The sequence below is a fragment of the Phocoena sinus genome, chromosome 1 (assembly GCF_008692025.1).
Source record: "Phocoena sinus isolate mPhoSin1 chromosome 1, mPhoSin1.pri, whole genome shotgun sequence".
NCBI lineage: Eukaryota > Metazoa > Chordata > Mammalia > Artiodactyla > Phocoenidae > Phocoena > Phocoena sinus.
Genome location: NC_045763.1, coordinates 102,033,463 through 102,305,350, shown reverse-complemented (window position 1 = coordinate 102,305,350; position 271,888 = coordinate 102,033,463). Strand labels below are relative to the sequence as shown.

The window sequence follows — 271,888 nt, the reverse complement described above, 5'->3', positions numbered from 1 at the left end:
AATATAAAATGGAGAAAAGACAGTCTCTTCAGCAAGTGGTGCTGGGAAAGTTGGGCAGCTGCATAAATCAATGAAGTTAGAACATACCCTCACACCATGCACAAAAATAAACTCAAAATGGCTTAAAGACTTAAACATAGGACATGACACCATAAAACTCCTAGAAGAGGGCATAGGCAAAACATTCTCTGACATAAATCATACCAACGTTTTCTTTTTTTTAATGTATGTAGTATGTTGTAACATGACCTTATTTTTTTAAATATTTATTTATTTATTTGGCTGTGCTGGGTCTTAATTGCAGCATGCGAGATCTTCGCTACCATGTGTGGGATCTTCATTGTGGTGTGTGGGATCTTTAGTTGCAGCATGAGAACTCTTGGTTGCGGCATGCAAACTCTTAGTTGCGGCATGTGGGATCTACTTCCCTGACCAGGGATCGAACCCAGGCCCCCTGCATTGGGAGTCTTAGCCACTGGACCACCAGGAAAGTCCCCTAGTGTTTTCTTAGGTCAGTCTCCCAAGGCAATAGGAAAAGAAAAAAAAAATGGGACCTAATCAAACTTATAGGCTTTTGCACAGCAAAGGAAACCATAAAAAAAAAAAACACGAAAAGACAACCTACAGAATGAGAGAAAACATTTGCAAATGATGCTATAGACAAGGGCTTAATCTCCAGAATATACAAACAGCTCATACAACTCAACAACAAAAAAACAAACAACCCAATCGAAAAATGGGCAGAAAACCTTAATAGACGTTTCTCCAAAGAAGACCTACAGATGGCCAGTAGGCACATGAAAAGCTGCTCAACATCACTAATTATTAGAGAAATGCAAATCAAAACTACAATGAAGTACCACCTCACACCAGTCAGAATGGCCATCATTAAAAAGTCTACAAATAACAAATGCTGGAGAAGGTGTGAAGAAAAGGAAACCCTCCTACACTGTTGGTGGGAATGTAACTTGGTACAGTCACTATGGAAAACAGTATGGTGGTTCCTCAGAAAACTAAAAATAGGTTTACCATATGATCCAGCAATCCCACTCCTGGGATATACCTGGACAAAACTATAATTCAAAAAGATACATGCACCCCTATGTTAATAGCAGCACTACTCACAATAGCCAAAACATGGAAACAACCTGAATGTCCATCAACAGATGAGTGGATAAAGAAGATGCGGTACATATATATAATGGAATACTACTCAGCCATAAAAAAGAACGAAATAATGCCATTTGCAGCAACATGGATGCAACTAGAGATTATCATACTAAGTGAAGTAAGTCAGAAAGAGAAAGACAAATAGCATGTGATATCCGTTATATGTGGAATCTAAAATATGGCACAAATGAACCTATCTACAAAACAGAAACACTCTCATAGACATAGAGAACAGACTTGTGGTTGCTAAGGGGGAAGGGGGAGGGAGAGGGATGGACTGGGAGTTTGGGTTGGTAGATGCAAACTATTACATTTAGAATGGATAAACAACAAGGTCCTAAAGTATAGCACAGGGAACTATATTCAATATCCTGTGATAAACCATAATGGAAAAGAATATGAAAAAAGAATGTATGTGTATAACTGAGTCACTGTACAGCAGAGATTAGCACAACATTGTGGATCAACTATACTTCAATTAAAAAGAGAAAAAGCACCTCAGCTTCATTCTCCCTCAGTCTTCCTTTTATCCTCCATACTATGCAATCAAATTCTTTCAAAGGAAAGAAGTGTGTACAGCTTAGGAAATAACTTTCTTAAATTGAATTCTGTTAATGACCATATATGTTAGGCTTTTGCTTATAGCTGTAATTAAATCTTTATTTATTTATTTGGTTGCACTGGGTCTTAGTTGCAGCAGGCAGGCTTCTTAGTAGCGGCATATGGACTCCTTAGTTGTGGCATGCGAACTCTTAGTTGTGGCATGCATGTGGGATCTAGTTCCCTGACCCGGGATTGAACCCTGGCCTCCTGCATTGGGAGCACGAAGTCTTAACCACTGAGCCACCAGGGAAGTCCCACTATAATTAAATCTCAACCACTCACTAAAATTGGTCCTAAGAACATCTATCTAGCCACACGTAAATATTCCTTGCCTTATTTTGTCTTGTACTTTTCACTAAGTTTGAAGGTCTTTCCTTCAATTCACATTCTGTTATGCTCTCTTACTTTAAGAGAGAAACTGCTTATTTCTTGTAGTATTCTTGTCTGACCATAGAGGGCACAAGGTTCATAAAAAGTTAAGTAAATTACCTATGCAGCAATTCGTAATACCTGTCTGCTCTCCATTTCATGACTTGAGAAAACGGAGATAATCTACTCTGATGTTTCACATATTGAAGTATCCTTCTGTTTTTTTCAGAGGTTAAATTTAATTTCAAGTAGACTTCACTTTCAGTGTAAAAACTATGAAGGGCACCCAACTCACTGGATTATCATCTTGTCCTGCTAAACAAACTCATACTTTGTAGATCTGCAGAGAAACAGAGCTCTACTTTATATAGAACAGCAATCACTTTGCCACATTTAATCTCAAGTTCTAACAAAAAGTAAACAACAGTGGATATTGAGGCACTCCACTTATTACAGCTCTTTTGCATTATTTTGTTCTGTATAAAAATACAGTGATTTAAAAAATGCAATGATAGTATTCCAATAGCACAGGAGAAACAGATTAGAAAATTTAGAAAACAGACTAACATAAAACAATGAAAATTGTAGCATAACTAAATAAAATTTCATCATGGGTAATAATACAAATTCCCAGTATTATTCTGAGTTCACTGAATTCAATCAATTATAAAAAGGGATTTTAAAGAGGAATGAGATATCTTTATATATCAGAGCCTTCATGTGGCATAAGAGAGTATAACAAAATGAGCACATTTTTTAATGTTAATACCAACTAATCAATTGTAATTGGCATAATTACTACTTTGCTATTTTCTCCTAGTATTATTCATTATTTCTGAATACATAATTACAGCACAGGATATAATTTATTCTTTGGCAATATGTCAATTGCAGACCCAGCATTTTCAATGGCTGTTTCCCTTTACTGAATTTGTATGTATTATAAAGAGTGCAATGTAAGCCTATTTACTTCAGGGTTAAAAACTTGATAATTTCAGTGAGCACTGAGTGTTACTTATTTCTAAACTACATCTATAATCTTGTTAAGAAAAGGACATTTTGAAAAACAAGGCATCATAAGGACAAAATAGTGGCCGTAGCCCATCAGCAATATGGATGGCCAATCTCTCCATCCCTTTTCCATACCACTTCCTTCCCTCAAAAGCTGTCAGACCTGGAATTCCCTGGTGGTCCAGTGGTTAGGAATCTGTTCTTTCACTGCTGTGGGCCCAGGGTTCAATCCCTGGTCTGGGAACTAAGATCCCACAAGCTGTGCGGGGTGGCCAAAAAAAAAAAGCTGCCAGACCAGTCATTGTCTTAGCAAGATATTTTTCACAGGCACTTTGATGCTGTGAACACTTTGAGGCAACCATTGTAACAATGGTAACCACTTTACCACCAATTTTAGGATGGTAATATTTTGTTACCCATTTTTATTCCAAGTTTTAAATTTCTGAACTTTGTTCAAAGTGTTTTCAAGACAGTAATGTGCTTAGCTGAGAGCCATCTGGTAGTATAATTGTTGGTGATTTTTTTTTTAAGTAGTGCTAAGTGCAAAATATATAAAAGTAAGATATTTTGGACAACTGAAAAAAGAAAAATCAGATGGTGTCATGATTCTTCATGACCTGAAACAGCACTCTGTAAAATCTTCAGCTATGGACCACCTCTGCAGAATACCTGTGACTTGCAAGTATATTACTATACAAGACACCCAGCAATGTGCTCCATTAGCCTGCCAAGCCACAGTTACCACCAACTCAGTATTTCCTTTTGATTGGTAGTCATTATTTATGCTTAGCTGTTTGTAGCTGTACTCTCTTCACAAACTGAAGTGATGTATATTGCAAAAAAAGTTATGTGATCTTAGATATTACAGGTTTTATAAAAGGTAGATCTTGGTGTTCTAAATTACAAATGTCAACATTATTGAGGAAAACTGCTCAAACCAAAATCTGAGTTCATAAATTTTCTTCAGTTAAGTTGTTAAGTAGAATAGATGAAGAGTTGAGTGAAAATATTATTGTCTTGGGTGTTGCAATTTGGTTCACCAGGAAAAAAAATCCGAGGCGGAAATTAGCATGCGAAAAGTTTCTTAGGGAAGTGTTCTTGGGATCAACACCTGTGGAGGAGGGAGAGAAGAAGGAGTGGGCGGGAGGGGAAGCTGAACTGTGATACAGTTGCAAGAAAGGCCTGGATCAATCCCTACTGGGAACTCTGGAACTGGGATGACACTTTTCAGCTTTTCTGAACTGGGATGGCTTGGCTGGGCCTTTGTAAATACTGTTGAAGGTAGGCTGCTCCTGGTGAGGTAGCATGACATTGGACAAGGTGGCTGTCTTCAGCCCAAGGCAAGTTCCAGAGAAGGACTTAGCTGAGAGTTGCCAGCTGTCTACTCTCCCAGAAGCTGGAGTGCTTCAGACCTGAGGAGGGTGATTTAGGCAGCACACCGCAGCATCCACAACACTGAAATTGGCAGTGGGATAAAGTGTAATATAGCGGTAAACATTTTGTGGGGTAAAATTAGCTGAGATCGATCAAATTACCTATGTCCTGTACTTGAAATATATCCCAATCCTGACCAAGAATCTATAATAGCTCTCTGCTCACTCCAGGGCAGTTCTAAACCCCATTCTCTGGTTTGTAAGAACCACCATAATCTGACCTTGCGCTACCTAGTAAAGCCCTACTTCCCATGAATTCCCAACTGAGATCTTCAAGTTCAGTCAAGCAAGTGGACTCACATCTTTATTTCTCTCCATGCTTCTCCTCTTCTCTACCTAAATCCAGCCCAATTCCACTCTCTTTTTCCATTAAACATTTATGTACATATTATCTTACTCTCGTCTCCGAATTTGCATCCCACAGGCTATAACACAAAATTCACCCCTTAATTATAAATAAATGATCTTCATCTCCAGTGTTGTTTTAGTATGTGGTGGGGAGGGGGAGGAGGCCAGGGTCCCCAGTATATTGAAAGCTCCTCCAGAGCGGGGTTTCTGCCTTGCATTTTCTCATACCATCTCTTGTGTTAGTGGGCGTATGATAGACACTGAATAGATTCAGAGGTTTAGAGACAAAAGAGACTTCAGGGACCACTTAGTCCAGCTTACTTTTACAGATGACGTAACAGAGGCTCAGAAAGATTAAGTTGTAATCCTCCTCTGAACTCCCACACTACTTTGTTTGTACCTCTTTTATGGTATTTGTTGCTTTCTGGTTTTTGTTAGTTATCTTCCTACCTGTTTTACAGGTCTTTATCTGTTATTTTTAGAGGCTACTTCTCTTCTGCTCATTGCTTACATGCTGGTATTCCCTAAAGCTCTGTTCGGTTGTTTTACCTGGGGTTTCTAGTCCCATAGGCTTCAATTACCACCAATAATCTGAATGACTCAATAATCTGTATCATTAGCCTGACTCTCTCCCCAGCAGGTTTTTTTTCTTTGGCCATGCCGCGCAGCTTGTGAGATCTTAGTTCCCTGACCAAGTATTGAACCCAGGCCCCAGCAGTGAAAGTGCTGAGTCCTAACCACTGGACCACCAGGGAATTCCCTCTCCCCAGCAGTCTTTAGACAACTCCACCTAGATATTTTTCAAGGGAGGTGTTTGATACCTCTCTAATCCTTATATCCAACTGACCACCCAATCCTATTCATTTACTTTGGGCATGTCATACTAATCCTGATCTCTTCCATATTCACTGCCACTTGTCATGAATTCAGGTCCTCCTTATCTCTGAATGATAGGAATAGCTTCTTCCCTGTTCTCCTTGTAACCATCTTTTCCTACTACTCACCCTCAAAGCTGCTACCAAAGTAATCTTCCTCCCAAAGTTAAACTAATAAGTCATTACTTTCTTTAAAATTCTTTATTGGCTCTTTGTTACCTATAATTAAAAGCTAAACTTTTTACCATGGCATTACAAAGCTTTTCAGAGAGAGGCAGATAGTAAGCCTAGTGGTTAAGTCAGACTTCCAGGAGTAAATTTTGATTGTCACCTATAGCTATGTGACCTCAGGCAAGTTTATTTATTCCTTGTGTCTGTTTCCCATGTGAAAAATACGCACAATTGAACCTGTCTGAGAGAGTTGTTGTAAGGAATACATGAATTAACACACATAAAGTGTATAGAATGCATAGAACACTACATGGCACATATTAAGTTCTGCTACAGTTTCTAAATTTAAGACAAGATATATTTTATGGCTCATCTGCCAATTCATTATCTGAATGCAATTCTTAAGCCATAGTGAAATTTTCATAATTCTCCAAACCTATCATGACATACCCTTTCATTATTTTGTCCCTTTTCATATGCTTTGTCCTCTCCTTAGAATACCTTCACCAATTTGCTGCTGATGAATTTATGTTCATGCTTTAAGGAGCAGGTAAGGGTCATGGCCTCCTGGCAGCCTTCCCTGATACCCTTCTCCATGTGACAATTATGTTCTTCTGTATCTGTTCTCTAAGTTGTAGACATACTTTTATATTTACCTATCACACATTGTGTTAGAACTACTTGTTTACTTGTCAGTCCTCCCAGCCAGGATATGAGCTCCTAGAGGCCATGTCTTTTTTTTTTTGGCCACGCCACGAGGCTTGCAGGATCTCAGTTCCCCGACCAGTGATTGAACCCAGCCACAGCAGTGAAAACCTGGAATCCTAATCACTAGGTCACCAGGGAACTCCCAACCATGTCTTAATTTTTGTTTCCCTGATGCCTAGTAGAGCATCTAATGCATATTGGGCATTCAAGAGTTATTTATTAAAATTAAATATATATATATATATATTTTTTTTTTTTTTTTTTTTTTTTTTGCGGTATGTGGGCTTCTCACTGTTGTGGCCTCTCCCGTTGCGGAGCACAGGCTCCAGACGTGCAGGCTTAGCGGCCATGGCTCACAGGCCCAGCCGCTCCGCGGCATGTGGGATCTTCCCGGACCAGGGCACGAACCCGTGTCCCCTGCATCGGCAGGCGGACTCTCAACCACTGCGCCACCAGGGAAGCCCTAAAATTAAATATATTTTTAATGGAATAAAAATTTTAAATGTTTTTGGCTAGGAAGACTAAAATAGATTATAAGTATACCAGTTCTTCACAAAATCAGTTTGTAATTTCAGTGTAGCTCCAAACCCAGATACTAATTGGTTTGTGTTTATTTGCTTATTTGGTTAGGATTTCATGAAATGATAAGTTTATCTAGAAGAATAAATGTTTGAGAAGAGCCAGGTATCATCTGACAAAGGTGAATAACAGGTGGATAGCCATACCAAATAACCAGATAATAAATCCTATTATAAAGCTATAGTAATTTAAGCATATTGGTACTGATGCAGAAAGGGACCTAAATTGGATCAAAGGAAAATACTGAAAGTAGAAAAAATAGACTGAAATGCATGTAAAATTTAGTATGCATTAACATATTTTTTTCAAATCAGTAGGGAAAGGCAGATTACTCAAAATTTTAAGGCCATTTTGAAAAAAAATATACATATCAAATTTATTATTTATTCTTTATATAACCATAAATTCTAGATAAATTAAAAATCATAATGTACAGAATAAAAGCACTAGAAGAAAGTATAGGTGATTTTTAAGAAATTATTGAAGTGTAATTGACCTACAACACTATGTTAGTTCCAGCTGCACAACATAGTGTTTTGATATTTCTATACTTTACAAAATGATCACCACTATGGGTGAATTATTTTAACTTCTTGGAGTGATGAATGCTTTGTTAAAAGGCACATCTAAAAACCCACAAGCCATAAAGGTAAACAGTAAAAAATCAAACTACTTAAAATCTTGGGGTGTTACAAACCAAAGTTACACTTATACTAGCTTTTAGGCAAATAATTGTTTTTTTTTTTAAATGTCTCTTAAGGGACTTCACTGGTGGCACAGTGGTTTAGAATCCACCTACCAGTGCAGGGGACACAGGTTCAAGCCCTGGTCCAGGAAGATCCCATATGCCACGGAACAACTAAGCCCATGCGCCACAACTACTGAGCCTGAGCTCTAGAGCCCACAAGCCACAACTACTGAGCCACGTGCCACAACTACTGAAGCCCACGTGCCTAGAGCCCGTGCTCCTCAACAAGAGAATCCCGCGCACTGCAATGAGAAGCCCGCACACTGCAAGGAAGAGTAGCCCCTGCTCGCAGCAACTAGAGAATGCCCGCGTGCAGCAACAAAGACCCAATGCAGCCATAAATAAATAAATAAATAAATTTATTTTTTTTAAGTCTCTTAAATCATGTAGAAAACAAAAAGTGAAGTTACAAACCAAAGTTACAATGATAACTAGCTTTTATAATTGCTCATTCTGTATGAGAACTTTCTTTCTCATACAGCTTCAAGTTACTGTCTACTCTCCGTTCATTTCAACCTGCGGGACCCCCTCTGGCATTTCTTATAGTAGGTCTAGTGATAACAAACTCCCTCAGTATTTTTTGTTTGTTTGTTAAATCTGAAAGTGTTTTAACTTCTCCCTCACATTTGAAGGACAGTTTTGCCAGGTATGTGATTCTTGGTTTACAGTTTGTTTCTTTTGGCACTTTGAATATATTGGCCCATTGCCTTCTGATCTCCAAAGTTCCTGATGAGAAATCTGCTAACAGTCTTATTGAGGACCCTTTGGGACAAGTCACTTCTTTTTGCTGCTTTCAACATTCGTTCTTTGTCTTTATCTTTTGATGGTTTGATTATAATTGTACTTTGGTGTGGGTCTCTTTGAGTTCATTGTATTTGGATTCATTGAGCTTTTTGGATGTTTATATTTATGTCTTTCAAATTTGAGAAGTTTGGGGCCATTATTTCTTCAAATAATATCTCTGCCTTCTTTTCTCTCTTCGTGGATTCCTACAATGTTTATATTGGCCCATTTGCTGTTGTCACCTAGGTCCCTTAGATTCTGTTCAGTTTTCTTCTTTTTCTTTCTATTCCTCAGACATCACAATTTCCATTATCCTATCTTCAAATTCATTGATTCTTTCCTCTGCCTAGTCAAATCTGCTATTGAATTCCTCTAGTGAATGTTTCATTTAATTTATTGTAACTTTTGGCTTCAGAATTTCTTTTTGGTTTCATTTTATACTTTGTATCTCCTTGGACATCTTTCAGACAGTTATTTTAAAGTCTTTGTCTAATAGGTCTGCCATTTTGTCCTTCTCAGGGACACTTTCTGTTGATTTATTTCTTTCTTTTCAGTGGGCCATACTTTACTGTTTCTTTATATGTTTTGTGATTTTTTGTTGAAAACTGAACTTTTGAAACTAGTAATATGGGAACTCTAGAAATCAGATTCTCCTTCTTCCCCAGGGTTTGCTGTTTTTTGCTTTTGTTTTTATTTTTGATTACTTTAGATATCTCTGTGCTAGGAATAAACCTGAAGTGTAAACTTAGGGTCTTCTCAAGTCTCTTCTGAGCCTGCACCTTCCCCTTAGCATGCACAATGACTTTGTATATGTGGTTGCTTTGGAATATCCTAGTCCTTAAATGTTCTAGTCTGGCTCCCAAAAGTGAAACAAGAGAAAAATAAAGAGTAAGGAAAAAAGGCATCAGTCATTTAAATACCTTGGAAGTCATTTCAGGCAGAGCTGGAGAGGCTTGTAACAATGTGGGGCAGGGAGTAACAATTGCTGCCCATATCTATGTCTGAACTTCCATGATCAGAAGCAGCAATCATCAGTCAGAACACAGATCCCCAGTATTTAGAGGACAAGATCCTTATTGCCTGCCTTGGCTCCCACAAGCTCCACACATTGCTCCTGAAACACCTGCACAGCTGCCTACTATGGGACTAGGATATAGGGGATAACTAGCTGCTACTGAGCTAAGAGCTTAAATTGACCAAAATTAACCACAATTTACTGTCCAAGCCTTCCCCTGGAAGTTGTGAGACTTCCTATAGATGCCAGAGTTCCAAAATAGCTACGCCAGACAGATTTTGCCAGTGCAATTGTTGTGTAGGTAGGGAGACAGATTTCTCGTGCTTTGTATTTCACTATCTTCCCAGAATCCTCCTTCCAATGCATCACTTTTTATCCTATTAAATTGGTCAATATAGGGAATTCCCTGGCAGTCCATTGGTTAGGACTCTGCATTTTCACTGCTGAGTGCCCAGGTTCAATCCCTGGTTGGGCAACTAAGATCCCACAAGCCGTGTGGTGTAGTCAAAAAAAAAAAAAATTGGTCAGTATAAAAGTAATTGATAATACTAAGTGTTGCAGATGATTTGGGGGAAAAGGAACTTTCATAATGTTGAGGGCAAGGTTGGAACAAAACGTATTATAAATTGTTATCGCCTATTTTTTTTTTTGTCTGTGTTGGGTCTTCGCCGCTGCTTGTGGGCTTTATCTAGTTGCGGCGAGCAGGAGCTACTCTTCGATGTGGTACACGGGCTTCTCATTGTGGTGGCTTCTCTTGTTGCAGAGCACAGGCTCTAGGCACTTGGGCTTCAGCAGTTGTGGCACGTGGACTCAGTAGCTGTGGCTTGAGGGCTCTAGAGCACAGGCTCAGTAGTGGTGGCACATGGGCTTAGTTGCTCCGAGGCATGTGGGATCTTCCTGGACCAGGGCTTGAACCCATGTCCCCTGCACTGGCAGATGGATTCTTAACCACTGCACCACCAGGGAAGTCCCATTATAGCTGTTTAAGAAGGAAATTTGATAATACCTATAATTTTTTTCTGAATGCATATATTCTTTGATCCAAGAATGAACTCTACAGTTTTATTTGCAAAAGGACCCAAAAATACATGTAGAATAGTATTCACAGAAGTATTGTTTGTAGTAGTGAAAAACCATCCTAAGTGTGTGTTAATGGAGAACTGATTAAGTAATTTATGGAACATTCATACTATTAAATATATTACAACTCTTAAAAATAATGAACATGCAAAACTGGACATCTTTTTTTTTCGGCCATGCCTCATGGCTTGTGGGATCTTAGTTCCCTGACTAGGGATTGAACCCAGGCCTTCGGCAGTGAAAGCACAGAGTCCTAACCACTGGACCACCAGGGAATTCCCAAAACTTGACTCTTTTGAAGAATACTGGACAGTTATTTTATAGGCTTCCCCACAATTGGGACAATTATCCCACAATTATCTGATGTTTTCCTGTAATTGTTGAGGTTCTACATTATTGGGAAGGCTACTACAAGGTGATGTACCCTTCTTAGTGCATCATATCAGGGGTACAACATGATGTTTCTATATTACTGGTGACATTAACCTTGATCACTTGGTATCTGCCAGGATTCTCCACTATAAATTATTTGTTTTATAAGAGGATTAAAACCTTAGTGATGAACCAAAAATGTCTTGGAATCACTTATGAATATATTGGGGAATACCTATATGTAATGTGAACATAAAATTATAACTTAGATATAATATAATTTGTATGCTGTGGCTTTTATGAGCTGGTTCTTTCAGAACCTAGACACTAACATTATAAAAACATGGGTCTAGGGCTTCCCTGGTGGCGCAGTGGTTGAGAGTCTGCCTGCCAATGCCTTGGACGTAGGTTCAAGCCCTGGTCTGGGAGGATCCCATAAGCCACAGAGCAGCTGGGCCCGTGCGCCACAGCTGCTGGGCCTGCGCTCTGGAGCCCGCGGTCTGCAACTACTGAGCCCATGTGCTACAATTACTGAAGCCCACACGCCTAGAGCCCATGCTCTGCAACGGGAGAGGCCACTACAATGAGAAGCCCGCGCATCGCAGCAGAGTGACCCCCACTTGCCACAACTAGAGAAAGCCCACGCAGCAGTGAAGACCCAATGCAGCCAAAAATAAATAAATAAAATAAATAAATTTATTTAAAAAAAGGTCGTGCCCTGCCCCCTTCCCTCCTGTCTCAAAACCACACTGCAGATGGGACTTGAACCCACAATCTTCCCACTGAAACCGCACAGTTAAGTCTCAGGACTTACTGAAGTTCAGGTCCTTTATAAAAAATATACATATGCACAGTTTTAAAGGATGGTAATGATTCTTTTTTTTTTTTTTTTTTTTGCGGTATGCGGGCCTGTCTCTGTTGTGGCCTCTCCCGTTGCGGAGCACAGGCTCCAGACGCGCAGGCTCAGCGGCCATGGCTCACGGGCCCAGCCGCTCCGCGGCATGCGGGATCTTCCCGGACCGGGGCACGAACTCATGTCCCCTGCATCGGCAGGCGGACTCTCAACCACTGCGCCACCAGGGAAGCCCGGTAATGATTCTTTTATCATTGTGGTGGGTTGTATTTTCTGAATTCTTAAAGAGCCTTTCAAAACTTGGACTATCCAGTAATCACACAATAAATGATTAACATATGTTAATAATAATTATATATTATTTATCCAAACACTTTAAATAAATTATATTTCAAAAGAAAGGTGTTTGGGATGAAATACAAGTAAAGACACTAGTGTCCCCCCAAAATAGAGGGACTTCCTTGGTGGTGCAGTGGCTAAGAATCTGCCTGCCAATGCAGGGGACACAGGTTTGAGCCCTGGTCCAAGAAGATCCCACATGCCGCGGAGCAACTAAGCCTGTGCGCCACAACTACTTTGCCTACACTCTAGAGCCAGCGAGCCACAACTACTGAGCCCATGTGCCACAACTACTGAAGCCCGCATGCCTGGAGCCTGTGCTCCGCAACAAGAGGAGCCACTGCAATGAAAAAAGTCTGCATGCCACAATGAAGAGTAGCCCCTGCTCGCCACAACTAGAGAAAGCCCGCACGCAGCAATGAAGACCCAATGCAGCCAAAAATAAATAAATTAAATAAATAAATTTATTTTTAAAGAATGAAAAAAAAAAGACTTTAAAGAAAATTCAGGCAAAACCTCAGGCTGCTATTTGGGGGATTTTAGCATCCTTTTGTGTGTATTGTTTAGTTTTCCTTTGGAGGAAGGTTGAAATTTCTTTTTCTTCTCAGAGTTAGTGGTCAAATCAGGCTGTCAAGGAGGATCATGTGTATTCACACACTTTGGGAGCCAAACCTAGGGTGCCTACATATTCCAAAACTGTCTATGTTAAAACTCATCAAATAGTCCACTTTAAATATGTGCATTTATTGCATGTGAATTATACCTCTTTTTGCATGTGAATTATACCTCTTTTTTTTTTTTTTTTCATGCTGCTACCTATCAAGGGTCCAGAAAAATAGAGTTAACAGGGGCAGGATTACTTTTGACCAGGGTGATAATACTGCTTTAAGAAAGCACTTGGCCTCTGTCTTGTTCTTGGTATAACCTTTGTCCAGTCATTTCAGTGGCTATCAGAAGAACTACTAGAACCAACGATCAGTAAACAAATTCAAGTAAAAAGTGAATTTATCCAAATTTCAGGGAAGAATTATTTGGTGAGCCAGGTAGAATGATAAAGTCATTTAAGAGGAAAGAAAAACAAATTGGCGTAGACTTCCCAAAACAGCAAAATTGAATGCCAGAAAACACAAAAGCGATACGTACAATATACTCAAGTAAAGAAAGCCAGAGATTATTTTTTATTCAGCCAAACTGTTCTTCACACATAAAGGTTACAGATGAACAGTTTTAAGTCAGCAAGAACCCAAAAGACATTGATTATACAAACCTTTCTTGAGGAAACTGCTCAAGAACTAACCGCAGGCAGCAGAGAACGTGGGCAAACTTTAGCTAAAGGGCTGGCAGTGAGAGTCAATTAAGATATAAAACAAATAAGCAAAAATAAGGGTACAGGTAAGAAAAATAAACGTGTGATTGAGGGTGACATGATGTTACAGGCTCTGACAGTGTAGGAAAACTAGAACCATCAGAAAATGGGAGGAGAGAAACAATTTGGAAGTAAAATAAGTTTTGAAAAACTTCACCTGTAAGAGCTCAGAATCAAAAGGTATCATTTAAGGGTGACGAATCAAGTAGGAATAGGATAAGCATGTTTAATGGCACAAAAGTATGCCCTGAGTCATGTAACGTTACTGATTGAAATTGGATGAAGAGAAGGAGGTGAGAGAGGAGGAAGAAGATACAGGCTCACGTTGTGCATGGCAGGGAAATAATAAATATTGCTTAAACAAAAAGAGGGAAAAGATAGTATATAAAGGTCTAATTATAAAGGTAACCTTGAGAAAAATGAAACAGCGTTTTAAGTAGCAGAACTACAGTAACAAAAAATGTAGAGAAGACAAAAAAAGAATTAAACTTCTGGTTACTGAGTATAACAGACCTACAGAAAAATACATTAAATATACAGAATAACCAATCACTATAAAGCACACACTCCTTAAACACTCCCCATGTCGGGGAAATGCAACATTACTAGCATTCCTTCCTGATCATAATCTCTTTCCCACACAGATAACCACTGTCCTGACTTTTATGGTAATTACATGCTTTTTTCCACAGGAATACCTCATTTTATTGCACTTCACTTTATTGTGGTTCATTGATACTGCGTTTTTTACAAAGTGAAGGTTTGTGGCAACCCTGTGTTGAGCAAGTTCAGCAGCCCCATTTTTTTTCCTCCTCATTTATTTATTTATTTAAAATTTTTTCTTCCAGCTTTATTGAGATATAATTGATATACAGCACTGCATAAATTTAAGGTGTGCAGCATAATGAGTTGACTTACCTACACCATGAAATGATTACCACTGTGAGTTTAGTGACCGTTCATCATCTCATATAGATACAGAATTGAAGAAATAGATAAAATGTTTTTTCCTTGTGAAAACTCAAGATTTATTCTCCTAACAACTTTTACATATAACATACAGCAGTGCTAATTTATCATGTCATGCATTACATCCCTAGTACTTGTTTATCTTCTAACTGGAAGTTTGTACCTTTTGACTGCCTTCATCCAATTCCCCCTCCCCCAACCTCTGGTAACCACAAATCTGATCTCTTTTTCTGAGTTTGCTTGTTTCTGAAGTATAACTGACCTACAACACTATGTTAGTTCCTGTAACACAACATAGTGATTTGACACTTCTATATGTTTCAAAATGATCACCTGTTACAATATGTCACCATGCAAAGATATTACATAATTATTGACTATATTCCCCCCATTGTACTTTTTATACCCATGACTCGTTTATTTTTTTAACTGGAAGTTTGTATTTCTTAATCTCCCTCACTTATTTCTCTCTTCTCCTCATCCCCTTCCCCTCTGGCAACCACTTGTTTGTTTTCTGTATCTATGTTTCTGTTTTGTTCATTTGTTTTGTTTTCTTAGATTCCACATATAAGTGGAGTCATATGGTATTTGTCTTTGTCTGACTTATTTCAGTTAGCATAATACCCTCTATGTCCATGTTGTTGCAAATGTCTCAGCCCCATTTTTCCAAAAGCATTTGCCCACTTTGTGTTTCTGTATCACATTTTGGCAATTCTCACAATATTTCAAACTTTTTCACTATTATTATGTTTGTTATGGTGATCTGTGATCAGTGATCATTCATGTTACAACTATGACTCACAGAAGGCACAGATAATAGTTAGCATTTTTTAGCAATAAAGTATTTTTTAATTAAGGTATGTACATTTTTTTAGACATAATGCTACTGCACACTTAATAGACTACAGTATAGTGTAAACATAACTTTTATGTAACTGGGAAACCAAAAAAATTCATGTGACTCGCTTTATTGTGATATTTAATTTATTGTGGTGGTCTGGAACTAAAACTGCAATATCTCTGAGGTATGCCTGTATATATATTTTATATATACATAAAATATATATGTAGTTTTACAATCTATGTAGACATTCCTAGTTTTGCCTGATTTGGTACTTTATATAAATAGAATCTTACTATATTTATCCCTTCATATCTTGCTTCTTTTATTTAAAAATGTGTTTCAACATTCATTCATTATGTTACATGTATCTTTAGTTTGTGCATCTTCTTGGAAGGATAGTATTCTATTGTCTGAACATAACAACAAATTACTAATCATGATTCTGCTCATAGATATTTGCATTGTGTACAATGGATGTGTTGTGGTACCTCACTTAGGTTTTTATTTGCATTTCATTGATTACTAACCACATTAAGCACTTATTCATATGTTTGTTAATGTCCTTATTTGTGAATTGCCTGTTCAGGGCTTTTTGCCCATATTTTTGCAGTGTGTTGCCTTTATTTTCTTACTGATTTTTTTTTTTTTTTTTTTTTTTTTTGCGGTCCGCGGGCTTCTCACTGTTATGGCCTCTCCCGTTGCAGAGCACAGGCTCTGGATGCACAGGCTCAGCGGCCATGGCTCACGGGCCTAACCGCTCCGCGGCACGTGGGATCTTCCCAGACCGGGGCACCAACCCGTGTCCCCTGCATTGGCAGGTGGACTCTCAACCACTGTGCCACCAGGGAAGCCCTCTTACTGCTTTTTAAGATACCTTTATATAGTTAGGTTATAAACCTCTTGTGGATTATATGTGTTGTAACTATATATGTCTTTCTACTCTTTTTATGGTGTTTTTGGATGAACAAAATTCTTATATTTCATTTAGACCAATTTGTAATATTTTTCCTTTATAAGTTATATTTTTAAAACTATATTAAGGTATCTTTCTCTTTCCTGAGGTCATAAAGATATTATATTCTTCGATATTATCTCCTAAAAGTTTTATAGTTTTTCATGGTAGATCTGTAACTCTTGTGGGGTTGATTTTTGTGAATGACACTAGTTACTTTAAAAGGTGAGAATAAGGATCTGGGCTGAAAACAAGGAAAAAATTTGAAAGTCTACATACAGTGCCGTTAGCCCCACCAGGCCCCTTCTCCACCTGGGTGTAGCTACAACAACTTCTCCAGACAGATGACAAGGGAAAGTCTTCAGAATTAGGCACACCAAACACACTAGAGGGCAGGGGTTTGCCTTGGGGCTAAAAATGGGGGGAATAAGTGAAAGTTTGGTGCCTTTTCCAGCTCTGGCCCCTGAACTCAGGCAGCCAGGCATATATTCTCTGGGAGATTGGAGAGTTCTTCTTCAAAGAAATTGAATGGCCTCAGGAAAAATACCTACAGATAAAAACAATTCTGGATACTCACTACACAGGATCCTCCCAATCACCTTACATTGTAGCCCACTGTGTAACAAATTGCTCCAAAACTTAATGGCTTAAAACAGCAAACATTTATTATCTCACAGCTTCTACGTTAAGAATCATGGCTTAGCTGAGTACCTCTGGCTCAAGGTCTCTTGTGGGATTGCAGGCAAGCTGTCAGCCAGGGCTGCAGTTTCATCTGAAGATTCAACTGAAGTGAGATCCACTTCCAAGCACATTTATGTGGTTGGTGGACTCTTGCCAAGTGGGCCTCTCCATGGAGCTGGCTCAGGACATGACAGCTGTCTTCTCCCTAGGCAAGCAATACAAGAAAGAGGCTATTGTCTACAATACCCAAGAGGGAAGCCTCAGCCTATTTATAAACTAATCTCAGAAGTGACATCCCATCACTTCAGTCATATTTTCTTGGCTTGAAGTGAGTCAGGAAGTCCAGCGAACATTCAAAGGGAGAGGATTACACAAAGGCATTGCAAATGTAGGCGTCCTCGAGACCACCCTCAGGTTTGATAATTTCCTAGGAATCACAGTACTCACTAAAAGTGGTCATGTTCTTGGTTATGGTTTATTATAGTGAAAGGATACAGATCAAAATCACCCAAGGGAAGAGGAACATAAGGCAGTGTCCAGGAGAGTTTAAGTGCAGAACATCCAGTCTTCCTCTCCCCAAGGAGTCGTGCAGATAGTGCTTACTTCTTATAGCAACGCTATGTGACAATACACATGTAACACTGCCAACTGGGGAAGCTTACCCCGGCCTTGGTGTCCAGAATTTGTACAGGGGCTCAGTCATGTAGACATGATTGACTGCCTGCCTAACTAACCTTAGTCTGTAGCTCCTCTGGAGGTTGAGCTGTTACTGCATGGTCCAGAGCCACCACTATAAATCACATTGTTAGCTTAGACTACCTCACATGGCCCTAGGCCTCCAGTTAAATAAGATACCCTTATCAGGCAGAATATTCCAAGGGCTTAGAACTGACCTCCCAGGAACTGAGGGCAGAGACCAGGCTCTCTTTGGAATAATCCTTCACTGCGAAGGCATGACTACTGGGAGCTGAGGGTCACTAGGGGCCATTTTAGAGCCTGCCTACCACACCCACCACCTACAGAACTTCCCCCATCTGAGTTCCTGATCAGTTTTTAAGTACCTCACTCTTAAATGTGATTGGATTACCACCCATTTAAGAAAAGTCTACAGTGTAAGACAGGGCTAAACAGACCATGAAGAAAGAAGGAACTTAGAGGAAACGGAGACAATTTAGGGAATTACACTAAACTAAACTAAATTAAACTATAAAACCAACCAACTAACCAACAAAACAAAACAAACCCTGCAATATTACTAGAGAGATAAAATATTGCATCTGATGCCAAAAACTCGGCCTCTGTGCACTGGTGCCAAATCAAATCTCGGAGACAGAGTTTTGGGTGAAGTAGAAAAGAATAGCTTTATTGCTTTGCCAGGCAAAGGGGGACACAGCAGGTTCCTGTCCTCATAAACTGTTGTGTCGCAACCTGGGAGGATTTGGTGAGGAGTTGTATAGCAATAGTACAGGGGTGGGCTTGCTGACAAGATTAGGGTGTGTACCAGGCCTGCACTCCTTTAATCTGGTCTCAGATAATCTCTTGATGAGCTTCTCTGGTTCCTTTAATCTGGCCTCAGGTGGTCTTCTCTGGTAGGAAGAATGCTGACAACTTCCATTTGTTGGGATTTAGTTCTATAAAGAGCTCAAAGGTATTATGTGTATCCCTTGAGGTGGAACCAGGAACATGCCTCAAGGCTGCACTATTGTTTCTTGGCTGCTCCTCCCTTGTCTCTGCATCCCCTCCCTTCCCTGATCAGCAACTGTTCCGAATCTGCCCTTTGGAAGTCAGGGAAGGTCATGGAAGCTGGAGTCTGTTTCCTACAAACAAGGAATGGGGACACGGAAAGCCTTCCGTGCGCAGGAACCCCACAGGGTCCTGCTTGATTTCACACCCATAAGACAAAACAAGATAATGTGGAAAAGATAACAAGGAAGAGCATCCGTGGGTTAAAACATGGTAGATGACCTAAAATTTAAAAACATAATATAATTGTGTGAGATCAAGGAAGGGAAATGTATGTGTTTTGGTGTGTGTTGAAGGGAGTGGGATATAACTAAGTCTTCATTGTCCAAATTCGGTAGTAAATCAGGGATGGATTCGAGTTTTGAAGGGCCAGAGGAACATATGATTCGAGGGATGGTCTTTAAGAAAAGTAATACGAAGTTATGTGTTTGAAGTTAAGAATGGGGTCTTGTAAAGGACCTGTGAAAGTGAGGGACTCTGAAACACAAGCTATGTTATTTTCACAAAAAATCTCCCTCTATGGTCAATGGAAAGCATCTAAAATTGGAAAATCAAGAAATAAGAGTTTAGGGAATTCCTTGGCAGTCCAGTGGTTAGGATTCCACGCTTTCACTGCCAAGGGGCTGGGTTGGGGAAATAAGATAATGCAAGCCTCACAGCGTGGCCCCCCACCCCCCAAAAAAAAAGAATTTCTAAAAAAAAAAAGAAAAGAAAGGAGAGTTTAAAAACTTTATTTAGAAATACAGGATAAGTACCAAAAGAAAAATCTGAAAGAGCTGAATATTTGGGGCTGTGGAAATCGGAGTAGAGTGTGATGGGGCAAGGAATTACTATTTTTTATAATAATAATTATATTTTATATTAAAACCGTGAATAGTATGTGGCTTTTTGCCCCATTCAGGGCCCCTCTCTTGTTTATTTATTCATTCATTCCCTTTTAACTCCATTGCCTAGTCCCAGCTCCCTTTCTTTCCCATTCTAATGTGTTTAATGGCATCTTTTGACCAATATGGTGAAATAGATAGGCTGCTGTCTCCTCCCCTTGAGATTAACCTTCGAGAAACTATAGGTTTCCGGGAAATAACAAGCAAACCATAAGAACCCCTGAGCAGATTAAAGGGTTTTTTTTATATATAAATTTATTTATTTATTGGCTGTGTTGGGTCTTCGTTTCTGTGTGAGGGCTTTCTCTAGTTGCAGCGAGCGGGGGCTACTCTTCATCGCGGTGTGCGGGCCTCTCACTGTCGCGGCCTCTCTTGTTGCGGAGCACAGGCTCCAGACGCGCAGGCTCAGTACTTGTAGCTCACGGGCCCAGTTGCTCCACGGCATGTGGGATCTTCCCAGGCTTGAACCCTTGTCCCCTGCATTGGCAGACAGATTCTCAACCACTGCGCCACCAGGGAAGCCCTAAAAAGTTGTTTTGAAATAGTATGTGTGTGTGTTGGGGGGATCTAGGTGGTAGTGCTGGTGCATCCTAGAACAGAGAGTGTTGTCTTGGCTCTAAGAGGGTAACTTGGAGAAAAACAACTTACATTCCTCTTGCCTGTCCATCCCCTTGGCATTGGAACAATCATTGACAACCTTTATTTCAGAAATCTCTACTGTCCAGTATTTCCGGTCCAGTGATGAATTTATCGCAGTACAAAACCCTGCTAGAGTGAAGAGTTAGGAAAGCAGTGGGGGTGGGCTAGCCATGGGCACTACTCCTGCTCTCTTACTCTCCAAACCACCATGGTTGGTAGATGACAATCCAGGGAGTACTTCCTCCTAGTGGTTCTTCTCCCACAGCGTTTGACAGTGAAGTCCAAATGCTGAATTGCTGCTTAGAGCAAGGGGAGGCGGTGTGCTTCACTAGTTTTGTAGCACCTAGGACTCCTCCCCTTCTCTCTAGTTGAATTTCTCTGGGTTGACAAAGACTATGGTCTGGCTTTCCAACCTTTCCCAATAGGCAGTGCCCAAAAGACTGGCCATCACACCCAGGGAAACATGCACTCGCGGGTTAAAATAAAGAGAGTAGAACTAGCCAAAAAGGAAGAAAAAGTAGGGGAGGAAATCACATCTATCTAAGGAAGCAGAGAAATTAGAACAGATGATAAATAATTTAAATAATAATTATTAAAAGTACATCTTTGTATTTGTTCTTACAAAATGTATACAGCTTTTTAGTATGAGTTATTTTTAGTTAACAAAGATGGAAAATCATGTTTTGTAATACTTCTCATTTCGTTTTCTTATTTATTGTCGTAAAAATGAACCCATAAAATTTACTATCTTCACCGTTTTAAAATGTACAGTATCATTCAGTTTCTTATGATTTTTACTTAAAAACATGTTTTTAAGAACCATCCATGTTGCTAGCTATATAACTAGTCTGTTGCTACCAACTTCTGCATGGATCTCCATGGTGAGTACCCCCTCTCCCAGGCAGGGAAACCCAGACAGCCTCCAGTTATTCATGATCACAAATAACATTGCAGTGAATATCCTTATATATTTCCTTGCATAGGCCCATGGGAGAATTTGAGATATATACCCAGGAGGGAAACTGTCGGACATAGAGGACGGTTACCTTTAGTTTGACTAATCTGAGCAAACGTGCTTTCCACAAGGGTGCACCAGGCTACATTCCCCACTAGCAGGGCATGAAGGTTCCCAGTTAATACAGTAACTAAAATGACATATCAGTTTTGTTCCAAATTAAATGTGTCCGATTATCAATGAATGTGAGCATTTCTTCATATGCTTGGTAGCCTTTTGAGTTTCTTCTTCTCTAAATTATCTCTTCATATCCTTTGTTCATTCTTCTGTAGGGGTTGCTGATTTTTTTTCCCTGTTAATATACCAGAGTTTACTTGTACTCTAGATATTAATCCCTTATTGAATTTAGATTGCAAACATCTCATTCAGTCATTTGTTAAACTTTGTCTATGGTGGGTTTCTTTGAACAAAAACGTTTACATAAGAAATATACTTATTTTGAAGTAATTTTGAACTCACAGAAAAATATATTTCAAGTTATATAACAAGAATAGAACAGAGAACTTTCATTTGAGCATATGATGCACGACTCTCCTGAATAGTTTGGTGTGTGATTCCTACAAACAGGTTGTTCTCCTATATAACTACATTACAATCATCAAAATCAGGAAATTAACACTATGTAAACCTCGGACCCCATTCAAGTTTTACCAATTGCCCCAATAATATACTTTATAACAAAATAATCCAACTCAAGAGCATACATTACCAATAGAAGGGAATTTCCTCAACCTAATAAAGGACATTTATAAAAGTCTGAGATCTAGCATCATACTCAATTGTAAAGACTGAAAGCTTTTCCCTCTAAGATCAGGAACAAGTCAAGGATAGTTGTTTTTGTCACTTCAACCTTGTACTGGAAGTTCCAGACAAAGAAATTAGGCAAGAAGAAGAAATAAAATCATCCAAATTGGAAAGGAAGAAGTAAAACTATCCGTATTTGCAGATGACATGATCTTATACATAGACAATCCTAAAGTATCCACAGAAAAACTATTAGAGCTAATAAACGAATTCAGTAAAGTTGCAGGATACAAGATCAATATACAAAAATCAGTTGTGTTTCTATATATTAGCAACAAACAACTTGACAAGAAAACAATTTCACTTATAATACCATCCAAAAGGATAAAATTCCTAGGAATAAATTTAACCAAAGAGGTGAAAGGCTAAACTACAGAACACTGCACAAAATCGTCTCTTCTGCAGTCCCTTTTCCTCTTCCCTGCCTTATTTTCTTTATAGCTCTTAGAACAATCATGAATTATATAGTTTAAATAATCTGGGGTCTGGCTTCCCATGTTAGCATGTAAATTCCATGAGAGCAAGGATTTTTGTCTTTTTTATTTATTACTAGAACAGTGCCTAGCACAGAATAAGCAGAAGATATAAATGGTCACAAGTTAGTTAAACTTGCAATGTTCCACCATTTTATAAAGATAACATGTTTTGTATTACTTGTCAATAAATATTAATTTTAGGAAAAGGAAGGCATAGTTGTGTAATGAGGGCTTAAGAAACTGATGTCTTAAAAAAACATACTGTTTGCTTTACAGTAAGTTAAAAGGAGCTGACTAGAGAACTGCTGAATAGCAGGGAAAGTGAACTTGAAGTTGGGTAACATGAATCTGCACAGAACCAGGTCTAAAAGGAACCATGTAACTGGTAACCATGGACCTGTGGTAGTGATTGCCTTCTGAAGTAGAAACTATCATTTAATTAAGGATTCTTAGAATTAATGGCAGATATTCTAAGCAAGTATTTAAGGATATAAAAGGAATAATACATAAAATACATTCATAATACTGAAACATTAGAAATGACCTAGTACCTTTTAAGGGGAGTGGTCAAGAGTTAGAGAATCTTTTTTTAAAAAATTAATTATTTTTTGGCTACATTGGATCTTCGTTGCTGCACGTGGGCTTTCTCTAGCTGCAGTGAGCGGGGGCTACTCTGTGTTGCGGCGTGGGCTTCTCATTTCTCATTGCGGTGGCTTCTCTCGTTGCGGAGCATGGGCTCTAGGTGTGCAGGCTCAGTAGTTGTGGTGCACGGGCTTAGTTGCTCTGCAGCATGTAGGACCTTCCCTGGCCAGGGCTCAAACCCTTATCCCCTGCATCAGCAGGTGGATTCTTAACCACTGCGCCACCAGGGAAGTCCCAGAGAAGCGTTTTATTGAAGCCCTAGAATTCAGCATCATAGAGCATGAAAGAGATTACACATTGGCCTGGGAGACTTGGAATAAAGGCATTCACAAGGATCCATTTTTCCACTTTGACAACAAAAACAACATTTATATGGCTTCTATATAATATTTACCTTTTTTCAGTTTTTAAAAAAATTTCAAACCTATAGAAAACTTAAAAGAATAGCACAATGAACATTTTTCACCTAGATTCACCAGTTGCTAACATTCTGTCACACTTGCCTTATTTTTAATCTATTTATTATTTTTTAAACTGTTTATTACTTCATTTATTATTGCTAAACCTTTTGGAAGTAAGTTGCGGATATTATATTACTTTACCCCTAAGTAAATGGGGTAAAGCATGCTTGTCCTGAGAAGAAGGATATTCTCCTACCACTACATTACTTTTATCACATCTAGGAAAATCAACAATAATGTCTAATCATCTAATATTAGGTTCATATTTAAATGTTCCCAATTGTCTGCAAAATGTCTTTTTTATAGTTGCTTTTTTTTTTCAAGGTTCACAATTTACATTTGGTGTAACGTCTCTTTACTCTTTAAAATTTTTAGAACAGTTCTGGCTTTTTAAAAGTGTTTAATTAGGCTGTTTTAAGAGTCTGGGGCAGTTTTCTTGTAGAATGTTCCACATTCAGAATTTCTTTCTTTTAATATTTATTTATTTTTATTTATTTGGCTGTGCTGGGTCTTAGTTGCGGCATGTGGGATCTAGTTCCCCGACCAGGGATGGAACCCGTCCCCCTGCATTGGGAGCGCAGAGTCTTAACCAGTAGACCACCAGGGAAGTCCCAGGATTTATTTCTTTGTCTCTCCATTAGTGCAATAAATGAAATATTTTAGCAAAAATACATGTTGTATCTTTTTTTGCATAAAATCAGAAGGCACATAATGTTAGGTTACCCAATTATTGTGATGTTAAGTGTGATCTCTGGTGTTATGAACTGAACTGTGTCCCACCAAAATTCATAAGTTAAAGCCCTAACCCCCAAACTGATGGTATTTGAAGATGAAGCCTTTGGGAGATAATTACGTTTAGATAAGATCATGAAGATGAAGTCCTTATTGTGGGATTAGTGTCCTTAAAAAAAGAAACACCAAAGAGTTTGCCTCTCTCTCTCTCTCTGTCATGTGAGGATACAGCAAGCAGGTGACCATCTGCAAGTCAGGAAAAGAGCTCTCACCAGGAACCAAATTGGCCAGGACCTTGATCTTGACTTCCCAGCCTCCAGAACTGTGAAGATAAATTCCTGTTATTTAAGCCACCCAATCTATGGTATTTTGTTATAGCAGCCCGAGCTGACTAATACAACTTGGTAGAGGTGGTGACCAGTCTTTCCACTTAACATGTATATCTCCTTGTAATCATTAAGTAATCTGAGGGGTGGGTGATACTTTGAGACCCTGTGAATATCTTGTTTACCATTAACCTTTCATAATAATTTTAGCATAAATTAATAGTTCTTGCCTGAATCAGATTTTAATTCGAGGTTGCAAAATGGTGGTTTTCCCAATTCTATCATTCCTTTTATATGTATTAGCTGGCATTCTTCTATAATACAAGCTTACCCTTTCCCCCTTTATCTAGTCTCTTTAAACTCTTACTTTTTGTCCTTCCAAAGCAGACCCTGACACAGAAACCTGGTTGTGGGTAGTTTATTTGGGAGATGATACCAGAGGAAATGGGGAAATTTAGACAGGGCAAGGAGGAAAAACCAGTAAACGGTTTATCAATGAACAGTTCTCCTGTGGGTAATTGGGGCTCAGTCCCATTGAGAAACAATGTTTGAATTCCTTAGAATTGTGCTGCTAATCCCAACACCTGTTAGTTAAGAGCTGCCCTGGATGTATTAACTATCCCCCCATTCCTCTGCACTTTCCCATTGCCTCCCTCAGCGGCCATACACTCTAAGTGGTTCCTGAGAAAGACCTCAGGCAGAGCAGAAAGGTGGGCATCTGTCAGAATGATGGGAACTGTGGATAGAAAAGAATTCAAGTGGGTTGAGGGTAATGTGGAAAAAGGCATCAACAGCATCTGCTACTCTCCCTCTCTCTCATGTCACTGTGAACTTGTGGAATTAAAAAAACAAATCCCAGCATGTTATAATCCTTTACCATCGTTATGCTGTTTGATTCCCATATTGTCTCAAATTTGGACAGTGGGAGACCCTTCACATTGGCTCCTTTGTCCTTTTGTTTCCAATAGTCTTTGAACAGTTCCTTGCTTTCTGGCACAGCCAAACACTGCAGGCTTACCTTGTTCTTTCTTTGCCCCAGAGCTGGTTTCTGCCATTTCTTTAAGGAGTTCTGATTCTTTATAGTGGAGAATAATATTTAGAAATTGTTCTGGGTTGTTATTGCTTCTAGCCCTTTTCAGTGGACAAAGCTAGAAAATGCACTTAAAAATAAAACAAAACAAAAACCAAACATCACAAGGTCTTTCCTTACTTTCCCCCATTCCATATTTTATTTTCCTTCCCCCACAGAGAAAACCCTGGTCTCAATATCAATTATTTGCTCTTCCTTATATTATGCACAAGAGTTTCAGAGTTGCAACACCAATATCACTACCAACAACAAATCTTCTAAGTAGAATTTTAAGATTTCATTTTAGTTGTTTGTCTTCAAATCATACCCCACTAAATGTGTACAGTGAGAAACCTGTACTCAAAATTATTTGAATTAATTATTTTTCTGTCTGAGGTTATATCATTTTATAAAGTATTTTTTTAAGCATTTAAAAATTTATTTATTTAGTTTTGGCTGCGTTGGGTCTTTGTTGCTGCACATGGGCTTTCTCTAGTTGCGGTGAGCAGGGGCTACTCTGTTGCGGTGCACATGCTTCTTATTGCGGTGGCTTCTCTTGTTGCGGAGCACAGGCTCTAGGTGCGTGGGCTTCAGTAGTTGTGGCACATGGGCTTAGTTGCTCCACGGCATGTGGGATCTTCCCGGACCAGGAATCGAACACGTGTCCCCTGCGTTGGCACACAGATTCTTAACCACTGTGCCACCAGGGAAGTCCCTGAGGTTATATCATTTTATATACAATTAAGTTTGTTTTTCTTTTTAAAATTTTATTGAAGTATAGTTGATTTACAATGTTGTGTTTAATTTCTTCCATACAGCAAAGTGACTCAGTTTTATATATATATATATATATATATATATATATTCTTTTTCATATCCTTTTCCATTATGGTTTATCAAAGGATACTGAATATAGTTCCCTGTGCTATACTGTAGGACCTGTTGTTTATCCATCCTATATATAATAGTTTGCATCTGCTAATCCCAAACTCATAGTCCTTCTGGGGTTGGGGAGGGAAGGACTGGAAATTTGTTTTTCTTTTTATTCAAATTTGAGGTTTGATTTTAAAATTCACAGAATGGAATACTATGTAGCCATTAAAAAGAAAAAGATCTCTGTGTACTAATGAGGAGTGAAATTGTAAGCCACAAAATAATATATATGGTGTGCTGAGTTTTGTATAATAAAAAAGGAGAAATACAAATATGTACACATTTTTTCCAAGAAAACCCAACACACACATACAGTAAGAAGAAACCAGTTCGTTAGCAGTCCTGTTCTGCTTTCTTGCTAATGGATGCTGTGCATCAAATATTTTATACAGTCCAAACAGGAAGGAGGAAAAGCAGTAAGAAGCAGCAGAGTCCACTTAACTCTCATTAGCCTGAATTGAGTCACATGGTCACACCTAGCAACAAGAGGGTCTGGGAGCACAAGCCTCTACGGTAGATTAAGGTAAGCAAAAAAGGGTTTGAAATGAAGGCTGAATGAGCCTATGTGTTGTATCTGCCACTCCTTACCTTTTAGATTTTAAAATATGTAAAAGTGAAACTGAGGATGGTCATTAGTTATATCCATTAAACTAACTTCCTTGTCTAGTAAATAGTAAACTGTAATCTGTCTTCACTGATCAAGCTTGCAAAACTGCATGCCCTTCAAGCTTCATGTAGCTTAGACAATGTATCACAAGACTCCCTTCACCACCCCCTTATAGATAGCATCTCTGACGTGTCTTAAGATGTGTGCTCAAACTGTTTTTCAGGAATTGAGTCAACTCTTGTCCACATCAAGCTGCTTGAGACATGGACCCATTAACCGGGCCTGCTTGACTGTTCCATAGGTGACCTATTGAGTCAGAGGGCCAAAAATTCTACCCTTAGATCATGCTAACACTGCCATTTTCTGAACATACATCCTACAAAGGAGCATGAAGCCCAGTTGCACCTGTGCAGAGCAACACTTACCTCACTTCCTCTTTTCTTACCTCCAGTCACCTTCCCCTGCACCTCTGACCACTCTATGCCCTTTATCCATAAATATTCAAAACCCCTCGCCTTTGGGAGAGCTGGATTTGAGATTTGCTCTCCTTGTCTCCTTGCTTGAGCTGGATTTGAGATTTGCTCTCCTTGTCTCCTTGCTTGAGCTGGATTTGTGATTTGCTCTCCTGTCTCCTTGCTTGGCTGTCTCATGAATAAACCCTATCTCTGCTGCAAACCTTGGCATCTATGGGGCAAGTGAACCTGGTTCGGTAACAAAAGGACAAGAGTCTAAAGAACTAGCAACAGCATTTTTCAAAATTGTTAAAGTCGTAATAAAATCAGCCTATTTGTGAAGCAGAAGCCAGGTAAAAAGAAAATTTAGTGAACTGTATTATACTACAAAATGGGTATCTATTAAAATTATTGTGCCATGTGTCTCTACATCTTTCACAAATCAACATCTATTTCTCTAGCTAGGTAGCTATCTATCTGATCTATGCTTCAATTTACTTCAATTTACATCTACTAATATCTGAACTCAATTAGATCTGTTTTCCCCCTGCAGCATGGCAAAATCATATGGTATGTAAATAGGGTGACTGTTTGCCCTGGTTTTCCTAGGACAATTGCAGCATAATTATTAACAACATCCCCTTTCATTCTCAAGCATTTTGGTTTAGATGATAAGTTATATGGTTTCCATTATACATAAAGAACAAGTGCATATGAATTGGTCCAAGTGGAGCTGTTAGTAATGACCTGGAAAGGGTTGGTAAATAGTCTGCTTTCTAGAAATGATTAAATCATATTTACATTTCATGTGAAGCCCACTAGGATTTCCCTCGTGCTAATACAAAAGACCAGGAGGCATCCTTCAGTTCCTTATAGCCATAGACAAAGTCAAAATTTTTGTAGACTGGGAAATCCTAGTTCTTCATGTTACCAGGCCAAGTTCCTTTGCCTGACACACAGCAAGCCAAACACTGCGATTGGAAATAAGGAAAAGATGAGGTAAAGTTTCACACAGGCAAAACTAAGCTACATGCTTCTTCATTGGACACATTTTATTTTAAAAATTCATTTGTATTTATTTATTTATGGCTGTCTTGGGTCTTTGGTGCTGTGCACAGGCTTTCTCTAGTTGTGGCGAGCAGGGGCTACACTTTGTTGTGGTGCGCGGGCTTCTCATTGCTGTGGCTTCTCTTGTTGTGGAGCATGGGCTGTAGGCATTTGAGCTTCAGTAGTTGTGGCACATGGGCTCAGTAGTGGTGGCTCATGGGCTCTAGTGCACAGGCTCAGTAGTTGTGGCGCACGGGCTTAGTTGCTCCGCGGCACGTGGGATCTTCCCGGATCAGGGCTTGAACCCGTGTCCCCTGCATTGGCAGGTGGATTCTTAACCACTGCGCCACCAGGGAAGCCTGGACATATTTTAAGAAAATGGCGGCATTAGCCATGTGCTGAGGGTGGAGTTTTTGGCCCTCTGATGTCAAAAGGTCATCATCAATTGGACACTTGTGCGTGTCCAGTTGGAGAGTCCATGGTCCCAGCAAGTCTTAACTAGCTTGAAATGAACAACAGCTGACTAAGTTCCTGAAAAACAACTTGGGCAAACATCCTAAGAGTCGTGACATTGTTTAGGCTACATGACGCTTGGAGGATATGCAAGTTTTTGTAAAAACAAAGCGAGCTTGATCAGTGAAAGCAGGTTACAGTTTATTATTTTTAAGCAAGTTATAGTTTAATGGATCTGATGGTTACTCTCAGTTTCACCCTCTTTTTCTTTCCTTCTCATTCAACTTTGATACTGCTTTCTTTTGTTCTTGTTAAGAATAGCTGACAGAATTTCCAGCAACTTAGGCATAGTTGGGGGTAGGACTTGGTAGTGGAGGGCAGTGAATGAGCTTTCAATAATATAGACATAAAAAAGGGGAAATTGTAGGACTCCCATAAATTTGGAAGGCGTTGCACCAATCTCTTTTACTGAACTCTACTCCAAGGCACAAATTAATTTATTGTACTCATGAATTGTATATACTATCTAACAACTCTACAACAAATGTTCTCATATCTTTGGGTGCTTGCCCAATTATTTCCTTAGAAATCCCTCTTCTATTTATTTTCTAAAATTAAACAAATACACATACTATTTTTTAATACAGAATGACAATGTGTCATACCACTTCACTTACAGTACATGGGAATATATAGATTTTTTCACATCTACAGCACTGAATAATATTTTCTTGAACCATCTGATCTGTGACAAATAATGTCACTTTTTATTTGTATAGTTTTTTTGATTACCAGTGCACCTTTGACATTTTCATGCACTTAATATGCATTTATTTTTATTCTCATATGATTGGTTGGTCATGCTTTTTGTTTATTCTATATTGAATGCTTTTATCTTTTTGATTTTTTGGGGGGGTGGTGGTGATTCAGTAGCTTTCTTTTAGACATCTTTTTTATAATATTCTTTTCCATTATGGTTTATCACAGGATATTAAATATAGTCCCCTGTGCTACTTAGTAGGACCTTTATTCTTGATTTTTAAAAGAGTTCTTTCTATACTAGTGTAACTAGTATGATCTGCTCCACAAACTCAAGGTACAAATGTGGTCAAGTACATCCATTAATTTTCAAGGCCTGCCACATGCCCTATTAGAAGAAAGTCTAGTTTTCTCCACTGTGGTTTTCCCTCGTCTCCACTGATTATCCAAGAATACTGAGGGGGGCTTACTCAGTCCAAAGGGCACCTCTTTTAATAGCCAAATACAGAGAGAACTAGAACTGGTGTCTACTCAGTTCTCCTTTGCCACTGAGTCTTTGCACATCCACATAAATTCTCCTTAACTTCAGATCTTGGTGAGCATAAAGGGTTTTTGGTCTCCTCTTCCCTATGGGTACCAGGCTTCAAAGGCAAACTGATTCACGTCCTCCCCAGTGACCCACTAGGTAAAACTAAGGTGAGGCAGCTGCTAATTGGAAAGAAACACACACACACCAAAAAGTTTTTTTTTAATTTAATTTATTTATTTATGGCTGTGTTGGGTCTTTGCTGCTGCACGCAAGCTTTCTCTAGTTGCGGCGAGTGAGGGCTACTCTTTGTTGCGGTGCGCGGGCTTCTCATTGCGGTGGCTTCTCTTGTTGTGGAGCACAGGCTCCAGGTGCGTGGGCTTCAGGAGTTGCAGCACCCGGGCTCAGAAGTTGTGGCACATGGGCTTAGCTGCTCTGCGGCATGTGGGATCTTCCCGGACCAGGGCTCGAACCCGTTTCCCCTGCACTGACAGGTGGATTCTTAACCACTGCGCTACCAGGGAAGTCCAACACACCAAAAAGTTTTGTTAGAATCTTCTTGCAGGACAGTGGGTGCCTTCACCAGTTGCATTTGCATAACTAAGACAGCCTTCATAGAACAAAGAATATCAACTTCATCTGATTAAAATTTTAAAAATAAACAATAAAAAATACTGTTAAGAGATACGATCTTAACCCTTTATAATATATGTTGTGTACATATTTTTCCATTTGTGAATTGCTTTTTAGCTTTGAATATCTTTTTTTGTTTTTTTTAAGGGAGGGGGGCTATACCTGTTTTAAATTTTTTATGTAGTCAAAGGTACGGCCTCAACTTTTATTTCTTAAATCTTCATCAAGATTCAAAAGACATTTCTCATACCAAATTTATAAAAGACATTTACCCAAACTTCCTTTTGGTACTTTAATGTTTTCATTCTCTCACATTTCTAATTTTCATCTCTCCACAGTTATTTGTCAAAGGAGTGAGGTAACGACCTAATTTTCTTTTTGCTGTGTATGACCAGCCAGTTGCACAAACATCACTTATTAAGACCTAACTCTTCTCCATGATTTGAACTGTCCCTTTATCATATGTGGGCACTTCCCACACCAATTATTTCAAAACTTTTCAACTATTTTATTCCCTATCAGCCACTTTTCCATCACTCTCAGCAGACAACTCTTCACAAATAATTGAGTCTGTCAAGAATTCCAACTTTTGCTGCAACTCCATTCTTCATATGAACATAGACCATCTTCTACCTCTAGAACAAGGCTCAGCAAACATTTCTGTAAAGGGGCAGATAGTAAATATTTTAGATTTTGAAGGCCAAGAGGCAAACTCAAGGATATTACATGGGTTTTTATATAAAAGGTCTACTAACGAGAAGAATGATTTTTTTTTTTAGGAATAACATTAATTAATTGGGGACTCTGATCAGTTGCAAATATTCATCCATTAAAATCATTCTTACTTTCTGGGACCATGCAAAAGCAGGACAGATTTGGCCCCTGACCTTTGACATCTTCCCTCTGTCCATTAACTTGAGAAGAATTGCCCCAGACCATCCCACCTATCCACCAAGGCCATTTCCGGATCCCAATTCTTCCCTGATTTTTCAGTGACATTAGTCATCAATCTCCTTAGCAATTCTATTCCAATTCCAAATGGTCCAATCCCTGGACCATTCCTTTCAGTGATTAATTTGTATATTTATATAATAAAAGACAACATTTTTAAGGCCAAACAAAATATAAAAGTAATTAAAAATAGGTAGGCAGGGGCTTCCCTGGTGGCGCAGTGGTTGAGAGTCTGCCTGCCAATGCAGGGGACACGGGTTCGTGCCCCGGTCTGGGAAGATCCCACATGCCACGGAGCGGCTGGGTCCGTGAGCCATGGCCGCTGAGCCTGCGCGTCCGGAGCCTGTGCTCCGCAACAGGAGAGGCCACAACAGTGAGAGCCCCGCCTACCGCAAAAAAAAAAAAAAAAATAGGTAGGCAGCACTTTCTATTGACCATAGTATATTTACAACTAAGGGAAGTTAGTTGTAACTAACTTCCTCTAGTAAACCCACACATTTCTATGACAAGTATAATACAAAATAACAAAAATTTTTTTTAAATCATTTGTAGTTAGTTTTAGAATACAGACAATTTTTTGTCCATCAGCCTTGGTTTCCTATTTCCATTCTCTCTTCTTTATTATTAACTTATGGCTATCTTTCCTAAGGATACATTGTCTGGAGAATGGTGATTCATAACACAATAATGTGCTAGGTAGTTAGAAAAAGCCAACCTTTAACAAATAAAACACCATATATACAAAAATACGTACTACAATGGAGTCTTTATTATATTAACATGGTATTGACTTTATGCGAAAGTGCTCCAAGGCTATAATCTAGGAGACCTGTGCTTAAATCCTGATGCTAAAACTAATCCAGGATTCATTTTTCTCAACTATCTAACAGACCACTGCTAATTTCCACTTTTAGTTTTACCTTTAAATTTTTGGGGGAAATAATCTTAAGTATGTTAAAGAGTTATAAGCACAGCAGAAAAATGTTTTTTTCTTTTCCTGGCTCATCTGAGAGCAAACAGAGATGCCCCATCATTCTCAAACATTTTCAAGTATTTCCTACAAATGAGGATATTCTCCTAAGTAGCCACAGCACAACTATCAAGACCATACATCACTACTACCTCAGACCCATTTAGGTTTTACCAATCGATCCAGAAATGTCCTTTGTATCAAAACAAATTTATCATTTTAACCATTTAAAAATATACAGCTCAGTGGCATGAATACATTCACATTTTGTGCAACCATCGCCACCATCTATCTCCAGAACTTTTCCATCTTTCCAAAATGAAACTTCATACCCATGAAGCAATAATTCTCCATTTTTTTCCTTCCCACACCACGGCAACCACCATTCTGCTTTCTGTCTCTGTGAATCTGACTATTCTAGGTACTTCACATAAGTGGAATCATACAATATTTGTCTTTTTGTGTTTGGCTTTTTTCACTTAGCATAATGTCTTCAGGTTCCATCTATGTTGTTGCATGTGTCAGAGTTTCCTTTCTTCTTAAGGCTAAATAATATTCCATGGTATGTATATACCACATTTTGTTTATACATTCATTTATCAGTGGACATGAGTTGTTTCCAACTTTTAGGTATTGTGAATAATGCTGCTATGAACATTGATGTACAAATATCTGTTCAAGTTCCTGCTTTCAGTTCTTTTGGGTGTATACCCAGAAGTGGTAGTGCTGGATCACATGGTAATTCTAAGTATAATTTTTTGAGGAAGTGCCATATTGTTTTCCAGAGTGGCTGCACCTTTTCACATTCCCATCAGCAATGCACAAGGGTTCCAATTTCTCTACATAAATGCCAACACTTGTTTTCTTTTTTTCTTCTTTTCTTTTGATAATAGCCATCCTAATGTATGTGAAGTGGTATCTCATTGTGGTTTTGATTTGCATTTTGTCAGTCTTTTTAATCTCCTTCAATCTGGAATAGTTCCTCAGTCTCTCCTTGATGTTTGTGACCTTGATAGTTTTTCTTTTGGTCCTTCAAGTGAATAGTGGCTCAAGCAGAAGTTTAATTATCACTCTCATAAATTCCAAAACCAATGGTCCTGATCAGTAGATAGTGATTCAAGATTCCATGCTTCTTCCATATTGCAGCTTTGCCATCTTCTTAATGTGGTTTCCAAATGACCTTGAAATTCTGAAGATTGGAGACATGCTATTTTGTAGAATATCTCTCAGTTTGTGTTTATCTGATGTTTCCTAATGACTAGATGCAGGTTATACAATTTTAGCAGGAATGTAAAAGAATTATGTTCTGTGTTCTCATGCCATCCTAATATAGTTTTGATTTGTCTCATTACTGGTGGCTTAAATTCAATTTGTGATTAAGGCAGTGTCTGCTACTCTTCTCCACTAAAAAGTTACTCTTTTCTTTGTAATTAATAAATATTTTGTAATATTTTGACACTACGTTAAGTATATAAATGAGATACTAAATTATGCAAATATGTAAACTTTGAGGATATGTTAATAAAATTTCCTCAACAAACTTGCGATTTATTTATTTCTTTTCATCAGTTTGGATTCATGGTTTCCTATTTTATTCAGTGGGTTATAATCTGTTTCTATCATTACTTATTTTGATACTCAAATTGTTCCAGATTTGGCTACTCAAAACTTATTAAAGCTGGCTTTTCTTACCTTTTAACGTGTTACCATCATTTTATGAAGACTTCCTTACCTGCAACAATAAAATATTCCCGGCTCATCTTCTGTTTTCTCTGCTGTAGGCTTGGAATCAGCCATTTCACCAAAGGGCTCTAGTTCTTTTTAAAAGAGAAGGGTAAAAAAAAAAATAAATAAATAAAATAAAATAAAATAAAAGAGAAGGGTATTTAAGAGCTAGGATCTGGGTGCTAGGTGTATTATTATTATTATTTTTAGCAGACTTCAGGTTTTACTGTGAAAAATTACAAAAACAAAAAATTTCTGCTTTTTAAAACCTGTGAAGTTTTAGAATTGTAAATGAGGGGCTGTGAATCTCTAACATCTACTTTAATTTTATTTTTTTAATTTAATTTTTTTACTGAAGTATTGTTGATGTACAATATTTGCTAGGTGTATTTGTTGCTATTGGGGTATTGTTGCTCCCAAGCCTCTCAGTGGAGAGACCTAAGGAATATATGTTCTATGTACACACATATACGTAAATATGTAAAGGGTGGCAGAATATGCCACCCCAAAATGTGCTAATATGGCCTAAGGATTATTTTGAACAAAATGTTCTTAAAGAACAGCAGGTGCAGGAAGGGTGTTCTGACTTCCCCTTTTCTACCTGAAAGCAGGAGATGAAACCTCCATGTAAAAGATGTATTCCTTATACCAGGAGGAAAGACACATTCTTATCACCAGAGATAGGGAGTCGATGCTGAGAAAATTGTATACAACAGACCTTGTTAAAATAACTCTTATCTTCCTTTAGTCTCCCCATATATTTAAGTTACTCTTCCACAATTGCCTCTCTTTGTTCAACTTAATATATAAGCCCTTAGGTTTCATCATTGCTTTGGGTCATTTCCTTATGAGGGCTCCCAAGTCACGTAAAACTTATATTACATAAATCTGTATGTTTTACTCCTCTTAATGTTTTTTTAAAAAATATTTATTTACTTATTTATTTAGGCTGCCCCAGGTCTTTGTTGCGGCATGCAGGATCTTCAGTTGCGGCATGTGTACTTCTTAGTTGTGGCATGCAGACTCAGTTGCAGCATGTGGACTCTTAGTTGTAGCATGCAAACTCTTAGTTGTGGCATGCATGTGGGATCTAGTTCCCTGACCAGGGACTGAAGCCAGGCCCCCTGAATTGGGAGCGTGGAGTCTTACCCACTAGACCACCAGGGAAGTCCCTTAATCTGTCTTATGTCAATTTAATTCTCAGGCCCAGCCAGAGACCTTAAGAGGGTAGAGGTAAAATTTTTGCTTCCATTATATATACATACATATACAATTATACATTTGTCTCATTTATGTATTTATTTCTGTAACTATCTCTATATATTGACACCCATGAGGACACACAGATACCACAATTCCAACCCAGCATTGCAGAGTTTGTTCTAGTTTTCTCTTTCCATATTTGTAACTGAGGAGGATGTCCCCACCCCACCAAGGCTCTGACACATTACGATGGGTTCCATTCCTGCACTGATGCCCTTCTTAACCCTCTTGGGCTACCCTATGCTGGGCTAACCCCTGCCCATGCAAAGCTGTTCTCCCATTGGATGTCTTCCTGACCCTGCTCAGAGTCTAAAACCCTACACTGGGCCTTCCTGCTACACAGATGCCTTCCCCATCCATCGTGGGCTCTGATGCCAGGGCCAGGCCATCCCCCTGTGCTGGCCACTCTCCTCACCCTGTGCTGGCTCTGATGTCCCATGCTGGGTGTCCCCACTCTTCTCTGGCTTTGACTGTCTGTGCTGGGTGATAATCCCCTGCATGGACACACTCTTCACCCTGCTTGTTCTCCAAACTCCTGATGGCCCAACCTCCCATGTAGAAGCCTCTCTTCATCCTGCAGAGGCTGACCCCTCTCCCCAGGGGGAAACCCTCCTTAGTCTCTGACTCTGCCCTTGAGCACAGCTGCTCTCTCTCTCAGGCACAAATACCCCCCTTGTTGATCCCACTTAATGGCTTCTGGGCAGAATCGCTGGGGGAGGGAAAAGAAACGGGTAAGAAGAAGAGCTCAGTGACTGTTTTTCATATTTATCAGTTATAATAGACAATGCTGATTGCCTTCACAATAACTCTTCTTTCCACCATCTTTTGTTACTTGCAGCCAAAAGAATTCTAACTGCCCAACTAACCTTACTGATGCCCCTCTCTCAGCATACAGCCTTGCTTCTTTCTCAGAGGCTACACAGGCTTTTCCTACTCTTCTATCCACATCCCCTAAGGCACAAAACTACCTACATGTCCACAGTACTCTATCTTCCTTCCCATAATTTCCAGGCAGTGATATTCTTTCTCTTATTCCAAGGCTAATTTACCCATCATGTTTCTATATACTATTTTCTCCCAGATTCTTAGGGAGTCTGCTTTGGTAAAAGTTTCCTTTATTTCCTTATTTTCAAATTCTGGATTATTATTTCTTTTCTTTAAGCAGAAAAATGGCCAAGTCTCTTCCTTCTTATAAACAAAGATAAACCTTCCTCTGATCAGAAAACATTTAATATGTACATTTTTTTTGATCCAATATAATTCTGCTTCTAAAAATCACTTATTGGGACTTCCCTGGTGGTCCAGTGGTCAAGACTCCACACTCCCAATGCAGGGGGCCTAGGTCAGATCCCTGGCTGGGGAACTAAGATCCCACATACTGCAACTAAGCCTGTGTGTCGCAACTAGACAAGCCTGCACAGCCAAAATAAATAAATTCATTTAAAAAATCACTTATTAATTTATTGAATATTTATGAGCACCCATGTGCCAGGTACCATGAATAAAATGATAAGCAGAAACAGATATCATCCCTGATTTCATGGAGCTTAATGAGACAAATATCAATCAGATAATCACACTAATGGATGCATTATTGCAAATTGAGACCTTAATGATAAAGTGAAATATTATGTACTCATATTTGTTGGTCCCTATTCCACTCTTTCCATGCATTAATTTAATCATAAATAATGTATTATACGTACTATAATATGTATATAGTTTTATTATGCCCACCACTATTATGCCCACTTGCAGAAATGAAACTGAGTCAGAGAGAGGTTAAGTAACTTGTCCAAGGTCATACAGCCAATAAGTGATAGAGTTGGAATTGAAACCCAAATTGTCTGGCCCCTGCTCTTAACCATTATGCTATACTGGTCTTACAAGTAGCTATGAAGAGGGATCTTTTTTTTTTTTTTGATTAAAAAAAAATTATTTATTTATTGTTTCTGGCTGCATTGGGTCTTTGTCGCTGTGCATGGGCTTTCTCTAGTTGCAGCGAGCAGGGGCTACTCTTTGTTGCAGTGCGCGGGCTTCTCATTGTGGTGGCTTCTCTTTTGCAGAGCACGGGCTCTAGGCATGCGGGCTTCAGTAGTCGTGGCATGTGGGCTCAGTAGTTGTGGCTTGTGGGCTCTAGAGTGCAGGTTCAGTAGTTGTGGCACACAGGCTTAGTTGCTCCATGGCATGTGGGATCTTCCCAGATCAGGGCTCGAACCCGTGTCCCCTGCACTGGCAGGTGGATTCTCAACCACTGCACCACCAGGGAAGCCCGAGGAATCATTTTTTAGTTTTATTTTATTTTTTATTTTTCTCTGCCTTGAGTCTTCGTTGCTGCTCACAGGCCTTCTCTAGTTGGGGTGAGCGGGGGCTACTCTTCGTTGCGGTGCATGGGCTTCTCACTGTGGTGGCTTCTCGTTGCAGAGCACGGGCTCTAGAGCACAGGCTCAGTAGTTGTGGCACACGGGCTTAGTTGCTCCACAGCATGTGAGATCTTCCCAGACCAGGGCTCAAACCCGTGTCCCCTGCATTGGCAGGCAGATTCTTAACCACTGCGCCACCAGGGAAGTCCCAGAAAGAGGGATCAATGAGGATATCCAACAAAGAAAACTGATCTAGACAGGAGCTTTCTGAGGAAGTACTGCTTGAGCTCAGACCTCAAGTTTGAGTAGGCATTAACTCTGAAAAGTGGGTGGTGGTGGTAGTAGGAGAAGCAATCATTTCACCTAGAGGGCAGAATGTGCAAAGGCCCTGAGGCAAGAGGGAGCATGGCACAGAGAAGAAACTGAAAGGTCAATGTAGCCAGAATGTAGAAAGCAAGGGAAAAGTGGGACATTATATGGCTAGAGAGGTAGTCTAGGCCAGATGAAACGGGGCCTTATTGGCCCTTAGGGATTTTGTTTTTCATCCTAAGAGTAAGAGAAAGCCATGAAGATAAGGATTGGGGAAGCAGGGATCAGTTTTCTTTGAAAAGATTACTCAACTCCAGTTTAGACAGTGAATTATAGGGGAGTCACAGTACATGTGGAGATGAGGCTTGTGATATCTTGAGGGTGGTAAGTTGACTTAGGGTGGTGACAGTGGAAATGGAGGGATGTGGAGAAATATTTTGAAAGTCAAATTGACAGGACTGGGTAAAAGATTAGATATGAGTGGTGGGAAGTTGTAGGTTTTAAGGACGACCCCCTCCTGTATGTAATCTGTCAATAAAATCAGTTAATGTATCTTCTAAATATCTTTCTTTCTAGCTCAAAACACCATTTATTGAGATAGAGAATGTGGAAGAAGATAAGGTTTGGGGAAAAGATTACTGAGTCTTGGACGTGCTGACTTTGCAGTGCCTTTGAGACATTCACGTGGAGATATTAACTGACCTGGGCTAAAGTCATACACTTGGCAGTTATTATATGGATGGCAAATGAAGCTGAAGCATGGATGAGTTTGCCTAGGGGAAGAAAACTGATTGAAAAGAGAAGGGGGTCTAGAGCTGATATTTCAGAAAGCCCAACACTGAATAAGTCTGAGTACAGCAAAGTGCTAACTTTGTAGGCCTGTACTGATCAAACCCTGCACATTCCAAAGAAAGGCTTGTTTTTAGAACTGTTCTTGATTGACTCTTGGGAGATGATAACCTCTGAGCCCTTGGAATACTCTGCCTGTAAGAATGGTTTGTATGCCTGAGGCCTTGGGCCACACTGTATCACTTTGACTGAATAGTTTAAGCTATCAATGTGATTTATGCTGATCATCTGTTTTAGTATGCCTGAGGCCTTGGACCATGATGTATCAGTTTGACCTCTGTGGGCTGGAATTTGAGCAGCTGAGGTCAGTTATGTGGGTTATCCATGCCTATGTGACAGACCTTCCCCCAAAATAAAAACCCGGTATACCAAGGCTTGGGTGAACTTCCCTGTTTGGCAACACTGCACAAAGGTGTGGTCACACATCATTGCTGGGAGAATTAGTGCCTGTGCAACTCCACTGGGAGGAGACACCTGGAACCTTGTGCCTGTTTTCTTCTGGAATTTTCTCCATGGACCTTTTACCTTTGCTGATTTTAATCTGTATCATTTCACTGTAATACACCATAACCATGAGCATACCAACTTTTCTGAGTCCTATGAGTTCTTCTAGTCTGTTTTTGGGGACCCTGACACAGTATGTAAAAGAAAAACAGCAGTCCAAGAAGTAGGAAGAAAACCACCAGAGTATGGTGTCATGAAAGCCATGGAAGTAAGTGATTCCAGTAGGGGGAATTGTCAAAGGTGTGAAATCCCATGGAGAAAACAAGTAAGGTTAGGAATAAAATATGTCTACTGGATTTAAAAAACATGGAGGTCCTTGATGACCTTAGCAAGAGCTGTTTTAGTAGAGTGATGGAAATGGGAAGCCAGGCCAGAGTAGACTGAGGAATAAGTGGGATGTGAGGAAACAGAGAACTTTAGACAGAGAAACAAATTTGAAAAAAAAGATTGCAGGTTAATTTACCTTTATTTATAGTAGCAAAATACATCAAACATAATCTAGTTCTTTAATAACCTAATAAGAACCCTTTGAATTTATATATTAAAAATTTTTACAATGGGTATACTTGTTGAATCAGCAATTCTATCTTTAGGAATAGTCATAAAAAATAACTATAGACATGCAAAGTATTATTCATCACAATGCTTATCACAGTATTGTTTATAATAGCAAAAAGTTGAAAACAACCTTATTGTGTAAGAACAGACAGCTAATATATTACAGTACACTCACATTATGAAGTCTGTTTATTGTCTAAATTGGAATGTATCTTACTGGTTGCAAGAATTAGAGATAATGTGTATGAAATCACTTTGTAAACTGTAAACTGCTGTTCAAATGTCCTGTTTATTACTGGGATTAACAATGTGCCCCCAGAAGGCCTTAGAAACATAGAAAAGCCAAAGAGCTAGCAATTAGACTCAGAACTCTGCCATTTGTCCCTCTTTTCTTGGTACTAGTGATTCTCAAACTCAGACAACTTGGCACCTGGAAGTCAAAGGGCGCTTTGCACAACATCATGAAATTCTGAGAAGTGAACTTTCTTTTTTCTAAGATCTTGTTTTTAATTATCTTAAGCCTTATGATCACAAAATCTACAAATTTGTGCCGATGGTGTATCTCCCCTACTTTAATTGTCTAATGAGTTTGCAAAGACACCATTACCAATCACATATATACAGGAGTTTTATAGTTTCATGTCATTTTGAATAGCTGTTTAAAGACAATCCTGAATTATAACTCAGTCTCACTCAGATAGTAAAGGATTTAAAAGCAAAGTTTAACTTGCTATTATATCTTGTCACACTAACTTTTAAAAGCCTCTGACCTTATAGATCATCTATAAAATGGGAGAAGTGTTAAATATTCTTTGATATTTTACATAAACCACACTAAAATGCCTTTCGTTAAGTAAAAGGCAACATTTTACTTATTTATTTATTTTTCTCTTTCCTTTTTGGACGCACTGCGTGGCTTGTGGAATCTTAGTTCCCAGACCAGGGACTGAACCTGGGCCCTCGGCAATGAGAGCGTGGAATCCTAACCACTGGACTGCCAGGGAATTCCCAAAAGGCAACATTTTGGATACAGGGAATTTTGGATTGGCATAGTTAAGACCAAAAAGATAAAATGGATATTTCTACCTTGTCTTCAGCCCTTTAAAGCCTAATGAACACAAGCTGAAATGCAGGTGAGTCTTGCTCAATTGTATGAGACAACAAAGCGATTTTCCCAGTATTTAAATATTATACTCAAATAATCAGTTCTATAAATCTAAATTAAAACCAATATCCTACAGGTTTTGAGATGGCATTCACCATCTTTGTGAGAAGTTCGATATTACCAATCAAGTCTGATTATATCTTTGGAAGAGGGAAACAGTGACAGTACTTGCTGAACTGGAATTCCTATCAAAATTCAAAAAGCTCATCATATTAATTTAACCACAGCCAATCTTATTTAAATCAGGACTATCCAAAAAAAAATTCTGTCAGCCACTCATGATCTGAATTCTGGTATATGAGATCAATTTAAATATGTTACACATAAAAGAAGTTGAGACATTTCTGTTTTGTGAGAAAATAAGGCAGTGGGCCAACTATTACTCATTAGAAGCTTTGAGATAAGCTATCAAGTCTGCCCTTTCTGTCTTCTTCTTAATGCCAGCAAAGATCATTTTTTTCCAGGGATGTACTTCTTAGGATTCTCCAAATACATTTCTCCCCAGGTGATGCCCTTGTTCTTGTTGGCATCAGTGTAAGAGAATCCCAGGGGCCTGACCTGTTTTCCATCCAGGACCATTTATTATGCTTGCCTTACTTTTCCATGGTGTGGCACTGGCATATTTCTGGACAAAAATCTTGCCCTTCTCAACATCACCCATTTTAATTTTGGTTTTTTGACATGTGCTTTAGGAAGGTCCTTGCTCTGAGGTTGGACTTCCTGCTAAGTGCAAGGATATGCTAATCCAAGGTACATGTGCTTATGTACCTGTGTTCAGAGAAGTGAACTTTAAATCACAAGATGTCCCCTTTATATCCCCTGGCCTTACCCACTCATGATTGCTAATATGGCACATTAACAGAAATTCCCCAAATCTTTTTTTTTTTTGGCTGTGCCATGTGGCTTGTAGGATCTTAATTTTCTGACCAGGGACTGAACCTGAGCCTTTGGCAGTGAAAGCGTGGAGTCTTAACCACTGGAATTCCCCAGAAATGCCCCAGATCTTAACCGCAGCTCAGCATTCCTCTGCTGGTCCTCATGACCTCTTCCATTCCCGCTGATGGCCGTAGTTGCTCTGTCCAAGAGTGGCAGAACCAGCCATTGCAAACCTTCACCCTATTCTTGGGCTACTCTGCCTCACTGTTGCCAACCTGCTGTGCTCTCACCATTGCTCACCTAGCTATGTCATTCCCAGTGCTCTTTCTCTTTTCTGGACAATTGTAAAGTTCTTTTCACTTCTGGTTACCAGCAATATCAGGGCAGTTTTCTCCATAGCAGAGCTACTAGGCATCTACTGATAGCTCTCCTTTATTTCAGAACTGTGTTTTTCTTATAATGTTTGGGCAAGCTGGTCAGGGGTAAAAGATAGCCTAGGTTAGGGGAATGGCTGGATCCTTACACTCGCTGCTCAGTTCAGCCCACAGAATGGTTTCTCTTCTTGAGATTTTTCTCTGAGGTATCTTTGTTTCTCCCTCCAGTTCTGTTCCCTTCATGAACCTTTAGGTCTGTCTACTTTTACATTCATTTCATGTTTACCATGCGCCAGGTAGAGTTAGCACTTTACAAATATTTAATTGTCAACCTTGAAGTAGATCATACTAGTAACAAAAGCCCTTTTACAAATGAGGAAACTGAGGCAAGCGAAGTAAGTTACCCCAAATCACACAGCTAGTAGGTGGTGGAACGAAGCTTCAAACTAGGCATTCTGGCTCCAGCACAGACTCAACCTCCATGCAATACAGTCTCTTCATCAGACAGGTTTATCCATATCATACGTCAGTCTTATGATTTCACAGTTTCTCCTAAATGATTTCTGGGTTTCCATTGCAAATTGAGAATGTAGCTGATTCAGTGTCCCCAAGTACTCCATGACAATTTAATTCCAGGCACTGCATTCTCAGAGCACACAGTAAATTATATTGGTGGGGGGACAGTTTGCTCTCTATAAAATTATATCGTTTTCAAAAACAACACTTTTGGGCTTCCCTGGTGGTGCAGTGGTTAAGAATCTGCCTGCCAATGCAGAGGACACGGGTTCGAGCCCTGGTCCGGGAAGATCCCACTTGCTGCAGAGCAACTAAGCCTGTGCGCCAAAACTACTAAGCCTGTGCTCTAGAGCATGTGAGCCACAACTACTGAGCCCATGTGCCACGACTACTGAAGCCCACGCGCCTAGAGCCCATGCTCCACGAGAGAAGCCACTGCAATGAGAAGCCCGTGCACCACAACGAAGAGTAGACCCCGCTCACCGCAACTTGAGAAAGCCTGCGCGCAGCAATGAAGACCCAATGCTGCCAAAAATAAATAAGTAAATAAATAAAAATTTTTAAAAAGTGTTAAAAAAAACAAGCAATTTTTTTTTTTTTTTTTGCGGTACGCGGGCCTCTCCCGTTGCAGAGCACAGGCTCCAGACGCGCAGGCTCAGCGACCATGGCTCACGGGCCCAGCCGCTCCGCGGCATGTAGGATCCTCCCGGATCGGGACACGAACCCGTGTCCCCTGCATCGGCAGGCAGACTCTCAACCACTGCGCCACCAGGGAAGCCCAACAAGCAATTTTATACTAGATTTTTATAGTATTTATTTATTTTTTGGCTGTGCAGCGCGGCATGTGCCGAACCCATGCTCCCTGTAATGGAAACATGAAATCCTAACCACCGGACCATCAGGGAATTCCCTTGTACTAGATTTTAATAAAGGCAAGTCGTAGCAGGCATCAAAAGCTTAAGAAAAATGCAAGGAAACAAAGATTTTGGTTGAGAAATTTGGTCCATTAATTTGTTTTTTTGAAGTGAATTTGGAGAAAAGTCTTTATTTGCTCTTTATTATATATACACCTTATTTTTCACCACCTGTACAGATACCACCCTGGTTCAATCCACCATTATTCCTCGGCTGAAATATTATTGTATTAGCAACCTAACTGGTCTTCCTTCTTCCACTCTGACCCCCTACAAGTGATTTCTACAGTAAACAGCCACAGTGACTCTTTTCACAACTTTGGGTCTTTGATCAAAACTCATCCAAGATTTCCTATCTCACTCAGCATCTTAAAACTGGAGTATGAGTATTCGGGTACTACAGTGGAGGAAATTTTTCCAAAGGGTACACAAGGATAGTTTTAAGAGATTTAATTTTATATTAATTCATATATATATACACATATGTATACATGCATTTTTTAATGCAGTGCTTATGTCAATAAAAATGAAAAATGGAATTGATACAGGACTTTATCTCTTCCTAGTAATGTTATATACATCCATGCCTACACAAACTAAAAAAAACTATGTCATCTCATTAAAAGACAGTCCCAATTAACATTTTACTTTTCATGTTTAATATTTATTTAATGAAACAGAACATTTTTGATCATGTACTTTTAAAATGGATGATGATGTTTGTTAAACTACTTGTTTACTTTTCCATTGGACAGATTTAAAAGTAATGTGACAATTAAAAAATGTTGGTATTGCAAAATGTCAGAAATGGCACTCTTTGCAACTATTTACACTGCTGATGAAAAATGTTAAGAATCAACTTATAATGTTCGAGGGAGAAAATAGTTTTTCTAAGTTCTTTTCCCGGGCACAGAAGTTTAAAAAGTTGAAGGCCATTTCTGTATATGACCTGGCTCCTTTACTATTATGTCATATTCTACTACTCTTTCCCTCTTCAAGCCACTCCAGCCACACAGACTCTTTGCTGTTCCACTTACAAGCCAAGACTGTGCCTCAGGCCCTTTGTACTTACCGTTTGTTCCTCTGCCTGGAACACTCTTCCGCAAGAGAACCACAAGCTTGTTCACCTATGAGCCGAGGCCTTCCCCAATCATCTCTAATCTCTTTTACTCTGCTTTTTTTTCTTCATAGCATTTATCACTCCCTGCATATATTTATGTCACTCTTCCTCCAGACTGCAAACTCCTTGAAAGTAAGGATCTCCTTTGTTCTTTGCTGTAATCCTATCATCTCTAAAACACTACCTGACTCATAGTAAGAGGTCACTATTTTTGAACGAATAAATAAAAAATGCTTCGAGGTGGTTTAAGGACTTTTACCAGCTCAAGGATAACGGTTTCTTGGGAACGCTGTCAGAAGAGGAAAGCACTTCACAATCCTAACATTAAAACAGCCGTAGTACTTGTTTCTCAATAAAGACCCTTCCTGAAAGCTTCTATTACCGACACTGTTAAGGCATTTGCAACCCAACTCCCGCCAGGGCACTAAGTGAGACTCTCAGGACATAATACTGGTTAGATCGTGACTCCCCAAACTGACGCACATCAGAATCAGCCAAAGCGCTTTCAACATTCATGAGCTCACCCCCACTTCCTGATGTAGGTCTGGGGTGTGGTCCTGGAACAGCTCTGCTTTGAAAAAGCTTCTCAGTTGATTGGTTTTCTGAAGCGTAGCAACGTCAGAGAATCAATCACCTTAAGAAGCTAAAAATAGCTGCTAAAATAGCTGTTTTTCCTCATTGGGTCTTTTCAGCCTATTTCTGGCACGCCACCAGTTAAAAACAAAAATCCTCACTTTACTGCTCCCCTGAGACACAACCATCCAAAGGAACGCGGCCAGTTAAAGCACAGAGACCCAGTAGGTCGGCACCTCGGAGCCAGGAGGCCAAGGCGTCTGACCCCGCGCCGAATGAGGTTTCGGCGGAGACGCGCCCGCCTCTGGGGACCTCGCCGCCAGAGAGACACTCCGGCCTTCCACCCTTGCCCGCTCTTCCCCGCACCATCGCCGCGGCCGAACTCTTAACCACCCAGACCAAAGGTAGTTAAGCGTCAAGAGCCTCTGACTTTAAACGCTCACTGCGAGCCGAACTGCAACGGGGCGGACTCCACGCGCCGGCCACGGAGGTCAGGAAGGGCGGCCAGGACGTCTGCGCGCCCGCGCCCCAAGTTCCCGCCTCCCTCCGGAGGACGTCCGTGCGTACGTGCGCGCGCCGCGCCCGCCCTCTTGCAACCGTGCGACGCGAGGGTGGGGGCGCCGCGTGCGCGCGCGTTCTCGTTCCTTCGTTCGCTTGCCTGCTCGCTCTCGGCGGCCGATCTCGTTGCGGCTGCGGCTGGGGCTGGGGGCGGCGGCGGCGGCGGGCGGCGCGGGGCGGTCCGGCGGGTTCAAAGAGGAAAACATGGCGGAAAACAAAGGCGGTGGCGAGGCTGAGAGCGGCGGCGGGGGCAGCAGCAGCGCGCCGGTAACTGCCGGGGCCGCCGGGCCCGCGGCGCAGGAGGCGGAGCCGCCTCTCGCCGCGGTGTTGGTGGAGGAGGAGGAGGAGGAAGGCGGCAGGGCCGGCGCGGAGAGCGGCGCGGCCGGGCCCGACGACGGGGGGGTGGCCGCGGCCTCCTCGGGCTCGGCCCCGGCTGCCTCAGCCCCTGCAGCCTCAGTGGGCCCTGGAATTCCCGGGGGGGCGGTATCGACGCCGGCCCCAGCTCCGGCTTCGGCTCCTGCTCCGGGTCCCTCGGCGGGGCCGCCAGCCTCGCTCCTGGACACCTGCGCCGTGTGTCAGCAGAGCCTGCAGAGCCGGCGTGAGGCGGAGCCCAAGCTGCTGCCCTGTCTTCACTCTTTCTGCCTGCGCTGTCTGCCGGAGCCCGAGCGCCAACTCAACGTGCCCATCCCGGGGGGCAGCAACGGCGACATCCAGCAAGGTGAGCGGGAGGCCCGGCCCGAGGTCTGGGCCGAAGGGGATTTGCGGTGCCGAGGAGGATCTGGGTACGGAGGTGTTCGGGCCCGGGGCTGCTCGGACCGGCGTAATCCTAAGGGGTCTGAGGTGAAAGACACGGCTCCTGGGACAGTTTCCCGAGAAGCTGGACCTCCAGAGATACGGGGAGGGTGAAGGGAGGGGTGCCGGCTGCGAGAGGCTGGGGGAGGGGACACCGGCTGCAGGGGAGGTTCGCGATGTGCGGATACGGGCCGGGAAGGGGTGGACTCTGGCCGAGCGCAGGTTCGGGAGCGGGTGGAACGGACTGTGAGAGAATAGGGGGTCTGGGAATCCGCTTGTGAGAAGCATTTTGGAGGGAAGGCCTAGGCGCGAGAGGTGTTGAGGTAGTAGTTCAGAGATAAGGGCAGTGAAGATGAATTGCCTTAGAGGGAGAGGATTTGATCTGTTCAAAGCTAGGGGAAAGAAGGACTAGGGAGGTTAAAGGGCATTAGAGAATTTGGGGCTACGAGAAGCCGTCTGGTAGAGAGTAATTTTAGGATGACATTGAGAAGGAGGAACTCTGGAAGCAAAATAGCTGTGAGGGGCCTGCATGGATAGGGAAAAATCTTAAGGTTTAGGGGTGAAGGAGAAATGAACTTTGAAGGGAATTGGGGGTTAGGGAGAGCTGGGCATGAATTTCAGTTCCTTGTACATTAATGAACACTTAGTGTTTCGGATACTGTGCTAGAATTGGATAAAATACTCAATGAGGACCTCATTCACAGTCCAACATAGGGGAAACAAACATAAGGTACAGCAGTGGAGGTGGGTCCTTGGTACAGTGGTTGTGGCACAATCAAGAGAAGGTCAAAGAAACTTCACTGAAAAGGAAACCCTTGAGTAGGTTTCTTGAAGGGTGAGTAGCTCCCTGGGTTGGAGAGTTTTCAGGGCACAGGGCACCTTACACATCCCTGGAGCTAAGCGATGTGTAAGGTGATTGGTGGAAATTAGGTTGGTTTGATGGGCTGAATAGGTAGGGGGTCTGCAGTGCCTTACCTGAAACCCTTGAGACCAGGTGTGTTTTAGACATCAGAATAGGTTGGAAATTTTTCTTTTTCCTGGTAAGGTCTCTAACACTACTGCAGGGTCTGGGTTAACAACTCATTATCAAATATTAATGTTTCTGCAGTGAAGTATGTGAATATCATTATGATGGGATAGACCAATAACCTCTTGCAATTCAGAGTGGGTTTTGTTGCAGAATTATGAAAAAACTTTAAAATTTCAAAGCTTTTGAATTTTGGAACTTCAGGTACGGAAGGGATTGTGGACTTGTACTAAAGGGTTTGGGATTCATCCTGTAGAATGTATCCTGTACAGTGTAGATAGATTAAAGGGAGTCCCTAACAGATTTTTGTATCAGGAAGATAAAAGGATCACATTTATGATCTAGAAAGATCACTTGGGGGCACATTGAAGGGTAAGGGAAGAAAAGATCCAAGGCAGGGCCAGTTAGGAGAATCCTGGCAGTAATTTAGGGGAGAAATTAGCATTTGGAGTAGATAGTAAAGGACTGATATAAGGTGTTAAAGAAGGAAGTGTTTTGGTATGGGGGAAAGGTATGGACTTTGGGAGAAACATTTGAGTTTGGATGCCTACTTTGTCACTTCCTACTTGTTACTTGGACAGATTAATTTTACAAGGACAAAATTACCTACCTCATACAGTTATTGATAGAATGAAGTGTGTTAAGTGACTAGTACATGCTAGTTATTAGTGAAATGGCAGCTAGTTTATTATTAGTGGTAACTAATTGTAAGTAGCTGTGGGAATGGATATGAGAGGCCAATTGAGACTGGAGTGAGAGAGACACACGTGTCTAGGCCAAGTTCCAGGTTTCTTGTTTGGTGGGTGGCAATGTTATTAATGCAAATAAAAGAATTCAGGCACAGAAGCAGGTGTGTGTGGGGTGGAGGGAGGATATAGTTATTTCAGTTTTGGGTTTGAAGTATTACTGAGATCTACAGGTAAGAATGTTAAGAGTAATGGTTTGATTGATGGAGAAGATTCTAAATGATAATGGGTATATAGAGGGTGGATAATGGGTGTATAACTAACTGCTCATGGCCTCACTGAATGTAGTAAGACATGTAGGATTCAGTGTTCTTGTGGGAACCTGGATTAGGTGAGAGATTTAGAGTGAACACAAGATGAAAATTGTGTTTGATTGATGTGGCTGAGGGACTGAGGTTATGAAATTAGTTCTGTGTTACTTATGCAGGAGAGAGAATAATAGTGTGTAAATTCCCTCTTCATTTCTCCATCTTTTGTTTTTGAACTAGGAGAAATAAGTAGATGGGACTAAATACTGTCAATCTTAAGGCAGTGTTGCTTTCTAACTGGTATCTAAAACAAATTAAGTCTGGAAGCCATCATGTTTTTAGGCAGGGAGTCTAGAAAGTAACTTAGTATCAACTCCTGTATGTATCCTTTGCTTTGCTGTTTAAAAAAATGGAACATGCTGTTCTGGAAGTAACACTGGATTTGGAGTCAGGGGACATAGTTCTGCCCCTTAATTGTTTTCTGGTTCCCTCAGGTTCATGTTTCTGTCCTTCAGCTTCTTTATCTCTACATGTAGCTAATAGTCCTTCACTTATATCTCACTAAATCGTATTAAATAATGAAAGTGAAAATGCTTTTATAAACTGTGAAATGCTTTGCAAATGTAAGGTATTATTGAACAACCTGTGATTCCATTTCTGGTCTGGGTATCCATGGTTGGTAGTTTAGTTCACCATCTTAAGTGGTCCCAAAACAATGACATTACCCTCCCTTCTAATGGACTTTTTTTCTGTTTCTCTAACACACCAGAGTTATTCAAACCTTTTAGCTGTTCCCTTCAGATCGATGATTCTCCAAGTGTGGTTTCTGGACTAGCAGCATCAGCGTCATTTGCAATCTTGTTAGGAATGCAAATTCTTGGGCCCCACTCAAGACCTTCAAACCAGAAATCATTTTTAGTAAGTCCTCCAGGTGATTTTGATGCACACTAAGTTTGAGAACCACTATTCTTTTTTATATATATATAAAATTTATTTATTGATTTATGTATTTATGCCTGTGTTGTGTCTTCGTGGCTGTGTGCGGGGGCTACTCTTCGTTGCGGTGCACGGGCTTCTCATGACGTGGCTTCTCTTGTTGCAGAGGACGGGTTCTAGGCATGCGGGCTTCAGTAGTTGCGGCACGTGGGCTCAGTTCTGGCATGTGGGCTCTAGAGTGCAGACTCAGTAGTTGTGTCACAGGGGCTTAGTTGCTCTGTGGCATGTGGGACCTTCCTGGACCAGGGCTCAAACCCATGTCCCCTGCATTGGCAGGCAGATTCTTAGCCACTGCGCCACCAGGGAAACCCCAAGAGAACCACTGTTCTTAAGTGAAGGGCTCCTCACTTCAAATTGCCTCTAAAGAAAGACCTTCTCTTGATCACTTTTTTTTTTTTTTTTTTTAGGGCTTTATTTTTAAAGAGCAGTTTTAGATTTACAGCAAAATTAAATGGAAGATATGGAGATTTCCCATATATCCCTTCTCCCCAGGCCTACATAGTTTCTCCCATTATCAACATCCCTCACTAGTGTGCTGCATTTTTTAGAGTTGATGGCCCTACATCATAATCACCCAGAGTCCACAGTTTATGTTAGGGTTCACTATTAGTGTTGCACAATCTAAGGGTTTGAACAAATGTATAGTGACATGTATTCGCCATTATAATATCATACATAGTATTTTCACTGCCCTGAAAATTCTGTGTCTGGCTGCTCCTTTTAAGGTACAGTTGGCTCTCTGTATCTGATGGGGGTTTTGGAACCAATCCCCTGAGATTGCTGAGGGACAATTGTAGTCCTCCAGGTCACTCTTTGACATATTATCTTTATTTCTTCGTAGGACAGCTAAAGTCCAGAATGTTTACTTGTTTTTGTTTACTCGTTTGTTCCTTGTTTCCCACTAGAATATTGTAGAGTGAATGTAACTTTTGGATGAATAATCATCTGGAGAGCTTTTTAAAATACCATTTTGGGAGTTTCAGAGACTGTTTCAATTGACTTGGGGATGACACTAGGATTTGAATTTTTAACAAGTATCATGTGATTCTGATTCTGGAACCTGCCACACTTTGAGAGACATGGATTTAAATATTTTGAGGAGAAAGACTGATTTATGTGCTGTTGGAATATTTGGAAAAGGAAAATCAAAATAGATAATTTAGTTAATATTTGTTGAATCTCAATTGTGAGCTTTTTAAAGTGCTTTTGTGACTTTTTTTTTTTAGGTTTATTTCAGGTTCAGTCAGAATAGCTATCAGTAGTGGGTACGTACAATCTATAATGTATCAGTAAAAATACAAATATGCATTGATGCATCTGAACAACCTCTCAAATGAACTCTTGAAGGAGGTGAGACTTTTGTAGTAAGGCATAGACAGCATGGTGATGTGGATGATTATCTGGATTGGGAGTAACTTGCATTGGGTTCTGCTGTTAATATGCTGTGTAGCCTTGGGCAAGTCACCTAGACAGCCTCTCCAGGTTTGCAATATGAAGTTGAGTTCCTATCAAGTAAAATTCTGTGTGATTCTGTTATTGTCTTTTATGCTAATTTTTTACATCTACATAAGTTTAATATTCTCATCTTTTGTGGGGAATAATCAGCGTGGAAAAATGATTCTGTTTATGAATCTTCAACTTTTTGTGAAAAGTCTGAGATGGCAACAATCATGTGGTAAGTGGGAGGGAATAACTCTGGGTATAGTGTGAAGAGTACCTCCTCACAGTGGTCCTGTTTTATCACTGAGCATGGTGAGCCACTCAGGGGAATCTTCTGTTTGAGCTCTTGGAAGTTCTTGTCCCAGGAGTACATGTAATATTTAGCAGTTTGCTAGTTCTGGGTGTGGCTTATCTGTTTCGGGATTTTTTTAGGTCCTACTTTCTCTAATGCTCTGTTTGACATAAATATGCTTGAGTTTTTGAATGATAACATAGTCATCAGCAATCAGTCATTACAGACGTATCAAAGAAAAACACTTTTTAATATCTTACGGCATTGTGGTTGGTGAAATGCACACAATTCAGGAGTCAGACTGCCTGCATTCATTTTTGAGCTCCTTTATTTACTACTAGAATGACTGTGGATATGTTACTTAACATCCATAAATTGAGAGTAATAATACTACCTATTTCATAGTGTTAATTGTGCAGATTAAATGAGTTAGTACATTGTAAATTGCTTCATAGAGTGCCTGGCGCCTGGTAAGCCCCCAATAAATTGTACTGCTGTTGCCTTTGTGATTACCTCTATCTCACAGTAAGCAGAAAAGAAGAGGCAGGAAGGCAAATTGTTGGTGTTTTTCTAGGTTTTTCTGACATCTAATGAAGTACAGCACACCAGACAAAGTAATTTGTATTCCAAACCTCTCTTCAGCTGCCTAAAACTTACAGTGTAAAAACTTGTAAACTCATGTTCTAAATCCTAAGTTTTTACAAGGTTTAATATCTGTACACCAAAAATTTCAGTTAGGGGAATCTAACTGCTTTTCATTTCCTTATATATACTCCTCTAAGCAGACACTAAATGAGAATAGTACCTTAAAGTAGGTTCTCAAAGTTGGTCCATGAAACTCTGAGTTAGGGGGTACGGGGGATTGTCTCTGATACCCTTTCAGGTGTTGGCAGAGTTGAAACTGTTTTCATTATAACACTGATTCATTATTTGCCTTATTCACTGTTCTGACATTTGTATAAATAATACAAAAGCAATGATGGGTAAGACTGCTTGGCACCTTAGCAGGAATTAAGATAGTGCCTCCAAAGCACTCTAAAAGTTATTGTAACTTTACCATCACATACTTAGAGTAAAACCACCGCCACCAACAAAAGTTATGTTAGTTTTACTTTTATGTCCTTGATGAAGCAGTGAAACTTGTTTTTAAAATATATATTTTTTAATATTTATTTTATTTTGGCTGCACCGGGTCTTAGTTGTGGCATGCGGGATCTAGTTCCCCGACCAGGGATTGAACCCGGGCCCCACGCATCGGGAATGGAGTCTTACCCACTGGACCACCAGGGACATCCCTATTTTAAAAATCTTTATCTTTAATATTCTGTGCGATGAAATGGGATAATGCATAAAGTGCTTCTGCTGCAGACTGAAGTGCAATAAGAAAAGTACTTGTGCAGTTGTTTGAATTCCAAGTTGAATTAGCTGCTTTTTTTCTTGGAAAATAATTTTTACTTGAAAGAATGAGTAACAAACTGTGGTTTTCAAGAATGGATATTTGGCAGATATTTTCTTTGAAATGAATGAATTGAGCCTTGTCACTTCAAGAGAAACAACTGATGTTGTTATATGTTGCCAGTGATAAAAATTGAGCTTTTAAATGAAAATTAGGATTTTTGGGAAACTTGTATATGCCACCATGAGCTTGACAGCTTCTCAATATTTAAAAGCTTTTCTGATGAGATTGGTAGTGATATTAACACTTTTTTTGATATTGTGTAATGAAATGTCATCATTTGGAAGATCTACATAGTGAACCAGTATTTGCCAAATGGCCAATGCATCATGTTACAAAATCAGGCATAGGAAAAAGATTCAAAGTGCAAAATAGACCAATAGATTTTAATGTAAGGGCGTAGTAAAAGTTCATCACTATAGTTTGAAATTTCACATTGCAACTGATGTTTAAGAAATAAATAAAACACTTTAAATTTTTTGAATGTATCAAAGAAGAATATCCACAGATTGTCTGAAAAGACTGTTAAAATACTCTTCCCTTTTCTTAAGTACATGGTTATATGAGGCCAAGTTTTCTTTATAGTCTTCAAACAAAAAATCTCTCACAACAGATTAAATGCAAAAGGGTATATACAGACATCTTCTATTAAACTAAACATTAAAGAGATTTAAAAGTGAAATCAGTGCCACTCTTTACTAAAAAATTTTTTTGGTTTTGGAAATTAGTTATTTCTGTTAAAAATGTTATTTAAACATGCAGTGTGTTTATTTTTTATTTAATGTGTTTATTTTTAAATGAATTAATAAAGTATTTAATTTTAATGAAACAGATTATTAATTTGCTATTATTTATTACAATTTTAAATATTTAAAAATCTTCAGTTTTTATTTCTAATACTGTACACATAGATGGATAAAACCCATCTGAACAAATGCTTTTTAGGTCCTTGATGATTAAGAATGTAAGAGGGATTATGAGACCAAAAAGTTTGAGACCTGCTTCTGCGGTACGTGGCCTCTCCTGTTGCAGAGCACAGGCTCTGGACGCGCAGCGTCAGCGTCCATGGCTCACGGGCCCAGCCGCTCCGCGGCATGTGGGATCTTCCCGGACTGGGGCACGAACCCCTGTCCCCTGCTTCGGCAGGTGGACTCTCAACCACTGCGCCACCAGGGAAGCCCAGAGACCTGCTTCTTTAAAGGGGCTATAACCAAGTGATAATGTAAAGTCATTAGGAAGAGTGTCAAACCATGGAATAGTAGAAGGTGGCAGATTCATGCATTTATAGTCCTTCATTTTGGGGTACCCATCACAGTTCATAAAGAGCTTGCCCCAAGTGTAAATGTAAAGAGGAAAAAAGTACTTAATAACTAAAATTGACCTTTTGTAAATAGTGTGCTGTAGATCTGCTGATTTTTTTTTTTTCATATTTGTTACTGGTTGACTGAGTTCTATCATTTTATTTTCCAGAGGACAAGTTCTGAGGTTGGGATCATGGTGTTGGATACATTAATCTGTGTCTCCTCTGTGGCCACAAATTGTACCTTCATCCTTAGCCAGCTTCCAGAATGGACATTGGTCTCAAGGGGAAGTGGGAAAAAACAAGGATGAATGAACATAAATGCATCATTTTTAGAAAAATATTTAAATTCTATGCCTTTATGATACGTAAATAGCATGAATTACGTGGTTCTAGGGAAAAATACTTTTTGAATGCTTGTTACGTGCGATTTATGTTGTTGCTTCTGTGAATTACTTGTCCATTTGTCTTCTATTTTTTTTAGTTTGCTAACGTTTTTTTGTTTTGATTTACAAGAATTCTTGGTAAGTTCTACATACTGATCCTTTGTTGGTTATGTAAATTGAAGATTTGTTCTTAGCCTACTATGGCTTAGTGTGGTAGCCAGCCTCTGAGGTGGCCCCAGTGTTCTTCTCTTCTGGTATTCACACCCTTCTTTAGTCTCTTCTCACAGTGACTCAGGGCTTGTTTGGTGACCAAGAGAGTATAGCAGAATTAACAGTGACTTCTGAGGCTTCATTAAAGGTATACAGCTTTTTCCTTAGTCTTTGGATTCCTTGTTCTAGACGAAAACAACTATCACTCTTGCAGTTCTGTAAAGAACTGGGGTCTGTTAACATCCAGCACCAACTTCCCAGCCATGGGAATGAGCCACTTTGGAGGTGGATATTCCAGCATGGTCAGGTTTTCAGATGACTGCAGTCCTGGCTGACATCTGACTGCAGCCTCATTAGAGGCTCAGAGAGAACCACTTGCCATATCACTCCCAGATTCCTGACTCAAAGAAACTGAAAGATAAGGAATTATTGTTTTACCCCATTAAGTTTTGGGGTAATTTGTTACACAGCAATAAACTAATACACTTGACTTTTCTCTTTATTCTTTAGAGAGCTGTCTTTTGATATATGAGAGGTTTTTTAAAAATCAGTTTTTCCCCCATTTTTCCTCCTTTATTGCTTATTATAAAGCTATAGTAAACTTTGTTATTCGTTAAGGTAATTTCATCCCCCTCCACATATACCTTGTTCATCTTAAAGATTATCTTGACTGATCTTGGCTTTTAGCTCTTAAACATATTAGAATCATGTTGTGAAAGTTCATTTTAAAAACTTGTCAGCATTTTTGTTGGAATTGCTTTGAATATATAGATTAATTTGGGAGAAAATGCCATCTTTACAATATGGTATCTGCCTGTTCAGAAACATTGCATGCCTTTCCATTTGCTTAAATCTTTTATTTTTGAATATTATATAGCTTTTTTCCTAGAAAAGTCTTGTATGTCTTTTATGAGTTATTCTGATATATTTTATATTTTGTTTTTACTATAAATGGCTTCCCTTAAATTACATTTAGCTGTGTTTGCTTTGTTTTCTTGTTTTTCATTTTACTTTTTACTTTTTAAATATCTGAAGTATACTTATTTCATATTTATATTTGATAATTCCATTATCTAAAGTTCTTGAGGTCCTATTTTACTATTACTTGCTTCTGCCTATTCCTGATTATTGTAGATGGTGTTCTCCAGTGTTTTATAGTTTTGGAGTTTGAGTGTGTTTACTAGGGCTTTAACTATGAACTCTGCCAGACCTGATTTTTGGAAACAAGCCTCCAAAGAGTATTTTGTCCTTGCTTCTGTCAGGTACCACCAGTGAAAAGTCACTGATGTTAATTTTTAGTTTGGTGTTTCTTAGAACTGGCAGATGTTGATTTAGAGTTTACCTTATAGGCTAACCTGTATTTGAAACTTCTCAGGAGAAAATTTTTTCCCTCACTCTGAAACCAGGGAGTGACAGTTTTTTTTTTTTCCTATGCTAATTGTCTGATTTATTTTTTTTTAAGTTTTACTATTATTATTTGCTTATGCACCCTTCTAACTGAGGGTGTAATCTTTCAAGCCTGCCTCATGAGGAGAGTCTTGCTTCTAATTATTTTACACAGGCTTCCCCATTCTTTGTTTACTCCCTTGTTTGTACATACTAAGAAAGAATCGTTAAGAGTAAAATTTCGGAGACTTTTTGAAGCTCTTTATTTTATTCTTCTATTTAAATGGTAGTTTGACTGGATATGGAATTCCAGGTTCAAATTTGTTTTTCTTCAGAACTTTGAAGGTATCTCCTCCCTTGTTTTAAAGTAGTCAGTGTTGCTCATGCTAGTCTGATTTTGCTCCCTTGTACAACCCCAATTGGGTTTTATTTACCTCTTCTTGGAACCTTTTAATATTTCTTCATCCTTTTCTGGAATATAGTGATTGTTGCTATTTTTTTTCCTTTATCGTTTTTAAAAGTTCACTGTGCTTTTTCTTTTAGTCTTCTACTCTTCATTTATAGTAAGAAAAAGTTTAAACTTAAAAAATTTTTTCATAAGGACCCTCTCTCTTCATGCCCTTCCCCTTCAGGCCCCCCTTTCTCTCACTCTTTTTGGAACTGTTTCTATTTGAATGTTGGAGCTACTGGGTTCATACTCTCTCCTACGTTTTCTCTTATGCTTTCCTTCTCTTTGTTTTCTTTCTTTCTTTTTTTTTTTTCTGGCCTCACCACGATGCTTGTGGAATCTTAGTTCCCTGACCAGGGATGGAACTGGGGCCCTCGGCAGTGAAAGTGCCAAGTCTTAACCACTGGCCCAACAGGGAATTCCCCTTCTCTTTACTTTCTTATTCAACTGACATTCTGAAAGATCACCTTGACTTTATTTTCTTTCTTCCCTTTCTCTTTTTTATAAAAAAAATATTGGTTTATTTATTTATTTGGTTGTGTTGAGTCTTAGTTGCAGCATGTGAACTCTTAGTTGCAGCATGCATGTGGGATCTAGTTCCCTGACCAGGGATCGAACCCAGGCCTCCTGCATTGGGAGCACGGAGTCTTAACCACTGTGCCACTAGGGAAGTCCTTGACTTTATTTTCTAACTTTGTTTTTTTCTTTTTATCTTTATCTCTTCTTGTCTCAAAGGCTTCCTTAAACAGTGGATAATCTTTGGTTCTTTTCCTATTTGAGTGAGGCAATAAAATTCTAATTGGAAGTTCTGTGCTTGTTAATTGTTGGACCTTACTTTAGATCAGGGGTTGGCAAAATACTGCCCATGGGCCAAATCTAGCCTGCTGCCTGCTTGTTGTTGTTGTCGTTTTTCAGTATCTTTATTGGAGTATAATTGCTTTACAGTGTTGTGTTAGTTTCCGCTATGTAATAAAGTGAATCAGTTATATGCATACGTATATCCCCATATCCCCCCACCATGCGTCTCCCTCCCACCCTCCCTATCCCACCCCTCTAGGTGGTCACAAAGCACCTAGCTGATCTCCCTGTGTGATGCTGCTGCTTCCTACTAGCTATCTGTTTTACATTTGGTAGTGTAGGTATGTCAGCATTACTCTCTCACTTCGTCCCAGCTTTACCCTTCCCCCTCCCTTTGGCCTCAAGTCTATTCTCTGCATCTGCATGTTTATTCCTGTCCTGCCCCTAGGTTCATCAGAACCATTTTTTTTAGATTCCATATATATGTGTTAGGATACTCTATTTGTTTTGCTCTTTGTCATACTTCATTCTGTGTGACAGACTCTAGGCCCATACACCTCACTACAGATAACTCAATTTCGTTTCTTTTTAGGGCTGAGTAATATTCCATTGTATATATGTGTCACATCTTTTTTATCTATACCACTGTCGAAGGACACTTAAGTTGCTTCCGTGTCCTGGCTATTGTAAATAGTGCTGTAGTGAACATTGTGGTACATGACTTTTTAAAAAAATTTTTTTTATTTTTAATTTTTGACCATGTTGGGTCTTCGTTTCAGTGCGAGGGCTTTCTCTAGTTGCAGTGAGCGGGGGCCACTCTTCATTGTGGTGCGTGGGCCTCTCACTGTCACGGCCTCTCTTGTTGTGGAGCACAGGCTTCAGACATGCAGGCTCAGTGGTTGCTCCGCGACATGTGGGATCTTCCCAGACCAGGGCTCGAACCCGTGTCCTCTGCATTGGCAGGCAGATTCTCAACCACTGCGCCACCAGGGAAGCCCTACATGATTCTTTTTGAATTATGGTTTTCTCACGGTATATGCCCAGTAGTGGGATTGTTGGGTCATAATGGTAGTTCTATTTTTACTTTCTGAAAAAATTTATTTATTTATTTATTTATGGCTGAGTTGGGGCTTTGTTGCTGCATGCGTGCTTTCTCTAGTTGCAGCAGCGGGGGCTACTCTTCTTTGAGGTGCATGGGCTTCTCATTGTGGTGGCTTCTCGTTGAGGAACACAGGCTCTAGGCTTGTGGGCTTCGGTAGTTGAGGCTCATAGGCTCTAGAGCACAGGCTCAGTGGTTGTGGCACATGAACTTAGTTGCTCCGCGGCATGTGGGATCTTCCCAGACCAGGGCTTGAAACCGTGTCCCCTGCATTGGCAGGCGGATTCTTAACTGCTATGCCACCAGGGAAGCCCTTATTTTTAGTTTTTTAAGGAACCTCCATACTGTTCTCCATAGTGGCTATATCAGTTTACATTCCCACCAACAGTGCAAGTGGGTTCCTTTTTCTCCACACCCTTTCCAGCATTTATTGTTTGTAGAGTTTTTGATGATGGCCATTCTGACCTGTGTGAGGTGATACCTCACTGTAGTTTTGATTTGCATTTCTCTAATGATTAGTGATGTTGAGCATCGTTTTATGTTTGTTGGCAATCTGTATATCTTTGGAGAAATGGCTATTTAGTTCTTCTGCCCATTTTTGGATTGGGTTGTTTGTTTTTTTGATATTGAGCTGCATGAGGTGCTTGTATATTTTGGAGATTAATCCTTTCTCAGTTGCTTCGTTTGCAAATATTTTCTCCCATTCTGAGGGTTGCCTTTTCGTCTGTTTTTACGGTTTCCTTTGCTGTGCAAAAGCTTTTAAGTTTCATTAGGTCCGATTTGTTTATTTTTGTTTTTATTTCCATTTCTCTAGGAGGTGGATCAAAAAGGATTTTGCTGTGATTTATGTCATAGAGTGTTCTGCCTATGTTTTCCTCTAAGTTTTATAACCTTACATTTAGGTCATTAATCCATTTTCAGTATTTTTATGCCTGGTGTTAGGTAGTGTTCTAATTTCATTCCTTTATATGAAGCTGTCCAGTTTTCCCAGCACCACCCATTGAAGAGGTTGTCTTTTCGCAATTGTATACTCTTGCCTCCTTTATCAAAGATAAGGTGACCATATGTGCGTGGGTTTATCTCTGGGCTTTCTATGCGGTTCCATTGATCTGTATTTCTGTTTTTGTGCCAGTACCATACTGTCTTGATTACTGTAGCTTTGTAGTATAGTCTGAAGTCAGGGAGCCTGATTCCTCCAGCTCCAGTTTTCATTCTCAAGCTTACTTTGGCTATTCGGGGTCTTTTGTGTTTTACACCACCTTCCTGCTGCCTGGTTTTATATGACTCGTGGGCTAGGAATGATTTTTACATTTTTAAATCATTGAACAAAAATCAAAAGAAGAATACTTTGTGATGTGAAAATTTTATGAAATTCAAATTTGTTTTCATGTTAAATTTTTGGGACACATTTAAGCCCGTTTGTTTATGTATTGTGTATGACTGCTTTCATGCTACAGTGGCAAAATGAGTAGTTGTGACAAAGACTGTATGTGGTATTTATTGCTTTGTAATGACTTTTGGTGCACTACAAATTGCAGTGAAAAAGTTATAACTTGATAGGCATATGTATAAGTATAGCATGACATTTACAAAAATATTTGTTACCAGTGCATACTTACCTTTTCAAACAAGAAAAGAGAAATGTGTATTTCAGATGTCACACTTTCAAGACACAGTGGAATGTGGGTTATTTTCCTTTAATGGGAAAGTGTTTATTCTGCACTTTTACCATATAGCTTTGCTAAAAAAGTATAACATGTGTGGACAATACCAGACTAAGTATGGGACATGATATTCCCAGTTCACAGGAAAGCAGTGGACAGAGAAATTAGAAAATTTAGAATGAAATATTTCATCGTGGCAGAATTTCTTAAAAATAAAAAAAATGAAACCACGGTTTTTTACTTTGAAATATGGTTCAGAAGTAGCATTAGTCATGGCTGAAATTCACAGCTTTCGCTCTTAATGTTGGTTGGCAGGTGATGGTCTCCCTTCTCATGTGCATACAATGTGACTGATTTTGGCTGTTAGGCTTTTGGCTGTAATCCAGGCTGTTTTAACTTTGATCCAATTTTCTTTCTCTGTTTTCCATTCCCTACTTTGTTGTATGGTTTCAAGGTGGGGTATCTGAATTAGTAATGGCAGGAGAGAATTAGATAAGAGCAGGTTTATTTGAATCTGACTAGACTTCATGTTCCTTACCTGTAGAATAATATCAGCTTCAGTTTAAATGTTTTTTACGTTTTTTTTATTAGCTTATAAAAATTTTCTCAGGTAATATTATTCTCTTTTGTTTTTTAAACAAATGAACTGAGGCAGAGAGGTAAAATTTTACCTAAATGTGGCTCTCCCGTGTGGAGAGAGTAGACCAGCCTCAGATAAATGCCTTCAGGGGCACCTAGTAGTAAGGCTTACAGAGTATCAAAGCTTGCCTTACCTAAAAGGAGTAAAGTTTAAACTTTAAAAATACTCCTTCCTGATCAGATGATACCCAGACTGCCAGTTTTCTACCTTTGCCCTTATTTGGATCTGATTAGTTACTTTTATCTGAGTTGGATATAATTAATTTATAATTAGTTAGAAGTCATAGTTTTAAAAGCTTAACTATTTATGTAAACTTTTTCCTTTAGAGTGTTTCAGTAAGTGATATTGTAATATTTTAATAAGAATTAAGCATCATTAGAAGATGGTTGTTCAGAGACACTAGTCTGCCATCTTCTCGGTCTGCTGGCTTCCCAAATAAAGTCGTATTTCTTGCCTCAAAAATAAATAAATAAAAAAAAGAATTAAACATCATTAGAATGACTAGTATTTTTACTAGTAAGGGAAGAAGGTAAGAGAATTGTCTAGTCAAATTTGGTAAAGTGATTGAAATGCTGAAAAATGGTGATTAGCAAGTTCACAAAAGTCTGTTTAACTGATGGTATAGGTGCCTTCAAAATTTTACTAATTCTGTACCAAACCCATATTATAATATACTTCTGAAATTTACCTACGTGTTCTTCCCACTTCTAAAAACACTCAAGTTTTTACATGTTCAAAATGGAATTAGGTGAATGGTTCTCAGTTGATGTGTCATAGCAGCATGTTACACTTGAGCACTTCACAGGTGTACTGCCAGATTCTGAACAGTGTGAAATTAATTTTTGTTACAGTGACACATTTGATGTCTGTTTGATCTAACTGTTGACTCCAGTGGGTCATTTAACGTGACATAAAACATGACAACTTGCTTAATCCTTGCAGAAGCTTGGGAAAAGACAATCTCATGCCAAAGAAAAGTTGTATGAAAACTTTGCCTTTTCAGTAGAGAGCATGGTCAAGGTAGTAAACAGATTTGCTCATACAGAGTAGTTTTGTGATGGGAGACTAAAATATTGGTTTATTTTTAATGATGTGTGCAGTTTTTAAAGTAAATGTGCTATTGAAATATACATAAATGAAAGTATAAAAATCAAAAGCATATAGTTCAGTAAATACGCATAAACTCATTTGTAAGTCTAGCAACCAGAATGAGAAAGTACGTTATTAGCACCCTATAAGCCTGTACTCTTTGTGTCCCCTTCCTGTTACTACCTATGAACCTAACTTCTAACACCATGGGTTAATATGCCTGTGTTAAAATTTTATTTAAATAGAACTAAACAGTATGTACTAGTTTGTGACTGACTGCTTTTGCTCAACATTGTGAGATTATTCACATTGCTTATGATGGTAGTTTGTTCATTGCCTTCACAGCATTCATTGTATAAATATACTAAAATTTATTCATCCACTCAAATGTTGGTGATCATTTGAGTTTATAGTTTTTTACTATTATGAATGTGTTCATTTAACATGTCCTTTGGGGAACATATGCACACATTCTGTTGATTACGTATCTTAGCGTGGACTTGCCGAGTCATAAGTTGCACATGAGTTCAGCTTTACTAGATATTGCCAAACAGTTTTCTTAAGTGGTTATATCAATTTACACTTCTGCCAGTAGTGTTTGAGATTAATTGCTTTATATTCTTACTAAGACATAACATTATCTGTCTTTGACATTTTAGCTGTTCTGATGGGCGTGCAGTGTAGTAGGATAGCATTGCAGTTTAATTTGCACTTCCCTGGTAAACTGTAAAATCGAGCACGCTTTTTTATGTTTATCGGCCTTTGGATATCTTTTATTGTGATATGCTTGTTCAAGTTGTGCCCATACTTTTTTTCCTATGGGTTGTCTGCCTTTTCCCAGATGCTTTTGTGGAATTCTTTATATATTCCAAGCACGAGTCCTTTGTCAGATATACATCCTATTCTGTGGCTTGCCTATTTAATTGTATTTTTAAAACTTGAATTTATTTTAGCTTTTGAATAAGTAGTACTTTCACATGGCTCAAACGTTTAAAAAGTATACAGAGCTAAATAATGTGAAGCCTTCTTTCCACTCCTTGTCCTCATCCAGTTCCTATCTCCCCCAATATATAACATGTGTTAATAATCTATTTGTCCTCCCAGTACATCCAGATGATTTTTGACAGGGGTGCCAAATCCATTTAGTGGGGGAAGGAATAGTTTCTTCAACAAATGATGTTGGAACAACTGGATTTTCCACATGCAAAAGAGTAAAGTTGGACCCCTGCCTCCCGCCATATTAAAAAAAATGAACTCAAAATGGATCAACAACCTAAATATAAAAGCTAAACGCATAAAACTCTCAAAAGAAAACATAGAGATAAATTTTCATGACTTTGGATTTGGTAGTGGATTCTTAATATAACACCAAAAGCATGAGCAACAAAAGAAAAAGTTGATAAACTGGACTTAATCAAAATTAAAATTTTGTACATCAAAGGACATTATCAAGAAGATGAAAAAATAACCTACAAGAATAGGAGACTCAGATAAGAATCTAGTACCTGGAATATATAAAGAATGCTTACAACATAATTTAGACAAAATTCAATTAAATAATGAGCAAAAAATCTGAATAGACAATTCTCCAAAGAAGACATGTGGCCAATAAACACATGAAAAGATGCTCAAGATCATTAGTCATTAGAGATGTAAATCAAAATCATGAGATACCACTCCACATCTACTAGGGTGTGTCTAATAAAGAAATCAAAGTGTTGGCAAGGATATGGAGAAATTAGAACTCTTGTATATTGCTGGTGGGAATGTAAGGTGGTGCTGCCACTTTGGAAGACAGTTTGGCAGTGATGGTTATATGGTTATATAACTTTGTGAATGTAGTTCAATGCTGTAGAATTGGATACCTGAAAATGGTTAAAATGGCAAATTTTATGTATATGTATTTTTACCACAATAAAAAAGTACTTTAAAAAACTTTGTTTTTCCTTCCAGAGATTTAAAAACTATATAGACTCAATTCTCAGTATTTGTGAATTCTGTATTTTAGAATTTATCTACTCATTATTTGTAACCCCCAAATCAGTAATTGTGGCACTTTCTCATTTGTGACACGTGCAAAGTGGCAAAAAATTCCAGTTGTTCCATGCATGTGTTCCAAGCTTAGGGAGAACATGGTAATATTCTGCCTTCTTTTCAGCTTTCATGCTGGAAACTCCGGTCCTTCTTGTGGTCTGTTTTATGCCATGCTTTCCTCATTTTTGTGCTTTTTTGTTTGGTGATTTCACTGCTTAAAATGGCCCCCAAGCATAGAGGGGAAGTGCTCTTGAGGATTTTTTTTTTTTTCCTCTGCATTCCACATCCCCGGCTTGTGGGATCTTAGTTCCCCGACCAGGGATTGAACCTGGGCCCAGATGGTGAAAGCACAGAGTCCTAACCACTGGACTGCCAGGGAATTCCCTGTCTAGTGTTTTTAAGTACAAGAAGACTGTGTGCTTTATTGAGAAAATACATGTTAATAACCTTTTTTCAGAGATTTATAGTATTATTGGAGTTATAGTGCTTTTGGCTTGAATTCAGTGTTAATGAACCAAGATTATATTGGGTTGGCCAAAAAGTTCCTTTGGTTTTAAAGTAAAAATAAAAGACAGATTTGGGACTTCCCTGGTGGCGCAGTAGTTAAGACTCTGTGCTCCAAATGCAGGGGGCCGGGTTCAATCCCTGGTCAGGGAACTAGATCCCACATGCATGCTGCAACTAAGAGTTTGCATGCCACAACTAAGGAGCCTGTGAGCCACAACTAAGGAGCCCACCTGCTGCAACTAAGACCCGGCACAGCCAAATAAATATATTTTTAAAAGGCACATTTTTCATTTTCATCAAGAACTTTATTGAACAACATATTCATCATTTTGTTCCACTACCTTCTGCCATTTTTCAGGCAACTTCATAATTCTGTGTTCCCAAAACTTTTTAATCTTTTTGAGCAAAGAACTGTTCCAGATGCCTTTTACAGTCTTCCAGGGAATTGAAATTTTTTCCATTAAGACAATTTTTAAAGACCGAAATAAATGGAAGTTCAAAGATGCAATGTCTGGTGAATGTGGCAGATGAATCGGAACTTCCCAGCCAAGCTGTAACAGTTTTTGCCTGGTCATCAAAGAAACATGCAGTCTTGCGTCATCCTGGTCGTAGATTATGCGTTTTTTGTTGACTAATTCCGGATGCTTTTCATCAAGTGCTGCTTTCAGTTGGTTTAATTGGGAGCAGTACTTGTTGGAATTAATCGTGTGGTTTTCCGGAAGGAGCTCATAATAGAGGACCCTCTTCCAATCCCACCATATACACATCACCTTCTTTGGATGAAGACCGGCCTTTGGTGTGGTTTGTGGTGGTTCATTTCATTTGCCTCACGATCTCTTCCATTCCACATTATTGTGCAGTATCCACTTTTCATTGCCCATCACAATTTGTTTTAAAAATGGAAAGTTTTTGTTACGTTTCAGTAGAGAATTGCATGCAGAAATACAGTCATTTAGGTTTTTTTCGCTTAACTTATGTGGAACCCAAACATCAAAGCGATTAACATAACCAAGCTGGTGCAAATGATTTTCAATGCTTGATTTGGATATTTTGAGTATGTCGGCTGTCTCCCGCGTGGTATAGTGTTGAGTTTCTCAATGTCTTGATTTGATCGCTATCAACTTCAACTGGTCTACCCGACCGTGGAGCATCATCCAGCGAGAAATCTCCAGCATGAAACTTCGCAAACCACTTTTGACATATTCAGTCAGTCACAGCACCTTCTCTATACACTGCACAAATCTTTTTTTGCATTTCAGTTGTGTTTTTACCTTTCTTGAAATAATAAAGCATAATAGGCCTATAAATAAAGCAAATATGTTGCTTTTTTCTTCCATCTTCAATATTAAAATGGCTACACAAAAATGCACCAATTTTTTTTTTTTTTTTTTTTTTTTTTTGGTACACGGGCCTCTCACTGTTGTGGCCTCTCCCGTTGTGGAGCACAGGCTCCAGACGCTCAGGCTCAGCGGCCATGGCTCACGGGCCCAGCTGCTCCGCGGCATGTGGGATCTTCCTGGACCAGGGCACGAACCGATGTCCCCTGCATTGGCAGGCGGGCTCTCAACCACTGTGCCACCATGGAAGCCCAAAATGCACCAATTTTGATAAGTTTTTTAAAAATGCATGCTGATATGACGGCTGTCACAGTACAGTCTAACAAAACTGTTTCGAATGAAGTGAAAAACGACTAAGTACTACTAGAGCCATCATATGGAAAAAACCGAACGAACATTTTGGCAAACCCAGTATATTAACTAAAGTATATTAAACAGAAATACACATAAAACAAGGTAGTGTATTGATTGGTTGTTTTAAATGTTCTGACCAGAGTCTCGCAGGAACCTAACCCTGTGTTTCTCCTAGTGATGGTTCAGTATCCACTAATTCCTTTTTGTAGCAACTTTATAAAACAACTGCTGTGAATAATGAGACCTGACCCTATGTAAATACAAATAAAAATCACACAGCTGTGTTTAAAATGGATAACCAAAAAGGACCTACTGTATAGCACAGGGAACTTGCTCAATATTATGTGGCAGCCTGGATGGGAGGGGAGTTTGGGGGAGAATGGATATGTGTATATGTATGGTTGAGTCCCTTTGCTGTGCACCTGAAACTATCACAACATTGTTAATTGGCTATACTCCAATATAAAACAAAAAGTTAAAAAGAAAAAAAAACCCAAAATCATTTTTCTGTTTTATGTAAATGGAAACATTAAAATTTTTCATTTATTTATTTTTATTTATTTATTTATTCATTTATTTTTTGCGATACATGGGCCTCTCACTGTCGTGGCCTCTCCCGTTGCGGAGCACAGGCTCCGGACGCGCAGGTTCAGCTGCCATGGCTCACGGGCCCAGCTGCTCGGTGGCATGTGGGACCCTCCTGGATCTGGGCACGAACCCGTGTCCCCTGCATCGGTAGGCGGACTCTCAACCACTGTACCACCAGGGAAGCCCCTCATTTATTTATTTTTAAAAAAAGATTTATTTATTCATTTTGGCTGGGACGGTCTTAGTTGAGGCACATGGGATCTTCGTTGCAGCATGTTTAGTTGTGGCATCCATGTGGGATCTAGTTCACCGACCAGGGATCGAACCCAGGCCCACTGCATCAGGAGTGCAGAGTCTTAATCCACTGGACCACCAGGGAGGTCCCCAATTTTTTCATTTAAAATTGTATCTTGGAGATATTTTATTTTTTGTTCTGAAATCTATAGTATTTGCATGTAACCTGTTCTTTTATGTACTTTAAATTATCTCTAGTTTATTTATAACACCTAACACAATGTAAATGCTATGTAAATAGTTGCCAGCACATGACAAATTAAAGTTTTGCTTTTTGGAATTTTCTGGAAGTTTTTTCTTTGTGAATGTTTTTTATCCATGGTTGGTTGAATCTGCAGATGAGGAACCCGCTGATACGGAGGGGTGATTGTAATTCATACATTTGAAGTGTACAGCTCAATAATGGTTTTTAGCGTATTCACAGAGTTGTGTAACCATCACCTCAATTTTAGAACATTTTTATCACCCTAAAAAGAAACCCTGTACCCATTAATGGTCACTCCCCATTTACCCATAATACCCACTCTCAGATCTAGACAACCACTGTTCTACTTTTTTGTGTCTATAGATTTGCCTGTTCTGCACATTTCATATAAATGTGATCATGGAGTATATAGTCTTTTGTGACTGGCTGCTGCTTTTTTTTTTTTTTTTTTTTAAATTTGGGTGCGTCCCTTGACTTACAGGATCTTAGTTCCACAACCAGGGATCAAACCCAGGGCCCCGGCAGTGAGAGTGCCAAGTCCTAACCACTGGACTGCCAGGGAATCCCTGTAACTTGCTTCTTTTATTTGGCACAAAGCTTTCAAGGTTTATACATGCTGTAGCAGTGTTAGCACGTTATTCTTTTTTTAAAAAAATATCTGTCTATCTAATCTATCTAAGCTGGATCTTTTAGTTTTAGTTACGGCATGTGGGATCTCTAGTTGTGGCGTATTGGATCTAGTTCCCTGACCAGGGCCCCCTGCATTGGGAGTGTGGCGTCTTAGCCACTGGACCACCAGGGAAGTCCCACATTATTCTTTTTAGGCTTGAATAATACTCCATTTTATGGCTGTCCTATGTTTTGTTTATTTATTGGTTGATGGACATTTGAGTTCCTTCCCCTTTTTGGACTATTATGAATAATGTTGCTGTGAACATTTTTGTACAGGTTTTTGCATGAACATATGTTTTAACTTTTCCTTTTTTCTTAAAAAAAATTTATTTATTTATTTGGTTGCCCCAGGTCTTAGTTGCGGGAGGCGGGCTCCTTAGTTGTGGCTCGCAGGATCCTTCATTGTAGCATGCAAACTCTTAGTTGCAGCGTGCATGTGGGATCTAGTTCCCTGATCAGGGATTGAACCTGGGCCTTCTGCATTGGGAGCTTGGAGTCCTGTCCACCGTGCTACCAGGGAAGTCCCTGTTTTAACTTTTCTTTTTTTATTTTAAAGGTTAACAGACTTTTTTTTTTTTTTTTTTGGCCGCATTGGGTCTTTGTTGCTGTGGGTGAGCTTTCTCTAGTTGTGGCAAGTGGGTGGCTACTCTTCGTTGTGGTGCGCAGGCCAGGCTTCTCATCGAGGTGGCTTCTCTTGTTGTGGAGCACGGGCTCCAGGCGCTCAGGCTTCAGTAGTTTTGGCTCGCGGGCTCTAGAGCGCAGGCTCAGTAGTTGTGGCTCACAGGCTTAGTTGCTCCTTGGCATGTGGGTTCTTCCCGGACCGGGGATGGAACAGTTGTCCCCTGAATTGGCTGGTGGATTCTTAACCACTGTGCCACCAGGAAATTCCCAACTTTTCTTGTATATATATTTAGGAGTGGAATTTTGGGGTTATATTGTAACTCTATACTTAATCTTTTGAGGAACTGCCTGTTTTCCAGTGTGTCTAATATTTTGCAATATCTCGTTAGCAATGTTTATGAAGGTTCCATTTTTTTCCCCATAATCTTCCTAACAGTTGTTATTCTGTCTTTTTTATTAGAGGCATCCCAGTGGGTGTGAGGTGGTGTCTCATCGTGGTTTTGATGTGCATTTTCCTGATGGCTAATAATGTTGAGCATCTTCTCAAGTGCTTATTTACTATATTAGTGTATCTTCTTTGAGGAAATGTCTGTTCCGACTTTTGCCCATTATTTAATTGGATTATTTGATGTTATTAGGTTGTCAGAGTTCTTTATATATTCTGGATAGTAAACCCTTATATCTGACTTGCATGTATCTTCTGTCTTTCATTTTTTCGATGATATCATTTGCCACACAGTTTTTTTTAACATCTTGCTATTTTTTTATTGTAGAAAAAGATGTAACAAAATTTGCCACTTTATCCATTATTAAGTGTACATCTTTTTGGCATGAATTGCATTCATAGTGTTGACAGCACAAAAACTTCTGTGCTGAAGTCCAATTTAATATTTTTTTCCTGTGCTTTTATGTTTGATGTTGTATCTAAAATACCATTTCCTAACCCAAGATCATGAAAATGTACTTTTTTTTTTAAAAGGACTTTACAGTTTTATCTCTTACTTTTGGATCCATGATGCATTTGAATAATTTTTGTATGTAAAATTTGTGTGTGAAGTAAAGATCCAGCTTCAGTTTTTTTTAATGTGCTTATTCATTGTCCCTGTACCATTTTTTTTTTAATTAGTTTATTTTTTTGGCCACATGTCAAGGCTTGTGGGATCTCAGTTCCCCGACAGGGATTGAACCTGGGCCACAGCAGTGAAAGCCAAGCATTCTAACCACTAGGCCATCAGGGAACACTTGTCCCAGTACCATTTATTGAAAAGGCTATTCTTTCCCTGTTGAATTGTCTTAGCACCCATAGAAGTGAATTTTTGTTTTGGGACTCTCAATTCCATTGCATTCATCTACAGTTGGCCTCCCATATCTGCAGCTTTCACATCTATGGATTCAACCAACTGCAGGTAGAAAATATTTGGAAAAAATTTTTCAGAAAGTTGCAAAGAGCAAAACCATCCTGGCAACTAGTTACATAGCATTTACATTGTATTAGGTATTATAAGAAATCGAAAGATGATTTAAAGTATATAGAAGGATGTGTGTAGGTTATATTCAAATATTATTTCATTTTATAAAAGGAACTTGAGCATCTGCGGATTTTGGTATCCATGAGGGTCCTGGAACCAATCCCCCATGAATACTGGGGGATGATTATTTTTGTGCATCCTTATGACTGAACCAAATTGTGTTGTTCATTGTAGTTTTGTAGTAAGATTTGAAATTGGTAGTAAGTCTCTTTGTTCTTTTTCAAGATTATTTTAGCCCTTCTATTCTAGGTCCCTTGACTTTCCATATAAATTTGGAAAGTCAAATACTGGCCTGTTGATTTCTACAAAAAAGTCATCTGGGATTTTGATAGAAATTGTGTTGAATTTGTAAGCCAGTTTTGAGGAGTTTTGCCATCTTTATTAATATTTTTGATTCATGAATCTGGGACATCTTTACATTTACAGGCATACCTTGCTTTGTTGTGCTTTGCAGATACTGTGTTTTTTACAGATTGAAGTTTTGTGGTAACCCTGCATCAAGCAAGTCAGTCAGCACCATTTTTCCAACAGCATTTGCACACTTCATGTATCTGTCATATTTTGCTAATTTTTGCAGTATTTCAAACCCTCCACCAGCAAAGAGATTACGACTTGCTGAAGGCTCAGATGATGGTTAGCATTTTCAGCAGTAAAGTATTTTTAAATTAAGGTATGTGCATGTACATTTTTTTAAATATGTAATGCTGTTGCACACTTAATAGACTACAGTATAGCATAAACATAACTTTTATATGCACTCGGAAACCAAAAAATTTGTGTGACTTGCTTTATTGTCATACTCATGTTATTGTGATGGTCTGGAACCAAACCCACAATATCTCGAGGTATGCCTGTATTTAGGTCTTCTGTAATTTCTTTCAACAGTATGTTATAGTTTTCAGAATACAGGTTTTATGCTTTAAGAAATTTATTTCTAAGTATAGTTTACCCTTGAACATTATGGGGTTTGGGGTGCCAATCCTCTGAGTAGGCAAAAATCTGTGTATAACTTACAGTCGACCCTCCGTATAAGCAGTTTGTTTCTTCCATATCCACGGTTCTGCATCTGTAGATTCAACCAACCATGAATTGTGTGGTACTGTAGTATTTACTACTGGAAAAAAGTCCATGGGCTTCCCTGGTGATGCAGTGGTTAAGAATCCGCCTGCCAATGCAGGGACACAGGTTCGATCCCTGGTCCAGGAAGATCCCACATGCCACAGAGCAACTAAGCCCGTGCTCCACAACTACTGAGCCTGTGCTCTAGAGCCCATGAGCCACAACTACAGAAGCCCACACGCCTAGAGCCTGTGCTCCGCAACAAGAGAAGCCATTGCAATGAGAAGCCTGCACACTGCAACAAAGAGTAGCCCTCGCTCGCCACAACTAGAGAAAAAGCTCGTGTACAGCAGCAAAGACCCAATGCAGCCAAAAATTATTTAAAAAACAATTAAAAAAAAAAAGCCATGAATAAGTGCTGTTCAGACCCATGCAGTTCAGGGTCAACTGTATTGTGTTCTTTCTAATGCTCTTGCAAGTGGAATTGTCTTCTTAATTTCATTTTTTTAAAATTGTCTGTTACTTCATGTTCCTTAGTCATTCACTGCATAAAAATATTGAGTTTTGTACATTGGTCTTTCATTCTTCAACAGATTCTGGGGATTAGGAAGTACTGTAATTAGTATAGCCATTATCTTTCTTATGGTTGCTGTTTGTATCTTTTCTTACCCTTCTACTTTGAGCCTATTTATGTATTTGAATCTAAATTGTATCTTTTGGAAACAGTGTGTAGTTGGGTCTTATTTTTGTTTTTAATCCAGCCTAACAATCACTGTCTTTTGGTTGGATTGTTTAATCCATTTATACTTAATGTTACTGTTGATATACTTGGATTTATGCCTGCCATTTTGCTTTTTCTCATATCCTTTGTTCTTCTATTTTTCCATTTCTGACTTCTTTTGTGATACTAATCTCCCCCACCCCCAGGGCTGCCAGTTGGTTTATTTGTTTAGTGACTAGATAGGATCATTTTAGTGAAGTCAACTTTATTTTCCACTACAGTGTGAAGCCTCTGCTATCTCTTGTCAGAGGGCTTAATGTTGGACATGTGTAGTCACCCTGGGATAACATGATTTTAGGTAGGCTCTTTGTTTATTTTCTTGATCTGTTAAGCTCTCTACCTCTCTTGATATCATATCAAGCTGTTAGGCTCTGCTAATTGTGGTCTGGTTGCTCTGTTGTTTCTTTCTTTTTCTCCTTTAATAAATTTATTTATTTGTTTATTTATTTTTGGCTGTGTTGGGTTTTGTTGCTGCCCGCAGGCTTTCTCTAGTTGCAGCAAAAGGGGGCTAATCTTCATTGTGGTGTGTGGGCTTCTCATTGTGGTGGATTCTCTTGTTGCAGAGCATAGGCTCTAGGTGCATGGGCTTCAGGAGTTGTGGCGCGTGGGCTCAGTATTTGTGGCTCATGGGCTTAGTTGCTCCATGGCTTGTGGGATCTTTCCAGACCGGGGATTGAGGCCATGTCCCCTGAATTGGCAGGCAGATTCTTAACCACTGCACCACCACGGAAGTCCTTCTCTGTTGTTTCTGACAGTGCCCTGGGACATAACTTTTTCCATAGTCTGTTAAAATGAAATTCAGACCCCTTTCCAAGGTAGTTTTTGAGGTTGTCTTTGAGGTGGGCTCCTTATTAGGTTCCTTGTGTCCCTGATAAACAGTTGGCCTGTGGTTTAGCTTATTTTTCTCATGAACATATCAACTTCCTCTTACTTTTTTTTCAACTTTTAAATGTATATTTTATTTCTACATCAATTTTTTTAACATCTTTATTGGAGTATAATTGCTTTACAATGGTGTGTTAGTTTCTGCTGTTTAAAATAGTGAATCAGCTGTACATATACATATATCCTCATATCTCCTCCCTCTTGCATCTCCCTCCCACCCTCCCTATCCCACCTCTCTAGGTGGACACAAAGCACTGAGCTGATCTCCCTGTGCTATGTGGCTGCTTCCCACTAGCTGTCTGTTTTACATTTGGTAGTGTATATATGTCCATGCCACTCTCTCACTTCGTCCCAGCTTACCCTGCCCCCTCCCCGGTCCTCAAGTCCATTCTCTTCGTCTGCGTCTTTAATCCTGTCCTGTCCCTAGGTTCTTGAGAACCTTTTTTTGTTTTTTAGATTCTATATATATGTGTTAGCATACAGCATTTGTTTTTCTCTTTCTGACTTCACTCTGTATGACAAACTCTAGGTCCATCCACCTCACTACACGTAACTCAATTTTGTTTCTTTTTATGGCTGAGTAATATTTCATTGTATATATGTGCCACATCATCTTTATCCATTCATCTGTCGATGAACACTTAGGTTGCTTCCATGTCCTGGCAATTGTAAATACAGCTGCAATGAACATTGTGGTACATGACTCTTTGAATTATGGTTTTCTCAGAGTATATGCCCAGTAGTGGGATTGCTGGGTCGTATGGTAGTTCTGTTCTGTTTTTTAAGGAACCTCCATAGTGTTCTCGATAGTGGCTGTACCAATTCATATTCCCACCAACAGAGCAAGGGGGTTCCCTTTTCTCTACACCCTCTCCAGCATTTACTGTCTGTAGATTTTTTGATGATGGCCATTCTGACTGGTGTGAGGTGATACCTCATTGTAGTTTTGATTTGCATTTCTGTAATGATTAGTGATGCTGAGCATCCTTTCATGTGTTTGTTCGCAATCCTTGTATCTTCTTTGGAGAAATGTCTATTTAGGTCGTCTGCCCATTTTTGGATTGGGTTTTTTGTTTTTTGGTATTGAGCTGCATGAGCTGCTTGTAAACTTTGGAGATTAATCCTTTGTCAGTTGCTTCATTTGCAAATATTTTCTTTCATTCTGAGGGTTGTCTTTTCGTCTTCTTTATGGATTCTTTTGCTGTGCAAAAGTTTTTAAGTTTCATTAGGTCCCATTTATTTAATTTTGATTTTGTTTCCATTTCTCTAGGAGGTGGGTCAAAAAGGATCTTGCTGTGATTTATGTCAGAGTGTTCTGCTTATGTTATCCTCTTAAGAGTTTTATAGTGTCTGGCCTTACATTTAGGTCTTTAATCAATTTTGAGTTTATTTTTGTGTATGGTGTTAGGGAGTGTTCTAATTTCATTCTTTTACGTGTAGCTGTCCAGTTTTACTAGCACCACTTACTGAAGAGGCTGTCTTTTCTTCATTGTATATTCTTGCCTCCTTTCTCAAAGGTAAGGTGACCATGTGTGCGTGAGTTTTATCTCTGGGCTTTCTATCCTGTTCCATTGATCTATATTTCTGTTGTTGTGTCAGTACCATACTGTCTTGATTACTGTAGCTTTGTAGTAGTCTGAAGTCTGGGAGCCTGATTCCTTCAGCTCCGTTTGTCTTTCTCAAGATTGCTTTTGCTATTCAGGGTCTTTTGTGTTTCCATAAAAATTGTGCAACTTTTTGTTCTAGTTCTGTGAAAAATGCCATTGGTAGTTTGATAAGGATTACACTGAATCTGTAGATAGGTTTGGGTAGTATAGTCATTTTCACAGTGTTGATTCTTCCAGTCTAAGAACATGGTATATCTCTCCATCTGTTTGTATCATCTTTAATTTCTTTCATCAGTGTCTTATAGTTTTCTGCCTACAGGTCTCTTGTTTCCGTAGGTAGGTTTGTTCCTAGGTATTTTATTCTTTTCGTTGCAATGGTAAATGGAAGTGTTTCCTTAATTTCTCTTTCAGAGTTTTCATCATTAGTTCAGCTTCCTCTTAGTTGCTTGCCACCAAAAGTTTTTTTCAGGAAGTGCTCTTAGGTTTGAACTTTTGCATATTCTATTCCAAGTAAAGTCAGTTCTTCATTTGCAAATATTCTCAGAGGAACTTCAGAGCTTTTTGTTCTTATAGTCTGCCTCTTCCCCTGTGTAAATTCTCTGAGTCACTGCTCTGGAGCTGTAGGTGGGGCCAGTGCCTCATTTCTTTGGGTGACTTCCCTACTGTATGAGCAGGATACTAGGTGAAGTACAGCTGTCTCTTGTCTTATTGGCTTGCCTCTCTTAGGCATGGAGCCTCTGCATTACAAGCAGGTGAGCCAGTTGCCAGAGTATTTTAGTCCTACTGTGCCTTATATATTGGGGCTGCGTGGAGAAAGGGAACTCCTGACCCTTGGTTGCACTGCCTTGAATTTAGCATTTGTAGTCCAGAGCTGTGTGGGTTGAGAAATGCTGATGGCCTGCCCCTTTTGGGGAAGGTATTGTAGACCTTGACTTGGAGCCTGTGGGAAAGGTCTTTTTGGTCGTATCTACCTGGAGTGTTGCTTTCATCGTGTTGAGTTGGTGGGGAGGTGGGGAGTGGGTTGTGGCTTCAGTGCCACAGATTTGTTGTTTTATCTACCAAGATCTAGTAGCTTTTCTTAAGTAAATGTTTCTTTCTTTTTTTAAACTGTATGCTCTTAGGACAATTTCCAGAGATTTTAAATGGTTATTATTATTATTTTTTGGTGGTACGTGGGCCTCTCACTGTTGTGGCCTCACCTGTTGCAGAGCACAGGCTTTGGACACGCAGGCTCAGCGGCCATGGCTCACGGGCCTAGCCGCTCCACGGCAGGTGGGATCCTCCTGGACCGGGGCACGAACCCGTGTTCCCTGCATTGGCAGGCGGAGTCTCAACCACTGCGCCACCAGGGAAGCCCTAAATGGTTATTTTTTTAAAAATCATTTTTCCCAATTATGGTTATTTCCCCAGGAAGGCATCTGCAGAGCTCCTCCCACTACCTTTTCAAAAATTGTTCCTGTCCTGATTTTTAAGAAAATATCTTCATGGTGTGTCTTTTCCTGTCTTTTTGCTTTTAGTATGCTTATGTCTTTTGTTTGAAGTGATTTCTTTTAGAGAATATATTGTTGGATCATGCTTTAAACTTACCCATTCTGCCAGTCTTTGTCTTTTAATTTGTGTATTTAGACCATTTATGTTTTAAGGCACTTATTGATATGCTAGGGATTAAATCTCTTATTTTTTTGTTTGATTCCTGTTTTTTTTCTTGCCTTCAAGTGGGTTACCTAAACTTTTTTTTTTAAGATTCCATCTTTGTGTTGTGTTCGTATAGTTTTGTATAGTGCTTGAGTAGTTTCTTAGTGGTTGTTCTAAATATTGTAATGCTCATTTTTAACTTAGAGTCTATATTGATGACTTACCATTTGGAGCTGAGTACAGAAACTTTATTTCTATTTAGATCGTTTTATCCTTCCTAGTTGTAAAATAGGATTGTCTTTAAATATTTCCTCTACATATAGCACCTTGTGAGATAATGTTATAATTGTAACATCGGCTATCATATAACATTTAAGGCACTCATGAGAAGTATTATGTTTACCCTCATTCTTAGCCATTCCAGTGTTCTTTTCTGAAAATCGAAGTTCCTTCTGTTAACAAGTCTTCTCTGTTTAGCAAACTTCCTTTAATCATATGTTAAGGGTAGGTTTGCCAGTGACAAATTTTTGTAGTTTGCGTCGTGAGAATGCGTTTTTAATTCTCTTTCACTCCTGAAGAATACTTATTATTGCATACAGGATTTGTGGTTGCATTCTTTTGTTTTAGCTTTTGAACAACACTGTAGAAGTTCCTTCTGTCCTTCACTGAGAAATCCACTGCCGTTTGAATTTGATGTTCCCCTGTAATGCAATCACTGGCTGCTTTCATGGTTTTTTCTTTGCCTGTAAGCTTTCAGAACTTAATGATGGGTCTTGGTGTGGATTTCTTTGGATTTATCCTGTTTGGAATTTTTAAGGATTTTCATTCTGTAGGTTTATGTCTTGGAAAATTTGGGATATTTGCAGCCATTATTTGTTGAAATACTTTTTAAGTTCCACTCCTCTCCTGGGATGCCAGTGATATGAATGTTAGCTGTTTTCTTATTGTCCCATAGGTCCTTGAGACTGTTGAATTTTTTTTCGTCTATTTTGGGTAAATTATATTGATTTGGTCTGAAGTTCAGTGATTTTATTCTCTGCCATTTTCGCTTTACTATTGAGGCTGTTTATCAAGGTTTGGTTATTGTATTTTTTAGTTATATCATTACCATTTGGCTTTTTCTATAACTTCTGTTTCTTTGGTATGTTTTTTTAAAATTTGTTTCAAGAGAATTTGTAATTGCTTTTTGAAGCCCTTTTATGTTGATATCTTTAAATGCTTTGTCATATAGTTCTAACATCTGATTCTGTTGAGCATACATCAGTTGTCTTTTCTGATTTAAATTAGATATTTCTCGTTGTTAGTTTGACTGATTTTTTAGTGTACTGTGATGTTTTGGATATTATGTTCTGATACTTGAGGTCATATTTAATCTTTTTAAGCAAGTAGTCTTCCTGTGGAAGGACATGATGATTAAGTGGATGTGTATGTTCAGCTTCTCACTGAGCCCTACTGTCACCATTCCAGCAGAAGTGGAGTGCTGACTTTCACTGCCTTGTTGCAAATGGATGAGGTGAAATTTCAGTTCCCAAAAATGAGATATGAACTCATACAACTTTGTTGCCATGTCTGCTCAGTTCCACTCAGCCCCACTGACACAAGGGAAATAGGAAGCATAGGGCTGACTCACACCACCTTTTTGTTGCAGGGTAAGGGTGGAATCTCATCTATCCCCCTGAGACTTTAGCCTAGCAGAGACTGGAAGTAGAGTGATGACTTGCCTCACCTTCCACTGTCTTATTCCTTCTTGTTATTGCCAAGTGGGGGTGGAAGTTCAGCTCCCTGTTACTGCCCTCTGACATGGAGGGTAGGAGTTATTTTTAGTAGTTTAGGTAAGAAAAAATAATCTGCTTCAACTAAAATGTCGTTTGTTTAAGATCATGATAGTGGAGATAATGAGGATTTTTTCCCTTTTTTTCAGCTTTATTGAGGCATATTTGACAAAATTGTAAGATATTTAAAATGTACATCATAATGATTTGATGTATATATATATTGTGAAAGGATTCCTCCCTGTCTATTCAGTAATAACACATCCATCACCTCATGTTTTTATATTTATAGGTGAGAATATTTAAGTTCTACTCCCTAAGGAAATTTCAATTATATAATACAGTGTTAGCAACTGTAGTCACCATGTTGTACATTAGATTTTCAGTTCTTATTCATCTTAGAGCAGAGAATTTGTATCCTTTTACCAACCTCTCTCTCTTCCTGTATTCTTCACCCTGGGCTCTGACAACCACTTTTGTACTGTTTCTTTCTTTCAGTTTGACTTACAATTTTTTTTTTTTTTTTTAGCTTCCGTATATAAGTGATACCATGTAGTATTTGTCTTTGTCTGGCTTATTTCACTTACGTTTATCCATGTTGTAACAAATGGCAGCATTTCCTTCTTTCTCATGGCTGAATACTATTCCATTGTGTGTGTGTGTGTGTGTGTGTGTGTGTGTGTGTGTGTGAGTGAGACTGTATGCATGTATGTATGTATGTATGTATACACACATGCCACATTTTATTTAGCCATTTATCTGATGATGGACATTTAGGTTTCCCTATCTTGGCTATTGTGAATAATGCTTCCGTGAACATGGGAGTGCAGGTTTCTCTTTGATATCCTGTTTTCTTCTTTCTTTCTTTCTTTTTTTTTTTTTGGATATATACCCAGAAGTGGGATTGCTGGATCATATGGTAGTTCTGTTTCTAATTTTTTGAGAAACCTCCATACTGTTTTTCATAATGGCTGTACCAGTTTACATTCCCACCATCAGTGCACAGGGGTTTGCTTTTCTCCACATCCTCACCAACACTTATCTGTCTTTTTGATGAAAGCCATTAAAACTATTGCCAAGACTGATGTCAAGGAACTTATTACCCACTATGTTTTGAGTTTTATAGTTTCTGATTTTAAATTTATATCTTTAATTCACTTTGAGTTGATTTTTGTGTATGGTGTAAGACAGGGGTCCAGTTTCATTCTTTTGCATGTGGCAATCTAGTTTTCCCAACACTATTTGTTGAAGTGGATATACTGAGGACTTCTTTAGGTCCTGACATTTTACACTTTATAGGTGTGAAATTATAGAATCATGACTCATTGAATTCTAGCTTCAATTCCTGTTCTGTGCAAGGCAGTGTTAGATGATTTCTGATCTCAGGGTATCATATTTGGGTTTGGGAGACTTGAATAAGTGCTTAATTTTAACAATTGAAGGGATGTTCAATATAATTTATTATTTATTTACTTATTTTTATTTTTATTTATTTTTTGGCTGCATCACGTGGCTTGTGGGATTTTAGTTCCCCAACCAGTGATCAAACCCCAGGCCCTCAGCAGTGAGAGAGCTCGGAGTCCTAACCACTGGCCCACCAGGGAATTCCCGATATAATTTATTTTTGCAAATGGGAAAATTTACAGGTCAGAAAGTCGTGGTCAAGGGTATTTGGCTATAATATTTTTCCACCATTTTGTCGTTTATAATACTTTGAAATACTAGAACGTGGACATGATTAGAATTTGAACAAGATAAATGGTTATATAATGGTAACTCATTTAAATCCATAAATTACTAACATTAAATACTATATTATTTTTACCAGGAAATGTAAAAATACATATCAGCTAAGAAGCTAATAAGAGTACAGGAAGTCTTGTCAGGTAGGCCATTACTTCAGTTAAAACATTATATTATCATCATGCAGTCTCACTCAAGCACAGTTTTAACACAACTGCCTTTTTCTTGAATGACCCAGATGCATTTCAGATTTACCATATTTAAAATTGAACTTGTCTCAAAAATTATTGAATCTCCTCTTGTAAGCCCTTTCTTATTCTTCTTATTCCTAAGCAAGAAACTTGGGAATGATCCTTGTCTCCTCTTCTATTACATCTCTGTTCTCCAGTCTAATTTTCTGGGGATATAGTTTCTGTGATGTCTTGTTCATCTTATGTCTTCGATAACATGGCCTCTTAAAACGAATTATGAGTTTTCTTCTCCTTTATTTTTAACATCTTCATTGGAGTATAATTGCTTTACAGTGTTGTGTTAGTTTCTGCTTTATAACAGAGTGAATCAGCTATATGCATATGTATATCCCCATATACCCTCCCTCTTGCATCTCCCTCCCACCCTCCTTATCCCACCCCTCTAGATGATCGCAAAGCACTGAGCTGATCTCCCTGTGCAATGCAGCTGCTTCCCACTAGCTATCTGTTTTACATTTGGTAGTGTATATATGTCAGTCTTACTCTCTTACTTCATCCCACCTTCCCCTTCCCCTTCCCCACATCCTCAAGTCCATTCTGTACATGTGTCTTTATTCTTGTCCTGCCCCTAGGTTCATCACAACCTTTTTTTTTTTTTAAGATTCCATATATATGTGTTACGATATGGTATTTGTTTCTTTCTTTCTGACTTACTTCACTGTGTATGACAGACTCTACTGGGTCCTCTCACCTCACTACAAATAACTCAATTTCGTTTCTTTTTATGGCTGAGTAATATTCCATTGTATATATGTGCCACATCTTCTTTATCGATTCATCTGCTGATAGACACTTAAGTTGTTTCCAAGTACTGGTTATTGTAAATAGTGCTGCAGTGAACATTGTGGTACATGATTCTTTTTGAATTATGGTTTTCTCAGGGTATATGCCCAGTAGTGGAATTGCTGGGTTGTATGGTAGTTCTATTTTTAGTTTTTTAAGGAACCTCCATACTGTTCTCCATAGTGGCTGTACCAATTTACATTCCCACCAACAGTGCAAGAGGGTTCCCTTTTCTCCACATGCACTCCAGCATTGTTTGTAGATTTTTTGATGATGGCCATTCTGACCAGTGTGAGGTGATACCTTATTGTAGTTTTGATTTACATTTCTCTGATGATTAGTGAGGTTGAGCATGTTTTCATGTGTTTGTTGGCAATCTGTATGTCTTCTTTGGAGAAATATCTATTTAGGTCTTCTGCCCATTTTTGAATTGGGTTGTTTGTTGTTTTGATATTGAGCTGCATGAGCTGCTTGAGGATTTTGCATATTAATCCTTTCTCAGTTGCTAGGTTTGCAAGTATTTTCTCCCATTTTCATCTTTTTCATGGTTTCCTTTGTTGTGTAAAAGGTTTTAAGTTTCATTAGGTCCCATTTGTTTAATTTTGATTTTGTTTCCATTTCTCTAGGAGGTGGGTCAGAAAGGATCTTGCTGTGATTTATGTCATAGAGTGTTCTGCTTATGTTTTCGTCTAAGAGTTTTATACTGTCTGGCCTTACATTTAGGTCTTTAATCCATTTTGAGTTTGTTTTTGTGTATGGTGTTAGGGAGTGTTCTAATTTCATTCTTTTACATGTAGCTGTCCAGTTTTCCCAGCACCACTTATTGAAGAGACTGTCTTTTCTCCATTGTATACTCCTGCCTCCTTTATCAAAAGTAAAGTGACCATGTGTGCATGGGTTTATCTCTGGGCTTTCTATCCTGTTCCATTGATTTATATTACTGTTTTGTGCCAGTACCATACTGTCTTGATTACTGTAGCTTTGTAGTATAGTTTGATGTCAGGGAGCCTAATTCCTCCAGCTCTGTGTTTCTTAAGACTGTTTTGGCTATTCGGGGTGTTTTGTGTTTCCATACAAACTGTGCAAATTTTTGTTCTAGTTCTGTGAAAAATGCCATTGGTAGTTTGATTGGATTGCATTGTATCTGTAGATTGCTTTGGGTAATATAGTCATATTCACAATGTTGATTCTTCTAATCCAAGAACATAGTATATCTCTCCATCTGTTTGTATCAACTTAAATTTCTTTCATCAGTGTCTTATAGTTTTTGCATACAGGTTTTTTGTCTACTTAGATAGGTTTATTCCTAGGTATTTTATTCTTTTTGTTGCAGTTGTAAATGGGAGTGTTTCCTTAATTTCTGTTTCAGATTTTTCATCATTAGTGTATAGCAATGCAAGAGATTTCTGTGCATTCATTTTGTATCCTACAACTTTACCAAATTCATTGATTAGTTGTAGTAGATTTCTGGTAGCATTTTTAGGATTCTCTATGTATAGTATCATGTCATCTGCAAACAGTGACAATTTTACATCTTTTTTTCTGATTTGGATTCCTTTTTGTCCTCTGATTGATGTGGCTAGAACTTCCAAAACTATGTTGAATAATAGTGGCGAGAGTGGGCCACGTTGTCTTGTTCCTGATCTTAGAAGAAATGGTTTCAGTTTTTCACCATTGAGAACGATGTTGGCTGTGGGTTTCTCATATATGGCCTTTATTATGTTGAGGTAGGCTCTTTCTGTGCCTACTTTCTGGAGAGTTTTTATCATAAATGGGTGTTGAATTTTGTTGAAAACTTTTTTTGCATCTATTGAGATTATCGTATGTTTTTATCCTTCCATTTGTTAATATGCTGTATCACATTGATATGCGTATATTGAAGAATCCTTGCATTCCTGGGATAAATCCCACTTGATCATGGTGTATGATCCTTTTAATGTGCTGTTGGATTCTGTTTGCTAGTATTTTGTTGAGGATTTTTGCATCTGTGTTCATCAGAGATATGGCTTGTAGTTTTTGTTTTTTGTGACATCTTTGGTTTTGGTATCAGGGTGATGGTGGCTTTATAAAATGAGTTTGGGAGTGTTGCCCCCTTTTCTATATTTTTCAAGAGTTTGAGAAGGATAGGTGTTAGCTCTTCTCTAAATGTTTGATAGAATTTGCCTGTGAAGCCATCTGGTCCTGGGCTTTTGTTTGTTGGAAGATTTTTCTTTTTTTTTTTTGCGGTATGTGGGCTTCTCACTGGTGCAGCCTCTCCTGCCGCGGAGCACAGGCTCCGTATGCACAGGCCCAGCGGCCATGGCTCACGGGCCCTGCCACTCCGCGGCATGTGGGACCCTCCTGGACCGGGGCACGAACCCGTGTCCCCTGCATCGGCAGGTGGACGCACAACCACTGCGCCACCAGGGAAGCCCTGTTGGAAGATTTTTAATCACAGTTTCAATTTCAGTGCTTGTAATTGGTCTGTTTATATTTTCTGTTTCTTCCTGGTTCAGTCTTGGAAGGTTGTGCTTTTCTAATAATTTGTCCATTTCTTCCAAGTTATCCATTTTATTGGCATATAGTTGCTTGCAGTAATCTGTCATGATCCTTTGTATTTCTGCAGTGTCAGTTGTTACTTCTCCTTTTTCATTTCTAATTTTGTTGATTTGAGTCTTCTCCCTTTTTTCTTGGTGAGTCTGACCAATGGTTGATCAATTTTGTTTATGTTCTCAAAGAAGCAGCTTTTAGTTTTATTGATCTTTGCTATTGTTTCTTTCTTTTTCTTTTTCATTTTTTTCTGATCTGGTCTTTCCTTCTGCTAACTTTGGGGGTTTTTTGTTCTTTCTCTAACTGCTTTAGGTGTAAGGTTAGGTTGTTTGAGATTTTTCTTGTTTCTTGAGGTAGGATTATATTGCTATAAATTTCCCTCTTAGAACTGCTTTTGCTGCATGCCATAGGTTTTGGGTCTTCGTGTTTTCATTGTCATTTGTTTCTGGGTATTTTTTGATTTATTTCCTCTTTGATTTCTTCAGTGATCTCTTGGTTATTTAGTAGCGTACTGTTTAGCCTCTGTGTATTTGTAGTTTTTTTACAGTTTTTTTCCCTGTATTTGGTATCTAGTCTCATAGTGTTGTGGTCGGAAAAGTTACTTGATACGATTTCAGTTTTCTTACATTTACCAAGGCTTGATTTGTGACCCAAGATATGGTCTCTCCTGGAGAATGTTCCATGAGCACTTGAGAAGGAAGTGTATTCTGTCATTTTTAAATGGAATGTCCTGTAAATACCAATTAAGTCCATCTTGTTTAATGTATCATTTAAAGCTTTGTTTCCTTATTTATTTTCATCTTGGATGATCTGTCCATTGGTGAAAGTGGGGTGTTAATGTCCCCTAGAATTATTGTGTTACTGTGGATTTCCCCTTTTATGGGTGTTACCATTTCCTTTATGTTTTGTGGTGCTTCTATGTTGGGTGCATAAATATTTACAATTGTTATATCTTTTTCTTGGATTGATCCCTTGATCATTATGTAGTGTCCTCCTTTGTCTCTTGTAATAGTCTTTATTTTAATGTCTATTTTATCTGATATGAGAATTGCGACCCCAGCTTTCTTTTGATTTCCGTTTCCAGGGAATGTCTTTTTCCATCCCTTTACTTTCAGTCTGCATGTGTCCCTAGGTCTGATTTGGGTCTCTTGCAGACAGCATATGTACGGGCCTTGTTTTTGTATCCATTCAGCCAGTCTATGTGTTTTGGTTGGAGCATTTAAACCATTTGCATTTAAGGTAATTATTGATATGTATGTTCCTATTACCATTTTCTTAATTGTTTTGGGTTATTGTAGGTCTTTTCCTACTCTTGTGTTTCCTACCTAGAGAAGTTCCTTTAACATTTGTTGTAAAGCTGGTTTGGTGGTGCTGAATTCTCTTAATTTTTGCTTGTCTGTAAAGGTTTTAATTTCTCTGTGGAATCTGAATGAGATCCTTGCTGTGTAGAGTAATCTTGGTTGTAGGTTTTTCCCTTTCATCCCTTCAAATGTGTCCTGCCACTCCCTTCTGGCTTGCAGAGTTTCTGCCGAAAAATCAGCTGTTAACCTTCTGGGGATTCCCTTTTATGTTATTTGTTGTTTTTCGCTTGTTGCTTTCAATATTTTGTCTTTGTATTTAATTTTCGATAGTTTGATTAATATGTGTCTCAGCATGTTTCTCTTTGGGTTTATCCTTTATGGTACTCTCTGTGCTTCCTGCACTTGATTGACTGTTTCCTTTCCCATGTTAGGGAAGTTTTTGACAATCTCTTCAAATATTTTCTCAGACCCTTTCTTCTCTTCTTCTTCTGGGACCTCTGTAACTTGAGTGTTGGTGCATTTAATATTGTTCCAGAGGTCTCTGAGACTGTCCTCCATTCTTTTCATTCTTTTTTCTTTATTCTGCTCCCTGGCAGTTATTTCCACCATTTTATCTTCCAGCTCACTTATCCGTTCTTCTGCGTCAGTTATTCTTTTAATGATTCCTTCTGGAGTATTTTTAATTTCAGTAATTGTGTTGTTCATCACTTTTTGTTTGCTCTTTAGTTCTTTTAGATCCTTCTTAAATGTTTCTTGTATTTTCTCCATTCTTTTACTGAGATTTTGGATCATCTTTACTGTCATTACTCTGAATTCTTTTTCAGGTAGGTAGCCTATTTTGTTTTCATTTATTTGGTTTTTTAGGTTTTTACTTTGCTTATTCGTCTGTAACAAATTATTTTGCTGTTTAGTTTTTTTTTTTTTTTTTTTTATGGGTGGTGCTGTATTCCTGTCTTACTGGTTGTTTGGCCTGAGACGTCCAGCACTGGAGTTTGCAGGCAGTTGGATAGATCTGGGTCTCAATGTTGGGATGAGGACCTCCGGGAGGGCTCACTCTGATTGATATTCCCTGGTGTCTGCGATTTTCTTAATCCAGTGGTTTGGTCTCGGAGCGTCCACCACAGGAGCTCGGGTCTGACCCCCGGCCTGGGAACCAAGATCCCGCAATATTCAAAGAAAGAAAGCAAGAAAAAAAAAAGGAACAGTACAATATTAAAGAATAAAAAGCAAAATAAAGTTAGAAAGATAAAAAATATATTAGGAAAAATAAAACTATAGTTGAAACAATTTCAACAAGATAAAATAAAACCACAACAGAAAGAAAAAGAAGGGGGGGACAGTCTAAAATGAGGGATCACTAACAAAGTATAAAGAATCAAATAAAATTAGAAAAATAAAAGATTTATTAGGAAAAATAAAAATTTAAAAGAATTACCAACAATGAATCAACAAGGTAAAACAGAATCCCAATGTCAAAGAGGAAAACAGAAAAAAAAAAAATCCTTGGCTATGGGGGTAGAGTTTAGGTGGAGGATGGTGTAGAACTTAGGCAGGGGTGGGATGTTGAGTGGGGCCGGACCTACGTGGGGTGTGGGTGGTGACATTTGAGCGTGCGGGGTGTCTCGGCGGGGCCTAGTTCAGGGTGATGCTCAAGAGTGGGGCGGGGCCTCTCCTTAGGATCTGCCCAGAAGGGGAGAGGTAGCATGTGGGAAGGAAGGCCCCTAGAGTGGTGTTCTGTAGTTTGGAGGTAGGGCCCTGAGTGAGGTTGTGTGGGTGCGGTTTAGGCCCAGCTCCTTGGAGGGGGGGGTCTCCTAGTGTAGTGGTAGGGCTCTTGGTGGGGGTGTAGTGGTGTGGCTTGGGCTCTGCACGGCAGGAGCATGGCTCTGAGGGAAGAGGATTAGGTCTGGTTTCTCGGTGCCTGATTGCACAGGGAAAGCACGGACCCCGTTCCATTCTGTTCCTTCTCACCTGTCCCCCACCATCTCCCCCAGGGTCTCCCATTGCTGCTGGGCCGCTGGATTCCCTAACCGTGGGTGGGTCCCACTGGGTGTAGGAACTCCTTCCCTCCCCCAGCCACCCCTCAGGGGTGCCGGTCCTGGAGTTCTGGCCTTTACTTTTGCTCCTCCTTCCCTCCCCACTCCCTCAGGACCTGTGCGGCTGTAGGGAGCCTAGGTGGGCAGAGGATCAGGCTCAGGATCTCAACAGGTTCCTGGGGGTCCAAGTGGGCGTGGGAAACGTGGCCAATGTTCCCTTTTGATCCTCTGCCCTCCCAGTGGTTCTCCAATTTCCCCCTTTCGGCGTGGGATCCCTTCTTCTCCCCCAGCCACCCCCCAGGGGCGCCAATCCCTTTCTGCCTCCACTTCTCCTCCCCCTTCACTTCCCTCAAGCCCCACATCCTACCTGGTCACTGGGGATTCTTCCCATCTCCTAAGGTGTCCGTGGTCCCCCACTGGTGCCTGGTAGGTGCCCTAGTTGTGACTCCTTTATTTCTTAAAGAGTTTGTGTAAGGTTTGTATTATTTCTTCCTTAAGAAAATTTACCATTGAAACAACCAACCAAGCCTGGACTTTCTTTTCTAGAAGACTTAAATTACTTATCCAGTTTCTTTATTTGGTATTAGTATATTCAGTTTCTCTGTTTCCTTGAGCCAGTTTTGGTAGTTTGTGTTTGTCTAAAAATTTGACTCATTAAATTGTCTAACTTGGTATAAAAACTTTAATAATATTCCTTTAATTTTTTTCATTTCTGTAGGGTTTGTTGTTAAGTCCTCTGTTTTACACTGTTGATTTTGGTAATCTTTTTTCTTTTTTTTACCTCTGAATCAATCTATGTCATTTTGTGTCTCTGTACCCCCACCTTAAATCTCTTCCTCTTTTTCTTCTCTTCCCTTTCTCCCTTCCTTTCCTTTCCTTACCTGCACCTTTTCCCCACCATTTAGCTAATTATCAATTTTGTTGATCTTTTCAAAGAATCATCTTTCGGTTTTATCCTCCTTCCCTCCACTGATGGGTACTCTGATCTTTATTTCAGTCTATTTAATTTGGGTTGATTTGCAGAATCTGATATACATGTTCAGATTATTGGTTAAAAATTACTTTGCCTTTCTAGTTTTTTTTTTGGTTGTGTCAGGTCTTCGTTGTTACGTGTGGGCTTTAGTTGCAGTGAGTGGGATCTAGTCTTCATTGTGGTGTGCAGGCTTCTCATTGTGGTGGCTTCTCTTGTTGTGGAGCACGGGCTCTACGTGCGTGGGCTTCAGTAGTTGCAGCACATAGGCTCAGTAGTTGCAGCACTCCAGCTCTAGGGCACGCGGGCTTCAGTGGTTGTGGCTCGCGGGCTGTAGAGCGCAGTCTTAGTAGTTATGGCACATGGGCTTAGTTGCTCCACAGCATGTGGGATCTTCCCAGACCAGAGATTGAAACCCTGTCCTCTGCATTGGCAGGCATATTCTTAACCACTTTGCCACCAGGGAAGTCCTCTAGTATATTTGTAAAGCTATAAATTTCTCTCGGGACTTCCCCTGGTGGTCAGTGGTTAAGAATCCTCCTGCCAGTGCAGGGGACATGGGTTCGATCCCTGGTCCGGGAAGATCTCACATGCCGTGGAGCAACTAAGCCTGTGCACCATAATTACTGAGCCTGTGCTCTAGAGCCCGCGAGCCACAACTCCTGAATCCCATGCACCTAGAGCCCATGCTCCACAACAAGAGAAGCCACTGCAATGAGAAGCCTGTGCACTGCAATGAAGAGTAGCCCCTACTTGCCGCAACTAGAGAAAACCCGCACTCAGCAACAAAGACCCAATGCAGCCATACATAAATAAATGAATGAATGAATGAAAAAAATTTTTCTCTAAGCCTGTGCCATCAAATGTGTTAGCTAACACCCATGTGTAACTATTAATATTAAAATTTAAATAAAATAGTAGATTGAGTTCCTCAGTCATTCTAGTCACATTTCAGGTGTTCACTAAGCTCATGTGTCTAGTGGCTACCCCATTGGACATTGCAGATATAGAACATTTGCCAGAATTTCTGTTGGACTCTTAAGTAGTGCTTTAACTGCATCCTGTGAATTTATACATATTAATTTTAAGTTTTATTCAATTCAGTATATTTTCTAATAGTCCTTGTGATTTCTTTTACCCATGAGTTATTTAGAATTTGGTTGTTAAGCTTTCAAAAATTTTGGCTCTCCAGATTTCTTTCTGTTGTTACTTTCTAATTAAATTTAACTGTGGTAAGAGGACATACTATGAATGATTTCAGACCCTTTCAAATTATTGAGATTTGTCTTATTAACCAGCACAGCGGTTGGCAAAGTATTTCTTTAAAGGGCCAGATAATATGTATTTCAGGCTTTGTATACCACACAAGGTCTCTGTTGTGGCCTGCTTCCTCTTCCCCCCAGATAATTTGAATTATGTGTTTGGTAGGAATTCTCTGGTTATCCAGTGGTTAGGACTCGGCACTTTCACTGCCGAGGGCATGGGTTCAATCCCTAGATGGGGATCTAAGATCCCACAAGCTGTGTGGCCAAAGAAAAAAAAAATATGTTTGGGCTTTGATCCTCGTTCCAGACACAGAACTTAAGACGGAGTGATAGGGATGATAGGTGCTTCTTTCATTACTTATAAAAGATCCCTTTTAACCATACCTGAACTTATGGTAAGAAAACAACTAAGTAGGCCTACTAGATAGCTTCAGGATGAGTGCTGCTAGGAGAAACCAACCGTGTGATTAGAGAGTGGGGCTGAAATTCCTGGACCTCTAGGGAGGGCAGAGAGTCTGGAGATAGAGATCAGTCACAAACCGGCAGTGATTTAGTCAGTCATGCTGATGTAATGGAACCTACATAAAAACTAAACAATGGGGTTTGGAGAGCTTTGGGCTGGTGCAGACATCCAGGGGTTGGAGAGGAAGCTCTGTGCTCATTCCTCCCTATTCGTTATCTTATGAATGTCTTTTTTTTTTTGCGGTACGCGGGCCTCTCACTGCTGTGGCCTCTCCTGTTGCGGAGCACAGGCTCCGGATGTGCAGGCTTAGCGGCCATGGCTCACGGGCCCAGCCGCTCCGCGGCATGTGGGATCTTCCCGGACCGGGGCACGAACCTGTGTCCCCTGCATCGGCAGGCGGACTCTCAACCACTGCGCCACCAGGGAAGCCCTTATGAATGTTTTCTATCTGTTTTTGAGTTGTATCCTTTATAATAAATCAGTAATAGTAAGTTAAGCACTTTGCTGTTCTGAGTCGTTTTGTATGTAATTGAACCTGAAGAGGGGATTGTGGAAACTCTTTGAATTTCATCACTTGTTGGTCAGAAGTACTGGTGTCAACCTAGGACTTGTGACTGGCATCTGTGGTAGGGGCAGTCTTGTGAGACAGCCCTTCTTTTGTGGAGTTTAATGCTACCTGCAGGTAGTTAGGGTTGGAACTGAATTGAACTGTTAAACACCCAGTTGGTGTCAGAGAGTTGGAGAAGTGGTGTTAGAAAAGATACCAGGTATTTGATGTCAGGAGGTAAAAAGCCTCTCAGAACTCTTTGAAAAATGTAAACTACTGCTTAGCTTGTGGGCCATACAGAAACAGACTGGGCTTGATTTGGCCCATGGGCCTTAGTATTAGTGCCCATCTTTGCACTGATACATGATCTGTCCTTGAGAATGTTTGATTTGTGCTTTAGTAGAATTTGTATTGTACTGTCTTTGTGTGGAGTGTTTGTGTTGATCAGTTACATCAAGTTGGTTACAGTGTTGTTCAAGGCTTTTATATTTTACTAAGATAGTTGCTTTTATCAGTTTCTGAGAAATGAGTATTGCAGTCTCCATCTGACATTGTTGAATTGTCCATTTCTCCTTTTATTCTGTTAGGTTTTTTTGGTTTGGTTTTTTTTAGCTGCAGCTGTGCGGCATGTGGGATGTTAGTTCCCCAACCGGAGATCAAACCTGTGCTTCCTGCACTGGAAGCTCAGAGCCCTAACCACTGGACTACCAGGGAATTCCCGCATTCTATTAGTTTTGCTTCATGTATTTTTTAGGTGCATATATACATATAATTGTTAGATATTTCTGATGTATTGGTCCTTTAGCATATAAAATGTTTATCTTTGAGTTGAGTAATACGTTTTATCTGAGAGTCTTTTTCCTGATGCTAATATAACCACTCCACCTCTCTTACAGTTATTATCTTCATGGTATATCTTTTTCCTTTTTTTCCCTTTCATCCTGTTGTGTCTCTGGGTTTGAATGTTTAAGATGCCACATAGTTGTGTTTTACCCAGTCTAATCTCTGCCTTTTTATTGGAGTGCTTAGTCCATTTATATTTAATGTAAGTAATGATATGGTTGGATTTAGGTTGTTTGTTTTCCATCTTTGTCATGTCAGTTTTTGGTTCCTTTTACTGAATCTTTTGTGTTCACCAGTGTTTTCAACGTTCTATAAATTTTTCTCTCATTTTGTTTCTACTTTGTTTTTGTTTTAGCTCTAGCAATTATATGTCTAATTTATTACATGCCACTTCAAGGTAATACTGTATTAATTTTGTTAAAAACGTAGCAACTTTGCTATAGATCCATTCCTCTTCTTTGTAACTATTGTCATATTATTTCGTTTGTATGTTTAAAAACTATCAGTACATTGTTCTGATTATTGCTTTAAACAATCTTATGGGTTTTTTTTTTAAAGAAATTAAGAGGAAAAAATAGTCTTTGCGTTTTCCATGTTTACCATTTCGAATGCTCCTCATTTCCATCCTGCTGATTCAGGTTATAGTCTGATTTCAGTTCTTTTCAGCCTGAATGGGCTTCATTTAGTATTTTTTGTTGTACACATATGCTAGCGACATTCTATTAATTTTTGTTTATCTGAGGATTTCTTTATTTTGCTTTCTTATTGAAGAATATTTTTGATTTATATAGAATTCTTGGTTTTACAGTCTTTCAGTTACTTTAAATATGTCATTTCATTGCTTTCTGGTCTCCATTGTTTCTGATGAAAAGTCAGATGTCAGTATTGTTTCTCTGTGTGTGATGAATTGTTTTTCTCTTGCTGCTTTCAAGATTTTCTTTGAAAATCTTTGCCTTTCAGCAGTTTGAGTATGATAAATCAAGGTTTGATTCTCTTTTTTATTATGTTTGAGAGTTCTTCCACCTTTTGACTCTGCAGATTAATGTATTTCATCAAGTTTGGGATGTTTTTGGCCCATTATTTCCTCAACCGTTTTTCCTACTCCTTACTCTCATCTCCTGGGACTTCCACTACATTTATGTTGGGATTCTTGATCTTGTCTCCCTGGTCTCTGAGAAGCCGTTTCCTTTTTTTTTGGTCTTTTCCCTCTTTTAAGGATTGGATACTTTCATCTATCTACAGGCTCACTCAAGTCTGTAATTTTTCTAACAGTTTTTAAAAAATATATTTATTTCGCTGTGCTGGGTCTTAGTTGTGGCACGTGGGATCTTTGTTGCCACGTGCAGGATCTTTAGTTGCGGCATGCAAACTCTTAGTTGAGGCATGCATGTGGGACCTAGTTTCTTGACCAGGGATCGAACCCGGGCTCCCTGCATTGGGAGTGCGGAATCTTAGCCATCGGACCACCAGGGAAGTCGCTCAGGTCTACTATTGAGCATAGCTGTATGATGAAATTTTTATTTTGGATGTTGTACTTTTCATCTTATGGATTGTTATTATAGTTCCTAGTTCTCTCTTGAGACTTCCTGTATGTTGAGTACTGCCATTGTATTTTACTTAGTACCTTTATGCTTAGCTGCTTTGAAATCTTTGTCTTCTAACTCCAATGTCTGGACTAAGTTGATTAGTTGACTGATTCCCCACCCCAACCCCCCCACCATCAGGTTCAGTCACACTTTTCTGTTTCTTTGTATGTTTTGTCAATTATATTATATTGTAGCAACTATGAATTCTGCTTTATTTTTCTGTGGGTTGTTGGTATTTTTTAGTAACTTGCTTAAAGTATGGAGTCTGTACAGCTTACAGCCACTGATGTCTCTTTTCAGTATTTTTACTTTAATCGTTTAGCCTGGCTTGCTAGGGTTCGCTTCTGTATCTGCATAGCTTGGTGTTCAGCCAGTGGTTTGGGTGGAAGTTGTGGTCAGATACCTTGAGCCTATCAGCCTCACACCACTGATGATCCATCTCTGTTTAGTTTAGGAAACACACTAAAAGTTGCAGCCAGTTTTTAGTCTCACTTGGCCTTTCATTTTTGCTGGGCTTTCTTGGGTGTCCCTTTTAGTTAGCCAGCTATGTGGGGAGAGTTTGTCTTAGTTCTTCTGTGACTCTCTCATTTTAAGTGTCTTATATTAATTTTCTGAATGGGCTGCTGCCACAGTATAGGGAAGATATTTTTTCCTAACTTGGATACCCACTTTTAGCTGGCAAATGTTCTGCTCACATTTGCCCTCCTAACCTAATTGATCCTGCTTCATGGGGCAGCAAAGCTGCTATTTTGCTTTGTTTTTTTTAAATTGAAGTATAGTTGATTTACAGTGTTACATTAGTTTCAGGTGTACAACAGAGTGAATAAATATTTTTATAGGTTGTACTCCATTCAAAGTTATTATATAAAAAATACAAAGAAGAAAAAACCAAAAATGTTGTTATAAAATATTGGCTGTTTTCTCTGTGCTGTACAATATCTTCTTGTAGCTTATTTATTATATACATAGTAGTTTGTGCCTCCTAATCACCTACCTTTATCTTGCCCCGCCTCCTTCACTCTCCCTACTGATAATGTTTTCCATACTGAGTCTGCTTCTGTTTTGTTATATCCATTCATTGTTTTATTTTTTAGATTCAGCATGTTAAGTGATAACATACAGTATTTGTCTTTCTCTGTTTGACTTATTTCACTAAGCACAATACATTCCAGGTCCATCCATGTTGTTGTAAATGGCAGGATTTCATTCTTTTTTCTTTTAATGGCTGAATAGTATTCCATTGTGATATGTGTGTGTGTGTGTGTGTGTGTGTGTGTGTGTGTGTGTGTGTGTATGTATATACACATATATATTCCAGTTCTTCTTTATCTGTTCATCCATTGATGGACACTTAGGTTGCTTCCATATCCTGGCCATTGTAAATAATGCTGCCATGAACATTGGAGTGCATGTATCTTTTCAAATTAGTGTTTTCATTTTCTTCAGATATATTCCCAGGAGTAGAATTGCTGGGTCATATAGTAGTTCTATTTTTAGTTTTTTGAGGAACTTCCATACTGTTTTCCAAAGTGGCTGCAGCAATTTACATTCCCACTAACAGTGTAGGAGGGTTTCCTTTTCTCCACATTCTCACCAACATTTGTTGTGGTCCTTTTGATAATAGCCATTCTGACAGATGTGAGGTGATACCTCATCGTGGTTTTGATATGCATTTCTCTCATGATTAGTGATGTTGAGCATCTTTTCATGTGCCTGTCAGCCATCTGTATATCTTGTTTGGAAAAATGTCTATTCAGGTCTTCTGCCAATTTTTTAAATTGGGTTTTTTTTCCTTTGATATTAAGTTACATGAGCTGTGTATATATTTTGGATATTAACCCCTTATCGGTCATATCATTTACAAATATTTTCTCCCATTCAGTAGGTTGTCTTTTTGTTCTGTTGGTGGTTTCCTTTGCTGGGCAAAAGCTTTTAAGTTTAATTAGGACCCATTTGTTTATTTTTGGTTTTGTTTCCTTTGCCTTAGGAGACAGATCCAAAAAATATTGCTACCACTTATGTTAAAGAGTGTTCTGTGTTTTGTTTTAGTTTTATTGTGTCTGGTCTTACACTTAGGTCTTTAATGCATTTTGAGTTTATTTTTGTATATGGTATGGGAACAAAGCTGCTGTTTTTAGGATCATCCTCAGGCAAGAAAGCCAGTGCCTTCCACTGTTTTTACCAGAAACTCTAGCAGTTTTTTGTAGAATAAGCACTGCATTTTGTCTCATAATCGTTGTTTCCCCATGCTTTGAAATAGGTGGGTTCTTTGTTTGTGTGTGACATGTGTGACAGTTTTGTCAAGTTTTTAGGCGAGGATTCGCTTTTTTTTTTTTTTTTTTGCGGTACGCGGGCCTCTCACTGTTGTGGCCTCTCCCTTTGCGGACCACAGGCTCCGGTCGTGCAGGCTCAGTGGCCATGGCTCACGGCCCCAGCCGCTCCGCGGCATGTGGGATCTTCCCGGACCGGGGCACGAACCTACGTCCCCTGCATCAGTAGGCGGACTCTCAACCACTGCGCCACTAGGGAAGCTCGCTCTTTTTTTTTTTTTTGGCTGCATTGGGTCTTTGTCGCTGTGCACGGGCTTTCTCTAGTTACGGCAAGAGGAGTACTCTTTGTTGTGGTGTGTGCGCTTTTCATTGTGGTGGCTTCTCTTGTTGCAGAGCACAGGCTCTAGGCGTGTGGGTTTCAGTAGTTGTGGCACACGGGCTCTAGAGCGCAGGCTCAGTAATTACAGCACATAGACTTAGTTGCTCCACAGCATGTGAGATCTTCCTGGACCAGGGATCGAACCCGTGTCCCTTGCATTGGCAGGCGGATTCTTAACTACTGTGCCACCAGGGAAGTCCTGAGGATTCACTTTTCATTCTTCCGTTAGTGGAAGTTGGCTAGCTGTCAATTTTTTTTTTTAATTTTATTTTCTCAAAAATTGAAAAAGTTTTATTCTTTAAAAAAAAAATAAGTCATATCTCAGGTATATTTTCTAGGTCTGAATTGTCCTATACCGTTGCCATTAGTTACTTGTGGTTATTTAAATTTTAGCTAACTAAAATTAAATTAAAACTATTTTGTTAGTTACGCTGAGCACCTTTTGAAGTGCTCAGTGGCCACTTGTTATACTGGCTGCTGCACTGGACAGTGCAGATATAGCACATTTCCATTATTATAGAAAGTTCTGTTACACAGTGATGCTGTAAAATCTTTGAGACAAATTGTAACTAATAATAATAGCTACCATTTTCTGAGTACTTACTGTGTGTTGGAGTTTACATTTATTAATCCATGTGCTCTTCCAACACCCCTTGAGATAGGTACTATTATGATCATTATTTTACAAATGGGAAACCTAGACTCCAAGGTTAACAAGGTAACCCAAAGTCACACAGTGCAGAAGGGGATGGGCTTGGAATTTAATCCTAATTAGTCTGGTTCCAGAGTTTGGGGCATTATTTTGTTGTATTGCCTTTTTGATGAGTCGTGCTTGTTAGTTTCTGACTTGAAAAGTTTTTTTAATGTTTTGCTATTTTTGAATGCTATTTGATGGTTTGGGGGAAATGATTCTTTTAATATGTAAGTTGTTTGCTTCTAATTCCTTAGAGTTTTTATTATCTGAATTTTATCATATGCCACTTTAGCATCTACTTATATAACCGTATGTTTTTCTCCTTTAGTTGTTTTAATATTATTTTGTTAATATCTTTGCTGTCGAATAATCCTTGAATTCCTATATGAAGTTTAGTAATCTGTCTGGTAATCTGTCAGAAGAATATTATGATCAACTTATATTTTATTCAATATTTTAATCAATATGTTAGAATAGTCTGCCATTTTCTTCTTTTGCATTGTTTTTGCCAACTTTTAATGTTAAAGTTATGTTGGACTTTATAAAATGAATTGGGATTTTTCCTTTTTTCACTTTTTCTAGATTAGCTTAAATAATAATGGAATGCTGGTCTGTTATTTAAACATTACTCTTCTGTAAAACCATCTTGATTTGGAAATTTAAAAAATGGTGTGTGGCTTGCAGGATCTCAGTTCCCTGATCAGGGATTGAACCTGGGCCATGGCAATGAAAGCCCAGAATTCTAACCACTAGGCCACCAGAGAATTCCCATTATTTATCTGTTTTATATATAGTTATGTTAATATGTTAATCCCAAACTCCTAATTTACCCCCCCATCCCCTTTGGTAACCATAAGTTTGTTTTCTATGTCTGTGAGTCTATTTCTATTTTGTAAATAAGTTTGTATCATTGTTTTAGATTCCACATATAAGTGATATGATATTTGTTTTTGTCTCACTTCACTTAATATAATCTCTAGGTCCATCTCTGTTGCTGCAAAAGGCATTATTTCATTATTTATGGCTGAATAATATTCCATTGTATATATATACTACATCTTCTTTATCCATTCATCTGTTGATAAGACATTTAGGTTGAAAGATAGGATAGATTTAATGTCTTTGAGTATTAGCTGTTTCTGCTACACTGTTTTCTGGAGAGCTTGTAATTTTAGTTTGTATTTCCAACTGGAATCCATTTTTCTTTTGGGTCTTGTGTATGTGACCATTTCATTTACTTTTACTTTGTAAACATTTTTATTGGGTCATAATCAAGATGTGGACTGTACAAATCAGTACAGTCTGAATTGGAAGTTTTTTTCTTGTTTGTTTTTGGTAACTAAATACAAGATTAAATTTTGTCAGTATTCTACACTAATATTAAAAACGTATGTTTTTATTCCAGAATGTATTGTATTATTTACTCTCTTGTTCTTTTTTTTTAAATCCCATTCAAAAGTGTACTGAAAAGTTTCATTATACTTTTATCTTTGTCATGGTCTCCATTCATTTTAATGCTTTTAAATGTATTACTTAGTTGTTTTTGTTTCTTAATTTCTGGGGGGTTTTTTTTCAATCTATTTTTGTATCGTTTTCCCTTGGTCATAATTAATGGTATTCTGTTTTTATTACATTAAACATTCATTTTATATTTATACACTAATTCTATGTCTGTAATCTCTGCTGTTTGTTTTCCCCCCTGTAGTTTGTAATTTCAGTTGGTTTGTTTATTCATGTGTCTGTTTTCTTTGCTTTCACTGCTTTAAAGATGGCATTCCATTAACAACTTCTGGCTTCTGTAGTTTCTAATGAAAGGTGTGCTGTCATCGTTATCTTTGTTCCTTTGTATGTAATGTGTCTTTTCCCCTACTCTGCTGTTAGGGTTTACTCTTTATTATTAGTTTTTAGCAATTGATTTTATAATGTGCTTTGGTGGGGATTGTTCTTTGTTTGTTTTGTTTTGTTTTTTTGGCCACACCATGCTGCATGTGGGATCTGAGTTCCCTGAACAGGGTTCAAACCCACACCCCCTGCATTGGAAGCGCCGAGTCTTAACCACTGGACTGCTGGGGAATTCCTGGCATGGTTTTATTTAGAGGTATAATCCTCAGAGATTATTAAATTTTGGGTTATTTTTGTTAAAGTTGGAGAAAATTTGGCCATTTTCTCTTAAAAATATTTTCTGATCTTTTTTTATATCCTCTCTGGAATTCCAGTTACACATATATTAAACCACTTGATAATGTTTCACAGGTAGTGGGCCTGTGTGTTTTTTCCCCCGCTCATTTGTTCACCTTCATGCTTCGTTTTGTCCATCGCCCTTCAGTTCTACTAGGTTTTTCTTACATATTTGAAGCAGTCTTGTTAGGTGCACATACGGTTATAATTATATCTTCCTTAAATTGACATTTTTATAATTATAAAATGTTCAGTTTGTGTCTAGTAACTTTTTTCTTGAAAAATATTTTATCTGATATTAGTATAGCTACTCCAGCTCTTGCATAGTAACAGTTTCCATGACATGTTTTTTGCATCTTTTTTTCTTTCATCCTATTTATGTCTTTGATCTCTAACGTGTGTCTCTTGTAAGCAGCATATATTTAATCTTTTTTTTTTTTTTTGGTATCTAGTGTGACAGTCTTACCTTTTGATTGGAGTGCTTAATTCATTCTCATTTACTATCATTATTTATATGATCAAATCTGTGTTAGTTGTTTTGCTATTTTCTATGTAATGTATTTTTTTGTTCCTTGGTTCTCTCTTATTTGCTTTCTTTTATATTATATAGATACTTCATAGTGTTCCATTTTAATTCCTTTGTTAGTGATTGCTCTAGAGATTCCAGTATGTCTCTTAGTTTATCACAGTCTACTTTAGATTACTACTAACTTGATTTCAGTAAAATATAGAGACTTTCTCCAGTATGGCTGCTTTACCTTTTCCTTCCTTTGTGCTACTGTTGTTACATATGTTCCATTTATATGCTATAAACCCAGCAATACTATTATAGTCATAGTTTATACACTTTTATGGTTTTTAAAGAAGAGAAGAAAAACAAATACATGGTCTTTCCTATTAACCTGTATATATTAACATTTTTGGTACTCTAATTTCTTTGGGGGTTTGGGTTATGGTTTGGTGTTATGTCCTGGTGCTAGCCAGTGTGACTCCATTTCCTCTCTCCTCCTTTGTGCTATTATTGTTTTATGCAACTTAAAAAAAATCAGTTAAGGGAAGAGAACAAATAAATTTATATTCTTTAATACATTTACCAACATAGTTAACCTTACCTGTGCTGTTTATTTCTATAGGCATTTGAGTTACTGTCTGAGGACACTTTCTTTCAACCTGAGGATCTTCTTTTAAGGCAGGTCAACTTGAAATGAATTCTCTCAACCCATGATTATATGAGGATTTCTTTATTTCATTTTCATTTTTGTAGGTTAGTTTTGATGAATATAGAATTCTTGGTTGGTAATTTTTTCTTTTACCACTTTGAAATATGTCATCCCATTGCTTTCTGGCCTCTGTTGTTTCTGCGAAGTCTACTGTTAATCTTATTGTCATTCCCTTGTACATCAGGAGTCACTTTTTTCTTCTTTCAAAAATTTCTTTGACTTCAGTAGTTTAACTAACTATGTGTATCTTTAAAAAATAAGTTCATGTTCATTTATTGTTACAAGAAAAGGCACAAAGGCTAAATATTTTCCTCCCTTTGTATTTTGCTGAGTGATAATTTGTTATAAAATAAAGTTATAAAATATTTTCCATTTTGGTAGTTTAAAATTTTTTTCACTTAAAAATTTCCTGTTTGAGCCAGAATATCATTTCTTATTTAGGAATCATTTCAGTTCTTTTGTGGGGTGGGGAGGTCATATTTTTATTTATTTATTTATTTTTAGAGTTATTGGATTATGTCCATATATATAGTCAGTAAAACCTTTTACTTTTTTTTTTTTTATCATGGCCAGGTCACATGATTAAAGTTTTATGGACATAGGAAAACAAAAATACTTTATTATTTTTATGTTAAAAGATTCCATTCATGGATTCAGCTTTGTGTCAAGTACCTTTTGGGATACATAAATTTTCATATTTTAGAGAGGAAAGATGGTACTTAACCTTTCAGCAGGGTCTGTGGTAGTATCTTTGTAATGAAATACCTTAATATTTTGCAGCAGTATTTACACTTAGTAGGGACATAACGATATAGTTTCATGCCAGTTCAGGTCAGGTCTTTTTCCCTAAATGTGTTTTGAAACTAAACTTTCATCAAAATTTTCTGGATTTCAGAATTTGGATAAGGAAATATGAGTTCGAGAGCCACTAAATTTTATGTTTTACCATTAGGTTTGTGTATATTCACATATTTTTACTTTTTGTTTGTGGCTGCCATCTTGTTTGTTGCATAAAAGTTTATGACAGTTTATGGATTGTATACTTCACTGTTAAATAAAATTCTTCCTTGTTCTATTTAACGCTTTTTGAGGTCAAATTAGACTTATCTAATGCTATACTGTTTTTCCTCTTTTTTTGGTTCTACCTTCTTCCACCCACCCGCATTTGCTGATATTTATTTGTTTATCCTTTTCTCTTTAAACCTTTCTTTTGTTTTAGGTATGTTTCTTAATTTGATTAATTTGCTTCTTAGAAGTTACCTTTTTTTTTCTTTCAGGTCTTCTGTTTTTATAAATGAAAATCACGTTTATTTAATTTTAGCAGAGCTCTTTTTTTTGTGCTTGCAATGTATATTCTAATTGCATTTCTCTTGAGTAAGCTTTTTTTTTTTCTAGTCAAGTTCTCTTTTGTTTCTTCCACTAGTTCTGCCTCAGTAGGAGCCAGTCAGCTGGTTCTGATTGTTCACCTTGGTCTCCCTCAAGTTACTGAACCTCCTCAAATGGAATATACTTATTCTTTGCCTATTCATGAGTATGGCTCCCTTTACAGGGTCAGTTTTGTGGGGGATGGTTTTATTGGTCAGTGGTGAACTAGTAGACCATGAAAGACATGATAAACTTTGTTTCAGCTGCCCTTTAATGAATATATTTTCAAATTAATTACCTTATTCCAGGAGTAGCAGAGCCTTCCTGTTTCCCTGCTCAGCTTGTACAGCTGGGGTTGGAACAGTCCTCAGTGAGGATCCAGGGACTGACTGACCGATTGAGCCTATCAGTGCAAAATTCAGATGACCTCCTAAAGGAGGCAATGAATAAGTAGATGTGGTGAACCAGGCAGCCATGGAATCCTGGCTCTTCATAGTGAAGGCTCCAGGTTCCACTAGGACTTTTCAGTTCCATGCTTCCTTCCCCCATGAAAAGAGAGTAAAGAAAACCTAGGTGCATGCAAGTAAGCACATGTATGTATACACAGATTGAAGCCCTCTCTCCTGTGAGCTGTATCCACAAAGAAGACTCAGAATTCCTGTAGTTTGGGATTTGAATACTTGAATTCAAGAACTATCTAGAAGTTCGTGAGTTAGTGAAAGATCATTCATTCAAACTAGATGTTCAGTACTTTTTCTGTAAAGGACCAGGTGGTTTATATTTTATGCTTTGCAGTACAAATACTATCTCTATAGCTTTCTCTTTCTTTCTTCTTTTCCTTTAGAAGTATAAAAATCATTCTTTTTTTTTTTTTTGCGCCGTACGCGGGCCTCTCACTGTTGTGGCCTCTCCCGTTGTGGAGCACAGGCTCCGGACGCCCAGGCTCAGTGGCCATGGCTCACGGGCCCAGCCGCTCCGCGCCATGTGGGATCTTCCCGGACCGGGGCACGAACCTGTGTCCCCTGCATCGGCAGGCGGACTCCCAACCACTGCGCCACCAGGGAAACCCAAAAATCATTCTTAATAAGTTATTGGCTGAACTGTTTATTATTTTTTAAACTGTGCTTTTTCGTAGCTAGCAGGCTGTAACTTGCCCACATTACCAATTTAAAAGTATGTTATTTTTTACACAAATTTCTGTTAATATTGAAAAAACTTCGGCAACCTTATTTCAAACAGTGCTGAGTACTGGAATTAGATTGCTATATTTGGTAATGAATTTACTCATAATTTTCTGAGTATGTTAGGTTTTTGAATTTTAATTTAAAGATCTATCTTTAAGAATTAGGAAGCTTGGGCTTCCCTGGTGGCGCAGTGGTTGAGAGTCTGCCTGCCGATGCAGGGGACGCGGGTTCGTGACCCGGTCCGGGAAGATCCCACATGTCACGGAGCACCTGGGCCCGTGAGCCATGGCCGCTGAGCCTGCACGTCCGGAGCCTGTGCTCGGTAACGGGAGAGGCCACAACAGTGAGAGGCCCATGTACCGCAAAAAAAAAAAAAAAAAAAAGAGGAAGCTTAAAGAATACCAAGAAGCTTTATGATAACATCCATCCTTAATTACTGTATTTCCTAAATATATTTTGTTTGTTTGATAATCAGTGTTAGGTCTTATATGATCATTTGTGCACATAAGTGACCATATATAACTATGACTTCAGCTTAAGCCAGTTCTATATTTAGTGGTAAAAACAATTTTTTTTTTGGCTTTTCCAGTTTTTGTTTTATTGTGCGCAGCCTGCATGTGTTATAAATATTCTTTTGTACATGACAGGTGTTCAGTGTTTTGCATAATTGATTTACAGTATTATATTAATTTCAGGTGTACGACAGTGATTCGATATTTTTATACATTACAAACTGATCACCACAGTGGTAAAACTGACTTGTGCAGACTTACTAGATACGTACTACTAATAATTTAAATACACATTCTGTATGGTATTAGTTTGTAGGGTTAAGCCAATTTGATTATAAATTAATTTATTTTCTGTATTATATCTCCAATTTTTTCCTGTATAAAGCAGTATACTACTTTATTTTGCCTGTCCATTCTTTTCCCTCTCTTTATTGACACCTTGTTTTGTAAGAATGGGCAACATATTTAACATTCCATATTTCTAGCTCCCCCGTATTCATATACAAATCTTTGTGCTGCTACCTCCACTGTTATAAAATTTCTGTAGAAAAGGTCAGTGACTTGTTGCTTCAGAATCTAGTTATTTTTTGCCTTCCTCCTTAGCAAATATGTACTTCTTCCTAGGTGCCTACTATTGTGTGCACACAGGGAAGGAATAGAGATGAATGGGAGATAGGTGCAAGGTGAAGGGAGGAATTAGCATTGGGAATGGTTATACCTTTCAAACTTGGGGCTCTTGACACTACCCACTAATCTTATTCTCTCCAGCCTCTTTTTCCTGTTCCCTGAATTATTCAATTCAGACTTTCAACAGTCAACTCACAAGACTCACCCTCATCACTTGATCTGGCCTCCCACTTAGGTAATTAGAGGCCATAGGTGTAAATTCCCTTCCACTCCCTTCTCCACCTGAAAAACATGTCTGTATTTTTTCATTCATAATTACTTTAGAAGGGAAAGGAGGGGAATTGATGATTGAAGATTTGAACTAACTACTCCATGGTATGGGAAAGAAAACTAGGGCTGAATAAAAAGATTGTTAGGTTATGCCAAGAGTCAGCTGATATTTAAGAATAGTGTGTGATTCTAAAAGTAAATTGCTACAGGCATGACAGGATCATGAGTGGTTAATGGAAAAAGTAGTTGACCCTTGTTTGATTCTCATTTATTTCAGCTACATGTATGTGTTTCATGTAAAATGTACTTATTGTGATTTGCAGTTGAAAATGTTTGGAATTTGTCTCCTAAATCTGAGACCTCGTTTTCTTTTGCTTAACCCATAAATATTGGTGTACAAAGAGGTATTGTCCTTGATCCTGTTCTCCCTTCACTAATCATAACTGCACTTCAGATTTGAAATACTTATATGCTGGTGGTTCACACTCTTCAGTTCTAGAACTATGCTAAACAGTCTGTCCGAAACTTATTCATTACGTTCTGGCTAAAACTACTTTTCCCTCATTTTGAGTAATTGTGTAATTATCCATGAATTACCCATGCCAGAAACTTGCAAATCATCTAGAATTTCAAATTTCTTCCCTTGCTGTAACTGTTACCTCTCCATCTTCACATATTCATTCATTAAGTAAATCAGTTCTGCCTCTAATTTATCATCTACGTTTCTCTTATGATTGCCTTAGTTTGGTCTCTTGTTTTGTTACTAATAGACCAGTCTTTTAATTAGAGGGCTAGTTTAGCATAGGTTTTAAGAGCATTGGCTGTAATAAAAACAAAAATAAACAAATGGGACCTAATGAAACTTCAAAGCTTTTGCACAGCAAAGGAAACCATAAACAAGACCAAAAGACAACCCTCAGAATGGGAGAAAATATTTGCAAATGAAGCAACTGGAAAAGGATTAATCTCCAAAATTTACAAGCAGCTCATGCAGCTCAATAACAAAAAAACAAACAACCCAATCCAAAAATGGGCAGAAGACCTAAATAGACATTTCTCCAAAGATGATATACAGAATGCCAACAAACACATGAAAGAATGCTCAACATCATTAATCATTAGAGAAATGCAAGTCAAAACTACAATGAGATATCATCTCATACCAGTCAGAATGGCCATCATCAAAAAATCTAGAAACAATAAATGCTGGAGAGGGTGTGGAGAAAAGGGAACACTCTTGCACTGCTGGTGGGAATGTGAATTGGTTCAGGCACTATGGAGAACAGTATGGAGGTTCCTTAAAAAACTACAAATAGAATTACCATATGACCCAGCAATCCCACTACTGGGCATATACCCTGAGAAAACCAAAATTCAAAAAGAGTCATGTACCAAAATGTTCATTGCAGCTCTATTTACAATAGCCCGGAGATGGAAACAACCTAAGTGCCCATCATCGGATGAATGGATAAAGAAGATGTGGCACATATATACAATGGAATATTACTCAGCCTTAAAAAGAAACGAAATTGAGCTATTTGTAATGAGATGGATAGACCTAGAGTCTGACTGTGAAGTAAGTCAGAAAGAAAAAGACAAATACCGTATGCTAACACATATATATGGAATTTAAAGAAAAAAAAATATCATGAAGAACCTAGGGGTAAGACAGGAATAAAGACGCAGACCTACTGGAGAACGGACTTGAGGATATGGGGAGGGGGAAGGGTGAGCTTTGACAGGGCGAGAGAGAGTCATGGACATATACACACTAACAAACGTAGTAAGGTAGATAGCTAGTGGGAAGCAGCCGCATGGCACAGGGATGTTAGCTCGGTGCTTTGTGGCAGCCTGGAGGGGTGGGATAGGGAGAGTGGGAGGGAGGGAGACGCAAGAGGGAAGACATGGGAACATATGTATAACTGATTCACTTTGTTATAAAGCAGAAACTAAAACACCATTGTAAAGCAATTATACCCCAATAAAGATGTTAAAAAAAAAAAAAAAGCATTGGCTGTAGGTTCAGACGTTTAGGTTTCAGACCTTGGTCTCCTCTCCCCTCCATTTACATTGTCATATAGCTTGAGAACATTATCTAATCTCTCTGAACCTCAATTTTTTCACCTTTGAAGTGAGGATAGTAATTGAACCTACTTTACAAAGCTGTTAGGAGGACTGAATGAACTAATAAATATAAATTTCCCAGTAAATACTACCTGATCTTACAGTGAAACCTTGTACTAATGCAAATATAGATATAATTTGATTGTTTCCTGTCCCCAACACAGCCTTTGTTTTCAAACGGGCAGGTTAAAATTCTTACTGGGATAAGGGCAGAAGTACAAGGTAGAGCAAAGTTGGGCTGGAAAACATCTGACAAGGATTGTGGGGTGGCAGAGAGTTCCTGTGTCCCCAGTGTCTCCTGAGCCGATTTATGTGAATCAGACTGGAAAAAAAGGTGCCAACTAATAGAGATGCCTGGAATTTCTGAAATTTGACTCTCCAGTTTGTGTGATTGAATTTCAAGGCCTTTGCTTATTTTAAGGCAAGATTTTTACCTTATTTTAATTGACATAATTTTAATCATATCTCAAATTTCCCTTCATATTGTAATTAGAATGATTTTTAAAGCTGAAGTTTAATTACAATAGAACAGATTATTATATTTTTCTATTTTAATTTAATTTTTAATCTCTCTTTTATATATTTACTTTTAGGCCATGCATTTAGATATCAATATATTTTATTGATGCCTTTGCTAATTAATTTTTGCATCTTCTAAGTATTTTTCCATGTTCTTAAGTATCAGGTTGAACTGTATAAAATTACCATATTTGCAGGTTACAAGTGGTCAAATACTGGCAGTTTTATATGGTTCAGTCTAATGTTTTATTCTTACAGCAATGAATAAGTACTGTTATATGTCTGATAATTTGATTTGCTTATATTCTTGAATAATAGCTTAATCAGGATACAGATTGCTGGTTGACTGTTATTTTCTCTAACAGCTTTGAAGATAAACATTCCTGTTATCTTTTGACAGTTTTTTTTTTTTTTTTACTGGTGAGGTCAGCTGTAAGTCTGATTTTCTTCTATTACTAGTAGTTATTAAGAGGTTTTTTTTGGGAGTTCCCTGGTGGCCTAGGGGTTAGGATTCTAGGCTTTTCACTGCCATGGCCTGAGTTCAGTCCCTGGTCAGGGAACTGAGGTCCTGCAAGCCACATGGATGGCCAAAAAAAAACCAAAGTTCTTCATTTTTGCTATGTTTATGTGTGCACATTTATTTTTATTTACCCTGCTCAGGACTTGGATTGCAATCTGAGTGTTCATTTCTTTAGTTCTGAAATTTCCAACTATTATCTCTTTAGCATCTCTACTTCAGTTCCTTCATGAACTTTTAGAACTTCTATTTGACACATGCTGGAGTTTCTCATTCAGTCCCCCCCCCCTTTTTTTTTTCAGTATCCAAAATGTATTTATTGGGATGGTTTCCCATTCATCTTGATTCAGGGTGATTTTAGTGCTGCTTCTATCTGAAAGAGTATCCTTCTGTAAGCCTTGCTTTTTCCTCCTGTAGGCTGGCAGAATATAGTAGAGCAGCCAACACAAAAAGTGTTTGTGCGTTGCTAAAGACAGTGGTGATTTTATAGCATCTTGAACATTTCACATCCATGAAATAGGAATTGGGGCTCTGCACCAGGTGCTTCTTCTTATGTTTCTTCTTTTCTGGAGAGGGATGAAGGAGATCCTTTGTGAGAGGCTTGTTCTTGTGGGGAGGTTGTCACAGCCAGAAAGCCTCATTCAGTTCTTTAGCTTGCTTTTTATCTTTTGTGGTTTCTATCTCTCCTTATCTCTGTTGAATTCTATGTGATTTCTTCATATCTGTCTTCTACCTTGATAATTTTTTTACAGTTATCACTTATTATTTAGCTTGTGTTGTGAGTTTATTCAGTAATTTTATTTTCTTGATTCTTTTTCAGATCTACCCATTTTCATAGATCCCATTTGTCACTTTGTGAAAATTTTACACATATTTGAAGGCTTTATCAGACTGATTTGTCTTCTGTGGATTAGGTTTCTACTTCTTGGTGTATTGTATTTGTTGACTGTAATAGTACTGAAATTTCTTCATGTGCATTGTAGTCTTATTTATGAGCTTATCTTCAGTGGGAGTTCCACTTGTGCCTTGGGTTGGGAGGAGTTCTAATGAGATGGTTTTGTGTTTGTAAGGGTCCAGACAAGCTTCTTTTTGTTGTTGTTGAATGAATATGTGAATTTACCTATCTAAAGAGGAATCCCAGGAAAACAAGTAGCTGTTAGGCAAAAATAATGACTTCTGCTTCGTGGACATTTTGTTTGGAGTTCTGAGTTGATTAAAAAGGAGATTTTAAATAAGAATTGAACTTAGGATAGAGAACAGAGGAGAAACGTTGAGTTCAGCCTTGGGAAAGATGACTAGTATGATGGACTGGTTTCCTTGGGTTCCTTCTGGTTCATAATAGATAAACTTCCAATTTTCCATTCAGTGTTTCTGAAATCTCAGAAAAACTGGTGCCAGGACACGAAGGTTCAGGGCTGGTGATTGCATCACTACATGAACCCTAAGTCATCCGGCATTGGATAGATTACCAGTTATTATAAAAGAATATAGCTCAGGAACAGCCAGATGGAAGAGATGCATAGGGCAAGGTATGTGGGAAGAGGTGTGGAGCTTCCATGCTCACTGAGTATGTCACTCTTCCTGAATATCCCCAAGTTCACCAACCTGGAAGCTACTCCTATAAAGCTTCTTATTAGTTTCTTGACTTGGCCTTTCTATGTACTGTGCAGATAGTACACACTTTGGTTATGTATCTATGCAGGAAGCTTGTTTGTGTTCAGACTTCTTGTGGATGACTCCACGGCTGGCAAGGATTTTAGGTTTTAGAGTACTTAAAGCCTGCCCTATGGCTTTATTGAGGGAGTTCAGTTTCAACTTTTAACCTTTGTCTTCCTATTCCCAACGGTGGTAACGATAACCCCTGTGGCCCACTTGCATCACTGCCTTACCACTTAGGCTTTGAGTGCCCTTTTGGTTTCTGGCACTTCCAATTTTGACTTCTTGGTTGTAGACTCAGTTATATATTTTTAGACCTTTAATTTGTCATATGTTAGCCATTTCTGTGTTTGAGTTGGGGGTCAGGTGGTCTTAGATTTGCTTAGTGATCCATGTTGAATGGAAGTCCACCAATTTAATGAAGCTAAATTCCAGTTAACAACACTGTGGAGATAAACTAGTTTGTAGACTTGTCTATTTTAGCCTTTAAGCACTCCCCCCAAAGATTATACATTTTAGTAAATTGACACTTAAAAGAAATTAATCTAATAGGTATGAGTGGGTCTCTCAGAACGTTGAAGTAACGAAATCAGTTCTAGGGACGTTATGCGTAAAACTTGGTCAGTAGGGGCTTCCCTGGCGGCGCAGTGGTTGAGAATCTGCCTGCCAATGCAGGGGACACGGGTTCGTGCCCTGGTCTGGGAAGATCCCAAATGCCACGGAGCAACTAGGCCCGTGAGCCACAGCTACTGAGCCTGCGCGTCTGGAGCCTGTGCTCCGCAACAAGAGAGGCCGTGACAGTGAGAGGCCCGCACACCGTGATGAAGAGTGGCCCCCGCTCGCCGCAACTAGAGAAAGCCCACGCACAGAAACGAAGACCCAACACAGCCAAAAATAAAAGTTAAAAAAAAAAACTTGGTCGGTAGCTTTGGCTCTGAAGTTTGGGTTTCAGTTTTGTATAGTAATGAAAACTCAATGTGACAACTAGTACTGAGTGATTGAGTCAGGAGCACGCTCATCTGATCACTAATTGCAAGGGCATTGTTACTCATAAACTCGAATGGAAAATGACTCACATTTTCAACACAAACATTTATATAATTTAAAAATTTATTTATAAATATAGAAGTAAATAGCAGGAAGATCCTTAAAGAAGCTTCAACTCTTTGTTTTGGTGGTAAGACACCTTGGCTGCTGGGTAATCTGACAGAAGTAAGTAGTCAGCATAGGAATGGGTTTGGCTGGTGGTCTGCAGACTTAAATTTTCTTTTATCTCATTGGGGGTTCTTTCATGCCTTAGATTTCTGAATTCCAAGCTTCTCTGAAAACCTTTATGGCAAATAAGAGTCTTTCTCAAATGTATCCCTCTATTCTTCTGTACTTTGGGTTGTGTTTCTTCTGCAATGTTTAGGTATCCTTTTGCCATCTACATTTTTTGAAAAAGATAAAAAGTCGTAAACTGTGATGTCAGCTTGCCAGGTAGAAGTAGAAATTGTAAGAATCTGAGAATCAGCTTATTGAGTTCAAAAAACAAAACCTGGTATGACTTACATCAAATCATACATAAAAGTATAATGGATACTTTTATATATTGAATGTTTCTTGCTCAGAACAGAATGTCTCTTCAGAGATATTCCTTCAGAGTTATTCCTTCATTAAGATGTTACAAATTTCTTAAGAACTTTCTCAATATTTTACATATATATAATTATATATACATATAATTTTCTATCTATAGACTCCTATTCTTTTTTTTTCATTTGTGAACTTCGCACCTGCTCTTCTTGGTTTGCATGCTGTTTCTTCCTTTCCTAGTTTTGTTGGGGGTCCCCAAGACCATCCTCAGGTTCAGTGATTTGCTGGAAGGACTCACAGAATTAAGAAAAGCTTATACTCATGGTTGATTTTATTGCAGTGAAAGGATACAGATTAAAATTAGCAAAGAGAAAAGGTGCATGGTGTAAAATCCAGGAGAAAGCAGATGCAAGCATCCAGGTGTCTCCTTTCAGTGGAGTTGCACAGGGAGAGTCTTAATTCTCCCAGTTACAATGTATGACAATATGCAGGAGGAGTATTGCCAACCAGGGAAGCTCACATGAACCTCTGTGTCTGGGTTTTTTTAAAAATAAATTTACTTATTTATTTGATTTTTGGCTGCATTGGTTGGGTCTTCGTTGCTGCGCGTGGGCTTTTCTCTAGTTGTGGTGAGTGGCGACTATTCATCGTTGCGGTGTGCGGGCTTTTCATTGCGGTGGCTTCTCTCGTTACGGAGCACGGGCTGTAGGCGCGCAGGCTCAGTAGTTGTGGCACACGGGCTTAGTTGCTCCCTGGCATGTCGGATTGTGCCAGACCAGGGGTCGAACCCGTGTCCCCTGCATTGGCAGTTGGATTCTTAACCACTACGCCACCAGGGAGGCCCTTGTCTGGGGTTTTTTTGGGAGACTCAGTCATATAGCGATGCAGCATCCACAGAACTGATAACACCTACTTGGACTCCAGCCGACCTCACAGGTCAAACTGAATACAGATGGCCCAAGGCCTCAGGCAAACAGAAACGCTTTTATCAGGCATAATATTCCAAGAGTTCGAAGACCATCTCCCATATGCCCATCAAGGGCTAGTGTTGAAGGCCTTCCTTAGGAATGTGTGGGGTTTAATGAACCCGGGCCAACCAGGCATACTCTTTCTTGCACATTAGTGAATGCATGTTGATTCTTCAAGACCATGTGTAAATGTCACCTCTTCAGTGAAAACTTACCTTATTCACTGTAAGAAGTTAGTTGCTCTCGTATTTTTGCTCCTAAATTACTTATCCTCATCTCCTCTGTAGTTAATGCTGTAGGTTTCCAGGATTTTAAAAAATATTTATTTATTTATTCATTCATTCATTCATTGGCTGCATCGAGTCTTAGTTGTGGCATGCAGGATCTTTCATTGTGGTGTGCAGACTTCTCTCTAGTTGTGGCGCACGGGCTCTATAGTTGTGGTGTGCAGGCTCGGTAGTTGAGGCACATGGGCTTAGTTGCCCCATGGCACATGGGATCTTAGTTTCCCAACTAGGGATTGAACCGTGGAAGGCAGATTCTTAACCACTGGCCCACGAGGGAAGTCACTCTACAATGGTTTTTAATTCATGCCATCTTAGATGTAAAAATATTTATATTCATTTTCCCCTTTCTCCTGACCATACTGTTTCTTCCTTTGATTCAAAAAATTGTTTTTATGCATTTCCTTTGAGCAGGATCTTTGTATGCATTTCGTATTATAAAAACAATATTTTGTTTTCATATGTAATGGTAAGTTTGAGTTTGTTTTACCAATGTATGTATGTCTGCTGAGGGACTGATATTCCTGCTTTTAGCATGACATTTTGTTTTCATTTTCCATTACAATTACTATATAAGTTACTGTAGTTTATATATGTACAACTCTTTGCAGTCAAATGCTCTACCACTGAGCTATACCTCCTATATGTACAACTCTTGGACTGTTTATATCCTTGTCTTTGTATGCTGCTTCCTATAGTTGTGCGTGGTATAAACTATAAAAATCATAGTCTTGAACCCTTTTTTTTTTTAATATACTGCAGTTTTATTTCAGTCACACAAACGAAGTTAGTATATAGGAAATTTAAATGAAACAGTATGGTAAAAATAGCTGAGAACCAAAAAATCTAAAAAGGAAGTACACCTAAAGGATGAGAATTCAATATGCACTAGTGTTTCATCTTTAGTTTTGATTGACACTTGATGCTTGCAGATTTCAAAACTTTGAGATCATGATGACTATTCTGAAGAGATTTCAGCACCAGCATTAAGATTTTGTACATTCAGTTGGTTTGCAGTTGACTTGTTAGCCATTTACATAGTGTATAGTACAGATTTGTCACAGGTCAAATCACAGTGTTGAAGGAAAGAAGTACCTTCCTGTAATTAGAAAGGATCCCCTGAACTGCACTCACCTTAAGACATCCAGTATACAGGAGCATGAAAACCATCATAACAATGTGGCTCCAGGGAAGATAGTTTTGATAAGGAAAATAGCCTAAGCTTCTGTTTCCCATTTTAATTACTGAAATCTCTAACAGTGACAGAACTGTCACATAGTCCAGTAAATGTATACAATAATTCAATCAAACTTCTTGGAAAGAACACATTTAGCAATCTGGGATAATGCAGAATGACAAGAAGTATAACGTGATTCAACACTGGTTCTTTTTGTCATTTTACACAGATACCATGTTTGTTTTTTTTTTTTTTTTTTTTGCGGTGCGCGGGCCTCTCACTGCTGTGGCCTCTCCCGTTGCAGAGCACAGGCTCCAGACGCGCAGGCTCAGCGGCCATGGCTCACGGGCCCAGCCGCTCCGCGGCATGTGGGATCTTCCCAGACCGGGGCACGAACCCGTGTCCCCTGCATCGGCAGGCGGACTCTCAACCACTGCGCCACCAGGGAAGCCCCCCCATGTTTGTTTTTTTAATGACAGGATTTTTATTTTTATTTTTTAAATTTTTGGCCATGCAGCACGGCATGCAGGGAACTGATCTCAATTCCCCAACCAGGATCAAACCTATTCCCCCTGCAGTGGAAGCCAGAGTCTTAACCACTGGACCACCAGGGAAGTCTTGACATGTTAATATTAGGCCAAAGCACAAAACGTTTAGTGCATAAACCAGTTTCTATTTTAAGATCTAGCATTTTTATTGTCTTTTATCTTAGTTTGTACCACTTTTACCCAGTACTCTATCCCAGTGTAGATTGTTTAACTTGATGAACAAAATCAAAAGTGATTTCTGACCAGATTTATGGGGGACATAAACATTTATATCATCAAAGTGTTTGCATAACCAAGAGTGCAATAATAAATATGAAAATGCCTATTTCATTTAGAAAATACGCTTGCTGCATCTTTTTTTTTGAATTTTATTTTTATTTTCTTATACAGAAGGTTCTTATTAGTTACCCATTTTATACATGTTAGTGTATACATGTCAATCCAATCTCCCAATTCATCACCGCCCACCCCCCACCCCGCCACTTTACCCCTTGGTGTCCATATATTTGTTCTCTACATCTGTGTCTCTATTTCTGCCCTGCAAACCAGTTCATCTGTACCATTTTTTCTAGGTTCCACATATATGCTTTAATATACGATATTTGTTTTTCTCTTTCTGAGTTAACTTCATTCTGTATGACCTCTAGATACATCCACGTCCCTACAAATGACCAAATTTCGTTCCTTTTTATGGCTGAGTAATATTGTATTGTATATATGTACCACATCTTCTTTATCCATTTGTCTGTCAGTGGGCATTTAGGTTGCTTCCATGACTTGGCTGTTGTAAATAGTGCTGCAGTGAATATTGGGGTGCATGTGTCTTTTTGAATTATGGTTTTCTCTGGGTATATGCCCAGTAGTGGGATTGCTGGGTCATATGGTAATTCTATTTTTAGTTTTTTAAGGAACCTCCATACTGTTCTTCATAGTGGCTGTATCAATTTACATTCCCACCAACAGTGCAAGAGGGTTCCCTTTTCTCCACACCCTCTCCAGCATTTGTTGTTTTTAGATTTTCTGATGATGCCCATTCTAACTGGTGTGAGATGATACCTCATTGTAGTTTTGATTTGCATTTCTCTAATAGTTAGTGATTTTGAGCAGCTTTTCATGTGCTTCTTGGCCATCTGTCTGTCTTCTTTGGAGAGTTGTCTATTGAGGTTTTCTGCCTTTTTTTTTTTTTTTTTTTTTTTTTTTTTGCGGTACGCAGGCCTCTCACTGTTGCGGCCTCTCCCGTTGCAGAGCACAGGCTCCGGACACACAGGCTCAGCGGCCATGGCTCATGGGCCTAGCCGCTCCGTGGCATGTGGGATCTTCCCAGATAGGGGCAGGAACCCGGGTCCCCTGCATCGGCAGGCAGACTCTCAACCACTGTGCCACCAGGGAAGCCCCCTCTGCCCATTTTTTGATTGGGTTGTTTGTTTTTTTAATATTGACCTGCATGAGCTGTTTATATATTTGGGACACTAATCCTTTGTCCGTTGATTAGTTTGCAAATGTTTGCTCCTATTCTGAGGGTTGTCTTTTTGTCTTGTTTTTATTTCTTTTGCAAAAGCTTTTAAGTTTCATTAGGTCCCATTTGTTTATTTTTGTTTTTATTTCCATTTCTCTAGGAGGTGGATCAAAAAATATCTTGTTTTGATTTATGTCAAAGAGTGTTCCTCCTATGTTTTCCTCTTAAGAGTTTTATAGTGTCCAGTCTTACATTTAGGTCTCTAATCCATTTTGAGTTTGTTTTTGTGTATGGTGTATGGTGTTAGGGAGTGTTCTAATTTCATTCTTTTACATGTAGCTTTCCAGTTTTCCCAGCACCACTTATTGGAGAGACTGTCTTTTCTTGTGTATCCTTGCTTCCTTTGTCGTAGATTAGTTGACCATAGGTGCACGGGTTTATCTGTGGGTTTTCCATCCTGTTCCACTGATCTATATTTCTGTTTTTGTGCCAGTACCATACTGTATTGATTACTGTAGCTTTGAGTATAGTTTGAAGTCAGGGAGTCTGATTCCTCCAGCTCCGTTTTTATTCCCTCAAGACTGCTTTGTCTATTCGGGGTCTTTTGTGTCTCCATACAAATTTTAAGATGTTTTGTTCTAGTTCTGTAAAAAGTGCCATTGGTAATTTAATAGGGATTTCATTGAATCTGTAGAATGCTTTGGGTAGTATAGTCATTTTCACAATATTGATTCTTCCAATCCAAGAACATGGCATATCTCTCCATCTGTTTGTATGATCTTTAATTTCTTTCATCAGTGTCTTATAGTTTTCTGCATACAGGTCTTTTGTCTCCTTAGGTAGGTTTATGCTTAGGTATTTTATTCTTTTTGTTGCAGTGGTAAATGGGAGTGTTTCCTTAAGTTCTCTTTCAGATTTTTCATCATTAGTGTATAACAATGCAAGAGTTTTCTGTGCATTTATTTTGTATCCTACAACTTTACCAAACTCATTGATTTAGCTCTAGTAGTTTTCTGGTGGCATCTTTAGGATTCTCTTTGTATAGTATCACGTCATCTGCAAAGAGTAACAATTTTACTTCTTCTTTTCCAATTTGGATTCCTTTTATTTCTTTTTCTTCTCTGATTGCTGTGGCTAAAACTTCCAAAGTTATGTTGAATAATAGTGGCAAGAGTGGGCAATCTTGTCTTGTTCCTGATCTTAGAAGAAATGGCTTCAGTTTTTCACCACTGAGAATGATGTTGGCTGTGTGTTTGTCATATATGGTCTTTATTATGTTGAGGTAAGTTCCCTCTCTGCCTACTTTCTGGAGGGTTTTTATCATAAATGGGTGTTGAATTTTGTCGAAAGCTTTTTGTGCATCTATTGAGATGATCATATGGTTTTTATTCTCCAGTTTGTTAATATGGTGTATCACATTGATGTGCGTATATTGAAGAATCCTTGCATCCCTGGGATAAATCTCACTTGATCATGGTGTATGATCCTTTTAATGTGTTGTTGGATTCTGTTTGCTAGTATTTTGTTGAGGATTTTTGCATCTATATTCATCAGTGATATGGTTTGTAATTTTCTTTTTTTGTAGTATCTTTGTCTGGTTTTGGTATCAGGATGATGGTGACTTCATAGAATGAGTTTGGGAGTGTTCCTCCCTCTGCAATTTTTTGGAAGAGTTTGAGAAGGGATGGGTGTTAGCTCTTCTCTAAATGTTTGATAGAATTCACCTGTGAAGCCATCTGGTCTGGACTTTGTTGAAAGATTTCTAATCACAGTTTCAATTTCATTACTTGTGATTGGTCTGTTCATAGTTTCTATTTCTTCCTGGTTCAGTCTTGGAAGGTTATACCTTTCTAAGAATTTGTCCATTTCTTCCAGGTTGTCCATTTTATTGGCATAGTGTTTCCCACTTAGAGATGTTCCTTTAGCATTTGTTGTAGAGTTGGTTTAGTGGTGTTGAATTCTCTTAGCTTTTGCTTGTCTTTAAAGCTTTTGATTACTCCATGGAATCTAAATGAGATCCTTGCTGGGTAGAGTAATCTTGGTTGTAGGTTCTTCCCTTTCATCACTTTAAGTATGTCATGCCACTCCCTTCTGGCTTGTAGAGTTTCTGCTGAGAAATCAGCTATTAACCTCATGGGAGTTCCCTTGTATATTTTTCCCTTGTTGCTTTCAATAATTTGTCTTTAATTTTTATCAATTTGATTACTATGTGTCTCGGCATGTTTCTCCTTGGGTTTATCCTGCCTGGGACTCTCTGCGCTTCCTGGACTTGGGTGGCTATTTCCTTTCCCATTTTAGGGAAGTTTTCAACTATAATCTCTTGAAATATTTTCTCAGGTCCTTTCTCTCTCTCTTCTCCTTCTGGGACCCCTATAATGCGAATGTTGTTGCATTTTTTTTTTTATTTTTTTTTTTTTTATTTTTTTTTTTTTTATGCGTTACGCGGGCCTCTCACTGTTGTGGCCTCTCCCGTTGCGGAGGACAGGCTCCGGACGCGCAGGCTCAGCGGCCATGGCTCACGGGCCCAGCCGCTCCGCGGCATGTGGGATCCTCCCAGACCGGGGCACGAACCCGTGTCCCCTGCATCGGCAGGCGGACTCTCAACCACTGCGCCACCAGGGAAGCCCTGTTGTTGCATTTAATGTTGTCCCCAAGGTCTCTTAGGATGTCTTCATTTCTTTTCATTCTTTTTTCTTTATTCTGTTCCTCAGCAGTGAATTCCACCATTCTGTCTTCCAGGTCACTTATCTGTTCTTCTGCCTCATTTATTCTGCTGTTGATTCCTTCTAGTGTTTTTTTCATTTTAGTTATTGTTCATCTCTGTTTTTTGTTCTTTAATTCTTCTAGGTCTTTGTTACACATTTCTTGCATCTTCTTAATCTTTGTCTCCATTCTTTTTCTGAGGTCCTGGTTCATCTTCACTATCGTTATTCTGAATTCTTTTTCTGGAAGGCTGCCTGTCTCCATTTAGTTGTTTTTCTGGGGTTTTATCTTGTTCCTTCATGTGGTACATAGCCCTCTTCCTTTTCATCTTGTCTGTCTTTCTGTGAATGTGGTTTTTGTTCCGCAGGCTGCAGGATTGTAGTTTTTCTTGCTTCTACTGTCTGCCCTCTGGATGCTTGCTGCATCTTTAATGTCTTTACTAGTGGATGACAATGAGTAGTTGATAGAAAAAAAAGAACTATATACTTAAATTATGGTAGCGCATCCATCACAGGTTAATCTAGAAATGAAGTTTCTATAGAAACAGGAAATGTTTTAACAAGGAAAAAAAGTTCCCTCATTCAAACCTCTTTGAAGTGGTAATGGCTGCAAACTTGCAGCATTTAGAAAACTATGCTGTCAACAAGCTGTGTCTTACGAACCTATATTAAGAAATCCAGAAAGCAGATGAAAGTGGATTCTTCAAAATTTTAGTAAAACTACTGATAACCAAAGATTTCAAAGGAAATATAGCACATAACTCAAGCATAAATCAAGGTGGAGAGCATGGAGAATTTTTGATTTCCTAAATTTTCAAAAATTTTATCATTGCACATACAGGAATTCTCCCGTATTTTAATTTTAGAAGTTTCAAAGAAAATGGAGTGGATTACATACACATGTGAATGCCCACACAAACACGTGCAGACACACACACACACACAGTGTAAGTAGAGTATATAGTTCCTTCTTCCCACCACCTAAGTCTCACTACCACTGAGCTGTACCTCCTGTATGCACAGCTCTTTGGACTGTTTATAGCTTTGTCTTTGTATGGTGCTTCCTATAGTTGTGCATAGTATAAACTGTAAAAATTATATCCTAGTCTTGAACCCTTTCTTAAAAGCAAGGATTGAGTCATGCTATGTTCTCAATTTTATGGCTGACATATAGTAGTCAGTTTGTTGTGTTGACTGTGATGCTATTTTAGTTAAGTTTAACTTCCATATGTTAACCTCAGCAGGTTTATTCGTTCTGATAGATGCTAGAACACTAGCAGGTTACGTCACAGATGATCTTTCTTCCCACATTAGCATGAATTCAAGTAGTTCTGAACAAAGTCAGAATTTATAAGTTGATAGATTGTGTATTTCTATTTCTGCTGTAACAGAATTGCCATAAACTTTTGTCTTAAAACAACATACATTTTATTTTCTTATTGTTCTTGAAGGCTGAAGTGTGAAATCAGTTTTACTGTGTTAGAGTCAAAGTGTCGGCAGGTCTTGTTCCTTCTGGAGGCTCTGAGGAGAGAATAGATTTTCTTTTTCTTTTTCTTTTTTTCCAGCTTATAGTAGCCACCTGCATTCCTTGGCTGTGTCTCTGTTTCCAAAGCACATTATTCTAATCTCTGCTTTCATTGTCAATTGCCTTCTCCTCTTCTGTAGTCTAATCTTCTTCTGCCTCCATCTTGTTAGATCACTTGTGATGACATTTATGGCCTATCAAATAATCCAGGACAGTATACCCATCTCAAGATCCTTAATTTAATCACCCTCGCAAAATCTCCTTTGCTGTATAAAGTGACACAGGTTTTCCAAGCATTACGACCTAGGTATCTTTGGGGGCCGTTATTACAACCACATAGTGTAATAACGAAGCACCTTAAAGTTTTTTTGCATATTAATGCTTATTTTCTCTTCCTAAATAAGGTATCATTTTTCCCCAATGTAATAACTTAGTGGAATAACTTATTTTACTCAGCTCTTAATGCTCATTTCTTTGTTCTTGTCTATGATATATGAATGAGTAGTTCCCATGTAGGCATCGTGTACAATTTCTTTATTTTTTCTGAAGAATATTTCTTAATGTTGTTGTTTTGTGTTGTAGTTGGTGTAATACGGTGCCCAGTATGCCGCCAAGAATGCAGACAGATAGACCTTGTGGATAATTATTTTGTGAAAGATACATCTGAAGCTCCTAGCAGTTCTGATGAGAAATCAGAACAGGTATGCTTCTCAATTTTTCTTTATATTCCTATCTTGATATGAAAATATGAATTATAAGAAAACATTCTTGAATTGTTACATAATTTAGGGTAGTTATGCCTTAGTTTCATCTTTCAAATTGAAAATGAAGGATATCTTTATTCTACACCCTTAGACCTGGTTAAATGAGATTAAAAGTCATTACTTAAAGATTCAAATCTTGTATAGATTTTGTGTTCTGAGACTTTTTTTTACCTACCTGAATGTTTGATCTGGAAGGGAAAGGATTTTGTTGAAGAGAAATGGATAACAAAATAATTTTATTCTAGGTACAGTGAATTAGTATATTTGAGAGCAAGTTAGAAAGTTTTCACCTTTTTGTTTTGTGGATCTATATTTTGTAAATTTAATGTAGCTTAGTATTTATTTCCTCCTTTAGGTATGTACTAGTTGTGAAGACAATGCAAGTGCAGTTGGCTTTTGTGTAGAATGTGGAGAGTGGCTATGTAAGACATGTATTGAAGCACATCAAAGAGTAAAATTCACTAAAGATCACTTGATCAGGAAGAAAGAAGATGTCTCAGGTAAGATAGAAGCAGTTTTAATGATTACTATTAATCTCCCTCTTTTGCCTCTCTAGCATTTCTACTTATCTTTATAAGCTTTTGATGCCAATATCAGTAAGAATTTAGAAAGTTAGACAAAAATTTTGTTTAGTTTAAAAATATGTGTTTTATTTTACTGCAGAGTCTGTTGGAGCATCTGGTCAGCGCCCTGTTTTCTGCCCTGTACACAAACAAGAACAGTTGAAACTTTTCTGTGAAACATGTGATAGGCTGACATGTAGAGACTGTCAGCTATTGGAACACAAAGAACATAGGTACAGAAGTCATAATTGCTTATCAAGAAATATTATAAAAAGTTCTTGTAAAATTATTTTTCCTAAAGCAAGTATTCTGTAATTTTGTTAGCATTTTAAAATTATCAGTTTTGTGTTTTATGTCTTAGACAAGATATATTTTTGATAAATTATTTAATGGTTTCCATATTCATACCTAATTGTTTTATGAATATTTGTTGAAAATGTATCAGTACATGGATTTGGGTTGCAAGAATGGAGTTATATTATTTCTTTGTATGCAACGCCTCTGGTTCAAATACACTTTTTTTCAAGTGTTCTATGGGATTTAGGCTCTGGGCTGTTGTCTTAAAAGGTAATATTTCCATGGGTGTGGCTAAGTGATACCCATTTTAACATCAAAGCATAAATATACTGCTTTCATATTGGATATACAGTTTGTAGAAAAACTAGGGATTTATAAGCATCTAAGTAGCATAATTAATAATTCATTAATACATAGCTTTGTCTTTCACCCTTCTTTTACCCTCAGGATACAATAGTATTCACTTATCACCAGCCTGTTACATCTGGAAAGTACTGAAATTTCTAGTCAGGTGTTAAGTTTGATTAACCACACTTAAATATTTGTTTTTTAACTCTAGGATGTCTTAGAGCTTTTAGTTCATTAGAGCCATTGGAATTTTTTGGAATCCTCTAAAAGAAGGGGATACATTAATTCTGTTCACTAACAAGTATTGCATCTGTAGTTTGTGCCAGGCAGTTTTCCTAATGGTGCATGTTTGTTTAATTCACACCAACCACCCATGCAGGGTTGGTACTGATATCCTGACTGTTTTAAAGGTGAGCGAGAGTTCTTACAGAAAGCTTTAGTAATCTGTACAAGGTGTCCCCATAAGTGGTAGAGCCAGGATTTGAACTCCAGATCTATTTTAGCCCATATGCTCATTTTCTCCCATGTGGTATTCAGAATATAGAATACAGTGTATGGAATCTTTCAAACTTGACCTCATAGGGGTAATGCTCTTTTTTCTTTTCCAAGCCACCTCTTACTGTTTTACAGAACATTTGTGTAGAAATGCTACTTTAAACTTTTGTATTCTTTGTTACAAAATGTCTCATCTTACTTATGAATTGGCTAATGTTTTGCTTGAGGTGACTAATCTTGTGAATGCCTTCACCTGAGGTCCAAATCTTACCCTTGTCTTGTAATCTCAGTAAGACATTAAATTACTTTCTCACAGCTGCAGTCAGGTCTTTGAGCATTTAGATTTCTTATGGCTTTTTACATTGATGGTGCGAAACAGAAAGAATAGGAACGTGGCATCCTTTATCCTGTGAACAAGTAGCTTCAGCCACTCCTCTCAAAGTTAAACCATGTTCCATTCTTCCCTTTTCTTCACCACTTTCCTTTACTACTCATATCCAACTCCTAATTATCTCTTGAATGTTCTTCCCTTTACTTTCGTTTTTTCACACTGTGATTTTCCTGGCTAGACTATGGCAGAACCAATGGCACTGGACTTAAAAGCCTAGGTTCCTGTTACTACAATACATTTACAACTAGTCTCCCTAGTTGTAAACTAGTTTTGAGTTTTATATTGTCAAATTAATTCTGTCCACATTGCTGCCAGTATCATTTGGCTAACATGTAGTTAAGCCCCACCCACCCCCTTTAAAAACACTCTTCAAAGATACCCCATAGTCAAAGTTTAAAGTGTTCATTATTGAGTCTTACCAGATTCTTTCTCTTTATCATCTGTACAAAAGTTAGGAAACAGTCCACAAGACCACCCTCTCTTCTAATACCAGCTGCAGAGTTCAGTAAAAACCCAAACAGGGGATAACAGCATGCAGTCCACCACATTAATATGATTTGTTATTACTTATACCTTCTTCAGTTAGAGTGGTGGCCTTGTAAACAGGATGCTTTCTGTTCACCTTGGAACCACCATCCATAAACCAAGCAGCTCTTTGTTAGCTAATAGACTTTATAGAGCACCACCTATGTGATCATAGCATTCAGCAGCTCCTCTGGTGGTTCAGAAGTTATATTTAGAGGAAAAGAGGCCAGCTACCTGCTCATAAATACAATAAATACTTCTTTGTATCCTCGTGGTCGCATGTTCCTGCACAGACCATCTCTGTTTATGTGGAACGCTTCTGGGCCTTGCCTTCGTCATTAGAGTGTTCCCCTGTCACCCAAGACATTATGAGTATTTCAGGTTTCATGGTTATTTTGTGTCCTTCAGTCATAGAGTCAGTCTCAGTGCTGAATGGCAAGCTAGTAATTTTCTCTTAAATGACATAAATTTTACCATGGTATCCAGAACTTCTCTGGTCCAAAATCCTGGTGGGTCTCTGCTGAGTGGCACTGAGAGGTTTTTGCCATACATTTCAATCTGCGTAGGTACGTGTTGCTGACACTTCCAAAATCGTGTACGAGTGTGGATCACAGGGGCCCAAAAGCATCATGAGAAAGACTGCTTTTTGCAGTTCAGGCAGTGGCTGCCTTTGTTCAGGCCCCCGTTCAAATATGACCTTCTTTTGGGTAGTTGTATAGATTGGTGCTGGTAATATTCCCAGATATGGAGGGTGTGTTCTTTAAAATTCAAATATACCAACCAAATGTTGGCTTCTTAGTTCTAGGGGTAGGAGGCAGAAGCAGTTTTTTTTTTTCACCTTTGGAATGTCATGGGTGGCTCCTGCCTAGGTTATTCCTAAGAATTTCACCAGTTTGGACAGGTCCTTGGACCTTTGCTATATTTAGCAACAGCTTCTGTTGGTCATGTGTGTCGCCATTGCATCTGAGTCAGTCTTACCTTCATCTTTAGTTTCTGATATTATCATGAAATTAATATAGTATAGTTTTACACTCAGGACCTGCATCAAGTCTAAATCTCTTCTAAACAAATCATACCAGTAAGCCGGTGAATTGAAATAACCCTGTGGCAGTATAGTAAACATAAATTAGGGTCCTTCCACATCAAGGAAAATTGCTGTTTGGCTCTTTTTCAGAGTTAGAAAAAAAAATTTACATGTTCAGTCACTGAGTGCCACTCTTCTTTAGTCTGCTGTATATATTTTTTGTATTGTTGAAACCATATCAAGGACTGCTGATGCTATGGTGGCACTACTTTATTCAAACTTTAATAGTCTGCTGTTACTCTTGATGAAACATTTACTTTTTTTCTTGATGAAACTACACATGGTTATTGTACAAAGAATTCATTGATACTAGCACTCCAGCTTCTAATTTGTCATTAAAGTTGTAATCTCATTTTATCCATCAGGTATCCTATACTGTCTCAGGTCTACAACTTCTGTGGACTTGGACAGTTCTGTTTTTTTAAAAAAATATTTATTTATGTATGTATTTTGCTGTGCCAGGTCTTAGTTGTGGCACGTGGGATCTTCAAGTTGCGACATGCGGGATCTTTAGTAGCGGCATGCAAACTCTTAGTTGCGGCATGTGGGATCTAGTTCCTTACCCAGGGATCGAACCCGGGCCCCCTGCATTGGGAGCGTGGAGTCTTAGCCACCAGACCACCAGGGAAGTCCCTGGACTTGGACAGTTTTAGTGATTTCCATGTACCATGTCTAATCAAGACTCGCCTGAAGGTGAACCTGTATGTCTTCTGTTTTACAGTACCAGTCAGACATAATATCCATTCCAGTGACATAGTCACATAAAGGAGAGATGTAACTACTTCACATAAAGTCTGTTCATATATTCCAACTTTCATCACCTTAATCCTATCAACCATCCCTCTCCTCCCAATCTAACCTTAGCTCCCATTAGGTCTTCAGCAGGTTTTAGAATCATAGCACATTGGGCCCCCATGTCAGGGAGTCCCGGAACTGTCTCTTATCCACCCCCTGGCTATTTTACCCACACAAGTGCATATTGCCTTGTGTTTTCCAGCTGGGGTTGAGCCAGAAAACCCTGGCCTCTCGAGCTTCAGTTTTCAGGTTGATTGATCCATGGAATCGTTGCTCCAGGCAGTACAAGGTCAGGTTTCTCATTGTCATCTTTGCCCCCCAGCTTTTAAAATTTCTTCATACTGGGGTAAATACAACAGTTGTTTAATGCCTTTTAATGTTGGGGACCAGCAGTGGCTCTCATTGGTCCACCCAACCTCCCAAGAGTGCTACGTTAAGACCTTTGTTTCAACATCATCATTGTCTGCTTTATTCACTACCTTCCCCCCTCCCTTTTCTTTTTTTTTTTTTTTGTTGTTTTTGTTTTTGTTTTTTATGGTATGCGGACCTCTCACTGTTGTGGCCTCTCCCGTTGCGGAGCACAGGCTCTGGACACACAGGCTCAGCAGCCATGGCTCACGGGCCCAGCCGCTCCGTGGCATGTGGGATCTTCCCAGACCGGGGCACGAATCCGTGTCCCCTGCATCGGCAGGCGTCCTCTCAACCACAGCGCCACCAGGGAAGCCCCCCGCCCCTTCCCTTTTTAACAGCCACCTGAAGATTTACATCCTGCTGGGATAAATCCCTTGACTCTCCCCTTTGTCTTTCCCTATTTTCTCATGAATCACTAGTTTTCTTAACATCTGTAAGGCCCATAAAGCTGAGACAAATCTAATAAGGCTTCTCAGATTATTGCTAGGTTTTGCAGCAGTAAAATTACATGGGGGTGCCCATGTACAAGGGTCCCCCTTAATCACATTATTTACCTTGATCTTAGTAGGAGGCATACTCAGTAGATGAACATCCTGCTCTGCATAATGCTCACCTGGCGTGGCTTGCGTGTGAGAAGCATATCAGCCAATTCTTCTGGGGAGTTCTATTTGGCATTTATAGGAGAAGGACAGTCGCCTGTCTGAGGGTAAAAAAAACCTCACAGGGGCTTTTATCCAGTCCACCAAGCTAGCTGTCCCCTCAGGAATCACCTGCTGTGTATCTAGGTTATGTATAGCCATCTGTGGTTCCATAGTGAGCTGTGGGTCCTCCATCAGCTCAAACATTGCTGTTCTATTCTGCAGCATTCAAAATCAAGAATACTGCCTCTAAGTAATCAGTCACTCTTACAATATTTTAGTAAAGGTTTTTTTCAGGAAGCATACAATGTCAATCCACAAAATGAGATAATTCCTTAGCATTGTAAACTCTCGTTTCATTAGTTTCTTGATTTTGTCTTTCCTCAACCCGGACTACTTTGTGACTGAAGTCATAGAGGTGCTGTCTATTTTCCCAGCATAATTTTCCCCTTTGGAATGCTAGTGGCTGTAGCTCAGACTGGCTGAAATCTAAACTTTGCCCAGTGTCAGGATCTGTCCCAATACACTCTTTATTTTAGCTGCTACAGATAACAATAACCAAGGAATTGTTTCATTACCTTGTTTCTTGTTAGTTTGCATTTCCTTGTTTATCCAGGGAGTCAACTCCTAGGGAGTTGGAGCTACAGTTTCTAAGTTCTTTCTGTTGGTAACTTTTACCTCTAATAACTGCAGCTGTAGTTCCATACCATGAGTGACTAGATAGTCATCCAGGAATCAAAGGTTCATAACCCTTGTCATCTTTTCCTTCCTCTTCCCAACCAGAAGTTTCAGTGAGTCAGGATGGTTCTAGTGAATCTCACGTTTGAGGCCAACTATGAAGTTAGGGAACAATTCACAGGCCTCCCTCACTTCTGACACCCAGTTGCAGAATTTGGGGGTCCCCAAAACCATTTGCGCTTCCTTTTTTTTTTTTTTAAATTTGTCTTATTCATTCTCACTTCTGACACCAGTTGCAAGTTAGGATTTCTTAAGACTACCCTCAGATTCAGTAATTTCTTAGAACGCACTGAAAGATGTATACTGACAGTTAACATTTATTACAGTGAAAGGATACAGATTAAAATCATCCAATGGAAAGACACAGAGCAGAGTAGTCTAGGAGAGTTCTAAATGTGGAACTTCCATTTGTGTCTTCTCAGTGGAATTCTTTTTTTTTTGTTTAATCTTTATTTATTCATCCATTTATATTGGCTGCGCTGAGTCCCAGCTGTCGTGCATGGGATCTTCAGTTGTGGCATGCCAACCCTTAGCTGCGGCATGCATGCAGGGTCTAGTTCCCTGACCAGGGATCGAACCCGGGACTCCAGTGCTAGGAGCAGGGAGTCCCACCCACTGGACCACCAGGGAAGCCCCCTCAGTGGAATTCTTAATGTAGTTAACTCCTCCTAGCAATAATGTGTGACAGCATGAAGAGAATATTGCCAACCATCGAGGCTTGCATGAGCCTTGGTGTCCAGAATTTTTTTTGGAACTCTGTCATGTAGATGTAGTTCACTGGCCACATGATTGACTGGTTTCCAGCCCCTCCTGAGGTTGAGCTGACTGTGTGACCTGAAGACTCTACCAGAAATCATATCATTACCATATGGCCTAAGGCCTCAAGTAAACAAAGATACTTTTGTCAGACAGTACATTTCAAGGGCTTAAGACGTCCTCCCAGCGGCTGAGGGCAAAGGCCAGACTTCTCTTTGGGCAAGGTTAAATTCTTTAGTACACAATCTGTTATCTCCTATTTGTACTCTTACAGTAGGTAACCCCCTGTTTTAAACTTCTCTGCCTTTACAAATACTATTTCTTAACTTAACAGTACACTGTCAGGAGAACTATTTCTAAAAGCCAGTTTACTTGTGTCTTGTCTTCCCTAACACTTTCGTTCCATCTTACCCACCCCGTTTCCCTGTCTGGACTTCAGGCCTTTTAGGGCTAGTTCTTTAAGGGACTTAGCTTCTCACATGCTTATTGATCAAGTCGGGTTTCCCACCTCTTCTTGAGTCACTCATGCAATTATGATAATATGTATTTTCTTAGAAAATCCCAGCAGTTAGTAGAGGTTTTAAAAACATACTTGTGGGCTTCCCTGATGGTGCAGTGGTTAAAAATCCACCTGCTATTGCAGGGGACACGGGTTCAAACCCTGGTCTGGGAAGATCCCACATGCTGTGGAGCAGCTAATCCCGCGCGCCACAACTACTAAGCCTGCGCTCTAGGCCCCACGAGCCATAACTACTGAGCCCATGTGTCGCAACTACTGAAGCCCACGCGCCTAGAGCCTGTGCTCCACAACAAGAGAAGCCACCACAATGAGAAGCCCACGCACCACAACAAAGAGTAGCCCCTGCTCGCTGCAATTAGAGAAAGCCCACGCACAGCAACGAAGACCCAACGCAGCCAAAAATAAATAAATAATTTTTTTAAAAAGCCATTAAGAAAAGTTCAAAAATAAATAAAAAAAAGAAAAACATACTTGCTTAGAAATAGACCATAAATATTTTACAAAAATCTGTGTTTCTATCTCTTTCTTGTTTATAATGTTGAATAGCTGAGTTTATTTCCTTATTCTTTATTAGCCTAGCCATAGATTTGAGTCTCTTGTTGGTCATTTTATTTTATTTTTTAAAGATTTTTTTGTTGTGGACCATTTTTAAAGTCATTACTGAATTTGTTACAATATTGCTCTGTTTTATATTTTGGTTTTTTGGCTGCGAGGCATGTGGGATCTTAGCTCCCTGACCAGGGATCAAACGTGCACCCCCTACATTGAAAGGTGAATTCTTAACCACTGGACCTAGGGAAGTCCCTATTGGTCATTTTAGTGATCCAGTTTTTGAAATTGTTTATTCTTTTTTTAAGTATTCTAACTCTCACAGTTCTCTTTTATTTTATTTATTTATTTATTTTTGCTGTACGTGGGCCTCTCACTGCTGTGGCCTCTCCCGCTGCAGAGCACAGGCTCCGGACGCGCAGGCTCAGTGGCCATGACTCACGGGCTCCGTGGCATGTGGGATCCTCCTGGACCGGGGCACAAACCCATGTCCCCTGCATCGGCAGGCAGACTCTCAACCACTGCGCCACCAGGGAAGCCCTGTCTTTTATTTTTATTCTTTGCTTAGCTTAATTTCATTGTACTTCTTTTAGGTTCTTATGCTGAATCTTGACTTTATCAAAAAGATGTGAATTTTTCATTTATTTATTTATTATTTATTTATCTATCTATCTATCTATTGCTGCATCAGGTCTCATTGCTGCGCATGGGCTTTCTCTAGTTGCAGCGAGTGGGGGCTATTCTTCATTGTGGTGTGTGGGCTTCTTATTGCAGTGGCTTCTCTTGTTGCAGAGCGCAGGCTCTAGGCACACAGGCTTCAGTAGTTGTGGCACGTGGGCTCAGTAGTTGTGGCTCACAGGCTTTAGAGCACAGGCTCAGTAGTTGTGGCGCACGGGCTTAGTTGCTCCGCAGCATGTGGGATCTTCCCGGACCAGGGCTCAAACCTGTCCGCTGCATTGGCAGGAGGATTCTTAACCACTGAGCCACCAGGGAAGCCTGTGAATTTTTCTTTGATTAAAATTTAGCCTCATTCCAGAATCATTATTGACTTACCTCCTCTATATAAGAATTTTGGGTCCCCTGCCACCCACCCACCCTTTTAAAGGTGATTGTTGCATAGTATAGTGATACAGATAATGAACTTTGGTGTGTGTGTGTGCGGGTGTGTATCTTCAAATGGAGAATATGTAGTACCTTCCTTATAAGATGGCTGTGAGGATTGAGTTGAGAATTGTACCTGTAAAGTGCTTAAGACAGTAAGGGCTCAATAATAGTCTGTTACATTTCATTTATTTATGGCCATGCTGGGGGGCTTGTGGGAATTCCCTGACCAGGGGTTGAACCTGGACCCTCAGCAGTGAAAGCCCTGAGTCCTAACTACTGGACCACCAGGGAATTCCCTATTTCTTTTTGTTTTTTAAAAAAAAACACTTTATTGAGATCTTTGGTTTTCTTTATGGCCTTGTAAATTGTTTTCAAAAAGGAAAACATCTATAGAACTTTATGAAATTTTGTACCTCAAAGCACTTCATGATTTCCAGCTAAACCAAGGCATTATCCCTCCTCCTTCTAGTAATTCTCTTCACAGTACATGAATAAAAAATGTATAGACTTATAAAGGACAAGAATGAGAGAAGAGACACCAATGGAGGTTTCAGTTAATTTTTCAAAACCAGGGAAATGGATTGAATATTTGTTGGATCTGATGATTTACCTAGTAGAGTTGAGCCAACTACAACCCAAGGGCATGCAAATGAGCTATAAAGGAAGCTACTTGATTTATTTCCTAGAAACCTATGGTGGCTCAGGATCTAGAGGTGATAGGTATCACAAAAGTTGGGCTTATTCTCTGGATAAGTAAAATCAGAGGCCCTGGACTTGGGGTTATTAGGTCTAGATTGAGGGTGGGGATGAGGTACTTGGCTGAAATTGGGGAGATTAAAGGATCAATCTGCACACTAAACTGTGAGACATTCACTTACCTCGACTTGCTTCCAGATTGCCAGTAGTGAACTTTTCCATTTCACTATTCTTGCCTTCTCTGCTGTCTGGAATTAGAGGCTTTGTCACTCTCTGGAGAAAGTGAATAATTAGAAGAGGCCTCCTAATGTTGCCATTTGGGGTTCATTTCTGATGAAAAAGATTGCCTTACGGTGAACCCCATCAGTTCATAAGTTCTGCTCTCTCTCTCACACATGATTCTGAGCAGTTTTAAAGTATATTTAGGGACTTCCTTGGTCATCCAGTGGCTAAGACTCCCCATTCCCAGTGCAGGGGGCCTGGGTTTGATCCCTGTTCAGGAAACTAGATCCCACATGCCTCAACTAAGAGTTTGCATGTCGAAATGAAGATCCTTTGTGCCGCAACTAAGACCCATTGCAGCCAAATAAATAAGTAAATACTGACATATTAAAGTATATTTAAATATAAAAGGATATGAATGGATGGAAGGATCATCTGACATTTGATGAGAGCGACTGTCATATGCCATCCATTGTGGGATAGTTGAGAATTCTCAACTTCTCTCTCTTGTCTGGCTTCAGATATAGAGACTGTAAAATCTAAGTATTTCCTTTCTCAGCATTCCTGGCATTAGGGTACCTCTGATCCACAGTTTATGCCGCCAAAATAGAAAAAGAATTCTGTTTAGAGGGTGATTTTCAGAAAGTTTTTACCTTCCTGACAAAAGGGACAGATGTTGCTGGTGTCATCCATCTTCCTCCTTTTTCCTTCCTTGAATTTGGATGTGATGCCTGGAATTCTGACACCATTATATACTCATAAGGATAAAGCCAAGATCATCTCAGTGATTCTAACTTTGATGTTGTTAAACTAACACCATCAACTGCCTACATTTGGTCTTGTTATATGAGCCACTATTAGTCCCTACAGCTGTACCTGTTTCTGATTGACACAGCTGCCCTCATGAAAAGACATAACATAATACGAGGGCAAAAGGAAGTGTGAAATAAAAATTATGATGTTCTGAAAAATGGCAAGCTATTGGTCACAAATTAAGGATAGAATCTCCACAAAAGAAGTAATTAAAGGGACTTCCCCAGAAGTCAGGTGGTTAAGACTCCACACTTCTGCTTCTACTTCAGGGGGTGCAGGTCTGATCCCTGGTCGGGTTTGATACCTGTTCAGGGAGCTAAGATCCCACATGCCGAGCAATGTGGCACCCCCCCAAAAAAAAAAAATTAAAATAAGAAGGAGCTCTTGGAAGTATGATAGGTGAAAAAAACCAATAGGTTTGGTAGATAAATTCTATTTAGTCTCCTAGAAAATAAAACAAAAAGATTTTTAAAAGATTTAAAAATTACAAGAGATCAACTGCCAGCTAGTACAAATTATAGAAAAAGAAATGAAAGAAATTATCAAATAAATAATACAAGAAATTCTCCTACAAACCTAGAATTGCCAATCTGAAATGACCCATTTAATGCCCAGTATGCTGATAGTAAAAGGCTTCTATCAAAGCTGTGTATCATCATCATAAGATGACAATATGCTATGGGTTAAAATGAAGATCAGCAGAGTTTCCAAAGAATCGAAGTAGGTAACCTGCAATGAAATGGAAATCTAAATATGATCTTTAAAAATAGCAATATTAGGAGGTAGAAGATGGTGGAACTGTAACTTCAAAAGTTGGGGGGGTGATAAAAAAAAATAAAAAGTTGTGGGGCGAGAGGGAAAGATTTTCAACCTAGAATTCTATATCTAAACTTAATCAGTGTGAGAGTAAGATGTAAACATTTTTCAGCATGCAAGGATTCAGAAACTGCCTCCCATACACCTCTTTCTGGAGAGCTGTTAGAGAATGTGATCCACAGAAATGTTAATAAGCCAAGAAAGTGAATGGGAATGCCCAGAATGACAGCTGTGCAGGAGCTAGTTTAGACTGAAGCATAAGGACTAAGGACCCCATTAAGGATGTCTCCAGGAAAAAAATGGAACCACTTCTATTAAATTTGTTATATTAGGTCATTTGAAAAATAATATTGACAAGTTTTTGACATACCTGATGGAACATGAGAAACATTAGGAATCAATACATTGAGAATTAAGTCAATATGCCAAAAGAAAAAAAGTTCAAGAAAAGAAATCACTCTTATTATACTCCTTGGCTCATCGTTGGACAGTGTTTACAATCATTTATTAATTCAACAAATAGTTGCATGCTTATTGAGTTCCAGGCATGGTATATTTCTGTGAACAACGTAAAGTCACTGTCCCCAAAGACTTAATTTTTCATGGTAGAGTCAAACAAATAGTGAATATATCAGGTGGTAATTGTCATAGAGAAAAATAAAGCTGGGAATTTGGAACAGAGCATGTGAGCCTGCAGGTTTGTAGGTTTTTATTTTAAATTAGAGTGGTTTCAAAAAGCTTCGGTGATGAAGTGGGATTTGAGTAGAGACTGAAGGAAGAATGGGAGCAGGCCTTGCTTAAATTTGGCAGTGAGGAGCATGCTTTAGGTAGAGAGAAAGCAAGTGCAAAGGGCCAGAGATAGTAGCATATTTGACATCTTTGAGTAACTGTATGGTCTGAGTGCAGTTAACAAGGGGAAGATTGCTATCAGATGAGTTCAGGGGCAGGAAGGGCCAAATTATTTAGTGATTTGTAGGTTATGGTAAGAATGTTGCTTTTTACTCTGAGTCAGATGCTCAAGCTTTTGAGCGGTGGAATAATTTGATTGTTTTAAAAAGGATCGCACTAGCTCTAGTGAGAGATTAAAGAAAGAGCAAGGACAGAATCACAAGATTAAGTTAGGAGGTTGTTCTTAATAACTTTGGCAAGAAATAATGGTGGTTTAGACTAACACTAGAGATATAAAGATATAATCCAGTTCTAAATATATTTTGAACTTGATGCCTGAAAAAGATAATGTGGATTTGCTGATATATGGGTTGTATGAGATACCAATAACACCAAGAGTTGTGGCTTTCAGTTTACCAAGAATAATGGAAGATTAGGATTGAATTTACTGAGGTGTGGAAGACTGTGGGAAGACATTGTTAGGTGTATTTAGGGAGTTGATAGTTAAGTTTTGGCCATATTAAATTTGAGATCTTGTAGTAATATAACTGACTGTTTTATGATAAAATCAGATTGGGCTTGATAGAAGTAGGGAGGATGGTGGTATGTGTTGAATTCTTAACTGTGTTTAATTGATAAAGCTATATAATAAAGGCCTATCATTTTGGAAGGCATCCCATAGACCTTCTGCCCCCATCATCACAGATTGGAGAAGGTCCTCACACTCAGTGTACCTTCTCAGAACTTCTCTGTTCCCTTCACTCTGTCATCATGAGGCAAGATGTAACATATACATTTGGAGTGAGTTTGTGTCTCCCAAAATGAGGGTCATGACTAAACCTTCGCATTCTAAGACCACACAATTCTGACTCTTCTATCCTCATCTGGAGTGAAGATGTGGTTGACTTGCTAGAACTAGAATTTCTTCTCCATTAACAGATTAAAAGAGAAAGCCCTAGGCCCCACCCCTGTTTACCACCAGTATTTGCAATTTCTCCATTATTATCTGCTTTAAATCTGCTAGGACTAATGTACTTTATCCCTGTTTGTCATCCAAGAAAAGCCCCACACTCCCAGGTCTCCCCTCATCTGCCATGCTTTAATTCCCATAAGGCTCCCACGTGGCAGTTTCTGCTACTTTGTTCTCTGTGATTCCTGGTTTGTCATCAGCAGGATTTCTATATCCTCAACCTCTTTTTTGATCCCTTTCTGTACCTCCTTTACTATAATGGAAACAGGGCTCTAGGACATTGCTTCCTCTGCAGTCTTTTTAACTGGTGGCTGGTTTTTTTTTTTGCGGTACGCGGGCCTCTCACTGTTGTGGCCTCTCCCGTTGTGGAGCACAGGCTCCGGACGCGCAGGCTCAGCGGCCATGGCTAACGGGCCCAGCTGCTCTGCGGCATGTGGGATCTTCCCGGACCGGGACACGAACCCGTGTCCCCTGCATCGGCAGGCGGACTCTCAACCACTGCGCCACCAGGGAAGCCCCATGGCTGTTTTTTCTTTGACATCCCATGTATTACTAGGCCTGGAGATGTGAGGTAGGTCTTCTCTTTGCTATTTTTTAGACTATTCTTCCTCCTTCCTCCCTGAAAAATCTCTAAATGTAGTGCTATCATTCTTGTCCCTCATTGATACTGTCACATAAAACCCTTGGGTCATTCCACTTTATCTCTTACAGATTTTAGTTCCTAACTCAGTGGCAATCTGTGGTATTCTATTATTGTCTTAATTCCTGGCAATTTTAATATACTTAGATTTGATCCTTCTGACACTCTGGTCTTTGTTTTTTGAACTCCTTTCTAAGGTTTATGCCCTCTACATTGCCACTCACACCTGAGACCATATACTAGACCTTGGCATTTCTAATAGTTATGTTCAGTTTTAAGCATTCCTCTTTGTAAACACATATCCCATCATTCTAGCTCATTCTGCTCAGTACCAGACTTCAGTTATTCACCATACAGTGACTTATTTTAATCCATTGATTGTACTACCCTTTCACTTTACCTCATTTCTTTATGTTCTCATTTAACCCATTTTCAGTTTAATTTAATGGCTAATCATTTTCACTCCCTTGCTTTTAGCCTTGGCTCCCATATCCCACTTGGTTGAACTCCCTTGGCGAAACCACCATCCTGATTAAACTCAACTTCCATCATGCTTCGCTTATGCAGTGGAATATCACAGGAGAAAAAACACATAATGACACCAGCTGGTCTCACTCTCAGTTCATGACCACTTAGCCTCAGATAGACCCTAATGTTGCCTGGCAATCGTGCTGTGCATTCACACCTTTTCTGTCTTAAATGTCCAACTTTCACCCTCTATTCTCACTCCCAAATATTCGTATTGCTTCTTACTTTATTGAGAAAAATGAAACAATCAAAAGAGTACTTGTGCAGACTCCCTCTACCACATTTACTTTTCTGCAAACACTTGTACCCACATTTCTACATTTCTGTCTTATCTTAATTAAACTCTCTTCCTCTATAAAGCCATTTGCTCCAATTAATACACACTTAGATTCCATCTCATTTTATGTAGCTGGGGACATTGCTTCAGCAGTTTGGCCTTTTCTCTGCCGGTTTCAGTTTTTTTCAGTCTATAGCAGTCACTCCCATCAGTATTTCAATATTCTGCTATTTTTTCTTCCATCTTTAAAATGAAGGAAAACACAAGACTTTCTCTTTAACCTACTTTCCCTGCTAACAACGGCCCCTATTGCTCCTTGCAGCAAAACTTTTTGAAAGCATTGCTTGTAATCATGGTCTCCATTTTCTCCTGTCCCATTCTCTTAAATATACATATTTGACTATCATCATTCTCCCAGCAGTGTTCTTTTCAAGGTCACAAATAACCATTGCATTACTAAACCTAGAGGTCATTTCTGTCATCATCTTATATATTAGCAGCATTTGACATGGCTGATCATTCCCTTAATACGTTTCATTTACTTCGCTACCAGGAGACCACATTCTTTCAGTTTTCCTTTTACCACGCTGATTACTTCTTCTCAGTCTCATTTGCTCATTTTTCTGGATTCCTAATTTTGAATGTGCCAGGCCTTACTCCATGATCTACAACTACAGTCTTATGGCTTTAAATACCATCCATATGCTGGTGATGTTCAAATTCCTATTTCTGGCTTAGTACTGTCTCCTGAACTTTCAGATTTGTCTGTTCTACAGACTGTAACATCTCTACGTGAGTGTCTGCTTTCTCATATAATACAGTAAACCCTTTAACAGCACGGGTTTGAATTGTGTGGGTCCACTTATATGTGGATTCTTTTCACTAAATACATACTACAGTGCTACACAATCCAAGGTTGGTTGAATCCGCAGATGTGGAATCATGGATGAGAAGGTCAACTGAAAAGTCATACTTGGATTTTTGACTGCACGGTCAGTTGGGATCTCTAACCTCTGCATTGTTCACGGGTCAACTGTTTATCCAAAATTGAACTGATACCTTCTCCCAACCTTTTTCACTGGCAGCCTTGCCCCATCTCAATTTGTTGCAATTGCATTTTTTTTGTTGCATAGGCCAGAAATCTTGGCATCATCCTTGACTCCACTGTTTTCTCATACCCAACCCCAAACATATCAGAACATCTTTTTGGCTCCACCTTTAAAATATATCCCCAAATCCCACAACTTCTACTACCTCATTGCTGTTAGCTCCATTGCTACTAGCCTGGTCTCAGCCACCATCATTTCTTGTATGGATTACTACAGTAGTCTCCTAAATCATCCCCATGCTTCTAATATTATCCCTCATCAGTTTACTAGAGATTCGGTTTACTAGAGATTTACTTTGAGATTCACTAGAGTGAATCTCAGATCAGACTGTGTCACTTCCCTGCCCAAAAGTAGTGGTTCTCTTGTTCAATAAGAGTAAAAGTCAGATTCCTTATAGAGGCCTATATACACGCATTTCATCTGTTACTATTCTTACCTCTCACTCTGCTACAGCTGCACTGGCTTTCTTGCTGATTCTAAAACATGCCAGAGATGCTATTACCTGCCTATTTTCTCTAACTAGAACTTTCTTACTCCACCCTTTTGCATAGCTAACTTTCATATATCCATCAAGTCTCTGTTTAAATGTAACTTTGCCAGTGAGATCTACTCTGATCACTGTATTTAAAATTGCAGTTTGCCCCTTCACTCCTAATCTGCCTTATCCTGCTCTGTATTTTTTTATATAGAGCACTTATCACCTTCTAAACATATTCTATAATTTATAGCTTGTTTTTATTTTTTGTGTTCTTCCCATTAGAATGTAAGCTTCGTGAGGGAAGGTGTCTTTGTTTTATTCACAAAGTCCCAGGAGCCTGTAACAGTATTTGACACAAATTTAGACATTTCATCTGTTGAATAAATATTTGTTAATATAGATAGAGGAAAAAAAGAGGTGCTGCCTGGATATAGGAATTATCAATTATATGTTGTGTATTTTTATTGCATAAGTAGTTGAGGGCTCCTTGCTCTCTCTTTTAATTGGAAACTCTTGCTCTTTTAATTGGAATGTTTAATCCTGTTACATTTAATGTATTTAGTGATAAGGTTAGGTTTAACTTTTTGTTTTTTATTTTCTCTTGTGTTTTGTTCTGTTGTTTCTTTTAAGTTAAAACTTCTTTGGTATTTCATTTTATATCTACTTTTGGCTTTTTTTTTTTTTTTTTTTTTTTTTTTTTTTTTTTTTTTTTTTTTTTTTTTTTATGCGTTACGCGGGCCTCTCACTGTTGTGGCCTCTCCCGTTGCGGAGGACAGGCTCCGGACGCGCAGGCTCAGCGGCCATGGCTCACGGGCCCAGCCGCTCCGCGGCATGTGGGATCCTCCCAGACCGGGGCACGAACCCGTGTCCCCTGCATCGGCAGGCGGACTCTCAACCACTGCGCCACCAGGGAAGCCCTACTTTTGGCTTTTTAAGGTGTACCTCTTTATTATTTTCAGTGATTGCTCTAGGGCTAATGATACGCAGCTTTAACTTAAAGCCTACTTAAAATATTGTACTATTTCTCACTTCACAAATAACCTTACAAAAGAATAATTCCGTTTATCATATCCTCATCCTTTGTACTAATGCTGTATCATTTATTCATAATGCATTATAAACCCTACCTTCCAGTGTTTTTTTAAATGTTTAGACTCTTAAGGAAATTATGAGGAGAGAAAATAAAAGCCCAGTCTTTTATATTTACCCATTTATTACCATTACTGTTTCTCTACGTCTTTTATCATGTTCCTTTGTCCTGAAGAATATTCTTCAGCATTTCTTGTTTTGTAGGTCTGTTGGCAATGAATACTCTTAGCTTCCATTCATTGGAACATCCTCAGTTTGGAGGGATATTTGCACTATTTATAGAATTCTGGATTGACAGTTTCTTCTTTCAACATGTAAAAGCTGTCATTACTTTGTATTCTGGTCATCTTTGTTTTTAATTATATCATTCATACTGTTCTTGCCTGAATGTTGTTTGACAGTTCTCTGGCTGCTTTCAAGCTTTTCTTTGGTCTTCACCATTTGAACCATGATGTATTTAGGTATGTATTTCATTCTGTTCATCCTTTGTGTGTTTCACTGAACTTCTTGTACCTATAAGTTTATGGTTTTCATCAAATTTGGAAAGTTGGCCATTTAAAAAAATTTTTCTCTCCACATTCTTACTGTCTTCTGGGACACCAGTTACACATATGTTAGACCCTTGATTTTGTCACACAGGTCCCTGAGGCTTTGTTCATTTTCCTTCAGTCTATTCTCTCCCTTCTTCAGATTTTATAACTTTTCATTTGTCTTCATTTTCACTCACCCTTTCTTCAGTCATCTCCCATTTGCTACCAGACCCATGCAGTGAGTTATTTCATTTCAATTATTATACTTTTCTAGAATTTCCATTTTTTAAAATACTTTCTATTTCTCTGCTGGGATTTATTATCAGTTCATTCATTAAGAACCTGTTTTCAGTTAAATTTTAAATAAATATCCAGTAGCCCATTTGAGATCTTTGCTAAATATAGCATTTGGACTGTCTTGGTGACAGTGCCTAATGAATATGTTTTTCTTTACTCTGAGTCATACTTTCCTGTTTCTTGGAATACCTAGTGATTTTTAATTGAGAGTTGGACATTGTGGATGATATATTATATAGACTCTGAATTGTTTTATCTTCCTCTGCAGACTGTTGATTGTTGTTCTAGCAGGCAGTTAAATTACTGGCTGATCACCTTGATCTTGTGTAAGCTTGGTTTTATCCTTTGTTAGGAAGGATCTGTGGAAAGCCAAGGTATTTCCCAAGCCCCTCTCAACTTCTAAAATCTGTTTCTTGGAAGATCTTGTGAAGGCTTGATTTTAGGCTTTGTTAGGACAGGATAGGCCTAGGATAGAAATTATTCCAAGTATAGTCCTTTCATTTAATGTGTAGGCTTTCTGATTTCTCATGTAGATGCCTGGGGAGTTGAACAAAATCAATTCCTCCTCTGGCTCAGCTGGAATTCTGTCTCCCAGAACTGCTTGACCTCTAGTTTCTGTCTTACAATGTCAGCTTTATAGCAGCTGCTCTCTGTTAATCCTTGCATAATCTCATCCTGTGTATGTACAGCCCAGATGTTTGCTAAGGACTTGGGAGGAAGGAGGAATTCACTTTTCCTTCTCCCTTCACCCCCACTCTCCAACCTCACCCCACATGGCTCCTTCCATTCTAGTGCCTTGCTCCATGGATTCCAGTGGCTCAGGTTGTCCCAAGCCCTAATTTCTGCCTCCTCAGCTCAGAGAGACTTCTGTGTTCTGCTTGGCCTCCAGCCCTCTGTGCTGTTATCATGTAATTGTCTACAGACAGACAAGTGCTCTCTAAGGAACTGCAGAATTTTTCTGCATGTAGTCCAATGATTGAATATAGTTGTATCATGTATTTCTGTCTTATTTTATAGTTTTTGGTGGCAGGGCTAGTCTGGTGCCAGTTATTCTGTCATGGTTAATAGTGGAAGTCACCTTTGTTCCACCTTAATATTTTTTAATCCCTGATTGCAGTTTTCTGTATAGTTAGAGAAGGGTGTTTGTAGATTGTTTTTGAGGATCAATATGGTTTAAGAGAGTGTGGTTGCTTAGAATCTAATATCAGACATTTTTGTTAAAGAGTAACAGAAGTATAGTTTATAGTGACGGTCACTTGACTGGAACTATATAAGTGAAATTTCTCTAAAATATTTTCCTAAAGAAATACCTTTTCTTGGAATTAGGCTTTTAAATTTAAAAAAAATGGACGTTTTGTGATCAGGAAGTTTTTTTGTTTGTTTGTTTTGCGATACGTGGGCCTCTCACTGTTGTGGCCTCTCCCCTTGCAGAGCACAGGCTCCAGACGTGCAGGCCCAGCGGCCATGGCTTACGGACCCAGCCGCTCCGTGGCATGTGGGATCTTCCTGGACCGGGTCACGAACCCGTGTCCCCTGCATCAGCAGGTGGACTCTCAACCACTGCGCCACCAGGGAAGCCTGATCAGGAAGTTTTGAGGAGCAGTCATCTATTGGCAGAGTGGAGAAAGTGGGGACAGGGTGGGTAGGGGCGGCTAGCACTGCCATGTATCTCAGGCCAGGGTCCACAACATCACCCCCTCTTCCCTCTTGGTGGGGGGAAGGGGTGAGGCAAAGGAACTCCAATCATGCTCTATCCAGATGCACGTGAGGGCTTTGCGGGGTAACCCTCCCTGCATGTTTTATCTCATAACCCTCCATGCATGCTTTATCTGAGTCTCCACCCCCAGAATCTCCAGCTTTTGAAAGTGGCCTGGATAAAGAAGTTGTTGTACTCTTAAAGAAGGGTATGGAATAATATTTCCCATGCCAAAGTGAAAATTAAGCATGAGACCAGATTGATGGACCCAAACCGCAAGCCACTACATTCTTTGGGAGGGAATATCTCAGGGGTAAGGCAGGGTTTTCCCTGCCTTGGGAAATTGGTCTGAACAGGAAAAGGGGTGCAGAGAGGTTAGGAGAGGCTGGGCCAGGTAAAAGGCGCAGAGAGGGGAAGCCAAGATTAGGCGAAGGCCCGTCTGTATGTGTGATAAAGGGCTCCTGTTCCAGACCTCTAATCCCAGGGCACAGGACTCGCTTTACATACTAGATCCGTCCTTCACTGGATTAGGCTAGGCCTATATGCACAACAGGGTATAAGTGTGTGTTTTTGTAAAAAAAAACTGTGAGTTGGTAAGGATAGGTTTTAAGAACGATGCCTTGGGCTTCCCTGGTGGCGCAGTGGTTGAGAGTCCGCCTGCCGATGCAGGGGACACGGGTTCGTGCCCCGGTCCGGGAAGATCCCACATGCTGCGGAATGGCTGGGCCCGTTAGCCATGGCCGCTGAGCCTGCGCGTCCGGAGCCTGTGCTCCGCAACGGGAGAGGCCACAACAGTGAGAGGCCCGCGTACCGGGGAAAAAAAAAAAAAAAAAGAACGATGCCTCTGTACTCATCTTGGGCTGCCCAGGTATGGATATATGAAGCAAGGACAAGATCCTTAACCTTTAACAATTCTGGACCTTTCCTCCTTGGCTTCCAGAGAGACCATCAGCAATGGCTTCTTTGTGGTTACCAGAGCCAGTGTCCTGCCCTGCTGCAGCTGTTATTAGTGTCATGGTAGCTAAAGGAGAGTGGGTGTCGTTTACATGCTGTGAGATCACTGCAAACCCACCTCACTGTTGTAACAGGGCAAATGCAGTAGAACTCACTGGGTGATGTACATCTGATCCTGGGTTCTTGTCTCCACCAATTGCTGCCCCCCTCTAGTTATTGTATTTGGGTTTCGTAGGACTTCACAAGTAGCTGATTTGGTGATTGCTAGGTGGCCTAGTTTGTGTAAATATAATGTGTTGATCTTTTCCATGTTTTTTGGGGTTTTATTGTTTACAAACTTCTTTTTATATTGAGAAAAATAGCCAAAGCATCTTTGACAAAAGGTTCTGCACCACGCAGAAAGATCTGAAACATAAGCTTGGGGGCCTCTCTTCTTGAAGTGGGGGGTGGGTCTTGAACCACACTTTCTTTTGTGTTCCCCTTCTCCTATTTCGAACACGAGATTCTGTCCTAAACACTAGATTCCTACCCCCTCCTCTATTTCCCCGTCATGCCCCTCCTCCCCCCACAAACAGCCCGTACACCATACATTTAATTTGTGTAGTATCTGCAGTTAAACGATTCGTGTACAAATCCTGAAGTAAGAACTCTCCTTCCCTTGTTCCCAGTCTCTTGAATCGTGACCATTCCTTGATGTGATTCATGCCAAACAGACTGTTGTCTTTGGATGGATTAAAACCTACTTTAATCTCTAATCCTAGGGTAGAGAGAAGCAATGAGGGCGCCTTCTGTATAGAAAGTGGGGTCGGGAGACCACAAAAGGAAAGATGAATGTATATCCATGTCACTCAGGAACTTTTATACAGGTGAAAGAAACATGTAAAGTGGCCACAAGATTGTTTAATAGGAGACGGATGAATGTAATTCCATGTTTACTGCTAGAAACCAAAGCTTTGTGTGAAATCTTGAATTTATGGGGAGGGAAGGAGGGTAGAAAAGCACGTACCTGTCTGTTCTTTTCCCTCATCCCTTCTCCACATTCCTGAACTGCAGGAGACTGAGCCCGCTTGAGCTTTGGTGACTCCATCTGGGGAGTGTTCTATTTGATGGTTGATTTTGCTGTGCCAGGTACTTCCTTTCCCATTTGCTATCATTTTGTAACACACATGCTGATCCTTTCCCCTTCCCCTTCTTTTCCCTGGGAAAATTCAATGAATAAAGACTTACTGGTACTGGGGGAAAAAAAAACGGGAGGACAAATGAATGGATAGATTAGGTTTAGAGAATATATTCGCAATCCTATATGTATATTAGAACTACCTATGGAGCTTTAAGAAACAGATGCCTTAGTCTGGCTCTAGACTGGTTAAATAAGAATCTTAAATTACATCCTGGGTATCAAAATTTTTTTTACAGTATATTAGTAATACTGGTAAATCATCCCAGGTGGTTTTTGTTATTCAGTGGAGATTGAGAACAACTACTTCAGAAGAACTTTTGCCAAACTGGGTTTTTAGTTTTGCTATAAATTCTCCTAAAGTTCAAAAAAGCCTTTCAGATGTGATCCAACTAGCTAGTAGAAACCACATACAAATTCGTATCTGCTATCAGTCTTCTCAGGAAGGGCTATGGCAACAAATCAAGATTTCCTATCCAAACATATTGTTTTCATGAGATGCATTTATTGTCAGAGAAAAAACAGCTTGTTTATTGAACTTAAGTTCAGTATTCATTCAGCTCATTTGTTCAGTAGGTATTTGAGTGCTCACCATGTACCAGGTACCATGCTAGGTGATGACTGTACAATAATACAAAAACTGAGACTGTCCTTGCTGTTTTGGGAGTCTTACAGTCTTTATGAGACTTGAGACTGAGTATATGGTTCAATAGTAGTTCATTTCAGCAGTTACCTCCAAAAATAGTTAATTCATTTTGGGTTTGCTGAAAAAAACCTTGTTAATTTTAATATCATAGTTTGTGGATCTGTCAAACTATCTGAGGAATGCATAGGCTCAGTGAGTCAGTCACCTGGCAGAATGATTGCTTATGACTAGAAAAAGAATTGGGTATGGCTAAGAGAGATTGAAAAAGAGGAATATCGGGAGAGAAGATTTGAGAAAGAAACGTTCAGAGTCATCAGTTATCCATTTGGCAAAGGGACAGATAGGTTGAGATGTATGTTGGTAAAAATGTTGTTAATTGGTAAAATTATTACAAAAGTAAAAAAAGTATTGGTTGATCACTTTTCTTTGCAGCAATGCAAACCTGCCTCTCATCATTTATGGTTCATCTCTGATCTCTGTATGGCTAGTTCTTATCTTTGAGATCTTAAAATAAATGTCACTCTTAATGAACCTTTTTCTCTATACCCAATCTAGAATTTTTAACCATCCATATCCTTTCTGTTACATCAGTCTATTTAAGTTTTGGTTTTATGATTAATTAGAATGTAAGGAAATGAAGAAGGGGACCCTATTTTGTCTTGTTTACTGTGGTGTTTCTACCCTTTGAATGCTTAGGGCAAATAGAAGAATTCATTGACTGGATACTTTTTAAAAGTCTTAAAAAAAAATCACAAGATATATATATATATGTATATATACACACAGAAAAGTATCTAAAAGTACGGTTTAAAGAATAACTAAAATATCTTTAAAAATCTGGATTTTTGTTAGGTATTTCTTTTAGTTCTGTGAGAAAAAACTGCTGAGATGCTAAATGGCACCATCATCTGAAAAAGTTTGGGAACCTCTTGGCTATAGTTAATTCATTCTTTTATTGATAGTAATTCGGGTTGTTTCTAGTTTTGGCTAGTATAAAAAATAAAAACATTCCTTCCCGTCTCCTGGGACACACGTGCGTTTGTTTCTTTAGGGTATGTATTTTGGATAGGAATTTTGTGGTTATATTTATTTTTTAACATAGATTCAGATTCTTTGTGGTTCAGGTTTTCTGTTTCTTCTATCAGTTTTGCAAAGTTATTTTTCTATAAATTTGTCCATTCTGTCTAAAATTTCAAAGTTCTTGATACCAGGTTTTATTAATATCTTTTTTAAAATTTTATTTTATTTATTTATTTTTGTCTCTGTTGGGTCTTTGTTGCTGCGTGAGGGCTTTCTCTAGTTGCAGCGAGCAGGGGCTGCTCTTCGTTGAGGTGTGCAGACTTCTCACTGCGGAGCACGGGCTCTAGGCGCGTGGCCTTCAGTAGTTGCAGTACACAGGCTCAGTAGTTGTGGTCCTTATTAGTTATCTATTTTATATATAGTAGTGTGTATATGTCAGTCCCAATCTCCCAATTTATCCCTCCTCTCCATTACCCCCTGGTAATCATAAGTTTGTTTACTACACCTGTGACTTTATTTCTGTTGTGTAAATAAGTTCATTCACACCATTTTTTTAAGATTCCACATATAAGCGATTTCATATGATATTTGTCTTTGTCTGACTTACTCAGTATGACAGTCTCTAGATCCATCCATATTGCTGCAAATGGCATGATTTTGTTATTTTTTATGGCTGAGTAATATTCCATTGTGTATATATATCTCTATATATCTATATCTATATCTGTATATATATACACATACACCACATCTTCTTTATCCATTCTTCTGTTGATGGACATTTAGGTTACTTTCATGTCCTGGCTGCTGTAAATAGTGCTGCAGTGAACATTAGGGTGCGTGTATCTTTTTGAATTATGGTTTTGTCCAGATATGTGCCCAGGAGTGGGATTGCTAGATCACATGGTAGCTCTATTTTTAACTTTTTACGGAACCTCCATATTGTTCTCCATAGTGGCTGTACCAATTTATTATACATTCCCACCAAGAGTGTAGGAGGGTTCCCTTTTCTCCACACCCTCTCCAGCATTTATTGTTTGTAGATTTTTTGATGATGGTCATTCTTACCGGTGTGAAGTGATACTTCATTGTAGTTTTGATTTGCATTTCTCTAATAGTGATGTTGAGCATCTTTTCATTGTGCTTTTTAGCCATCTGTATGTCTTCTTTGGAGCAGTGTCTGTTTAGATCATCTGCCCATTTTTTGATTGGGTTGTTTGTTTTTTTTGATACTGAGCTGCATGAGTTGTTTGTATATTTTGGAGATTAATCCCTTGTCAGTTACTTTGTTTGCAAATATTTTCTCCCATTATGAGGGTTGTCTTTTTGTTTTGTTTACAGTTTCCTTTGCTGTGAAACAGCTTTTAAGTTTATTTTCTCCATTCTTTTTTTATAATTAATTAATTAATTAATTAATTAATATTTGGCTGCGTTGTGTCTTTGTGGCTGCGTGTGGTCTTTCTCTAGTTGTGGCAAGCAGGGGCTAGTCTTCATTTTGGTGCACGGGCTTCTCATTGCGGTGGCTTCTCTTGTTGTGGAGCATGGGCTCTAGGCCCATGGGCTTCAGTAGTTGCAGCACGTGGGCTCAGTAGTTGTGGCTCGCAGGCCCTATAGAGTGCAGGCTGAGTAGTTGTGGTGCACGGGCTTAGTTGCCCCGCGGCATGTGGGATCTTCTCAAACCAGGGATAGAACCCGTGTCGCCTGCATTGGCAGGCGGATTCTTAACCACTGTGCCACCAGGGAAGTCCCTATTTTCTCCTTTCTTGAGATGAATGCTTGGCTTACTAAATTTCATCCCTTTTCCTAATAAATGTTAATTTCCTATTAAGTACTGCCATAGTCCTATCTTACAGTTTGTTACATGGAATTTTGACAGTTTAATTCAAAATATTTTCTAGTTTCCATTATAATTTCTTCTTTGAACAGTGGATTGGTTATAGAATAGTTTTTTGTTTAACTTCCAAACACATGGAAAACTTATCTTTTTCCCCCCCCCCCTTTGAGTTTTAATTTATTTACATTGTGGTTAGAGTATGTGGCTTGTATTATTTCAGTCTTTTGAAATTTGTTAACACTTTATGGGCTAGTTCACCCACCCATTGGTAAACTGTGACCTATAGACCAAATCCAATCATGCTACCATGGCTTCTCTCTTTACTGTGAAGGCAGAGGAACAGATGAGCAGTTGTGATAGAGGCCTTAGAGTCTGTAAACTTAAAAATAAGTACTGTCTGGACCTTTACACGAAAAGTTTGCTGACCTCTGGCCTAGTATAAAATTGCTTTCTTTGAAGGTTCTGTGTGTATTTGAAAAGAATGTATATTGTACTTCAGGTAGTGTTCTACACTCAAGTATAGTCCTCAAGTATGTTGTGTTCTATCTATAGCCTCAGTAAAAGAACAAAAGTTTGTTCTTTTACTAAGAGATGTGTTAAAATTTCCAATTATGATTCTCAGTTTCTTAAATTCTTCTTGTTTTATCACTGTTTGCTCTCTATACATTTAAGCTATGTTGTCAGGAACATACTTAAAATGATTTTACTGGTGAATTGAGCCATTTGAGTTGACCTGTCTCTTACGTTAACCTTGAATTTTGTCTTGTTTGCCAGCTTTCTTTTGGTTAGTGAATTGCATGGTATACCTTTTTCATTTTTACTTTCTGCTTTGCTGTTATCCTTATGTTCTGGATTTGTTGCTTATGAACAAATATGGTTGGATTTTTCAAAATTAAGCCTAAGAATCTTTATCCTTTAGCTGACGTAGTGACTTAAATGTAATGTAAGTACAGTTGACCATTGAACAACATGGGTTTGAACTGCATAGGTCAGCTTATGCATGGATATTTTCAATAGTAAATACTACAGTACTGCACAGTCTGGTTGGTTGAATCCCTGCATGCAGAGGTACCCTGAATTGGGAGTGCTGACTGTAAGTTATATGCAGATTAACCCCTGCATTGTTCAAGGATCAACTGTACTTATATTTTCATTTAAATCTACCATTTCATCATTTCTTATTTTCCTTCCCACTTTATTTTTCCTTTTTCTTTCTTCTTTTGGATTGGCTAAGTATTTTTCATAATTCCATTCCCCCCATTTTACTAGCTCCAAAGTTATTTATACTGTTTTTTTCTCTTAATTGTTACTTATCAAAGTCTGTACTTAATATGATCACCCACTGCCTAATAATTTCAGACCACTTTAAAACTTCGTTCCCCACCAAAAAACTACTAGAGCCCATCAATGAGTTCAGTAAAGTTGCAGGGTACAAAATTAATATCAGAAATCTGTTGCATTTCTCTACACTAACAATGAACTATCAGAAAGGGAAATTATGGAAACAATCCCATTTATAATCTCATTAGAAAGAATAAAATATTTAGAAATAAGCCTACTAAGGAGATAAAAGGCCCGTGCTATAAGGCAGCAGTCCCCAACATTATTGGCACCAGGGACCAGTTTTGTGGTAGACAGTTTTCCTCGAACCTGGGCCGGGGGTGGGTTTGGGGATGATTCAAGCCCATTACATTTATTGTGCACTTTATTTCTATTATTATTAAATTATAATATATGATGAAATAATTATACAACTCACCATAATGCAGAATCAGTGAGAGCTCTGAGCTTGTTTTCCTGCAACTAGATGGTCCCATATGGGGGTGATGGGAGACAGTGACACCCGAAGTGTATTGCTTATGTCCAGTCTACCCTTTAAGATGCAACTTGCCACTTGCCACTCACTGATAGGGTTTTGATATGAGTCTGCAAGCAATTGATTTATTATGGCCTCTGTGCAGTCACACCTCTCTGCTAATGATAATCTGTATTTGCAGCCACTCCCGAGTGCTAGCATCACCACCTCAGCCCCACCTTTGATCATCAGGCATTAGATTCTCAAAAGGAGCGGGCAGCCTACATCCCTCAAGTGTGTAGTTCACAGTATGGTTCGTGCTCCTGTGAGAATGTAATGCTGCTGCTGATCTGTCAGGAGGTGGAGCTCAGGTGGTAATGTGAGCCATGGGGAGCGGATGTAAATACAGATGAAGCTTTGCTCACTGCCTGCCACTCACCTCCTGCTGTGCGGCCCAGTTGGGGACTGACCCCTGCTATAAGGCACTGGTGAAAGAAATTGAAGAGGATACAAACAGGTGGAAAGGTATACTGTGTTCATGGATTGGAAGAGTCAGTATTGTTAAAATGACCATACTTCCCAAGGCACTCTAGAGACTCAGTGTGACCCCTGTCAAAATACCAAAGATAATTTCCAGAGTTAACTTGAACAAACAATTTTAAAAATTGTAGGGAAACACAAAAGACCTTGAATAGCCAAAACAATCTTGAGAAAGAACAGAGCTGGAGGTATCACACTCCCTGACTGCAGAGTGTACTACAAGGCTGTAGTAATCAAAGCAGCACAAAAACAGACACAGATCAATGGAACAGAATGACGAGCCCAGAAATCAACCCACACAGGCAAGAATATACAGTGGAGAAGACAGTCTCTTCAGTAAGTGGTGCTGGGAAAACTGGACAGCTACATGTAAAGGAATGAAATTAGAACATTCTGTAACACCATGTACAAAAATAAACTCAAAATGGATTAAAGACCTAAATGTAAGACCAAAAACCATAGAACCCCTAGAACAAAACATAGGCAGAACACTGTTTGTTGTAAACTGTAGCAGTATTTCTTTGGATCTGTCTCCTAAGGCCAAGGAAACAAAAGCAAAAATAAACAAATCGGACCTAATTAAATTTAAAAGCTTTTACACAGCGAAGGAAACCATCAACAAAACAAAAGGACAACCTCTTGAATGGAAGAAAATATTTGCAAGTGATATGACCAATAAGGGGTTAATGTCCAAAATATATAAACAGCTCATACCACTCAACATCAAAAAAAAAGAAAAAAGGAAAAAGCAGCCTGATTAAAAAATGGGCAGAAGACCTGAATAGACATTTTTCCAAAGAGGACATACAGATGATCAACAGGCACATGAAAAGATGCTCAACATCGTTAATCATTAGAGAAATGCAAATCAAGACCATAATAAGATATCACCTCGCACCTGTCAGAATGGCTATTATCAAAAAGACCACAAATAATAAATGTTGGTGAGCATGTGGAGAAAAGGGAGCCCTCTTAACACTGTTAGTGGACATGTAAATTGCTGCAGCCACTTTGGAAAACAGTATGGAGATTCCTCAAAAAAACTAAAAATAGAACTACCATATGATACAGCAGTTCTACTTCTGGGAATATATCTGAAGAAAATGGAAACACTAATTTGGAAAGATACATGCACCCCAGCATTCATAGCAGCATTATTTACAATTGCTAGAGATATGGAAGCAACCTAAGTGTCCATCAACAGATGAATGGAAAAAGAGGATATAATGTGTGTGTGTGTGTGTGTGTACACACACACACACACACACACACACACACACAGAGGAGTATTACTCAGCCATAAAAAAGAATGAAAATTTGCGATTTTCAACAACGTGGATAGACTTGGAGAGTATTATGCTAAGTGAAGTAGGTCAAACAGAGAAAGACAAAATACTGTATGATATCACTTATATGTGGAATCTAAAAATTAAAACAGACCAGTGAATATAACGAAAAAGAAACAGACTCACAGGTATAGAGAACAAACTAGTGGTTATCAGTGAGAAGAGGGAAGTGGGGAGAGGTAATTAGGCGTAGGGGATTAAGAGGTACAAACTACTAGGTATATAAGAAATAAGCTACAAGGATATGTTGTACAACACAGGGAGTATAACCAATATTTTATAATAACTAAATGGAATATAACCTTTGAAAATTGTGAATCACCGTGTTGTACACCTGAAACGAAATACTGTACATCAACTGTACCTCAGTTAAAATTTTTTTTAAAACTTTATTCCTCTCTCTCCTTTACTCTCCTTATAATTATAATGTATTTTAATTTTCTGTTTTCTTACCCCTGTTGAATACACTATTACTGATTTTATATAGTGTTTTAGATTTACTTCACTTTTTTTTACTCTTTAAAATTGTTTTTTAATTGAAGTATAGTTGATGTACAATATTGTGTAAGTTAAAGGTATACAATATAGTGTTTCACAGATTTATTTCACTTTTTTCCTTGCTTTGTTTTTTTCCTTCCACCTTCTCAGACCTTCTACCTTGATTCATCTTCCTTGCCTGAAGTTTATTATTTTAGAATCTTCACTAAACGTCCCCTGGCAGTGAATTTTGTTTTAGTTTGTCTAAAAATGTCTCCATTTTGCTTTCATTTTTTGAAATACATTTTTGCTTTGTATAGCATTTTATGTATAGGTTGTCAATTATTTTTTGTTGTTATTAGCACATTGGTTGTACAAGTACATTGCCTTTTTGCCCTTAAGAGTTCAGCAAACATTCTACCTGTTATTCTTTTGAAGGTAACCTGTCTTCATTTTCTGACTGCTTTTTAGGATTACCTCTTTTGATTTGGTTTTCTCAATCTTTGGACTGTGTCTTTCAATCAGTAATCTCACCAAGTAATGCATCTGTTGTGTTCTTGTCTTTCCTTCTGGAACTCTAACATCTGTATGTTAGACTCCCTCATACCATTCTCCATGTCTCTTAACTTACGTATTTCCCATTTTTTTTTTTTTTTTTTTTAGTTCTAAATGTGAAACAGGCGTTTTCTTTTGAACAGTCTCAGTTTATGAATATTCTCTTTAGTTATGTTAAGCTTCCATTAAAATCCATTCATTACACTTAAAAAAGTTTAAATCTGTTACTCCCCCTTTAAAAAAATTATATTTTGAGATATGAGATTTTTTTGTTTTGTTTTGAGATTCACAGGGAGTTGCCCAAAAAAGTTAGAAGTCCTCTGTATTCTTTACCCCCATTTAAAAATAGTTGTAGCTTGTGTTTCATTCCTTAAATATAGTAGTAAGTAGAGATATTTTGCTTTTGTTAGTGGGTCTTTTCTTCCTCTTTGTTTTTCTGTTGCTCAAGGTGCTTTGTTTCTTTATATATATATGGCTATTTTAAACTATGAACTTCTCATTTTCCTTGAAAATTATTTATGCACATACTTTGTCTAGAATTATGATGCTTTCTTCAGTAAAGGTTTGAATTTCCTTTTGCCAGTGCATACAAGCACTGCCAGGTTGGGACCATTAAATATCCAGAATGAAGTTGTTTCAGACAACCAGATGATGTGCACTTTGTCTAAAAATCCACATCGGGTGCTTTATGACGGCTACTTCTAAGGGTTCTTCCCTCTCCTCTTCCACAGCATTATTGTAACTTTCTTTTAGTCCTGTAGAGTTGGTAGAGGAGCAGGTTACTCTTATTACATCCTTACATTAAGCTCATAGCTCCTTTAGATCTCTGCCTTATGGTGGCATAGTTATGTGAAACCATCATCACAATCAAAATAATGAACATATTTATCATCCCCAAAAGTTTCACCTTCATATATGAAAGCTGTTTTTGCTGTGTAACCAATTCTAGGCTGACAGTTTTCTTTCAGTACTTTAAAGACGTTGCTCTACTCTATCGTGGCTTGCATTGTTTCCATTGAGAAGTCTACTGTTCTGTCTTTATTCCTCTGTTCTAATGTATCTTTTTCCCTCTAGGAACTTAAAAATTTTTTTTTCTTTATTATTGGCTTTAAGCAGTTTGGAAATAATATACCATTGTGTAATTTTTTTAATGTTTCCTGTGCTTGGAGGATGTTGAGCTTCTTAGATCTATATAGGTTTTATAGTTTTCATCAAATTTGGGAAATTTTATTCCATTGTTATAATTTCTTCCAATATTTTTTCCCTGTTCCCTCTCCCTTCCCATTTGGGGATGCCACTCATACATTATTAGTGTTATTACAGTTGTCCTAAAACTCACTGTTCCTCTTTTGTCCCCTCCCCCAGTTTTTTTCTGTTTGATTTCAGATGGGATTAATAGCAGATTAGATGTTACAGAAGAAAAGATTAGTGAATTTGAAGAAAGGCAGCAATATAAAGTAGCAGCCTGTTCTACGAATGAAGTCTTAAGTAACTGAAACATCAGTTGATGTCACTGTGTTCCTTTTGAGATTTAATTAAAGTTGGCTTTTGTTTCTTGTTCTATTTATGTGAGAATCCTGATATCTTCCTGAAGCTTTCTTGAGATTTCTACCCTTTTGGTTCTCATCATGGTTGCTCAGAGTGCGTGCTCTCTGCAGCTGTTGCTGAACTTTTATGGCATAATCATCTCCCTTTCATATATTGTCTTGAATGAGGAACATAGATAGCCTCATTTAAAAATTCTCAAAAACACTCTTATGAGGTCTTTATATACATTGTAGACTTTTTGTTGTTGAAGGATTGAAGTTTTTTATTTTAACAGTGCAAATCATTTAAAATTATTGCCAAAAATAGTGGTGATAACTGGCTTTAAGCTCTTACTGTGCTTTAGTAAGCAAAGCACTATGTTGATTAAGTGCTTTGTGTTGTTTTGATCGATTTAATTTTTGGAGTAGTCCTGTAAGATAAATGCGATGAATATTACACATTTTTCTGAAGAACTGAGACATAGAAAGTTGTCCAAGTCATCTATGACTGTGCAGACAATAATAGTACCTAGTCATTAAATCTTTCTAAAGATTTAATGAGAGAATCCATGTCAGATACTTCACAAAGTGCCCGAAAACAGAGTAAGTTCTCAAAACAGGCTAATTGTTGTCATTTCTAGATTGATAAATACTGAGATAAAATATGATGTTCGGAATTTTTTAAGAGTAATCTTGAGGATAGAGTAGGTGGATATATTGACAAATTGACTATAAATGGATGTTCTTTGCAAGTGGATGATAGGTTCAGTGGGGTTGAATCTGTAGTTTATTATATGCTTGAAATTTTATGTAATTTTATGTAATTCGTATTTATGAAATTTTGTGGAATAACTGAATTAAGAAAGAAACTGAGTCAGAATTACTACATATCAGCTTTAAAAAATGTTTCCCTAGATAGTCAATTTGGATACAAACTAAGATAATATATTTCCCTAGAAGTGCCAGAGTAAAATCTTATCAATTGTTAAACACTCTGACAGTTACTAAGAATAATACTGTAATTACTTGGCAAATAGAGTAGCATCCTTGTACAACTCAGAACCTAATAAGACTCTAAATGTGCATTTAAAAGTTACAGTTTGCAGTTAATAGCTAAGTGATCCTCAACCTGAAAAAAAAAAAATCCTTTTATTCATTTCCCATACTTATGAGAGCCCTCTCTTCAAAAACTTCTTAGCAAACTGCATTAAATAATAATTTATTTCTCAATAAATTATACACACACACACACACACACACACACACACACACACATAAGCATGATTCTCTCCAAAACATGATAATCAGTGGTATGTATATTATCCTGGGTTTCTATAATTCTAGCCAGAAGCACAGTAAGTCTTACTTATAAGGCCCATCATAAGTAAATCATGGGTGTGCATAATTTTTACCTAGACATTTTGAAATACTGAAAATAGCTCAGTGTGGCTAAGACTTCCATGTTAAGAATCACTGCTTCATATGCAGGATTAAAATCTAAGAAATTCCTTGATATATTTACATATTAACAAATTTATGCTTAATCCATTTATTGGTTATTCTTTCCCCCATTTCTGAAGTATTTCAACTATTACTTTGATCAGTTCAAAAAAGAAAATTCAGTGTTAGTTTATTCTTTTAGCTAAGAGAATCCGAAGTAGCTTGTAGCCAAAACTGCTTACATATTGTTCTTTTGTTTTTTAAGCTCTAGTTAGTATCTTTCTTCTAATAATACAGTTGAAGTTTATTCAAGTGAAAAGAAACAAGCCTGATTGTCACTGTTTTATCAGTCTCTTGATGGTTCACTATTATTTATTATCTGAGTCCAACTTCAGCAAAATGTACAGTGGTGTTTAACATTTGGTACCTCCCCATCTCTTCCAGCTTTGTCTTCTTTTCCTTAGCCCTGAAAATGACAGGTGGCCTCAGAACTGTACTTTTGTACATTCAGATTTTTTCCCCCAGTGAAAGCTCTTACCTTCCTCCCAAGTTTGTTTACCTAGAAAGCTCTTACTCATCCTTTAACATCCAGTGCAGATGTCAACTCCTGTATGAGGGGAGGAAAGGACAGACACATCATTTCACCTACGTGTATCATGGTGTGTTTGCTTTTACTTGTTCATATGAATACAACAAGACATTTCTAGAAACAGGATTCTGAAACATTTATTTTGAGTTGAGAAAAGAAATAAAATTGTGCAGGGTTAAATTTTGTGAATTAAAATTTTGTGAGTTATGATACTAGTTGACCTTTCTGCCAAATGCCTTCTTATTTGCAGACATAATTAAACTCTGGGTCAGAAGATCTTTTGTTCCTCACAATGTAAAGCTTATGTCAAAAGGGTTAGCATGGTAATCTCATATTCCTGCTTCATCTGTACAGATTTAAACAAAGTATTTCATTTTGGACACAGAGAAATTATGGTATAGGAAATAAATAAAATGTTGTTCCTTCAGTGTTTCTTCAGTGAAGGAATAGTCTTTGCTCACCTATGTAACAGTAGAACCTCTTTTAAAAGCCTTTTAAATTAAAATACTCACATGCTTTTGTGCTGTTTAATTAATATATCATACGAGTTATAATGTGCTAGACTTTACATTGTAGACAGTTTTTTTTTTGCTTTAAAAATATTCTTAAAAATGTAAAATGATTTGTTATGTATATTTTACTACAATAAAAAATTCTTAGTACACAAAATAAAATCCTCATTAGCCAGCTGTTCTCTATAACAGCAATCCCCCTGTTGCTCTAAACTTTGCCTTCTAATTCTCTCAATTTTTCTTTTACTTCTTGATCCCCTCCATTTAGTAGACTTTCCTTTTGTTAACAACTTCATAGCCTTTCCTCCTATATTTACCTTAACTGAGACCTTCACTGAAGGCCCAAACATCTAGATGCTTATAGCCTTCCTCTTCATCTCAATTTCTGCTTTTACTTTAATGATTTGTGTCCACATAGACAATTATAACTTTGTCAGTACCTTGAACTTCTCATTTCCAGTGATCTTTTCTTGACTCTGCCTTAGCTAGGCATTCAGTTTTTAGGTTATACCATGGATGTTACTTTATGTGGCTCCAGTTAAACTTTCAAATCACCAAAGATGCTGATCTCTGTGACAGAGTCCATTGTTCAAGTTTGTTTATTCAGCTATACCAATTAGTACCATACCCTGATAGCTCATCTGAGCTACTGTCTTAGAGTTCTAGCTAGTCTTCCCCATCTCTCTTCTTCAGATCTTTTATATTTCTGTCTGATGATTTTCCTGGAATGTAAGTCTGATTATTACATCTTGGTTGGAATTCTTCAAGGGTTTCCTATTACTGAAAAACGAAAATCCAAAAATTAGCATGGTATACCCAGCTCTTCACAGTCTGGTTCTGGATTTTATTATTGTCTCACATTCTGATCTTTGCACGGCTTTCTCTAGGTATGTTGAAGTATTTGTTGTTCTCCAAATATGCCTCTGCAGTTAGCATAGGATAATTCTGTTCTGACTTCTCTGTGAAGCATTCCTTGGTGTTGAGGCAGATTTAGACACTGTGTTCTTCTTTTTTTTTTAAATACATCTTTATTGGCGTATAATTGCTTTACAGTGTTGTGTTAGTTTCTGCTGTACAACAAAGTGAATCAGCTATATGTATACATATATCTCCATATCCCCTGCCTCTTGAGCCTCCCTCCCAACCTCCCTATCCCACCCCTCTAGGTTGTCACAAAGCGCCAAGCTGATCTCCCTGTGTTATGTGGCTGCTTCCCACAAGCCATCTGTTTTACATTGGTAGTGTATATATGTCCATGCCACTCTCTCACTTCGTTCCAGCTTACCCTTCCCCGTCTTTGTGTCCTCAAGTCCATTCTCTACGTTTGCATCTTTATTCCTCTCCTGCCCCAGGATCATCAGTATCGTTTTTCTAGATTCCATATATATGCGTTAGCATACAGTATTTGTTTTTCTCTTTCTGACTTACTTCACTCTGTATGACAGACTCTGGGTCCTTCCACCTCACTACAAATAACTCAATTTCATTCCTTTTTATGGCTGAGTAATATTCCATTGTATATATGTGCCACATCTTCTTTATCCATTCATCTGTCGATGGACACCTGGGTTGCTTCCATGTCCTGACTATTGTAAATAGAGCTGTAATGAACATTGTGGTACATGACTCTTTTTGAATTATGGTTTTCTCAGGGTATATGCTCAGTAGTGGGATTGCTGGGTCATATGGTAGTTATGTTTTTAGTTGTTTAAGGAATCTCCATACTGTTCTCCATAGTGGCTGTATCCATTTACATTCCCACCAACGGTGCAGGAGGGTTCCCTTTTCTCCACACGCTCTCCAGCATTTATCATTTGTAGATTTTTTGGTGATGGCCGTTCTGACCAGTGTGAGGTGATACCTCATTGTGGTGTTAATTTGCATTTCTCTAATGATTAGTGATGTTAACCATCTTTTCATGTGTGTGTTGGCAATCTGTATGTCTTCCTTGGAGAAATGTCTATTTAGGTCTTCTGCCCATTTTTGGATTGGGTTGTTTGTTTTTTTGATACTGAGATGCATAAGCTGCTTATATATTCTGGAGATTAATCCTTTGTCAGTTGCTTCATTTGAAAATATTTTCTTCTATTCTGAGGGTTGTTTTTTCATCTTGTTTATGGTTTCCTTTGCTGTGCAAAAGCTCTGAAGTTTCATTGGGTCCCATTTGTTTATTTTTGTTTTTATGTCCATTTCTCTAGGAGGTGGATCAAAAAGGATCTTGCTGTGATTTATGTCATAGAGTGTTCTGCCTATGTTTTCCTTTAAGAGTTCTATAGTGTCTGGTCTTACATTTAGGTCTTTAATCCATTTTGAGTTTATTTTTGTGTATGGTGTTAGGGAGTGTTCTAATTTCATTCTTTTACATGTAGCTGTCCAGTTTTCCCAGCACCACTTATTGAAGAGACTGTCTTTTCTCCATTGTATACTCCTGCCTCCTTTATCAAAAGTAAGGTGACCATATGTGCATGGGTTTATCTCTGGGCTTTCTATCCTGTTCCATTGATCTATATTTCTGTTTTTGTGCCAGTACCATACTGTCTTGATTAGTGTAGCTTTGTAGTATAGTCTGAAGTCAGGGAGCCTGATTCCTCCAGCTCTGTTTTTCTTTCTCAAGATTGCTTTTGCTCTTTGGGGTCTTTTGTGTTTTCATACAAATTGTAAAAAATTTTTGTTCTAGTTCTGTGAAAAATGCCATTGCTAATTTGATAGGGATCATATTGAATCTGTAGGTTGTTTTGGGTGTATAGTCATGGTATATCTCTCCATCTGTTTGTATTGTCTTTGATTTCTTTCATCATAGACACTGTGTTCTTATTGCAGACTATGTATGCCTCCAGTATAGCTCATTTCACAGTGTAGTATCATTTCATATTTGTGCCTATTTATTATGAAAATATAAACAATAATGGATTTTATTTTACCCATGTATCCCTAGCATATAGAAGAAGCCCTAAAATACTTGTTGACTTAATGAGCAATTTACACAGAGGTAACAAAACTAGCAAAGAAAACCATTCTGCCTTCCTAGCAAGCAAAGAACTGTAGTCTTGTACTGTCTAATTTTCACTATTATAATATTAGCAAATCTTAACATATACCACTTTGTTGACAAAGTTAAAATAAAACTCTGGTGTTGGTCATATTTTTAATTGATATAACCCTTTTGGAAAAGTTTGACAATATTTACAGTCTAGAACTGAAAAATTATTTCAAGGGTGATTGCAACGACAAGATAAAGAATAAAGTCAAATGCAGAGTTGCACATACATACTGACTGAAAGGACTAAGGAACTAGATATTACAATAGTAGCAGTGATTTTATGTTGTTGGAACTGTGGGTGGTTTTCCCACCTTTGAAAGTATTTTGTATAATGTGGTTGTATTTTATGATTTAAAATGTATACAGCTTACACCAGTATTTAGGTTTTTATAAAAACGCAATCCTGAATCAAAACTCTAATTTAAGAGCACTTGAACAGTTTTGAGTAATTTTTTTGGTCTTAATAGTGCCTTCACAGTGTCAGGTTAAGAGGGAAAGGGGATTGGTAGTTAAAAGTTGCTGGTAACATAGGGGGTGTGTGGCCAGCATAGAGTGTTGATCATTTAAGTAAGGTTTAAAGATTGACTCATGCAGCAGTTTTTCTTTCCAAATCGTAAACTTTCCATTTTAAATGTAATTTTTGTTTTTGTTTTAAAGGTATCAATTTTTAGAAGAAGCTTTTCAAAACCAGAAAGGTGCAATTGAGAATCTGCTGGCTAAGCTTCTTGAGAAGAAGAATTATGTTCATTTTGCAGCTACTCAGGTGCAGAATAGGTAAGTATGTTTCCTTAAAACTATAATTTCAGTTTAAGGATTATTAAACACGATGGGTCCAGTTTAAATTGTTTTCCTTCTATATTATATTAGGCATATATAGAAAACATTGTTTTGGAGAGGTAAATGGTATGTTTGAGTTTGTATTATGATAATTGTTAATTAAAGAGAATTTAATTGCTTCAAATTTTGAATACTCTTTTAGGATACATCTTTGACTATTTTATAATTAATATGGCTCTAGTCTTTGTCAGCCTTAGTTAAATGTAGAAAAACCAATTAATGTGTAGAGAGTTGAATTATAAAATTTTAACTGGAGACTGTGTGGAAGACAGGAGAGAGTATGAACGGTGGTGGACAAATTAATTTTCCATCTGTAACACAAGCATTAAAAACAGTACTTATCTTAGTGGTATTATTATGAGAACACAGTTTCTGGCATATAGTAAGTGCTCAAATTGTAGCTGTTGTTATTTTTATCAATAACACTGTCAGTTTTTAAAAATCCTATTTTCGTTCATTTCTCAATAAACTAAATTTATTGATAAAGCAAGGGAGACTGGGACTTCCCTGGCTGTCCAGTGGTTAAGACTGCATGCTTCCACTTCAGGGGGCACGGGTTCAATCCCTGGTTGGGGAACTAAGATCCTTCATACCACAAAGTGGGACTGAGTTCCATAGTGAGTAGGTTAAGAAGATTAGGACTCTTAAAGGAGTCCTTAAAGATAAACACTTGGAGCTGGCATAATTAAAACCCATATGTTCCTAGAGGTATGAATAGGGTTGATATGTGTTTATTCTTCAGATTCACAAATATTGAGACTTTTAGAATACTAAAATTAATTTATGATGATTTTAAATGACACATAATAAATACTCAAAAAGTATTGAAGATGAATGAATAGTACATTGTATATTATTGATACATTATAAAGTCGTACATTATATATTAGTAAGAATTTATAACTTTCATCTTAAAAAGTGATACCAAAGGAAAATAAAGGCTCCTCAGAGGTTGTAGATAATATAAATATATAGATATTCACTAGTCATGGTTAGTTCTCGTGGATACGTCAGGATGTTTTTTATATTGCTGATATATTATAGATGATATTGGAGAGGATAACTGTCTTCTCATAAATTACAGATGGATGTCCTTTCCAGAGAAAGGATAGTGAGATAATTCATATGGCAATCCCATATTTTTATACGTATATTTTGTATATATGTTCCTGAACCTGTGTAGAGAAGTGAAGTTTACAAGATTGCGCAGGGTTGGGGAGATTATTTCATCTCCAGAAAGCTTAAAAAAAAAGTATTAAAGTAATAAAATGTCTATACTTCTCCTGTTAGATTCTTCGATGACCTTTCTCCATTTTTTAACGTACATTCATTTTTTTTTGCTGCCTTCACAATTGAGCATATATTTAAGCATGCTTAAATTCAGGGGAGTTGGCTTTCAGCATGCTTAATGGTTTCAACCTTTGGCTGAATCGTTTTAAGGTCATGTGTTCTTACCACTAGTGAGCAGCATTCTCATTTTTAAAAATGTCTTCCACTCATTTTAATAAGATAAGGACAAAATTGAATAAAAATTTTAAATCAGTGCCTGAAGTACAAAGGAGAGAAAACTACATTTTTGACCCGGTGTGTTCAAGTTATTCAAATTTGAATTTGGTAAATGAAAGGCAGTTTTAGCAGTTGAAAGTGTCAGTTATAGTTTGTACAGAAGTAGAATGTATAAAAGTTTAAAGTTACCATCTTATGATTGTTTGTTAACATTTTATGTATTTATATTAGTAGAATTCTTCTCTTCCTATTTTATAAATAGCAAGGTATTGGCTATTTCATATTTACAACCAAAACTTTCATAACTACATGGGCGCTTATACCTGTTTCTAAAACATCCAACAGCTGTTTTTAAAAAAGGAATGAAAATGTTTTATTCCCTTAACCGTATACAGTAGGAAGTCATTTTGAGAAGAACCTATGGAAGGGGTATATCTGAATTCACATTTGAAGTAGTTTTAGTGAAACTAAATGCGTCTAAGCTTCCTCTTGTTTCAAAAGATAATAGTAGTATTGGTTGCAACATTTTTTTTTGCACATTGTTCTGTTTAATCTTAATGCTTCTCAAGAACAATGTGCCATATTTGACACTAACCAGCAATCACTGATGTCAGTTGTTTATCACATTCACGTCATAGAAACTAAAGGAGATTGCCATCTAGATTAATAAACTGTCCTTTATGAACTTAATTTAAAATTAATAAATATTTAATCCATTTTTTGTCTACATACATAACTTGTTTGGACCAAATTGAGTGGTCAGGTCTGCCAAAACATAAGTTGTACATTTGACAAAGGTTTAATTTTAGTTACTCGGTTAAGTGCCCAGTTGGATGAATTTCTGTAACAGTTGGTAAGTCAGAGACATAGGATAAGTCTATAACCTAATGATGCATTTCTCTTATTCAGGATAAAAGAAGTAAATGAGACTAACAAACGAGTAGAACAGGAAATTAAAGTGGCCATTTTCACCCTTATCAATGAAATTAATAAGAAAGGAAAATCTCTGTTACAGCAGCTAGAGGTATGGTTCAAAGCCAAAATAAAACAAAAACTGCTTCTCTTGCTCTTTAGCTGTTTTTTAATGTTTATTGAAAGCTCTTTTAGATTGGTTGGGGGTGGGTATGAAAGTAAAGTCAATTAAAAAAAATTTTTTGTGTGTTTTTTGTTGGAAAATAGGCCTTTTTCAAGTTAGTTACTTTGCAGCCCAATTTAACACTTTAGATGTATCGGTTAGGAGATAGTGTTGTTCTCTTAGGAATGAAAGAATTATTACTAAAATGTGATATAAATGAAGACAAAGCTGACCTGCCACATTCCCTCTTCTCCCCACAAGATAGTTCCTCAATTTAACTTTTACATATGAATGTATATTGGGAGTCTTACTGACTCATGTGTGTTCTTCACTTTATTTTTTAAATGTTCCATAGTTTTGCTAAAAATGCTGCTCATTTTGAAACTTAAACTTTAAATTTACTCATAATTTTGTTATATTAGGTCTTTGTGTTGTATATTGAGAGTAATATGTGAATGTAAATTGCTAGATGAGAATCCAGTCAATTTGTGAAATCTAAATTAAGTTCTAGTCAAAGACTCTACTGACCATAGTTGGCTGGTTCTCAAAATTTTGTGCTTTTAAGTTGGCTTAGATGATACCGAGTTATGTTTAAAGCACCATTGAATAGTAACAATTTAAATTACATGAATATTTAACTTTTAATTACTATTAACCTCAAATTTTTCATAGTAGATTTTTTTTCTGTTCCATTCCTTCATAGAAAATTGTTGAAATACTAGACACAGTTACATATAAATAAAATAAATGTCAACAGAGAATTATTTCTGAATTTCTGTCTTTTGAAATACATCTTGCCGTTGAGACACAATTGTGAAATTAAAAATACTCTCACACATATTGTTAAGTTTTGAGGTCTCTTGCGACTGTTGTATATCCAGCTGAGTTGCAGTTAACCCTAATAGATTTTTGTTTTCAGAAGGACCTTGTAAATGGAGAGCGTGAGCAAGCAATTATTTTTGATAACCTTTTAACTTACAGTAAATACATTTTAATTATAGGTCTAAAGTAATGTTCTGAAACCATTTCAAGAACTTTTGAATTAAAAAGATACCTCTTAATGCTAAAATATACACAAATACCTACTGATAAATCTGCCACATATTTCTAACATACTAATGATTTAAGCAGTAGATGTTTTCTAGCGCACTGTGTTTCTAAACTTTGTAAGATAGAGGTTTTCCTATAAGCTTTATAAAAGGGATGATTTCCGGGGAAGTTGTAAATGAAACTTCTGTCATTTGAATATTTTTATCCATTGATTTACATTATAAAATGAGTAACTTATTTCCTTAGGGAAAAAATTGTTCAGTAAACCCAGTTGAGTCATTTTTGTAAGAAAGTGGTTAAGAACGAAGAGGCAAGTTGTACAGTATGCTGAATGTCAAAGGGCATAGGACATCACCTGTCCCTTCTGGGAATTTTTGTTCCCAGAAAGCAGTTTATTCTTCCTTTGCAGCACTTTCCTCAAATTGGTCTTTCCTTCCACCCTCACTTACTCCCTTGTTCTTTATGAACTTTTGTCATATAAGAAGCTTCCCTAGTTCTACTCTTAGAGCTCTGGAATTCATCTTTCTCCTTTTGCCTTACATGTTGAAAATAAGAGATTTTAACTTCAGCCTCATGCATGCACAAAATTTTCTTTGGCCTGAGAAGTGTGTTAAGATTACATAAAAAAAAAAAAAAAAAGATTACATAAAATTATTTCTAAAGGTCAGCTCATATGTCATAGGCTCTATATATTAGATTAGCCTAATAAACACTGTTTTTAACAAGGGCTCTTCATCTTCTGAAGGAAACATTAATTTCTGTATGTGGAATGTCTATTTTGGACTATAGAACTAAGTTTTGGTCCCACTTTTGTTAGTGACTTTTTCCTTGATCCAAGTCCTTGATCATAGACTTGATCATAGACTCATTAAATAATGAGGAGCTTATTAAGTTATCCCATTTTAAAAAAGAAATACAGGTATTGTGTTCACTGGCAATAGAAATTATGAGTTGATTTTTTTATACAGAATTCTAAAGTGAACCTCTTGTTCTGTTTCAGAATGTTACAAAAGAAAGACAGATGAAGTTACTACAGCAACAGAATGACATCACAGGCCTTTCCCGGCAGGTGAAGCATGTTATGAACTTTACAAACTGGGCAATTGCTAGTGGTAGCAGCACGGCACTACTGTACAGCAAGCGACTGGTGAGACACATAGTATCTTATTTTTCTTTAAATTGACTTTATTAAGATATTATTTACATTCAGTGAACTGCATCTGTTTAAAGTATAGATTTTGAATTTTAGTAAAAGTTATCACCATCACCTCAAAATACAGAAAATTTCCGTCACCCACAAAAGTTTTCTTATTTTTCTCTATCCCTGGCCTTAGGCAACCATTAGTCTCTCATTTCTCTCATTTTCTAGAATTTCATATAAATGGAATCATACAGTAAGTCTTGAGTCAATCATAGGTTTTGGAGATACCTAGTAGTATAATGTAGTTTATCACCAGAAATGGCAGAAATTCAAGCATGTGCCTTCGATTGCTAATATCGTTTTTTAAACACTGATACTGTCTCATCTGAGATGGACACTGTGGAGCTACATGAGCTTTCATGTCTTTATCTTGTATGTTTTCTCAAGTGATATTTAATTTTAAGACTAATATGAATTTTTTCCCTTTTAGATTACTTTTCAGTTGCGCCATATTTTGAAAGCACGGTGTGATCCTGTCCCTGCTGCTAATGGAGCAATACGTTTCCATTGTGATCCCACCTTCTGGGCAAAGAACGTAGTCAATTTAGGTGAGAAATAATTCGTTTTATGGCTATAACTTGGAACACTGAATTAGGAGGAGAAAGCATCTACAACAAGTTTTAGATACTTAAAGTTTTTAAACTTCATTCTAACATGTAAACTTTTTGGAAAATATGTTCTTCATTGGAAACTTACTTCAGCTATGTTCATTACATCTTTAAGTATATATAATTATAAATTACTTTAAGAATGTTGAGGGTCTCCTCTGTATAGTTTTTTAAATTATGTATCATTTCTAACTTTTTCCCCACATCTTTTAAAATTGATATTGAGTGTTACATATCAGAAACTTACCAAATGGGTCTTTAGTCTTTGGAAGAATTTCTTACATGCTTAGTAGCTTATGTATTAATTGTACAAAATTGTCCACCTGTGGAGGACCTCCATCCAGTATGCTGATGTGTCCGAATGCCATGTTCTGAGGAATGTTTGAAAGATAAGAGTAGCTCTTTTCACATGGAAGACAAATGGACTTTGCTTTTGTTACTCCACAGTGTGGACCTAAGGGCCTTAGGTGAAAGTTACAGATAAGACATACAAAATCAGCTCAATTTAAAGTAAAACAAAACCCCCCAAAACTAACCAACAATTAGAGCTGTCTACAGATTGATTAAACTCATTTTCAAAATAGTCAAGTCCTCACCATTGGAAGCTGTAAAAGCAGAGGTGGGTAGCCTTTTGTAAAAAAAATGTAATCTTTGTGTATATTCGTTTGGCTATACCTTTAGATCAGGCATTGGCAAACTATTTTTGTGTGACGTGGTACCTAAGTTTGGTTTTTACATTTTAAAGGGTTGTAAAAGCAAACAAGTAAAAAACAAAGAGTATACGACAGTTTTTATGTGGCCTGCAAAGCCTAAAGTATCTGGCTTATTACAGGAAAAAGTTTGCCAACTCTACCTTAGATCAAACCTTACCAAAATTTGCCTTCTATCCCTAGAAAGTACCTGGCTCTGTAAAAAGGAAGGAGAATTTGTCATCTCCAAGGGTATAAGTAGTTTAAAACATTCAACATTTCCACAGAAGACAGTTTTGTAGCAATATAGTACTCTGCCCTGCACATTTTGACAATCCAAAGGCAGGTAGAATCAGTATTAGCAATCTTGAGTATCCTTGAATCTTCTCAGGCTAGAGATGATTTAGACTGCCTAGATGGGCCTCCTCTAATACTGTCTCTTTCAGCTCTTTAATTTTCTGAACATCTGTGTCAAAAATAAGGGCAGATGATATATTATTCTGAGTAATCAAAAGTCAATTAATTGGCTTTGGACTATATTAGGTTTCTGATCTTCATCATCTTTAAACCTAGCTCCCATCCCTTCTGTGCTGTTGGAAACTTTGAGTGGTGATAGTTGTCAGAGGAAAGAGGAAAATATAATGATTAACCCACAAAGTAGATGTTATTTGATTACATGCAAATTATTCTCATTTTTTAAATCCTTCAGGTAATCTAGTAATAGAGAGTAAACCAGCTCCTGGTTATACTCCTAATGTTGTAGTTGGGCAAGTTCCGCCAGGGACAAACCACATTAGTAAAACCCCTGGACAGATTAACTTAGCACAGCTTCGACTCCAGCACATGCAACAACAAGTGTATGCACAGAAACATCAGCAGTTGCAACAGATGAGGATGCAGCAGCCACCTGCACCTGTACCAACAACAACAGCAACAACACAGCAGCACCCTAGACAAGCAGCCCCTCAGATGTTACAACAACAGGCGAGTATTATTATATCACTGCACTATTGATATAAATTATGAAGACCTTGAGACTACACTCTGTCCTATATAGATGAGTTACACATTTCAAAGTTACTGATGGGGACAGAGGTCAAAGATCAGTTTAAACATTTGCCTTGGATATGGCAGGGATGTGGGGGAGGTGTGAGGAAGGACAAGAAGTAAATACTTAGGATGGGAAACAAAATTAACTCACTAGTACTGTGGAGGTATACACGTTTTTATCCCTCTATACCAGATCTTTTTTGTTTAAACATGTGGTTTTGGGCCAAAGAGCCATGTTGTTTCCTCCTGAGATCTGACACGTTCTTTAGGCTTTTGTTCAAATCATTCCCATCCCTGTATCTTTCCTGCTGTCTCCCATCCAAATCAAAACTATTAATCTGTGGTTGATTAAGTTAATGCTGATAGGCTTTAAAACACACGTATACTGAGAGGAGGAGATTGGGGTAAGAGATGAGGAAAACGACTTACACTTTTTACTTTATGCCCTTCTACCCTGACAAAAGTATTCTTATCATAACGTTTTATAATTGAAAGATAAATTTATAAATATTATTACATAAATGGCAATTTCTGCCTTTTGCAGCCTCCAAGATTGATCAGTGTGCAAGCAATGCAAAGAGGCAACATGAACTGTGGAGCTTTCCAAGCCCATCAGATGAGATTGGCTCAGAATGCTGCCCGAATACCAGGGATACCCAGGCACAGTGGCCCTCAGTATTCCATGATGCAGCCACACCTCCAAAGACAAGTATGCCTAGAGTTCCATTTGTAAGAATCATATAATTTTAAAACTAAAAGACAACAGTTTTCTTAATCAGTTGTGGGGTGGAGGGAGGGGTGGTCATTGATACGTTTGAGAATTTGATTAATGCTGTGTATCTTCTTGTCCCAGAAAAATACACATACAATTTTTATTAAATTCTTTTTTCACATCTTTATTAGATCATTGCTTTACAATGTTATGTTAGTTTCTGCTGTACAACACAGTGAATCAGCTATATGTATACATATATCTCCATATCCTGTCCTCTTGAACCTCCCTCCCACCCTCCCTATCCCACCCCTCTAAGTGGTCACAAAGCACTGAGCTGATCTCCCTGTGCTATGCGGCTGCTTCCCACTAGCCATTCATTTTGCATTTGGTAGTGTATATATGTCAGTGCTACTCTCTCACTTCATCCCAGCTTCCCCCACCAACGCTGCCGTGTCCTCAAGTCCATTCTCTATATCTGCATCTTTATTCCTGCCCTGCCACTAGGTTCGTCAGTACCGTCTTTTTAGATTCCATGTGTATGCGTTAGCATACGCTATTTGTTTTTCTCTTTCTGACTTACTTCACTCTGTACAACAGACTCATACAGACTTCATCCACCTCACTACAAATAACTCAATTTTGTTCCTTTTTATGGCTGAGTAATATTCCATTGTATGTGCCACATCTTCTTTATCTATTCATCTGTCGATGGTCATTTAGGTTGCTTCCATGTCCTTGCTGTTGTAAATAGTGCTGCAGTGAACATTGTGGTACATGACTCTTTTTCAATTATGGTTTTCTCAGGGTATATGCCCAGTAGTTGGATTGCTGGGTCATATGGTAGTTCTGTTTTTCGGTTTTTTGTTTGTTTGTTTGTTTTTTTAATTAATTTATTTTTGTTGTGTTGGGTCTTCGTTTCTGTGCGAGGGCTTTCTCTAGTTGCGGCAAGCGGGGGCCACTCTTCATCGTGGTGCGCAGGCCTCTCACCATTGCGGCCTCTCCCGTTGCGGAGCACAGGCTCCAGACGCGCAGGCTCAGTAGTTGTGGCTCACAGGCCCAGCCACTCGCGGCACGCAGGATCCCCCCAGACCAGGGCTCGAACCCATGTGCCCTGCATTAGCAGGCAGACTCTCAACCACTGCGCCACCAGGGAAGCCCTATTTTTCATTTTTTAAGGAACCTCCATACTCTTCTCCATAGTGGCTGTATGTATTTACATTCCCGTCAGCAGTACAGGAGGGTTCCCTTTTCTCCACATCCTCTCCAGCATTTATTGTTTGTAGATTTTTTTTTTTTTGCAGTACGCGGGCCTCTCACTGTTGTGGCCTCTCCCGTTGCAGAGCACAGGCTCTGGACGCGCAGGCTTAGCAGCCATGGGTCATGGGCCCAGCCGCTCCGTGGCATGTGGGATCTTCCCAGACTGGGGCACGAACCCGTGTCCCCTGCATCGGCAGGCGGACTCTCAACCACTGCACCACCAGGGAAGCCCTGTAGATTTTTTGATGATGGCCATTCTGACCAGTGTGAGGTGATACCTCATTGTGGTTTTGATTTGCATTTCTCTAATGATAATGATGTTGAGCATCTTTTCATGTGTTTGTTGGAAATCCGTATGTCTTCTTTGGAGAAATGTCTAATTTTTAATTAAATTTTAAGAGTTTCTTTGATGTCATTAAACCCATTGTATACTTTGGGTTGAGAATCTCTGACCTAGTCCAACCAATTCATTTTACAGAAGTGCAAAACAAAGGAGCTTGTTATGTACCCACAATCATAAGAGACAATGGTAGAATTAAGATTAAAACTCTAATTTCCTAAAATTGTTCCTCTATTCTTTTAATGTGACATTTTGACTTTTTTTTTTTCTCTTCACTAAGTATTGTTCCTTTTAGGATGGATATACCTACTCTTAAAAATAAGTGTGTTTAGAGGCATGTTTTCTGATCTTTGCTTGAATAGTAGATTATGTTTGTATAGGAGGTATGATTATAAATATGAGGCTACTTTTGCATAGGATTTCTAGTTATATAAAAAAAGGTCATTTTATAATTGTCAGAGTGATATTTCTCAAAGCATGATTTAAAGACCATCAGAATGACTGGGGCACCATGTCTGAAATAGATTCTGAACCATATCCACTGAATCAAAATTTCCAGGAGGGGAGTACTCATAAATATGTGAACTTTTACTGACTCAGATCGATCTGCATACTAAAGTCCTAGATCAGCGATCCTTCAACTTTTTGGCCCAATTACCTCCAGAAAGACTTTTGAAAAATACACACTCCCTCACATTTGAAGGTTGACATTTAAAACTTCCATTACAAGTTTAAGTTTAAATAGTTGCAAAGGACATACTGTTTAGCATATCGTATTGTATAAATATTGACATTGTAAAGTAAAACCCTTACATTATTCTTCTAAGTGGATCCACTGGAGTCCCAAATACAGAGGCAAGTTCTTTTTTGAAAGTCAAAATTATATACTCCCTTTTCCCCATGGACTTGAATTTCTGTTCTACTCTTACAGAATTTTATCTTAATATATTTAAGATACAGATTTAAGATATTCACAAGTTTGATAGACTTGTGAATCAGTTTGTTGCAATTTTCTGCTGGAAAGATGTCTGTTGCAATTTGAAAATTCTTAAATTTCCAGTTTATAATGCAGTTATTAAACTTTAAAACTTCTTCTTTAGACCAAATTTTCATTACAATTATTCCTATACAGTTGTTTAAACAATATATTTACATGGTTTAAGATTATTAGGAAACAAGAATAAAATTCTTTTAGATATACATTTCTTTATTAGATACATGGAGTCTTTCCCCTTCCTTCATGTATGCATGTTTGTATGTCTGTTACCTTGTACTGTTAGAGTAAGTCAGAATTCAATGCCGATTTTTATTACTAGGTTTTTTTTGTTATTGTTTTCATGTGATGCTCAGGAAACTTGTTCACAAAAATTTGTATCTGGGAATTCAAAACGCTTTTTAAAATCTTTTTTTATCAGTTGACAACTTCTTCAGGTCTTTCTTTGTTTTTGTTGATCACCAAGTATCAGAACCCACTCAAAGATTACCCAGGTTTCAGAGCCAGGCACTTTGTCAGCAACTTGACACCTTTATTTTCAACTGTACCTTTGTCTGTCTCTTCAGGAGATTTTTTGTTTGTTTTGTTTTTCACCGTGGGGCAATATGCTAGATAAGATTGGGCATGAGTTAAAGATGTGTTGTTTTGTATTTTGTTTTTGGACGAGAAGGGCAGTTGTGAAAGAAGTAGTTGGAAAAAAGAACTCACAGACCATGGCACATTCTTAGGTAAATTTGGTTTTCTTCAGGATAAAAGTATATATGAAGGTCGACTATCTAGACTTTAATTTCCTTAAAAGTATTCACATACCCATGTACCCCTTAGTGTACTTGGAAAGCCTTCAAGTATTACCAGGGGGCAGGTACACCGTTTGGAAAGGTGCAGAAGCTACATAATTGGATTAACCACCCATCTCAGAACATTGTCCTTAGACTTTCGGGCCCCTACAGAAATCACTGAATGTTAGAATTTTAAGTTTTTAAATACTTCAAATGATTTGTATGTGTATAGTAATTTATTTCCCAAAGATTTTAATCTGTGTACTGTCTTAAATGATCCTCATAACACTCCTCATAAAGACAGGTATCCATTTTCATTCATCATTATCCACATTTCTAAATTACCAAGATTGTGATTTGGCCTAAAGTCACATAGTATTAAGAGTATTAAGAGTCAGGAATTGATACCATGTTTCCATTTGTAAATTCATTGTTCTTTCTACCATATCAGTTACATAATACACAATTATACAATTAATTATTTTTATTTTAAAAAAGACGAAAGTGTCAAAGTGAAATATAGGCACAACAGTGGCTTTCCTGGTCTGATGTTTGAAAACTATGGGCTTCCAGATCATCTATTTATATATATCTTTGTTATGAAGTAAAATCATATCACCAGTCTGACAGGGTACAATTATTGGCAAGTCTATTGTTTTTCTAAATACTACACAAAAATGAATAGAAAAATGATAAGTTTGAATTTTTTTTTTCCTGCATAAGTTTGAGAGGGCCTACTTCTTTGTCTCTCAGCCACAGGTATCAAACTCTGAACTTGTGTATCCTTCCTAAACTGAAACTTGTTGTCAAGGTATTGTTCATATTTGGATATCCTGGCAGATCAAGTAATGATAACATCTTTTTTCCTAACAGCACTCAAACCCAGGGCATGCTGGACCCTTTCCTGTTGTGTCGGTGCACAACAACCCAGTCAATCCAACCAGCCCTACTACAGCTACTATGGCAAATGCAAATCGAGGTCCCACTAGCCCATCTGTTACAGCAATAGAACTAATTCCTTCAGTTACCAATCCAGAAAACCTTCCGTCGCTGCCAGATATTCCACCCATACAGGTTTGTATTTGAGTGAGAGATTTAAAACCTTGTGTTAAATAGGGACTTAGAGTATATATTGGTTGTTTTTGTTTTTTTTAATTCAGGAGCAATATTTTTTTTGAAATTTCCAAAAAGTAGAGTATAAATAATTTGAATTTTAAAATGTTATGTGTACTAAAACTAACACTCCTCAGTATTTTAAAGCTACAGAGTGTCAGCTTTGCTGATCTATCTGCCAGCAGGCAAACTTTGTGTTAAATGAAGCACTTCTGATGAAGGTTTAGATCCAGAGAGGAGACCCAGTACCAAAATACAGTTAAATTTTTGTCAGTCTTCTGTTAGGTACAAAAGGGATAGTCAACCCCCGGTGCAAACAGGTTGGACTGAGAAAGGAAGAGATTGGAAGGTCTAGATATTAGGCATGTGGCGGGGGGGTGTATACTGAGAGAGGAAGTAATAATGAGGAGTAGAAGATGAATGGGAAGGACCTCTGAGCTGTCTTGTCCCTTTCACCTGTAACGTTTTCCTGAAGAAAAATATCATTCAGTGCCTTCTGAAATTTCATAAATTTGTTTGAATTAGAAGCATTTTATTTTTAAATGTAAATATAAAACTTGAAGGTTGTACTGGGTCATTTCAGGCATTGTATGAGTTATTCAGAGTCAGGGGTCACCATGGGAGCAAGGAGCAGTGAAATTACTAAGACACTAGGACCCGTGACTCTCTACTCTTCGTTGTGGTGCGCAGGCTTCTCACTGCAGTGGCTTCTCTTGTTGCGGAGCATGGGCTCTAGGTTCGTGGGCTTCAGTAGTTGGTGGCGTGCGTGGGCTTCAGTAGTTGTGGCGCACGGGCTTACTTGCTCTGTGGTATGTGGGATCTTCCTGGACCAGGGAATGAACACGTGTCCCCTGCATTGGCAGGCGGATTCTTAACCACTGTGCCACCAGGGAAGCCCCTGTAGTGGTGTTGAGAGTACTGGACTACTATATAGAATGGAAAATTTTGGAATATATCAATAAGAAGTAAAATTTACAAGTTGTAAGCTTATAATTTATAAACTTTCAGTTTAATGCTTGAAATCATCTCATATGATATATAATATCCCTATTTCATGGAAGAGAATAAGAATGGTTAGTGACTTTCTCAGTGTCACCCAGTAAATGGGTAAGTTGGAATTCAAAGCCCAGCTCCTGATTACTGAACTGAGAAAGTCCAGTTCTCTCCCCACTTCTGTCCATAGAGATAGCAAGGAGGTGGTTTGAGATCGTAGGCCTGGAAAGGTAGAGTATTAAGGGCCTTTGGGCAACCAGAGAGAGGTAGGTACACTATTAAAGGAGTCATTTAAGTTTTACTAAGCACTCCATGCTAAAGTGCCTGGACATTGAAGATAAAAAGAAACAAGACTTTGTTCCAATTTTTAAGAAACTTTCAAAGGGAAAAGAAAGGTTGCTCATGTCAAACTTAACATGATCTGCTAGGGCCACTGTCACAGAGAGCAGATAGAGGAAGGATGGATGCTCCACATTTTTGAAAAGCTGGGCATCATAAGGGAAATGGGTCATTATTAGATCTTCCTTGTCATCTTTTCCCAGAAGAACTTTGAAATCAAGACAAGAGGCTCCAGAATATATCCCCTCCCATCTTTAGTTAAAGTGGGGTAGAAGGAGCAGAATCCATACCTTCTCTTATGAACCTTCTCTTCCTTGCAGACATAATGCCTAACCTTATTTTTATTTACTGATTTATTAAAGTATTGACTGCTTTAAAAAACTGAGATATAATTCACATACCATAAAATCCAACTTTAAAAAATATACATACAATTCAGTCAGTGGTTCTTAGTATATTCACAACATGGTGCAACTATCACCACTGACTAATTCCAGAACATTTTCATCACCCCGAAAGAAACTACCCATTTGCAGTCCACTCTCCATTCCCCTCTTTCCCAGCCCTTGGAAATCACAAATTTACTTTGTTTTTATGGATTTGCCTATTCTGGACATTTTGTATGAGTGGAATGATGCAATATGTGGTCTTTTGTGTCTGGCTTCTTTATCTTAGCATAATGTTTATCAGGTCTAAACACGTTGAAGCATGTATCAGTACTTAATTCCTTCTTATGGCTGAATATTCCATTCTGTGAATATACCACATTTGTTCCTCCATCCATCAGTTGATGGACATTTGGGTTTCCACTTCTTGGCTATTAGGAATAATGCTATGAACTTTTGTGTGTAAGTTTTTGTGAACTTGTAGGTTACCAGTTCTCTATGCAGATTTCTAGGAGTGGAATTTCAGGGTCATATTGTATGTTTAAGTTTTTGAGGAACTGCCAAACTCTTTTCCACAGTGGGTGCGCCATGTTACATTCCCAACAACAGTGTCAGTGTTATGAGGATTTCAATTTTTCCACATCCTTGCCAACGCTCATTATTGTCACCTGCTTTTAAGAGCAATTAGAGGTGGGTACCACAAAAGTACAACCACAGTAAGAAGTAGTTAACTATATTAATCAAAAATAGAAAGGGAAGCAAACCTATCATCTCTTGAAGATTCATCTACTTTTTCTCCTATCCTGTAGTTTCTGTGGTATAGTGAAAAGAAAAGAATCCTGGGGGAGGTTACACAGGAAGCACAGACAAAGTAGCATTAACTATGCAATGCAGACAGGAAGTAAATACAAAGCAATTTCAGGTATTTGTTGATATATCTTAATACTGATCACTACAGCTATCCAGTATAGAGTAGAAGTTGATTTAAAGAGAATTCTCTCAACTTGAATTATTTTTTATTTCACTCTACTATCCATCTCCAGTGGAGTTATAATATGTGGTAGTAATTTTGACCTTGAGGGGATACATGATGAACCTAAATACTTTTTCAGTAGCTAAATGAATATTAGAATCTGTTCAGATTAGATTATAATTAATAGATGTAGTATTCTAATGATATATTAAATTCTTTGTAAACAGTTTTCTGTATTTGGAAAATATGTACTTAATTTATCTGGATACTATACTAGATAATATGAAGTCTTGGGAAAACCATGTGTGTCTTTCAGATATTCACATGTAAATTTAAATGTTATAGAATACCCATTTCTGTACTGTGTTTCCAGTACTGGCTGTCTTCCATCTTTACCAATATGATAGGTAAAAATCATGTTTGGTTATTTCATTTACATTTCTTTTTTTCATGTGGTTTGTTATCTTTTCTCAGGTTCATTGATTATTTGAATTTTTTTGTGGATTGTCTTTTTCCTTTGAATTCATAGAAGTTATTTATATAACACTTACCTATTCCATGCAGTTATTTAAGGATGCTTAAAAAACATTGGTTTAATGAATATGTGAATTAATATTTTTCCCGTTAGACTTGTAACTTTATATATAGTGACTCTTCATCCATGTCTGGTGAAATATCGCAGTAAATCAGCTAGCATTTCCATGTTGGTGCTGTAGTGGCATCAGGGAAGCCCTTTTATGTACTTGGCGGTTTGCTTCTTCTTAATCTTTCCACTCTTGTAGCCTTAGTGTTGTCTCTCTTGCCAGAGATATAAATCGCAGGTGGGAGAGTATAAAAGGAGTGGGAGTGGGAGTAGAAGTAGGTAACTTGCGACTTTCATGTCTGTTTTGAATCATCCTCTCCTCCTTTATGTTTAGGTGAGATATAGCGCAAATTTTATCTGTGGCCCATGTTAGGAACTGCCCCTCTTCACAATTCCTCTAGTTAACTCTAGTTGCAGCTAGGGATTTTCCTGTAGTTACAGCTTACAAGTGAATCCTTGGCCGGTAGCTCTGACCGCTGAGCAGGCGCAACTCCTAATATCTCTTAATAGTCCCTCTAGCTAGCCCACGGCAAACTCTCACCTTTAGCCTTTTATGTCTTTGAGATGCGGTTTTTAAAGGGCTTTTCTGCGGAAGGCCTATTTACCTTTTTTTAAATTGAGGTATAATTGACATGTAACATATATTAATTTCAGTTGTTCAACATAGTAATTTGATATTTGCATACATTGCAAAATGATTATCACAATAATTCTAGTTAACATCAGTCACCACACATAGTGTAAAAATTTTGTGTGTATGAGATGAGGGCTTTGAAGATTTTTCTCTCTTAACAACTTTCAGATATACAGTAGAGTATTAATTATAGTCACCATGCTGTACATTACCTCCCTATGATTTATTTTATAACTAGAAGTTTGTACCTTTCGATTCCTTTCACCCATTTCACCCACCTACCAACTCTGGCAACCACAGATCTATCTCTGTATTTACAAGCTTGATTCTGTGTTTGTTTGTTTGTTTTTAAATTCCACATATAACTGAGATCATATGGTATTTGTCTTTCTCTGTCTGACTTATCTCACTTAGCTTAATGCCTTCAGGTCCATCCATATTGTCACAAATGACAAGATTTCCTTTTTTTTTAATGGCTAATATTCCATTGTGTATATAGATATAGCACATATTCTTTATTCATTCAGCTGTAGCTTTATCTGTTCATCTGTTGATGGACACTTAGGTTGCTTCCATAACTTTGTTATTATAAATAATGTTGCAGTGAACATGGGGGTGCATATATGTTTCAAATTTGTGTTTTGGGGGACTTCCCTGGCAGTCCAGTGGTTAAGACTCTGTACTTCCACTGCAGGGGGCATGGGTTTGATCTTTGGTCTGGGAACTAAGATCTTGCATGCCATGCAGTGCAGCCAAAAACATAAATAAAAATTTTTTTTTAATTAGTGTTTTTGTTTCTTTTTTTTTTTCCTTCATATAAATACCCAGGAGTGGAATTGCTGGATCATATGACAGTTCTATTTTTAATTTTTTAAGAAATTTCTATACTGTTTTCCATAGTGGATGTACCAATTTACATTACCACTACAGTGCACAAGGTTCCTTTTTCTCTACATCCTTACCAACACTTGTTATCTCTTGTCTTTTTAATAGCCATTCTAACTGGGGTGAGGCGATAGCTTGTCGTGGTTTTGATTTTCATTTCCCTGATGATTAGTGATGTTGTGCACCTTTGCATGTAACTGCTGGTCATCTCTATGTCTTCTTTGGAAAAATGTCTATTCAGATTCTCTGCCCAATTTTTTTTTTTTTTTTGGCTGCGTTGGGTCTTAGTTGTGGCACACGGGATCTTTCGTTGTGGCATGTGGGCTTCTCTCTAGTTGTGGCTTGTGGGTTTTCTCTCTCTAGTTGTGGTCTGCAGGCTCCAGGGCACGTGGGCTCTGTGCTTGTGATGCGCAGGGTCCAGAGTGCGAGGGCTCTGTAGTTTGCAGCATGCCTGGTCTCTTGTTGAGCTGCCTGAGCTCAGTGGTTGTGTTGCGCGGGCTTAGTTGCTCCGTGACATGTGGGATCTTAGTTCCCCGACCAGGGATCGAACCTGTGTCCCCTGCAGTGGAAGGTGGTTTCTCTACCACTGGACCACCAGGGAAGTCCCTCTGCCCAATTTTTAATTGGATTGTTTGGGGGTTTTTTGTTTTGTTTTTTTGGCTGTGCCTTGCAGCATGCAGGATCTTAGTTCCCCAGCCAGGGGTTGAATCCCCACCCTCTGCAGTGGAAGCACGGAGTCTTAACCACTGGACTCCAGGGAAGTCCCTGAATTGTTTGATTTTTTGCTGTTGAGTTCTTTATGTATTTTGGATATTAACCCTTTATCAGATATATGATTTGTGAATATTTTCTCTCATTCAGTAAGTTTCATTTTGTTGATGGTTTCCTTTGCTGTGTAAAAGCTCTTTAGTTTGATGTAGTTCCACTTGTTTATTTTTGCTTTTGGAATCAGATCCAAAAGATGATTGCCAAGATCAGCGTCCAGGAGCTTATTGCCTATGTTTTCTTCTAGAAGTTTTATGGTTTCAGGTCTTACATTTCAGTTCTTTAATCCATTTTGAGTTGATTTCTGTGTATGTGTAAGATAGTAGTCTGATTCCATTCTTTTGCATGTGGCTGTCCAGTTTTCCAACTGTCCAACATTGTTTATTGAAGAGACTGTCCTTTCCCCTTTGTATATTCTTGGCTCCTTTGTCTTAAATTAACTGACCATAGAGGTGTAGGTTTATTTCTGGCCTTTTTATTTTGTTCCATTGATCTGTATGTCTGGTTTTATGCCAACACCATACTATTTTGATTACTGTAGCTTTGTAATATAGTTTGAAATCCTGGCCTGTGATGCTTCCAGCTTTCTTCTTTCTCAAGATTTCTTTGGCTGTTTGGGTTTTTTTGTGGTTTCACAGAAATTGTAGGATTGTTCTATTTCTGTGAAAAATGCCATTGGAATTTTGATAGGGACTGCATTGAATTTGTAGATTGCTTTGGGTATTATGGACGTTTTAACAATATTAATTTTTCTAATCCATGAGCCCAGAGTATCTTTACATGTATCTTCTTCAGTTTCTTTTATCAGTGTTTCACAGTTTTCAGTGTAGATATCTTTGACCTCCTTGGTTAAATTTATTTCTGGTTAGTTTATGCTTTTTCATATGATTTTAAATGGAATTGTTTTCTTTTTTTCTTTCTCTTTTTCTGTGTGTGTGTGTGTGTGTATGATGCACTTTATTTGGCCACACCACATGGCTTGCAGAATCTCATTTCCCTGACCAGGGGTTGAACCTGGGCCTGGTAGTGAAAGCCTGGCATCCTAACCACTAGACCACCAGGGAACTCTCCTGGGATTGTTTTCTTAATTTCTCTTTCTGATAGTTCATTATTAATATATAGAAATGCAGTAGATTTTCATATATTGATTTTGTGTCTTGCAACTCTACTGAATTCATTTATTCTTACAGTTTTTTGGTGGAGTCTTTAGGATTTTCTATATATAATATGTCATCTGCAAATAGTGACAGTTTGATTTCTTTCTTTCCAATTTGGATTCCTTTTATTTCTTTTTCTTGTCTAATTCTCTGGCTAGGACTTCCAATACTATGTTGAATAAAAGTGGTGAGAGTGGGCATCCTTGTCTTGTTCCTGATCTTACAGGAGAAGCTTTCACTTCTTCAGCTTTTCACTGTTAGGTGTCATGTTAGCTGTGGGCTTATCATAAATGGCCCTTATTATATTGAGGTACATTCCCTCTGTACCCACTTTGTTGATAGGGTCAACTTATATTGATGAAAACTATTTACTTTAGGAGAGTCCTCCCTTGCCTGTAATGTGTTGTGAGCTGCTTTATTCTGATCATTTTTATATCAGTCCAATCCTACCTTGGTTTGTATCTATAGTTTTCTTCAAAGTTTCTACTTTGATGCCATTCTTTCCTGTTTTATAGCCTTGAAAATCAGTGTGATTTTGAGAGGAGAGTGAGAAGTAAATGTATATGTTCAGTTTTCTGTTTTTTTGTTTTTTAAAAAATATGTATTTATTTATTTAATTTTTGGCTGCATTGGGTCTTAGTTGGGGCATGTGGGATCTTCCGTTGTGGTTCGCGGGCTTCTCTCTAGTTGTAGTGCTTGGGCTCCAGAGTGCACTGGCTCAGTAGTTGCGGCATGCAGGCTCCAGAGCTCATGGGCTCTGTAGTCACGGTGAGCAGGCTTAGTTGCCACACACCATGTGGGATCTTAGTTCCCCAACCAGGTATCGAACTGGCGTCCTCTGTATTGCAAGACGGATTCTTAACCACTGGACCACTCGGGAAGTCCTGCAGTTTTCTGTTTTGAATGAGAAGTAGATTTCCCTAAAAAGTAATCTTGCCTCTAGTAGAAGATTAAAAGAGGCAGGTGTGGGTAAAAGTAGATCAGTAAGCAAGAAGATTAGCAGTTAAGAATAGTTTAACTATCTCTGATATGGAATAGTGTAATATTTTTCTTAAGGTAATTTTCATAATTAAGTAGTGTTTGTTACTATTTCTTAAATAAGTATTTTCTCATTTCATCATCACAGTTCTTCATTGTGGGTGGGATGTTTAAAAACAGGGGACTGATACTAAAATTGGGAACCAGCTTGCAGTCACAGTGCGAGCTCCTCTGGCTTTAACCTTCTGCATATAAAGTGCGAAAAGGGCTCAGTTTTCCTGTTGACTGCCGGCTTTTTTGTGTGTAATAAGGGAATTTATTTCCCAGGCTAAAGGCTTTCTGTTGAGTATACAGACTTTTCAAAGCACTGAAGTTAGGTACTGACATTATTCGATACCTGTTTAGTTGAATGATTCTGGCAGGACCATGGATATTGATACTAGGGGCAGGATGCTGAAAACAGGATCCTGCATCAACCTTGAAAAAAGGCAAAAATGTAAGACTGTGTCAGAGGTATTTTCATAGTAAAACACAAAGGATTTAGTGGGTTATCTGGTTTTGTCTTGAGCTCCCAATCATTTATTGAAGCATATTAATTATAGCTATATTCACATAAACTATATACTATTTGGGTCCTCGAGGAAGCATAAGGAAGGAACAATTAAGCCAAGTTTGATATAAGGTAATCTGTTTATTAGTAAACTGTGAGCATAAATGATTATACTAATGAAATTAATAACTTCTCCTCTGCTTTAATCAAAGCAAATTTATCTTTTTGTTCTTTTTCTTTAGTTGGAAGATGCTGGTTCAAGTAGTTTAGATAATCTACTAAGTAGATACATCTCAGGCAGTCACCTACCCCCACAGCCCACAAGCACCATGAATCCCTCCCCAGGACCCTCTGCCCTATCTCCAGGATCATCAGGTAAAGTCAACTGAGGTACTGTCTCATTTCTTTAACACCTTAAAAAAGTATCTCTCGGTATATGTATTAGGGTTCTCCAGAGAAATAGCACCAATAGGAGAGGGGTGTGTGTGGAGAGAGAGAAAGAGAGAGAGAGAGAGAGAGAGAGAGAGAGAGAGAGAAAACAGAGGTTAAGGAATTAATTGGTCCACTTGATTGTTAGGGCTGGCAAGTCTGAAACCTGCAGGGCAGTTAGCAGGGTGGAGACAAAGGGAAGAATTGGTGCTAGTCTTGAATCGAGGCAAAATTCCTTCTTGCTCTGGGGACCTCAGTCTTTTCTCTTAAGGTCTTCAACTAATTAGAGGCCCACCCTCATTATGTTTTACTCAGAGTCTACTGATTTAAGTGTCAGTGACATCTAAAAAATACCATTGCAGCAGCATCTGGATTGGTGTTTGGCCAAACAACTGAGTACCATATTCTAGCCAAGTTGAGACATAAACTTAACCATTGCAGTAACATTTTTTTTTCCTGATCTAATTATTTTTCTTTCAATACTGTGGACAAGCTTCAGCGAACTGAAATAATAATATATATCTGTAGTGTACACTGTTCAGAACTCTAATGTACCCCTCCTTCAACCCTCAGTTATATTCATGTTTTTGCTGGATTTGTAGATGAATTTAATTTCTATGTCTTCTATTTTACAATACATGTTGTCATTTGAAGAATTCTTTGGTTTAAATCCAAGTTTAAAACACTTTGTTAAATAATGAAAAAATTGAAAATTTGTTTAAAAAGCAAGAATTGAGGAAGGGCAAGTGAACTTTCAATTTGCAGTTAAAAACTTAAAATTTACTGGAAACTATTAAAATGTGACTAATCAGGTCCTGAGCTATAGATCTCTTCCAAAATCCCAGTTTTATTAACGCTATTACATGAATGAGTGATTAAAGCATCTCCAAATAGATTGACAGTGCAGAAGTGGTTATGGGATATATTCATGGTTTCTTACTGAAACATATACCACCTCATTATTTCTACAGTAAGAGTAGTTCAGCTCTAAATGTGGGTTTTTCATGAGATGCATCATTAATACATTTTTTGCATCATATTATTTTTGAGGTTTAGTATAAGTATTCCAGGACTTTTAAAAGGAAGAATAATTAATAGGAATCTAGGTAGGATATTTACCAAATGCGTGGGACAGCAAATAGCTTTCTCTTGATACGGTAGTTCCATTGATTGAATAGTGGTACTCTGAGAGGATTCTGAGAATGGTATCTGGGCTCAGCTGAGAGAAACTGATTGATAGCTGCCAACAATAACACATGAAATCCTTGGCTTTGAGACTAAGACAAGGGCTGATTTCCAGGAATTGCTGAATTGCCTTATAATGATACTTGAATTCTGTAATTAGTAGGTAGAATTCTGAATTTTCTTACCTGCATAGTTATTCATTTTGACTTATTATTTTTCAGGTTTATCCAATTCTCACACACCTGTGAGACCCCCTAGTACTTCTAGTACTGGTAGTCGAGGCAGGTGAGTATTTACATTATTAATAGCTTTATTTTTTCTTTTTATCAAGAAAAATTTCAAATACGTATTCTAAAAAGTAGACTATTATAATGAACTCCCGTAAACTTTTCAGCCATCTTCAACAATGATCAAGTTATGGCCAGTCTTATTTCTTCTATACTCCTACCCATTCCCCCCATCCTAAATTATTTTGAGATAAATCTCAGACATTTTATCATTTTACTTGTGGTTGTTTCAGTATATATAACTATATGTATCACTTCAGTGTATATATATACAGTTTAAGTATATACCACTTTAAGGATTTAAAAGTTTTATAACTATGGAACCATTATCACACCTAAAAAAAAATTTTACTAGGTAACTCTCTAACATCAGTAGAGCTCTAGTTAATGTTCAGATTTCCCAGTTTTTCTCATAAATGCTTTTTTTTTAAATTGTTTCTTTGAATCAGATTCAGATAGGCGCTATACATTGCCATCAACCCATATGTCAAGGTCAAACTCTGTATTTCTTGAAGAAATGTATTGTTTGTCTTACAGAGTTTTCCTCATTTCCCCATCTTGTCATTTAAATACACTACCTTCTGTTTTTTTCTCTATATTGGTATTTAGATCAGGAGGTTTGATTAGATTCAGGTTTGATTTGAGGGAAAGAGGTAGGGAGAATACTTCATTGTGGTGATGTGTACTTCTTTCAGGGTCACAAAATGTCTGGTCGCTTTTGTTGATTCTTTTGTGATAGCACCCATTAATGGTCATTGCCTTAGCTCTTTTTCTTTTTTTTTACTAGTTTAAAAATATTTTAATTATTGTATCATACCTTCTTTGTGTATTAGTTTAGAATACTTCTGTAAAGAGAAATTTTCTGCCATCAACTATTTGATTATGGGAATGGCAGAATAAATTCATTCTTTTTTATTTACCTATTTTTATAATAATGAGTTGATTCCAGCACCCTCCAACAGTGACCAATGAATGTTATTAACTTTATGGGCTTATATATTTAAACATATTTTATATGTTCTAAAATTATAGTTGTTATTTTTATTGATGCTTAAATTGTTCCATATTTGTCCTATCAGAACTTTTCCAAGTTGGCTTCATAGTTCTTTTGCTATAACCCCAGTAGTTGTTGAAAGCATTCTTGTTTCCTGTCCTGATGTTCCTGGTTCATCTTGTACATTTCTTGCCTCAGGCCTGAAATCAGAAATTTCTCTAGGAAATCCTGGTCATGTTAGTGGGGAAATGGTGCTTCAAGACAATCTTCTGGGTACTAGGGGCACTCACTGCTACTGAATTGTTCATGGTTTCTTATGCCTTTTTGGTGGACAGAGAGCTAAGAAATGGTAGTGTGGGGGATTTCCCTGGTGGTCCAGTGGTAAAGAATCTGCCTTACAATGCAGGGGACGCGGGTTTGATCCCTGGTCAGGGAACTAAGATCCCACATGCCGTGGGGCAACTAAGCCTGCATGCCGCAACTACTGAGTTCGTGTGCTTCAACTAGAGAGCCTGTGTGCTGCAAACTACAGAGCCCACGTGTCCTTAAGCCTGTGCGCCCCAACTAGGGAGAAGCCCGTGCACTGCAACGAAGAGCCCGCTCGCCACAACGAAAGATCCCGTGTACCGCAGCTAACACTCAAGGAAGCCAAAAATAAATTAAATAAATAATAAATGAATAAATGTTTTCAAAAAATAAAAGAATTAAGAAAAAGAAATGGTAGTGTGGAAAGAGTGTGTGTGTGTGTGTTAAAGGTAAATGTAATAAATGTCGACTGATTTTTATTCTTTAGTTTGAATAATTTAGTGCAATGTAAAAAAGATTTTATTTCAGATATATGAATGTTCTGTATTTGTATATATATGTGTGTATGCATTTGGTTCTATATTATATACTTGCTTGGCTTTTAAATTATACTTTCAATAGTCAGTAGTTTTAAAGAAAAGTACAAATTGAGTGAAAAAGGTTTTCATTTTCGACAGTAATACAGTCTTAGTTATTCACTTCTCTTGCCAGTGGTTTTGCTTTGTGGACTAGATAGAACCAATTAGTCATGTACCTGTCCTCTTAGGCTATTATCCCATTAATTCAGATAAGGTCTCAAAAGCTGAAACAGTGATTCCTTTGAGGACACTTCATGAACCACTGTTATTGAGGTTTCCTTCAGATGTTTGGGGGTAGAGAAGAATTTAAACTTCTTATATTATATATAGAGAGAGAAGCAATCACTATACTAATAGCCTAGACAAATGATTGTTTACTAGATTCCTTAAATGATGTAGTATAAGTGCCTCAGACCATAAAATGTATTTTTCAGGTCTTCTGAAAGTTTGACCTACGTTTTTTAAAAATTTGAAGCCAAGTTTATAATACAGTCCTTTTAATTGCATTATGAAGTATCCTTATCTGCTATAAAGTTAATAAATTGTTTTCAGTTTAATGAACATTTCATATAACTTAACAAGCTTTTCATATAATTGTTTTTATGTACACCATACAGTCAAACATATGTGACCTTTATTTGTTGTTTTTGTTAGCTGTGGGTCGTCAGGAAGAACTGCTGAGAAGACAAGTCTTAGTTTCAAGTCTGATCAAGTGAAGGTCAAGCAAGAACCTGGCACTGAAGATGAAGTATGTAGCTTTTCAGGAGCTGTGAAACAGGAAAAGATAGAGGATGGCAGGAGGAGTGCCTGCATGGTAAGTTCCCAGTGGAATCTGTCAGGGATTTAAGGAGGTCACTTCACTGATTCTTCCATCTCTGCATGTATTAGTCTGGTTAGTGGTTCTGTGGACCTGTATTCATTTTTGAATTTTTATACATGGTATAACCCAGATATCTCTTTTTCTAACTGAATTTTTTCATCTAAGTGTCAACTGTAATTGATGAGAAAAGACTTACTTGTATTAAGGACTCATTTCAACTTTTAGTTTGTAATCGGTCATTATTTTTGCCATGATTCTAAATTGGGTTCTAGCTTGTTCTAAATTTATTAATAATTTCAATAGTCACATTCAGTCTCAAGCTGCAGAAATCCTTGGCTATTTTCCCTGGACCGGTGAGCTCAGGATTACGACCGCTGACATGAAAGAAGTTTAATGCTCACAGAGTTTTGTGATGAGAAGATTGCCTTTGGCTTATGAATTATTAACCATTTTAGAATTCCTCAGCTAGAACATTTTATAAAATTTATAGTATAGAATGAAGGAAGGCCCAAGTCCCTCCTTATTTAGAAATTTTGATCTTGGTTTTTTCTTCCTACCTACACTTATGTCTCATTTTCTACATGGTTGGCACATAGAAATTTCAACTATGTAGATTTAGAGAGTACTGTTATCTCTTCACTCAGAACTTGGCTTGGGAAGTACCCCCAAAAAACAGTGCAAAATGGTGGTGAAAGATTTTACATTGTCACAATCTTCCTATATTAGTAGAATGATAAGTGGGCAGAAGAATATTTCAAAATGCTTTTCAAAAGCTATGTGACAATAAGGACCTACTGTGTAGTACAGTGAACTATATTCAATATCTTGTAATAAGCTATAATGGAAAAGAATCTGAAAAAAAGTGTGTGTGTGTGTGTGTGTATATATATACACGTATATATACACACATATATATATAACTGAATCAATTTGCTGTACACCTGTAACTAACAACATTGTGAATTAACTATACTTCAATTAAAAGAAATGGTTAAAAAAGCCAATATAAAGGGGAAGAAAAAGCTGAAACAGATTGTTGAGTGAAAAATAGTGTATCATAGTCAGCTCTCTACAGGAAAAGTATAACCCTATGCTCACTTCCCAATCAATGTGCTTAATAGTTAAATTAATTCCTTTATTATCCAAGTGAACCAGTATTACAGAGACTGCTCCCTAAAATCATACATTAACATGCCTGAATAACTTCGGGGTTATTTTCATTCTTTTATGTTACTAATATGATTTCAAATAATTTTATAATAAATAATAGTAAATTCCAAAATAATTTTAACTTATGTCAGTATATCATGTTGTATATACATGTTGACAAAACTTTAAACACACAGAGACACACATGCACGCACGCACACACTGCGAACAGTATGGATTAAATGTTTCTTCAAGAATTTGTCCTTGCTTTGTTTTAGTTGAGCAGTCCTGAGAGTAGCTTGACACCACCTCTTTCAACTAGCCTGCATCTAGAGAGTGAGTTGGATGCATTAGCAGGCCTGGAAAACCACGTGAAAACTGAACCTACAGATGTGAATGAAAGCTGCAAACAGTCAGGGCTCAACAGCCTTGTTAATGGAAAGTCCCCAGTTCGAAGTCTCATGCACAGGTCGGCAAGGATTGGAGGAGATGGCAGCAGCAAAGATGATGACCCAAATGAAGATTGGTGTGCTGTCTGCCAAAATGGAGGGGATCTCTTGTGCTGTGAAAAATGTCCAAAGGTCTTTCATCTAACTTGTCATGTTCCAACACTTCTTAGCTTTCCAAGGTACAAGTGAAATAACTGATTTTTTGTTGTTTATTTTTATAAGCTAAAGAAGTAACAAAATTATTCAGGGCAGATAGCCTTCTTAATGACTGCCTATGACTCCATTACCTTCTAGAGAAATTAACAGCTGAATGAAGAAATGTCCAAGATCTAAGTTGTGCATTAATGTTAAAAAAAAAGAGACTATTTCTTGGCCTTCAATTTATACTTAATATAAGCAAATTAGATAAACCTGTAAATTATGAGGTGCAAGAGACTAGGGTACTGAGAAACTTAGTTGATTTCCTCTTGAAGATAATTTTTTAATCTATTGCCATCAATTTTAATAGGATCTATAATAATGGCTTTATTTATGAATAGTATTCAGTTTGAGGCAACTCTATTGGATCTTACCAAAAACTTACTTTTCTAATGTTTGAAAGCTCTGGAAAGGCACTTTAAAGAAAAAAAAACAAGTACTTTGTAAAAATACCTTTAATGTCTTGAATTTTTTGAGGAATAGCTCATCTTGACCACTGGAAGCTGTTAGTTGGTAGTGCCTACCTGAAGCACAGTGTGCAGATTCCTCAGCTTTCTCAACTTTTCCTATTTGGAATGTCTTTTAGTCATTACCTTTGGAACGGACAGTTACTGAATTCGTTATTTAGAAGAGAAGATGGTACGGTAAAGATAAAGATTGGGGCAACATATGAGCATTGTCCTCAGACTATATGACCCCCTTGGCGGCTAAGTCTGATTTCAAGCATTAAAACATTCATTGATGAGCATCCAGTGCAAGCTGATGATTCCAGCCAATACAGCAGAACAAATGTGCTGGGCTGGGTTACGATACCTGTAGTCTGGTCGTAATTCTGTAGTGAACTAACTTAATTAGCTTGGACGGTTCACTGATTTTCAGGGATTAGTTTCTGCATCTACGAGTAGTAGAGTTTGGATTAGAAGAGCTATTTTTCTTCCCTTCCATTTAACATAATTATGTTCGTGGTATTTCATCTCCAGTTGATTTCAGAGACCTTAAAATAGTAGAATCATACTTATTTCTTTAAGTCTTCCTTCTTCCCCTACCCTTACCCCCTGGTTTTTTAAGTGAAAGTAAACCAGTGTCCTTGGGAAAACCCAGCTTCTTTCTGCCTATAGATTGAAAGATTCACATTTTTTCTCAGATTCCTGAGAAGTAGTGATTTTAGTTGATTAATGCTACCCTTTCTGAAAAATTCAGCCTTTAGTATTAGAAAAGTAGTGGATATATGAACAGTGCCAGAATATTTTTCTGAAGCATTGTAATTCTTACCTAAATCTTAGAAGGTGTAGTCCTTTGCCACAAATGTATTAAGGACCTTCTTTTTCTTTACTCTTTTAGAAAAAAACATTGGCATTTTGGTCTTAAAATTAAGGCTTTTCATATTTTTGTTTCCGTTGGATAGTAACATCTGCTGGAACGTTAGAATTTTGCCACTGAAAGCTTTCTCTCAAAGGCAGATGCTTTGGAAGGAATTGAAACTGTTGACACAGTTTTAGTATAATCCCTAGACTTAGAATATATATATGATGAGGAAGAGAAAGGGGAGAATGCATTTGAAGTAATCAAATTGAAGTTTATGGTTTGATAGAAATCCTGATACAAAAAACTATTGACTGAGCAGATTTAAAAGACTGGCCATGAAAAAGTAATTGTTATATTTTTGGCATCTTTAATACATGCCAAAACAGTACAAGATACCCGAGGGACTGTATCGTGTACTCCTTTCTTCTTCATGCATATGAAGTCACTGTCATGGTCATACTGGGATGTTGAGAATTGGTCTTATGCTGCAAGTGCTGATCATCAGCTTTGTGCTATGAAGAGGCAGACCCCTTTTGAATAGAGATAGTGGGGTTATATTGCTTTCCAGAAGGTAATCAGTTGAAGAATGGAAACATTTGGGGAAGCTTTTATCACATAACTTCACTTTATGAGATGTGGCAAAAATAGTACCTCTCTTTTCCACAAAAACTGGAAAGGAAAGAAAACAAAGAAACTGGAGGCTTACCTCTAGGGAACTAGCTTCCTTAGAGTGGGTTTTGTTATAATTACATGGACTAATTGCCTATTTCCTTCTTTAGTGGGGACTGGATATGCACATTTTGCAGAGATATTGGGAAACCAGAAGTTGAATATGATTGTGATAATTTGCAACATAGTAAGAAGGGGAAAACTGCACAGGGGTTAAGCCCCGTGGACCAAAGGGTAAGTGTCAAATAAATTGATTTATTATTAGGGATTCTGTAGTTGTGTGGCTATACATCTTTTTTTTTTTCTTCAGTGTAATATACATATAACCTGATAAATTTTCATTTTTTAATCTCATTATCTGATAGTATGTTCATAATTTCTGAAATCTTTGTCTGTAGCCCTCAGCTGTAGGCTCTTAGATCTAGCTTCCTCATACTTAACATTTCCCAGCGAAAATCTTGATTTCTAATCCTCTCCTTCAAAAAGCAAAAGAAGGGGACTTCCCTGGTGGTGCAGTGGTTAAGAATCCACCTGCCAGTGCAGGGGACACGGGTTGAAGCCCTGGTCCGGGAAGATCCCACATGCTGTGGAGCAGCTAAGCCTGTGTGCCACAACTACTGAACCTGCACTCTAGAGCCTGAGAGCGACAACTACTGAAGTCCACGTCCCTAGAGCCCGTGCTCTGCAACAAAGACATGCCACCCCAATGAGAAGCCTGTGCACCGCAACAAAGAGTAGCCCCTGCTCGCCACAACTAGAGAAAGCCCCCGCACAGTAACAAAAACCCAATGCGGACAAAAATAAATAAATAAATAAATTTATTTATTTATTTATTTTAAAAAAGCAAAAGCAAGAAAATAACGACATAAAATACTGCATCCTTCTCTCAGTAATTCCCATCATCAAATGGTACCACCGGTCATCTCTGTTGCTCAAGCCAGGAATCTGTTAGAAGAATCAGGAATGACTATAATACCATTTTCTCACTTCCCCCAACCATTACCTTCTGAGACAGCCATCATAGTTTGTCATCTGCACTATTGTAATATCTCTTTGCTGAACTCCCTGATTCTGCTCTTGCCCCCTTACAGTCCATTTTCTATGCGGTACATAGTGTTCTTTTTTAAATATGTAAACAAGTCTATCACTTCCTTGCTTAAAATCTTCTAATAGCATCCCATCATATTAAGAATGAAATCCAAAATCCTCTCATCACTTCACTCAGATTTCTTTTGATCTGGTCTATATTCTGATCTCCAAAGACAAAATATCTTTCACGTACTTCTGTGGTCATTGCAGTTACGTTTGGCTTTGATCTAATGTATAAACTTGCAAAATCCATCTTCCACTATTTTTGAGGAGAAGGTATGTGTTTAGAGTATACAAACGTATATTAAGAAGTTTAAGCATATAAACACTATAAATGTAAAATGCATATCAATTTACTTCTGATTGTATAACAAAATTCTAGAATTGGACTGAGAAGACACAGTTTTTATTTAATTTTGAGCCTGAGCAGAATCCTTTCAAGAAAGGGAATAGCATGTATCTTGCCTGCCTCAGGGAATTAAAATGAGTAGCAACAATCATAAATTGTTGTACAAAATGCTGTATGTTGTTTTAATGACTCCTTTCTATTTGTATAAATAGTTAAGAGGTAATAGTAGGTAAATTACCTGAGTTATCAGATGAGAACAAAGGCACTCTGTCTTTGATAAGTTCATTTAAAGTAGGACAGAAGATAGTCATAGTCTCAAACCTAAATAGAAAACAAGGTAGTTTTCTTTGGGTATATATTTAGTTGGATAGCTAGTATGTAGGAGGCTTATCTTCAGTGTGTTGTAATAATGCTTTGTACTGATAAAGTTCTTATTCTTAAGAATATCTTTTTAGAGGGAAAACATTTCATGGGTTTTCCTTTCTTTTCTTGGGCCAGAAGTGTGAACGTCTTCTGCTTTACCTCTATTGCCATGAATTAAGTATTGAATTCCAGGAGCCAGTTCCTGCTTCGGTGAGTTGTTTACCTTAGTACCTTCCTGTTGAAGAAGTTTTAGTATAATACTTAAGGGTATGGGCTCTGGCCTTAGACTGCTAATGGTAAAACTCAGGCTTGAATAATCTCCTCAACCAAGGTGCTCAAATTCTCTTTTCTAATACTGTTTCTTCCCTCATTGGGTTATTTCAAGGATTCTTCTGTACAATAACCTGTGTAAAATATGTTAGCATAGTACCTGATAAAATTTCTGAGTAATAAGAAGTACTTGTGATGTTATTAGGGCTAAATGGCTATGAGATTCACTTGTTAAAATTGCAGTTTGTTTTTAAAGGCCGTTGCTGTGATAAAAACTTAATGAATTTAATTTCCACTTCTTTTATTGAGTTGGCCAAAAAGTTCGTCTGGGTTTTTCCATAAGCTATTACTTTTAAAATGGACATAAAGGATACAGGTACAGGTATAATGGAAAGAGTCTTGAACTAGGAATCAGAAGACTTAACTTTTCCTAGTTCTGCCGTTAACCAGCCTTATAACTGGGGAAATTACATAATTTTCTGCCTCTACTTTTTTTTTGCGGTACGCGGGCCCCTCACTGTTGTGGCCTCTCCCGTTGCGGAGCACAGGCTCTGGACGCGCAGGCTCAGCGGCCATGGCTCACGGGCCCAGCCACTCTGCGGCATGTGGGATCTTCCCGGACTGGGGCACGAACCCATGTCCCCTGCATCGGCAGGCGGACTCTCAACCACTGCGCCACCAGGGAAGCCCTGCCTCTACTTTTTTAACTGTACAGTGGGAATATTGAACTAAATTATTTCTAAGGTTCCAGTTCTATGATTGATTCTAGGATCTATATTTTAGGGAGAAAATAACTCTATATAAGTATTAATTTGAACAAAAGTGTAAAGTTGAACCTTGCACACTGGTTCTGCTTCATAAGCCCTCTTTTATGAACATTCAAGATTAAGAGAAGACTGTGGGAAAATTTGCAAGCCAATGCCCTTTGTTTATCTTACAGGAGATTTTTGTAAGGAGTAAAGGCTCTAAAATTCCATAGTAAAAGGAGTATCAGGGATGCTCAGTGCCTTATAAATGGTATAAGAATATGCAACATATATTTACTTGCCGTCAGTTGTTGAATTAAGATAATATTGGATACCAGGCCTGTTACAGAGCATTGAATAGTAATTTGTTTACTGGGTAGGCTCAGGAATGGATTTTAAAGTACAAAAGGTCTAGATATAAGGAAGATGTTTTGTTCAGATAGTAATCATCTGATACCAGGAAGTCTGTCTGTTCTTCAAGTTTAGGGACTTTACAGTAGAAGATTACTTTCCAGTGTTTTCTTTTCATGAACTATTTAAATAGTTTCTCCATGTTCAGTTATTTTGCAAGGATACAAATTTTTGGCCAAGAGTTGCAGCCAGAACTCCCAAGTATAATCCTAAATGATTAATAAAAATTTATCTTGTGTTACTACAGTCTTTTCCCCTCTATTGCTATGTCCAGAGTTCTCTGTGATACAAGGTTTTATCCTCTAAAAGATACCCTATTCTAATAATAACAATACATTTTGTAATCTTTTTCCCTTTTTTAAAAAAAAACAGGAGTCATACAATTCTGATGGGCTAGATTTGTCCTTAACACTAGTGGTTGGCTACCCTTGCTGATTGCTTTTTTTCCAAATTTTCTTATTAAAGATAGAACTTTGGGTCCTTCACTAACCATGGACACTGCCACATATTCTGAATATGATTTGATTTTCATGATGTGCATGTGACAGAAGATTTAAAGTACAATTCATTATACTCAAAATTTGCATGCAGCTGGCTCGATCAACACATGTTTTTCTCTAAAATTAATATGCTTTGCATTTTCAAATTAAACACTTCGGCATTTTTTGAGAATCCTTATCTATCCTTATTTGTTTCTTTAGATACCAAACTACTATAAAATTATAAAGAAACCTATGGATTTATCAACCGTGAAAAAGAAGCTTCAGAAAAAACATTCCCAACACTACCAAATCCCAGATGACTTTGTGGCTGATGTTCGTTTGATCTTCAAGAACTGTGAAAGGTTTAATGAAGTATGTTAGCTTCCAAACTATAGAGTCTTGGATTAGTAGTTTTTGTTTGTTTGCTTACTTGGTTACTGGATTTTGTTTTTCCTGCCAAGAGATTTTTCTGAGTTGATTTCTAAAATTTATTCTGCTTCAGTTCTGTCAAAAGTAAAATTTGATTGCATCCACAGCTCCAAAGAAGAAAGTTTACTGTGTATAATTTGAAGTATATACTTAAATATAATGTATTAAATTAAGAATATTATTGGATATCCCTTTCTGTACATGTTGAGAGTTGAGATAAGTATAGAAGATAGTCTGTAGTTAAGTATATTTTGTGGGAAATGATTACAGACAAGCCTACATTTGGGGTACATTTAGGAAAGGCATTTGTACCAGTGTCCTTAGATTTTGTTATTGACCATATAAATATAGAACCTTAAAATTATAAACTCACGTGGCTCATCTTGAATAGTAGCCCAGAGTGTATAATTTTGAGTTATCTGATCTCAGTGTGACTTTCATTAACTTTGGTTATGTATTTTTTTGAGAATAAAGATGAGCTATCCATACCTTCAGAAGAAATCTGATAGATATTTACCTCCTTCAAGGAAATTTTTGTTATCTTTGGGAAGCTCAAGTCTCTTATTGTTCAGGAATATTTTCATTATTATAAGAGAAGAAAATGGATGAGACTCCACAAAATCTTCAAAAAGATTATTACTAAAATCTTTATTGCTGATAAAATTTGGGTGCCATATGAATGTTATTAAAAACTCAAATTGAATCATTTAAAGTGTACTCATAGTTTCCCCTGGAAGCATCTAGGTGACTTTTTAAAATAAAAAAATTTTTTTCTTATTAGGTGACAAGTTCTGGTCACCTTTATAGCAATGTGCCACAGAGAATATAGTAAAACCTCACTCACTTGAAGTTAAATTAATACAGTCCCAAGTTTCTTGTGTTATTTTCTAATTCAGTTAGATTATTTTCAAATAAGTATACTTTCATGAACCATAGCTAACATTTGCCAGGAAGAAGACTCATTTTATCTGCTTTAATAATAGTTAACTAAATTATGATTAACAAATTGCCATGCAGATAGAATTCTGACTTAGTGGTTGTTGAAAGTGGCAGTTTTTAAAAAAATATTTCTTATATCATTTTTTTCACAAATATTTTTCTCTTAAATATATTGTTGTATTCAAACCAACTCCTACTCAGGTTGACCTCACTAATTCAGAATTTGAGACAATTTTGCAGTAGCTTTAGTAATAGCTTTGTTAAGAAAGGGGGTCCATGTTCTGTATAATTTTAGAAAGCACTTGATCTGGTCATAGCAATTTGTTCCTCCTAGTATGGCTGACTTTCGTCGCCAATCCTATGCAGTCTTATAACTTTAGAAAGGATTATAATTTCCCTTTTTTTTTTTGACTCTGGTATCCTTTTTAGATGATGAAAGTTGTTCAAGTTTATGCAGAAACACAAGAGATTAATTTGAAGGTAAGCTTTTCAGACCATGCAAACTTGGTGAAGGAATATGCATTACCAATAGGTGAATATTCCTATCTTTTGCTTGCAGGCTGATTCAGAAGTAGCTCAGGCAGGGAAAGCAGTTGCATTGTACTTTGAAGATAAACTCACAGAGATCTACTCAGACAGGACCTTCGCACCTTTGCCAGAGTTTGAGCAGGAAGAGGATGATGGTGAGGTAACTGAGGACTCTGATGAAGACTTTATACAGCCCCGCAGAAAACGCCTAAAGTCAGATGAGAGACCAGTACATATAAAGTAAAATGACATGAACTTAAATCACTTGTTTAAAAAAAGAAAAGAATGAAAAACTTTTATTTAAGTGTTGCTGGAATATCCTGCCTACAGTGGGCACCTCCTTGAAGAAGCTGATAGCTTTTACACAGTATTAGATTGAAATAATGGACAGAAAACACATTCTTGTCAAGAAAAGGGGGAAGGACTCTATTTGCAACTTTAAAAGTAAAAACAAAAGCGAAAGTAAAATGATTTGAAGATTTCTGTTACCACAGAGAATGGTTCTGATTGTTAGAATGGGCAGATGTTGATGATCACTTGGTATTGATTGGTGCAGATACTGAGTGTTCAAGTACTTAAGGGTCATGTCACTGGTTAAATTGTCTCTTTGGAGTAGAGTGCACAATTATTAAACCAACTTTTATGCCTCCCCCTCCACACATATACATACTGGCTTATTTTCTAGTTAAAAATCAAAGTTGCTCAGATTCCACTTTGATGTCAGTGCAGATGTGCATTGCATCATGCTGTTATATTTTCTCTCATTTTGATGCTGTTGGGCCTTAGTTTTATATTGGTTTAAAGAACTCAACAATAGTTTATTTTCTGTTCATACTTAAGAGCCTAGGAAACATGACCATTGATCATCATTTAATCAACTTTTAATGTTCTACTGAAATAAATATGGTAACCTTTCAGTAGCAGATCATTTACAGTAGTCATTTCCAGAAGACACTTACACAGAATTGCACTTCCAAATCAAATCATCTGATCATAGTTATTCCCGTGAAAGGTAGAATGTTTGTTTGAAAATTAATCTAGTTTTCTGTACATTTAAAATTTGATTGCAAAGGTGACAGCTGGCTCTTATCCAGTCTTCCTTCATATCAGTTTTCTGATAGACCACTATTGGCAAACAGTAATCTGTCAACTACCAAATGTGTAAAATTTTCTGTATTTCACTTTGTCTTATTTGTAAATAGTGAACTAAAACTTCTGGCAGATCAGCAACATTTGCTGAGCCTGTTTTTTAAGCTAATATGTATTCTTACTAATGTTCCTATCAAGAATGGATTTGTAATATATGCTGTCTATTTCTAATGTTCACATTCATATTTTGAGGTTCTATCTTATTTTAATAGAGAACAGACTTCTCAGAAAATCTTCAGAAGCAGCTTATTATTAAAATATCAAAATATTGAAATAAACCCGGTGGGGTTAGAGTACTCATCCGTCCACCAAGTGGGACATTTGCATGGACTGGGGGCTTAAAGGACGTAAAAGAGACCTGTAAGTATATCCTGAAAATGAGCCAATCAATCCCCACTTGAATGGTTACTGGAGTAAACCCACCTTTACTACTCTGATTTTAGCACCTGAGGCAGATAAACCACCTTGGCTCTGTTTCATTTTTCTTCTCTTCATTTGTGATGCTCAGATCCAAGATGCGTGTTCTAGACTGTGTACAGGCTTCTCTTTTTTGAGTTAAAAATTTTAGTCCTACTTTTGTATGGACATGTTAGAATGTAAAGTGACCAAAATAGAAGACTTGCCATTAGATATTTTTCAGACATCAGCAGATTTGTGGCAAATCATTTGCCTTTTTAAAAATTCAGCTTGAACAGTTCAGACAGTAGACTACTCAGAAAAAATTATTTGACATAATTGTCTAAGAGGTAAATATTTTTTAGTGCGTACTGAATCAAATAAAGTGCTCTAAAGAAGTTATTATACAAATTTCTTTGGGTTGTTTTTCTTTTCTTAACAAGTGGTGGGGGTAAAAATGAATATGATTCAAGCCTTCTGATGGTATATTGGTTTTATTATTGCTACTGACTTCATTCTGTGGCTTTCTTTTAGCTTCTTTTTCAGTTTCGTTATAAGTTAAACTTCAAAACATATACCAAACTTTTATCATTTTACTCAAATTTTAAGTTCTTTAAGAACAGGTTTCTTATAAAAAGGAGAAAATTGTTTTAAAACGCCTTTATCTGTGTGCATTTTCCTCTTTTCCACAACATTCATGATTTCATTTTATCAGGAGACTTACCGAAGGGCACATTTTTGGAAAGTGATGAGTAACAGTATAACTTCATTTTGCCAAGCCACTGAGTTCTAATATTTTATGCTTGCTCTTCATATGAATACTTTTCACGAGTCTTAGATAATAGGTTCTACCAACGGGGGCAGAAACAAAAATTTTAAGTAAATATTTATTTCTTGATATTTGGGGCCTTAAAAAGTAGTGTGTTTCATTCAAAACATTTCCATGTTAGATGGCGTTTTTGTTTTCTTTTAATTTAAGATTAGTTCTTTAAAAAGCTACTTATTGCCAGCATTTAACAGGCTTCATTTCTCTTAACAGAAGGTAGTTCATATGGCTGAGGAATTACTATTAAATTATATAGCTAGCAACAAACCACGTTTAAGTGAAGGTATTCACTTTAGATTTCATTAAAGCTTTTTTCTTGCACATTTATCATTGTGTTTCTAAGCTGATTTGTTCAGCACTAATATGACTGTAAAAAAATATAAAAATTTAAATTGGTATTCAGATATCTTACATGTTTTCCTACTCATTTATGTTTTAAAAAGACAAACATTGAATATTGATCCCTGAAGGTGTTTGTTTTGATACTCCCTTACATTTGTGTTCTTTGTTAAAAGGCAGTATTTTTGATTTGTAGATGTTAAATGTTTCCTTAAAAGCTTGCAAACTTTCACCACACTTCATTTTTCATTTTCACTAAGAACAAAGTGTTCCTCAGTCTGTTCCTCTGGCTTAAATTTGTCTTTTTGTAGCACTGAGTGAAGGAATTGCTTTGCAAGGTGAAGTATGTATGTGTTTCAAAGTATGGTTAAATTGTAGGTCATGCGCTATATTGAAACATCAAATCATTACCACAGAGAAAGGTTAAGGCATTGAATCCACTGTTGAAATTATTCTTTTTGGAATCAACAAGGTACTTTCTGACTTCTATTCTTATATAAGGGAATTTTAAATAAATTTTAAAGTTAGTTAATTCTAATTTTTTGTTATAACACTTTGAGATTTTTAGTTAATCCAAAGAAATAATGCTTTTAAATAGAAGCAAAAGGTTTATGGTGTGCAAATTACAGATTTACCAATTACCTCAGCAGGTATCCTGCCATGTAACTATTAGTGATTAGTTTTAATAAGCCAGTAGACTTAGGTTTTCTGACTATGCTCCTGGGTTGTGGCCTACCATACGTTATTAAACAGTCTCTTAGTAGTCAAAATGGGAGTAAATGCTGTGGCCCCCTCTTGGCCTTTTAAAGTCCTTTACCCATGCTCACTCACATACAACACATGAAGTATAAAAATCTCATTTCTTGAGGTCAGCACTGCTTATTTGCATACTTAACTTTGGATCAGTGAGTAGTTTTATAAAATCCAACCTCCCCAACTTCCCTAATTAAAGCAATCAAGTTCTTAATTCATACCATGAATTCTTATACCATCTATATTAATAATCTGCTGGAGGTGATCCAAGGTTTAGTGTATTGCAGCTTGATCATATACCAGACCTGGATGTTTTATTTCTCTCACAGTTATCTCCTCCTTGATAAAGCAATAACACTGCTTTAAGTCTGTTGCCTAATAGCATGTCATAATCCTCTCCTGGATGGTGATTTTATAGGAAAGTTTGTATGCATATCACCCAGTCTATCTTTTAAAAATTAAGGAATTTAAATGTATGCTGGAGCTAATGACAATATATTGTGGCATTTTATTTTAAAAATTGGGGAAAGTTGCATATTTTTTTAAAAGTAGGCATTTGAGTAAAAGAATTGAAGGTACTTTTTTAAGAAAAAAATTTATATGCCACAGTTTACATAGACCTTTCAGATTTCAACATGTACTCTTGGATATAATGGTTTGTTTTATTTGGTCAAAATGCATGTATAGCATTTCTTCCATTTAGTTCCTTGTGTTTGCCTTCGTGGTCTTTTATATATTTTTTATTGTATCTGAGAAACAAAATTATCTTTGAAAATAAGTCAATTTGGATATATTTGTTATGATCACACTACAAAATGTACAAAATTAAGTTTAGCCCTTTTCTAGAAAGCAAGTGATCTTTAAAATTAAAAATGCTGTTCTTTTAAATTCACCAAATTTGTATGTGGGAAGGCACTGAAATGATTTTGTAAGTGCCACTGCAGTACTCCCTTTCAAGTGTGGCCTAAATTTCAATCTTAAGAACGAAATGCATGTCTGCTCCTGGTCTGAAAAATGTAGGTATTAACTATGTTTTAAATCACAGTGAAACATGTATATAAGCCTATAACAAAAAGATTTGTGCAATCTGAAAGCCTGTTGATTTTCTATGTAGACATACCTACACACGAAAGGGTTAAATTCACATCCCTACTAGTTCCTTGCTTCCAGTATTTCAACTCTTCTCCCCTCATTATTATTAATATTACAATTACTATTATTTTTGCACATAGTTAACTACCCGTCAATATGATTCTGAAAGAAAAAGTGCTGTTTCTGTGGTATTGTATTCTCTAAATCATCATATTTAATTTTTTAAACAAGGTTGCAGTTTCTAATTGTTCCGTTCCTGTGTTTTTTGCTGGTGTGTAATAAAAGCAAGATTTTCTTTTCATGGTTATTTAATACATTAGCTACCTGTAAATACTTCTTGTTATAATGCTCTGGAATGTGTTGTAGAAGTTGTATTAGATTAGTTTAAAGCTTTGTTTGAAAGCCACATTGTTTTGGTTATTTCTATTAAATTAGAAAATTGAAAAAGTTTTCAAATGAATTTCTTTTTTTTTCTTCCTCTTTGAGTTGAGACTTAATCATTTAAATTTATTTTTAAAATTTATACTCTGTGCAGGGCACTGGAGGTATTGTCATGAACAAGATAAAATACAGTCCCTTCCCTTACGTGTTTAGACTCTGTTGGAGAATGATGAGTGCTATGGTAGGGATTAACACATAAGAAAGGATCTAACCCCAAATTTTGTTGGTCAGGGAAGCAATCTCTCTCACTCATAAAAGATAGGACCAGGTAAAAGAGAAAAGGAAAAAAGAATAAATATACAGAAGCCTAAAAATGAAAGAGAACATCTATGTATTCCAGGACCTGAAAAGTTCAGTTTGGCTGGAATAGAATGTAAGTTGGAGTAGTAAAATACTAAGCTGGAGAAATGAGCAGGGTCCTTTTCAAGCAGAGGGGTTTGAAAGTTATGTTAAAGGGTTTGGGGCTTTCTGAGGGCAACAAGGAGCCCCTGAAGAATATTAAGCACGATGGGACTTGGTGAGTTGATATAATCAGGTGTGCCTTTTTGAAAGATCATTTTAATTATGAAGAATGAATTATGAGGAGATTGGTAGTGGAGAGACAATTGTAGCCTCTGAGTAATTTAGGTGAGCAGTAAACTAGGTGTCTGGCAGTGGAGATGGAAAATAGCAGTCAAATTTTAGAGATTTAAAAAGTGAAATAGACCAATGACTGAGGCCACACAGTTGTCTACGGCATATTTTATGTGGTACCTATTAAAATAGTAAAGAGGGGGATAAAAGAAAAGACTTGAGAGTTTGTTGAGTTTAAGGTACCTCTGGAAAATTAAGGTGCAGGTAGGTGTCCATAGTTCTGGTGCTTACAAAAAATCCTTGGGCTGCAGGTAGAACCTGTAAGATACATCAGGAATCACGTCTGTTTTATTCATCACTGAATGCCTAGCACACGGTAGGCATGCTAGCACACGGTAGGCATGCTAGCACACGGTAGGCATGCTAACGCACAGTAGGCATTCAGTAAACAAATGTCAGAGTTGAGTCACTTGCATAATAGTTGGTAACTGAAACAATGTAAGCGTATGGTATTGCCTAGGAAATTTATACAATAAGGGTAGAATACTTAATGATAGCAGAGGCAACAACATTTAAGGATTAGGAAAAAAGACTCCACAAGTACACTATGGATTAGTCATGGAAGAAAGCCAGGAGAGCTATAATGGAAGATAAGAGAAAAAGGTGGCAAGAAGGGGTATGAAGTATCAGTGATAAAATGTTGGAGCAAGAGATGAAGTAATGCTAAAGTGGCTATTGAATTTAGGAATGCAGAAGCCATAGATGACCTTGGTAAGATCTGCTCCAGCTTGAGCAGCAACAAGAGTTCAGTGGGTTAGATTAATGACTGAGTGTAGACTATTCTTTCAAAAAATATGACTTTGCTTTTTCTTTAGGTTATACAGAGCTTATGGCCATGAATAATCAAGTAAAATATCAGAATGAAACCTCCAAATTATCATCTTTCTAGATGCATTTCGTGTAGTGGAAAAAGCATGGATTTTGGCCATTGGGGAGACTTTGGCTTAAACATTTTGAAGTGATAGATTTACTGATCTGTGTGAACGCAGAGTTTTACTTTATTTGTGTTGTGAAATGGAGATAGTCATATGCAGCTCATGGAATTGCTATGGACACAAGATCCTTTGTAGCCACAGGATTGACACATAGTAAGTTCTCAACAACCATAGAGCTTCCTGTTTCTTCTTCCTGCTATTGGGATGAAAAGGGGGAAGATTAGAAATGTAATTTCTCCCTTTTTACTGATGAAACAAGAAGAGACTTCAGTACAGGACCCCAAGGCTTTTAAATCTATCCTCAACTCTTAAGTAGTTAAACTTGTCCTTCACTAATTTAATTGGTCCTTAGACTTCTAGATCTCAGCATATACCCATATTTTGCTCTACATTTTTAGGAAATAAAAAATGCAAAAAATGAATTGGTAGGATACAGTACCTAATGCCAGGTTTTGTCTCAAGCTTCCCCTTTTCATATTACTTGGGCTCAGGTGGTGGTAAATATATCACTGTTCTTTCATTTACAAATATGTTACTGTTGTTGATTTGGAAAGGCAATACATAGGGACATCAGTTTCTGACAGCATGGCAGACTGCATGCCCTGAAGAACTCTGACGGTTCAAACATCTGAAATGCTGGGTAAGATTCACTTAAAAACAAACAAAAACCTTCTTTAAATGCATTGCTGAGTCAGGAAAGAAGATGCTCAAAGCTCCACCCTATCACCTGTAGCATTTTTGCCAAAAGTATTTGACCTGAATCTAATCATGTGAAATAGACAAAAGTGGAATATAGGACATTCACAGAGATGCCTGATGTGAATTATTAAAGTAACTGCTGTGTAAAACAGGTATGGAGACTATTCTAGATCAAACAGTGACATGAAATGCATGAACTGTGATTTGATCTTGAATTAAATAATCCCCACCATTAAAGACATTTTAGGCGCAGCTGTGGAAATTTGTATATGAACTCTTAAATGATATGGAATGTTTAATTTCCTTAGGTGTGATAATGGATTTGTGCTTATATTGGAAATCTCCTTAGGAGATGGCATGCTGTAATATGTAGGGATGAAGTATTTTATTATTGTAAATGGTTAGGCAAAACGTGTGTGTGTGTGATAATGCAAATGTGGCGGAATAACAACAGCTGAAACCAGTTAAGGGTAGATGGATGCATATTGTATTGTTTCAAACTTCTGGAGACTTGAAATTTTTCAAAATAAATTAATTTGGGCTGGGGGGGACAAAAAGCATGAATCCAGAGAAGTAAGCATTAAAGAAGACAACTGCTCCAGGTGTCCTGAGGACTTTGGAATGAGCCAAACTTTTAAATGGTGACAAAGCATAGGGCCTACATAAGTGTGAAGTTTGAGTGAAATACTCTTCCAAAACCTGGGAATATGATATACTCAGTGAAGGAATGAAGCAGGATAGCCTACCTCAGAGAGAGAACTGGGTGGAGGGAAGACAAAAAATCTTCCCTGAGAATTTGAACCCACAAGCCAACACAGACTCATACTTTTCTTTTCTTTTTTTTTTTTTTTTTTTTTTTTTTTTTTTTTTTTTTTTTTTTTGCGGTATGCGGGCCTCTCACTGTTGAGGCCTCTCCCATTGTGGAGCACAGGCTTCGGATGCGCAGGCTCAGCGGCCATGGCTCACGGGCCTAACCGCTCTGTGGCATGTGGAATCTCCTCGGACTGGGGCACGAACCTGTGTCTCCCGCATCGGCAGGCAGACTCTCAACCACTGCGCCACCAGGGAAGCCCCAGACTCATACTTTTATGGAGTCAGAAAAATTTAAAGTTGTTTCAGGTTAGAAGTGGTTTCAGACACTTAACAGATTTAATGCTAATACTCTCTTTCAGAAAGCACTTTAGACCCAATCTCAAATAATTTTCATAGGTAGTGTTCTAATAGTCTTGGACTCATATTCAGAGTCACAAAAATGAGAAATTATTTTTTTTAAATCAGGAGAAACAGTAGGTTTTGACCTCTAACGATGGCAGATATTGAAATTATTGGATGAGTGTGTTCAAAGACATTTTAAAAAATTAACATATCTAAAATTTGGATGGCATTGTAGTATATTTTGGTTATGTTAGTGGTACAAAAAAATGGTGTATCCTTCAATACTTAATGGCTTAGATTCATTGAAATACAATACAGGGAAAAGAAGAGAACATCAACAAATTGAGAAGGAACAAGAGTATTAAAAATGGTGGAGGTGGGGGATAACAAGAGCGCATGAGAAGGAAAATGATCAGTAAGACTGAAACAGTAAGACATTTGGACACAAAAAACAACAGATAAAAGACCAAGATGCAGTTATACAGAATGCAGTGCATTACAGAGACAGAGGGTGTGAAGGAGAGGTTAAAGGACATCAAGAACATGTGGAGAAGGTCAGTGAACATCTAATAGTGTATGAGAAGGAGGTGATAGAATGGTTATGGATAACATTTGAAGGTATTTTGGCTGAGAATTTAAAAATTTGATTAAAGTCAAACATCCTCAAATTTGTGGAGTCTGGGAAATAAGTCAATAGCTAGATCTACTGAGCTAAGTTCTGGAAGATAAAGTCTAGAACCTACAAAAGTGAGAAGTCAGAGCAATACCCTTATGAAGCAAACCACCAAAATAGAGGGTCTTAAAAGAGCAAGAGAAGACCTTACCTAGAAGTAACAGTAATTAGTCCTTACAGGTGCTTAAGAACAACAGTAAAAACCAGAAGACAGTGGAATAATATTTTAGATACTGAGAGGAAGCTGTTAGCCTAGAATTCTGTACCCAACAAAGCTATCAAGAAAAAAGGGAAGGACGTTTTAGCTAAAAAGAGCTTACTACCAATATATCTTCATTAAATGAATGTCTTAAGTGTTTACTCCAAGAAAAGCAGAAAGAAGATCTAAGACACAAGAAGGAATAGTGAGCAAAGAAAATGGTTAATGAGGGTAAAGTAAACTTTATAAAACAATATTGATGTCAATTTTTGCAAGTTAAAAGAAGAACAATGATTGACAGCATGAGGAACTCTACTTCCTCGCTCCCTGGAAACTGGCAGAAAAACCCCTGTTTTTAAAATATTTATTTCATTTTTGGCTGTGTCTGGTCTTAGTTGTGGCACACAGGATCTTTCATTGTGGTGCACAGGCTCCAAAGCACGAGGGTTTTGTAGTGGTGTGTGGGCTTCAGGACGTACGGGCTCTGTAGTTGCAGCATGCAGGCTCTCTAGCTCAGTAGCTGTGGCCTGTGGGCTTAGTTGCCCTGCAGCATGTGGGATCTTAGTTCCCGACCAGGGATCAAACCCACATCCCCTGCATTGGAAGACAGATTCTTAACCACTGGACCAGGCAAGTCCCCCAAAATTATTAACAAAATAAAACACATAAAGCCTCTGAAGATGGTCCTGTGTGGGAACAGCAGGTGAAGAAACATCTCTTCAAGAAAACCTATGAAAATTCTGTTGGAATGTTTAGAATCTGTAATAGTTGAACCAAGACCCCCACCCCTTTGTCAGCTCTGTGACATATCAGCTCTTTGCTGCAGCGAAAAACACAGGCTTCCTCTCCCTCAGCTCCCAATTGGAAGGCTCTCTACCTGGGAAAAGGAGGATATCAGTCTTTCTTATCCTGCCCCCAGCTACCTGTTGCTGAGGTTAAGTCTTGAGTGTGGCTGAGAAGTGGGAGCTCCCTTCTTCTATTCAGTCTGCACTCAGAGAATGGAGGCTCCACCTTGAGTGTGGCATGCTTAGAATACTGGGACACTGATCACCTCTGCCCTGGCTCATGAAGTGGTGGTTCCATGCCAGGAGAGACAAGCTGAGGCCTCAGACTGCGTTCCCACTTCCACCACTGAGCTTCTGGAGTAGGGGTGTCACTCAGAAGTTTGACATTGTTCAAGCTATGCGTGGACTAGAGATTGGACTGCGCTTGGCTTAGAGATTTTACCTTGGAGAAGCAGTTTATGAAACCAATATCTCCTAATCTCTGCTGAAAGAAGACTTGATTTGCAACAGAGCATCAATAACTTCAAACGTGAGAGCACAACACTAGAGGTTGTAGCAAAAAGCAACTGAGAATAAATTCAAAATACAGTCTAAACTGTAGATAAACTAGTTTGCAGGAGAAAACCATGGAGTAAGGCAGCTTGAAGGAGCCATCCTGAGATAAGTTTCAAACATCTCTATGCCTTTAAAGGAGACAATATGATTGGAATCGTTTATAGAGCATTTTATGCCCCACAACATTGTTGAGAACAATACAGCAGCTGGCAGTTATGGGAGTTTAACAGCTGGGCATGGTCAAAGAAACAAGGGAGCCCTACCAAACCCCAAGGAAAATGTGATTATATCCAAATCTTTGCCTTCTTGAGGAGATAGATACATCAAAAGCTTAATGCTGGGAGAGGGGAGGGAGTACATTTCACTAAAAATGCAGCCAGTCACTAAATAAATAACAATCCCTGGGGATGAGGGAGGGGAAGGACCCATTGCTACAATGTATTATCTAAAATCTTCAGTCCCTGACAAATAATAATTATGCAAAGAAATAGGAAAGTATAACTCATACACTGGAAATAAAGCAGGCAACAGAAACAGCCTGTGAGAGTGACAAGGTGTTGGATTTATAAGAGACACTTGAAAGTAGAACTAAAGGAAACCATGGTTAAAAAGTAAACGAAAATATGATGACCATGTCACATCGAATGGAGAATATCAATAAGGAGACATATATTAAAAAGAACCAAATGGAAATTCTGGAGTTGGAAAGTACAATTTTAAAAATTCACTAGAGAGGCTCCACAGTATACTTGAACTGCAAGAAGAAAGAATAGATGAACTTGAAGATGGATCAATAGAGATAAAAAGAAATGAAAAATGAATACGGCTTCAGAGAAATGGGGAATACCATAAAAGCACACCAGCATATGCAGAATGGGAATACCAGAAGGAGAGGAGAGAAGTAAAAATATTCAAAGAAAGTTCTCCAAGTACTGCAAAACAATAACTTTATACATCCAGGAACTTTAGTGAACCCCAAGTATGATAAAGAAATCCTCAGACACATCAAATTTAAAAGTGCTGAAAGTTAGGGCTTCCCTGGTGGCGCAGTGGTTGAGAGTCTGCCTGCTGATGCAGGGGACACGGGTTCGTGTCCAGGAAGATCCCACATGCCGCGGAGCAGCTGGGCCCGTGAGCCATGGCCACTGAGCCTGTGTGTCCAGAGCCTGTGCTCTGCAATGGGAGAGGCCACAACAGTGAGAGGCCCACATACCGCAAAAGCAAAAAAAAAAAATGAAAGAAGAAAAAGACAATATTTTGAAAGCAGCAAGAGAAAAACAACTACTTTCAAGGGAGCAAGGTTAACAATTGACTTCAACAGTAACAGTGGAGGCCAGAAGGCCATGGGTAACATATTCAAAATGCTCAAAGGAAAAAAATGTCAACCAAGAATGCTATATGCAGCAAAGGTGTCTTTCATAAATAAAGGTGAAATAAAGACTTTCTCAGATAAAACAAGATTTGAGAGAATTTGTTGCTAGCAGACTTGCCTTACAAGAAATACTTAAAAAGGAGTTAAGGTTGAAAGCAAATGACACCATGTGGTAATTTGAATCCATATCAGTAAAGATAATTATATAAGGTATGATTCTCTAATTATAGAAGACAGCATAAATGTATATTTTCCTTCTCTTAATTGTTATAAAAAGCAGCTGTATAAAAGAATATATGTCATTGAGCCCATAGTGAAATGTAAGGCATGTGTATTGTACTTGCTAGTAACAAGATAAAGGAGGTGGGTAGGAATTGTATTAGCATAAAGAAATTACTATACAGTTGAACGACATGGGGTTAGGGGTACTGACCCTTCGTGCATTTGAAAATCCATGTATAACATTATAGTTGGCCCTCCATATCTGTAGCTCTGCATCCATGGATTCAACCAACTGTGGATTGTGTAGTACTATAGTATATGTTTATTGAAAAAATTCCATGTGTAAATGGAATGCAGTTCAAACCCATGTTGTCAACATTTAAGTAGGTTAAATAATTATAATAGTATTGTTGGGTTTGTAACATTAATGGAATTTTATGTATAATATTACAAAAAGGAGGAAACAGGAATAGAGCTATATAAGAGTAATGTTCCTATATGGAATTAGCTTAGGAAATCTGTAGCTGATCATAAGATGTATATGGTAAAGCCCAGAAAATCTTTTAAAAACCCTCAAAAAGTACAGTGAAAATTCATTAAAGACATTAAAATACTACTTTGGAAAATATTCATTTAAAGCAAAAGAAAGCATTAAAGGAGGAATAGAAGAACAAAAAAAAGACATAGAAGCAAAAAGTAAAATTTTAGGCATTAATCCAATGATATTAATAACAGTAAATGTGACTGGATTAAGCAATCCAGTCAAATGACTGAGACTGTCAGACTGGATAAAATAATTATATACTGTCTACAGGAGATACACTTTAGATTCAAAGATAGATTGAAATAATAGAAGGGAATAATAAGTGTCCTGCAAACAGCAACCATAAGAAAGCTGCAGTGGCTATACTTTGAGAGGTAATAGACTTTAGAACAAAAAATGGTATGAGGGACATTTTATAAAGTAATAAGTGTCAGACCACACCAGGGAGGTTTAACAATTCTATATATACCTATTAACAGCACGAAAATACAAGAAAGCAAGAAACTGACACATGAAGGGAGAAATAGACAATACAACAGTAATGGTTGAAGATTTCAATATCCCACTTTCAATAATGGGTGGAACAACTAGACAAGACCAACAATGAAACAAGACCAACAACACTGTAAACCAACTGATCTAACATATCTGTAAAATACTACTCTTTACAGACAACAGAATATACACGCTGCTCAAGTGCACCTGAATGTTCTGCAGGAGAGATCATGTTCTAAGCTATAAACCAAACCTCAGTAAGTTTAAGAGGATAGAAGTAATGCAAAATGTTTTTCATCAACAATGGAATGAAATCAGAAATCAATAGAAAAAATTTGAGAAAAATTACAAATATGTTGTGTTTAATTGGGTTATTAAACACAACACTCCTAAATAACCAGTGGATCAAAGTGGATCAGGGGAAATCAGGAAATACTTTGAGATGAATAAAAATGACAATAAAATATAACAACTTATGAAATTCACCTAACATTGCTTAGAGGGAAATTTATAGCTATAAATGCCTGTGTTAAGAAAAAGAATTTGAATCAATAGCCTAACCTTCCACCTTAAGACACTGAAAAAAGAGCAAACTAAACCTAAAGCAAGCAGAAGGAAGGAAATAAAGACCAGAGCTGAAATTAATGAAATACACAATATAAAAACAATAGAGAAAAATCAATAAAACCAAAAGCTAATTCTTTGGAAAGATCAACAGAATTGACAAACTTTTAGCTAGATTAACCAAGAAAAAAAATTCTAATTACTAGAATCCAATGAAAGATGGGACATTACAACTGATTTTTTTTGTTCTTTTTTTATTGAAGTATAGTTGATTTACAATATTGTGTTAGTTTCAGGTGTACAGCATAGCTATTCAGTTTCATATATAATTCATATATGTGTGTGTGTGTGTGTGTGTGTATTATTCAGATTCTCTTTCCTTATAGGTTATTACAAAATACTGAGTATAGTTCCCTGTGCTATACAGTAGGTCCTTGTTGGTTATCTATTTTATATGTAGTAGTATGTATATGTTTCCCTCCTACCACTGATCTTATTAGAAACAAAAGGATTGTGGGACTTCCCTGGCGCTCTAGCTGTTAAGACTCCGCACTTCTACTGCAGGGGACACGAGTTTAATCCCTGGTCAGGGAACTAAGATCCCGCATATTGTGTGGGATCTTAGTTCCCCCCCCCCCAAAAAAAAGGATTATAAGAATACAGTGAATGATTGTATGACCACAAATTAGATAACCTAGATGAAAAGGATAAATTAGTAGAAAAACTGCTGAAACTGACTAAAGAAAAGAATAGACAAGCAGAATAGACTTCTAACAAGTGAACAGTTTGAAGTAGTAATTTTAAACACAAAAAAACTACCCACAAAGGAAAGCCCAGCTCAGTTGGCTTCACTGCTGAATTTAAAGAAGAATTTATATCAAATTTTCACAAAATAGTCCCAAAAATAGAAGATAAGGGAACACTTCCCAACCAATTTTATGAGACATTACCCTGATACCAAAGCCAGACATCCTAAGACTACAGACCAATATCTCCTGTGAGGGATGTACAGATCAACAAAATACTAGCTAACTGAATGAAGCAACATAAAGAATTATACACCATGACCAAGTAGGATTTATCTGAGGGATGCAAAGTTAGTTAAACATCTGAAAGTCAACATAATATCAATCATATAAATACAATAAAAAACAAATTACATCTTTTTTTATTCCATCTCAGTAGATGGAAGAAAAGCACTTGACAGAATCCAATACACTTTCATGCTACAAAAAATGTTCAACAAACTGGGAATAGAAAGGAGCTTTCTCAGCCTGATTAAGGGCATCTGTGAAAAATCCACAACTCATACTATGCTTAGTGGTAAAAGACTGAGTGCTTTCTCTCAAACATTAGGAAAAAGACATGGATATCTGCTCTTACTACTATTCAGCATTGTACTAGAGTCTCTAGCCAGGGCAGTTAGGCAAGAAAAAGAAATAAAAGGCATGCAAATTGGAAAAGATGAAGTAAAAGTATCTCCATTCAGAGATGACATGATTTTATATATGGAAAATCCTAGGGAATCCACTAAAAATCTACTAGAACTAAAGATTATGTTCAACAAGGTCACAGGATAAAAGATCAGTATATAAAAATCCATTGTGTTTCTACACGTTTTCAATAAATGATCTGAAAATAAAACAGTTTCATTTACAAGAGCATCAAAGAAGAATAAAATACTAAGGAATTAAATTTAACCAAATAAGTGCAAAACTTTTATTCTGAAAAGTATAAAACATCAAAGATCTAAGTACTTAGAAAAACATCTCATTCATGGATCGGAAGACTTAACATTGTTAATATGGCAATACTCAAACTGATACACAGATGAGGTGTAATCCCTATCAAAATCCAAGATGAGTTCTCTGTAGAAATTGACAAGGTAATTCTGAAGTTCATACGGAATTGCAAGGGACCAGAATAGCTAAAACAATCTTGAAGAAGAATGAAAGAGGTTTCACACTTCCCATTTCAACACTTATTCCACGGACTTACCTAGCGGTCCAGTGGTTAAGAATCCACACTTCCAACGCAGGGGGTGCGGGTTCAGCCCCTGATCGGGGAACTCAGATCCCACATGCCATGCAGCATGGCCAAAAAATTAAAAGAACAGAACAAAAACTTATTACAAAGTAATGATAAGACATTATAGTATGGGCACAAAGACAGAAATAGATCATTGGAATAGAACTGTAAGTCCAGAAATAAACCTGTAAATCTCTTGTCAACTGATTTGTTAACAAGAGTGCCAAGACAATTCAATGGGGAAAGAATAGTCTTTTCAACAAATGTCAGTGGTTCGGCCGGATAGCCACGTGCAAAAGAATGTAATTGGACCCTTACCTTGTAACAAACAAAAATTAAAATGTATCAAAGAGGTAAACAAAAGAACTAAACTATAAAAGTTTTAGAAGACAACATAGGGGAAAATCTTCATTACCTTGTGTTTGGCAAAGAATTCTTAGACATGACACCAAAAGCACAGCAACAGCAAAAGGATACATTTGACTTAATCAAATTTAATTTTAATTTAAAAATCAAAAAAATTTTGGTCATTGGATACCAGCCATCAAGAAAGTAAAAACCCACAGAATGGGTGAAAATATTTGTAATCATATATCTGAAAAGGGACTTGTATCCAGAATTCATAAAGATCTCTTAAAATTCAGTAATAAAAAGGCAAATAACCCAATTAAGAAATGGGTAAAGGATCTGAATAGTTATTTCTCCAAAGGAGGTATACAATGGCCAGTAAGCACATGAAAAGAGGCTCAACATCATCAGTCCTCAGGGAAATGCAAACCAAAACCCCTAGGATGGCTAGAAGTTAAAAAGTCAGATGATAAGAAGTGTGAGTGAGCATGTGGAGAAATCAGAACCCTCATACACCGCTAATAAGACCATAAAGTGGTGCAGCTGCTTTTGAAAACAATCTAGCACTTATTCAAACTATTAAGCATAGCTTTACCATATGATCAAGCAATTCCACTCCTAGTGTATAACAGAAATGAAAACATATTTTCACACAAACACTTGTACACCAATGTTTATAGCAGCATTATTCCTAATAGCCAAAAGGTGGAAATATCCAACTATCCATCAATGACTAATGTATAAACAATAAGTGGTATGTTTATAGAGGGAAACCTATAGAGACAGAAAATAGATTAGTGGTTGCTTAGGGGTAGGGATTGATAGCTAAAGGGTATGGAGTTTCTTTTGGAGGTGATGAAAATGTTCTAAAATTGATTGTAGTAATGATTGTTCCAATCTGTGAATATAGTGAAAACCATTGAATTGTATACTTTAAATGGGTGAATAGTGTCATATTTGAAATATCTTAATAATATTGAAAAAATGAAGCCCCCTCATAAGAAATAAGAAATAAAATACTGAACAAAAGTAGCATATAAGGGATTTCCCTGGTGGCGCAGTTGTTAAGAATCCACCTGCCAGTGTAGGGGGCATGGGTTCGAGCCCTGGTCCGGTAAGATCCCACACGCCGCAGAGCAACTAAGCCCGTGAGCCACAACTACTGAGCCTGCGCTCTAGAGCCCACGAGCCACAACTACTGAGCCCACGTGCAACGACTACTGAAGCACCTGCACCTACAGCCCATGCTCCACAACAAGAGAAGCCACCACAATGAGAACCCTGCACTGCAACGAAGAGTAGCTCCCGCTCACCACAATTAGAGAAGGCCCGCGTGCAGCAACAAAGACCCAAATGCAGCCAAAAATAAATAAATAAATAATTATTTTTTAAAAGTAGTATATAAGCAGGAAAGAGAAACTGAAAACGAGAGCATTTTAAGAGCTTTGAATTGTTTGACAGTATAGCCAAGATGCTGGTCACTGTTAGACCTTAAGTTAAATATGCATACTAATAACCTTTTAAAAATAATAAAAATAGAGTGTGTAATATACATACAAGGAAAAGGGAAAGAGGGAAGATCTAAAATCAGGTAAGGAGGGAAGGGGGGAAATAAACAGGATGAATAGAAAGCACAAAATATTATAGAAGTAAATCCAAATATTAATAATCAGTAAATATAAACAAGCCAAACTGCCTAATAAAAAGGAGCTTTGTCAAACTACATTTAAAAATTTATACACTTACTGCTCTTGCCTTCTAAGATGGCCCACACTCTGTGGAGTGTTCCTCTCTAAATAAATACATTTCTTACCTTAAAAAAAAAAATACACTTAATGTTTATAAGGGATGTACCTGAAACAAGCATACAGAAATATAAATTTCAATGAGGATTTATAGAACACAGTATCTAATAATTGGAAAGTATACATTTCTTTTGAATGGGTTAAACTAATGTATGGTAATGGAAATTATATCAGTGATTTCTTCTGGTGGGGGGAGTAGATTTACTGATAAAGGTCATAACATTTTTGGTAATGAAAATGTTTTATATCTTGGTTGGGGTGGTGGTTACAAAAATGTATAAATTTGTAAAAATTTATATACTTTAAGTGGATGCATTTTATTTTATGTAAATTATCTCATTTTAAAAGAATACTTTTTAGTTTTATTTTGCTTTCCTAACTGTTCCACTAAAGAAGTCATTATATCCAAGCTAGCTCATGGTCTTGAAATACTGTTCCCACTAAAATTAATCAGACTTTCTGTTAAATGACTGATTCTAATTTTGGTGTGAGAAATGTATAAGCCTGGAGCATCTTATCACGCAATAGAACAAAGGAAGCTAACCACTACTATTGTCATATCAAAAGGACTCAGGAGCCAATGTGAAGAGATTTCCACTTTCTAAAAAATAAAAATTTGAATTTCAAAAAGAATAATTGCAATTGCTTGAAGTCCATAAATACATTTATATTTGTGAATTCATAACAATATAAAAATCGGTCACCTTTAGAAGATGATGGAAACCAATTCATTACCTTGAAAAATGGTAAATATGTGGAGAGAATCAAATACTATATCTTGTCTTTCCTATATGGACTGTATCTCTGAGTAACCAAGTAATAGATGAGGGAAGCATTCCTTTATAAAATTATTTCAGCTAATGAATGGAAATCAAATTACAGAATCAAAATATTTTTCATCCCTCAGTGAATTAGTGGATCTATGCAATGAGCAAGCCATGGTCAGGGGGAGAAAAGCATTATATGCTTTCTGATGAAAGAACACGAACAACCCAACCTACAGTTCTTGCCAAAGGAATCAAACCTGAATCTGACGAGGCCTCTGGATCCAACTGCCAATTTGTAGAAATCACAGAGCACAGAAGAACATGGTGAATTGCACCATGACTATGCAATCAGCAAAATCCAGAATGTGTGGAACTCTGGGTAAAATGCCCTTGTTCTTCAGTAGATATATTGTGAGGAAAAGGGATGGAAACTGAAATTTGTGCATTAAAAGGGGTTTAAAGGGCTTCTCTGGTGGCGCAGTGGTTGAGAGTCCGCCTGCCGATGCAGGGGACACGGGTTCGTGCCCCGGTCCGGGAAGATCCCACATGCTGCGGAGTGGCTGGGCCCGTGAGCCATGGCCGCTGAGCCTGCGCGTCCAGAGCCTGTGCTCCGCAACGGGAGAGGCCACAACAGTGAGAGGCCCACGTACCGCCAAAAAAAAAAAAAAAGGGTTTAAAAGACCTGCCAGTTAAAAAAAATTGGGAAGGCTAAATTACATTGTTTCAAGATGCATTCTTGGGCCATTAAAAACTTGATTCTTATAACTTAGGATGGTGGTTTATTTATCTATCTATCTATCTATTTATTTATTTATTTAGCTAGCCGTGGGCAGTGATAGTGAGATGGCATATGGAGGGACTTTTGGGGTGGCTATGTATTGTTCCAATTAGTAGTTACAAGGGTGTTGCTGACCTTATCAAAATTTGCTAAACTAAAAAAAAATAAAAATTCACTAGAAGTATACCTTTGTGTGATTTTTCTATTTCGGTTTTATTTTACAATTAGAAAGTTAAAATTAATTTTAAAAATAGATATTACAGACAACATTCTGCCAATAAGTTAAAAATTTTAGATAAAATTTCTAGACATAAAAACTGATACAGATTCTTACAACTTTTAAAGAAAGTGGTTCTATAATTTAAAATCTTTCATTAAAGAAAATTCCAAAGGCAAGTTACTTTATAAACTAATTCTAATCATATGAAGAAGAAATAATTTATTTTATCCAATTCCTTCCAAAGAACAGTAAGAAACAGATTACTCACCAATTTATTTTCTATTCACTTTCTTCTTCCAAGATAAGAAAACCTGACTGAAGGAGTGTGTTGCATAACCCATTTCTTTCAACACACATTTTTTTGTTGTCTCCATATATTCATAGACTTTTCATATTATCCATTTAGCTGACCTCATCATCCAGTGCCTTAATACAGTTCCATTCCCATTCCTCTACTTTCCATATGTATCCTTCCTTTCTCTTGAGACAGACCAGACTGAGTGAGTCAGTATGTGACTATTCCTGTGCTAATTTGTATAAGAGATCAACTAATTGGTGAGCCTCAAGTGTCCTACATATCTGTTTTGGGTAAGGATGTACAGACTGGAGTTCCAAAACTGCCTGTCATGCCTGGAAGACTCGTAATTCTTTTTCATTCCACCCTATCTACTGCTACCTGCATTTAAATAAACAGCAGAGTCTGGTCTTTGAAGATGAATTTCTGCCTCTTGACATTTTCTATTCCTGGGCATCTGTAGTCTTTATTACTCTGGCTATCTAATCTCTTCAGCCTGTCCACTAAACTTCTCTTCAACTGGCCCCCATCAGGAGGTTTTCATGGAGGTCTTAAGCCATAAATTTCCTGGAGGAATGTTTCCGTTGATCAGGAGGCCAAAATGTTTTCAGAGATGTGCTTGAAGCTTGAAGGGTAAAGGAGAAGGCAAGGTAAGTGAGAGGGTGGATTTCGTGGAATAGAAATAATAGCCAGGGATTTGGTAGGGGCAAGAGGAGAGGGTCCTCCAAAACCAGGCTGTGATACACTTTATGAGAGATTCCTCATTCTTGTAGGAGTTTGGCCATCCCTATGATGCTACTGAAGGTTATAGTAGAATCTGGTTGGTTGGTGATGGATATTCCAATGATGAATCTATAGTACCTGGTAGGAGAATTCATAGTAGTGCTCAGAGAACTGCTGTCATCTCTTCTCCTGAAATCATAAAGGGAACCTGAGCTCCTGAGTGATTTCAGAGAGATGAGATATCCTATAGGTAGTGAGGGTGAATATTCAGTTTGAGGATGACAGACGCCTTCCTGGGTCTGAGGCTGCAGCAGTAGCCAGCCCACATGCTAAAGTATGGATAGTAGCGGGACCTCTGCTACTGCTTTGATATTGAAGATTTGTTTCACTTGAAGAGGCTGCTGAACCTAAAAAATTGGTGCCCTCCTCTTCATCCTCCTCCAAATCTAAGAGGTGAAGACATCATCCTTGGTTCAACTGGGAAAGCCTTTAGTGATAATACCTGGTTGCCTGTCAAGAATAGCCCTCTAATTTGGTTAAACAAGCTACTGCCAATGCTGCAGAGTTTGTGATCCTTTCAGGGGCTTGAAAATTTGGAATTATTCTGGCATAAAACCTTGAAGGGACTGGTAAGGCAGGAAATCAGAGATTTGAGAAGAATGAAAGTTTGAAATAGCTGTAGTGGAGAGTGAAATAGCTATAGCTCAGGCATTGATGAGGTACTACTTGAGGTTGGTGACCGTGAACTTATAAGTTGGTAGCAATCTGATTTTTTTGTGAGACTTTATGTAAGACGCAATTTAATGATTAGAGTTTAGGCTTTTGAGCCAGAGGAACCTGGACTATGTGACGTTTATGGGTTACTTAATGTCTCTGAGCCTCATCTCTACAATCCTTTTCTCATAGGATCGTTGGAAGAAGTAAATGAGTTATTATGTGAGAAGCACTTAGGAAAGTGCCTGATATACAGTACGTCGTTAACAGATGTTAGTGTCAGGTCTTTATTTTCTCTAACATTGCTCAACTGGCTGAGGGCAGCAGAGGGACAGCAGAATTATCCAGGGTTAGGATTTTGCCTGACTGGTGCATAAAAGGACAGAAGGCAAAGGAGTTTAGCATGTTGACTGAAATTAATGATGCGATGAACCACAGATTAAGATGAACCATAAATCAAGAGAGAGGTAATGACAAAGAGAGTCACAGAAGTAGAAAACAAACTTATGGTTACCAGGGGGGACAAAGCGGGGGAGGGATAAATTGGGAGGTTGGGATTAATATATACACACCACTATACATAAAATAGCTGATAAGGACCCACTGTATAGCGCAGGGAACTCAATATTCCGTAATGGCCTATATGGGAAAAGAATCTAAAAAAGAATAGATACATGTATATGTATAACTGGTTCACTTTGCTGTACACCTGAAACTAACACAACATTGTAAATTGTAAATACTCCAATAAAAATTATTTTTTAAAAAGAGGTAATGAGAGGAAGAGGTGATGGATAAGGAGAACACTACCTGGATGGGCAGGATATTTTAACGATGTTGAAGATCTGTTATAGCTGGGGTAGCTGAATAGACAAGCTGGGAGGATGGAAGATTGTGGGCAGATAATAGGACTCTTGAGTTAGTGATTTTTCAAGGTGAAGAAAATTGGAATGATAATATCCCCACTATGAACATAGGAGAGGTAGAAAGAGAGGAGAAGAGGTCAGGTGGCAAGAAGCCAGTGATTGGATGGCACATCTTCCTGGACAGTGAAGTCCTCCAAGACTATGGTGGCAAGAATGGGGTTGGAGAGGAAGAAAGTGCCAGGGTTTCAGTCCTGCATGGAACTTGGTGTGTGAGAGTCCACCCTGGAGTGTCTCCACAGGGCCACATATTATTATCTGTTATTAAAATCCAAAGGCCTCTAGAAGGTAAAAATAGCCAACATTTACTGAACGCTTTGTGCTAGGCACTGTTTTAAGCGGTCCAGTGGTTAGGACTCAGCGCTTTCACTGCCGAGGGCCCAGATCCCACATGCCATGGAGCAACTAAGCCCGTGTGCCACAACTACTGAGCCTATGCTCTAGAGCCCGTGAGCCACAACTACTGAGCCCACGTGTCACAACTACTGAAGCCCGCATGCCTAGAGCCTGTGCTCCACAAGAGAAGCCACTGCAATTAGAAGCCTGCACACCACAATGAAGAGTAGCCTCCACTCGCTGCAACTAGAGAAAGCCTGTGCACAGCAACGAAGACACAACACAGCCAAAAATAAATGAGCAAATTTGTTTAAAAGTAAAAAATGACATAGCCATAGGACGTGACATAAACTGGTTAGAACAGATTAGGCCCAAGATGGCAGAAGATTTGACTTCCAGTGGACCTTGGGCCTCATTACACGCTTATCCTAATACATTAGCATCTAAATGACTCACCTACGGGCACCCTGACAGTTCCCAGGCTGACCGTAAAAGGCCAAAGAGTGGGCTGTGGCCCAATTCGTGGAAATCCCTGCCCCTTCTCCAAAATAGTTGAAATAATCCTCCCACTTGTTAGCCTATGAAATTACGCAGCCCGTAAAAACTAACCACCCCATATTTCAAGGCCACTCTTGCCTTTTGAGATGGACCACATTCTGTGTACAGAATGTGTTATCTCTCTCAATAAATTCACTTCTTAACTATCACTTTGCCTCTTGCTAAACTCCTTCTGTGCTGGGACATAAAGAACCTGAGCTTCATTAAGTCCTGAGACCAGGTGTGCAGTCTCAATCAAAAGACAGTGAGTTCGAGTTCCAGCCCAGAGGTTCAAGTCTGACTGGTTTTGAATCCCATCTGAGTTGTGTGGTTTCAGTTCTAGCTCTCAAATATTTTCCCTTTTGGTGAGACATCTTCAGAAGTGTAATCTAATACTTAAGAGTGTGGGTTCAGAGCCAGATTACAGGGTTGAACCCTAGTTCTGTGGCAAGTTACTTATTTCTCTACCTGTTGCCGAACCCAAGTCTGTGTGCCTGATGCACACTGAGGCCAAGCAAACCAAAACGTTGGAGTTTGGAGAATAGAAGCATCTACTGCAGGGCCCAGCAAGGAGAACAGGTGGCTCATGCTCAAAAGACCCAAACTCCCTGATGGCTTTCAGGGAAGGGTTTTTGGGTGAGGGCTTCGAGGGGTATGACTTTCTTTTCATTGGTTGGTGGTGAGGTAACAGGGTGGTAGTGCAGGAATCTCAATCAACCTTCTGGTTCCAGCCAGTCTGGGGTCTACACATTTGTGCTCAGCCTGACCTCCACCTGGGTGGGGGTCTTAGTTCCTGCAGGACAATTCAAAATATATATATCAGATTGTTAATGTATATCCCTAGGACTCTGTTTTATCACTGAACTATTTGTTTGACTGCTTTTCCTTTGTTTCTGTATCCCCTTACTTCCCTAATTAGCACCTGCTTGAATCTACTCTTTGGAACTCAGGCTTAGGAGACTAAAGCCTTTTTCTACAAATAAGAAATGGAGGGGGGGGATTTCCCTGGTGGTCCAGTGGCTAAGACTCCGCACTCCCAAAGCAGGGGGTCTTGTTCGATCCCTGGTTGGGGAACTAGATCCCACATGCATGCTGCAACTAAGAGTCTGCACGCTGCAACTAAGAAGGCCACATGCCATAACTAAAACATGCCGTGATGAAGATTCCACATGCGACAACTAAGACCTGGCGCATCCTAAATAAATAAATATTTTAAAAAAGAAGAAGAAGAAGAAGAAACAGGGGACACAGAGGGGCTTTTGTACCCAGGAGGGCCCTGCAGGCTCCTGCTCATTTCATGCCTCAGCCTCCTCATCTGTAAAATAGGAATAATGGTAAGAGTACCTGCCTCACATGGTCCTTATGAGAATTTCATGAGTAAAGACAGTGCTGGCACATAGGAATCACTCAGAAACTGTTTCATGCCATTCTTAGATAAATTGTACTCATTTTGTACTCTCAGTTGTAGAGATGTCCCTAAAGGCTATTTCTTTTCAAATAAAGTACATATTACAATAACTAGGGGTTAAGGGTCTTGTGTGGATGGGAGTCTCTCAGCACTGCGTATGCCCGGCCTGCCTTGGGGCTGTGGCCGCCCTCCAGACTGAACTGGCTCAGCCAGCCCCACGGGGTGGGGGTGGGGGTTCACCCAGGCCTTCTTGACCAAGGGTGGAACTCAGGGTCCCTCTGAGGGGCGGACCTGGAAGAGTGTTACCAAACCAAACTTGGGTCCACTCACCTGTCCTGGGCTTTGTTTGTTGGAAGATTTTTAATCACAGTTTCAATTTCATTACTTGTTATTGGTCTGTTTATATTTTCTATTTCTTCCTGGTTCAGTCTTGAAAGATTGTACTTTTCTAAGAATTTGTCCATTTCTTCCAGGTTGTCCATTTTATTGGCATATAGTTGCTTGTAGTAATCTCTCATGATCCTTTGTATTTCTGCAGTGTCAGTTGTTACTTTTCCTTTTCTAATTCTGTTGATTTTAGTCTTCTCCCTTTTTTTCTTGATGAGTCTGACTAATGGTTTATCAATTTTGTTTATCTTCTCAAAGAACCAGCTTTTAGTTTTATTGATCTTTGCTATTGTTTCCTTCATTTCTTTTTCATTTATTTCTGATCTGATCTTTATGATTTCTTTTATTCTACTAACATTGGGGTTTTTTTTTTTTTTTTTTGTTCTTCTCCAATCACTTTAGGTGTAAGGTTAGGTGGTTGATTTGAGTTGTTTCTGTTTCTTGAGGTAGGATTGTATTGCTATAAACTTCCCCCTTAGAACTGCTTTTGCTGCACCCCATAGGTTTTTGGTCATCGTGTTTTCATTGTCATTTGTTTCTAGGTATTTTTTGATTTCCTCTTTGATTTCTTCCGTGATCTCTTGGTTATTTAGTAGCATATTGTTTAGCCTTCATGTGTTTGTGTGTATTTTTTCAGTTTTTTTCCTGTAATTGATACTGAGTCTCATAGCCTTGTGGTCAGAAAAGATATTTGATACGATTTCAATTTTCTTAAATTTACCAAGGCTTGATTTGTGACCCAAGATATGGTCTATCCTGGAGAATGTTCCATGAGCACTTGAGAAGAAAGTGTATTCTGTTGTTTTTGGATGGAATGTCCTATAAATATAAATTAAGTCCTTCTTGTCTAAAGTGTCATTTAAAGCTTGTGTTTCCTTATCTATTTTCATTTTGGATGATCTGTCCATTGGTGAAAGTGGGGTGTTAAAGTCCCCTACTATGATTGTATTACTGTTGATTTCCCCTTTTATGGCTGTTAGCATTTGCCTTATGTATTGAGCTACTCCTATGCTGGGTTCATAAATATTTACAATTGTTATATCTTCTTCTTGGATTGATCCCTTCATCATTATGTAGTCTCTGTCTTTGTCTCTTCTAATAGTCTTTATTTTAAAGTCTTTTGTCTGGTATGAGCACTGCTACTCCAGCTTTCTTTTGATTTCCGTTTTGCATGGAATATCTTTTTCCATCCACTCATTTTTAGCCTGTAAGTGTCCCTAGGTCTGAAGTGGGTCTCTTGTAGACAGCATATATACGGGTCTTGTTTTTGTATCCATTTAGCCAGTCTATCTCTTTTGGTTGGAGCATTTAATCCATTTACATTTAAGGTAATTATCAATATGTATGTTCCTATTACCATTTTCTTAATTGTTCTCAGTTTGTTATTGTAGGTCTTTTCCTTCTCTTGTGTTTCCTGCATAGAGAAGTTCCTTCAGCATTTGTTGTAAAACTTATTTGGTGGGTTGAATTCTCTTAGCTTTTGCTTGTCTGTAAAGGTTTTAATTTCTCCTTCGACTCTGAATGAGATCCTTGCTGGGTAGGGTAATCTTGGCTGTAGGTTTTCCCCTTTCATCACTTTAAATATGTCCTGCCACTCTCTTCTCGCTTGCAGAGTTTCTGCTGAAAGATCAGCTGTTAATCTTATCGGCATTCCCTTGTATGTTAGTTTTTGCTTTTCCCTTGCTGCTTTTAATATTTTTTCTTTGTATTTAACTTTTGATAGTTTGATTAATATGTGTCTAGGCGTGTTTCTCCTTGGATTTATCCTGTATGGGACTCTCTGTGCTTCCTGGAGTTGATTGACTATTTCTTTCCCCATGTTAGGGAAGTTTTCAACTATAACTCTTCATATATTTTCTCAGACACTCTTTTTCTTCCAGGACCCCTTTAATTCGAATGTTGGTGCATTTAATGTTGTCCCACAGGTCTCTGAGACTGTCCTCCATTCTTTTCATTCTTTTTTGTTTATTCTGCTCCCTGGCACTTATTTCCACCATTTTATCTTCCAGCTAACTTATCTGTTCTTCTGCCTCAGTTAGTCTGCCATTGATTCCTTCTAGAGTATTTTAAATTCCAGTTATTGTGTTGTTCATCACTGTTTGTTTGCTCTTTAGTTCTTCTAGATCCTTGTTAAATGCTTCTTGTATTTTCTCCATTCTGTTTCTGAGATTTTGGATCATCTTTACTATCATTACTCTGAATTCTCTTTTCAGGTAGGTTGCCTGTTTCATCTTCATTTATTTGGTCTTGTAGGTTTTTACCTTGCTCCTTCATCTGTAACATATATATATATATTTTTAAATTTAATTTTATTTATTTATTTTTTAGCTATGTTGGGTCTTATTTGCTGCATGTGGGCTTCCTCTAGTTGCAGTGAGTGGGGGCTACTCTTCGTTGTGGTGCATGGGCTTCTCATTGCAGTGGCTTCTCTTTTGCAGAACACAGGCTCTAGGCTCACAGGTTTCAGTAGTTGTGGCACTTGGGCTCAGTAGCTGTGGCTTATGGGCTCTAGAGCGCAGGCTCAGTAGTTGTGGTGCATGGGCTTAGTTGTTCTGCAGCAGATGGGATCTTCCTGGACCAGGGCTCGAACCCATGTCCCCTGCATTGGCAGGCGGATTCTTAACCACTGCACCACCACCCTGTAACATTTTTTTTGTCATTTCCTTTTTTTTTTTATGGGTGGGGCTGTATTCCTGTCTTACTTGTTGGGCCTGAGATGTCCAGCACTGGAGTTTGCAGGCAGTTGGATAGAGTCGGGTCTTGGTGCTGAGATGAGGACCTCCGGGAGGTCTCACTCTGATTAATATTTGCTGGTGTCTGAAGTTCTCTGTTAGTCCAGTGGTTTGGACTCAGAGCTCCCACCACAGGAGCTCGTGTCTGACCTCTGGCCTGGGAACCAAGGTCCTGCAAGCCAGTTGCTGGGGGTTCCTCCTGTCATCTTAGGTGTCCATGGTCCCCCACCGGTGCCTGTTAGTTGCCCTAGTTGTGCGGAGACATGAATTTCACACCCTCCTAGTCTGCCATCTTGACCCTTATAACCTTTGTCCTTTACTTCCTCACCTCCTCCCCCTCTCTGTTCTGTAAAAGAAACTGGCATCCAGACCCCGATAAGATGGTACTCTGGGAAAGTAGTCTGCCATCTTCTTGGTCACCTGGCTTTCTGAATAAAGTTGCTCTTCCTTGCCTCAACACCCCATCTCCCTATTATTGGTCTGTCCTGTGGTGAGTAACATACTGACACTGGATTTTGGTCAAGGAAAGTGCTGCATTTATTGCAGGGCATCAATCAAGGAGTCCTGGGCACTTAGTGCTCAAAATACCCTCCGTGGAGGAGTTGAGGAAGATGGCGGAAGAGTAAGACGCGGAGATCACCTTGCTCCCCACAGATACATGAGAAATACATCGACACGTGGAACTGCTCCTATAGATCACCCACTGAATGCTGGCAGAAGACCTCAGACCTCCCCAAGGGCAAGAAACTCCCCATGTACCTGGGTAGGGCAAAAGAAAAAAGAAAGAACAGAGACAAAAGAATAAGGACGGGACCTGCACCAGTGGGAGGGAGCTGTGAAGGAGGAAAGGTTTCCACACACTCGGAAGCCCCTTCGCGGGTGGAGACTGTGGGTGGCGGAGGGGGGAAGCTTCGGAGCCACGGAGGAGAGCGCAGCAACACAGGTGCGGAGGGCAAAGCGGAGAGATTCCCGCACAGAGGATCAGGGCCGACCGGCACTCAATAGCCTGAGAGGCTTGTCTGCTCACCCGCCGGGGCAGGCGGGGGCTGGGAGCTGAGGCTCGGGCTTCGGTCGGAGCGCTGGGAGAGGACTGGGGTTGGCGGCGTGAACACAGCCTGAAGGGGTTAGTGCACCATGGCTAGCCGGGAGGGAGTCCGGGAAAAAGTCTGAACCTGCCGAAGAGGCAAGAGACTTTTTCTTCCCTCTTTGTTTCCTGGTGTGCGAGGAGAGGGGATTCAGAGCGCTGCTTAAAGGAGCTCCAGAGATGGGCGCGAGCAGCGGCTATCAGCACGGACCCCAGAGACGGGCATGAGACGCTAAGGCTGCTGCTGCCGCCACCAAGAAGCCTGTGTGCAAGCACAGGTCACTATCCACACCTCCCCTCCCGGGAGCCTGTGCAGCCCACCACTGCCAGGGTCCCATGATCCAGGGACAACTTCCCCGGGAGAATGCACGGGGCGCCTCAGGCTGGTGCAATGTCACGCTGGCCTCTGCCGCCACAGGCTTGCCCCGCATCTGAACCCCTCCCTCCCCCCGGCCTGAGTGAGCCAGAGCCCCCAAATCAGCTGCTCCTTTAACCCCGTCCTGTCTGAGTAAAGAACAGACGCCCTCAGGATACCTACATGCAGAGGCGGGGCCAACCAAAGCTGAACCCTGGGAGCTGTGTGAACAAAGAAGGGAAAGGGAAATTTCTCCCAGCAGTCTCAGGAGCAGCGGATTAAATCCCCACAATCAACTTGATGTACCCTGCATCTGTGGAATATCTGAATAGACAACGAATTATCCCAAATTGAGGAGGTGGACTTTGACAGCAAGATATATTATTGTTTCCCCTTTTCCTCTTTTTGTGAGTGTGTATGTGTATGCTTCTGTATGAGATTTTGTCTGTATAGCTTTGCTTTCACCATTTGTCCTAGGGTTCTGTCCATCCGTTTTGTTTTGTTTACTTTTTAAAAAAATTTTTTCTTAATAATTATTTTTTATTTTAATAACTTTATTTTATTTTATCTTACTTTATCCTCTTTCTTTCTTTCTTTCCTTCCTTCCTTCCTCCTTCCTTCCTTCCTTCTTTCTTTCTTTCTACTTTTTCTCCCTTTTATTCTGAGCCATGTGGATGAAAGGCTCGTGGGGCTCCAGCCAGGAGTCAGTGTTGTGCCTCTGAGGTGGGAGAGCCAACTTCAGGACACTGGTCCACAAGAGACCTCCCAGCTCCACATAATATCAAATGGTGAAAATCTAGAGATCTCCATCTCAACACCAACACCCAGCTTCACTCAACGACCAGCAAGCTACAGTGCTGGACATCCTATGCCAAACAACTAGCAAGATAGGAACACAACATCACTCATTAGCAGAGAGGCTGCCTAAAATCATAATAAGTCCACAGACACCCCAAAACACACCACCAGACATGGACCTGCCCACCAGAAAGACAAGATCCAGCCTCATCCACCGGAACACAGGCACTAGTCCCCTCCACCAGGAAGCCTACACAACCCACTTAGCCACTGGGGACAGACACCAAAAACAATGGCAACTACGAACCTGCAGCCTGCAAAAAGGAGACCCCAAACACAGTAAGATAAGCAAAATGAGAAGACAGAGAAACACACAGCAGATGAAGGAGCAAAGTAAAAACTCACCAGACCTAACAAATGAAGAGGAAATAGGCAGTCTACCTGAAAAAGAATTCAGAATAATGATAGTAAAGATGATCCAAAATATTGAAAATAGAATAGAGAAAATGCAAGAAACGTTTAACAAGGACCTAGAAGAACTAAAGAGGAAACAAGCAACGATGAACAACACAATCAATGAAATTAAAAATTCTTGGGGCTTCCCTGGTGGCGCAGTGGTTGAGAGTCCGCCTGCCGATGCAGGGGACATGGGTTCGTGCCCTGGTCCAGAAAGATCCCACATGCCGCAGAGTGGCTGGGCCCATGAGCCATGGCCGCTGAGCCTTCGCGTCCGGAGGCTGTGCTCCGCGATGGGAGAGGCCACAACAGTGAGAGGCCCGCGTAATGAAAAAAAAAAAATTCTCTAGAAGGGATCAATAGCAGAATAACTGAGGCAGAAGAAGGGATAAGTGACCTGGAAGATAAAATAGTGGAAATAACCACTGCAGAGCAGAATAAAGAAAAAAGAATGAAAAGAACTGAGGACTGTCTCAGAGACCTCTGGGACAACATTAAATGCACCAACATTCGAATTATAGGGGTTCCAGAAGAAGAAGAGAAAAAGAAAGGGACTGAGAAAATATTTGAAGGGATTATAGTTGAAAACTTCCCTAATATGGGAAAGGAAATAGTTAATCAAGTCCAGGAAGCACAGAGAGTCCCATACAGGATAAATCCAAGCAGAAACACACCAAGGCACATATTAATCAAACTATCAAAAATTAAATACAAAGAAAACATATTAAAAGCAGCAAGGGAAAAACAACAAAAAACATACAAGGGAATCCCCATAAGGTTAACAGCTGATCTTTCAGCAGAAACTCGGCAAGCCAGAAGGGAGTGGCAGGACATATTTAAAGTGATGAAGGAGAAAAACTCTACCCAGCAAGGATCTTATTCAGATTTGAGAGAGAAATCAAAATACCCTCCCTGATGGGTTTCAAGAAAGCATTTTTAAAGGCCAGGTGAAGGAGGGGTGTCCCAGGGCATGTGATCAGCTTGTGCACACTTCTGATTGGTTGATGGTGAGGTAACAGGGCAGGGGTTAACATTATCAATCCTCAGACTCCTGTAGGTCTGGGGTCGACAGTGCTCATGGTTACCAAGTGGTTAATTTCTTTCATTTGGTGGGGGTTTTTGCATCTGTAAAACAACTCAGGAAATGTGTGTCAGATATTATCTAGGTACTTCAGAGAGGAGCTAAAGCTGAGGATATGGGGGAGGAGTCTGTCCCGGGAAGGCCCTGTAGGGTTCTGCTGGGTTACAAGAGGAGAAGATGGGCAGCATCCATCAGCTTCCTGGCCTTCGAGTGAGGAAGCAAGTCTGAAGGCTCCTGGCTGTGTAACCTCAGACCTGGGTCACCTCACAAGCCAGAGATCCCTTATGTGTAAGGAACACAGTGGGCAGAGTCTTACCTAGTTCATAGGAAGGTCCTGAGGACAAAGAGAGAGGAAGCTATATGAAGATTCTGAGACCAGAAATTAAAAGTTCAGCATGGTGTAATCTCAGCTGTGGCCTTTCAACCCCACTGGCTTCCCTGGCTGCCTGGGGTTCCCAAGAGAGATTGGGCTGTGAGCCGGGGCTCTGACGTGCAGAGAGCCCTGGGGACAAAGCAGGAGGTGGGGAAGATGTTCTGGGCTCCTGCAGACCAGTGACACCCAAGGTCTGGGAGGCTTCTGGCCTTGCCCAGGGCAAGCTTCCTGGAGAATGTGGAATGAGCCTGGGAGCTAAGGTGTCTGCCCCACAGAGAAAGACGCCCCTGCCCCCAGGGGAGGCCAGAGGTGTGAGGCTGGAAGTTGTTGAGACAAGTTAGCAGCTGGCTGCTTCAGGAGAGCTGGGCCCCAGGCGCTGAGATCAGGGACCTCCGGAATGCAGCCCCACAAATCCCTGCTCAGCCTGGAAGGAACACTCAGTGCCCAGCCCACAAGGGGGGCCACCCCCTCAGGGCAGTCAGGCATGGCCTGGGGGACGCAGAACGTGTGCCTTAGGAGCTCCTGGGAACCTTGCCTAGGGCCTGACACCCTGGGGATTGGCCAGTGGCCCCAAGGCTCCCAGCTTCCTCCTCAAAAGCCCACCTCCCTCCTGAGTTTAAGAGACACAAGTCAGGTACAGGTGCCGGAAAACACTCTCTTGAGAACAAAAAGAACCAAAGCAACTTGGACAAAGAGGACTTTGGAAGCCGTTAGGGAAACACTGAGCTGGTGCTTGATGAAAGGCACTATGTAAATGCCACACGTTAGACTGATTATCCTTGTCAGAAAAACAGAAACGAGCAAAATTTTTTTGAAAGCCACCTGATTTAAGTCTTTGAATCATACTCATATGCGCCAGCAAAATGCAAATGCCATTGGTTCTTGGAATCTGTGTGCTTTCCTTTACTTGTGAGACTATTATTATGAAAGGCTTCCAGAGTCTGCCCACTTCTTTTAGTAAAAAGACAACTTTTGTAATTAATCTGACTACAATGGATTACCCTCAGGTGTGGCATCTGGGAGAAATGAAAGAAGCTCAGAGCTCCCCCAGAGGAACTGAGGATTGAGAGATGGGGGTGGGGATTAATATAAAGAGTAAATGGCAGCAAACTATTATATATAGGATGGATAAACAATCAGGTTCTACTGTATCCTATGATAAACCATAATGGAAAAGAATATGAAAAAGAATGCATATATATGTATAACCGAATCACTGTTCTGTACACCTGAAACTAACACAACATTGTAAATCAACTATGTTCCAATAAAATAAATTTATAAAAGAGTAAATGGCAGACATGCGGGCAGCACCTGGAATATGTCCACAGCCACCAGTGGTCGCCTGCCACTTGTGCTGCAGAGGGACACCTCCTGTGGGTCTGACCTTTCAGATATTAGTTCTCATAAGTAACCATCAGATCAAACCACCCAGTGCTGGGCATGGAAAATCTGGCTCCCAAGAAGGGGTTTATGGGCCATGAGGAGGAGATGGACGGGGCAGAGCTCAGAAGTGGCTTTGGTGAGAAGCTCTGTGCTCTTGCTTTACCAATAAGTGGAAATGTTACCAAATTGGTTGACTGGACCCACACCGGGGCCCTAGCCCAGGCCAAGACCCCTTGTCTCAGCCAGGGAGGTTCTTTTTCCAGTTAGATTTGCCCAGCCAATAACAAAACCAATGCTGAGACTGGAATAGCACAAGCTTTATTCAAGGGCCAAAGAATGGAGAAGTGGGAAACTAGTTCACAAGTCAACTTCTCAACCCAATTTGGGCAGAGACATCAGATATATAGGATAGTCGAGGTAAAAGGGAAGGAATTAGAAAGAGGGGTGAATATTCATGACTAATCTGAGAACAGGGGTGTGGTTTGGACCCCAGTTTGATGCAGCTCTCCTTTTCAGTCCTTGTATGGGCCTTTCTGGTTATCATGGCAACTGTCAACACTTGGCGCTGGTGGGTGTGTCATGTAGCACGTTAATGGATTACAGTGAGCATATAATGAGGCTCAAGTTCTACTGAAAGTCAAATCTTCTGCCATTTTGGGCCTAGCTGGTTCTAACTGGTTCTTGTTTCTCTTTGCAGCTTCCTTCTGAAACTTAGATAAGAGTAATAGTTTCCATTTGAGGGTGGGGTAGGGGAATGATTCAGGGCAATAGGCTTGGTGAGATAGGAGGGAAAGGGGCAGGACACACACGCTATATAATGAAGGAGGGGTATAGTTGTTGGGATGCAATAAAGACTGGCTGGAACCAAGGTGGCTTCGACAATAGCCTGCATTGACTTTTAGCTCATTATACCTTCATTGTAATACCAAAAATCACTCCCCCTTATGCCATGACAGTTCCAAGGAGGAACATTAAAAGGCCAAAAAAAATAAAAAAGGCCAAAAAATGGGCAGTGGCCCATTTCCTGGGAAATCCCCACCCTACCCTGAAATAGCAAGAATATCCCTCCCACTCCTTAGCTTATGAAATCATTAAACCCACAAAAACCTTCCACCCCACCACATGGGGCCTGCTCTCACTTTCTGAGATGACCACATTCTACCTATATGGAACGTGTTTTCTCTAAATAAACTTGCTTTCCCTTTACTCTAGCTTTTGTTCTTGAATTGTTTCCTTCGGGAAGCCAAGGACCCTCCCTTGGCGGTCTGTCCTAAGGACTCGTGCAGGTCCTAGTATGTGACATTTCCCTCTCCTGCAACATTGGTAACAGAAACACACTCTGTTTACCCCAACACAGCCCAGAGCACTTTCTCCCCAGCGGTGGGCTTTTGCCTTCCTGACAACCACTATCCAGAATGACAGAGCTTCATGCTTCCTCCTCAGAGATTACAGCCAGGCTGGTGCTGAAAGCTCGGCCTCTCTGCACCGGGTGCAGAATTGAATCTTGGAAACAGAGTTTTGGGTGAAGTAGAAGAGGATAGGTTTATTGCTTTGACAGGCAAAGGGGACACAGTGGGCTCGTGCTTCGAAAAACTATGTGTCCCAGCTCAGGAGGATTTGATGAGGAGTTTTATAACAATACTTCAAGGGTGGGGTTGCTGACAAGACGAGGGTGTGTGCAGGGTCTCAGGTGGTCTCCTAATCTTGGTGAGCTTCTCTGGCCCCTTTAATCTTGCCTCAGGTGGTTTCCTGGATGCTCCTCTCTTGACTAGCAACTGTTTGAATCCGCCCTTTGGAACTCAGGGAAGGTCGTGGAGGCTGGAGAGTCTTGCCTACAAGAAAGGGGGGACAAAAAGAAGCTTCCATGCGCAGGAGTCCACAGCTCCCCCTGCCCGGTTCCAAGGCTACCTCCTCAGTTTACAGTTCAGGAACCGGGGGTGCCCAGGGTTGCCCAGGTGCAGGCAGGATGAGGACCAGAACCCGCACCTCCAGATGCCAGTCTGAAGAGCGTGACACCGCACTGCTCCATTTCTACACCCGCTCTCGCCCCCTTGCTGTGGGGAAAGGGTCCGGTACTCTCGTCCGTGCTCACCCAGGTGTAAATGTCTATCTGACAGAAAATGTCAAAGAGAAGGTGTGCGTTAGGCACAGCAAGTGGGTAAGCAAAGGATTGGGGGAGGCAAAGGCCAGGGATTGGAGATGGAGAGCCCAAGTTCAGGTGCTGTTTACTAGCCAGGGGTGTCTTTCCAACAACAATAATAATGATCTCTGCAAATCTGTTTGCGAATTTTTAAAGAGGGAAACAAAAGATTTTTGAAGTCTAAATGAGGTGTTCTGGGGAATTCCCTGGCAGTCTAGTGGTTAGGACTCTGCGCTTTCACTGCCAAGGGCGCTGGTTCAATCTCTGTTTGGGGAACTAAGATCCCACAAACCTTATGGCCTGGCCAAAAAAAGAAAAAAAAGAAGAAAAAAAGACTTGGTAAATGAGATATTTCTGAAGAGCACTTTAAAAGTTAGACAGGTATGCAAATACAAGATATAAAGAGGGCTTCCCTTGTGGCGCGGTGGTTGAGAGTCCGCCTGCCGATGCAGGGGACACGGGTTCGTGCCCCGGTCCGGGAAGATCCCACATGCCGCGGAGCGGCTGGGCCCGTGAGCCATGGCCGCTGAGTCTGCGCGTCCAGAGCCTGTGCTCCGCAACGGGAGAGGCCACAATAGTGAGAGGCCCGCGTACCACAAAAATAAAAAATTATATATATAAAGGGATTATCTTATCAGGAACAGCCAAAAAGCATGATTCTTCTGGGCCAGAAAACTCTCTGGGCAAAGGGACCACCACAAAACATCATCAACACCATGATTATTATTTTAACTATTATCTGTGAGGGACTGCCACAGGGGATGTAAAATGGTTTCAGTCTAAAAAATACCTGGGTAAACGTAAGATTTTTGAAGCAATGTGGTTGTGTGGCCGTGGGAGCCGTCTGTATCCTCATGACAACTCCGGGCCTCCTCAGCGAAGCCTGGAGTCGGCTTCCTTCTTCTGAAGAGCACTGGCGCCCTCTAGTGGACACAGCTGAGAGAACTACCACAGCGCCGCAGAGGCTCAATGGCTCGGAGGCCGCTAGGGGCGCTGCAGATAGGCCGCACTGCTGGAGCCCAGGGAGGGGCTCCCAGACATTTGGACAGATGTTAGCGACAGGCGGTTAGGTTTTTCTGTTAATGTGCTTAGAATGGGGTCTACAGGTTTATAAATACAGGAAAAGCTTACAGCTTCGGTCCTGATCATTTAAAACATGCAATAATCTCTGATTAATTATCAAGGCACAAGCTCCTGTTTGTTCCAGGAGTAGCAAAAGCATTTGCTAAACAAATTACACCTATAATCCCTTCACACCCAGCTGTCTTTCTGCTCTTAAAGTCCCTGAATGCCTTGAGAGGGAGTTTGGAAGAAGCAAGTGGAGAGGGAGGGAAGGGCATGGAGGACAGGGAGCCCCTCACCTCCTACCATCGCTCACTGGATGTCCAGGGTGGGCTCTGGGCACTGGTAGGAGGCGGGGGCCTGGAGGCCATCACGGGGAGGATCAGGCATCATGTCCCTCCTGCAGGACAGGTGACTTCTGAGCTTCAGGCAGAGCTGTGGTCCCGACTGCAGGCCGAATCCACTGGGTGCAGCCAGGGGAAGGGTCTCTTTGGGGGAAGCACTGGCCTGTCACTGACACATGGAGGCTCCTGGCACTCACAGAATCTTTCTCTTGATCTGCTCCCCTGGCTCCTCCAGCAAGAAAGGAGGTGCCGAGGAGGTCTCTGGGGGTCAGAATCCAGGAATCCTATCTTGTACAAGCACCTCACCCAGTAACCCATCCTCTGCCTCCAGCCCTTTATCCTTTCACCTGAGCCACCCACTAAGAGCTCTTACCCCCCTTCCTGCAAAGTAGGCCTTGATGGTCCAGAAAACCAGAGCTCAAGGCTATAGCATCCAAAAATTTGTTCCCTTTTCCTCGGTTGAAGAAAGAGCTGGATCATTCCTTCCTGCCGCTAGAGTGGGCTGAATCCTCAGGCATTCAGGAAAAGAAGTGAAAACAAGGCAGCTGATTTCCAAATTAAACCAGACTGAAATTCATACTAAGCTATACTATTAATAATTTTAAAAAGCTTTTATTGGGCCTCCCTGGTGGCGCAGTGGTTAGGAGTCCGCCTGCCAATGCAGGGGTCACGGGTTCAAGCCCTGGTCCAGGAGGATCCCACATGCCACGGAGCAACTAAGCCCGCGCGCCACAACTACTGAGCCTGCGCTCTAGAGCCTGTGAGCCACAACTACTGAAGCCTGTGCGCCTAGAGCCTGTGCTCTGCAACAAGAGAAGCCACTGCAATGAGAAGCCCGCACACCGCAACAAAGAGTAGTCCCCACTCGGCGCATCTAGAGAAAGCCCGCGCGCAGCAACAAAGACCCGACGCAGCCAAAAATAAATTAAATTTTTAAAAAAGGTTTCATTTATTGAGTGTCTACTATACACTGGGCACTTCAAATTCAATATTTCTAATCCTTACAACAACCCAGCAAGTAAGTTTTATTTTCTCTATTTTCTACGTGAGAAAATTGAGAATCAGGGAGGTTAAATGCCGTGCCACAAACCACACAGCTATAGATAATCAAACTAGGCAGGTTATGCTTCGGTAATAAATAACCCCCACATTCCAGTGGCCTATGTTAAGCCGGTAGTGGTTTATTTCTCACAGACATCAAGTCCATCGCTCTCCTCTGCACTATCCTGGCTCTGAGGTCCAGACTGGTGGAGCTGCTAGCCTTGGGGCATCGCTGGGTGCTGGGTCAGAGGCTAGAGGGCTCTGGAGGGTCCCTGCTGGCATGCAGGGCACAGCTCCCTGGCCCAACAAGTGACTCAACCCCCCCAGTTGCAGTCTACATGTGCTCAGGAGTCAGAGGCCTGAGCTGCTGGGCAGCAGCCTTAGAGACAGGGAGCTGTCCCTGCCTAGGCCTCTTCTCCCCTCTGGGGCTCACTCACTCTCTCTCTCTGTCTCCCCGCCTTCCTTCTCCTGTCCCTCTGCTTCTCTCTGCATCCTAACACTGCTCATAATTTTCTCGTGGGTTAGCCAAGAAATAAAAACAAGTTCTCAGGGTGTACACAATTTACTCCAAAAGTCATTAAATACAACTGACAATGGTACACTTGATAGAATTTGTCACTGACTGAAAATTCACAGGACAGCAAATCTACTTGGCCAAGTTTATAGAATTCGATTAGAAAAAATGGTCACAAAAGAAAATTCACAATTGCAGATGCTCTAATGGGTAGAATATATGGATCAGAAGTTGATGATGAATCAACTTTTTTAAAAAATAAATTTATTTATTTTATTTGTTTATTTTTGGCTGCATTGTGTCTTTGTTGCTGCTTGTGGGCTTTCTCTAGTTGTGGCGAGTGGGACCTACTCTTCATTGCGGTGCATGGGCTTCTCGTTGTGGTAGCTTCTCTTGCTGTGGAGCACAGGCTCTAGGCATGCGGGCTTGAGTAGTTGTGGCACACGGGCTCAGTAGTTGTGGCTCGCGGGCTCTAGAGCGCAGGCTCAGTAGTTGTGGCGCATGGGCTTAGTTGCTCCGCGGCATGTGGGATCTTCCTGGACCAGGGCTCGAACCTATGTCTCCTGCATTGGCAGGCGGATTCTTAACCACTGCGTCACGAGGGAAGCCTGATGAATCAACTTTGATGTAAAATGTAAGTGGGAAAGAATTGTTGCCAATGAATTTCAAGACTGTAAAAATGAAAAATGGAAAAACTTGGAAACCATTTAACTGCACAATAGGGAAAATGCATTAATTAAATTGGATTAAAGGAGTTTGCTCTGAAAAATGCTTGCTCAGTGAAAATGCATCAACATTTCCATCTTCTGTGACCTCTGTGGCCAGGTCAGTGACTTCCTGGCTCACAGCCCCTGGTGGCCTCTGTGAATGTCACCGACCCTCTTTGGCCTTATTTACATGTAGAACTCCAGTTCCAAGTATTGAACCTGGAACTCCACCTCTTTGCACACAATCTCTTAATTTGCCGCTGCTCCACTCACTATATCACTCTCCTTGTACAGATCACTTTCCCTCCCTACATGCTTCCGTTCCCGTGGGCCCGTCTCCAGCTCACTTCTCTTCTATGTGCTCTCCCTAGGCAATTTCAAACCATCTCATATATTTACTGCTACTTTGTGCTGATGACTGCAGAATTGACATCCTTAACTGTAACAGTCAGGCTTCTTAGCTTTAAACAACAAAAAGACTGATTAGCTTGAGCAGAAAAAGGCAATTTACTGGAAAGATACTAAATTTCTCAAGAATTGACCAGAAAGCTGAGGAGATTAGGCTTAGAAAATGAGCAGGAATCAGAGGTCAGAACCTCTGACCCCACCAGGGTCACAACACTAGGGTGATCAGGTTACAACCTGCTGTCCCCTCAGGCTGCTGGCACCACTGCCCCTGGACATGGGGAGCACCACTGAGTTACCTGAGGGGGTTCTAACTGCCCTGCCTCTTTGTGTCACTTGCCCAGAGTTGGGCTACACTTAGGTGACCTGCCCACGCTCTGGCTACCAGGGTGAGGAGGGAATTGGCATTCTGGTTTGTTGGGGGGAGGTGCCCTCCCTCTCACCATGATCCATGCTGTGGCAGATTCTGCAAACATAGGAAGTGGAATCAGGGCAACAGAGCCCATAAAGCCTAAAAGTAGTTACCAGCTGGTCCTTTACATAAAAGGTGTGTGGACTAGAGGGAAGCCCGCATGCCGCAATGAAGGCCCAGTGCAGCCATAAATAAATAAATATATTTTTTAAAAAGGTGAGCGGACCTCTGCTTTAGAGGTTGAACAGTCACAGGCTTGAAGTTGGACCGGTCATGAGAATTTTCAGGTCAGGCTCGTGTTGTCTTTGGCCTTCTGTCTATTTGCGTCTGGTTAGTTGCAGGTACAAGTACCAACGTCCACCTCTCTTGTCTAGACATAGATTTTTAAGTCGGAAAGCTCTGGCCATTTGCCTACTCACCTTTGTGCTCAATTCATTCCTAAGCCCATGCCCTGTTTAATGGCAGTTATCTTGAGGCCATCGGAAACAAATTGTTTGTAGGGGAAATCAATGCCCCTACATTCTGGGCCATTGGGTGGTTCTCTTGTCTTGGAGAGAGATTTCGAAGGGAGATGCTTGAGAAAAGTTAGGGCCATGTCCCAGACCTGTTTCCTGCTACAAGGCTGTCTCTTAATTTAGAAATGCTTTGCTTCAGTGACTCGAATCAGTGAGCTTTGTTTCTGACTCACAAAAGCCCCACATTCTCAGACTCTCAGGCAACTTCAAGCACAGGCTGCAGGCAGAGTTGTACTGCCTTCCACCCCTCACTGCAAACTGCCTAGGTTTCCCCTAGATTATTCTAAGAGGGACAAAGAGTACCCCAAATATGCCAATATTCTGATTTTTTCCCTCAACGATTTCTTCTGAACCACAGGCTGGGTTCACACCTCCCAATGTGTTGTAGGTGACAATTTGACCAAACGTCTTGCCGTGGCATAACAAACATCCCCGGTTTTCCAGCATGCAATGATCCTTTCCTGCCATCGGCTAAATCAGTGCCATGCTTTTAGGTACCCACATGTAGACAACATAGGATACAGATTTTTCTGGGTGTAAGAGAGACCACAAACAACAGTGACTAAGATAGAAGTGATCCATTTCTCATGTCACTGTCTGAAGGCAGGCAGTCTAGGGCTGGTACAGCAGCTCTGCTTTAAGAGGTTGTCTAGAGATCTAGACTCTATCTTGTTGCTCCACCCTGCCTCGGGTGTTACTCCCCAGTCCATTTTTCATGCCATAGGGTGGAGGGAGTGAACATGGCATCCTCCCTGCCCCCTTTAAAAGACACACCCTTGGGCTTCCCTGGTGGCACAGTGGTTAAGAATTGCCTGCCAGTGAAGGAGACATGGGTTCGATCCCTGGCCCAGGAAGATCCCACATGCCACGGAGCAACTAAGCCCGCATGCCACAACTACTGAGCCTGCGCGCCTAGCGCCCGTGCTCTGCAACAAAGAGAAGCCACCATAATGAGAAGCCCGTGCACCGCAACAAAGAGTAGCCTCAGCTCACTGCAACTAGAGAAAGCCTGCATGCAGCAATGAAGACCCAATGCAGCCAAAAATAAATAAATTTATTTAAAAATAAATAAATAGATAAAAGACACACCCTGGAAATGACTGACCTCTCTTCTTTCTTCACACATCTCACTGGCCACGAGCTAGTCATAGAACCACACAGAGCCGAAAGGAGGATGAAAACGCAGTCTTCATTAGAGAGAACAGAGAGAGTTGATGTTGGTAGGCAACGTAATCAATTAGTCCCCACCAAATCAGGTCAGACCCTTGATTACCACTTCAGCCCTGCAGTCTATTGTAACTACCATGATTATCTTGCTTTCGGCAGCTAAGTGCCTGAAATCAACTCCTTCTACTCTGGTATCTTTCCTTTTCCATTAACATCAAGGATCCCATTTCAACTGCATCCAATTGCATCATTGGTTTATGGAAATCAGTCATGAAATTGCTTTTTGGAGATGCTGGTGCTCTACTCACCAATGTCTTTTTGTCTTCTGGGCCCTCCTGAGGATAGAATAGATGTATGGGCAGGTCACACATGATACATCTTCTATAGCATCTCTATATCCCTAAGCTTTTGCATTCTTTCCTCCATTATTCCATGGAGTTTCATTTTGCACAAGGCAGTGTTGAATCCAGGTTTCAAATCAACAATTGACGTGGCCATAGGACCACTCACAGTGGCTGGAGCTGGAACGCTGGTTCCTGATTTCTGGTGAGCGTACTCCTGATTAAATAATGATGTAAAATGATGCACTCGTGGCAAACACTGGGATGCAGCACCCGCTCCCCTCTTAGGAATGAAGGACTTACTTCCTCAGCTGCTGGGAGTGTTGCCGGCAGTGGGCCCTCAGCTGGCAGCCCACTTAAGGCTGAACAAAACAGCACTGCCCTGGGTCACGCCCCCTTCCTGGAGCAGCCACAGCCAAGGTCAAAGTTGGACCCTTGGCCCCAGCTTGAACAATTCCAAATGGCCATCCCAGCTCCCAAGCTTGCAATGGGGCTGGCTAAATCCTTTGCTGGCAGTGCACCCAGCTCAACCTCTCTGCCCAGCTTTGCTTCTGTCCCTTCTATTCCACAGGCATGGTCCCCGGAGCACTTCCTAATAAAAGCTCTGCATGCTCATCTCCATCTAATTCTGCTTCTCCGAAATTCTTTGGATGATGAAGATTTAACTTTAAGTACAGTTGAGCCTTGAACAGCCCAGGGGTAAGGGGCCTGACCCTCTGCATAGTTGAAAATCCCAGTAGAATTTATGGTTGGCCCTCCATATAGACAGTTCCTTCCTATAAACTGTGGATTCAACCCACCACTGACTTGTAGCACTGTGGTATTTACTGTTGAAAAAAATCTGCGTGTAAGCGGACCCATGCAGTTCAAATCCCTGTTATTCAAGGGTCAACTGTAATTACGCCCCATCCCTCTGCCCCCTACTGCCAGGACATGCTAGAGTCTGACGCTAGTCATAGACCCACAAGCAATGAGCGATAGAGCGGGGAAGGGCATGAGTAGAATTGGCTTCCTTCTGTGAGGAAATGTGTGAAGGGAGTTACAGCATCTTCAAACTAGGCATCAGACAGGGAGGGAATGTCAGCAAGGGAGACCTGGTAGGGGTTCAATGCTCAGTGTTCTACGAGTCCAACAGATTTCCCCACATATCTTTATTATAATTTTGGGGGGGGTCACAATCTTTCCTGAAAAATGTCCTAGTCTTTCCATAACATACCTATAGGGGGTTAGGCAATTCAATAGATGCTGAAGTTTGTCAGTGCTGGTCTGTGCTTGGTTTTCAGCTATGTTAGCCTTAAAGGAGCACAGATGATAAGACATCACAGTATTAGACAGTCTTTGGGTTGACAGTTTAGAGATTTAAGCTTGTCACTTTTTTTTTTAAACAGTGTGATGGGGACTGAAGCCTAGTGAACCACCAATTGATCAGATGAACAAGTATGTTTCAACGTGTTAGTAAATCTTAACGTTACCCGTGCAAACGTGACACATGAATTGTAACGTGAACCTTCTGAAGAAAATGTCTCAAAAGAGTAACTGATGGTGGACCATCTGCTCCTGGGATAGGGTTTTTGTGGCCCTCCCAAATTCCATCACCTAGGTAGCTGCCAGTCAAACATTCATGGAGGCTCCTACAAGAATAGGATATGATGTTTAAAGTCCATGCCCTGTGGAAACTGGTTTTGATTTATTTTTAATGATCTTAGACATCCAGTAGGGGCATTGGAGACCTCTAAGAAGACTGAAAACAACCTAAGACTAGCAAGAGGTTCTTCCTGCAATCCATAGCAAAAATTCCATAGCAATTTACTGAAAAAATTAAATCCCCCAAATTATTAACATTTATGTTCAGGGAAACCCCTGTGAACCCTCTGGGTTACAGTCTAAAGATCTATATTGCCAGCTGTTCCTATAACAGGAATAGAGATGTTCTGAAAAGTTCACATGAAGAAAAATCACAGTTAACCTTGCGCTTGATTTCCTCAGGGTGCCACAAAATTCTCCTCTGAATCTACACTGGGCTGAAACACTTGTTAAAGTTGCATCAATTGTGTTCACGGTCAGAGGCTCTGGTCAGAAAAGTTTGTCTGCCAATCCTGCTTTTTTAGCCATGAAATGATTTTCTTTTCATACATTATTGAAAGCCCCAAGTTTAATAAAGTCAAAGGCATAAAAATGTTAGAAATGGGTAGAGCTGCTTTTCATGATTCAAGGGAGGAAGTTTGAGAGCAAAGCATGGAGAGCTAGGAGAGGCTGCACTGCTGCATCAGGGATGTAAGTGGGGAATGGGCCAGCCTTTTAGTTACACTTCTCCTTCCTGCATTAGAAGGAAGAGTCTTTTTAGTTCATGTCTCTTTTCTAATTTTTTTCAGCTTTGCACTGAGATTGGAGAATAAGAGATAAAAATGTGAACAAGGAATAAGAAAGTTGGAGTTTAAATGAGCTATTTTACTTCTGTTTAAGAAATTAGAACGTATCAGATACAGACTTCAAGAGGAAAAGTATTAGCAGAGACAGGAGGGACATTTCATAATAAGATCAACTCACTAAAAACATAACAGCTGTAAATGCTTCTGTGCCAAATAACAAAATACATGAAGCGTAAACCTCAACAATTATAAAACCACTAGAAACAATAAAAAAATCAGTAAAGGTACAAATGACCTGAATACGATCAACCACCTGGACTTAACTGATATTACAACACTACACCTTACAATTGCGGAATGCACATTCTTTTCTAATGAGCACCAAGATAGACAATATGAGGCCATAAAACAAGTCTCAGTAAGTGAAAAATAATTGAAATCATATAGAGTATGTAATTATGACCACCATGTAATTATATTAGAAATCAATAATACGATATTTAGGAAAACTCAAAGATATGAGGTAAGCTACATGCTTCTAAACTACATATCACTAAAGAAACCGAGTGAGGTTAGAAAATACTTTAACTGAAGTAACAGAAATGTAACATATCAAAATTTGTGGCATGCAGCTAAAGCAGGGTTTAGAGGGAAATTTATAGGTTTATATGATTACAATAGAAAGAAGGTCTAAAAAGAGTTATAGGTATAGTCCTATCCTCATTAATTTATTAAATCAATTAATATCAAGCACTTAATTGGGTATATAGAACTAAGCAGGACAGACATGGTTCCTTACTTCCTGGTGGCCACAGTCTTTTGAGACAGACAAATGATAAATAAGCAAACACAGATAAAGATTAAAATTATGATAAATGCTGTGAAGGGAAAGAATGGAGGGCTATGCGGGGAGGTGACCTAAATTAGACTGGAACTTAAAAGAAAGTTTCTTTGAGAAATTAACATTTAAGTTCAGCAGGACTTGGGAATTCCCTGGTGGTCCTGTTGTTAAGACTCTGTGCTTCCACTGCCATGGGCCAGGGTTCAATCCCTGGTCAGGGAAGTAAGATTCCGAAAGCTGAGCTTTGTTGTGGCCAAAAAAAAAAGTTCAGCAGGACTTGAGTAAAAAGCAGGAGATAGTCAAGCTTCGAATGAGGGGAATGTTCCTGGTAGAAGGAGCTGTGTATGGAACAGGCAGCTGGATATATTGCTCAGGGGCTCAGAGGAGGGTCCATAAACCATCTCAACAGTCAGGGTTCTGGACTGCAAGTGTAGGTAAGAATTATATGAAATGTTAATCTATTTTCCATTCATTTTCCTATCTTCTGCTTCGAGTACCCAAAGGGATGGTTTCTCTTCTCTAGCCCACCCCACGTACAAGCAAAGACTCAAAGATGCAGCAGGGTTAAGGGCCAGACAAAAATGTCTGGTGAGTGCATGCAGAGTAAGGTTTTCTGCCCTCAAAGACTAGTTAGGACCAGGGTTGGAGGAAGGGTAATCAGAAGGTGAAAAATCAACTTCGATGGGAGAGGAGGGAGTAGAGGGACCAAAGATCTTTGTTAGAGAGAGAAAGATTTTGTCTTGTCTTGTAACCTAGCGAGACCCTCTGGGGCCTTCCCGAGACAGACCCCTCTCCCCATATCCTCTGCTTTAGCTCTTCTCTGAAGTACATAAATGATAGTATCTGATGCACATTTCCTGAATTGCTTTGCGGACGCTAGGACCCTGCACCAAATGGAAGAAATGAACACATCCCCTCTAGAATCTGGCTGGAACCAGGAAATATCTGCAACAACTTATCACCTTTTTAATTTACCTCACCATCAACTAATCAGAGAATTGTGGAGAGCTTATCATATACCCTGCAACTCCCCTCCCTTGCCTTACCTTTAAAAATGCTTTGCTGAAACCCACTGGGGAGTTCAAGTTTTTTGAGCACCAGTTGTCCAAGACTCCTTATCTGGTGCCTTACAATAAACACTACCCTTTCCTTTACCACAACCTGGTGTCAGTAGATTGGCTTTGCTGTGCACCGGCGAGCAGTAAACCCAAGTTTGGTTTGGTAACAATTTTGACACCCAGTATGGGACCGCAGTCCAGAGGGGACATCTTGCCTGTGGCACATTGGCCCATGGCAGCTGGTGGCTCCCAGGTCCTGTCCAGCAGCTGCCTGGGCACCTTTGTCTCAAAGACAGCCCTGAGTGCTTGCTGCCAACTGGGTGTCATTGACCTATGGTGCTTTTGATTTTTGTGGTAAAGGAAGCAAGGCACTGGATTTGGCTGGTTGAGTTGTCTTTCTTAAGTAACGGAGCTCCTGTGTGATGACACCAAGGTATTCTTCCCTATTGCGTTAGCTTTACCTATGGCAGAGCATTGGTTGGGATTTTCACTTTTGGACTAAAGCTTGGTTATTTGGCTTCATCTCTGTTGGGGCATTGGTTGGAAATCTCCCTTTCTGGGGCTAGGGAACTGTGACCCTGAGAGACAATTTTGCATTGCATTGGTTTGTTTTCTTGGTATTTGACAACACCGGCTATGAATAATTAAGTATGGGTAATCACAGCTCTGTTCCAGCTTGTAAGTCCCCTAGGATGTATTTTGCAAAAGTGGGAGATCTTCAGCTATGCTCCCATAAAAGAAAAATATTTTTTTAATTGTAACTCTGTTTGACCTCAGTACTCCCTGAGATCTGGAGAGCAATGGGCCCTAATGGCTCTGCTATAGTATCAAAGTGAGCCTTTTGTAATTGGTTTGACTTTTATCTTGGGTGTATGTGTAAATTATATGTATTATTTGTTATTTGTTTAAACTGAATTGGATTTTTGGAAACGGGGGGAAAAAAAAATCCCTGAAAATGGCCATGATGGCTGTTTTTTGCATATACAGTTAGAGGAAGCTTGTTTTCTGGGAGGAACTTGCATTTCCTTCCCCATGCCTTTAAAATGTTCTGCCTGGGCTCTCGGGAACTGATCTGATCTTCTGTAGCCCCTGAGACTGAGAAAAAAAGGAGTCATTTTAAAACTCCAGTGGAAAAACTGAGATCTCTCGTTCTGTCTTTATTTAAAAATTAACTTGTAAATGAGCTCTGTTTAACTGGCCTAGAAGTAAGCACTTACAAGTTAAATACTTCTAAATATAAAAGTAACTGGCTAGAACCAATTAAGTTCACGCGATCTAGGAAATATTCAATATTAAATTAATATCTGATATTAAAGCTAGCTTAAACTTGTTGGTTTAATCAATACAGACATGTCTTACTTTTATTGTACCTAGGTTTCCTGAAGGGCGGTAAGTTCATGTTACTTCTGTTAGAATTTGTCAGAAAAAAATTAACTTGGTATGCTTTTCATAAGTTATAAAAGTAAATGAGATAAGAGTTTTCAGGTGAACTCTTTTAGGAATAATTATGTTTTGGGTATGTCTATCTAAAATACTTTCTCCAGACATTTGGTAACGAGTTTTGCAAAGTTAAATGATGGGACTTCATTGAATATCTAGGTCATTTCAAATAGAGCTTATGGAATATGTTCATAAGTTCTAGTCAGGAAATGCTAGTATGACAGAAAGTTCACAATTTCTTGCTTCTTGGTGTTTGCTAGAGATTAAGGCTTTTATGGGTTAAAAATTATAATAAATGTAATTAAAGCTACTAAAAATAAGGGAAACATTTCAGTATGCCAGGAAGGTAAGATGTGTGTTTTCAGTAAAAGAAAGTGTGAAAAATGAAGTTACATTTTTGTCAAAGGAAGGATAATTTGTGTCCTAGAGGTTGCTGTTCCTGGATGGAAAGATAAGGGAAAAACTAATATGGATACAGAAAATTATGGAAGGTTTGAAAAAAAGAGAGCGAGCCCTGAAAAATGAGTTTTATGCGTGGTCAAGCTGGGATCAGATTAAATAAATCAGGTAAATGGATTTAAAAAAAAAATCAAAACTAGGCTGCTGCAGGACTAGATTTGGTTTCTTTCTGTTAAAAGAACAAAGGTTTCTTGGAATGCTGCTTTTTATAACATTGTGTGAATTTCCTTGCTTTTAAGTAATCTGTATTTGCTTTCGAAGTCTTTTGTCACTTTGGTTAAGTGAATAAATATTCACAATGACCTATGATCCTATTTGACCAAGTATTTTGAAACTCTGATATTGACACACATCCTATCAAATTCTAATTAAAGTTCTTTTGACCTCCAGCTAACTTTGGGAAGCTTCAGAGGGTCCCTAAGGCATCTCAGAGAGAAATAGTAAACAAGGATTATTTGGCGTCTTAAATTACACAGGAAGCATTGTTAAGTGAGTGATAAACCTCCTCAGATTATACTGTATGGGTAAATGTCTTTAATATAGACATTCTAGAAATTATTTAAAGTTTCTGAAATTTGGATATGTCCTGCTATGTTGTCAGTCATAATTCTAGTTGTTATCTTCAAATATATGTCACAGCAAGTTGGTCGAGCTTCTTGTCAAAAACATTGTTAGCTCGGTGCTTTGTGACAGCCTGGAAGGGTGGGATGGGGAGAGTGGGAGGGAGGGAGACGCAAGAGGGAAGACATGTGGGAACATATGTATGTGTGTAGCTGATTCACTTTGTTGTGGGGCAGAAACTAACACACCATTGTGAAGCAATTATACCCCAATAAAGATGTTTAAAAAACAAAAAAAAAAACAAAAAAAAAAACATTGTAATCCGATTTTTAACCTTGCCTTTTTAAGTCTTTTGTCATTCATAGACAGTTAAGCTGATGCTTTGCAAAAATGCTTATCTTCAAGAAGATTCATTGAAAGGACTTTGACAAGCACAGGTTTCTGATAACTTTCAGATCATACTGCTGAAGCGGGTAAGAAATTTAAAAAGTCTAATGGAAACTGATTTCATAAAACTGTTAGCAAAAAGGATTAATTACATGGGATTGGTTAAGCTGATCAATGTGGTTATAACTTTTTGGTTTTGTCTGAAATATTACTGGCTTTTAATCTGTGTTTCAGATGTAGGGAGACTTCCCCCTTAAGCGAATTATTATTTGTAGCAACTTGGTAAATTATACCTCTGTAAGTAGAATTAAACATTTGTCTTTTCTCTCTACCTGATCCCTCTCCAGAAACTGGAAACTCTTAGGTTCCCAGCAGCTTTATCAGGTAAGTAAGGCCACCTCCTAACAGGTGCAAGATCTCGGAGAGGAGTTCACCCAAATCTGTAAGGCGAAATCTGTGACGAGCCCTTGGTGTGGCTTTCTTGGCCTTGAAGGGCCGTTTAAGAGTTCAGTCTGAGATTTCTTATGAAAAGTTCCACCACAGCCAGTTTAAAAGAGCCTATGTATCAATTAACCAGACTTATTTTGCAAGCAAGTTAGTCCTAACTCGGCCATATTGGTAAAAATGAGGGTAATTTCAGAGAGAAAAAGATTGTTTCAATGGACATTACACTCTGGTTTTGTTAATAGTTGTCATGTGGAATCTGAATCTATGTCAATGAACTTTCATACTCAGTTACATGAAAATCTATTATCTTGCACGTTGAGTAGATCTTTTACTCATGAATGATTTTTTAGCAGCATGTATTGGCCACTTGGAAAATATTGGCTTTGTGAATTGTGCAGATTTTCTAAATGTTGGTACATTTCATTTTACAGTATCAAAAAATCATGTTCATTCTATTACAACCAATTTCATTTGATAGCTTCCTGATACTTAAGACTTTTCTAACACAAAGTTGAGGAAATAAGTTTGCCTAAATTCTAATTTGCTTGAGAGTGAAAATTTTGTCAGACTACAAATTCTGTTTTCATTGAAAGGACAGTTTCACTTGTTCATTTTCAAAAATTTGTCTTCCATCTACTCAATTCTGAATAATTATGGCTTGTCAATCAGTCAGTCTTTCAAATAAAAATGATTCCATGAAAAAGTGGCTAGTTCAGCTTGCAACTCAATAACCACACAAGTGCTTTGCCTGGAGACAACCTTCTCACTTCAGGAAGCAGCAGAAGTGCTTTTTGGATACTTCCCATTTTGACAAATAGAATTTTAAGAAGTGTGTATTTCAGGGTCAAGATTTAATTAATTCTTACTCTTTCAAACAAGATATTCCTTTAATTTGATTTTTTTTTTTTCGGTACACAGGCCTCTCACTGCTGTGGCCTCTCCCGTTGCAGAGCACAAGCTCCGGACGCGCAGGCTCAGTGGCCATGGCTCACGGGCCCAGCCGCTCCGCGGCATGTGGGATCCTCCCGGACCGGGGCATGAACCCATGTCCCCTGCATCGGCAGGCGGACTCTCAACCACTGCGCCACCAGGGAAGCCCTAATTTGATTTTTTAATTGAAGTATAGGTAACTTACAATGTTGTTAATTTCAGGTGTACAGCAAAGTGATTCAGTTACATATATTTTCAGACTTTCCATTACAGGTTATTATTACAAGATAGTAACTATAGTTCCCTGTGTTACACAGTAAATCCTTGTTGCTTTTCTATTTTATGTATAGTAGTATGTACCTGTTAACTCCATACTCCTAATTTATCTCTCCTCCTCCTCCCTTTCCCCCTTTGGTAACCATAAGTTTGTTTTCTATCTGTGAGTTTGTTTTGTATATAGATTCATTTGTATTATTTTTTTAGATTCCATATATAAGTAATATCATATATTTGTCTTTCTATGACTTACTCCACTTAGTGTGATATTCTCTAGGTCCATCCATGTTGCTGCAAATGGCAGCATTTCTTTTTTTTTTATGGTAGAGTAATATTTCATTGTATATATACCACATCTTCTTAAACCAATTTTCTGTTGATGGGCATTTGGGTTGTTTCCATGTCTTGGCTATTGTAAATAGTGCTGCTATAAACATTGGGGTGCATGTATCTTTTGGAATTAGGGTTTCTTTTCTGGATACATGCCCAGGAGTGGGATTGCTGGATCATGTGGTAGCTCTATTTTTAGTTTAAGAAAACTCAATACTGTTTTCCATAGTGGCTGCATCAATTTGTACTCCCCCCAACAGTGTAGGAAGGTTCCCTTTTCTCCATAACCTCTCCAGCGTTTTTTACTTGTAGACTTACTAATGATAGCCATTCTGATTAGTGTGAGGTAATACCTTGCTGTAGTTTTGATTTGCATTTCTCTAACAGAGATGTTGAGCATCTTTTCACATACCTGTTGGCCATCTGTATGTCTTCTTTGGAGACGTGTATATTTAGGTCTTCTGCCCATTTTTTGATTGGGTTGGTTTTTTGTTGTTGTTATTGAGTTGTATGAACTGTTTGTATATTTTGGAAATTAATCCCTTGTCATTTGCATCATTTGCAAATATTTCCTCCCAGTCTGTAGGTTGTCTTTTCATTTTGTTGATGGTTTCCTTTGCTGTGCAAAAGTTTCTAAGTTTGATTAGGTCCCCATTTTTTTTTAAAGTGGGCCAATTTTATTTATTTATTTTTGGCCACACTCTGCAGCTTGTGGGATTTTAGTTCCCCAGCCAGGGATGAAACCCAGATCCTCAGCAGTGAGAGCACGGAGTCCTAACCACTGGACCACCAGAGAATTCCCTCCAGTTGTTTATTTTTGCTTTTATTTCTTTTGCCTTGGGAGACTGATCTAAGAAAATGTTGCTACAATTTATGTCTGAATGTTTTGCCTATGTTTTGCTTATGTTCCCTTCTAGGAGTTTAATGGTGTCACATCTTATATTTAGCTCTTTAAACCATTTTGAGTTTAGTTTTGTATGTGGTGTGAGGAGTGTTCTAATTTCATTTCTTTACATGTAGCTGTCCAGCTTTCCCAACAGCACTTGAAGAGATTGTCTTTTCTTTACTATCTATCTACTATATATTCCTGTGTTCTTTGTCAAAGATTAATTGACCATAGGTGTATGGGTTTATTTCTAGGCTCTCTGTTCTGTTCCATTGATCTATTTCTCTGTTTTTGTGCCAATACCATTCTGTTTTGATTACTGTAGCTTTGTATTATTGTCTGAGGTCTGGGATGGTTATGCTTCCAGCTTTCTTCTTTTTCCTTAGGATTGCTTTAGTAGTTTTGGGTCTTGTGATTACAAACAAATTTTAGGATTATTTGTTCCAGTTCTGTGAAACATGTCACAGGTATTTTGACAGGGATGCCATTAAATCTATAGATTGCTTTGGGTAGTATGGCTATTTTAACAGTATTAATTCTTCCAATCCAAGAGGATGGCATATCTTTCCTTGTCTTTGAGTCATGTTCATTTTCCTTTATCAGTTTTTTGTAGTTTTCAGTATAGGTCTTTCACCTCCTTAATTAAGTTTAGTCCTAATTTTTTTTGGACTGATTTTAAACAGCATTGTGTTTTTTTTGTTTTTTGTTTTTGTTTTTCACTTTCTCTTTCTGATACTTCATCGTTACTGTAAGGAAATGCAACAGATTTCTGTGTATTAATCTTGTATCCTGATACCTTGATGAATTTATTATTTGTAATAGTTTTTGTGTGGAATCTTTAGGGTTCTCTATATTAGAGTATCATGTCATTTGCAAGTAGTGACAGTTTTACCTCTTCCCTTCCAATTTAGATACCTTTTACTTCTTGTCTTTTGTGGCTAGGACTTTCAATACTATGTTTAATAGAAGTGGTGAGAGTGGGAGTCCTTGTCTTGTTCCAGATTTTAGTGGGAAGGCTTTCAGCTTTTCACCATTGAGTATTATGTTGGCTGTGGGTTTGTCATGAATGGTTTATTATGTTGATATATGTTCCCTTTATGCCCACTGTGGTAAGAGTTATTACGAATGGATGTTGAATTTTGTCAGAAGCTTTTTCTGTACCTATTGAGATGATCATGTGTTTTTTGTCTTTTCTTTTGTTAATGTGGTGTATCACATTGATTAATTTGTGTATGCTGAACCATCCTTGTGACCCTGGGATGAATCCAACTTGATCATGGTGTATGATCTTTTTTATGTGTTGTTAGATTTGGTTTACTAATATTTTGTTGAGGAGTTTTGCTTCTATATTCAAAGATATTGGCCTTTAATTTTCTTTTTTGGTAATGTCTTGTCTGGTTTTGGTATCAGGGTGATGGTGACTTCATAGAATGACTTTGAGAATGTTTCCTCCTCTTCAATCTTTTGGAAAAGCTTGGAAGAATTTGAGAAGGATTTCCTCTCTGATCTTTATTATTTCTTTCCTTCTGCTGACTTTAGGTTTTCTTTCTTCTTTTTCTAATTCTTTTAGGTGGTAAGTTAGGTTGTTTTAGATTTTTCTTGTTTTTTTGAGAAAAGCTTGTATTGCTGTGCAATTCCCTCTAAGGACTGCTTCTGCTGCATTTCATAGATTTTGTATGGTTATGTTTTCATTGTCATTTGTCTCAAAGTATTTTTAAATTTCCTCTTTGATTTAATCGTTGATCCATTGGGTTTTTAGTAGCATGTTGTTTAGTCTCCATGTAATTGTTTTTTTCTCGTTTCTCTTTCTGTGGTTGATTTCTAGTTTCACACTGTTGTGGTCAGAAAAGATGCTTGAAATAATTTCTATCCTCTTAAATTTGTTGATGCTTGTTTTGTGTCCTATTTTGTGGTCTATCCTAGAGAATGTTCCATGTGAACTTGAAAAGAATGTGTATTCTGTTTTCCTCTTTGGAAAATATATCAATTAAGTCTAACTGTTATATTGTATCATTTAGGATCTCTGTTACCTTATCTTCTGTCTGGAAGATCTGTTCACTGATGTCAGTGAGGTGTTGGAGTCGCCTACTATTATGGTATTCCCAATTTCTCCGTTTATTTCTATTAATATTTTTTTATATACTTAGGTGCTCCTGTATTGGGTACATATATGTTAATGAGTATAATAGCCTCTTCTTGTGTTGATCCTTTTTATCATTATATAGTGTCCTTTATCTTTCTTTATGGCCTTTGTTTTAAAGTGTATTTTGTCTGATACAAGTATTACTAACCCTGCTTTCTTGTCATTTCCATTTGCATGAAATATCTTTTTCCATCCCCTCACTTTCAATCTATGAGTATCCTTTGCCTACAAGTTGGTCTCTTGTAGGCAGCATATTATAGGCTCTTGTTTTGTTACCCAATCTGCCACCCTGTGTTTTGACTGGAGCATTTAGTCCATTGACATTTAAGGTAATTTTTGATAGATATGTATTTATTGCCATTTTAAACCTTGTTTTCCAGTTGATTGTGTTTCTTTGTTCCTTTTCTTTTCATTTTTCCTTTTGTGGTTTGATGGTTTTCTTTTGTATTATGCTTGTGTTTTCTTTCTTTTTGTGAATCTATTTTGTGCTTTTGACTTGTGGTTACCCTGTTTTTCAAATATGTTAACCCATTACTATATGTACTTGCTTTAGACTGGTAGTCATGTAGGCTCAAACACATTCTAAAAAGAAAAAATCTACATTTTCTTACTTCCCCCCAACATTTATGATTTTGGTGTCCTCTTTTACATCTTCATGTTTATCCTTTTGTTGTTCATTAGTTATCACTTTAACAAAAACATTTTTTTTTTAAAAATCTGAGTACTGGCTTAAGTGATTTACTTTCCAAATGTGATTTCTATTTCCTATAGATTCTTGCTTCTTTTCTATTTAGAGAAAATCTTTCAATATTTCTTTTCGGATAGGTTTAGTATTGCTGTATTTTTAAAGTTGTTGTGTATCTGAGAAATTCTTTGTCTCTCCTTCCATTCTAAATGATAATCTTGCTGGGTAGAGTATCCTAGGTTGCAGGTTTTTTTCCTTTCAGGACTTTGAATATACTTTGCCACTCCCTTCTGGCCTGCAACATTTCTGTAGAGAAATCAGCTGATAGCTTTGTGGGAGTTCCCTTGTAATTAACTCTCTGTTTTTCTCTTGCTGCCTTTAGAATCCTCTCTATAACTTTTGCCATTTTAGTTATAATGTCTTGGTGTAGGTCAGTTTGGGTTCACTTGTTAGGGACCCTCTGTGCTTCCTGTACCTGGATCTCTCTTTTCTCCTTTAGGTTTGGAAAGTTTTCAGCCATAATTTCTTCTTTCTGTTTTTTTTTGGCCATACCGCTGTGCAGCTTGTGGGATCTCAGTTCCCCGATAAGGGAATGAACCCAGGCTGCAGCAGTGAAACCCCAGAATCCTTACCACTACACCATCAGGGAACTCCCCATAATTTCTTCAGATACATTTTCAATCGTCTTTTCTCTTTCTTCTCCTTCTGGTATGCCTATTATGCATAGATTGGCACACTTTATATTATCCTGTAGGTTTCATATGTTGCTTTCATTTTTTTTTATTTGTCTTTCTGTCTGTTGTTCTGATTGGGTGATTTCCATTATTCTATCTTCCAGATCACTTATTCATTCTTCTGCATTATTCAGTTTGCTGTTTATTGCCTTTTTTTTTTGGCTGCACGGCTTGTGGGATCTTAGTTCCCTGACCAAGGATCAAACCTGGGCCCCCTACAGTGTAAGCATTGAGTTCTAACCACTGGACCACCAGGAAATTCCCTGCTGTCTATTGCCTTTAGCTCATTTTTTGTCTCAGCAAATGGGTTTTCTAACCTTAATTGGCTCTTCTTTATAGTTTCTAGTTCCTTTTTACAGTGATCTACATTTCTATTGATAGCCTTTCTTAATTCCTTCTGTATTTTTATTACCTCCTTTTTGAACTTGGGGTCTAGTAGACTGGAGAGGTCTGTTACATTGTTTGTTCTTTCAGGGGAATTCTCTTGATCTTTTTTTTTTTTTTTTTTCTGTATGCGGGCCTCTCACTGTTGTGGCCTTTCCCGTTGCGGAGCACAGGCTTCAGACGCACAGGCTCAGCGGCCATGGCTCACGGGCCCAGCCACTCTGTGGCATGTGGGATCTCCCTGGACCGGGGCACAAACCCATGTCCCCTGCATCGGCAGGCGGACTCTCAACCACTGTGCCACCAGGGAAGCCCCTCTTGATCTTTTAATTGAGAGTGATTCCTCTGCTTCTTCATTTTACTTGTATTTCTCAGGCTCTATGAATTCAGGAGAAACAATTATCTACTGTGGTCTTGAAAGGCTGATTTTATGTGGGAGCATCCCTGTGTAGTCTCCATGAGTCTAATATTTTTGGTGTGAAGGCTGTTTTTATTATGGATGCCTGCCACATCTTTCCTCAGTGTGTGCTGGCCATTATCCCCTTGATAGGGTGTGTGATTGGTGCTGTGGTGACCAAAGCCTACACTGGATGTTGAGTGGGGCCTCCTCTTTTCTCTGTGGTTGTCACAGCCCTGTCAGGGACAGGGTTTGCTCCCTAGTTGTTGGGGTAGAAACCCCCGATCTGTTCCTGAGCTGCAGTGTGAGGTAGGTGGGACTGGAGCCCTTCCACTGGGAGAGGAGCCACTGAGTATTTCTCCTCAGGAGATGTCCACTGGGAAGTGTGCTCTGGTGTCACCTGTCACCTGTTGGGTGGACTGAAAGTACACTGTTGTTGGCACTGCCCTCAGCCTCACCTCAACCATGGGATGCAGACAGTCAACCTGTGTGTCCCTCAGGCGCTGTGTTCAAAGCCACCAGCGCAGATCCATTGGCACAGATCCGTTAGAGTCAGGCATCTTCAGTGTGCATCTTTCACCCCGAAGTGCGTCTATTGTAGGCAACATATTGTAGGTTCTTGTTTTTTTAACCCAATCTGCCACTCCATGGTCTTTTGATCAGAGTATTTTTTTTTAAAATAAATTTATTTATGTATTTATTTATTTTGGACTGTGTTGGGTCTTCGTTGTTGTGTGCGGGCTTTTTCTAGTTGTGGCGAGCAGGGGCTACTCTTTGTTGCGGTGTGTGGGCTTCTCATTGCAGTGGCTTGTCTTTGTTGCAGAGCATGGGCTCTAGGTGTGCGGGCTTCAGTAGCTGTAGCATGCGGGCTCAGTAATTGTGGTTCGCGAGTTCTAGAGCGCAGGCTCAGTAGTTGTGGCTCCTAGGCTTAGCTGATCCATGGCATGTGGAATCTTCCCAGACCAGGGCTCGAACCCGTGTCCCCTGCATTGGCAGGCAGATTCTCAACCACCAGAGAAGTCCCAGAGTATTTCATCCATTGACATTTAAAGTAATTATTGATAGGTATGAACTTATTACCATTTTAAACCTTGTTTTCCAGTTGACTTTGTAGTTTTTCTGTGTTCAGTATGTCTGTTTTGCTTTTCCTTTTGTGGTTTGATGGTTTTCTTTTGAAGTATGCTTGATTCCTTTCTTTTTTGTTTTTATGAATCTACTGTATGCTTTTGATTCATGGTTACCCTGGTTTTCAAGTATGTTGATTCATTACTATATGTACTTGCTTTAGACTGATAGTCATACAAGTTCAGACAGATTCTAAAAGATCTACATATTTTTAGTCCCCTCCCCCATATTTTGTGATTTTATTGTCTTATTTTACATCTTCATGTTTATCACTTTACTGTTAATTAGAATTATAATTGCTTTTACAAAAATTTTTTGATTGTTTCTTAATCTATGTCCTGGCTTATTTTAGTGATATTCAATCCTTATATATGTTTCCCTTTCCTTTTTTAATTTTCCCTCTCCTATAGATTCTTGCTTTTTTTTCTATTTAGAGAAAAACTTTCAGTTTTTTTTTTTTTTAGTGTATTTTTCAGGGTAAGTTTAGTATTGCTGAATTCTTTTGGTTTCTGCATGTCTGTGAAATTCTCTCTCTCTCCTTCTTCTAAATAATAATCTTGCTTGACAGAGTATCCTAGGTTGCAGGTTTTTCCCTTTCAGGACTTTGAATATATCATCCCACTCCCTTCTGGCCTGCAATGTTCCTTCAGAGAAATTATCTGATAGCCTTATGTGGTTCCCTTGTACATGACTCTTTGTTTTTCCCTTGCTGCCTTTAGAATCTTATCTTTATTTCTTTACATCTTAATTATATGTCTTGGTGTGGGTCTGTTTGGATTCATCTTGTTTGGTACCCTCTGTGCTTCCTGTACCTGGATATCTATTTCCTTCTCCAGGTTTGGGAAGTTTTCAGCCATAATTTCTTCAAATACCTTTTTGGTCTCTGTTTTTCTCTTTTCTCCTACTGGAACCCCTATTATGCATAGGTAAGCATGCTTTAAATTATCCCATAGATCTCGTGTGTTCCTTTCTATTTTTTTTAAATTTGTCTTTCTGTTTGCTCTTCCAATTGGGTGATTTCTATTATTCTACTTTCCAGATCACTTATTTTTCTGTGTCATTTAGTCTGCTATTCATTGCTTCTAGATTGGTTCATCTTTATAATTTCTAGTTCCTTATTACAGTGATCTGCATTTCTATTGATAAAGTCTTCTTAATTCCTTTAGCATTTCCATTACCTCCTTTTTGAACTCAGGTTCTGGTAGACTGGTGAGGTCTGTTTCCTTATTTGCTCTTTTAGGGGATTTATTTTGCATTTTTAATTGGGAATAGTTACTCTGCTTTTTCATTTTAGTTAACTTTCTGCATCTATGAATTTAGGAGAGACTGACATCTACTATGGTCTTGAAGGGGTGTTTTTAGGGGAGCGTCCCTGTGTAGACTCTAAGTCCAATATTTTTGGTGTGAAGGCTGGTTTTAGTATGGATTCTAGCCATGTCTTTCCTCAGAGTGTGCTGACCATTGTCCCCTTGATAGGGATTGTGATTGGTGTTGGGGTTCAGAGCCTGCACTTGGTGTCAGGCGGGGTCTTTTCCTTATGCTATGGTTATCACCACCCTGTCAGGGGTGGAGTCTGATCTCCAGTTGTTGGAGTAGAAGGCCTGATGGTTGAGTTTCATCAGACTTTGTTGCACTGGAGTGTGTGCCCTGCCCCAAAGCTGGTGACTGCTGAATCAAGTGATGCCCACGTGGTCATAGTAAACCTCTGTGCTGCCCATGCAGGTGTCTGCAGCTCTGTCCCAAAGCAGCCCAAGTCGTGTGCCTTTCTCCCTTGTGTTCAACCCAGACCTTGTGCTAGGTTGTGGTGTGGAATAGGCAGGGGCTGGGGGCCAGGGTGCTGTGGTTGCAGGAATTGAAGTGGCTGTGCTGCTGCCTGGGACCTGGGCTGCCTCTGTGCCAGATCTCTCCCAAAACCTGTATGCACCAGTTTTGGCTCCAAGATGTGGTGTGGAGTGGATGGAGCTATAGCACTCCTGCAGGGAAGTGAACCACTGAGTACTCCTGCCCAGGGCCTGCCTGCCTGAGCCTCAGTGCCCAGCTTCTGTGCAAATCTGTGGTGCCACCCAGTGCATGCACCAAAGCAGCCCACTATGGCTGGAATTCCCCTGCCCTGTCCACTTTGACAATGAGCTCCATGGCTGACCCTGCTGTGTGAGCACTGACAGTTGGCTCCGTGGGTCCCCCTTGACCACATTCCAGGCCCTCCAGGCTGTCTCTGCACAGCTAGATCAAGTTCCCTCCCAGAAACTGTCTGCCTAAGATTCAGTGCTTGGCTGCTGTGCATATATGTGGCACCACCTGGTGCATGTGTTGACAGTGTCTTCCCAGTTTGATCTGCTGCCCCTGTGTGTGCACTGACTATGGTCTCTGTGGTTTGGACTGAATCACACCCTGGCACATCCCAGTCTGTCTCTGAGCAGCTAGACCGAATCTCTGCCCTGATCTTGTGCTAGGCTGCAGTGTGGAGGGAGTGGTCTGAGGTATTCACCCCTTTGGTTTGGGAAGTATGGCGGGGTGGTAGCCACCAGTGCACTGATTGTTAACAAGCCAGCACTGGCACACTCCTGATGAGTAAAGTCTAGGCCCTCTATCTGGCCCAGTGGATTTCCCAGCAGGCAAGGGGTTCCCAGGGTGAAGTTCTGCCCATGTGAACCTTCTTTCCTTTACAGATCCCTCCCAGGGGTGTCAGTCCCATTCTGACGCCTTTTCCCCCTCATCCTACCTGGTTATGTGGATATCCTTCTTGCAACTTTGGTTTGAGAGGATATCTTCTGTCGGTTTCCAGTTGGTTTTCAGTGAAAATTGTTCCCCATGTAGATGTATTTTTGATGTGTTTGTAGGGGAGGTGAGCTCTTTGTCTTCTTACTCCACCATCTTGATCCCTGTCCCTCTCCATTGTACATAATTACCTCTTTTTTCATAGATTAATTGACCACAGGTGTGTGGGTTTTTTCATGTGCTCTGTATTCTGTTCCATTGATCTATATGTTTTTTGTGCCAATACCATGATTTTTTTAAACATCTTTATTGGAGTATAATTGCTTTACAATGGTGTGTTAGTTTCTGCTTTATAACAAAGTGAATCAGTTATGCATATACATATGTTCCCATATCTCTTGCATCTCCCTCCCTCCCACCCTCCCTATCCCACCCCTCTAGGTGGTCACAAAGCACCAAGCTGATCTCCCTGTGCTATGCAGCTGCTTCCCACTAGCTATCCATTTTATGTTTGGTAGTGTATACATGTCCGTGCCACTCTCTCGCTTTGTCACAGCTTACCCTTCCCCCTCTCCATATCCTCAAGTCCATTCTCTAGTGGGTCTGTGTCTTTATTCCCATCTTACCCCTAGGTTCTTCATCTACTTTTTTCTTTTTTTACTTAGATTCCATATATATGTGTTAGCATACGGTATTTGTTTTTCTCTTTCTGACTTACTTCACTCTGTATGACAGACTCTAGGTCTATCCACCTCACTACAAATAGCTCAATTTCATTTCTTTTTATAGCTGAGTAATATTCCATTGTATATATGTGCCACATCTTCTTTATCCATTCATCTGTTGATGGACACTTAGGTTGCTTCCATGTCCTGGGTATTGTAAATAGAGCTGCAATGAACATTTTGGTACATGACTCTTTTTGAATTATGGTTTTCTCAGGGTATATGCCCAGTAGTGGGATTGTTGGGTCGTATGGTAGTTCTATTTGTAGTTTTTTAAGGAACCTCCATACTGTTCTCCATAGTGGCTGTACCAATTCACATTCCCACCAGCAGTGCAAGAGTGTTCCCTTTTCTCCACACCCTCTCCAGTATTTATTGTTTCTAGATTTTTTGATGATGGCCATTCTGACCAGTGTGACATGATAGCTCATTGTAGTTTTGATTTGCATTTCTCTAATGATTAATGACATTGAGCATTCTTTCATGTGTTTGTTGGCAATCTGTATACCTTCATTGGAGAAATGTCTATTTAGGTCTGCCCATTTTTGGATTGGGTTGTTTGTTTTTTTGTTATTGAGCTGCGTGAGCTGCTTGTAAATTTTGGAGATTAATCCTTTTTCAGTTGCTTCATTTGCAAATATTTTCTCCCATTCTGAGGGTTGTCTTTTGGTCTTGTTTATGGTTTCCTTTGCTGTGCAAAAGCTTTGAAGTTTCATTAGGTCCCATTTTTTAATTTTTGTTTTTATTTCCATTTCTCTAGGAGGTGGGTCAAAAAGGATCTTGCTGTGATTTATGTCATAGAGTGTTCTGCCTATGTTTTCCTCTAAGAGTTTGATAGTGTCTGGCTTACATTTAGGTCTTTAATCCATTTTGAGTTTATTTTTGTGTATGGTGTTAGGGAGTGATCTAATCTCATACTTTTACATGTACCTGTCCAGTTTTCCCAGCACCACTTATTGAAGAGGCTGTCTTTTCTCCACTGCATATTCTTGCCTCCTTTATCAAAGATAAGGTGACCATATGTGCGTGGGTTTATCTCTGGGCTTTCTATCCTGTTCCATTGATCTATTTTTCTTTTTTTGTGCCAGTACCATACTGTCTTGATTACTGTAGCTTTTTAGTATAGTCTGAAGTCAGAGAGCTTGATTCCTCCAGCTCCATTTTTCGTTCTCAAGCTTACTTTGGCTATTCGGGGTCTTTTGTGTTTCCATACAAATTGTGAAATTTTTTGTTCTACTTCTGTGAAAAATGCCAGTGGTAGTTTGATAGGCATTGCATTGAATCTGTAGATTGCTTTGGGTAGTATAGTCATTTTCACAATGTTGATTCTTCCAATCCAAGAACATGGTATATCTCTCCATCTATTTGTATCATCTTTAATTTCTTTCATCAGTGTCTTATAATTTTCTGCATACAGTTCTTTTGTCTCCTTAGGTAGGTTTATTCCTAGATATTTTATTCTTTTTGTTGCAGTGGTAAATGGGACTGTTTCCTAAATTCTCTTTCAGATTTTTCATCATTAGTGTATAGGAATACCAGAGATTTCTGTGCATTAATTTTGTATCCTACTACTTTACCAAATTCACTGATTAGCTCTAGTAGTTTTCTGGTAGCATCTTTAGGATTCTCTATGTATAGTATCATGTCATCTGAAAACAGCGACAGCTTTACTTCTTCTTTTCCGATTTGGATTCCTTGATGTTTTGATTACTGTAGCTTTGTAGTATGGTCTGAAGTCTGGAAGGGTTATGCCTTCAACTTTGTTCTTTTTCCTCAGGATTGCTTTGGCTATTCTGGGTCTTTTATGGTTCCATATAAATTTTAGGATTATTTGTTCTAGTTCTGTGAAAAATGTCATGGGTAATTTGATAGGGATTGCATTAAATCTGTAGATTGCTTTGGTAGTATGGCCATTTTAACAATATTAATTCTTCCAATCCAAGAGCATAGGATATCTTTCTATGTCTTTGAATCATCCTCAATTTCCTTTACCAATTTTTTATAGTTTTTAGCATATAGGTCTTCCATCTCTTTGGTTAAGTTTACTCCTAAGTATTTTATTCAAAAAGGCTATTCTTAAGTGAATCTGGCTTTGTTTTTTGTTTTTTTTTTTTTTGTGGTAAGGGGACCTCTCACTGTTGTGGCCTCCCCCTTTGCGGAGCACGGGCTCCGAACATGCAGGCTCAGCAGCCATGGCTCACGGGCCCAGCCGCTCCACAGCATGTGGGATCCTCCCGGACCAGGGCACGAACCCGTGTCCCCTGCATTGGCATGCAGACTCTCAACCAATGTGCCACCAGGGAAGCCCTGACTTTGTTTTTTCTGTGAGGGCATGATGGTAAAGACAATGCTTCTACTGCAGTTTGGTGCCATTGCCTTGATTTGTGCCAAGGCACTGGCTGTTTCAATCATTGCTTATGTATCAGTGAAAATGTAACACGTGAAAAAGACAAATAATATCTCTAATTTTTTGAAAATAACTTTTACCTTGCAGACCTCCTGAAATTGTCTCAGCAAATTTCAGGTGTCTGGGGACCACACCTCAAAACCACTGATATCTGGTAACTAGAAAGCCTTGATCCCTGACCAAGGTGGGACAGAAAAGAGCCAGTTGGAAACTTTCATCTGAGTAGGGTGATGGACAGGCCACCATCAGACTGGAAACCAATTCTGGCTTATTTAAGTGGAAAAGTGCTTTACTGAATAGATATTGGGTAGCTCATCAGCAGGAGGCCTTCAGAGCCAGGTTTGTAAATTGGGCAGAAAGAATCGAGAGAAGGCTCAATGTCCAGAACCTGGTCCAACATATCACCAGCAGGCAGGTGAGGGGAAGGTACTGTTATTGCCACTGCAGCTGTTATTGACATAGCATGTTGCATCTTGTATCCTGGTAATCCAGAGCTGGTCCTGGGAGGCTGCTGCCACAGTGTCATCCTCACTTTTGTCACCTGGAAAGATCTGGACTGAGTCCCTGAATGAACCTCTGATTGGCTGAGCCTGGCTGAGCCTGGGTCACTGGCCTCAGCCCTAGCTACTCAGTAAGCTGGGGAAGACTTATTACCCGACATCTCCAGCTTCTCTGGCAGATTGCAGCTCTGCTTCCTACCAAGACTTATAAGAAGGGGTATTCTCCACGAATAGAAAGGAGTGACAAACACTCAGCCTATTTCAGCTGGAGTCAGAGAATGGGAGTAATCAGTAAGTGTTAACCACTGAAGACACGGTGGCAAAGACATTTCCTAGGAATAGAACATTTAAAAAAATTGAGGTATAGTTGATTTACCATATTATATAAGCTTCAGGTGTCAACATAGTGATTCACAATTTTTAAAGATTATACTCCATTTATAAAATTTTGGCTATATTCTCTGTGATGTACAGTATATTCTTGTAGCTTATTTATTTTATGCATAGTATATATTATATTATTTTATGCATAGTAGTTTGTACCTCTTAATCCCCTACCCCTAGCTTGCCTCTCCTCCCCTCTCCTCACTGGTAGCCACTAATTTGTTCTCTTATCGTTTTTTTGTTATATTCACTGGTTTGTTTTACTTTTTAGATTCCACATATAAGTGATATCATACAGCAGTTGTCTTTCTGGCTTATTTCACTAACCACAATACCCTCCAAGTCAATCCATGTTGTTGCAAATGGCAAAATTTCTTTTTTTATGGCTGAGTAGTATTCCATTGTGTATACACACACCCCCACACACCCACACCAACTCTTTACCCATTCATCTATCGATGGACACTTAGGTTGCCTCCTTATCTTGGCTATCATTAAATAATGTTTTTATGAACATTGGGGTGCATATATCTTTTTGAATTAATGTTTTTGTTTTCCTCAGATATATATCCAGAAGTAGAATTGCTGGATCATATGGTAGTTCCATTTTTAGTTTTGTGAGGAACTGCCACACTGTTTTCCCACAGCAGGTGTACCAATTTATATTCCCACCAGTGTACAAGGGTTCCCTTTCCTCCATATCCTCACCAACAGTTGTTTTTTGTGGTCTTTTTGATGATAGCCATTCTGACAGGTGTGAGGTGATCTCATTGTGGTTTCGATTTGCATTTCTATGATTAATGATGTTGAGCGTCTTTTCATGTACCTGTTGGCCATCTGTATGTCTTCTTTGGACAAATTGGGTTGGGTTTTTTTTCGGTATTGAGTGGAATGACTTGATATATTTTGGATATTAATGCCTTCTAGGTCATATCATTTGCAAATATTTTCTCCCATTCAGTAGGTTATATTTTCAATTTGTCAACGGATTGCTTTGTAAACTTTTAAGTTTAATTAGGTCCCATTTGTATACTTTTGCTTTTGTTTCCTTTGCCTTAGGAGACAGATCCAAAGAAACATATCTGCGATTTATGACAAAGAGTGTTCTACCTATGTTTTGTTCTAGGAGTTTTATGCTTTTGGTATTACATTTAGGTCTTTAATCCATTTTGAGTTTTTTTTTTATATGGTGTGAGAAAATGTTCTAATTTCATTCTTTCACATATAGCTGTCCAGTTTTCCCAGCACCACTTATTGAACAGACTGTCTTTCCTCCATTGTATATTCTTGCCTCCTTTGTTGCTGATTGACCATAAGTGCATGGGTTTGTTTTGGGCTCTCTATTCTGTTCCATTGATCTATGTATCTGTTTTTGTGCCAGTACCATATCATTTTGATTATTGAAGCTTTGTAGTATAATCTGAAGTCAGGGAGTGTGATTCCTCCAGCTCTGTTCTTCTTTCTCAAGATTGTTTTGACTATTCGGGGTCTTTTGTGTTTCCATACAAAATTTAAAATTTATTCTAGTTCTGTGAAAAATACCATTGTTATTTTGATAGGGATTGCATTCAATCTGTAGATTGCCTTGGGTAATATGGTTATTTTAACAATAATAATTATTCCAGCCCAAGAGCATGGTATATCTTTCCATCTGTTTGGGTCATCTTCAATTTCTCTCAGTGTCTTAGTTTTCTGAGTACAGATCTTTTACCTTCTTAGGTAAGTTTATTCCTAGGTATTTTATTCTTTTTGATGTAATTGTAAATGGGATTGTTTCTTTAATTTCTCTTTCTGACAGTTTGTTGTTAGTGTATAGAAATGCAGGTTTCTGTATATCAGTCTTGTATCCTGCAACTTTTACCAAATTTGTTGATGAGTTTTAGTAGTTTTTTGGTAGCATTTTCTATGTATAATACCATATTATCTGCAAACAGTGACAGTTTTACTTTTTCTTTTCCATTTTGGATTCCTTTTATTTCTTTTTCTTGTCTGATTTCTGTGGCTAGAACTTCCATTAATATGTTGAATAGAAGTACTGAGAATGAGCAGTCTCATGTTGTTCCTGATCTTAGAGGAAATGCTTTCAGTTTTTCACCACTGAGTATGATGTTAGCTGTGGGCTTATCATATATGGCCTTTATTTGAAGTATGTTTCATCTATACCCACTTTCTGGAGAGTTTTTATCATAAATTATTGTTGAATTTTGTCAAAAGCTTTTTCTGCAACTATTGAGATGATCATATCGTTTTTATTCTTCAGTTTGTTAGTGTGGTATATCACATTGACTGATTTGCAGATATCGAAGCACACTTGCATCCCTGGGATAAATCCCACTTGATCAGAATGTATGATCCTTTCAATGTATTGTTGAAATTGACTTGCTAGTATTTTGTTGAGGATTTTTGCATCTATGTTTAGTGACATTGGTCTGTACTTTTCTCTGTGATGTCTTTGTCTGGTTTTGGTATCAGAGTGATGCTGGCCTCATTGAATGAGTTTGGAAGCATTCCTTCCTCTGCAATTTTTTGGGAATAGTTTGAGAAGGATAGGTGTTAACTCTTTAGGTATTTGGTAGAATTCCTCTATGAAGCCATCTGGTCCTGGACTTGTTTGTTGGGAGTTTTAAATAAAATACTGATTCAGTTTCATTCATTTCATTACTGGTACTTGGTCTGTTCGTATTTTCTAATTCTTACTGGTTCATTCTTGAAAGATTGTACATTTCTAGGAATTTGTCCATTTCTTCTAGGTTGTCCATTTTATTGGCATATAGTTTTTTGTAGTAGTTCCTTATGGTCCTTTGTATTTCTGTGGAGTCAGTTGTAACTTCTTTTTCATTTCTGACTTTTATTGATTTGGGTCCTTTTTCCTTGATGAGTCTGGCTAAAGTTTTTTCAATTTTGTTTATCAATTTTATTTCTTTTCAAAGAACCAACTCTTAGTTTCATTTATCTTTTTAATTTTTTTAATCTCTCTTTCATTTATTGCTACTCTGATCTTTATGATTTCTTTCCTTCTACTAACTTCGGGTTTTGTTTGTTCTTTTTCTAGCTCCTTTAGGTGTAGGGTTAGGTTGTTTGAGATTTTCCTTGTTTCCTTAGGTAAGGTTGTATTACTATAAACTTCCCTCTTAGGACTGCTTTTGCTGCATCCCATAGGTTTTGGATCATTGTGTTTTCACTTTCATTTGTCTCCATGTACATTTTGATTTCCTCTTTGATTTCTTCAGTGATTCAGTTGTTGTTTAGTAGCATATTGTTTGACTTCCATGTGTTGATTTTTTTTTTTTTGCAGTTTTTCTTGTAGTTGTTGTTTAGTCTCATAGAGTTGTGGTTGGAAAAGATACTTGATATGATTTCAGTTTTCTTAAATTTACTGATGTTTGTTCTGTGGCCTTGCATGTAGAATTCTTGGAGAATGTTCCACATACACTTGAAAAGAATGTTTATTCTGCTGGTTTTGGATGAAATGTTCTCTATATTTCTCTTAAGTCCATTTAGTCTGATGTGTCATTTAAGACCTGTGTTTCCTTATTGATTTTGTCTGGATGACCTGTCCACTGATGTAAACAGGGTGTTAAAGTCCCCTACTATTATTGTGTTACTGTCAATTTCTCCCCTTTATGTCTTTTTTGGTTTTTTTGGCCATGCCACATGGCATGTGGGATCTTAGTTCCCCAACCAGGGACCCACGCCCCCTGCAGTGGAAGCACCAAGTCCTAACCACTGGACCACCAGGGAAGTCTCTCCCCTTTATGTCTTTTTTAAAAAAATAAATTTATTTATTTATTTATTTTTGGCTGCATTGGATCTTCGTTGCTGCACGTGGGCTTTCTCTAGTTGCAGCGAGTGGGGGCTGCTCTTCATTGCGGTGCACAGCCTTCTCATTGTGGGTTTCTCTTGTTGAGGACCATGGGCTCTAGGTGCATGGGCTTCAGTAGTTGTAGCACACAGGCTCAGTAGTTGTGATTCGCAGGCTAAGAGCACAAACCCAGTAGTTGTGGTGCAGGGGCTTAGTTGCTCTGCGGCATGTGGGATCTTCCTGGATCAGGGCTCAAACCCATGTCCCCTGCATTGGCAGGTGGATTCTTAACCACTGTGCCACCAGGGAAGTCCCTCCCCTTTATTTATTTATTTTTTTTTGTGGAATGTGGGTCTCTCACTGCTGTGGCCTCTCCCGCTCCGGAGCACAGGCTCTGGACATGCAGGCTCAGCAGCCATGACTCACGGGCCCAGCTGCTCCACGGCATGTGGGATCCTCCCGGACTGGGGCACGAACCCATGTCCCGTGCATTGGCAGGCGGACTCTCAACCACTGTGCCACCAGGGAAGCCCCCTTTATGTTTTAATATTTGCTTTAGGTACTTGTGTGCCCCTATGTTGGGTGCATGCATATATATTTACAATTGTTATCTTCTTGGATTGATCCCTTGATCATTATGTAGTGTCCTTGTCTCTTGTAACAATATTTTAAAGTCTGTTGTCTGAAATATGAATTGCTACCCCAGCTTTGATTTCCATTTGCATGGAATATCTTTTTCCATCTCCTCACTTTCAGTCTGTGTGTGTCTTTAGATCTGAAGAGAGTCTCTTGTTGGCAGCTTATATACAGGTCTTGGTTTTGTATCCACTCAGCCACTGTATATGTTTTGATTGGAGCATTTAGTCCATTTACATTTAAAGTAATTATTGATATGTATGTTTTTATTGCCATTTTGTTAATTGTTTTGGGGTTGTTTTTGTAGGTTTTTTGTTCCTTTCTTCTTTTGTTCTTTTGTGATTTGATAACCATCTTTAATGTTGTGTTTGGATTCCTTTCTCTTTTATGTGTTTGTCTATTATAGATTTTTGGTTTGTGGTTACCATGAGTTTATATATATGTACACATATATGATTTAAGTTGCCAATCTCTTAATTTCAAACACATTTTTATTTTAACACTGCATTTTTACTCTCATGTTAGTTTTTGACATGTTTTACCACTAATTGTTTTGTGCATCTCTTAACTGTTTGAGATATAGATGATTTTACTACTATGTGGATATAGATGATTTTACTACTTTTGTCTTTTAACCTTCCTACTAGCTTTGTGCATGGATGACTTACTACCTTTACTTTATATTTGCCTTTACCAGTGAGCTTTTTCCTTTTGTAATTTTCATGTTTCTAGTTGTGGCTTTTTTTTGCTTAGAGAAATCCATTTAACTTTTCTTGTAAAGCTGGTCTGGTGGTGCTGAACTCTTTTATCTTTTGTTTGCCTGTAGAACTTTTGATCTCTCCATCAAATCTGAATGAGAGCATTGCCAGGTAGAGTATTCTTGGTTGTAAGTTTTTCACTTTCATCATTTTAATATATTGTGCCACAAGGAAGAGAGCATTGAGTGAGACAAGAAAAGGGGCCTGGAATATTCCTTGAGTCCTCCCAGAATCTAAAGGCCGAGTGGAAAATGAACCTACCAAGACAACTGAGAAGGAGTAGCAAGAAGGGGAGCATAAGAGTGTTGTGTTTCAGAAGCCAAGAGAGAAGCATGCTTTGAGAAGGATGGCATGGTTTCAGGTATTGAATCCTTCCCAGAGGCCCAGAAAGCTGAAGCCTGAGAAATGTCCATCGATGAATTATAAAATGTCTCAAATCTGCTCTTTTCCTCTTCCTCCCTTCTGTTGCACTGGAATGTGAGTTACTGCTACCTCTCAAAGTCTGGGAGATGAGATGTCATTTATTATTCACCAGATGTACTTATTCCAGAAAAAAAAGGATGTGGGTACCATTTGGTCATTGTTCTCTAAGCACTAAGAAATCCCTTCTGCACCCAGTGCCCAGGCTGAGTCTCTTAGTGACAGGAAGCCTGACAGACAGCATATGGGAGCTACAGAAAGATCTCTCTTCCTTAGCACATTTGTGAAGGGTTGTAATCCATTTGATAACACTTTATGGAGCATTGCACTGCCTGTGCTTACTAAGCTCTGTCTTAATAATTGGGTATTTCAGAGAAGACAATAGTACATGAGATAGAAGACAGACATGAACTCAAAAGCACATAAAAAGTGAAATAAAGAGGCACAAATGATTATAGTCCCATCTCCTCTCTGCACTTATTTCAATTCTCTAGGATATGGTCCCTGGTGCCCCTCAGGCCTCTCTGCATGGGTTCCTACTGAGCCCACCCTCACCATGCTACCCTGGACCTGCCCAACACTCACTAGGTTTCAGTGAGGCATCAGTTCTTCCATGAAGACTCTGACTCACAAGTCTGCTTAGTAAACTTCCTGTAACATCTTGACTTCTCTAGCTTATCACTTATGTGCCTGTTTGCTGATCTTCCTGACTAAATGGAAAGTCTTAAATGTAGGACCTTGTTTATCTTGTTTACCAGTTCAGGTCTTCCTAACAATTGCATCCTCAGCACCCAGCACGTAGTAGGTGCTCTATGGATATTTATGGAATGAATAAGTGAATCAATGACAGTGAATAAATTGGGAGCCTGTAAGTACTGACAAGACTCAGTGCAGAGGGATAACCAGAGCTGTGTGGAGAAGCCAGAAGGACTTGTTGAAAGGTGACGTTCTGTGCAGGCTTATGGAGGCAGATGGACCCAGATTAGCAGGGGCCAGAGATGCCACATTAGAGTGTTGATACCTTCTGAGTGGGATGGGGAAGGATTTGCATTGCTGGAGGGAGTTATCTATTTTGGGTAGTAACTAAGAGTTTTCTAAGTATTCTAGATGTTTCTGGGAGAGCATGCTCCTTCCAAGCCTATGCCATAGTGTGCTGTGATAAACGTAGGAGCAGAATAAGCCCTTACCCTAGTCTGCCATGGTGCCTGTGTTAAGACGGCAGCCCTGCGTGGCAGTGGTGGTGGCTGGAGTGGGGTGCAGGTGCCTTACAAGCAGGGGCCAGCTCCCTTGGTAGAAGGGCTCTGCGATGCGAGGGATCCAGCCAACCATTGGCCATGTGACAGGAGCACCATCTGTACCCTGGGGCGCCTCGATTTTGCAGCTGCCACAGCCTACTCAGGCAGATTTGACACGAGCTTAGCAAACAGCTTTTCCAGGAGGTTCGTAAATTTCCAATCTGCTGGGCTACGTTTTTCCCCTACAACTGCCACCAACCAAATGTTAATTTGGATCCAAGACCTGAAGGGCAATCAGCAAATGTATGGGCTCATCACAGAATTGGAAAGGAAATTGGGGCTCAGGTGGCCCTCTGAATGGACCATTCCCAGGAAAAAAAAAATGTCATTGTCAAATCTTTACTAGTATGTCTGTCTTTACACACAGATGTATGCCTCAGATACTACATGAAAATTGAATTTGTTATTTTCAATTTAATTTTAGCACCAAGTTAATGCAATCTTTAATGTTATTAAGGAATTCTGCGCTGAGTACTCCATTTGCAAAGTAAATAAATGACCCTCAATTTGTCTTTTGTATAAATTGTATATAAATGTGGATATATTTATATTTGTGCTTGTATCTTCTGTGTACCTATGTTGAGGATCATATCTCTTTTGAAAAATGCAGAAAACGTTGGCTCCATACTAGCTTTAATAGTTCCATACTTAATTTACAAGGCTGGAGAAAAGGTTGAGTTATAGACACAATTAGTTGGCACTAAGGTTGTCTTCATTGTTATCCATACAACTTCATCCACACAAAAGACATAAATGCAGAATTGTACAGCATGCTGTGATAAATATATTACAGCTTGGAGCTGCATTTCAAATACAGCTTTTAAAATATCTTACTACCCAGGGAGGTTAAAAGTATTTATGAATTGAAGAACTAGGGGTCTTTGTTGTATTCCTGAACACAATCTAATTATAGAAAAGACAAGTTTATAAATATACAATAGAAATTTTCTGGGATGATTGTAGTGTCCCCAATTCCTGCTCTGCTTGACTGCAACAACCATTCCTCCCCACATGTCCATACTAGTTAACAAGCAACTCCTGCTGGAATTAGTTTTTCAAATGATGTTGAATAACTTTAGAAGCCAGAGTAGTAATACCTTAGAAAAACTAAATACCCAAACTCACGTAACTGTGTGGAGGTGGAGAGATCAGTTAATTTTTTTTTTTTTTGGTATGGTGTGATGAAGAGTCAACATTCATTTTCCCTTCCATATGTATATCCATTAGTTCCAGCACCACTTGTTGAAAAGACTGTCCTTTCCCCATCAAATTACCTTGCCAAGTTGGCTGAAATTCTATTTCTAGATCCTGTTATATTCTAATCATTCTGTGTCTACCCTAATGTCAGTAGCACATTTTCCTGATCACCGTGAGTCTTGAAATTAGGTAGCTCATGTCCTCCAACTTTGTTCCTTTTTCAAAACTTCTTTGGCTCTTATAGGCTCTTTGCATTTGTATATAAATTTTAGAATCAACTTTCAATTTCTACCAAAAAGCTTACTTAAAATTCAGATTGTGTTGAATCTATAGATCAATTTGAGAAGATGTGGCACCTCAAGAATATTCTGATCCACAGACATAGTAATTCTCTTTATTTAGATCTTTAATTTCTCCCAGCAATATTTGATAGTTCAGTGTACAGATAAATTTCAGTGTAAATTTTGTTAATTTTATCCATTCGTATCTTATACTCTTGATACTGTTGTAAATGGCATTTTAAGATTCCAATTTCCAGTTGTTCATTGCTATTTATAGAAATAATTGATTTTCAAATATTTATTATATCCTGTGACACTGCTAAACTCATTAGTTCTGGAAACTTTTTGGTAGATGCCTTAGGATTTTCCATGTACGTGAACATGTCATCTGTAAGTAAAAGTAATTTTATTTCTTCCTTTCTAATCTATATACTTCAATTATTTTTCTTTTATTGCACTGGTTTGGAATTCCAGTATAATGTTGAATAGAAAAGAATGGATCTTTGTCTTGTTCCTGATATTTGAAAGGAAGCATTCAGTCTTTCACCCTTGAGTATGATGTTAGCTATAGGTTTTTCATAGATGTTCTTTATCAGGTTGGGGAAGTTTTCTTCTATTCCCAGCTTGTTGAGTGTGTTTTTTGTTTTTTAAAATCATGGATGGTTATTGAATTTTGCCAAATGCTCTCTTCGTATCTATTGAGATGATCATATGAGTTTTTAAATTCTAACATGGTAAATTACATGGTTCGATTTTTGAATATGAAACCAATTTTGCATTCCTGGGATAAGTTCCACTTGGTTGCAGTGTATTATCCTTTCAAGAAATTGTTTAATTAGATTTGTTAATATTTTATTGAGAATTTTTACCTTTATATTCATGAGGGATATTAATCTATAGTTTAATTTTGTCTTTTCCTGTTTTTCGACATCAAGGTAATGTTTGGCCTCATACAATGAGATGGCAATTGAGTTTTCCTCTTTTCTTCTGAAAGAGTTTGTGTAGATTTGGCACTATTTCCTCCTTAAATGCTTGAAAGAATTCTCCATTTGACCTAGACTTCTTATTTTGGGAAGGATTTTAATTAGGGGTTACTTTTCTTTGATGTAGATATTTTCGTATTTTTCTTGTGTCATTTTTATCTTATCTCTTTAAAAGTTTTCCATTTCAACTGAGTGGTCAAATTAACTGGCACATAGTTGTTCATAATATTCTCTTATTTTTTTAAAAGTCTGTGGGATCTGTAGTGATCTTTCATGATCTTGGTAATTGGAGTCGGATTAGAGTGAATGATGTGGAAAAACAGGAAGTAGGAAGTGGTGAGCACAGGATGAGAATGCTTGCAATTACAAGCATGGAGGGGTGTGGTTACTGGTAATGACAAGGAGTATAGCCATGCGAGTGGGTGGCTGAGGTTTGGCAGGACAAGGTCATTGCAGGAGAGGAGTCAAGGAGCTGAGAGGCCAGGGTATTGGAAGGAAATCTCCAAGGATAATGATGGGAGGAGTGGTGGAGAGAAAGACAGTGAGCCCAGTACTGAACTCTTCAAGGAATGAAGGGAGTGAGTATGAGAAGCCCCTGGGTAGTTTATTCAGGCATGAGAAGAAAAGGTGCTGGGGGCTTTGGGGAGGAGGTGGAGAAAATGGCCATAATGAATGAGGAGAACTCCTCCCCCTCCCCTAGGCCCAGTGGGAAGGTTTCAGGGGAGGCCGTATCCTGAAGGGAGAGCTAGGTATCCACCGTGGCAGGAGGGTGACCCAGCTGCTCAGAGAAGAGAGAGAGGATCTGGGGTTATTGGCTGAGGGCAGCTGGAGTGGCAGAGGATACAGGGGAAGATTTAGGGAAGCCTGAGGGAAAGGAATGTAAGAACCACAGGAGCATGAATGTCTGGGTGTTTACAGGTGAGCTGGGGTCAGCTTCGTATGGTGATCACTACAAAGAGGGATGGTGAATTGCTGGAATATTGCTGGGCACTGTTGAGACTGAGCAGGACCCTCTGGGCCCTCCTGGGCATAAAAGCCTTTCCATGTCTCCCATTTCTTGTTTGTAGGAAAAAAGTCTGTCAGCCCCCTAGACCTTCTCTTATTTCCAAAGGGCAGATTCAAATAGTTACTAATTAGGAGAGTGGAGGAACACAGAAAGAAACAATAGTGCAGTGAGGGGGCAGGGGCCTGGTTCCTCCTCAGGGATGTGCAGAAAAATTTTCTTCACATCTCTGAGTTCTTCTACAGGAATGAAGGCCCCCCACCAGGTAGAGGATGGTAATTTCAGGCTGAGCACTAGTACGTGGACCTAAGGCTCTTTGGACCCAGAAGGCTGATGATTGAGATTCCTGGACCACCACTCTGTAACCTCAACACCAACCAATCAGAGGAAGGTCACACACCCTGCAGCCCTCACCCCAAATTTTGCCTATAAAAACATCTTCCCTGAAGCCCATTAGGGAGTTTGGGTCTTTTGAGCATGAGCCACCCATACCCCTTGCTTGGTCCTTGCAATAAGCCCTTCTCTGCTCCAAACTCCGACGTTTCCATTTGTTTGGCCTCACTCTGCCTCGGGCACATGAACTTGGGTTCAACAACACTGTGATGGCGAGCCTTTGGGTGCTGAGGGGAGCTCTTGGGTCCGCGTGTTGGTGGGGTTAATTAACATTTGAGTTCTAGGCACTGTGGTAGGAAAGATTTTTCCTTCATCTCCACATTTGTTTCAGCCTTTAGCAGATTAATGAACTGAAGCTGTGGTTGATTTTCTGAAGCCCATGATCCAGGGTCCATTGACGACCCCCAACTACCTGATACTGGCCCAGGGCTTCATTGTTGTGCTCTGTGGCACATGGGGCCTTCCGCTGCCTTGGCTGTGGAAAGCCCCTAATGCCTAGCTCTCAGGCTCGTCTCTGCCAGCTTTTAGATATTCCAGCATTTCTTTCTGCTACAAGTTTTATAGAGGTATGGTCTACTGTTGGCATTTCGTTTGCTTTACTATTCTCCTACTCCTCTCAGGAAGGCTCAGTGAGTTTCTAACAGTTTAACCTGTATCCTAAGTGGTCTATTTTGTTCTCTAACTACCTAGGGTTTGCACTGCCTGCTGGTGTTAAATGCTGTCTTTTTTTCTTTTTCTTTGCTTTCTGTCAGACATTTAAAAAAGATAGTTATCTTCATTTGTCTTTGAAATCTCCTAGAGAGAAAGATAGGAAATTAATGTGGTCCAAGTGTGCTCAAATTATGTAATCTTTGATTACACAAATCATGACCATCCTCACTTTCTGTCAGATCATCCCAGCCAGGAGAGTCTCCCATCAGGCCAGCATCCAATGCTAGGCCTGATCTCTGTTATTAGTGTGTCTCACTCTCCTCTAGTTCCCATAAATAATTCTGTAAGTCAACATGTGCATTCCCTCAGGACACAGGCCCCATCTCATCTCCTCCCAAAGTGACTGCATCATCCTGAAACTCAAGTGTTTTACGTGAATTCCTGGCATTCCTCCCTTAAATTGGTCCAGATTTCCCTAGCTCTTTGGTCCAGTGGTCCCAGTCTATAAGATGGTTCCCCCAATTGTCCTCACTACAGAGTGCCCACTACAGAGGGCACTTCTCAAGAGTTTCCCAGGTCCCAGCTACTTCTGGCAAAGTCTTTCCAGTCTTCTCTCTCATCTTATCTCTTCTGTTAGATTTCACTGAGTGCCAGCCACACTTTCTGACCTAGTATCATGTAGAAATCTCTACTCCCTGCCTCCCTGCCCCATTTCCATCATTCTCTTTATGTCAGTCCATCTGATCTTCTGAGATTCCAGATTTTCTTCAAAGTATTACTGAACAAAGGTGTGCTACCTAACCCACACAGAAGCCAAAGTTTGAGAAAAGAAAGAGTTTTATTGCGAGGTCGACTGACAAGGAGACGGGAGGCAAGGCTCTCGAATCTGTCTCCTGGATCCGGGCCCGGGGTTAAATTTAAGGGGTTAGAGGACTTTCAAGCTTGGATGCTGATTGGCTAGTCTTGAATTAGTCCCTAGGAACTACTCAGGCTGCTGGAAGCCAGATTTTCCTTGTGGAAGGACTTCTTAAAGATCTCCAGTTCTATTCGTTGAGTTCCCTAGATTGAAGATTCTTGGTTCAGAGATCATCCTGGAGACCTGGGTTCCCCCTTGCATATGCACAGTGCTGTTTCTGTAAAACAAGTCCAGGTTTGATTAATCAACAACCTATTTAAGAAGGCAAAACCAGTTTAAGTTGGTCAATGTTTTATGTGTTTCTTCAAAAGCAAATCTGTCTCTTTCTATAGTTTAATTAGCCTTTATTTTCATTTTCAATCTTCCACTGCCCTGAGTGTGAGAACGAGGCATGTTTTTTAAACCACTCTTCTTCTTCCTTGACTTCTTGAGAAAATCTGACTCCTAAAGTCAGAAGATTACATGCACAGGCCTTTTATGTTGGCTTCTTCTTCTTCTTTTTTTAAAAAATATTTCTTCCTTCCTTCCTTCCTCTCTCCCTTCCTTCCTTCTGCACCGGGTCTTAGTTGCAGCATGCAGGATCTTTAGTTATGGCATGTGGGATCTTTAGTTATGGCATGTGGGATCTTTAGTTATGGCATGTGGGATCTTTCTTTTTAGTTGTGGCATGTGGACTCAGTTGCGCATGCATGCAGGATCTAGTTCCCTGACCCGGGATCAAACATGAGCTCCCTGCATTGGGAGCACGGAGTCTTACCTATTGGACCACCAGGGAAGTCCCTTATGCTGCCTTCTTATTCTATGGTTTTGTAATAATTTCATTGAACTGTTTTTCTGTCTAACCCGAGAAGATGCTATATTGTCTTTAAAATAAGGTCCCTCATTCTTCTTGGTTCCTTCATTAATAAACTCTGTCACTCATAGGTGAAGCTATTGTTGGAGTTTATGTCAACAAATCAGAGCCAGCTTGAGACCCCACTGAGCCTCTTGAGCCTGAGGTGATGCTACAGGAAGTTAAATTTGGTGTTCACAATCTAATCTCTCGGCACTGAGAGTAATTGAAACAGTCTAAGAGGAGAACTGAATGCAGGGCAGCTCATCTTGTCCTTGCTTGTCTATGACTGGTGCAGTAATTTAAAACTGGAACCACACTGATGCTCTTTTTTTTTTTTTTTTTTTTTTAGCATTTATCAGAGTTTAATTCCTTTTACCTTTTCTTCTTTTTGGCTATGTTGGATCTTCATTGCTGCACGTGGGCTTTCTCTAGTTGTGGCGAGTGGGGGCCACTCTTTGTTGTGGTACGTGGGCTTCTCATTGCAGTGGCTTCTCTTGTTGTGGAGCTCTAGGTGCATGGGCTTCAGTAGCTGTGGTGTGTGGGCTCAGTGGTTGTGGCTCACGGGCTCTAGAGCGCAGGCTCAGTAGTTGTGGCACACGGGCTTAGTGGCTCCACGGCATGTGGGATCTTCCCGGACCAGGGCCCGAACCCACGTCCCCTGCATTGGCAGGCAGATTCTTTTTTTTTTTTTTTTTTTTTTTTTTTTTTTTTTGCGGTACGCGGGCCTCTCACTGTTGTGGCCTCTCCCGCTGCGGAGCAACAGGCTCCGGACGCGCAGGCTCAGTGGCCATGGCTCACGGACCCAGCCGCTCCGCGGCATGTGGGATCCTCCCACACCGGGGCACGAACCCGTGTCCCCTGCATCGGCAGGCGGACTCTCAACCACTGCGCCACCAGGGAAGCCCTGGCAGGCAGATTCTTAACCACTGTGCCACAAGGGAAGTCCCCACACTGATGCTCTTCGATGACATGAAACAGCCATGTCAGTGCACGTGGGGAAATGAGGATTCCCAGGTCATGTGTCTTCGGTATAAACTGGCACGGCCACTCTGAAGAGCAAAGTTGCAGTACTTAGTGAAATTAAATGTTCCACTTGCCCTTCAACACAGTAATTGCTCTCCAGAGAAATTCTCATGTAAGGAAACATTAAAGCATTGTTCCTGGAGGGGAGTTGGAAGCAATCAAGACTCCTCCATTAAGAGATCAGTAAGCCAAGTGCAGCCTAAGAAATATGATACTGCAGCTAAAATGCTACAAACTAAGACTAGATGATTATAATGCAACATAGATGACTCTATAAAACATAGTGTTGAATGAAGAAAGAAACTTACTGTCTATGCAAATTAAAATCATATACATAAACTCACTTCATATTTTACAAGGATATTTATAATTCCAAGGATATATATCAAATACTTTAGAAAAAGTTTGTAATGGGGGGAAGGGAGTGAGAGTGAAAATTAGGGGTTGTATTAAGCATGTTTTTTTATTCTGATGTTTTGATATCTGGGGTCTTGCTGACCCTAGGACTAGCTAATTCCTAGAGAGAGCAAACAAAGTACCAGCCAGTGCAGGGAGTGTACCTTTCATATGC

The 271,888-nt window shown here is 38.8% G+C and overlaps 1 protein-coding gene across 2 annotated transcripts; it reads left to right on the top strand.

Moving 5' to 3' along the window:
- The first annotated feature begins 47,153 nt into the window (after positions 1-47,153).
- TRIM33 (tripartite motif containing 33) lies at positions 47,154-197,944 on the top strand. 2 transcript variants are annotated; one of them, XM_032624971.1, is made up of 20 exons: positions 47,154-47,776; positions 119,602-119,720; positions 120,139-120,283; positions 120,447-120,579; positions 158,155-158,271; positions 160,750-160,864; positions 162,966-163,112; positions 163,597-163,714; positions 165,173-165,447; positions 166,058-166,222; positions 170,472-170,672; positions 179,197-179,329; positions 180,790-180,853; positions 183,388-183,547; positions 184,981-185,330; positions 187,434-187,557; positions 189,260-189,334; positions 191,253-191,405; positions 192,831-192,881; positions 192,961-197,944. In XM_032624971.1, exons 1-20 carry the CDS (start codon positions 47,263-47,265, stop codon positions 193,171-193,173), a joined length of 3,372 nt encoding a protein of 1,123 aa, XP_032480862.1. In that variant the 5' UTR covers positions 47,154-47,262; the 3' UTR covers positions 193,174-197,944. The 2 variants fall into 2 exon arrangements, with proteins under 2 accessions (XP_032480862.1, XP_032480863.1); XM_032624972.1 differs by lacking the exon at positions 192,831-192,881.
- Positions 197,945-271,888: the final 73,944 nt, after the last annotated feature.

Bases quoted from the DNA above. Each gene is read 5' to 3' on its own strand.
- TRIM33 (XM_032624971.1), top strand. From the start codon at position 47,263: ATGGCGGAAAACAAAGGCGGTGGCGAGGCTGAGAGCGGCGGCGGGGGC. The intron at 120,580-158,154 runs GTACAGAAGTCA...TTTGTTTTAAAG, and splicing joins TTGGAACACAAAGAACATAG to GTATCAATTTTTAGAAGAAG. The intron at 180,854-183,387 runs GTGAGTATTTAC...TGTTTTTGTTAG, and splicing joins AGTACTGGTAGTCGAGGCAG to CTGTGGGTCGTCAGGAAGAA.